The following is a 271791-nucleotide window of genomic DNA, read 5'->3' as shown; positions in this document are numbered from 1 at the left end:
AGAGAGAGAGACCTCTTTCCTCCACCAAGATTTTGATAAATTAGTCTCTTTAAATATTAAAGTAAAAATGAATCCTAATTTTTAGAAAGATATTTTTGCATGAATATCCTTCTAAAAATTCAAATTTGCATGAACAACTTTTAAAATTTATATTTATTTATGTGCCCTCATAAAATACTGATTTTGCACAAATACCTCTAATATAACGGTTTTTCTAACACCGTTAATAAAAAAACATATTTATTTTAATTACACATAAAATAGAATTTTGAAATTATTTTTTTATCTCTCATCGCGATCGTCTTATAAATATTTCTTTTTGCACATCTACCCATTAAGGGTATTTTAGTCATTTTAATATGAAACCACCATTTTTTTAACGGTGTTAGATGACGCGGGTACATATACAACAATAAGGATAAAAAATGATAAAATGACAAAACAAGTGTTTTACGAGGGTATACATGCAAATATCAATTTTGAGAAAGTAATCTTGCAAAATTCGATATTTAGGAAAGTATTCATACAAAAAACTCTTTTTAGAAGTCAAATTTCATCTTTTGAATTACTATAAGTTGATAAATCAAGCTCCTCACGAAAAATAAAAAATCTATTTCTTACAACTCTAATGTCATCCTTTCATTACTAGGAAGCTGATAAATCAAAATGCTCACTCAGTTAAATCAAATACTGAGGTTGACATTGTCAACAGCTTCAACAAGTTAGAACTATACCTCCATCTTAATTGTCATTACCTTCTCTTTTCTTTTCTCGAGAATATGACTAAACTCATTAACCGATTCATTAGCCATTTCCGTTAGCCAAGTAAATCTCCATGTTGCGTGGTCTGATCCCCTGGTTATTATTTAAATAGCCGGTTGCAATAGATCTAGTTGGCTGCAAGGGGGGTTATTGTATGGCCAAGATAAATGGAGACCAACTATAAAGGAAATAGAAAACAAGAAAGATGATCATGATGACACCATAGCTATCAGATGAAATAGCGTCAACCCAAAGGACTAATGCGTCTCTTTCAACCCAAGAAAATAATCAAATTGATTTTTTCTTTAAAAAAAAAGGTTATAATGCAAGTTTTGGATTTCATAAATTTGGTGCATCTCCAGAATTCTTCAGTAGTTATAATGCAAGTGGGTCGTCCTCCCTTTCTGCCCAAACTCAACTAAACTAGGACTGCCCTATGCAACTTAGAAGGGACAAAAAATTCTGGGTCAGGACCATCTATCTGCTGTCAATGATGACCACAGTGCATTCAAATAATACTTAGGTTGATGTACATGCCCAATGATGCTAACAATATTTCCCAATTGAGCCCCTCCAAGGGCATCCAAGGTGCTTTGCTCGTGTTTGTACGTTTCCGAAAAATTATATCCTACATCAGCGGTGTACCACGATAATTAAATTTTTCGTTTGCCCCATTCATCATTCTAGAGGCTTCATAGATTTCATGGATTCTTACTATCTTTTACGAGTATTAACGCTAATATGGTGCATGTGGTGTAGGATATAATTTCTAGCTTCATCAGACTGTCTTTCTATCAATTGTTATTCAGCACCTGGGCCTACCATAGACCTCCGATATAACTGCATTGTAGCTATCGTGGTCCTGCATGATATTATGATTAGAAAGGGACGTCCTAATTAGCTTTTTGAGCCTTGCAATGTCATCAAGGACGAGGTGTCGTTCCACTAGCTTGAAGTTCCCACGTGCAGGGAGAAAGTGGTCATCACCTGATGGAAAAATGGTTTAAAAAAGCTTAGCATTGCTGGGACCTGCTGCAAAGATGGGTTGGTCGGGTACAACTTGACTTCGGGTCTCCCAAATACGGAGATGACTAAATTTGGGTGCTTTCCATGCAACGGCAGATTGAACATTTTGCATTGGTCAGCTACAAGAATAAATACTTCCTTGTTTGATTAGTGTTTCAAAAAAAAAAATATTCTCATTAAAATAAAATTTTTAGGTTAAAAAAAAAAATTATGAGAGACATAGAAAAACTATTTTTAAAAAATTAGATTTTTTTAAAAAATATTATTAAGCTATCGAAATTTATGATTTTTTTTCTTTATTAAGAATATAATATATATTTCATACAACTTTCTCAGAAAGGTAAATAGTCAGCCAAATATAAGTCATTATGGAATGTGTCACTTTTCAATGATTAACTAAATAGGCTAAAACTATTTTTTTGGCATCATATTTTCAAAAACTATCTTTGCAGAAAAATATTCTAGTAATAAAATTTTTTTTCTACGAATCAAACAAGTCTTCAAAGATAGGGATTGTATTTTTTGTACAAAAGTAGGATTCAATCTTTTTTTAGTGCGAATCCACCCTCACATAATAGACACTTTGAAATATGTGTAGATAGAGAATGAAAAAATTTGGAGCGTTTTGAGAGTTATGTAGGGTGCGATTCAATTGCCGACATCGAAAAAAAAAGAAGAAAAAAAGATCAATCATTCTTTCACATGAAAGATACAATCAAACCTCTCTTTTAAGACATTGTTTGAGAAGATTCCTGGATTAGCAGGTATGGTCGTGTTGGTTATCCTGCATAAAGGACAAACCAGCTGTCATAAACAAAAACCGGCATGATTCCAACTATTAGCTCACCTCTTTAGCATGTTTCATATGATAAAATCACAGACTACTTTGTTACCTCTGCAGTTGCAGCTGCAACCAAACCAACTCTTTCTCTGCAATTTACATTAAAAAAAGAAAAAAATCTCTACAATAAACAAACATGTTCAGCAACTTATCGTTTTGTGGCCAAGAGAGAGCTACTGAAGTTAACCTTCACAAAAGGAAGCAAAAAATAAGATCGTGAACTAAAGTTAACTTATCCTTTGAAAAAAAAAATGGCATCACATGCACCACAAATACATAGAAGTGATGCATATCTGGTGACGATACTTAGCCGTTTGAGCTGTTTAACTTGATTCAACCAATTATAAATCAAATTAGATTGCCTGTTTAATAAAATAATCAGGTTAAGATATGGATTTTTGACATATTTCAGAAACATGTATGGTTTGGATTGATAGAATTTTGATCTATCTTGTGTCCGATCCGATCTGACCTGATTGCCACCCTTTTAGATGAGAAGGAAATTGAGAAGGATCCATCCGACCTGAAATCCAGCCCAGGACATAAATTATGTATGAGAGTGATATAACCAACAAGCCATGCATGGGAGGATTAGACATTGCCTGCCATTTATCATAATGAAATCTACTAACAAGCTAACAGCATAGAGATATATGAGAGGAGAAAAAAAGAACAAAAAAACACCTTATTTACCCCAAGCAATGCATCTACATTAGTCCAAGCTCATGTTCACCAACCAAAGACCACACTAGTTCTTTCCTTGGTGCCATTTAGATCCATCACATGAGCCAGCCCAGCTCCCTTTCCACCAATCCCCAATCAAACATCCATTCAACCAACAGGGCTTTAAATTTCCTTCTCTCTGCAGTATTCCACCTGGTTACCTCATTGCTATGGCCAAACACCTCAGCTACTCAAACGAGAGGACTTAACCATAGAGAAAAGTCAAACAAGGAAATGTGGCTCAAACCTATCCCAAGAATCCCAAAAACTGGCCTCTGTGGTCACTCCAAGAAACTGCCATTTCAGCTATATACCACCTATGCAACACCTCGTGGAAAACTAGTTTGATGCATTGCCATTATAATCACCAATGAGTATCTTACGATAGTGAAAAGATGCACAAATATTAGATGATTAACAAATATTACCCAGATTTCCAGAGGAAGCTGGCATGATTAAAAGGAACTTCTACCAAACAAAGCGACCTCTTGAATTAGCATCATGCTAAATTAAATTTGAGATAAATACCCTAAAGCGGATAATACCTCTGGTCGGGACGCAGTCACTTTTCCGCTCTAACAGTAATGAATACAAAATTATATATTTCTAGACTGTGGGACCAGCAATAGCTAAAGATAACTTTTGCTTCTTCCCTCTCTACTGCTATTACTTGGTTCCATTCCTTTCCCTGTTTGAATTGCTTAATTTGGCTAAAGCTTATGCTTTTGGTTGCTCTTACTATCCATTGTAACAGGGAATTCCCCTCTTCTTCTTCTTTTTTTAACATAAAAGAATCAAACTAAAAAGGATGTATACATATATAAATCTCTACTATATTAAAAATATGAGTTTCAAAATCCAGAAATATTCCCCCCAAATTCTGGCTGCTCATATAATATATAAAATTCTATCAATTGCTTCCAACTGAAAATATATCTGGAAGAAAAGATTTCTGAAAAAAAAATAGAGTCCTACTTTAAACCATTAATCTATTTATGAATTAAAATGGACCACTGATCTATTTAGGAATTAAAAATAGAGTGAGTGTGGATTATACACCGATTATAAAATCACAGAAATAAGTGATATAATGAAGTCAAAAAATCGGCGATCAAATTTTCCACAAAATTAATTTTCACGGTTAAACAAAATATCACTAACCGATTTAGGAAAGCTTTTTTTTTTTTGAAATGACTAATCCTAAAACTCAAAATAACATATCTTTTTGGGGAAATTATTTTATCAATTTAAAAAGATGCTAATCTATTTAGGGTAGATTTTTAAGATCATCATAATCTAAAACTTCAAAAAATAAAGAAATATTTGACATAAGGAAATTTAGAAACCATTGATATTTGAAAGGGTTTCAAATTAGACATAATAACATATCTTTTTGGGAAAATTGGGATCAAATAAAAAATTTAGGAAATGCAACAGTAATTTTAGGAAACAGTCGATCTATTTAAGAATTAAGTAGGAGCAAACATGGAATATGGAGTGATTATAAAATCGCATAAATCTAAGCTCATTTAGCTATCAAGGGAACAAAGTCCAAAAAACTAGTTTTTGTTTGGAAAATCTTTTCTAGCTTTTTCGTTTTACAAAATTTTCTCTTAAGAATTAAGATATGAGGAGGTTCGACCAAAATTGGCCAGATTTTACAACTAATCTATAATTCAGGAATATTTTCTTCATACAGGTTGTGAAAAATTCACAAAAAAAACAAATGCCACTGAAAAGAATAATTCATAAAGAAGGAGAAAAATGTTTAGTGTTTTCATACTTTAGCATTATTATGAATATCGGTTGGTTTGGCATTTGGCGTCACTTTTTAAAGGCTATAGGATTGTTGTTTACATATCAACTCAATAAGATAAAGATTTGAAGGACAAAGATATATACATGATTACATGCATGAAATTTAGGAGTGGCCATTATAATATATTTCAACCTAAGTTCCAAAATTAAGGATCTGTTTGGGTGTCAAAAGAGCTATCCTTTGACATCAAAACAATAAGATGGTTTTATCCTAATATTTTAAGGACATGATAGATCATGTTATTCTAATTGCTTCCCTCCATGAGATGCTTCCGTTTCCAAATAGGCCATGATAGGAGAGCAAGGAGTAGACAAGTAAAGTCTGAGGCCATCCAATCTGCAAATTTGGAGAATGGAGAGTGTTTTTTTAGATAATAATAAAAAGAAGATAATGCAAAATCAAACATAAAAGAAAGAAGTAAACAAATAGAATTTGAAAAGAAATAAAAGAGGGAGATATGAATTGGACATTTGAATGACTTAGGCTTCTGGCTGTGATTGGACATTGGAATGTAGCCCAAATAGAAGGTTGCTAACACAGTATACTAGCAAAAGGGAGGTCTTACTCAAATTCTTCTTCTGTTATTCTAATGTTATTCTAACACTAGGAACTCTAAAATGAGATGGAATTTTTCATATTTCCTAGTTGTAGAGAAGGTTGCTGAGAAGATATAAGGCAAAGTGGAGTCACTCGGGGGCAAGGTTGTATCCTAAGCTTTGCTTTTACATTACAATAATAGAGATTTTAAGAAAGAAAAGGGCGATTAGCCAGATCTTTAGTCTCGCTACCTTCATTGTCTTTCAAATAGAATAACAATTGCCAAACTGTTGTTGCTAGCCATGGTAATCCAAAATAAAAGATAGTAATAGCAAAGCACTGTTATTTAAAAGAATATTGATTATATGGTGCATTTTTATGTTTCTATAGTAATATCCTATGCATTTATCAGCACATTGATCTGGGAAAATGATTTCTATGACTTATACAATCAAAAGTTTGCTCGCCAAAACAGAGACATCTGATGTCAGTAATTAGTGTATAAAAACCTTCTATAATTAAATAATAGCTAAGCAAGATTTTACTTCAATTGGTGGTCATGCAAATGGATAACTCAAGTTGAGTCTAGACCACTATAACAATCATTTTATTGTTGGAAAAGAGATTATTCTAAATTAGACTGTTTTATGATACCAATGTTTAGGATATCTCTCCCTCTGATGCCATAACTTCTACCTTCGATTTGTAGTAAAAAAGAGTTTATGCAATTTATATAAGATATTACAAAGTATATTAGTTTTGGAGGACTTGCATGTTGTTTGTACAGGAATCTGTGGATGGATATGGTCCACGATTGAAATTGCAATAGAAATGGACTGGAAATAGGAATCAAAATGGCTATATTCTAACGTTGTGTTTGATTGGCGAGTAGAATTAGAATTGAAAGCAAATGTTTTGATGAAAACTTGAATTTTTAAAAAATCAACAAAAAATTATTTTTTTAAAATAATATTTTATATCTTTTTATAGAATAAAATTTGAATACTGAAGAACCGATATTAGATTTTATTTTCTCGGATTTCTCCTAAAATGAGAATGGGAATAGACCCCTTTAACCCCCCTTTAAACCCCAAAACCCTTGGCGGCCTTCTCCACCCGAGTCGGCGGCTATGGGCCAGCGAGGGCGGCCGGCGAAGCGGCGCCGCCTCTCTAGGCTCCCTCCCCTCCTCCTCGCCTTCTCCCCCTTCGCCCGCTCCATCCTCTTCGCCCGCTCCGCCGCCCCCAATTCCACCGCTCCCGATCCCTCCCCTTCTTCCAAAACCACAGGTACGTCGCTTCCTCCTCCTCGTTTCTTGGTTTCGATCCCCCAATCCTCACCTATTGCGCTTCTTTCCCCAAATAAGAGGTTGGATTTGCCGATCCTAAGCCACCCAAAGCAATCAAACGAATCGAGTCCTCCGAAGACGAGGAGGACCAAGAAGTAAGAATCTTGGATTTCTTTCTATTCTGTTTGATCCAGCAGTTTTTTCCATACCTTGTGATATTTCTTCTTGGTTTGGTTTTGGGGAAGGTCGAGATGGTGCAAGCTGATTTCGAGTTCTTTGACCCCAAGCCCGGAGATTTCCATGGTGTGAAGCTTCTTCTCCAGAACTACCTTGATAACAAACCGTGGGATCTCGGTGGCTTCGTGGACCTGATCTTGGAGCAGATCACAGTCGGGACCGTCGTGAAATCGGGCGCCCAGGATGAAGAGGAGGAAGGAGACGATGATGGAAGGGATGATGACGAGGGTCTGTATGCCGTCATCAGTGCCCTTAACCTGGGGAGATATGCTGTAAGAATTTAAGACCTTGCGTCTCACCTTGGTTTCTTTACATTTTTCTGAGCAAAATTGTGCCTTCTGATCTCTTGCAGGACCACAGATGCATCAAGGAGCTCAAGCAGTTTCTTCTCGACGTTTGTAGCGATGACAGTGCAAGGAAAAAGCTGAAATTGCTGTTGGAAAAGGAAGCAAGTGAGGTTGGTCTTCTGGTCTCGCAGCGGTTTGTAAACTGCCCCTACCAACTGGTGCCTCCACTTTACGATGCGCTCTTTGATGAGGTTTCATGGGCAACAGAGGATGAGGTTTGAGGCGATTTAGTTGTTCTTTGTATTGTTTACTGAGTTCGCTTGAATTGCTAATTTCATTCCTCTATGGGTATACATGTTTTGCCTCTTGAAGCCGACACAGGAACTCCGAGATTCGTTCCGCTTCAAATACTATATCTTGGTTACCAGAATCTTTGAGGTATACTGTTTTCCTATCCAAATTTAATTCTTCATTGCCATTTTAATCTTACTTATTGAACTTCAGCTTATAATGTCCTCTGACTTAGCTGGCTGGTAATAACCCAAAGAAACATGATGCCTGTTGTAAGAGGAGATCAAGAGCCTTTTTTTAAAAAAAAAAAATATGTTTTTTAAATTATTGCTGACAACTAAGATCCAGTGAATTCATGTCCATTCAACGGTCCAGAGTTATCGTTCTTCTTCTCTTGATCTTTCTGTGGTCCTAATTTCCCTTCCAATTGTTCGTTATTGCAGAAGAAAACTGTCAACCAATGCAAGGCGAAACAAAGCCAGAATTGCGATGAACCTGTCATTTATATAAAGTCAGAAGATCAGATTTTTTATGAGGTATTTTTTGTCAGACACAGGATATCCATTCTGTTTTGGTAATTAAGTTATCTACATGGTCTTTGTTCTCATTTCAGCTCAGCTCGTTATCTTTTCCTTTTCGTCTGCATGCTGAGCAGTTGGTTCCACCTGAGGTATGCTGCATATGGCTATCCGTGATCATGCTCTAAATTACTGTTCTCCTATTTTACGATTGTTTCATGGGTTACTATCCTGTTAGAAAGGGAAAATGTAGTAGAACATGCAGTTGGTTATGTCTACCAATCATGCTTCTGTGACCAGTTATAATTTAATAATGAAGGTTCTCCCTGTGACTCTGAAAGATTTTAGATATAGGCTATATTTTTAAAAAGATTTTAACATAGATCAGGATCTAATATGCCTTGTGAGGTTGTTTAATTTTATTTGTTATATTATGTTCTTAATCTAGATAAGCTTAAGCTTTACTATGACTCTGAATTTGGACTTTGGAGGATGTGGGACTCTTATGGTGCAAAGAACTATGGAAATCCCAATTTAAGAATACCTTCCCCTTGGCTCCTCAGAGTCTAGCAATCTTCAAACCTCAAGCCTTTTTTGTCGAAATAGCTTGGTTTTAACCTTTCAAGGGAGAAATCTAATTATATGATTATTTCGGAAATTGAAAAGTTGGGAAATGTAGCTAGTTTCTTAAAATTTAAAACTGCAAATAGTTATTTGTTGTGACAAGGGGCTAGTAGATATTATCACTGCTCATGTGTGCATAAAGCCCAAATAAACAAAAGTAGGTCTACTTTATGGATCTTTTTTTTTCTAATTTGATGAACTTAATTTTTGGGGTTATCATGCAATGGTCATTGTAGTGAATGATCAAATAAGGGGCTGCCTTTTCTGATTTATTTTTTGGTTCTCCTAGTTGTTCTGATAGATCTTCATTTAGTTGCCTCTTTTATTTGCTGAGTTTAACTTTCTCTCATCTTTTGTATTCTAGATCAAATTTCTGGTCTTGGAGCAGTTGTTAACATACCTAACCACTATGTGTGCACCTCAATCGATTAAGATATAGGAATTATCTTATCCTACATTTTACCTAATGTGGACGTTGTGCCACAGTTGTAAGTGCTGTGCTAAAGGAACCTGGAGATGGTGGTCTGCCAGGTTAGACTATCCTGATATGTGTAAACAATTCAGTGAAAGGCATATATGTTGGTAGATTTCTCCACATCTGCAACGATTAACAAAATACACTTAAAATTAGAAGACAAATTTGCTCATCTATTTTGACCATGTAAAACAAAAATAATTGGCCCTTCTACTCATATAATTGAGAGGGAAGATGCAATTTAATCAACATGGCAGAGTTGCTTTTCTGATGAGTATGGTGGAGAGATGGCTAACAATGAAAAGGGCATCAAGACAAAAGTGGTAGAGTTCTGTGGTAAATGACATCATTGAAGCTGGTGAGATATTTATCAGCTCCACTTTGAACAAGTCTTTCTAGTTATGGACCAGATCTTAGTAAGAATGGAGTGGTTGGAGAGGATGCAACCCAGTTCGCTGTATTTCATAAAGACTGACATATCCTTTAGTCTTAACCCTAAATTCCTAAGTTACTAAGGAAGCATGGATTCATTGTGCAAAACAAGATAATACAACTGAAATTATAAATTTTTGCTATAACTTGTAATAGGCCGATTTGACTTATGGTCAGCCAAACCTATTGGCTCCTTTTCTAAACTGAAAAAAATAAGATTTTATAATGTAGATAAATTTGTAAAAGAAGTTATTTTGAACAGTGTAGGGCCCACTTCTTTAGAATCAAACATAATAATTATTATACAAGCTTCCTGGTGGTCATTCCCTTTGGTCTCGACATAGAGTTGATCATTGAAAGAACATTTTAAGTTCTCTCTTTTTCCTCCTTTCCCTTTACTCTTTCTTCTTCATTTTTTTTTGCTTCTCTCTTATTGTTTAATTTTTCTTGGTTGACTTTAATTCTTTGCCAAGTTTAACTTTGGTTGAAAGAAAATGCCAGAACACTTCTTTGCTCACCTGAAATTTTTATCACAAGTATTTCCTTGATCATTAGTTTGAGGTTTACATAACCAGCCAAAACCCCCATAAACTCCCTTTAGCAGCCAACTTTGTCAGATTTCTGCAGGACTTTAAACACAAAATGCAGAGTAGTTTAAATAATCCTTTTGTTATTTTTATAAACATGAAAAATGCCAAACTTATGCCAATCCTCATGAACAACCCTGAAAATCAGGGTTAGCGCCTCCATTTTTGTCTATGGGTTGCATGGATGGCAGCCTTCCCACAGTTGCAGTTTTGGGGTTGCTAGCCATGATTTTTGTGAGTTGTTCGTGAGAGTTGATGTTACTTTAGCATTGTTATATATCCATAAAAATAAATCCCATGAAAAATTAATCAGATTATTTGATGTGCACAATCTTTATGTCCACCTTGGATCCCCAGGTAAGCAAATTGTTGACTTCTGAATATTTCAGAGCACAACTTCGAATAGGTCCATGTACTTGACCTGATGCATTTGATTGAATTTTAAATGAGGTAAGACGATGGATCTGTTACATTCTAAACGAATGTGTTTTAAACTGCTTGTATTTGAAATCAGCTATGTTGGGATTTGATGCTTGGTGGTCCTCTTTCAAATCATGAACAGTAGCATATGCAATATTTGTCAAATCTTCCATAGGCCTATCCTTAATGATTTGGTCAGTGGTTCTCTTATCATTACCATTTACTAGTAGGGCCGTTGCTCCTTGGATCTTCATCAATTGGGTTGTAGGCAAGGTCTGCCGAACCGGGTCCCGTACCAATCGGCGGGCAGGTCGGTGCGGTACCAGTCCGCCGAACCGGGATCCGTACCGATCAGCGGGCAGGTCGGTATGGTACCAAACTGGTACCGTATCGACACGGTATGCTTAGGCGTGCCGGTTTTGTACCGGCATGCATTTTTTTGAGTTTTTCGAGTTTAATTAATTGATAATCAATATTTTTTAACTTTTTTAATGATTTGAAGTCTAATTTGATTTTTTTATATTTCTATGAACCCGGTTTAACCTAAATGATGCATCTTGTTGTTTTAAAATGATACAAAACATAAAATAATTAGTAAAATGTTGCATGCTACGAGAAGCAACATAAAATATTCTCAAATCAAGTAGTGATGTAAAAAATATAAAATAATACAATCAATTACATATATTTAAAGTACAATATACATATTGATATCTAAAATCTCATCAAGTGGCGATGCCTCTCGTAGATATTCAAATCATTAGCATAGTCAGGAGGCATATGAGCCCACCTCTCTAATCAAGCGACGTTGCAGTGTTGTATATGTATCCCATAAGGAGCTCCGGGTTATAAGCATTTTCGGATCTCTTGCTGAAGTTCTGACTCTAAGAGGTGTACTTTAGTTGATAAAATGGTTCATCAAACGGCTATGAAGTGGCCCATCGGCTAAATATTTCTTCAACCTAGTTAGTACTCCTTCCTTGAACTCTATGTTGCATCAGTTGCACTTTCAATGGTGCCGACCCGAGAGCATTTATACATGATTCCAACTAATGTCATGCCCTGGCTCCTTTTTTTCTTTGATGTTTCCATTCTTGTAGGTTTATCAAGTACGTCAGTTTATTAATTATTTAAAAATAATAAAATTTTATTACAATAAGGATATTTTTTTATTTTAAAAAATACATATAATTTATTTAATACATAATACAATTTTTTATTTCTATATTTTTAATAATTTTTCAATTTAAAAATATATTTAAATATCATAAATTCAAAAAATATGTTTTCTACCTCAGAAAATACTTCTGAATTATGTAATATGCGCTACTAATTTTTCATAATTTTTGGTATTAATTACATATTTTTAATTATTTTTTAAATTTAAAATTAATTTTTAAATATAAATATTTTAAAAATTAATTTCAGCTTATATCTATGTAGAATCCAATAGTAAAATTATATATATTTTTTACGCATGTAGGCATGTATCAAAGGCTACTTATTTTTCAAATTTTTTCGAATTTAGGCCAGGCTATTGTGCGCATGATCGCATCAAAATTTAAATAAATGGACACCAAATTTTGCTAGAGAAAGCTTGCATGCCCCTAAATACGCTTCTAATTTCACAGTTTTTTTAATTTTATTTTTTTATTTTTTTATTTTTTAATCCAAAAATATATTTTTAATTTTTAAAAATTACATATAATCTGCAAATTAAAAATTTTTATGACATAGTGTAGATCATCCATAGATATATAACATATACTAAAATCAAGCCCAAATCAAAAATTTTGGCATGGTCTTTTCTTATTCTGCAAATTTTGAGCTATTTTTTAAGCTCCCAAAAAATAGAGAAAATGTGATAGGAAAGAGAGCACATCTTATTTAGGCTTGGATTTTTTTTCAATCGCGCTGAATCGGTGTGATTTTGCAAATTGGGAGGAAGAGGGGAGCTGTTTAGGTCTTAAGACACTAAACGAAACAGAGAAGTTCGGCCTTCCCAATATATTTTCTAACAAAAGAAGGAAAGGAAGAGGGGCCTGGTTCCGAACCCGGTTGACTCGGTGCGAACGGTTCGCACCGAGTTGGAATGGAACCAGCCAGATCCGATTGGTTCAGAACCCGTTCTGAAACTTGGTTGTAGGCCTTAAAATCCTCATTTGTCATGTCTCTTCTAGATGTTTGATGTGAAACCATGCTAACTCTCTGGATCCCTCAAACTTCGTTTTTGAATGGACTTGCATATTCCAACTGGAACTAACGAAAAGAAGAAGAAAATTATATAAACTTCTAAATAAATATTTAGCTTGCCTTCCCTACTAAAATCAGTTACGCCAAAAGCTTTTCCATTGTTTAATTTAGGTTTCATAACTTTTTTGAATTACTTCATATGCTAAAGGGTTTTTTTGTTATAAACTTTTAGTATTAGCAGTACTGTAATTCTAAGACAATAAGCCTAGAACAATGAGCATCTAAAGGAGGGAGCCGTTTAGGTCTTTAGACACTAAACGAAACAAAGATGTTCGGCCTTCCCAATACCTTTTTTTAACAAAAGAAGGAAAGGGGGAGGGGTCTAGTTTCGAACCCGGTTGACTCGGTGCGAACCGGATGGTTCGCATCGAGTTTGAATGAAACCGGCCAGTTCCGATTGGTTCGGAACCCGTTCCGAACCCTGGTTGTAGGCCTTAAAATCCTCATTTGTCCTGTCTCTTCTAGATGTTTGATGTGAAACCATGCTAACTCTCTGGAGCCCTCAAACTTCGTTTTTGAATGGACTTGCATATTCTTGCTGGAACTAACGAAAAAAAGAAGAAAAATATATAAACTTCTAAATAAATATTTAGCTTGCCTTCCCTACTAAAATCAGTTACGTCAAAAGCTTTTCCATTGTTTAATTTAGCTTTCATAACTTTTTTGAATTACTTCATATGCTAAAGGGTTTTTTTTGTTATAAACTTTTAGTATTAGCATTACTGTAATTCTAAGACAATAAGCCTAGAACAATGAGCATCTAAAGGAGGGAGCCATTTAGATCTTTAGACACTAAACGAAACAAAGATGTTCGGCCTTCCCAATACCTTTTTTTAACAAAAGAAGGAAAGGGGGAGGGGCCTGGTTTCGAACCCGGTTGACTCGGTGCAAACCGGATGGTTCGCACCGAGTTTGAATGAAACCGGCCAGTTCCGATTGGTTCGGAACCCGTTCCGAACCTTAGTTGTAGGCCTTAAAATCCTCATTTGTCCTGTCTCTTCTAGATGTTTGATGTGCAACCATGCTAACTCTCTGGAGCCCTCAAACTTCGTTTTTGAATGGACTTGCATATTCTTGCTGGAACTAACGAAAAAAAGAAGAAAAATATATAAACTTCTAAATAAATATTTAGCTTGCCTTCCCTACTAAAATCAGTTACGTCAAAAGCTTTTCCATTGTTTAATTTAGCTTTCATAACTTTTTTGAATTACTTCATATGCTAAAGGGTTCTTTGTTATAAACTTCTAGTATTAGCATTACTGTAATTCTAAGACAATGAGCCTAGAACAATGAGCATCTAAAGGATGGATAGAAGTTTTTGGCTGGGAATTTTAAGCAATTGAACACTTTTGGATTCCGCAAAATGAGATTAGTTTATCGATGCTAAAAACAAGTAGTCTTGCTTAACATAACTGTTGAGTTGATTCCAATAGCTTGCTACACCATTTTATCAACTGGCATATATTTGGATCAACGAACATGTATTGGCACTCAGTTCTGGAATTCACTGTAGACATGTTAGCCTAAATTAGATGAAAGTAATCTTAAATTTTATGGAACCACTGATTGGGGAGGCTTCCATAATGGAGTAGGGTGATGCTGTGCAGCATCTATGCCACCATAATTTGTTGAGAAGCAAAAAATCATTCTAACTGCAGTCATGGAGACTTTTTTTTCAACAAAAAAAAGAAAAGAAAGGGCAAGCAAAATGTTGTAGAGCAATGAACTCAGTCAAACACATATCTAAGGGAGGGACTGAAGGAGTTATGGGAGCTATAAACAAAGCCCAATTGAACACTATCAGATTTTGCACCAACAAGATTTGTTTATCAAAGGTTAAAAATATATAGTCTTGCTTAGTGTAGTAGTATACTAGATAGCTTTCTAACCTGTTTTATCTATTGGAATACAATTTGGTTCCACAAGCATGTTTTTGACACTTGGTTCTGCACTTCATGTTAACCATACTAACCTAAATTAGATGAAAGTAATCATATAATTAATGCAACGTTGATTCTAGAGGCTCCCATTATGGTGCAGGGTGATGCTCTATGACACCTATTTCAGCATAATTTGTTGAGAATGCAAAAGTTCATTCTAATTGAAGGCATGGTGACATTGCACAGATGTGATCCATAGGCAAATGGTGAGCATGTGGTTTTATATATTTTAAGGAGGATTGAGAAACATGTAAGTGCATGCAAAACTTGCAACAGAAGGAGCATGTAGAAGCTCAAATGGTGATCCACGCTTATGTGTATCTTGGAACTCTTGGACTTTTCAAAGGAGGGATCAAGGAGGTAATTGTGGAGAAGTTTTATGATCTATTTAATGGACCTTTCTGTTATGATTATCCTATGGCATGCTGGATTTCAGGCAGTTGTTTTCTTCCCCTAATAAGTTCTAAATCAACTCATAACTTGGAAAAGTGAATGCAGTTTTTTTTTTTATTTTCATTTGAAGAAAACTTGTGCCAAGTGAATGTTATTTGAAGATCATAATAGATTCATGTGAAGATGAAGTTGAAGGCAATAACCCTTCAGCAACAGCAAATACCTTAACATTTGATGCCACAAAATACATTCCTGAATTCAACTAGATCTCATATGTGGAAAGGCTTGCAGCATCGTGGAAAAGATGTGGTTCCAGCAAATGTTTGTTTTTCACGGGGATCCACTGGACCCGCCTTACTATGTTAAAGATTTATTTCTAAAGAACAGTAATGAAGAATGTTTCATTCATGAAAGATGGCACTGAAAGCCCTTCTAACGTTGGTGACTGTATGATTTCTTCACAGTTTGGTATTGAAGAAGAAAACAAGGAAATGTAAGTTGTTTATGCTCTAGCTGGAAGCAGTAGAGATGGAGATATAGAATACCAAAGATTGTTTACTATTAAGAGGAGTATATGGCCTTTAGACAGCAAGTAGGAGATCAATTGCATAGGCTTGTTTCTTGGAAACAAGGATCCAGAAAGCATGGAGTATGTCCTTAATTGTAGACAATCTTTAAGCAGACAAAATGCGTTGAAATACATCAGCACATAAGATCAAATTACATTCAATACATCATGGATTATCTTGTTGAAGCCAAGAAGGCTTCAAACCATGAGTAATTGGTACAAAACATTTAGGGCCTGCTTGGACATTTCTACAGGATTGGGCTGAAAATTCTATAGGATTTATGGATTGGGCCATCCATTTAAGCATGACCCTATATCAACCAATACCACCCAGCCCAAATCCTGTAGGAAGAAAAAAAAGAACTCCATAGGAAGAGAAAAATACTACCCAGCCCATAGGTCCTTTTTTTTCCTTCAGCCCAAAGGCTAGGATTTAAGCTAGGTTTGGACAGGCTCTTAGAAAATGCAAGATAAATGGGCCAATGGGCCCAATTTCTTCAGGATTTCCAGTCCAATCCTGTAGGAATATCCAAATAGCCCCTTAGCTAAGGCTTCAAATATGAGTCCGGATGAGGATGCAAATAGTCATAGTTTTTAGAGAACTGCCACAAAAGTATTAGGCTCTACGGGCTTGATGTCCCTAACTCATTGATATCATAGCCTGTAAGTTTTAGTGGACTGCTCGGTCATTTAAATGGTTCAGGCCCATGACTTGTTTTAGTGGTTATGCACCTAAAATACAGAGGAAGCATCTGCAAAATTCAAGTATTATTAGTCTCTAATGAAATGGAAGGTTCGTTTATGTTGAATTTATCCTAGGTTGTGGTTTAAGTGAATCTTGTTTAACTAATTGTTTATATTAATCTGAGTGTGAGCACTAAATCTGGATATGAGCAGGAGAATCATATTTTAAGAAAATTTCTTGTTTAATACTGTCATTGTACTGGAAAGGTGGATAAAGGAGAGGAAAGGTAAGGTTCAACCACCCCTCCAAAATTCTGTTGGAGTCATTTTAGTGATAAAGAGTATTTGGTTTGTGGGAAGGCAGACTGAATGAAAGAGAATGGGATTTTAAGTGCCCTGCCACTCCAAAAAAAATTTTGGGACATTCTTTGCAACAGAGAAAAAGTAATTGGTCATGGATTTCATCCCATTGTCCCTTTGAAGCAGCAAACCAGATCTACTGTTCATTGTATTTCTTTCATTCTTTGTATTTTCTGTTTTTCCATTTTCTTATGCTAGAAACCCTATTGTGTGTCCAGTTATCAGTAATTTCCAAATATTTTTTTCAAACTAACTTGTAACGATAATTACAGGTTATAATTATTCATTTTTCTTGATCAAAGCTTAATATATGCGTAGTAATTGGACATCAAATTCTTTGTTGTGCTAATTGGAACTCCCTAAACAAATGGAGACTCTCATGAGAGCTTATGATACCCCACTTGGATGGAACTGTCAGAAAAATTCTGACTGCAACTTATTAACGGGCTGATACAATTGATTTATTTTTTCTTGTTGTTTGTATTATTGTTAAAAGAGGAAGCATTAAATGATGTCTCTTTTGCCTTATGAATGAGCGGAAACTGAATAAAGTGGCCTGATTTTGTTCATTGAAGGAAAAGTACCATTCACCGGAAAAGGAAAATTATTTAAAAGAGAATAGGCCCGGAAGTTTCTTGAATAGTGGTGGTGAAAGAGGTGTTTATTTAAGTCATGACTCAGCAGAATTTCAAAAGAGTTTATTAATGTAGGATACAACACACTGATTATATCTTCATAACTAGTTTCATGAAGCTGGCTCTGAATAGATAGGATTCATGGTTGAATATATTCTTCTTTTCCATTGTTGTGTGTGTTTCTAGTGCAAGTTATCATTTTTTGTGACTTTTAAGGCAGGTTAACCATGGAATTTATGTTCTTCTGCAGTTGAAGAATTACAAGGAGATGGGACTAGTCATGGTTGTAAAAGCTGATGATGTTCCCAAGGTCCGCGAGAAGTTAAAATCATTAGTAGCTGAATCATAATGCTAAAGGTCGTCTGGTAAGTATATTGACAGCAATTATGACTCAACAATTATTACGTCCCCTAATTGCGGCTGTTTTCGTTGTAGATGACATTCCAAGATCTCATACAACTACTGTTGCATTCAGTGCAAATGTTAATTCATGAATCCCCTGCTTGACTTTGCAGGTTAGATTGTAGGACTAATCTTTGCTGGTCTGATATTACTGGAAGTGGTGAGATTGTATCATGCACCCAAAATGCAATGATGCAGAGCTTCTCATTTTATTTATTTATTTTTTCTGGTTCCCTTCTGATTTCAGGGGTTTCAGGTATCTGCATTGATTTGTTTATGGGTTTTTCAGTTCATTGACTATGATACAGATGCGAACAATCATTTTGGGTTTGAGTCTTGGCAGGAAAATGTCAAGTTCCGCAATGAGGTCATTAAAGTTGTCTGTCTGGCAGTAATCTCCTTTAATGAGTTATTCCTCAGTAATCTTTCATTATTTTGTGCCTGAGTAATATTGTGAACAAATTGAGGCAGCTATTTTAATTTGTTACTAGATGAGCCAGGACTTGTTCGGACAAACTGTCTCCATCATCAGCCATGGTTGTCCCTTGCACGAGAAAATTAAAGATTTACCAGGAGAAGCATATGATGCTATCTTGTGTTTTACCAGATTTAAGAAGTGGCTGTTATTATTTATGGCATTTAATGAATGCATGACCCAATACTTAATTGCTAGGTTTGCTGTCTTCTTAGCTGGGATATATGTTGTGTGGTCAAGGTAGGTGATGCAAAATTTACAACCAATAAAATTAATTTGCAGCAAACTTTTGCTTTGCCTGTCAAAAGTGTCGATCCAATTTGGCCGTTTTCTCCAGATTTGAGGTGTAGGTGAGTGAGTGACTAGACCAAGAATCCACTCGGAAGGTTATGCCTTTTGTATGCTTATTGTCTAGCATTTCCCACCAAACACTAAATCCACCTCGGCCATTTTTCCAGATTTGAACCATGGCTACTTTTCAAGTCTCTGGTTTTGGGAAGCTCTTTATTTTTTGCAACGCTTTAGGTTCTGTCCGAGGCACCATCGGTATTGAGTAGCAGTCGTGGGACAAAAATTAAAAGAAAGAGGGAAAAGTATCAAAAGGAACTAAAGTTCGTGAAATTGGAATGAAAATCGTATTGGCCATATCCAGGCGCATTGGAACCGGAATAAGAATTGAAATGGGATTTGGATACTAGATCAGTGTAAGGATTGAATTTTGAAAGATTGGAGCATTTATTTTATTTTGTGGAAATGAAATTTTTTTCAACCAAATTTCTAGAATGATATAAATTTAAGGATATAAATTCAATCACATTCAGTCATCACCATGGTCGATTATTTGCAACAACCTATAGCCTCATCAAAAAGAGATAAGCAAGAAGGTATTATTTGAGTTCTTGGATCCTGCATAAGTACCTAAGATCTCCATAATGCAAAATGGATATGGCACAAAACATGTGCCTACATGGGAATGATTGAATTGATTGTATTTGAGAGTATGCGAGAGTCCGTGTTGATATATATTTAGTCGCATATCAATTATGCACCAGAAAGATTTAGATATTTACACAAATTTTTTTATGAGTGAGATGTCGGCCGTCATACCTTCCCTAGCCTTTTTTTTTTTGGATGAGATTTTAGTTGTTACATCTTTTCAGGAGCTGAATTGTTTAGCTTGCAGTTATTTGTAAATGTGCACAATACAACTGAACATCTGTGACACTCTATCAATTCTTGGGAAAGAATCGAGTTGGGATCGATCCACTTGCAACTCTTTCTAGCGTTCTTCTGACCAACAGCTGGTATCCTGTAAGAATCCATACAATCTCGGCTGAGTTACCAACAAGAACGTCTCTCGTTATAAAACAAACACAATAATTTAGGAGAAAATGAGAGAAAGTGGTCCTTGTTGACCACCACCCATTCGCTTGGCTCATTGGCTGGATATAAGAGCTAAACATTACTGAAAATCCATAACTTACTAATGTCATGTGGCACAAACAATGACATGGGGTGGTAAGGGTAACTCTATCGAGGGCAAAGTGCTAGCCAGTGTACTACTTGCTACCAAAAAGCTCTCTCCATTTAAACTATATATTGTTGGTGGAGAAGGCTTTGTTATCAGAAGCACCACGGTACTCTAATAGCTGCAGATGGACTTAAGTGTCTTTGATACTATGATTTCGATATTAGAACTGCATGCTATATGGAAATGATTGATTTATACTATAAAACTCTCAAGAGCTTTCCACACCATCTTATAGAGGGATTCATCGACAGTTGTTAGGTAGCTCTCAACATTGCTTTCTATATAGACTAGCTAAAGTTGTTGGCAAATATTAGATTCCCTACTTTCTTTGAAAACGACACATATTTACAGGAAAGCCAGCATTGTTGATTAGGTGGCGGCTTATGTGGCTAACCATATTAGGATTACATCATGGAACTGAGCTTTTGCTCTGTTCTTAGATATTCTATATTAATTCTAACTTTCACATATGTAACTATACAAGAATGGTATAATATATCCGATTTACCAGAAATAAAAGCCTGTATGCATATGTTTTTGTGACATTTAAGTTTGGCTTGGATGCCGTATGTAAATGAAAGGAAGGAAGAAAAGAGAAAGAAAGCTTTAAGCAAATTATTTGTTTTCCTTATGGATGCTGCTGCATCTATCCAACAATCTCTCTAAAGCTGATGTGAACCCAGCTTTTCAATGCCAGATATAGTGGACAGGTGGTTTGTTAGAGGCGAAATGCTAGTTCAGGTAACCAGTGATTTGAACAAGTTTTGGAAAAGATGAAGTATTCTTTCTTTACTGCTACTTTTTCAATTCATTTCGAAGATGCAAGTGGTGGTTATAACATAGTCCGCACGCAATAATTAATGATGTTAAGCCTTAAGAGCCCCCTCCAAGAGTTCCAATTTAGATCCGGCAAACTAGTGCGACTAGTGGCTGCATCGTAGTTTGCAAGAACCACTTGGATTTCTTCTTTTGAAGTAAAGAACGGTCTGGATTAGAGATACAATTTCTCTAAATTGTATTTCCTTGAAAAAAAAAGAAATAAAATTCTCTGAAACAATAGGGAAATCCGTTGTCTTTTAGAAACAATTTTTTTTTTAAAAAAAGAAAAAATTCTGTACATCGAGAAAATAATGTCGAGGACTGATCTAACGAAAATAATGTCAATGACCCATCCAGATCGCTCATGGTATTGCTGAAGGATCAACTTCCATCGTTCATGCTAAATCAAAGAATCGAATCCACCTACACATGCATCTCTGGTAAAGTTTATGGAGCATCACAACCAAAGGCAATAAACCTGTACTCCCCTTATAAAGGTGCATTCCCTTTGCAACCATACCAAAAGCAACAAGCAGAATGCTCATATTACAAGTTAACAAAAGGGCCAATCATTCCAAATTCCAACAGCATATCTTGGTGCTGACGCAAAGAAACGATGACACGTTATCCCCCACACAACCTCCTTTGCATGAATGCATTTACTTTACAAGAGAAACATTGCCCGGCCCACTCCAACCTCATGCCCGTCCTAACGGCCTTTCTTTAATTCCTCTAGAAAGACATGAGTTAGACTATAGAATAGAAATGAACATTAGTGACTCCCACTTCTATTGTTTAGTTCGTAGAAATTTTATTCTCATTTTATGAAAAAATAAAAATGCCCTAATCTTCCAAAATTTAATCACAGCTCTCCTTCTAATATCCACCTGATTCACTTAAAAAATTTATTTTTTTAAAAATAATCTACTGCTTAATTGGTCTTTCAAGAATTTACCTAAAAACCTTTCGATTCTAATTTCTATTGCGAATCGAATGCACATTTAATTCCAAACAGCTCGGATTAAGCAGAACGTACCACTCTTGAAAAAGAAAAAAAATTCCTCTCAAAAGATATTTCCTAATTTTAAAATGTCACTTTAATTAAGGATAATTATTTTACATTTTAAATATTAGCGCATGCAATATGGGGCATGAGTCAAAATTTACGCCTGTGAGTGCTGTCATTGCTGATCTGTAGCATACAAGGCTGCGTATTCCTCGTGGTGCAACAATGCTAAAGCACCAAACTCTGTCCCGAACAGGAAAACGATCTTTATCCCCACCTATCCGGACAAACACGCGGTCAAACCGGGGAAAGTGGCAACAGATGATTGTTTAGATCGGCGGTGTTCTTCGTTTTTATCCCATCACCATTTCTCTTAAATCAGTTAATAAAAAGTAATCAAAAAGTTTAAACATATTTTTGCCTCTTCAACCAAACAAATATTTGCTATTGATATTGTATAAACTAATTATCCAAAAGAAATTATTCCACTTTATTCAGTTAGGATAACTATGGCTTATTCTTGCCTGTTCCCGAACTAGAACTCAAAAAATTCTGGAATGCATGAACAACAATCGACATTGCATTGCACTAATCCATGTTCCTATCAGAAACCAATCCACTCTAACACCGAATTACTATGTATCTCATGAACACGAATTGCTGCTTAATCTGATAAGCATGTCCTGCGTCAGCTCCTACATGCATCCAAACAGGCATTAAAAAAAACCCTTTACGCACTCCGACAGATTATTACACACACACAGATTTTTAAGGCAGATATTTAAAAGGCCAGTGAAGGAAGAAAAACTTAAAAAACAGTCAAAACGCAGGAACAATTGCAGCAGGAAATCACAACCTTTCCGATATACGGAATATGGTAGGAAGATTGTACATCGAAACACGTCAACCAACATCATCGTCATCATCCCCGCAGCATAAATACGATAGGTCCCGTACAAGTGAAGAACGCACGCTTTTATTTACTAGATACGCTCCTATTTCGGTACTATTACGGGAGGAATACGAACCGAAGATAAGAGCCCACCAAGTGCTCGATGTTCGTCTCCTCAGGTCAGGCGTGGGGAGGCTTGTCCACGTCCTCGAGGGGGCGGAACCAGGCCTTCTCGTCCAGAACCGAGGGACCATTCCCGGCCGGCGCGGCGGGATCCCCGCCAGGGGCCGGGTTCTGGTCGGCGGGCCCGAAAACGCCGGTCTTCGGGTGCGGGCTCCAGTACTTCTCCGACTGCGCCGCGATCACATCGTCCGGCAGGACACTTGGCGGCACCTGATCGTCGACGTTCTTGTCGTATGTCGAGACGTGCACGCTCCTCCTGCGACACGGGAATAAGAGCATAAAAATAAACATACACGTGTCAGCCAACCACGAGAAAAGGGGGACCCCTCCCTTCAACTGTAAGCGTGTCGATCAGCAATTCGAGGACCGTGCTGCTCCGTGTTCGCCGCGAGGACAGGGGCAACTTTGGTAAATTAGGGGAACTCCGGACAAGAGCCGGGCGGGACGTGCTTGAACAACCCCGGAGCCACGTAAGGGCCGAACCCACGTGTACGGAAGCCCTGTTCCCATAAGTATAAAGACCTAGATGCCCCTGATGGATCTGTTAATCTACCGGCAAGGAACTTAAAGCGGTAGAGTTTTTCCCATCATCAGGACCGTCCATTGCGTACGGTCCACAGCTAATATGCTCTTCCAGCGGTTACTATTGGTTAGGCATACTGCCCGGGGCCCCACGGTCCGGAGGACAACCAGAGAGGGTCAAAAAAGAGAGCTGCTCAGGAGATCCTACGATTCTGATTATCCGGATCGAGAATCCGGTTCGCAGTGGATGCTTTCTGGCTGTCACTACCAGTGCTTTGATTGTTTTCTCTTTCTCGATGACTACATTTTCATCGGAGAGAGAGGGAGAGAGGGAGAGAGAGAGAGAGAGAAGGAGAACAAGGAACGGATAAAAGGTTGGAGAAGGGTTGATATTGGGGAAAAAAAAACAAAGAAGGTACGGTGACCGGCGGAGACGGATGTTTCAGTATTCAGTAATTTTTGAAAAAGAAGATGGTAAAACCTGCTATATGTGAAGAATTTTTCAGTATTCATCACTTCCTTTCGGTCAGATATGCGAAAGAAAAAGAAGAGAAAGATCGAAGAAATCCATAAGGAAGATTTCTTTATTTTCCCCCGTAATCACGATTCCTTTCGAAGCCACTTCCTGTTTTGCGACAAATTTATGAAATATTTTATAGAAAAAAATCTGATGATAAAAAATAGATAGACGGTAGATCGGTAGAGATCATCGTCTTACAAAGAGTTACCGAAGAAAAATTAGCGATCAAAAATTTACTCGACCGAGAATAAAAACTAAAATAAATCAAGAAGAATACCTTCATATCAAGAAAGAGTAGAATCACAGAAACGAATTACTCTGGAATATAATCAGATCCACACCAACGAAAGCTCGTTAGAACCCAAACAACTAAAACCCTTAGTCAAAAGAAGGGCATTCGAGAGAGATCGTCGAGCGGAGATACCTAGAAGCCGAGACAGCGGAGTAGGAGAAGGGAGGTGAATCCCGAGAGCCCGCCGCCCAGATCTGGTTCACGAGTCGCCTCCCGAAGCTGCCCGCGAGCACTCTCCCCTTCGAATTGGCTGCCATACAAGAGAGAACGAGATCCCCTTGGATCGAGCTCGCTGTGAGAGAGTTGGGTCCAGAGAACGGAGAAACGAGTGGGTGAAGAGAATGAAGGGGCTCCGGCCCCCTCGAACTTATTTATAGGCCCCACAACAACAGCACGCCGACTCCCCCCCCCCTTCCGTCCAACGTTACCCACGCGGCCGTCGTTCGCTCGCCGTCTCGTAAACCATGGTCCTTCACAGCGTTAGGTGGTAGCGCACATGCGAATGCGAATATGCGGAGGTATATTCCTTCACGGCGTTAGTTTATTAACGCCCTCCTGGAGTCAGTTAGTGTTCCACTTTTATATTGAAATGACTACAATAGCCCTCCTGTCTTAGCCAATAAGCGATCATGCCCTCAAGCAAAACGACAGTTATAATATTTTTTTTATTTTATATATATATATATATATATATATATATATTATGAGATATAACAGAGATTATTTTGATATTATACTTAAATTTCTGTGAAGTACCAACCAAATTACTTAGTTATAATAATATATATTATATATTTTATCAACTATATCGAGGCTAATTTTATTATTATATAACCTGTTATTTAGATTCTCAACAAATACCAAGCCAATTATTTATAGATATTTGAGAATTTTTAATTATTAAAATATTGAATATCAAACATGGTGATCTTAAATAATCGAAGATCAAAATTTTTTAAAATAAAAATCATCGATGATCTAAGAATAATCTTATGATCCGATTTAAATTACCAAATACCGCCTTACAATAATGATGGTCTTAATTATTTTGCTGTTTATTAAAATTATTATCTTTCATGTGATATAAAAATTATCATACAATAATACTCTAGAGGAAGGATATTAATCTAGATGAAGTATGAATATTTGTTAAACAATAAAATACTGAATATATTGATAATAACAGCCAGAATAATAGCAACTTTGTAAATAGCAAATACTGTACCTTGGAAGTTGGAAGTCAGACATCTCCGCACCTTGTATGCTCATATTAATTGATTAATGGTAGCTAGATATATTATTTTAGTTTTGAGTTGCTTTAAAAATTGTTTCTAAATATTTTTCAAAGATGTGATCTATCTGATAGCTATTCCCTGTATATAATATTCGGCTTTTTTTTTGCCTTGAAAGTGCAGTGTATCCTTTTCTAATATAAATAGTTTATATTAAAAAATACAGATTGTCACAAGAATACTGGATGTACTTCCAAATATATTTGATGTGTATAATAACTGTAGTATTCTCACCAACTTAAAAATCTTCCCACGTCACTCCAAACGACTGCACCAGGGAACGGGAAGCCAATTATTTTGCACGTCACGTCACCGAAAGGGTGCTTCTAGATGCCGGTATTTTTGGGTAAATAATAACAGCGCTTGTTCATTTGGTAAGTACAAAGGCCGTCATTTAAGTCTTCACTCTTTTTTACCAAAAACAAAAGTCTTCACTCTCGACGCAATTAATGATCAAGCCAGAGCACGAGTTTGGACGGTTGCAATGGGAAACGGAACGGCACGATTCGGACAGCGAAGAAAGATAATTTAAGCCACCAAGGTGGTAGAAGGATGATAATTCCGTTTTAAGTTGTCCGAAATCAGAATGCACGGATAAATTTGAAGACTGGATGCCCACATTTGAGCGATTTATTAGGGGTTATGTTTTTCTTCTATTTATATATGAGTGATACCAGATGTGAATTACCTATCTTCGGATGAAGAGAATATGAATAAAACGAAGTCTATCCGCATCGAACATTTTTCTGGCTGGGCAGAAAGGTGGAGGCCTAGTCGAGGCTGCTATCTGGGGTGGGCTGGTCCTTTCCTTCTAAAAAAAAATAATTTAAGATAAAATTGGTCTCTAAATGTCATGTCAAAGTTAATGGGATATGAGTCATGATGACCCTCTTCCCGGCATGCCCCCGGCCTCACCGGCCCCATCACTGTCGTCACCTGACATCTCGTACAGGGGTGAAATTGATAGAAGAAACTGCGAGGAAGGTTCCAGTATCCCAACAAAATTCCCGTTCTTTAAAATAACGGCTTCTGTACCGTTATAACGGCGGTTACAACAGTTGCATGGTACAATATGTAATAACTGAAGATATAATGGCAGTAACAATGGATTATTTGGCATTATAACAGTCTATTACAAAATATTATTTAGAATTTTTTACGTGATACCTTCTTAAATATCAAATTTTATATAAATATTCTTTTAAAATTTATATATATACCTTCATAAAATATTTATTTTACTATTTTATCTTTTTTTATTTTTATTTTTCAATATGTACCCACGCCATCTATTGCCATTAAAAAATTAACGGTTTTAAATTAAAATAATTAGAATATTCTTAATAGCTAGGTGTGGAAAAAAAATTTATAAGATGATTGTGATGGGGACAAAAAATAATTTTAAAACTTTATTTTTAATTAAAATAAATATAGTTTTTATTAATGGTGTTAGAAGAACCATTATATTTGGAGTATTTATGCAAAAACAGTATTTTATGAGGGAACAAAAATAAATAGAAATAAAGAGAGTATTCACGTAATTTTAAATTTTTAGAAGGATATTCATGCAAAAAAATTTCATTATTTAATACTATTTTTAAAATAAATTGGTTTTTCCTTTTTCATCTAAATCTAAGGGGAAAAAAGGAAAAAAAAATTGTTGGATAGAAATCTTCAAGACTTTGAAACCAAAAATTTATGCTTTGGAAATAAATAAAAAATAATTAAAATGCTTTTTTCATATCAATCTCTATATAAAATTTTTGCTAGTTATATAGCAAAAAAAAATAAAAAACAAACAGCAATCGTCCCAAATTTAAGTTTTCTTCCAACGTACTCTAATCTTAAAAAATAATAAGTTTACCAAATGAACAATGAAAATTTGAAATAAAGTTATTAATCTTTCATTGCTACTCATTATCTCTCTTATATTATTGTTATAACAATTATATAGTAATATTATCTGAATCATTAAAATTTTTATTTAAATATCGTAAGATAAATAACGGACGTGCTGTGGTGGTCCACTATAACATAATAATTCTGTCATTGTCCTGAACCTTATCCCATTCACACCTGTAGCAGGAGACTACATTGGAATATTTTGTTTTAATATCACATAAGCTTTCGTGGAGACGGCATGGCTCGACCGGCATCTCCGATTCGCGGGACCCACGGCACCGTTATCTTGACCAGCCACGGCTTCCCACGTTGTATTGAAAGGTGGATACCTGTAGCTCTCAGGATCCATCTAGGGTCAAAATTCCAAGTCATTATTCAATGTCATTGCCCTTTGGGCAGGGGATAAATGGAAGGCCTTGGATGGAATTCTTGACTTGAATGTTGAGCTTGAATTGAATTAAGAATGTTGTGAATGTTATCCAATCTTAACACGTTGTTCCTCCAAGGGTGACGTCTTGATAAGGCTAGGGTTGACACTCAACCTATTTCAAGTTGTTTTCGCATTTTTACATTTATAAAGATATCACCGACTAATACAGCTAGGATGATCGATGGATGGTTATGGATATTGTTATCAAATAAGGTCGGCAAGCAATCTACCTGCTTGAATGACCATGCTACAAGTGCACGCATGTAGGTCGGGTGATAGAAACCAATGTCAATTGTATGCAGAATAAATGTTTTGATGTGTGGTTAAGGATACCTCTCTATCTGCGAAAAGTATAAATGAAATATTCTTATTCATAGCACTTACATATTATTTGACCTACAATTTTGTACATTGCTTTAGCTAAATTTCCATAGTTGCAACTTACAAGTTGAATTAAAAAAAGTGATGCTTGAAAAATGTTTGGAGTTCACATAATAGAGTTGACTAGAAATAGATTGGTAGCATACAGTTTTGTAACTAAGGATACTAACTGTTGCTGGAAACTGGACCTGGGGTGACCGGGGACCGAAGAGGAGGAGCTCCGGCAGGGGATGCGGCGGCAAACAGCTTTCTCCGAAGGACCTGCAAGAAGCCGGTGGCCGGGGGTTCCGGCGACCCTCGACCACCGACCCTCCGATGCTTAAGTCAGAGGGGTTTTTTTGGAGCAAGCAAAGAGATTACGTTAAAAAAAAGAATCTCTCTTGAGAAGGAAGAAGTCCTCCTTTTTATAAGAGAGGTATATGGGTTACCAGTGACTGGACGTGATTGTGCGAATTAATGAGTTACCGTAGTGATTGAACGTGATCGTGTGAATTAATGAATTAGCGTAGACGGCCCGAGATCTTGGGCTCACTGGCGGTCCGTTGAGATCGTGCATATTTCATCGTTGGCAGTCGTTGAGGCGGAGATCGCGGAATTGGACCCCGGATGAGGAGAAGCAGGACTTGATTTTCGGTGGAGTGGAGGGGTCTGCTTCTTCCTTTGACTGGGTCTTCTTTGAGCTTGAGGTTGATCGGGCTCAACTTAGCGGAGATCAAGGCTGCAAGCTCTGGGGCCGGGCGCACTGAGGTCGGGGGTCTTAAGGTCGGACGCTTTGGGGTCGGGCGCCTTGAGGTCGGGCGTCTTGAGAGTTATTGCCGTCGCGCTTGCCATCAAGTGCCGGCGATTTACCCACGTGCTTTGAGCAATCCATTTTTTCCCCAACACCAACCAATATGTCTAAACAAATTGAAACTGTGTGGATCATGGCCCTTTCAAATTGTATTAGGTGATCTTATTTTTTTTACACAAAAAAAAATCTACATCTTTCCAAGTTGTTTACCGTAAATTTTGTATACATAGCAATGTGGCAGATGATGGGTAAAGATTTAATTACAATCATGCTACGAAATTTAGCTTAACACAGATTGACCTTGCTAAATCATCCCTCTCTTGTTAGTTCTTTTCTTAGTATTCCTATCATTATATTGTCTCTTTTTCAAGCTCGTAGTCCATTGTTACTTTCATTGGTGCATAGTTTACCTGCTAATAACAAAAACAGAGGCAAATCGACTTTGAATGGTGAGCTCCTGTTCTGCTATTTTTCTTTTCAATTCAGGCAAATGTAGTGCTTTAGTGGATTTGTCGATGGAAGGTTCCAAGTTGGATTTTGTGCAGTAATCTTTCTTTGCACTCGTGAATCTTGCTGATAAGAGGGGGAAAAAAAAAAAGAAATGCTAAATAAGATTTTTCTTAAAATTTCATGAAAATATACTTCAGAATGAGTAATGTAGTAATCTGACATTTTTAATTTATTTCAGCAGTAGCTGCAGCTCATCCAGGCCATTGGTGCTGTGGCTTGGTCTTAAGGACCACTAGCTCCCTGGTAACATGTCAAACAAATGCATGTTTCTTTTGAAGATTCTCATGTCCTGTAAATACCATTGCACTTGCCTTGTGCAAATGACAAGCACCCGGGCCTGAACCCAAAATTGAAGGGGTTTCTCTTCTTCATGACAGATGGTTTAATCTGAAATCTGGTGCTTTTATTAAACGACGAAGTGGTCCTTACTGAAACATGTTTATCCAGACCATTCTGGGCGTTGAGTTGATAGAGTCGCTAAAGATCTTGACTTATTTGCCATCCGAATCGGAGAGATTGAATGCTCCACAATGATGGTCCGATGGCCGCTGCCGCTTGATCGTTGATGATTCTGACACTGAACACCCACCAGTTGGCATTGAATGATGGAGGAACGGCTTTGACCAGTGCTTCAATGCTGACTTCGATATGAAACAACAAAAACAAAACAGTCTGCTCTAGTGAGGGACTCTCCGATATTTAAGTCAAACATGACTCTCAGAAAACAAAAAGAGGTCCTAGAGAAATAGAGAGAGAGAGTATAAAAAAGTCGAAAGAAAATTTACTTGGACAGCCTCTGGGAACATAATATATAAGCAAGGGTCGGAGCCCACCGTCGGTAGTTTCAGGCTATATGCTGATTGATAAGGTAACAAATCGTGTATCTCGCGAATCATGCCCACACTTCTCAGGGGGATTTGCTCAGCTGTCAGGTTTGCTAGAAAACAATTAACGATCATAGCCTAGTTGTTGCCAGCTAGGGAGAGAATTTGAAATGTAGAGGACTCTCCACGCATCTTTTAGGTCTGTCATATGGCAAGCTTTAAATGGTCAGTCCGTAGCTAGATGACGAGCTTTCATCGATTGGTTTGCCTCGTCAGCGAAGATCGGCTTCGAGATGTATCAACAGAGAACCTTGGAAGATGTCATTCTGCTATCATTGGAAATCACCTACGGTAAATGTGCTTAGAAAAGAACTCATGTCTTCTGCAGCAAGAACACATGCAGAGTCCATGCATACTTGGTAACATTTTTCCTAACTCATGGGGTTCAGCATTCCCATTTTGCAAGGGAAATGGTTTTGCTGAGAGGGAATGAGGTGCATTGGCCTGTTTATTCCATTTGTTCATGATCACTTCTGATTTTTCACCTGCGATCCGTTAGAACTGTGAGGACCCGTGCTGGTGTGTGTTTAGTCCCACATCGGTTATTTGTTGGGTAGATCTTGGGTACTTATACAGGATCAAGGAACCCAAATAATACCTTCCGGCTAGCCATTTTGGATGAGGTCTTGCGTTGTTACAAATGGTATCAAAGCGGACCCAGCCTATAATTTATGTGGACTAGGAGACACTGCAGCACAGATCCATTGGAGCTGACCACGAGCCGATCGTGGCATTTGTAATTAGATTTGAATGGATTTGAACCCTTAGCCTGACGAGGACGTCAGGGTTTGAACGGGGAGAGTATGTGAGGACCCGTGCGGGCGTGTGTTTAGTCCCACATCGGTTATTTGCTGGGTAGATCTTGGATACTTATACAGGATCAAGGAACCCAAATAATACCTTCCGGCTAGCCATTTTGGGTGAGGTCCTGCGTTGTTACAAGAACAGCAAGCAGAATAGATGAATCCGGTGCAGCAAGATATTAGACCGGAGCTGATTTAATTGGAAGCAAAATTTTGTCATCTTCTCTGCATTTTAATTTTTCGATAGACTAGAATTTTTGTCCACTTCTGAGATTTCTAGAATTGCAGACTGATTTCTGATGTACTGAACTTGTGAAAAGTCTATTTGTTTCTCTGTTAGAGGTGCTGCAGAAATATCTACGATCGAGTAAATAGCCCTACGAACGAATGGATTGGATCGAAAATGGAAATATTTGTACAAGTTATACGTTTTGTCACCACTTGTGGAAAATTCTTAGCTATGAATATGTTAGATACCTGTAAATCGATTAGTCAAATAGTCTCCCTCTCCAAAAAAAATATTTTTTTTACCCACAAAAAAAATATTTTGTTGCAAATGAATAAGATATTAAAGAATTATCTATATGTAAGATCATAATTATTGATACGGGTCTTTTCCACATAAAAAGGAAATTTTTTGTTACAATAGAACCATAAGTGATGTGGATCATTCAGAAATCAAAGCCGATTTGCTTACGGTCTGCCTGATGGTACTACTTTATTTTGGGTTGAATGTGTATTGTAGGTCCAATGACTTTGTCCGCAGCCCACGTCTTGTTCATGGCACCTTGACGTGGCTGCAAAACATGCTAATGATCGTTCCATCATGATGGCAAAGAATCTACTTTGCCAATGGTACATGCTTAAAAAGACTTCAATTTATAACAATGACTCGTGAGGTTAAAATTAAACTAAATTTAAAACAAAGGTTCCTCTGCTAACGCTGCAATCCTTGAGGGTGTTTAATTCTCAACCGTGGTAATTAAATTACGTTCAATTTTGATTTCAATAAGATGAAAGCAGGTTCTCTACAAAGATTTTTCTTTTCTACCTCCAAGTATCTTCTTCTCGGCAGTAGCTGTATCGAATACACATACGATCGCGGAGGATGCTACAGCAGCTCCAATGTATCTGGCAGCTATATCTGGACTTCATGGTGAAAAATTCCCAAAGCATCAACTATGGAAATGAACATAAAACGCAGTCCGGAATTTATCCCGTGTACACATAATAGCAATTCAGTGAAAGAGGAATAGCTGAAGAAAACAATACAGAGGAATATAAGGAAAAGATGGGTTGACACTGACATTGCATCTAGAAGACTAGAAGTTTTGCTGCAAGAATGGCTACACGGTGCCAATGGTGAATTTATAAATGGCAAGTCTACTCAAGATTGATGCTCATATTATGAGAATTCTACAAGCTAAGATCTTTATATAGTCTGTTTTTAAGGTATAGCCAGAGGTCCCACCCATGAAAACTAATGCGCACTAGTTCACTCAATTTATCACAAACGCCAAGGGCGGCCTAATACATTTGGGAATCTAAGACGAACTCACTAAAAGAATTTTTTTTAAAAAAAAAAATTTAATAAGTGTAACATACTTTAAAAACGGTCGAGATTCGAGAATGCCGAAAATGCAAACTGTCCAAAAATGGTAAGATAAAACTAATTAATTTATAATTCTATATAGAACGATAAGGATAACAAAAAAATTTAATGTTCAAATTAGTAAACCATGGTAGGAGAAATTTGTTATAATACTTTGTGACTTCTCCCCATGACATGGAAACTGAGCGCAAAATGTCAAAATTTCAGCTAGAACCAATCCAAAATGTGTGTTGTTTGCGAATTTCCAGTTAAAACAAACTAATGGGGCTGTTCAAACAATCTGTTTTCAAAAATTATAAAGTTTAATTCTTTAAGCATGATGCCATCAGATACAATAAAATAGTTGATACTGGATCTGAAACCGTCAAACCAATGAGGTGAAATAAGTGATTTTCATTTTAAACAGAAGTGTTTCAATAGTAAAAAAATTCTACAATAGACTTTTGAGGAGGGGAGGGGGGGGGGGGGGGGGGGGGGGGAATTGAGATGCTATCTCCAAAAGAAAGATATATAGGAAAATATTGGGTGAATTCAAACAGTCTTATGTCTAGTGGATGAAAGTAATTTTTGCCTCATGAGAGACAATAAATCTCTAAACTCCCATAAAAGAAGACAGAAAAAAGGGTGTTCAACTTCTGCTTGTTGAGAAGGCCAGAGAAAGAAACTTGAGAATTGAGCTCTGCTTCTAATGCTAAGAGCATCAACACAAGGACAATGGCACAATGCAATATATACAAAATAAAACTGAAAGAATCATCCTATCCAACATTCACTCAGAACAGATAAGAAAAGCTGCTTGTAGATCAAATCAATAAGTATATTAGAAGCAAGGGGTGACAACCCAAGATCTTACCCAAAATGGCTAGCCGGAAGTTATTATTTGGATTTCTTGATCCTGTATAAGTACCCAAGATCTACTCAGCGAATAACCGATGTGGGACTAAACACACGCCCGCACGGGTCCTCACATACTCCCCCCGTTCAAGCCCTCACATCTTCGTCAGGCTAAGGGTTCAAATCTAATCACAAATCCCACGCATACGCTCGTGGCAGCTATCCCATGCGTAAGCCCGTGGAGGCTATCCTACGCATAAGCTCGTAGAGGCTATCCCACGCGTAAGCCTGTGGAGGCTATCCCACGCATCAGCTCGTGGCAGCCATCCTACACATAAGCTCATAGAGCCTATCTCATGACAAGGCTAGTCCAACCTAATTTACATGTCTAGTTTTACATGTTTAATCCAATTCTAATCACATCACATATTTTCATAACTTCTCAAAAATATATTAATTCTTCCTAATTTAATTATTTCAATATTTTCATAATAAACAAAATGCACACCTCATATGTGTCATATCAGCTCATAAAACAAATAACAACACAATTATAAAATAAACCCAACGATAAATCAAATATATGCATAGAGGTGCTCAGATATAGGAATTTTTACAGGAATTTGTAGCCTGACTCAAACACGGATTCGAATCACGACCTACGAGCTGGGGTGCTGAGTCTCCTGAATAAAATCTTCTGGCACCGCTGAGTCTTTCCCTACAACATCAATTATAATTCACAAACTAAATTATTTAATATTTAAATATTCTAAATCATAATCCACATCTACTATGGGGCCCATTACCAGGTCCCCAATCATCTCAATCCCTCCAGATTTAGGAGGCAGTCGGGGTGGCCCGACTCCCACCCTTGTATTACCGGCCTATGTCGTCGCCAGCCGTGGCCGCTGTTATGCCGGCGACGATGGCTGGTCTCGGTAAAGAGAGCAAGAGAAAGGAAAAATCCCTCTTTCTTCATGGTTGGGAGTACATCTCCCTCCTATTTACTTTGGTCCAAGGGCAGCAGCCATGGTGGTTGTGCCCTCTCCCTCCCCAACCCGTCATCACGGCCACCACTGGCCGAACCATCGCCGGCCGCCACTGTTGCAGTCGCCGGCGATGGTGGCCGGCCAAGAGAGGGAGGAAGAAGTGGTCTCTTCCTCTTCTTCTCCCAAGAACCGGCAAACCTCCCCTCCCCTCTTTCATCATCGACAGAAGGCCACCATGATGGTGGCTCGGCCTTCATCCGACGGCAGCCCCAGTGGCTCAGATCTCACCATCGTCGCCGGCCGACGTCCAACGGACAAGAGGGAGGGAAGGAGAAGATGGGATCACGAGGAAGAAAACCTCGGATCCACCACTCCCATCTTCAATTAATCATAGAAACCCCTCACAAATCCAACACACAGTCCCGTTCAACACAAATGCCATGGATCTCGGCCAACCCGGCGGCCGGCGGCGGCGGCAAGATTCGGAAAAGAGAAGCCGAAACAAGGTACCCCTGTTTCGGATCCTTCTCCGACGATCTCACCGGCCAAAACCCCACCAACACGACCCGAAAAACCTAGCAAATGAAATGCAAGGGGCGAGCCATGCTTACCTCGGTCCGATGGGGGTGTTCCGGCGATCTTTCCGGCGAGAAATCAGAGGGAAAACCTTGAGCGAGCTTGGATCAAAATCTTCGGATTCAATGCTTCTTCACCCGATTTGTGGAGGGTCTTCATCGAAGGGAAGAGGGCTTTAAGGCTCCCTCCACGGCCGGCCGGTTCTCGGAACCGTTCCCCTCCTCCTCATGATCTCCCTTCTCCGGCAGTAACTCCCTCTTCCCCTCTTCATGTTTCTTCTTCCACGATCGTGCCTAAGGCACAATCTAAGTGAAGATGGGCCCGGCTTCTTCGGGCCGGCCCATCAATCCTTTCTTTCCTTTTTTTCTGGGTTCTCACACAAGGAAGCACCAATTTCAAGCAAGGCTGGACAAATGTTTCAGTGAGTTCCTATGAGGGAGAGGGAACCGGGGAAGCAGTTTGATTTCATCCTAGAGAATACTAGATTTGAGTGATGATTTGAGTAAAAAGAAAAGTTCAACTAATGGCATCCAAGAGCACTTATTTTTCCTTAAAAAATCAACTTCCTAAGATTTTATCTCAAAATTCAACCTCCTTAAAAGTCCACAAACCCTAGTAAACATAAAAAAAGGAACTCAAAAGAAACGCCAAATACAATAACAATATGTGGTTTGTATCCAAGATGATATGAACAACAAAAGAGAACCCAAGTGGTGCTTTTAAATGGCAACCCAAAAAGGATTCCATCCTAAAGACTATATCTAGGAGTAGGTGTCACCATGAACTCTTTTAAGTTCTCCAACGAAAAATAATCCGAGCAAGCCTAACAAAACATTCATTTTTCATGAGCTACCTGCCAATATGGTTTCTTCATTCCTCTAATTGTGTCTCAACCCCAAACCTTATTCCATTAAGTTTGATGGGGCATGTGCAGTAGCAGTCTCCAAAACATCTTAAAGCATCCTTGTTCTCAACTTAACGAAAATAATGGTTAATGGTTCATGTCTGTGAAGCGAAGAGTTGGGATGGACCCTTTGCTCCCATCCCTCCAACATCATTAACTGGTAAACAACAACATTACATATTCTAATTTAAATCATTTTGATTGCAATTCGATTGGAAGGTTAGAGGTTACAACTGATGCTCAAGAAGCCATACCTCATCCAATCCCACACAACACTAAGAAAAGCACCAAAACCCTAACAATAGATCCACTTAAGAGAGCAAGACCCTTGATTCATTGATAATAAAAATGCTCAAGAAGCAATATTGCATGAAATCCTAAACAAAACCGAGGAAAGCACCAAAACCTAATCCTAGATCCACTTAAGAGTGCAAGGCCACAAATTGGTTGATAACAAAAATGCTCAAGAAGCCATATTGCATCAAGTCATAAACAGAAACTGAGAAAGCACCAAAACCCTAACTCTAGATCTGCTTAAGGAAGTGAGGCCACAGATCAATTAATAATAAAGAAGCTCAAGAAGCCATGTTGCATCAAATTCTAAACAAAAACTAAGTACCAAAACCCTAACCTAGATTCACTTAAGAGAGCAAGGCCAGAGATTGATTGTAAAAAAATAAAGGGAGAGAAGAACGAGCAAAGAACTTGATATAAACAATCAATAAAAAGGAAGAAATCATGATTTATTACATCCAAGTTTGCATCTTTGGTGATCTCCTCCAAAAATGTTCAAATTTGTGGAAGGAAATGAGAGCCGTGGATGCTTATAAAATCCAGGATGGATCTGGACAGGGCCGATTTGCGATTATTTCTAGGCCGAACTAAGGCAGTGAGCGCATAGCCATTGTAGAACTAAACAATGCAGGGTTCTCACATATACTTCTTCTATTTAAGCTTTGGCATACTCGCTAGGCTAAGGGTTCAAATCCAATCACAAGCACCACGATCAGTCTGTAGTTGGCCCCAATAGGCTCATGCTGTAGTATCCCCTAATTTGTATGGGCAATGGGTGGGGTCTGCTTTAATACTATTTGTAACAACTTAGGATCTCATTCATAAAGTCTAGCCGGAGGTGTTATTTGGTTTCTTTGGTCATGTATAAGTACCTAAAATTTATCCAGTGCATAGCCAATGTGGAACTAAACACACGCCCGTATCCTCGCACATCTCGTCCAAAGATTACAATGCAGTGTACAAGGATGAGTCAGAAGACTTGCACTAGTAGGTTTACCCAAAATCTATCTAGTGCGTAGCCGATGTGGGACTAAACACATGCTCATATGGGTCCTCGCACATCTCGTTCAAAGATTACATTGCATTGTATATAGGGGTGCAAATGAGTCGGGTCGGACCAGTTCATGAGTGACCTCGATCCAATTCGATTTCTTGTTCGATTTCTAATTTTAGATGTAGACCCAACCTAATAGAAGATTGGGTTGGATCGGGTCAGATTCACGGCTATAATTTTTGACCCAACGGATAATTCGGGTCGGGTTGGGTCCATGTATACCCCGTACCAAATCCAAAAATTTCAAGTCCGATTCGGGTCTGGTTTCGTCCGGGTCGAGATCTGCCCCAATCAAACAACAACATTAAATCAAAAAGGACCGCACAACAAAAAACCCAGTCTCATTCCAAATACTTAGCAAGCAAATACATATTACAATAAACCAACTATATGAGATCCGTAGTTCAACAAAATCCTGCCCTGCGGAGGCCCGAATTAACCAGAGCCACATAACACTTGAATACATCCACTTCCACTAGTATCGCCACTAACAACAACAACAGCAACAATAACAAGGCAGTAGAAACAGGAGTAGTCATAGGCATGGAATGGGATATTTTAAAAAAAAATGACCTTTTTTTTGTGGTTTTTGGAGCTCATCTCCGGCAGCGGGTGATGGCAGAGCAGCCGCGATGGTAGGGAGTTGTGGGTGCGGTAGCAGTTGTGGGTGTAGTAAGAGCGGCCGGAGCGAGGAGGACACGGCACTCGGTTGGCCGACAGCGCCCCGTAGGAGATGTAGTACCGGATCCGACGCCAGAACAGAGCCCTCCTGTTATCCTTCGCCGCCTCCCCTAGCTCTTCTTCGTCTCCCTCGTAGCCAAAAGGGTAGGAGGAAGAAAAGTAGAGGGAGGTGGTGGTTGGCCACTCCATGGCATCCGTCATCAGCTGCAAGCTAGTGTCATCCATCTGGGCTTCCACAACAGCCACCATGTGGACAGGAGAGAACACGAGGACGATGACGAGGAGGAGGAGAGAGGAGGAGAAAAGGTTTGGGAGAGCCATTGGAGGAGAGTGTAGGAGCTGGTCACTGGAGATGAAAGAAGGAGGAAGGGGGGGGGGAGAGAGAGAGAGAGAGAGAGGTGGTCGCATGCACATGTTTTAATGTATATAGGTTTGTGGAGTTTTGAGGAAAGGCCAGATTACAGCTGGGAGAACAGCAAAGTCTGAAGTCCCGTGCTAAAGCGAGAGAAGATCACGTCAAGTAGCTGTTGCTTTGCCCCTTTAGCAGGCATTTTTTCCATCATTAAACGTCAACATTATAGCTCCCCATCTATATATATATATATTTTTACTAAAACTAATGTATCATACATTACAAATATAAATACAGCAATAAAAAAACAAAAAAATAATAAGTATCAGAGCACACCAGATAACCCTCTCTCCTCCACCTAGTATCCTCGGACTCTATCTCTCGTTCTCTATCTTTCCCCACATCAAGGTTGAGAAGCCTATTATATTTTTTACTTAAGAATCCAGAAAAGTAGCCTACTCTTATCAGGGATCGGGTTGGATCGAGTCGAGATTCAGTAAATTCAGGCTCGCACCGAAAAATAAAATAGGTCTAGGTTGAGACTCTGGTCCAGACCTACAATTCTGCCCCTTTGCAACCTTAATTGTACAAGAATGAGTCAGAAGCCTTGCACTAGTAGGCTTGTGCCCATCGTTTGTGCCCACCCTCACCAAAAACAAATTGGTGCGTGGCCTAACGGTACCTCGCTCTTCTTTAGAGCAGGTTGTGTTGCTTCCAATGTGATATACTAAATATGCTATCCTCATATCGCATTTACTACAAGTATGATGTTCTCAAAACTATAAATATGTCAAAGTTTGATGGAAATGTGTGACTTTGTTCCAACCACCTTGAAGTTGGGAGTTGCTGTCAGGTTTAAACATGAACTATAACAAAAGAGGTCAGTTTGCTGCTAATGTGTGAAAGTGTAAAGAAGCTACTTCGCTGATCTCTTATCTGGGTGCCTTCCGCTTTCAAACTTCGACGCTGTGAAATAACTCCTTACCTTCTTGCCTTCCTAACTCTAGCACTAGCTGCACCATCTGAACTAGCAGCACCAACTGCTTTTGAAATGACTTTGCCGTTCATTATTAATTGAATCCAAAGGTCACTCTACAACCTTCACAAGGAGGACACGCAGAGACTGAACCTCATCACTTGCGACCTCGCAAGGGTAGACGGTCTTAGGCGGAAAGCCTTTGGCTTTAGCTGGGCACCTTGGCACTAGGATGTGAAGCTGTAAACAAGTAGTCTCTTGTCCCTTGTTAGACTGCTCTGGCTTGGTACTGTGTCGATTGGGTCTGAGGGTTGTTCCATCCACTTGGTCTTCTTTGTACCGTACCCAGAGAAAGGTTGATAGGCTCCAAGTAATGCTTCTTTATCATTGATCCCTATTTACTTGATATCAAAGTTCGAACCTCCTCCTTGGGTGATCGAAAGGCTGGATAAACTGAGGAGGAGTTTTGCTGGGGAGGAAAGGATTCCATCAGTGGTGGTGTTTGTCTTCTTTACTGGCAGATTTTGCATAAAAAAAAATTCAAGGAGGCTTGGGGGAGGATTTATCCTCCTTCAACGATCTTCTGCTAGTTAAATGGTGGTGCGGCTTCCAAAATTTAGATGTCAAACCTTTGGAAGAATCTTATCAACTAAATGTACTCCACAAGAAGGAATCTAAATTCTATCTCCAACCTCTGAGTGCTGAAGCTTCCCCTTCTCTCAGAAGTATTTTGCGGAACCATAACATTTTTCAATTGGGCCCCGCGTTTATTGTAGCTGATGGATGATTAATCAACTTTCATTCAGTTGGTTAAATGTGGAACCTCATAAAGTCAATTTTCTCTTGATTGATCTTGTCAAAAGAAAGAAATATAGTAGATTTATATAGTGACTTAGATGGATCAGAAGTGGAATATTGAATTCAGAAATTTGCAGCAATTTCACATCCAGGGTTCTTGTCACGCCCCAAATCCAGCCCCTGACACAGCCATGCTACTGTAAGCTATTCCCACAATAACACGAAACCACAATACCAATTCATATCAAAAGTGTCATGTTATTCATAGGATGTTTTCCAAAAGGGGACATTATAGAGCTCTAAAATTTGAACATTTAGAATCAATTTCTCTAACCCTAAAGTCTTCAGGCTCCCTGCTCCTAGCAACCTTATTTATTTGAAAGAAAAACAACAGATGTCATATGAGCTATGCAACTTAGTAACTAATCATGCACCATTTTACCGGATCAAGCATAATATTTCACATGCCAATGCGTTATTTAAGAAAATTAACAGTTATAGCAAAGTAAAGCATTTCATAGACAATATATCCAAAACAAGCCATAAAATAATGCATGCTCAATTATGCAAGTTTATAAAGATAGAGATGGTAATGTAAAATTCTGCCATTATTTTATACTTTAAAAATTGTGCTCTCAGATAGTAGTGCATTGGTCACTATAACCCATGATAGGGTTATAATATTCGCCAACTACTATTACCTGTTGGTAGGGAGGGCCATTGGCCAAGCTATTAAACCCGCTGGTGAGGGCCGTTGGCCGAGCTATTATATCCTGCTGGTGAGGGCCATTGGCCGAGCTATTATAACCCGCTAGCGAGGGCCGTATAGTACAATCTGAAAGTTCATAAATCTTTTCATACTTTTCTACATCATAATAGATTGAAAAATGAATTATGCCACAAACATCCTTTTCATGCAATTTTCTATATAATTTTAATTCATGCATACACCATCTAGTATTCATGAAAGATGCCATTTAGTCAAAATAATGAAGCACTTGCTAATTTATGCTTGTTCTTAATTTTTGAGAAAATGTATAATCAATCATATAATTTATAATTTCATATCTAAAATAATTTCAGTATTTCGAAAACAATAAAATTTGTGCCAGGGTCACTTACTTCGATTCGTTCGCAAATCTTTAGGCCCGGATGACAAATTCACCGCACCTATCAATATCATAGAGAATAGATTATTTGCCACTCGCTCTTTTTTTATTAATATTTTATTTTATTTTAATATATTTATTTATTATCTTTTTTATTATTTATTCATTCAAATATATATTTATTTATGTATTTATTTATTTTATTTTTATTTTATTTATTTATCTATTATTTTTTTCTCTTCTTCTTTTCTTTTTTTTCTCTCTCTTCTTTCCAAACCTTTCTTTTTCCTTCTCCTTTCCTCTTTTCTTCTCCTCCCGCGAACCCAATGAAGGGGAGTGCTCAGGAGGGGCCGGCGGTGCACGCGGCTGGCCAGCAGCACCCGCAGGGCGCCAGTGGCCGCTCCCCGCGACGACCGTGGCACTCACGGCCGAGCTGCCCACAGTCAGGCCGTTCACGACCGAGCTTGCATTGTCGCGGCGCCTGCAGCCGAGGCTAGTAGCGTCGGCGACACTCGCGGCCAAAGCCAAGCGATGCCTGTGGCCGAGGGTCGGCGACACCGACGACCATAGGTACACCTCTCTCTCTCTCTCTCTCTCTTCTGTTTCTTTTTCTTCTTCCCCTCTCTTCTTCTTTTTTTTGCTTTTGCTCTATTATTCTGAATAGATTGGGAGAAGAAAAGGTACGGAAGAGGTCAAGAGTCTTACCTAGCTCCGGGAAGAAGCTGCGACCACCCGGCACAGGTAAGGGTTGTGAAAACCCCAGCTGAGGAGAAAGGAGGAGAGAGAAAGAAAGAATGGAAGAGTTGGAACTGACCGGGATGGTGAGCGATCGGGTTTTTCTTTTTATAGGCGGTATTCGAATGGTCGTGGCTCGTTCACCGCCGAGTTGCTCGCAGTGATGGAGCGAGATCAGAGGCCATTCAAGAGGTCGCAGAGCTGCCGTGCTGTCTCCACCCCCGTAATGCACGAGTAGAAGATCGCAATCGCAATCCTCTATTCTTTTTCTCTTTTTTTTTTGGGGCCTCTTCTCACAGTTCTCTCTAATCAGGATAAACCATGCAGGCAATGAAATAAAAAATGTTTATTCTCTGTTAATACATGTGATTCCATTCACAACTTTGGAGCTATCCATTGATAGATTGCAAATCCTTTTTGGAGATTGTAAGCTCCAAAAAAAGTTTACTTTCGATGTGCTGCTCCTAAAAAAGAAAATTCTCGCATGGGAAGATACGAAGAAAAGAAAGTGAAATTTTTCAGTACATATGTCACACCCCAAATTCGGATCATGGCACGACCGTATTATTGCAAACCTTTGCCCACAATAGCACGCAGCCACATAAAATTTTTAAATCTAAATAAACTATATTATTCATGAATGTCATAAAGTGTTTGAATAATTAGGAGCGATACAAAGCTTCTAAAATTTGAATATTACATATCATTTTCAATTACCCCAACTCTAAATAACATCAAGCTCCCTGCTCCAAGCAATCTTATCTATCTGTAAAAAGAAAAATAAATAAAACAATATGAGCTACATGGCTCAATAAGTGACTATGTATAATCTTACCGGATCAAGCATAATATTTTACATACTAGTGCATCAATTTAAGAAATAAATAGTTGTAACAAAGTAAGCATTTCATACAACATATAATCAAACCAGTCATAAAAAACAATACATATCCAATCATGCAGTTTCATAAATATGGTTATGCATCATAAAACTTTTGTCATTATTTCATACTTTGAAATTCATACTCTTAGATAGTAGTGTAGGCATAGCTATGGTCGCTCTTATTCCCACGGCAAGGCCTTTACCACTGCAGGGTCATCTTCCAGTTATTTCTTCCCACTGGCGGGGGTCGTAAAGCCAAGTTACTTTTACCCACTGGCGGGGGTCGACTGTAGGATCATCTTCCAGTTATTTCTTTCCACTGACGGGGGTCATAAAGCCAAGTTACTTTTACCCACTAGTGGGGTCATACATAGCGATCTGAGAGTTCTTAAATCATATCATTTTTTTTATAAATCATATCTCATAGATACATTGAAAATTGAATAATGGCATCATGACATATGAAATTCATGATCATGCTGTAAACTTTGATCCTAACACATGCAACATTTGCTAACACATGCTTGATCCTAATTTTATGAAAACATTAATAGTCATATACAATTTCATAATCAAATAATCACATATATTTGATAAAACATAAGATTATGTCAGGGTCACTTACCTTAATTTGCTCACCAATTCCTAGGTTTGGTGCCAATTCTTCAATTACCTAAAAACATCATCAAATTACCTGGTAATTGCACGTTCAATTTCATTTATTTACATTCTTTCTAAATTAACCCGTTTACAACCCATCAATAGGACTCAATTTCATTCTTGGGTCCCTAACCAGATTCAATTTCTAATTTAGGTCTACTCAAATCCCTAATTTGGGTCTGACTCGATGTCTGATTTTGGTCTATTTAATTTTCTGGTTCAGGTATAACCCAAATTTCTGTTTTAGGTCTGAGCCAAATTTCTAGTTTAGGTCTGGATCAACTTCTGGTTCAGAGCTGATTCAACTTTTAATTCAGGTCCACTTCAGCTTCTGGCACAAGTCTGAGCCAGTTTCATCTTCTGGTTTAGACCCACTAGCCTTCTGGTTCAGATCTGGACTATTTGCATTCATGCCTGATTAGTCTTTTTTTTTATTTCGGACTCCGCCCAGGCTCGGCCCAACCTCAGGTCTATAAAGCCCAAGTCATTTGAAGCCTATTGACGAAATTAGGTCCATCTCAGGCCCACAACACTTTTTTTTCTTTTCTTTTCTTCTTTCTTCTTTTATTTTTCTTCTTTTCTTCTTCCTTCTCGAAGTTTCCCCCATTCTTTCTTCTATATTTTTCTTCTCCTCCTCTTCTCTTCTTCCCTCTTTCTTCTCCATGAGGGGAGATCAAGCTCGAGAGGACCGAGCAGTAACCGGCGGCGTCCAGCGACGCTCGGCAGCTGGGCCCGCGGCCGGTGCCCCCGCAGTCGACATCCTATGGCGGAGGTCAGTGCCAGCGGATCAACCACCGGTAAGTATTTATTTTATTTTTTAAAATTTTTTACATTTTTTTCCTCTTTTTTTTCTTCCTCCCCTTCTTTCTTCTCCCACAAAGGGGAGATCGGACTCGAGGAGGGCCCGAGCCGCAGCCGGCAACGCTCCCCGACTGATCAGCGGCACCGACTGCCCCTGCGGCCGCCGTGGCCTATGGCTGATGCAGCTTGCGGCCGCCCCGGTCGACGCCCGCCTTCCTTTTTTTTCGTTTAGACTTAATCTCTAAGGTAGATGTACAAAATAAATTATGAGGAAGGGCTTTACTTGCTATGAAGGTGGTCGCCCGCTTCCTACTTTGGCGATGCGGCCTTTTGTTCCAACGGTGTGGGTCTAACATTGGGTCATGCCAATCGGAGAGGATTGTGAGAGAGAAAGTGGAGAAAAGGAAAGAGGGTGATGAAATGCTCTTCCGATCGGGGCTTCTTGAAGCCTCTGATTGCTAGGGAAGGTGGCCGGTCGTAATCGCCCACCATCAGGCAACCTAAACGCCTGCCCTTTGGTGTGATGGTCTCCCCCCGTTTATCCCTAGAAACGGGGATGGTTATCACGTTCTTCCCTCCTAATAAAAAAATTTCGTCCTCGAAATTTACATGCCTGCATTTTTAAAGAGTTGTGGATGCCTCGCCCGCATTTCCTCCTCAAGTTCCCATGTAGCCTCTCTCTCCGAGTGGTTGCTCCACTAAACTTTCACATAGGGTATGATACACCGCTTCAAGACCTGCTCCTTATGATCAATGATGCAGAAAGGATACTCTTCGTAAGTCAGGTCCCTATCAATTTGCAAGGGCTTGTGCTGTGCTATATGGCTGGGATCAGGAATGTATCTCCGTAGAAGAGAAACATGGAAGACATTATGCACACTGAATAACTCTGGTGACAAAGCCAATCTGTAAGCAATCTCTCCTACTTTTGTTCAAAATTTCAAAGGGGCCAATGTAGCGAGGACTTAGCTTACTATGTCTTCCAAATCTCATAATGCCTTTCGAGGGTAAAACTTTTAAAAATACAAAGTCCCCCTCTTAAAATTTTACTTCTTTTCTTTTCTTATCTGTCCAGCTTTTTTGTCTATCTTGAGCTGCCTTGAGCCTTTCTCTGATCTGTAGGATCTTCTCTCTGGCACTCCGAACTAATTCAGAGCCCAACAGTTTCTTCTCTCCAACATTATCCCAATGTAGAGGAGACCGACATTTCCGTCCATACAAGGCTTCATAAGGTGCCATCTGGATGCTAGAATAATAACTATTATTATAAGCAAACTCTACTAGTGATATATGATCATCCTAGCAACCTCCTAGATCAACAGTGCAAGTCCGCAGCATATCTCCAGGGTCTGGATTGTGCTCTCTGACTGACCATCAGTCTGAGGGTGATAAGCAGTGTTGAGTCTCAAATCAGTTGCCATAGTAGTCTGGAAGCTTCTCCAAAATCTAGATACGAAGCGGGGGTCCTGATCAGATACAATACTTACCGGTACTCCATGTAAGCGCACAATATCATTAATATACCTCCGAGCCAGCCTATCAAGTGAAGTGCCAACCCTAAAGGGTAAAAAGTAAGCTAACTTCGTGAGGCGATCAACAATTACCCACACTGCATCATTCTTGCTTACTATCCTCGGAAGCCCAGTAACAAAATCCATAGTAATGTGCTCTCATTTCCACTCTGGAATCTCTAGTGGTTCTAGCAAACTGGCAGGCCTCTGATGCTCAGCTTTCATCCGCTGACATACCAAGCACCGAGCTACAAATCTTGCTATCTCTATCTTCATGTCGTTCCACCATAAGTGTTCCCATAAATCTCTATACATTTTAGTGCTACCGGGATGAATAGACTGATGAGCTTCCTCCAGAATCTCTCTTTTTAGATCAGTATCCCTGGGCACACATAATCTACTGCCAAAATGCAGAGTACCATCTGGGTGGATTCGAAGTTCGGGTCGCAATCCTCTCACCACATCTTTTCTAAGCTGACACAAATGTGCATCTGTATGTTGAGCAGCCTTTATTCTTTCTATCAAAGTAGGTTGCACCAACAAACTAACATACTCCGAGCATCCTTGGTAATCACCTCGATCTGCATCATATCAAAATCTTTCAAAATCTACTTCTGACTGGTAAGCAAAGATATGGAACCCACTACTGACTTCCTACTGAGAGCACTTGCCACAACATTAGCCTTTTTCGGATGATATTTGATGCTTAGATCAAATCTTTTAGTAGCTCAAGCCATCTTCTTTGTCTCATGTTTAACGCCTGCGCGGAGAACGTGAGGCACCCAGTGCCCACATGAGGGGGGAACACGGAGCTCCCCTACCAGATATTGTCCGATTCTGGGGCCCGCACGCATGCACACGCATCGCTCAGACTCCTCTCCAATTTTGTTTTCCATCCAAAATGCGTTTGCAGGATTTGGAAACACGGTTCCGAGGCCCGCACGCGTGCACACGCACCGCTCAGACTCCTCTCCGATTTTGTTTTCCATCCAAAATGCGTTTGCAGGATTTGGAAACACCTGCCTCATATGCTCAGGCTCTGAAACGAATCTAGTCAATGTAGAATCTTTCATTCATCCACCCTCGGACTAGAGCCATCCTCGGCTCTAATACAAAAATGTCACGCTCCCACCTACGTGGGGCATGTGAGGCACCCAGTGCCCACGTGGGGGCCACATGAGAAGGAAACACGAAGCTCTCCTGCCAGATATTGTCCTTTCGGAGCCCGCACGCATGCACGCACGCTGCTCAGACCCTTCTCGATTTTGTTTTCCACCCAAAATGCGTCTGCAGGATTTGAAAACACCCGCCTTATATGCCCAGGCTCTGAAACGGGCCTAACTGATGTTGAATCTTTCATTCACCCACTCTCGGCCAAGAGCCGTCCTCGGCTCTGATAAATGTGCTGCATGAAACTGCAGGAAGAGTCCACCGATCATTTGCTAGGATCCTGCTCTTTCTCTAAATCCATTTAAAGGAGTTTTCTTGCAAAGATAATGCGGTCCTCAAAATCTCTCACATTAGTTGAATGGAGGCGATTAGGCTCTCACACGGCCTGTTTCTGGAAAACAAGAAGGTAAGGACAAAATTCCTTTTTTGCTAGTCCCTTCCATTTGATATAGTTTTACCACTTAGCCGGAAATTTATAGCTTAAATTTGATTTCCGCAAGATTAGCCACAATGAAGTTAGCAAGAGAACATCTTACAGGATTCGGACCAGAGAGGACTTAGGTTGACATAGGCCTTATTTACCAATAAGATGGGTATAAGCTGCCATGAGAACGGAGAGAGAACATAACCAGATAGCTGGCCTCTTGAGGATATAAAAATTGCACAAATGAGAGTCAGTCAGGAGGGAGAATAAAGAAACTTCAGATAGAATGGTGATAAGGATGTTCGTAAGCATTAAGAGGTACACTGCAAAGGCTGGTTTGATACATCCATGCTGGATAAGCTGTCCAAAACCTTCCAATCATTTTCTGATGCAACAAAAAAAAAAAAAAAAAAAAATCCGATGGATTATTGCACAGTTTGATGGCACCAATCTAATCCATTGGGAAAGTAAAAAAGATTTGATACATTTTCTGAAATTGTAATATAGATGAAAAATATTAAAGACGCAACATTTGATGGAGCAGAAATATTTTAATATCTAAGTTTGAAATGAAAGCCAGGGGTCCATGGAAAATACCATAAAAATGACGAGCATCATCCACATTATAAGGAATTTACAGCTTTCACCGGCAGCCGGCAGTCATGAAATTAGCGAAGAATCTAGTCTTCTTCCTCCTCGAAATCCGAATCATCGTCCGCCGCAGGTTCATCTTCCACATCTGAATCACTCTCTATATACACGGTTCTCCTCCTGTTCTCCCTCTTCGGTCGAGCTGCTGCTGCTGGAACCTCATTCAACTCAGCTAGGTTTCCGGGCGAGGAACTGCCGGAATCCTCACTGCCAATCCTACTCACTACTGACCCACTTTTCTTGTTGAAGGGAGAGGCCCTCATCTTCCTCACCTTCTTCTCAGGCGAAATTCCAGCACTCTCCACTGGCTTCAACACTCGAGTAATCAGCTTCTGGCTCAGAACTGGCTTGCTCTGTGCTGCTCCCCTCTTTCTCGTCGTGGTTGTGCCGGCTTTCCCTCCCCTTGCCTTCACATTTGCAGGCTTCTTAGGGACCTCCTCCACCAGCTCAAAATCCTCGTCATCATCTTCCAGAATGGTCGGGATGTCATCTTCAGCGTCATCACCATCAGAAATCTCCGTAAAGGTTGTTGATGGAGCCTTCCTTGCAGTTGTCCTTTTGCTAGGTTCTTTCTTCCTCTGTTCATGCTGGCTTAATACTGCTTCAGTTTCCATGGCGGCTGCAAAGTAACTAAAAAATCAGCCAACCTGCCAGGATTTTGCAGCAAGGAAAGCCATAAATTGCAACAAAAAAATAATTGTAGTAGAAAACCAACGTACCAGATTGATCTGGGGAAGAATCAAGGTTATAAGCGGCCAGCCGGTCTTTTAATGCAAGCACTTCTTCATCTTCATCACTCTCAACCACCGCAGCCTGAAGGGGAGAGAGAGAGAGAGAGCATCAAATCATAATGAGATCTAATTTATTATAAATTTATAAAATATTGGAATAATTAACTGAAGCTCACCTTCTTCGCAGGAGCTTTCTTTGTGCGTCCTCTAGGTTTCGGTTTTGAAGCCTCAGGAGCATTGCCTACAAAAAAAACAGAACTGATTCTATGAATAAACCCCCTACAAGTACTATTATAATGGAAAAAATTCATATTCAGATCTTTACGAGAATAAAAAAAACATACCTGTATCAGTTGACGTAACGTCCGATACAGTAGAGGAGTTATTTGCATTGTTCTTCCGTGGCTTCTTAGGTCCTTGTTTAGACACTGCAGCACCAGTAATGTTCTTCATCCTAGTCTCTCTTTTTATTCCTTCCTCGGCATCTTTTCGTTCTTGCTCCTGCTTCAGAAGATGAGATGAGCTCATTGAGCACAAGTGAGAAAGAAAGCAAGGGGTTTTTTGAAGCAACAGCTTCACTTACATCAAGCTCCCTTTCGAAAGCATCAAGATCTCTCGTCCATAAATCCCTTGGTGAGGACTTTCTCAGTTCCTCAACCTCATCCTCTAGTTTCTTCCTTTCTGCACAGAGCTCCTGAACCTTTTCCCAAGTCAAGGTTCCTATGGCCATGGAAAGAAGATACTCATAATCGGTAGCCTTTGCTCCACCACCATTCACCACTTCCGGGCTCTCCTCATTTCCATCTTCTTCTACCGTGGCTCCAGCAATGGCAGCATCAATGCCCTTTGATTTCTTCGGGAAAGGAGCGAAACCTTTTTGCTGCAGCTCGAGGAACAAATCTGCCCTCTTTCGATTATTGACTATTATCTCACCTCTAACTACCCCAAGAATGAATCTGACTTTGTTATCCAGCTTCAGCAAATCCAACTCAAGATTGTCCAAGAGCGCTTTCTGCATAAGTATGGCAAAAAGATCATTAAACTTGCAGAGTGTTCACAAGCCAGAAAATATTCAAAACCAAGTCCAATGGTACCTTTCTTTTTCCATAAAATTCAAGCCTCAAATGAAAGAAGTCCTCGAGAACTGCAACAAAGACCAAGGCATCAGCAAAGGTAGAGAATGATAGAATCCATCTCAATGAGGGTGTATCAGAAAAACTCACTTTGTTCTGGGGTATCATATTTCTTGATGACACCTTTTGAATCAAACAGGTGCATATTAGTAGTGCCGATAGTTGTAGTGAGCTTAAACTTTTTCTCAATGCCTTCTTCTCTAGCCATTTTCAACTTCTCCTCAGTCAAAATGATCTCAAAGTGCACACTAACATCATCATTTTGCTCTCGGTAGTCCTGTGGATTAAAAAAGTGACAAGATTTATTATAGCATTCTATTTGTAAATAAAACTAACCTTGTGCTTTTCAAAAACTTACCTTGATAAGCGGTTCCTTAATCTTATCATTCCCAGTCATCATTGATTCAAGAAACTCCTTATAATCCTGAGTCCATCTTCGAATCGGCAACTCTGTGATTCTTAATGTTGTGTTGTCCTCTTCCTGGGAGAGACCAGTAACGGTGTAGGTAACACCAGCTTCCTTTGATGCTGATTTCTCAATTAGACCCTGGTTTTAGGGGGGGAAAGGGCTTGTGGTTTAGTATGGTGTTCCTATGCAGATTATCTCATGCAAAGGAAAACTCAACTGACCTTGAAACCCCTGTACCATGGGTCCATCGGCTGCATTGGCTCGCCATTTAACAACCGTCTAACGTTAGCAACAATGTCTCTTGGGTTGTAATTAGGGACGAAGGAGCTCCATCCAGTACCAATCCCTTCACTCCCATTGACTAAAACCATAGGTATGATGGGCATGTACCTGAGTATTTAGGGAAAGTAAACAACAGAGTTCTCAATAAGTCTGGACCAATAAAATAATAGTTAAGAAACCAGTATTGTGCATGTTATTACCAAGTTGGTTCAATCGATTGGCCATCTTCATTTAAGTAGTCAAGAAGAATATCATCATCCTTGGGAAACAAGAACCGGGTTAGGGGTGATAAGCGAGTGTAGATATACCTTGCACTGGCATGATCTTTTCCTCCCTGAGTTCAAATAGATGAAGTAATTAAAATTCCAGACATAAATCGAAGCCAGATGTAAGAAGTCTCATTTTTTTGTTTTGCTATCTCACTTGGTGCCTGGTGCCAAATTGTCCATTAGGTTGCAGAAGGTTAATGTTGTTGCTACCAACAAAATCTTGAGCCATTCCAATAATGGTGCTAGCAAGACTCTGCTCACCATGATGGTAGGCTGAATGTTCCGAAACATAACCAGAAAATTGAGCAACCTGTATGGCAGAGAAACATGAGTGAAAGAAAGCATATCATACCTGATTTCTCGCACTCAAACTCATACAATAGAAACTAAATAATTAGTAAAATCTAGCCCACTATACCTTGGCTTCCTTGACAAAATTCCTCTTAAATGAGCAAAACAAAATTTTTCTCTGGCCTGGTTTTAGGCCATCAACCATTGATGGTATAGAGCGCTGCAAATCTGCCATAGAGAACAAGATCAGCTCCTTGTTGACAAAATCACTGTATTTGATGAGCTTCTCCCTCTGATCAAGATATGTGCCCGGCTGTAGACATTGATAAAAATTTTCTTATCAGAATTCAAAACAGATAATTTAGCCAACCCTAACGAGTTTGGGATCAAGGCAGATATTTACCTCAAATTGGCGAAGCCAGTTTTTCCTAGCCTCAATCTTTTTCTTGCTGAATGCCAATTCAATAGCATCTCCATCTTGTTCATCCACCCACATAAAATCTTTCTTATGCTTATGAATATCTTGGAAATATTCCTTTCCTTCTTTTGATGTGCTTGTTCCCAACCCCTATGACAGGCAATTACATGAAAGATAAGCAATGCTATATGTGAGCTAACAGAATATCAGGTAGATTATATTCTAATTCATTACACTCTAAAACAGGACGACCTTATAATACTTAATAGACCAGCTACTTGCATTCCCTCCCAAACTTTCTTTCCATGCTTCATATTCAGGCATGGAGTAGAATGACAGGACATTCTTGTTTCTGTTATGAGTTGCCTGTAGAACAGAAAATGCATCACTTGCTTCACAATCCTAAATATGACAATTTTCTAACAAAAAACTTTGCAATCAAGGCCTACCTTCACTATAGGTGTGATGAATTCAACCATGAACGATGGGATTTTCAGGAGTGATGGCCAAAATGAATGTACGAAGTTAATCAGGAGGCCCTTGATGTGAGAACCATCATGATCCTGCACCAGCAGACAAAGAACCTGTAAGTATGCTGGGACCTTTTTTCCTCCAAGAATGAACATAAACATCATCGAAAACATACCTGATCGGTCATTATCATGAGATGTCCATATCTTAAACCTTTGGTGCTTTCGTACTCCTTCCCCTGCTGCAAACCGAGAATTTGCTTAATGTTCTGGATTTCTGCGTTCTCCATTATCTGCTTGTGGCTTGCTTCCCTCACATTCAGTAGCTTACCCCTCAGAGGGAACACACCATAGTGGTTCCTTCCTACTACAGAGATACCAGCCATCTGTATATTAAACAGCAAAGCAGAAATTATTTATTCATACTCAGAAGCTTAGATTTTAACAGACTTAACTAAGTTCTAGCTACTCACAGCAAGAGCTTTTGCTGAATCTCCCTCTGTCAAAATCAAGGTACACTTCTCAGAGTTCCTTCCACCAGCATCATTAGCATCTTCAAGTTTAGGAATACCCACAATTCTCTGCCTCTTGGTTCCATCTGTCTTCTTCAATTCCTTACTCTGCTTGAAATCAGCCCATGAGAGGAGGCTATTTACAACTCCCGATTTAGCCACTGCAGAAGAACAGAGTTAGATATACTTAATTCAGTTTCAACAATAGTTTTTTTTTTCTCGTCACTTCAAAAAGAGTAAGTAGGACAACACTGACTGACCCTTTTTAAGAAACTCCTGTGAGAGCTCACACTTTGAACCAAAGCTTCCTTGACGAGTAGTCAAGGTTTCTTTTGTCTGTGAATCAAAGGCAGGGTTGTTGATAAGCGCATTGACAAAAACCCATAAATGACTTCTCACGTTATGGGCTTTCAGGTTAGCATTCTTGTTCTTCTTATTTACAATGTTCATCAGATGGCTCGTGATTTGGTTAGTAACATATTCCACATGAGTTCCACCTTTTACAGTGGCAATCCCATTCACAAAGCTGACCTGATAAAATAAGGGAGGTGACATTATTAACATAGATTAGAATTTAAAGACAATGAAATTAACTGGCAGAGAGACATCCAGGTTAAGTTTCATACATACCTGCTGGAATTGCCCTTCGCTTAAACTAACACAGATCTCCCACCTATCATTCACTTTCTCCAAAATCCTATTCGGCACAAATCACCAAATAAGAACACTTATAATGTAAGAAAAGCTTATACATGAAATACAAACTTGATGCCATCATCAGACCTTGGAAGAGGCTCAGGTCTGGACTTAGAAGCAGATTGAAGGTATAAGTTGACATAGTCACTGAATGATTTCACAGGAATCCGCTGTCCATTTAGCTCGACCTTGATAGATTTGCCAAGGATTCCTGCTAGATCAACAACTCTCTTCTTCATGAGTGCAACCACATCATCTTCCAGATGGGTCATGTTAAATTTGGCCAAATCTGGCTTGAAAGTGACCTTAGTCCAGTTTTCTCCTTCCTTGCACTTAACAATGGAGGGCTCAGACTTCTTTCCCATATTTTCTGAGAAAACCTACACATGAAGAATCACAGAAACCATGACCGCAGATCTCCCAATCTCAAGGTTGAGGCTTTAAAACTCATAAGCTAGAAATTGTTTAGAAGTTACACCCGCAAACCAAAAACCTAGATTAGGATAATAGTTTTGGGAAAGCAAAATAGAGACATAAATAATACAATATCAATTAATATGGACAATTAATATGGATAAGGATGATGTATTCAAACCCCTGTTCCAGATAATCGGACCCGGGAGTTCAATCGAATCAAATTCACAACTTCCAAATTTTGAAATACAGACTTACTCAGATTGTAAAGAATACAAGATTCCATAGATACCCGAAGTTGTAGCTGACAACCCCTCTTTTTAGCTTATGGATCAAACCAGATTCCATGCACAAACCATAATTTGAAAATCAAAAGAATTATATATTACATCCGATTCAAATCACCAACTCAATAGTTGTTCTTGATTAATCCAAAACCCAGAATTCAACATAACAAAACCTGACAAGGTTGCAAAGGTAAATCTTACATCTAAATCACAGATATTGAAACTTAAATGATAATGATAACTTCAAGCTCCAATTCAACTGGAAGGCTTATAAGTGTTGTAGAAAGAAACCATTATCTTGAAATGAGGAATTAGCAATTGCAATACAAAGACCCATCAGCCCCAGTCCAAAATCACAGAAGCCCTAAATCTTTCCCATGCCTCTAGAAAACAAATTCCAAAATTTTGACAAAATGCCTTGCAAGATAATGATAATGATAACTTCAAGCTCCAAATTTCAACTGGAAGGCTTACAAGTGTTGCAGAAAGAAACCATTATCTTGAATTGACGAATTAACAATTGCAATAAAAAGACCATCGTCCCCAGTTCAAAATCACGGAAAGCCTAAATTTTTCCCATGCTTCTAGATAACAAATGCCAAAATTTTGACAAAATGCCTTACAGAATTGAACTCACACGCCAAGCTCCAATTTTTACCACCAAGATCTAACAACATTTTGAATACAAACGCCAGTGTGCGCTCTCCAAATCCCCAAAGTTCACAAAAGAAATCAGAAAACTGTAAACCCAGGACCCAGTAGATCCAAAGCACCAAAAAAAAAAAATTTCTAAATAACAACAGAACGACAGATTTGTGAACGAGAATAAAAGACCAAGATTGCAAACAAAAGCCCTAATTCAAACAACCCCGAGATCACCCAACCCCAAAATTCGAACCGAGATATCAAAATTTTATAAAAAGAAACCCTAATATATTTCCACAACAGCCTATAAGAAATTCGTAAGAAAGATAACTGATACAGACCCTAAGTCGTATGGCAAAGAATGCCGAAACACATTTGCCCTAAAACACCCAATTTTAAATCCCACGGCCTAACAAAAATAAAGTAAACAAACCCTACAATCAAAACCAAAGAAACCCTAGATCCCAAGACCCAAAATCTTTGCAGACATAAACCCTAATGAAGAAATTTCACCAAAACCTTCCAAAATTTTATATCCAAAAGGGGAACAACAAAAATGTAATCTTTACTTTCCCGTGATCTAGATGGGTGTACTCAGGTTAGACTTATATGAATGAGTAGCCGCTTTTACCACAAAAAAAAAAAAAAAATGTAATCTTTGATCAGGAAATCTAAACAAGAGTTCAAGAAAACAGATTCTCAAGAAATCAACCTGCTTGTATTTCTTCTGCCTCCTTCCATCTGCAGTCTGGATGACGAACTCGGTCGAGAAAATGTTGGAGAGCTTCGCCCCGTACCCGTTCCTCCCACCAGTCGTCTTCTTGACGTTGTCGTCGTAGTTGCTACTGGTCAGCAGGTGCCCAAAGATCATCTCCGGCACGTAGACTCCCTCCTCCTGGTGGATCTCGACGGGAATCCCATCCCCGTTGTTGTAGACGCTGATGCAGTTCCCGGCTACGTCAATCTCCACCTTGACGGAGTCCATCGACGGATCCCGCTGCTTGTTGTCAGCAGCATTGACTAGGATCTCGTCGAAGATCTTGTAGAGGCCCGGGACGTAGGTCACCGGGCGGTGGACCATCTCGCCGTTCTCGTAGACCCAAAGGGTCTGGGTGTGCTTCTCAACGGAGCCGATATAGGTGTCGGGCCTCAGGAGGATGTGCTCCAGCTGCGTCTTCTTTTGGTACACCTCCTCGATGGTCTTCTTGGGGACAGGGGCGGCGCCGCCGCCGCCCGGGGTGGAGTTGTAGGCGGTGCTGGACTGGAGGGGTTGCTTCTTCTCGACGGCCATGGTGAGGAGAGACACAGAGGTTGTGTCCGAGAGAGCCAAGCGAGAGAGATAAGGCGAGGGTTGTGGCCCTCTCGGAGGGGTTAAGTAGGGGTCAGGGAAAGGAGGGGAGCGGATGGTTGGGTTCGCAACGGTCGAATGATTTGAAATTTGAAATGGGTGGAGAGACGGTGGGGATGGTTTGGAGGATGATCGGGTGGCTGTGGCTGGTCACGGGGTTTGAAATTCGGACGCCGGGGACTGCAACGGTAATAAAATATTGCCCTTTTTCTGAGGGGCCGTCAGGTGCGGTGCATTGTCTTGGTGGGGTGAAACCGTGGATTCACCCTTTGTTTGGGGTGGATTTGATCCTGATGTTTTTCTGAACGGAAAAAATCATCCTGCTCTTAGCTTGAGGTTTTATTCCTATTCCAGCGTCTGTGAAGATCGGTTTCTGTTCTAAAAAGTCAATTATCAATTTGTTTATTATGATTAATTAATTTTTAAGCTCCTTTTTCTTGGAGAAATATGGTATTTGAAATAATGGATTAAGAGACCGACTTGATGTCTTAAGTTTGTAAGGAAGATATAAACAAGATCATCTTTTTCTTTGTATTATTTTAATTTTTTTAATCACATTTTTCTAGAAAAAAAATCCGGAACTTTGTTTGGTTGGAAAGCTAGAATAACCTAAAACTAACTTTTTTTTTTTCAAAATTCACAAGGATTAAATAGTGTTTTATGAGGATAAAAAATAAATATAAATTTTAAGAGAGTATCCACAAAAATTTTGAACTTTTAGAAGGATATTCATGCAAAAAATTTGTAAGTTTATTTGGCTTCCCCCTATCAAACATAATTTAATTTGGATTAAAAATAGTTATGTCTATGTGTACACATGGTTTTATGATTGTAGTTGCACATGTTTGTTGGCATGCTAGTTACTGCTAGTTACAGACTATATTGCAGGGGTGGTTGAATTGCCTCTGTGTACCTAAAAACAACAGCATAAGAGCTTTTTGAGAATAGAGAGGTTTCCTAACATATCAGTTTTGGGGCTAATAACTGAATTATTTGAACTACAACTAAGATAATAACCAAAATAGTTGGTATAAAATATATAGGCAGAAGTCTCGATGGATCTCAAACTTCCATCAGATCTGTTAAACAAGATGTTGAAGAATAATTCGAGCTCAGCTTTAAACTGAGCAAGTCTTTGCTTAGAACTTGGCATGATCACCAAGCAGGCGAAGCCCTCAGCCGGCATGGTATTTTTCTTGGATATGGATTGTACCTTTTGCACAAAATAAGGATTCCCCTTCTTTTGCACGGATCTGTCCTTTCATGGAAAAATACAACCCTGCTTCTAGCAGAACAAGTTATAATGATATCACGATTACTTAGTGATGAAAGCAGAGAGATGGAGGAGGGATGTGACAAATTTATCAGCATAAAGCATAGGTTCTATATGTGTAACGACTAGAAGCTCACCCAAAATGGCTAGCCGGAATGTATTATTTGGGTTCCTTGATCCTGTATAAGTACCCAAGATCTATCCCACAAATAACCGATGTGGGACTAAACATACGTCCGCACAGATCCTCACATACTTCTCCTGTTCAAGCCTTAACGTTCACATCAGGCTAAGAGTTCAAATATATTCAAATCTAATCACAAATACCACGATCGGCTCGTGGTCAGCCCCAATGGATCCGTGTTGCAGTGTTTTCTAATTCATATAGATTATGGGTCGGGTCCGCTCTAATACCATTTATAATAACCCAGGATCTCACCCAAAATGGCTAGTCGAAATATATTATTTGGATTTCTTGATCCTGTATAAATATCCAAGATTTACCCCACGAATAACTGTTGTGGGATTAAACACACGTCTGCACAGATCCTCACAATATGAGTATTGGTTTGCGGGCACAGTATTGTCCGCTTGTAGCATTGCAAAAAGAATCCCAGCGAACCTAACATGTGTCATTACATTATTTACAGTGTGATGTCCTCAACTGTTGATGTGGATGGTTTAAGACGTGCTGCTCTGTAGAGTTATTTTGGAAGAATGGAGCAAGTTATTCCTGGTTCGGGGCAATCTCAGTCAAGCTCTAAACAATTCGATTCTGGGGTAGATAACCAGCAATATCCAACAAGATACATTATATGGTATCCTCATGTTAACACTCGGATACTACCACAGTATGTCCTGAGTGTAAAAGTTGATTTCCGCAGTAGAGGGGCACATTTTGACCTTGATTCATTTAACTTTAGTATGGCATGAAAGATTGGATATGGTCATTGGGCATTCATACGGCTGCAGTTCTAAAGGTATTATTATAAGATTTTGTTTTCCGTTTTTCTTTTTCCCCTCAAATTCCAGGATTACAGAAGCAACCAAGAACTCAACCAATCTCACCATGGATGCCATTTCGAGCACTATTATCTGAGCTGAATGGTTTGGAGGTTACACTGTGAGTTTCTGGTATGCTATGTGCACATCTTCTAGCCTTTGTAAATAGTTTCCGTTTTCTATGTTTTGTTTATAGAAGTATCTGTACTTGTTATTGTTGTTTTGGCGTTTACTTGTGTGTTATGCAAGAAAGGAAAATTACTCGGCAGGAGCTCGTATTTCGTCTCAGACAAATAACAGGGGACAAGATATTAATTACAGCCTTACGATCTTTCCAAATCAAGGTAAAACAATTTTTGTGCTAAAAAAAGTTGTAATTGTGTTTGCCAATAATTATTTGCAATGCTTCTTGGTGACAGGTGAAGCTTGATCAGATATCGAGCCATTAGAGTCTTTCATATTTTCATGGCAATTGGTCAAAGATCTTCGAAGGGTCATATATCTCAAAGAACGTATATTAGATCATTAGATCATAGAACATATAAAGGCTTCCCTTGTGGTGAAGCCCGTTTATACCTGACCATTTGATTTGACTTAATTAAATGATGGTGATCTTGTTTGCTGTTTTCTCAAAAAAAAAGAGGGTAAAACAAAGCAAGTTCTTATGTTCTGATTGGTTATGCTTGAGCTTAATTAACTAATTACAATCATTATGGAATAAAACGACACCCTAAATAATAGAACAGTTCTCCACATATTTGATGGGAGCAGTTCTTGATCTCTCAAAGGTCATAGATTCCTTTTATTCCTCAAAGGGACCAAAGATAATTTATATAATATATTTTAAACTTTAGTAAGAATTTATATAACTTATCTGCATGTAAAATTGTTTCCCACCTTGTAACTCCTATAAGGAAACAATCTCGGAATGCTCATTGTCTGTAAACTTTCATCTTCTTTTCAAAGAAGGATTTTCTTGATCAGAGGTTTGATAGACAATATCTTCCCTGCCAAACTTAAAATGTTCGAGTCATGTTAGAACTTAGAATTACTATCATTGTAGACTTACTACTACTACTACCACATCTATTGTTATTATTTAGATATTTATATGATTTGAATCCCATATCCATTGTTCAATTGGCAACACTACTATTACTTGGTGTAGTCACATTTAATAGGCCTGCTTCCACTATATTATTTGACTATATATGTCCAGGTTATTTTGTCAAAATAAGTATTAGACAATACTATTTATTGAAATCGTCCTTGTTGGAGTGTTCATAATGGATGTTTGTGAAACCTTTCTGTAGTCTTTGAGACTTGTGTCGTCTAAAAAGAAATTTGAGTTATGTCAGTGGACAGCTTCTGTAATCAGAGAAAGCCTTGGGGTTATGTTATTAGGATGGAGTTCTCTCTGGTGCACTTTTTCTTTTGTTGGAGACAAATGAAGGACAATACCCTTTTCCATGTATTAACCTCATTTTTAGAGAGATTTGTGAGCCATGGCAGCAGCATATTATGAGTTACAGGAAGCGTGCCACTAAAGAAGTCATGCACACTTCCTTTTCTTATATGGATGAATGAACTAGAAGCATGGTATAAGTTGGCCTTTGAACGCAACTGAGCAGTAATAAGATGATTCCTCAATGCAAACAACCCCATGCCCTTTAGGATACAAATTCAGGATTTTTATTTGGAATAATTAATGTTTCTGCTCTCCAAAATTAAAAAAAAAAGAGATAATCGATGCTTCATTCAGTTTCTTAATAGTTCTTCACTTGGTGTTAATTCCATGTTAATCTGATACTATCATCATTAATGCTCTATCATTGTGCAGGAGATTTACATTTGTCACAGTATTATGTTTTTTCTTTATATCTAGTTTATCATCTTTTCACTTGATTTTACTACACAATTGTGGTTTATTTGGATGCAATATTGTGATATCAAGAGGTGTCTCTCATCATCTGAATTGCTTGATCATTTCCATGCAGTACACTTTGCTGTTCAACTAATCTTTTTTCCCTTTTGTTTCCTAGAAAATTGGAGTAAAAATTTGTCGCGCCCCGAGCCCGAGGCGCGGCAGACGCCGCACGCCCGCACGGCGGGCCGCACAGGTGTGCAAGGCAGCAGATCATATCAAAGCAGATACAGATGTTCAAAACTGGCATAATTATTTAAATTGTTCAAAAGCAGTCTTACAAAATTTCAAAATAGCATATGCTTACAAAAGTCAAATACTTTAATCAATCTAACTAAAGGACTAATAACTGAAGGAATCGTCGGAAAATCTAACGCACTCTCCAATCCCATGCGATCAAGCCTCTGGATCTGAAAAATAGAGAAAATAAAATAATGAGCTACACTAGCCCAGTAAGCAACAAAATACTCCAAAGTGGGGTCAGAGCATATCAGATCAAATACAGGATAATAAAATAAATCATAAATAACATTGTTTTACTATTTTCAAAATTTATTATCATTTTCCAAAAACTCTGATACCAGAATCTCAACATAATAGGCTACGGCCACGTAACCCAGTGGCATGGGTTGCACAAGGTGCCAAACACCACTATTATTAAGCACCGGTGGTACGGTGTCCAAATACCACTATTCTAATCACCGGTGGTACGGTGTCGAAACCGGTTCCTCACAGATTACAAGTCGACAGGTCCAACGTATAATCCCCATTGGCGGGGCCAGAACAGAACAGAACAGATCATAGCCATGCTGAGAATGCATATATATGTAAAAATATATTTCAGAAATTGTCCAATTATATTTCATGGATTTCAGAGCATATAACATGATTTTCAAATAAAATTTAACATGTCTGACCCATTTTACTGAATGCAAAACATATATCAAAACATAATCAGTTTATTAAATAATTTAGAAATCACACTTGAAGTATTAAGTTACTTACCTCTTCTCGCTTGATTCCTACTTCAGGTAGACGGATCAGGTTCACCTGTTAAAGTTTAATTAATTTTTTGTTAATTTCAGACTAAGCAAAATTCAAAAATAATACTATTGGACATGGTCCAACAGAGCCCAAAGTTGGCCCATAATGGGCATGGCCTGATAGGGCCCATATCGGACTCGGCCCAATGGGCCCGCATAGACTCGGCTAAATGGGGCCCCCATGGTTGGCTTCTAATTGGTTCATTTATGCAATAAAATTTATTGCAGGGACTAATATTTAATTACAGGGTAATGTTCTATAATAAGACTTGAGTGAGAGGACTAAATAACTATTGTTGGGGACCTTTATGTAATAAGTCTTTCCTATAGGGATCAAATACAAATTACTGAAGATCTTATTTCTGAAATAGCATACTGCCAAGGGCTTAACTGCAAATAATCTGTTTACTGGTCTAATGGGTTTGGGTTTCGGGTTCCGGGTTTCGGGTTCGGGTTCGGATTTCAGTTCAGGGTTCGGGTTCAGGTTCGGGTTCGGATTCGGATTCCAGTTCAGGTTCGGGTTCGGGTTCTCGGGTTTGATCTGGGTTTCGGGTTCGGATTTTTTTTTTTTTAAACCGGGCCCATGTTGGGCCCACAGTGAACCGGGCCCAGATCGGGCCCACTGTGAACAGGGCCCATGTTTGGCCCTGTTCGGCCCGTAGGGTCGTCTTCCTCCCCCAATCCCCCCCACGGCAGGGGAAGACCGAGAGGGAGAGCGGAAGAGGAAGGGGTGGCGGCAGCGGCGGCGGGGTGGCCGAAGGCCCCCCTCAGTCGACGGCCAGCCGGCCGCAGTGGCGGCCGGCGGTCGTTGCGGTGGCTGGGGTCGAGATCAACCGAGAATGCTCTAGGTTGATGGGGCCAAAACAGATGGAGGAAGAGGGCTTACCGGCGGTGGCAGAGGCGGCGGAGGGATCTCGGCCGAGGGAGGCTCGGTCCGGTGTCAGGCGGCGGCGGCGACGCTTGAACCCAAGGAGATGGGTCTCAGAACAGGGGGTGGCCGCGAGGGGGATCCGAGCGGTGCTCGGTCGGGAGGGTACACGGTAGGAGAAGAGGAGGAGGGAAGGAAGAAGAGGAGGAGGAGGAGCTCGGGATGCCCTAGGGGAAGGAGTAGATGGGGCTTTATAGCCCCATCGTAACGGTTCTCCGCCGCGAAAATCGCGGCGGTGGGGCGAAATCCACGGCCGCTCGTGCGGCCGTGGGGTGGCCGCGGAATGACCGCGGGGCTGCCGCGTAACTCCCGCGGCGCCCCGCCCTCGCTGCACCCGAAGAAGCGGAGGGGATCGCATCTGCGATCCCCTACTCTGGCCCCTTCCAAAAGAGGAAGACGGGGCTGAAGTCGGCTGGGGCTGCCGACTTCAGCCCGTATCTCACATTCTCTCCCCCTTAAAAAAATTTCGTCCTCGAAATTTAAGAGATCTAGGCCTTTCAGATGCTCAGCCCATTGAGTAATATAAATCCAAGATCTCATTCTCCTCGATCAAATCAGTGTGATAGATAGCTTTGGATCAACTATCAAAAATTTCAGGATTAACACTAGATAAGCGACTGAGTAAAATTTCATATTGAAATTATCATCTTGATGCATGTTCGCTCGAGGTTGGATCAGGATCGATTCACAACAGGATTGATTAAAATTAGTTGTGTTTGGGATAGAACTTGAAATGAAATAGATCTCATACACTTATCATGGTAGTGTGCTGATCCCTCAAAGGATAATGACCAACCTTAGAGTCAAATCATTAAATGGCTAGAAATGTAATTCACAAAATGAACATGTACTGATGATCATTAGATAGCAACGGTCTATCCCAAAAATGATTTGCATCAAATCACAAGAGCAGGTCTGAGAAGGTAAAGTATTGATACCATGATTCAATATGCCACAAAGCTTTTAACTTAAACTTATAAATCATAAGATGGGAGCAGATAATGCATGGTTTATTCAGATACTTAACAAATTAGACCATATTTGGTCAACAATCAACTAACCTGAGTCATGATACGCTCAAATTATTATTTTCTTAGCATACCCAAACATAGCAAAGTTTATCCAGGAGATAACATAATCATATCATGATTGACCTGAGAATCAATAGTATTCACCTTTCCTTATTAACAAAATCTTTCATTATTGAACAACAGTCTTTCATCATAACATGTTACCAAAACACAGTCAATATTTTTGACCAGTTTAAATTGATTCAGTCCATCATACTTTCGCTGCGCAACTCTGATCAATATTCTCCAAAATTCTTAATGATCCCAGATCATCAACATTTTTTTTTTAATAATATCCAAGCAAAATTTTATCCTTGCTTTCCAAGTTCACTAGGTCATTATTAACCCTTGAGATAGTTGTCGTATTTGTACCATCATATAATCAAGTAATCATATTCTAGATCCAAATTTGAACTAAGCCAATTCTAGTTTCCCTTGATAATTCCATTATACAAGTTGATATTTATTCCAAGCTTCGATTAAAAGATTCTAGATTAACTTACTCAGAAGCTTACTCAATCATCCTGAATCTTTTCTTTTAGGCTAAACTCATTTGGGCCTCTCATGAAATCCCACTTGCATTTCTCATATGGTGATACAAAATCCACAATCAACTTATGGTCTTGATTTATAAATTTTTAACTCACAAGAATCTAATAATATGGTTCAAAGATTTACAAGAAATTCCACCAAGATATAAGCTCTATGATTTTACATTGAGATCAACTCCTCAAATAAGTAAAATATTTTTATTTGCAGTACTGCAAACATTTCGGGATCTTGTAAATCTACTAGACTTAGAGAATCTACTAATAACACAATGATATCCATATCGATCAAAATCAAAAGTATTATACTTTCCAACAATCTTTTTTTTTATATTATTTTTAACAAGGAAAAGCATCAAGAACTTTTCCAAATCAAACAAGTCCTATTTTCGACCAACCCAAAAATATTTTAATCCACCAATATTCTCAAGATTTACTAATTGACTTTCCATCAAAATATCAATCTTAATTGTTTCAAGTCTCAAGTAGAGCCAAATAAGAACTCTTAAGTCTCATCCCCAAGTATATTTTTCTTCTATATACGAGCTCCATGCATGATCCACATACAGATTTCAATGAATATTTTCTAGTCCAAGCTTTAAACATCTTTTTATAGATGAATCTTAAATTGCTACCAAAATAATTAACTTCAACTAGAAGCAATATCCATAGTGCATGATATCAAGTTAAACTTCCAAATAATTACATTGCACGATAATATCTCATGATTAATATTCCTTCACTTAATTTAGTCAAAATCTAATTAATCATTGAATTACAAATTGCTCTACCAAGAAAACTCTCAGAATAACTTATTTACACTTTGGTTACAGCCATAATTAGGTTGCATTTTAGCATTTCAAAATTCTGGTAAAATAACATAAATTTATCAATAACAAAAGCAAATAAATACCTTCGTCTAATGGCCTAATGTCTGCCCATCTCTCAAACTTTCCGACGAATTCTAAATATCCTAAAACTTAAGCTCCATCCGACTATTTCAAACACAATCCCTAGGAATCTGAAACCTGAGCTCTGATACCACCAAATCTGTCACGCCCCGAGCTCGAGGCGCGGCAGACGCCGCACGCCCGCACGGCGGGCCGCACAGGCGTGCAAGGCAGCAGATCATATCAAAGCAGATACAGATGTTCAAAACTGGCATAATTATTTAAATTGTTCAAAAGCAGTCTTACAAAATTTCAAAATAGCATATGCTTACAAAAGTCAAATACTTTAATCAATCTAACTAAAGGACTAATAACTGAAGGAATCGTCGGAAAATCTAACGCACTCCCCAATCCCGTGCGATCAAGCCTCTGGATCTGAAAAATAGAGAAAATAAAATAATGAGCTACACTAGCCCAGTAAGCAACAAAATACCCCAAAGTGGGGTCAGAGCATATCAGATCAAATACAGGATAATAAAATAAATCATAAATAACATTGTTTTACTATTTTCAAAACTTATTATCATTTTTCCAAAAACTCTGATACCAGAATCTCAACATAATAGGCTACAGCCACGTAACCCAGTGGCATGGGTTGCACAAGGTGCCAAACATCACTATTATTAAGCACCGGTGGTACGGTGTCCAAATACCACTATTCTAATCACCGGTGGTACGGTGTCGAAATCGGTTCCTCACAGATTACAAGTCGACAGGTCCAACGTATAATCCCCATTGGCGGGGCCAGAACAGAACAGAACAGATCATAGCCATGCTGAGAATGCATATATATGTAAAAATATATTTCAGAAATTGTTCAATTATATTTCATGGATTTCAGAGCATATAACATGATTTTCAAATAAAATTTAACATGTCTGACCCATTTTACTGAATGCAAAACATATATCAAAACATAATCAGTTTATTAAATAATTTAGAAATCACACTTGAAGTATTAAGTTACTTACCTCTTCTCGCTTGATTCCTACTTCAGGTAGACGGATCAGGTTCACCTGTTAAAGTTTAATTAATTTTTTGTTAATTTCAGACTAAGCAAAATTCAAAAATAATACTATTGGACATGGTCCAACAGAGCCCAAAGTTGGCCCATAATGGGCATGGCCTGATAGGGCCCATATCGGACTCGGCCCAATGGGCCCGCATAGACTCGGCTAAATAGGGCCCCCATGGTTGGCTTCTAATTGGTTCATTTATGCAATAAAATTTATTGCAGGGACTAATATTTAATTACAGGGTAATGTTCTATAATAAGACTTGAGTGAGAGGACTAAATAACTATTGTTGGGGACCTTTATGTAATAAGTCTTTCCTATAGGGATCAAATACAAATTACTGAAGATCTTATTTCTGAAATAGCATACTGCCAAGGGCTTAACTGCAAATAATCTGTTTACTGGTCTAATGGGTTTGGGTTTCGGGTCCCGGGTTTCGGGTTTGGGTTCGGATTTCAGTTCAGGTTCAGGTTCGGGTTCAGGTTCGGGTTCGGATTTGGATTCCAGTTCAGGTTCGGGTTCGGGTTCTCAGGTTTGATCTGGGTTTCGGGTTCGGATTTTTTTTAAAAAAAAACCGGGCCCATGTTGGGCCCACAGTGAACCGGGCCCAGATCGGGCCCACTGTGAACAGGGCCCATGTTTGGCCCTGTTCGGCCCGTAGGGTCGTCTTCCTCCCCCAATCCCCCCCACGGCAGGGGAAGACCGAGAGGGAGAGCGGAAGAGGAAGGGGCGGCGGCAGCGGCGGCGGGGTGGCCGGAGGCCCCCCTCAGTCGACGGCCAGCCGGCCGCAGTGGCGGCCGGCGGTCGTTGCGGTGGCTGGGGTCGAGATCAACCGAGAATGCTCTCGGTTGATGGGACCAAAACAGATGGAGGAAGAGGGCTTACCGGCGGTGGCAGAGGCGGCGGAGGGATCTCGGCCGAGGGAGGCTCGGTCCGGTGTCAGGCGGCGGCGGCGACGCTTGAACCCAAGGAGATGGGTCTCAGAACAGGGGGTGGCCGCGAGGGGGATCCGGGCGGCGCTCGGTCGGGAGGGTACACCGGTAGGAGAAGAGGAGGAGGGAAGGAAGAAGAGGAGGAGGAGGAGCTCGGGATGCCCTAGGGGAAGGAGTAGATGGGGCTTTATAGCCCCATCGTAACGGTTCTCCGCCGCGAAAATCGCGGCGGTGGGGCGAAATCCACGGCCGCTCGTGCGGCCGTGGGGTGGCCGCGGAATGACCGCGGGGCTGCCGCGTAACGCCCGCGGCGCCCCGCCCTCGCGGCACCCGAAGAAGCCGGAGGGGATCGCATCTGCGATCCCCTGCTCTGGCCCCTTCCAAAAGAGGAAGACGGGGCTGAAGTCGGCTGGGGCTGCCGACTTCAGCCCGTATCTCACAAAATTGCTGCTTTCCTGAAGGGAAAGAAAAAGAAGTAATTCAGAACATCGGGCAGTGAGTTGTTTGACAGTTGGTTTCCTGCAGTGGAGTTTCGACATATTGATCATAGAAATTCTGCTAGGTGAAAGAATGTAGTAGTAGTTGCTGTTGTTGGATTCTTACATCATGTCTGTAGCCCATTATAAACTGAAGTAATCCAAGGATTCTGACAATTTTTTTCTTTTTTCTAAATAGTTTTGCCATAAGTCGTCACTACCATTTAGATTCAAATTTGTATACAATACAGGAGCATAAGGGGTATAGGTACATGCTGGTTTTACTTCTATTGATTTTCTTGACCATTTACTTTTTGTTAAAATGTACGCTTACTTTCTGTAGTTGTTTAAAGCTTGCTTGTTTTATTTCTGATTAAGTAAATTATTTAATTCGCGAGTAAGATATACAACAAGGTATAAGAAATCTTATAGCAGCATAATTAAAAGTTTCTTGTGGAACGACATAGTTCTTTCAATGGATGATCAATCCAAACTGATTCAGGAAAGCAAACTAGCAAGCATGTCTTGACTAATCTTCCTATTTTTGGTAAGTGCCTTGATCGGCCGGTTCATGAGTTTGGAGTGTTTGCAAGAAATTTGTAAATTGCTGTATTTGACAGGTAGAAATACTGAATGCAGAAGGTAGTAGTTTCGCCTTGGATCCAAGGAAGTAGAATTAATCATCAACCCTGATCAAGAAGTTGATGCTGTAAGAAAATATAAAATATATAAATAAATCTACCTCATCCTATCAGCTTAAGCTTTTGGGACAAATGGTGATTTCAACATGGTATCAGAGCAGAGCCACACTTTTTAATCCCATTATTAAAAATTTCACATGTTGGGCTCGCCCATTAAAGGAAAGTCCGGCCCACATATAAGGGGGAGTGTAAGAAAATATAAAATATATAAATAAATCTACCTCATCCTATCAGCTTAAGCTTTTGGGACAAATGGTGATTTCAACAGATGCTGGATCTATCTGATGGGTGCTAGTCCTGTCTCAATGGACTCACCACAAGGATCTTCATCAATATTCTTTTTTTGGTAGAAGTTTGTTATGTGAAACATGAATGCAAAGCTGAACACTTCTGTTTCTGAATTTGTGTTGAACTTCCATATTTAGATCTAGAGCCTTGGATACCATCCTCCTGCTTGCTTGACTCATGGTGTTGGACATGGCCTGTTGGGTCTGTTATTGTACTGGAAACTTTATTTCTGCTACAGATTCATCTTAGGGGCAATTTTACTTTCCTATCATGCTCGGAACACGTTATAAGCATCATTGCGACCACCGAGCCACTCCAAGTGTCAATTGAGATGGTATCAGCTCTTGCCTCTGAAGATTGACGATGAAAATTTGAATCTAAGTAGTGTCAACCCTTAGGATTTGAATCTAAGTAGTGTAATTCATCTTAATTTTTCTAAAAACCGATCATTGTTTGGAGTTTGGTTATTTCAGCAGAAGTCTTGGTCTACTTAGGATTTGTTCGAAAAATTCAGTAAGATTGCACTCAATTTTCCATAAGATCATTGATTATGCAGTTTATTTAAGTAAGATCCATATCAACTCAATCTATTTTCAGCCCAAATCTTATGGGCGGATAAAAAAAAGTCCTTCATATATCTTTTCTTCATTCTGCGATATAATAAGCTTGTGATGAGATTTAGGCTAAAATTAAGATGGGTTTTTAGAAGAAAATAGATTGAGCATGCTAACATGCCCAATTTCTATATAAAATCTAATTCAATCCTAGTGTATTTTTCAAGTGGATATTTTGGAGGCTGGATTTTGTGTACTGAGGAAGGGTTAAGGTTAGGATGGGGTAGCCAAGCCTCCCCGACCTTAAAATTAAAATTAAAAATAAAATCCTATATGGATTTGTGGGAAGCATCTGCCAATGGAGTCCAGGACTTTTGCCGATGGTTTGGGCCGAGTGGTGGCTCGGTTTGCCTACGAACCCGAGCTCCAACTCGCGTACGGTGGGATGAATAGGGGGCTGCAAAAAGCACCCCCTAGTCCTAAGTTTTGCTTAAACGAGTGTATCTATTTAACATTTTTTTTTAAACAAAGGATTTTATTAGGAGTATTTTTTAAATGAATTAATGAAAAAGGCGACCATACAATTCATTAGAAATTAAATGGCTTTACCAGGAGAAAATACTCTGGGCAGCTCTGAGTGGAGTAGGATAAGGGTTAGTAGTTGTTCGTGCATGGACCATGGGGCTCCTATAAGGTACATGGGACAAAATGTTAAACGAAGCTACATGCTATATAATGAGGATCATGGCATGATATATGGACGGTTGAGAGGTACTCATCGGAATCATCATAATCATTTGTCTAGTCAACATTGCCTAAGTCTTATGCATAAAAATAAGAAAAAATAAGAAAAAAAAAGAAAAAATATTTCTAGAATCTTGTATTATACATGTGCCATGATGGAGGCATACTAATATTATCTTTTCCTCGATTGTTTGGTGCAAGAGGGCGTTATCAACAAATGCGAATCTCACATGATACATCAAATAATATTTTAGTTCACGTGTAACAACCCAGAACTTCATCCAAAAGGAATAGCTAAAAAGGCAGTATTTAGGTTTCTCGGTCTTGTAAAAAAATCTAAGATCTACTTATTGCATAGTCGATGCGAGACTAAATGTATGCATGCACAAATTCTCATGTACTTTTTCATTTGAGGATGCCATGCTAAGTGTCTAAATTCATTCAAATTCAATGTCAAAAGTTAGTGTGAGACTAAACACATGCCTACATAAGTCCTTACATACTCTTTTGTTTGAGGATGTCAGACTAAGGATCTAAAATCATTCAAATCTAATTTCAAATACCACAAATAGTCTACATGTGCCATGAGCCAGATCCGCTCAGATACTATTTATAATAATTTAGGATCTTAATCAAAAAGACTAGCTAAAAAATATTATTTGAATTAATTGATTCTAGATAAATATTCAGAATCTAGCAATTATATAGTTGATATGGAACTAAATACATGGCTGCATGAACCCTCGCACCATTCCTTTATAACTGTAGTGCCATGCCCATAAATATAAACCCACCTTCAATATTTGAGGTGCGGTCAAACTAAGAAAATCCTCAACATGCTTAAATTGGAGGATGGTTCAGATCCAACAGGCCTAACCGACCCATAGCAATAGCCCTCTACCCACCCACAATGCTTGCACTCTCTAGAGGGTATGCTCTCCTCTCCCACAGCAGCACCATGGTAATCTCTTCCTAACCTTGAGGAGGTTTTCATCACAATACCCATGGCAACAAATTCCCATCCAATATTCGAGGGTTTCAAAGCTGTTTTGCTCCGAGAATCTGATGAATTTGTCTTAAATATATAAAACTTGATTTGGTATTTGAGTAGTTCTTTACCTCTTTCGACATGAATCTGTTTAAAGTATACAAATATGCACTTTCTAGCCTCCTTTTTCTCGCGGCTGGTTACCAATTATTTGCAAGGAAAATGTTAAATGCTTGGTATAAATTTTGACTAATGGCTGATATTGATGTGATCTAGATAATAAATATATATAGGGTTTTTTTTTTTTTATGAATTCTTCTGAAAATTCAAATTTGCATGAATACCCTCTTCAAATTTATATTTATTTCTGCACCTTCGTAAAATACTGTTTTTGCATAAATACCTTTAATATAACGATTTTTCTAACACCGTTAATAAAAACCATATTATTTTAATTAAAAATAATATGAAATTTTGAAATTACTTTTTTGACATCCATTGCGATTGGTTTATCAATATTTCTTTTTTACATCTACTCATTAAAAGTATTTTAGTTATTTTAATTTGAAACTGTTAATTTTTTAATAGTATTAGATGGCGCATGTATATATGCAAAAATAAGGATAAAAAAAGAGTAAAATAGCAAAATAAGTATCTGAGCAGGTATATGTGAAAATTTTAAAAGGATATTCATGCAAAATTTAATATTGAGGAGGTATCCATGCCAAAAAAAAGAGACCCCACATACATACATACATACATACATACATACATACATACATACATACATATATATATATATATATACATATATATATACATACATATATATATATACATATATATATACATACATATATATATATATATATATATATATATATATATATATGTATGTATGTGTGTATATATATATATATATATATATATATATATATATATATATATGTATATATATATATATATATATATATATATATATATATATATATATATATATATATATATATATATATATATATATATATATATATATATATATTTCCAGACAAACAGCCTTCGATTTGCCGCCTTATCACTTGCGGTGACCGTAACTCCTCCGTCCCTCATATAAATTATTCTTTCCCGCAGCCCCTCCGTTGTGCCGCCCTTCTCCCAGCTTCTAAACCCCTCTCTCTCATGTATCGACCGCCGCCGCGATATGTCCGCACCCACGGCGGCGCCGGAGTCGGTGGCGTTGGTGGTGGCTTTCCGCCTCCGAACTATACCTCCCAGAACCCTAACTTTCCTTTCTCCTTCCCCGGCAATCTCCCCTACCCGCCCGGTGTTCTCCAATTCCCCATCCAGAACCCTAACTTTTCCCAACACTGCAATCCCTATCTCCAAAACTCTACCGTCTCTCTGTCTGACCCCTCCCCGAGCCCCCAGGCGATTCTCGAGAGGGTGGAGGCCGCCGTGGTGAAAGCTCACAGGGACCTCGTCACGGCCGGAGAGAGTGTCTCGGCATGGAAGGTATCCCAGTCCGCTCTCATCTCTCTAAAGGCCGATTCTTGGAGCTCGCTAGGGTTTCAGCTCCAGGACGTCCCGTCTCTCCACCGCCTAATCGTTACAGAAGGAAAGGTGGGTCTTTTCTTTCTCTCAGCGCAAAAGCATTAGGGAAAACAGTCCTTTTTTTTAATGAAATAATTTGTATTTGATCTTGTTGATTTAAATCTACTGGTCATTGCATCTCCTACTAGCATGAATTTCTCCAGAAAACTCGTTAATGGTTCGAATCCGGACCTTCCAATAGCCTCATAAAGTGGTTAATGATATGAAAAGAAAGAACCATTAAGTCAGAAATTACGAGGAAACTTAGCAGTATCTTTGTATCTTATAGCAGTTACTTGTCCTTTTTTTATGCATTTTATGTTGTTTAGTATAAATTTCATATTTATCAGGTAAATGCATTTATACACTGCTTTGTTGGTGCACGGAGAATTACGTCATTGTATGATTTGGAGGTTGCAATTTGCAAGAGTGAGGGTGTTGAACGATTTGAAGAGCTTGGGCTGGGACCTCTGTCTCGCCACCCACTTGCTGAGCATTATTTCTCAATTCCTTCAGATGTAACGGAGGTGTTTAAAATTACAAGCGAGGAAATTATTAGTTTACTGCAAAAATTCTTAGATAAATGCAAGAAGACAATTACAGCAGAAGAATTTTTGAAATTTCTTGCTGAGCAGAATTCTGTCCCGGTCAAAGAGAAGCTTGGAGTGCGGGTTCAAAGCTTGGGGTATGTATATCTCCTGCAAAGCTAAAATTTTTCATGCTCTGCACCACAAGATTTGAAATGATTATTGTTTACATAATTTTGTCATATTCTCACTTTGCAGATGAGTAGTTACTTGTGAATTCTTTTTTCACTGCAGACTAGGTCAAATTTTAATTGCTGTCATTTTTTTTAACACAAAACAACCAACATAGAAAACTCACAAACTTCAACATCCATACAAAGAAAGTTTTCTTCAATTGTATAACAACTATAACATTTATTATGACCAGAACTGATGAATTAATCATCAAATTTTTAATATTCCTCTGGCTGCAACATTAATTATTTAAGCATTCAAGTTCAGAGAAGGAGAAGAAACTTAAACGAATTGTTTGAGATCTTTAACAACTCTTACCTGTTTGAATTTGAAACTTGATCTAATAAGTCTGTCTTTGACTTGAACAAAAGAACTATTGGCTTCAAATTAGTCCCCTCATGGTATTCTCATTACTTCTTACATAAGGTTTAGCATAATTACTTACCTAGAATGTTTGTTTTAGTTAAAATAGTGTGTAGCGAGTCTCTTTAGCTTATGAGGTCCTCCACTATTTCCAAACACTAGAACATGCAGAGCAATTGGTTCGACCCTTCCATGACACAAGTTAGGTGCAACAATTGGCAGGCCCTCTTTTAACTGGAAAGATATACTAATATGATTCTGGTTATGTCTCTACTAGGTAGCAACCAAGTTTCTTATGTTGGGACCTTCTTGTGGGAAGAGCTCCTTTGAGATATCTGAGTTGTCATACAACTAACACTGTTCTTTTTGTGAAAGTCGAAGATGAATTTACCTACTATCCAGTGACACCTCCTTAGGCAGTTTGCTACTTTTCTTTTGAGCTGTACATTTGGATCTTTTTGAGTGTCAATTGGTTTTTGCTTTTGTTTTCTCAGTTTTATAACACATGTTAGTCAGACAATATCCTCTGGGGTAAATACTATATCAGGTTATGCTACCAAAATGCCTTCGTAAAAACTCAATTTGGTTAAATCTGCATTGGGAAACTGCTATACCAGACTACTTCAGATTTTTACTTCCAGCAACATTGGCCATCATAATTCCAATACCAGCATTGTTGTCATGAAAATATGACCAAAAATGCAACTTGCTACTATGTACTTAAAGCAAAGTGGTGTAAATGGGCTTGTAGATGGGACTTGGATTGGGGATTTTATTTATCTGGCATTATATATGCATAATTTGTTTTTCTTTTCACTCTTCATAACTAGTGATAACCGACTGAGATAAGATTCTCTTTTGATGGATTGATTAGTCATTCAAGATCCTAATTATGTGAGAAGGCAAGGTAAGAGCAATAAAAGTGGCAATGGGTGACTTGATCTGTTTGAGTTGTGACCTAACTGAACTTTGAGAAGCTATTGTGGTGGACCAACATCTCAAACAAATGGAAATGCTTTGAAATAGGAAGATATGTTCTGTAATAGTTTTAAGATCTGGGAAATATTTGATTTGTTTTCATTGTACATGTATTCCTTTTGAATAAAGGTATCTTATAATGTACTTATATGTAAACTATTCACATAATGGGACTTGAGGTGGACGATGCTTTTGATAGTTTTAATGAAGTTGTCCAATCTCCCTTTCTTGGTTGGAGAAGGAGTGAGAAGAAACAAATTGTTAACAAGGTTAACCAAAAAAAAGTATCATGTTATGCTCGAGGGCTTTTCTTCTTTTACCTTTTTTGAGGATATGGAATCAAGCAAGATAACTTTAATTATTGATGGGATAATGAAAAGAGGAAGCAAAATCTCTCTGTTTAGTCTTGGGAAATACTTCAAGTCGGGTGGTTATCTTTCCTATTTAGGGTTGCCCATGACCGAAAGACCGATCACGACACGATTGTCAGATTAGAATTGTCTCAGTTGGAGGGTGCCAACACTTGGTCTTAGATCTTGTGAGACGGAACGAGAGTGCGCGGAATCCAAGCGCCGTTAAGCATGGGGGACCCCAATACGGGGATGGCCATTTACAAGGCCCCTAGTCCGTTGAAGTCTTCGAGATTCCGGCATCTTGGGCAAAGCAATACACTGGTCCCATGAGCACGTCAGATGCTGGAGTCAGTCGATGGTGTCAACCAGCCTTCCACGCGCCAGCCCGTATGTCGTATTCAAGCAGTGCTTGTCCCCGTTAATAGAAGAAATAAGTCACCTCCAGGGTTAATAAAGGATTCACTTGCCGAAAAAAGATTTTCCTAATACACGCATCTCCCACTCTTCATATTATACTGTTTAGTCGGTGGATCATAACCATCCGTTTTTATACCAAATGTGTTAAACGTGCCAAATAGTGGTATTATATAATTGTGATGCTTGACTGTCATTTAATTTGTTATAGTTAATAGAGAAATTTTTTACAACATCTAGACATAAGATCATTCCATGTAATTGTGATGTAAACCTCAAATTATGTAGCTTCAATTCAATCCCCTTTACTTTAAGAAGTTACATTAATGCCATTGAATTATACTGCGACAAAAGCCTTCCCAGCTAGACTCCGCCTATAGTTGAAAAAGAGCTCTTGAGATCCTTATCAGTTTTGAATTTTAGAAGGAAAAAAAATTAGAAAAAATGAATCCTATGAGCTTGAAATGAGAGAACTTCTCTCTTTTAGAATCTTCATGGCTCGAAAGCACTTTCTGGCCCTCCAAAAGCACTTTTAGATAAAATAGGGGTGTTTAGTAAAATTTTCGGAAAGCTGTTTTAGCTTTTCTAGAAAGCTAAAAAAGCTTTTTGGGAGAAGCTCCATTTTGGAGCTTTTCTAAAAAAGCACTTTTAGGAATTGTCGGAATGCTATTTTGAGTTATAATATTTTTCTTTTTGGACCAAAATACCCATAATAAAATAGAATAATTACACAAAATGTATTATATGATATAATTATAATATTTTATACCTTTATTAGTGTATTATACTATAAATATAATATAATATAATATTGTATTATAATACATTAATATGTTATGTTAAATAATTTAATATTATGTTATATTATCCCACAATCATCGAGAGGATGGAAAATTAATTTACGCTAATATTATGTTGTATGAGCTTAAAATGAGAGAATTTCTCTCTTTTAGAATCCCCATGTCCAAAGTCCTGACCCATGTTATGATAATTGCTTCCTTTTCTTTTACTGATGTGCATTGCACATGACCTTTGCGTGTATTTTACCACACAATTATTAGGTTCTACGACCTGGAAACAAGTAACTTCTTTAACAACTTGAAAATTTACAGACAGACATGCAGAGCAGTAGCATGGCAAGTTTTTATAATGATATGCTCGAAACATGCATGTCATGTTCATGAAATTAGTTGCATCTAAGTTATTGATTTTATGATACATAAGTGCTTAGGCATCATGTGCTAAAGAATTGTGCAACATTGTGTGATCCCACTTTTGCACTAGTTAGCTATGCTGATACCTTTATTATTGGCTTGGAGTAGAATCCCTTTTGCTACATAGTGTGATAATCATACCTAGGCCTAATTACGACACCTAGTGGCATAGACGTGAGTGCCAAGCTTCTTTAGTAATTGGATTACAGATTACTTATGGGGATCTTCAGGATATTGAGGGTCCTATATATACCTCCTATCCTGGTTTACACCTTGAAGATTGCTTGGAGAGTGGCAAACATTGGTCAAGTGATTTAAAAACCCTACATAACTCTAGTCAATTTTTAATATATAACATCCATGAGAACCAAAATATCTGAAGTATTCTTGGTTGATCAAGAACCTTCTTGGAGTTCTTGCTATTTTGCAAATCCTAGAGTAGCAGGAGACCTTCTAGATTTTATAGGCATTTGCTTTTCTTTGGAGAGCCTCTTGGTTCGTGCCCTTGTGTGCATGCCAACAAATCCAAACCATCATTCCATGTACTCCTGCCCTTGTGTGCATGCCAACAAATCCAAACCATCATTCCATGTACTCCTGCCCTTGTGTGCGTGCCAACAAATCCAAACCATCATTCTATGTACAGTACCCACATATCCACACTGTCATGCGCTGAAATTGTAATTGTTCATCTTTCTATTTCTCAAAACTCGTTTTTATATATTGTTATTTTTCTATATAACGACCTAGGACCTTATCCAAAAAGGCTAGCGAGGACCTAGGACCTTATATATTGTAATCGTTATTCAGGAACTTTATCTGGGGGAGGTGCAGTGGTAGAGGTGGGGTCCACTTGATGGCTTGGGATGTTGTATGCCAGCCGACTAGTCTTGGAGGTTTGGGGGTGCAGTCCCTGATAGCGAGGCGGGAGGCCTTAGTGGCTAGACATGCGGCGAGATTTGTGCTCGAGCCTGAGAGCATGTGGTCCTCATTGATGAGGGCCAAGTATGGCGCCTTGGTCCCCGGGGTGCGGGTTGGTCGGCACCACTCCCCGGTTTGGAGGGAGATGTGTGCTAGAGCCATGGTGGTGCTTCCGGAGATCAGATGGATCATAGGTGACGGACGCTCTATTGATGTGCTGGAGGATAGCTGGGCGACGGAGCTGCCTTTTTGTCGGTTGCCGACTATGGTGGATTCGGCGAGATTAGTGGGCTGCAGGGTCAGTGATTTGTTGTCTTTAGAGGGGGGACTGTGGAGGGTGGAGTTGATTCGGGAGGTTTTTGGGGAGCAGTTGGCGGAGTCGGTTCTAGCTCTTCCGGTTCCCTCTGGGGGAGGGGTTGACAGACTAGTATGGTTGCCGTCCGGACGGTCGCGGATTCGAGCTAGAGATCTTCTTGCCTTGATCAGGTCGGAGCCAGCTCGCCAGATTGAGGTTGGTTGGATATGGAGGCTGCGGATTCATCCTCGGGTGGCGTTATTCATTTGGAAGGTGGCCTGGGGTTGCCTTCCAACGAGGAGCTTGTTAGTTCGACGTGGCATGATGATGTCTCAGTGCTGTGAGGAGTGTACGGTTATCGAGGAGACGATCGAGCATGTCCTTTTGCAGTGTCCTAGAGCCCGAGCGACATGGAGGAGGTCACCGGTTCCATTACCCGACTCGGTGGTTTCTGTGCAGGATATGATTCAGTTGCTGAGAGCTTCCATGCGGAGTCCTAGATTTGCCGAGGCAGGGATTTTTGTGGCATACTTGTCCTACTATATCTGGTTGGACAGGAATGCCAGTCTGTTTGAGGGGAGGAGGTCGCTTCCGAGAATGGTGGTGGACAGAGCGTTGCTATACGCGAGGGAGGTTATTGCGGCTTCCGTTGGGTCTTCTTCTGGGATTGCCAGGGACATCTGGGGTACCCCTTACGCTGTTTCAGCGCCCCGGTTTGCCCATGTTTCTTGGGTACCCCCACCCCTTGGCTATCTCAAAGTAAATTTCGACGGTAGTCGGTCTCTGGATGGTGTGACTGGAGGTGTTGGGTTTGTGATCAGGGACCATCTTGGTAGGATGATAGCAATAGGAGGTAGGCAGGCGCCAGGACTTACAGTGGTCGGAGCAGAGCTACGGGCTGCGTGGGAGGGCATATCTTATGTATGGCAGGTTCTGGGGGTGGAGCGGGTCTACCTCGAGGGAGACTCATCAGTGGTTATTGACTGGCTCCGAGGGGCGGATCGGTTTGGGGATGGTCACCCTCTCATCCGGGAGACCCGTAGGATGATCCAGTTGATGGGTGATTGTCAGATTGGACACGTGTTTAGAGAGGCGAACAGGTCAGCTGATTGGGTCGCCTCCTTTGTTGCCCGGCACTCTGGAGACTTTCTCTGGACGGAGGCATCAGACGTCCTTCATCCTTTGTATCTTTTACTTTCTCGTGATATGGCTGGTTGTAATCACGTTAGATTTATATGAAATGAGTAGCCGTTTTACCAAAAAAAAAAAAAAAGGCTAGCTAGAAGAAATTAGTAGAATTTCTTGGCCTTATATGGGTATCCAAGCATAATGGATGTGGGACTAAATATATACCCGCATGGGCTATCACATACTCCTCTTATTTAAGCCTTTGTCTTCGCTGGGCTAAGGATCCGAAGTCAAATCAAATCTAATCATAAACACCATGATCAACCTGCACAACCCTAATGCCTCGCAGTACAATCTCTTAGTCATACATGGGCCATAGACCAGGTCCACTTTATATCATTGATAATTACCTATGATCTCATCCAAAAAGGCTAGTTGGAAAGTATTATATCCCTTGGTCCTATATAAGTATTCAGGATCTTCTCAGTGCATAGCCAATATTGGACTGAAAACATGCTTGCATAGGCTCTCATATTCTCCCTTTTTTTAAGCCTTGATTTCCTCCTCAAGCTAAGGGTTCCAATTCAATCAAATTCATTCACAAATACCATGATCAATAGTCAGCCCAGAAGAGCTTGTGGCTTGTGCTAAAGTGTCTTTTAGTCTAGCCTATGGGGAAGGTGCACTCTGATATCATTTGTAACGATTCAGGATCTCAGCAAAAAAGGCTAGTTAAAAGGTATTAATTGGATTATTTGGTCATGTATAAGTACAAAACATCTTCTTAGCGTACAATCTATGTGGGACTAAACATATGCCTATATGGGTCCTAGCATATTGTAACAATATAGGACTTTTTCCTAAAAGGCTAGCTAGAAAGTAATATTTGGGTTCCTCAATCATGTATAAGTATTCAAGATCTTCCCGGTGGATAACTAATGGACGAAGTACACACTCGCACGAAATCTTGTATACCTTTCTGTTTAAGCTTTGGCATCCTTGCAGGACCAAGGCTCCAAATCCAATCACAATCACCATGATTGCCCTGTGGTCAACCCCAATAACCCCTAGTTACACAAGTGCGATAGGTCAAGTCCTCTCATGACAACCTAGGTTCTCATCTAAAAAGGTTAGCTGGAAGGTATTATTTGGGCTCTTAGTTTTGTATAAAAACTTATAATCTTCCCAATGCAAAATCGATGTGGGACATGTGATCATCGTGATTAGCCTGTGGTCAACTCTAATGTCCCTTAGTCACATATGGGTAATGGGCTAGGTCTGCTTTGATACTATTTTCGTAACAACCCAAGTTCTCATCCAAAAATACTAGTGGGAAGGTATTATTTGGGTTCCTGGCTCAGCATGCAATCAATATGGGACTCATGCAGCCGCACAGGCTCTCACATATAATAACATGAATTGGGAAATTCCTTAGTTAGTGGCTCAATGCTTAGTGTGTTAATAGGTTAAAGCTGGGCACTAGTGGCCAATTTATGTTCTGTATAATTTTATATAGTAGCTCACCAACAAAAGTACATCTTGTATAATTTTTTTACTATCCAAAACTTTATTTTTGTTCCAATATTCATTATGTTGTTCTAATGGAAATTATAAATTCATTACCTAGGAATTGAAGTCCTACTTAAGTTGGTTTTTTGTTGTTGGTTGTGTTGATCTCTGGTTGGGGTTAGTGTATACAACATCAGAGGTTGCTCTCATTTTCTTTTTTGAGGGTGGTATGCTTGTCATCCAGGGTCTTATTGCAGTTCTCTATGTAAATAGATTATTGGGCAATTTTGATTATAGGCCAATTCATTCTTTCACTAACTAGATTGTTTGTCCATAGGTTGCATATATCCTACATCCGTGAAGCCAGGAAAGCAGAAAAGGCCATCATCCATGACAAATCATTGGAGTTAATCAAACATAATGCGGATAAAATCAGAGAAAGAGATTTATCACAGCCTCCTGGCATGCTCTTTGGGAAACAGGTGCTTGATAAGAGGTTTGATCTTATATCTAAGCGTATCAAATCATTCTCCTCTACATGGGATGATTTTGCTGGTAAGCATATTCACTTTGATTCCTCTGATGAAGACAAGAACGACAGTGACGATGATGGTCAAGATGATTTGAGTAAATGCCAACATCAAAATTCTACGCACAATAAGGACAGCGGCAAGCGTGTGAGTAGCTGTCCATATCCATCCACTACCGAAGAGATGGTACGGCTTGGGCTGAAATTTGAAGCAGGTGACAGAGTCTCTCCTGGTAATGGAAAATTAATGGAGAATGGAAGTAAAAAGTCTTCTGGCAAGAAACGGAAATTTGAGGGAAAAACTGGTGATGGTAGTTCTTCATGCAAACTATCCAAAAAAGAACAATTCATTAACTTGGAAGATCAGAAAAATTCACACGATCTTACTTTCACTGGTGACAACATGGAGAAGTTCATTACAACATGGAAAGAGGCTTGCCGGGAACATTCTATTGAAAAGGTAAGCCTACTTTATTTTGAAATTCATGATTTCAGATGTTATGTGATCTGAAGGAGTGTAGATTGGCGGAAATTATTATAGGATGACCAACCAATTACATTTCTTTTGTTCTCTAATCTTGTTTGGATAAGCAAGTGCTATCTTTTAAACATGTGGCATGTGTCTCAGTACATATTTGGCATTGTTGTTGGTCATGCCAGCAGTTTGAACTTCTCATGTTTTGCCATGCCCTTTGAGTTCTGCTTCCTCCTCCTCCTCTTCTTCTTCTTCTGGAATTGTTCTGTTGAGCATTTAGTCTGGTCCTAAATCTATCTTTGTTGTTTAAAATATTATGCAGGTCCTTGACATGATGGTGAACTTCTATGCAGCAACAATTAAACAGAAGAAAAGGATAAGGAAGATTTTCTTATCATACCCTGGCATTGGGTTATTAAATGTTGCTGTGAGTTTCTCTTCCTTGACATGTTAACAATTGTCCTTGTGTACATTTTCAGCATTTGTCTTTTCTAAATCATGGAGGAAAATTTACTCTTTAGGGAACTTCACATTTTTGTTTTACAATTAGTGGATTTTTGCTGCCTTTGTTTCAAAGATGAACTATGATTTTTTCCAGCCTTTCTTGTTTCTGCTAGTTTGAGTCCTTTTGTCTTGCTATAGGGACCTGGTATTCTGACTTGCGTTTTCTGGTGGGCATTGCATGATTTAAGCATGTCAACATGGAAATGCAACTTAGCGATCTTTATTTGTAATGATGATACCGAGTTGATCAATTCTGAAACATGCATTTATCTTTCACATTTTGGTCAATTGATTGCGTATCTGTTAACATGGAAATGAAACCTAGCGATCTTTATTTGTAATGATGATACTGAGTTGATCTATTCTGAAACATGCATTATCTTTCACATTTTGGTCAATTGATTGCATATCTGTAGGCATCCTACGTTGCTCACACTCCATCAAAATCCCTCAATCTCCTTTTGTTAACCAACTTTCTCTCCCATGATATTTGGTGCTTTCATTTTGTTGAAAAGAAAATCACTATGCAACCAATGTGAGATCATAATTCTTTAGTTGAACTCCGATTCGCTGGAGCTATGTTAATTTTAATCCTAAGCAGGTAATATGATTTATATGTTTTCTTGTGGTGGACTTGTAATTTGATGGGCTTGATACAGTATCTCGCATAATGGAGCTGAAGGGGTTGGGGTAAGAAGGCAGGAGAGGGGAAGGTTACTGAGGTTACTTGTTAGATTCAGGAGCAGAAGAAACCGATGGTCACAAAATGAATTTTAATGTCAAGTAAAGAATTTTGTCGCTCTAGTGCTTAAGCTTGATTTGGAACTTAACCCATATTTTGTTGCAGCGAGACTTCTCCACTTATGTGTCATGGTAAACTGGATTGCTGAAATCCTTCTGTTCCCACCTTGCCTTCAAATATTTAACTGGGACTCCATGTCACGGGTTCAGGGAGAAGAAAATTAGCCTGCTGACTGGTTAGCTGCCCTGGTGAACTCCTACTAGATGTATGTATTCGTGATTTCCTTTCTGAGTTGCTTCAGTTACCAAGGTAATGTTATGAATAGTATTTTTCATAGGTTTTGAGTAAGACTGGTCTTGTGGGACGGGGCCGTTTCGGTTTTTATGTGGAGCAATACGCATCACCATTCCACCCTGCCCTGACTCTTGGGTCAGGGGATGTCTTGGGACATTAGGTGATGATGGGACATTCTTTCCAATACTTGGAATGGTGCCGCATCCCTATGTCCTGAGGGACGTCCTCCTAGTACTTGAATCCTTGGTTTTGAGCCACCCAAACCGAACACCCCCCCGCCTCCCACCCCACCCACCCACCCACCCGAAAGAGAAAAAAAGGAGTTAGACAGGAAACTTAATTTTAGTCATGCAAGACTAGTAATTACCAACAAGATTAATGAAGATCGCTTCATGACTATTTCAATATTTTTTACGAAATGAAATGTTGGGTTTGCTTGTTGTGAAGTCGAGGAAAATCTGTATTTGATTTGGTTCAAAATGGCCCTTTTTTACTTCAAGTCAGGGAAATCTAGCCACTCTCCTTTTCTCTGCACAACAGACAATGTGACAAACGGTGTTTACATGAAATTGAACTCATTTCCTACGATGCTTTCAGTTTCAAGTCTTTTAAGGTGAAACCTGATGTTGTTGTGATACCCCTTTGAGATTTCGCCAACTGAAATAAGTTTGAAAGCAGATAGTTGATTTTGGCTCGTGTTTGTGTTTTGATTAGTTAATTAATCAAACATATTTTTCTGGTGGAGAAGGCAATTTATAAAGTTCTTGGAAGCCTTGGCAACTGGTGAAGCTCCTCTTCTCAAAGAATTGCAATTTACATAACATGTTCAAGATGGAGAATGCATCTGGTCTTGTAAGCAAAAAATTTGCTTTAATAAAAATTGCAAAAAAAATTAAAAAAGAATCTGTTCTTGCAATGTTTTTCTTGATGATTGGTACCACCCTCTTCCTCTTCCCCCCAAAAAAAATCTTACAATATATAGCTGAATTTAATTTGGTGGGGGGGGGGGGGGGGGGGGGGGGGGCGTAAGTCTAACTGTGTTTGGGTCTGAAGACGAACTTGGGATTGTGAAATTAGCTTGCAAAGTTTCGTGATTTGGGGGCCTGGTGTAAACCAGGCTTTTGTTTGCGTCACAAGCCTTCTTTTATCTTATTCTCGCCATGAAGTGATATGATAATCTTGGGCAAGTAAACAAATTATTTTCTAATTGTCAAGCAAATGTCTTGGTGTCATTTATTGAAAGTAAATCTCCATTTGCAGTCTCATGTACTGGGCAAACAATATTGCGCATTGCTTCATTTATCGTCATCTATTCTCATAGCCACAGAAAATTATATGTCAACCTGCAAATTTTTTGTTGGCTCTCTATTATGCATAATGATTCCTGGGCTTGTTGTGCCGTGGTAATTCCTGTGTTTTATATATTTGAGAAATCTAGTAATGCTCTTTTACATGATGTGGGATTTTTTCTCCTCCTTTTTTTCCTTTTTTTTTTAATTTCAGTTTTCATCTATTCATCATTTGTTCACACTCATACTTGCTTAGCCAGAACTTGGAAAACATACACAACTATATAGATTTGTAATTGTTGATTGGTTTGTGATAAATGCAGGTGACATCTATTAAGTGTGGAATGCTCGATAGCTTTTATGATGCCTTCCAAGCTATTGCTGAATGTGGATTCACTGGCCCAGATTCTGCCCCCTCTATTGAGATAATAGAAACTGGGCCTTCAATTAAAGAAAATACCATATCTAGTACTAAAGGGGGTGCTGGTGAACTTGGTTACAGTAAGTAATTTTTTTTATCTTCCTCTCAGTGTCTCCCATGTAGTAAATCTTTATCGGCTTTCCTCAAAGAGCAAGAATAAGATATTATTACAAGTTCCATTTTGCAGAAAATTGGTCTGTTGGCCTCCTTTGCCCTTATTCTTCACTTTTTTGTTCAGATGACAGAATTACTCTATGTATTATTCTTTCTGATACATGTTGACTTAGGAAAGTTTGGATGAAGTATGTAAGAACATTAACTGAGATTTTCTCTAGCATTTCATTTTTAGGTTTGTGTGTCCTTTGGTGATGCTCTGACCGCCATGCATATTTCGATCGATATTGTGAATTGTATTTACTGCATTTCTTATTCTGTATACAAGATAATCAAATTTCTGAACTATGAGATAGCGTAAATCAAGGATTTAAGTGCAAGTTCCAGTGGGTGCATGCACTGTTCTGGCACATGTACCTCATCAGACCAAAATTTTAGAATTAAAATTTAAAATATGCTAATGAAATGCAAAATAAGTGTCATGCTAAACTGTGACAGGTGATGGTACTGACCTGGCATGGGCCACACTTGAAACCTTGCTGTGAATATTCCCTTCTAAATTGACCTTGTATGCATTCATGTCACAATTGTAATTTTTCTTGAACCCTCATGTTTCCAACACATCTTGCAGGTGTCACTGTAGATGATATCATTAAGAAGGTTGGTGATTATTTCAAGTTTGATGAACTCATGCCAAGAGTAGAAGATTTGCCTTCAGAGAGAAAGCTTTCATCGTTGAAGAAGTTTCATGATTGTGATATCTGGTTGACAAATCAATTTTCTGTTAAGGAGTTCAGTTCCCTCGGTTATGGTGATTTCTTTGAGTTTTTAGAGAAATATGCTTCTGCCCTTCCCAATGAATTACATAGTTTCTTAAGTGGGGGATTCTGTGATCCACCTTGCTTGGAGGTCTCTATGCTTCAGCAACAGCTAGGAGTTCTGCTATGTCAAACTGAGAGTAACTGGATTGACAATGGTGTTATAACCAAGCATGATGTTTCCATGCTTCTTAAGAAACAATTTCCGACGATCAGCTTCCAAATTGTTGGAAGCGAACCCGAGAAATGCTTTGTAGATCTTATTAAAAGGCAGAAGGAAAGTGATAATTCAAATTGTATTCTTTTCTCAACCACATTGTTGGGGAAACGATGGACTGGAAACTTGTTGGATTGCAGTAAGAAATCTTCATTAGAATATGCAGGGTTAATAAATGAGGCAGGTCAAAATTCTTTTCCTTTTGGAACTGTTTCTTCCAAAGATGCCATTGAATGCTTACTTAAGGCTCCAATGTTATCAGATCTACGGTCTTGGTCACAATGGGATCTTGTATATGGACCCTCGCTTGGCCACCTTGTAGAGTGGCTGTTAAATGAAGTCCACAATAATGAATTATTGTGTATAGTCACAGTGGATGGAAAAATAATCAGGGTTGATCCTTCAGCTACTGTTGATGAATATTTAGAGGCTTTGATTCAATGTTCTTCATTACAAGCAGCAGTTAAATTGTTATCCTTGTTGTCTTTATATGGAGGTACATGCAAGGCTCCTGTATCCCTTCTAAAGTGCTATACGCAGCGTGCAATTGATGTCATAATAAGAAATTCTAGTGATGTGACAGAAGAAAACACAACTGCTGGGAGTTTGATGCCTAAGAGTCCACTGCATGGTCTAGCCCCATTTGATAAGGTCTCTAATGGTGATCTTCTTTCAGGTAATCCTCAAGGAACTTCTGAAGCCATTTATCGAGGGACTACACTGTGCAAAAGCTTATCTAGAACTAATAAAACAATCACTTTTGTAGCAAGCTTTATTGTTGAATGTCTTGGCCATTTGCCTTCAGAAATCTGGAGTTTTGCAGCCGATGTATTGGTTTCAGGACTTCAATGCTTTACCAAAAATGCTCCTTTGGTCATCTTGGATGGATGTAATAAAACTGATCAACGTCTCATGCTTCATGACATTGGATTGTCACTTGGAATAACAGAATGGATTGAAGATTACCATGCATTCCATTCTGCAGCAGCTAGTGGCTCTTGGATTGTCCGTGAAACTTCTTGTACCCTATCTTCTGCTTCAGGCATGGAGTGGAAACAAGCACCAGATATATCAGAGAAACCTGCCACTGACACTCATGAGATGTTAGTCAGTGCTGTGACTGATGCTGCTCTGTCCAATGAGAGTAATGAAACCTATGGGCAAGTTAGAGGAAAGAAAAATGCTCATGTAGCAGGTGGACACCATAAAGAATTTGTTCATACCTGCGAAAGGGAAGTTCTTGCTGAGGTAACTAGTGAGAATTTGGGTGTCTCAGAAAATAAAGAAGTTCAAGATGCAAACCTTATTATTGAATCCATTCGATGTGAAGAATTTGGTCTGAACCCAAATCTCAGTTACACTGAAAGTTGCTTGCTAAAGAAACAGCATGCTCGCCTTGGAAGAGCACTTCATTGTCTTTCACAAGAACTATATTCACAGGATTCACATCTTCTTCTTGAGCTTGTAAGAATCTGTGACATTTTTCTTACTGAATGCTATGGAAAAAATGGCTTTGCATGATACTAGTTATTGAAATTAATGTTACGAAACACATCCTCTTGAACTTGTAGTAGTGACCACATTTTCTTATAATGATAAAGAAAAATGTACTTGCATTATTATGGCCCATGGAGTCAAGGATATGAATAGCTTGAGGGGGTATGGATGTCTGATTGGTGATATTCTTATGCTTAGTTATTCTGATTTTCAGTATATGATGAAAGTATAGCCTGAAATCATCTTTATCATTCTGGCAATTTACTTTTAGAGCAAAGTCTGCCGAACCGGTACCGGAACCTATACTGGTCAGCGGGCGAGTCGGTACGATACCAGTTCAGTATCGTACTGATACATAGTATGCTTGGGCGTGCCGGTATCGAACGAGTTAAGTTTGTCAAGTTTGATTAATTGGCAACCATTTTTTTTTAACTTTTTCAATAATTTTAAGTATAATTTGATATTTTTTGATGTTTCTTGATCCCGGTACAACCTAAATGATGCATCTTGTTGTTTTAAAGTGATACAAAACATAAAATGATTAGTGAGATGTTGCATGCTATAAGTATCCACATGAAATATTCTAAAATCAACTAGTAAGGTGGAAAATATAAAATAATACAATCAGTTATATATATTTAAAGTATAATATATATACCGATATCTAAAATCTCGTCAAGTAGCGTTGCCTCTCGTAGATATCCGGGTCATTAGCATAGTCAGGAGGCACATCATCGTATAGATATCCATATATCTACAATATATCATAAAATCAAAGCCAAAACCAATTTTCAAGGTATTTTTTGGTGTCCAAAAAAAAAGAGAAAATGAAATAAGGAAGAGGAAGCATATCTTATTTAGGGTTGGATCCTCCTTCAATTGTGCCGAATCAACATATTTTTCGCCGTGGAGAAGGGGAGAGGAGTATTCGGGTAGGTTGGGAAGGCTTGAGAAACTTCTTGGGCTTTCCCAATCATCCTTTAAAACAAATGGAAGAGAGAGGAAGGGGGCCGGTTCGGAACCGGTCCGACTCTGTGCGAACCAGACGGTTCACACTAGTTCCGCATGGAACCGGCCAGTTTGGACTGAGTCCGGGCGGTTCGCGACCGGTTCCGGCCGGTTCCTATCGGTTCCGGCCGGTTCGGAACCGGTTCCGGCCGGTTCGGAGCTCGTTCCGAAAAAAAGAGGTGAACCGACCTAGTCCCCCACTGGGTCAGCTCGTTATAGGCGGAACCAGGTGGTTCGGCCCGGTTCGGCAGACAGTGCTTTGGAGATTGCTTAGTTTGATCCTTTTAGTGGGTTTTAATGCCTTGCACTTTTATTCCTTTGTAATCTAGTTTTTACCTTGATTGTGGGCAAACATCGTTATGAAAATATGCCATTTTTCCTGTTAAGAATATTTTGCTGTACTGTGAAAGAAAAAAAATGATGCATGACTTTATGCTTCATGATTCCCTTGTAGTTGGACTTCATAATTGATATTTGAGATGCCTTTTATTCGATTATTAGGTCTGTGTTTTCTCTAGATTAACATGGGCATTCCTTGGATGTTGTTATCTATTTATTATTTATGTCCTTCCCATAGAAAGAAGAAGTTAGCTTGTGAGATGGTATTTACATTTTGTTCTTTCTGGTTAATATGTTCATTATTATCTCTTGATAGATTTTGAATTGTTCTGCTGTTATTCACCTAGGCTATCATATCTATCTATGAAGACAATAACTTTCTGACATTGTTCTGTTGTACACCAGGTGCAAAATGCAGATGACAACATTTACCCGGAGCATGTGGATCCAACAATAGTTTTCATTGTGCAAGATACTGGTATTGTTATTTTAAACAATGAACAGGGGTTCTCTGCTCAGAACATCAGAGCGCTTTGTGATATTGGAAAATCAACAAAGAAAGGATCAGGTGCAGGATATATTGGGCATAAGGGCATTGGATTCAAATCAGTATTTCGGGTAGGCCTGAAGAAGCTGCTTTATCCAGCACCATCATACTCTGTCATGTCATCTTCTTTGTTATTGTTTATTTGTTTTTTCCCCCTTTCACGTTGCCTATTGCTTGTATTGTATTCACATGCTATGCATTCTGACATTGATTACAGATATAGCTGAAAGGACAGAAAGTTGGAAAATGACGTACTTGAGGTGGGGAAGTAGAGGAAGGGAGAAGAGAGAGAAGCAATGTTTGGGAAAGTTGGAGATGGTGAGATGAGTTATAGGGTTTTACATGGAGGGCATTAAGATAATCCTAGAGTTTAAACAAACTGCACCAGTGTTTGGCAAACTTGGCTGCACCTTTGTGGGGCCAATGCTGGGGACGTTTATTGATGGGCCCTGTTTGGTCGGTCTTGGCCTGGCATGATGGAGCCTAGCCTGAGTCCTAGTACTCCTTTCTTTGGGCCTGCTTAGGATCCATTTACAAGGTAGGGGGTAGTAGCTGGAGGAGTGTTGTGAGAGTCTAAGAAGGCAGGGAGGGGAATAGTAGAAGGGAGATGTTGGCATGATGCCAACAAAAAATAACCTTTTTCCAATGAATCCGAAAGGTATGTCCTAGATTTTGGGAAATGGTAGAGATGTTTGAAAAGTGAAATTTACATTGGTTACATTTCAGATTTGTTTATTTTAGTGTAATTGCAATGACTAATGGATGTGGGTTCTTTTGGGTAATTTTTTTGCTTTTCTCATGTTGATGAATTGAACTACACTTTGATCATTTTGTATGCATTTTCTTGTTGGAACGGAGAGGTTGGCTGAAGTGAGTGAGGAGATTGTTTTAAAGTGGGTTGGTAGCTGTTCTGTGGAAAGTGACTTATTCTAAAAATTTTGAGAGGTCACTTTGTTGATGTTATGGGTGGTTACGTAGGAAGGATACATCCATTGCATATGTCCAGTGGCTATCTAAACTATTGAAAGTTGCTCACTTTTTTAAGTTTCACGACCACTGGCACAGGAACAAACATTTTGTGCTGCTTGAGATGACATGTTTCCAAGAAAAACCTTGTCTCAGCTACAAAAAATTGTTGTCTTGCGGCATAAAACTTCTGCTTAAGAGGCTAAATTCCTTGTTATTATTCCCCATATAGTTGACAGTTGCTATGTATCTATTGCTTGTATGTGCTAACGCGATCTTCATCAAATAAGGCATCATTTTGCTTGTGAGTGTTGTTTTGCTGCACAACTGTAATCTATGGTTTTTAAGGAAAGGATCCATCACAATTTTATGTCAAGGCTAGGTCAGGCTCACCATATTATCTTGATGTTGCTAATTTTTCACTTGAGAAATTTTTCTTAGATAATTATTCTTCCATACAGCATGGATTTTCTCCTCTCTTTTATTTTTGATTTTAGTGCTCCTATTGGAACATCTATGATATGTTCATCATTAATTAGGTAGCTAACTATCGTCCATGACATGATCTTTTTCATGTTTTCATCATGATGCTATGTAATTTAATCATCTCTGTCAACTTTTAGCATATCCTTTGTGAGAGCTTAAGATAAAATTAATGATTGGAAAAGGCTTCTTCTCCATTGATAAGGGCAGGAGATGTGATGGATTAGGTTATAATGATCTACTTTTAGTAGATGCACTATCATTGTGGCATCAACTTCTCAATTCTTGGGACAACTGAATCAAAACTTGCCATAATATGTCTTAAAATTTGCACTCAAAATCTTGACAGGCTTCTTATTTTCATTCCACCCGATGCAGAGATGTATAGTGTCAAAAATGCAAGTGATGGGTGCCTACTGACTTGAGAAAAATATTGAAGGTAGGAAAGATAAAGTATTCAGTACATAAATAACCATTGTTTATCAATGATTGAATCAAGTTTATTTATGAAAGAAGACTTGCTTCGTCATAACAAGCACCAGCCTTTGACCCAATCTATACTATATTTCAAAGAGACAGTCTTCAATGTTGGAATATTCTCCTATAGATTTCATATGTGTACTTTTTGGATAAAAATACTATTTACTCATTTGCTAATACCTGCCAAATCTTAATATTTGTTGGTTTCATAGGCTTCATTTAGAAAGAATCTAATCAAATCTCTCTCATATTCATGTATCTCAGTCAACATGGATTAGTATCTTATTGCCCTTGTATCAATTATTCCTATCCTTATATGGAAAAAAATCAAATATTTATGTCCTTTCTTTTTTTATGGTCCACTGTTTATTAAGCTTTTCTGTTCTGTTATCCCATTAAGGAAAACAACTGAACAAGAGTTATTGAAGATGAACCATAGTTGGAACAACTTTCAATCTTTTTGAGTTATAGCTATTGATAGAATTATGAAAACTTAGAGATAAAAAACTGTTAAGATGCATTTTTACGCCACTTTTTGGGTGTACAATAGCACTTAATTGTCTAATGACAATCTAAAGGAATGAGAGATAATAAATCCGTAATTTTTTACCTAGAGTTACACTCATTGAAATTCTGAAAAATTTGAAGATGGATCAAAAAGTTCTGGGCATAAGGATGATTAAAGTTCAAATTTGGGAATTCCACTATTCTAGGGGTTCTATCTACTTGAAAAATTCTCTTCTTCCTTTTCCTTCACAAATCTTACAAAATGTCCTAAATTCTCCTAAACCACTGGACTAGATATTTAAAAGATTTGACTATCTCTTGATCTTTTTCTCAACCACCAAGCCAAATGCTTCTAATCATCACAAGCATGCAAATGCGAAATGAATGATTAAATGACCAAAAAACACATAATTGCTCATATATACAATGTGGTCTTGTAAGTCAGTTTCATGTTCTGAACCAAATTGAGAAGTTTCAGTTTTTTGTTTCGGAGTTACTGCCAGTATTTGACACCATGAGAATAACCGATGCGAATGCTAATATGCTTAAGCGTCAGTTGTTTGTTAACTGTATGAGATTTTCTTTTCAATTCTTTCACCTTGATGACTTCTTCCCCATTATTTGTCTATATTTTAGTATCACTCTGTATTTGTGAAAATGCACTCTGTGCACGCTCTAAAAGATCATATCAACCAATAAAGCATGTTGAGTGATTGATTATCTTTCTATATGATGTATGGAGAATGATTTAGACTTACCATTTAGATATGCTGTGCGACAAATGGAGTGGAGTTGTGTTCTTGAAGTAAGGTCCGCCGTACCGGTACTGGTCGGCGTACCGGTGGCGGCCCGGACCGGTACGTACCGGTCCTATATCGGTTCCGTACCGGTTCTCCAACGATAAGCTACCAGTACCGGATTCCACGCTGATCTGGTACCGGCCCGTACCGGCCGGTACGGATCGGTACGGCAGACCATGTCTTGAAGTGTTGTGTGAGGTATGTTGATGAGTTTCATAGACAAGTTATACCTAAATCATGATTTTAAGTATTGCATGTGATAAAGTGATTGGCAATCAGGAGTCAACATGTATGAGGTAAGGATTATAGAGTTGAGATGGGCAAGAAGGTTGATTGGATTTGTGGGGAATCATGGAAAAATAAGGTGAAAAGAGTATATAAAAGGAAGCTTAGGTGTTCCAAATAGAAGATAAAAGTCCTAGACAGGTGACTGAAATAGCATCATCTTGTGCAGCAAAGGTTAGAGGAGCTTTCGCTAAGGAGACTTTTGTAGAAATGTACTGAAGCATCTGAGGTGAGGAGGGAGATCCAAAAGCTCTGCAATAATTGATTTGTGAAGCTTGTTGATGGAGGATATAGTCCTTGATTGGAATTTATCACCTAGAAGGCTCACTTGATGACAATGATATATACGGACTAGGGTTTGTCAAAAGATTATTCGAATGATGATTCCTAGTAAAATATTTTTAAGTGATAATTTAATTTTATGATAAAATATTACTATGTGTTTGGTTGAGTTATTGGAGATAAATGAGTTGACAGCTTATTGCTACATAATTGTTGAATGCTAGTTAATTGCTCAATGATATCTTGTGTCATTGGATCATTTACTTCTATCTTTTGGTACCCTTTCCTTGCCCTTCATTTGTTAGCGTGCTCAGGAGCCTTCATCTTTCTTATTCGTAACATGCTAAAAATAATATCCATTTTTTTTTATTTTGAAGATATATTTTGTATTCTGCTCTTCTGAATGTATGACTGAAATTGCACATCAGGTTACTGATGCCCCCGAGATCCATTCAAATGGTTTTCATGTGAAGTTTGATATCACTGAAGGTCAAATTGGTTTTGTTCTGCCAAATGTGATTTCTCCTTGTGATATTGATATGTTTAGAAGGCTTGTATCTGATGAGGAATATCAAACTGATAGTAATTCATGGAACACCTGTATTCTGCTTCCCTTCAGGGCTAAAATTCGAGAAGGGACAGGTATAAACTCCCTCGTATCCTTGTTTTCAGATCTTCATCCATCTTTGTTACTATTCCTGCACCGGCTTCGGTGTATAAAGTTTAAGAATATGCTTAATGATGAGCTTCTTGTTATGAGGAGAGAGACTCTAGGTGATGGCATTGTAAGGGTTTCTCATGGTAAAGAGACAATGAGTTGGTTAGTAATAAGTAAAAAGCTGGAAGCTCAGTTTATTCGTCATGATGTACAAACTACAGAAATTGCCATGGCCTTCACACTGCAGGAGTCTGAAAATGGAGAATACAAGCCTCATCTAAGTCAACAGCCAGTTTTTGCTTTTCTTCCTCTAAGGAACTACGGTTTGAAATTTATTCTTCAAGGAGATTTTGTTTTACCCTCTTCAAGAGAAGAAGTAGATGGAGATAGTGCCTGGAACCAGTGGTTGTTGTCAGAGTTTCCTGCTTTATTTTTTAGTGCAAAACAATACTTTTGTTCCCTTCCTTGCTTTCAGAAAAATCCAGGGAAAGCTGTGACAGCTTATATGAGTTTTATACCACTTGTTGGGGAGGTTCATGGGTTCTTCTTTCATCTTTCTCACATGATCATATCTAAATTGCGTATGTCAAACTGCTTGCTTTTGGATGGTCCTGAGCTGAAATGGGTTCTTCCATGCAGAGTATTAAGACATTGGAACGAGCAGGCTCGCATGCTATTATCTGATAACTTACTTCATAAGCATCTTGGCGTTGGTTATATGAACAGGGATATTATACTGTCTGATGCATTATCAAAGGCTCTTGGTGTCCAGGATTATGGACCCAAAGTTTTAACTGAGATCATATCATCTATATGTCGCACCAGTGATGAAATTAAGTTGTTGGGCCTAGAGTGGCTATCTTCTTGGCTTATGACACTTTATTCAACATTGTCAGACCAGTCTTCTGGGTTTTCTTCTCTAAATGCTGGATTGGAATGTGATGTAATCAATCATCTGAGAAATATTCCATTCATTCCACTTTCAGATGGATCATACAGCTCAGTGTCTGATGGTCCAATATGGTTACCATGTGATATTATAAGTGTTGGATTTGAAGGCAAACATAGCCCGAAGGATTTTCCCAACCTATATGTCAAACTTCGAACGGTCAATCCTCTTCTTTTCTCTGCAGCATCTAGAAGTACGTACAACACAGAAGAGACAAGAGTAGACAACCTTATACAGATGCTACATAAAATGGGCGTGCAACAATTATCTGCACATGAAGTTATAAAAAGTCATGTTTTAGTTGCTTTATCTGATGATAAACAGGTTAGGAAAGATAGAAACATGATGATTGAATATTTGTCATTTGTTATGCTTCATCTTCAATATTCTTGTGCCAGTTGTCAGTCTGAGAAGACAAGCATAATCTTAGAATTAAGGAAAAAACCTGTATGTTTGACAAACCATGGTTTCAAGTGCCCAGATGATGAACCAATTCACTTTGGTAAGGAATATGGAAACCCTGTTGATATACACAAACTAATTGACACAATAGACATTAAATGGATCGAACTTGATGCTGCTTATTTGAAGCATCCTAGTATGCAATCACTATTGTTTGTAACGAAGAAGTGGAGGGAGTTTTTCCAGGAATTAGGTGTTACTGATTTTGTGCAAGTTACTCGTGTCGGAAAACATGTGCCAGAATATCCATGTACTACTTCCGGGGGTATGATTTGCGATGAAGAACTCATTGTTGCAGCACCATTTATCAATGACTGGGAGTCATCTGAGTTGGTTAGTATGTTATCTAATTTTTACTCCAAGAAATGTAGGGAAAAGTGTATCTATCTTCTGGAAGTACTTGATAAATTGTGGGATGATTGTTATAGTGTAAAAGCTAGAAATTACATCAGTTCTAAATCTACCGAAGACAAGAGGCCTATTAAGTTTTCATTAATAAAAAGTATTCAGAAGATCAAATGGGTAGCATCGAGTATGGATCAGGAACTTCACTATTCGAAAGATCTATTTTACAATTGTGAAGAAGTGCGTTCTATTTTGGGAAGCATGGCACCATATGCTGTTCCACAGGTCAGTCCTTCCCCTCAAATTCGGAAGAGTTGTATTGTATGAGACTTGTGGCCGCTTTTTTTAATCAATATTTGCAACAAATTGTTTATTAATTATGTATAATTTATTGCTTTCAAATTCCAGGTGAGTATTTCATTTTTTCTATATATTTTTATGATTCAAAAATTGATGTTTGTAATCATTTTATCTAAGGTTAGCAATACTGGTTTCGGTTCCCATACCAGTATCATATTGGTACAGTGTCAGTACAAGTCAATTCGGCATACCGACATTGGGTATGCGCCCACCACCCTTAGTATTGGTTCTGTACCAGCATGGTACAATATGTTCAATACAAGGGGTATGCGAACATTGATTTCACTATTTCCTGGTTACTGTGACCAGCTGTTGTCCTCATTCATATACATTTATTTTTTCTGGTGGGACTTGGTCTCCTATTTATCACCTCTCTCCTTGGTGCATGCATTGGAGAAAGCTTAGGATCTAGATGGTGTCATTTAACTTGTCTTTTTCCCATTAATATCTTGTATTATCATTACACAGGTGACTAGCAAATTGCTTTTGGAAGAGATTGGATTCAAGACTCAAGTATCATTTAGTGATGCCATAACACTTCTTCACTCATGGAGAATGTCCAAGGCACCTTTTATGGCAAGGTATCTTCTTTCAGAAAAAGAGTTCATTCTTCCTGCATCCAGATGTACTGTATTGCTCTTATGACCTGTACATTCTTCCTTTAGGTGTTCGCAATTTGTGATAAATGATAGAAAAACTTGTCTCATAAATAAAAGTAAAGGTTAGTAAAGATTCACCAACTCCACGGAATCAAACTGACGACTTACGATAGGAGGTTGCAGGAGATGGTAATTGGAATAAAGAAAAAGACGTGAAATAGTGATACAAGCAATTAAGAACCTATTTTTCTTGTAGAAAGAAGGTTTATTCATGAGTCTATAATCATCCTAAGGTATTTATGAAGAGAGATAGTGAATAGACAGAATGAATATACCAACTGTATTTATTGATTCAGGAATCAGATACATGTGATGTAGCATCTTAGAGGTAACTTTTTGAGGTTCCCAGAAAGGTGTACTTTTTGAAAGATATGCTGAGGGAGTAATTAGGTGAAGAAAGCAATTGCCTGAAGAATGGTGAGCTTTTAGTTGGGCTGGAGGTAGCAATAACCCTTTATACTTCTTATAAATGAATCATCTGCTGACTTCTTTAGAGGCTTCAAAATGGCATTTGTGGATGAAGCAAAGGATTTTTTTTTTTTTTTTAATTTGATGCAATGATATCATCACCTCTGATAGGATGGGAAAAGTATCACTCGAAAACAATATGGATGGTAGTGTTGTGTAAGTCATTTTGTCAGGAAATAAGGATAATTCAAATACATAATGATTAGCCATGTAGTAATAGTGCAAAAGTTCATGGTAATACTTGGAAGGGTTGAGTAAGAATGTGACTATTAAATGATTTAAAGTTGTACCAATCTAAAACGTTGTACATAATATTTCACAACTGTTGGGATAAGCAGGCATAAACATGAGATTGTATTCTGGTTGGTATAATAACCCTGTTCACTTACGGAGCGTAGATGGTGTGAGCAGTGAGTTGGTAAGTGTGCCACCAAACTATATAAGATAGTGATATGTGGAAATACATGACATACATAAACTTATTTACATGTTAAAACCACGCATCAATCTTATGGTGGATAATGCATGGAGTTTATAAAGGAGGAATAAGGACTGTCAAGTAGTTTGTGACTCAACAGAGAAGTTATAAAGGATAATTTGTGATCCTTCTATATTTTTCTGTTTCTAAATACAGAAAACAAGGAACAGATGTTCAACCATTCAGGTCCTTATTGTTTAACATCTAGAATCTTGTGATGAATGGCACTTTATCCTTAAAATTTTGATATTTTTTTTTAATAACCTTCATTTCATGTTTGGAAGCTGGTCTCAGTTCTATTATGAACCCTTCTAAAACAAAATAATTGTTATTAGCTACTTAAATTGAAAGAGTTGTCTATTGCCTCATTCTTCATTATAATCATGTAAACTAAGGATGCTTTTTTTTTTATGCCAGCACCATTGAAATGTCAAAATTTTTCGCCTTCATCTCTGATGGTATTGCTACTTCAAAATTGAAAATGAATGACGAGCTTCTATCAAGTTCTTTCATATTCATTCCATATGTCAGTACTTCTATGTACAATGACGTTGTTTCTGGTACATTTTTTTCACCCAAAGATGTGTATTGGCATGATCCGGTTGGATGTTTTGATAAGACAAAGGAAGTGTTCCTTCAACGCATTTCAATGAAGACAACCAATTGCCTTCCATGTAAAGCATTGTCAACGATCTATCCAAGTCTTCATGATTTTTTTGTGAATGTTTGTGGTGTGTGTGAAATTCCTCCATTTCATAGCTACCTTCAGATACTACTGCAGTTATCAGCTGTTGCATTGCCTTCACAGGCAGCTTATTCTGTAAGTGCTCTTAGATCCGAAATGCAAGTTGCTGTTTATAATGGCTATCAAGAAGGTGTTACTATCATTTTCTTTAAAAAATTTATTGAATGATACAGGCTGTTCAGTTGTGTTTTCTTTCATTATATTTTAGGTTTTTCGAGTTTTCCTGAGGTGGGCTGATGAACTCAAATCTGGAGTAGTGAAGGATGATGAAATTTATGACTTGAAAGAGAATCTCTGTAAATTAGAAAACACAGTGCTTCCAACCTTGCAGGATAAATGGGTTTCCCTGCACCCTTCTTTTGGTCTCATATGTTGGTCTGATGATGAAAAATTGAAGCAGCACTTTAAGCCCTCAGATGGTGTTGACTTCTTACAGTTTGGTGAACTTAGTAATGAAGAAAAGGATATGCTTTCTGGAAGGGTTGCGATATTGATGAAATCTATAGGTATTCCTTCTCTTTCAGAGGTATGAATGCCTATCCTTTTGATCTAGGTACTTTTACGTTTTCATGATTTATGCCTATCCTTTTGATCTAGGTGGTTTTACATTTTCATGATTTCTTATATACTGCTGCTTGCTTAGTAGGTTGTGTCGCGTGAAGCAATATTCTATGGCACAGAGGACAACAGAGAAAAAGTTTCTTTAATAAATTGGGTTCTTCCTTATGCACAGCGCTATATCTATAAGTTGCATCTGGACATATATCGCAACCTGAAGCAGGTTGAATTTGAAAAGCTTAGTCTGTTGCAAGTTGCAGTAGTGGACAAGTTATTTTACAAGTACACTCTAAAAGGACGTGACAGTACTTCTAAGAAACGGTTTGAGTGTACCTGTCTTTTGCAGGTTTGGAATCTTAATCTGAATCTGACTTCCTTTTCTCATTTTATATGCTTATATTAAGTTATTACTCATGATTGTGTGGTTGGAGTATGGTTAGGATGCTGCTATATTTGCCCAATAATCTCCCCGGAATGGGTGTGATCTGGTTTCTTTGAGCCAAACATGGCAGGTTGGTGGTTTATTGGTGTTGTAATGCCAACTTTACCCCTGACAGTTCCAAAAAAAAACCATGAGTTGAACGAGTTTCGGGGAGTTTGGGGGGAGAAGAAGCATTTTCCATATGAAAATATTTGATAGTTATAACTTGTCTTCATTATTTATTAATGTCGAGAATCTCCATATTTGAAAATATTTAAAAAAAATACTAAAGTACTTTCTTAGGGAAGAATGAGAGTCTAATGTTCTTTTTGGTTGTTTCTGTTGTATTTTTTAAATATATTTTGGTTTGCACTAGGTGATATTGCATTAATTTTCCTATTCAAGATACCATAATCCATCAATGTTATTACCTATCATCTCATGTTATTTCATTTCATTTCATTGCTAACTAGCTATGCCCTTGTTATCTTACTTGCGATGGACTTCCAATGTTCAAGTAGGAGCTTGCCATACACGATTCTTTTCTTTTTTATCATGGCACCTTTTCTAAAATTTTAATTTGATCTGCTCCCAAACCATTGTCCAATGTTTTTCAACATTGCTTGCTGGAGGTGTTCTGTAAGACAGATGCTAACCTGGCATAGGAGGATCCTGAATGGAAAAAAGCTAGACAAATGTGTTGAGTTTGCTTTATATGGATGGGGTGAACCAAACTACTATGAACATGGAGTGAGAAAGTTCTGAAGCTGTGTAGGATATCTGTAATTTTTTGTCTGGACATTCTAGGATTCCATAAATGCTGGTGTTATGGTTGTGTTTAGTGAATTTGATTACCTTATATACAGAAGCTTTAACCCTGCCTAATTGCCTGTAGTTTCAAATATTAATATAGCAGTTCTTTTTTGAACTTTTCTTTTCTTTTAGTCTCTTGAACAGCAGTTACAAGTTGACTGGAAAGATGTTGCCTGCAAGCTTACGAGATCACTAAATAGATGTTAACATACTATAGGATGTCCTGAAAGGAAGAAAACTATTAGATGGGTCCATCATAGCTCATGGGTATTTGCATTCTGGATATCAAAGCACATAACTTGTTTGTGCTTTTATAATGTCCTCAAAAGTATATGACGGTTTCCTAGTGGTTTCTTTTTGAAGCTATCAGAAATATTATTTCACTTCCTTGAATGACTGTTTATGATATGGATTTGGTAAAGGGGAGTTCTGGTGGGTTTTTTGCCCTAGTTGTGAATGGAGATGTATTGATCAGTTTTCACCTTAAAAGTTCTAGCTTAGATGAAGACTAAAGTACAGTAAAGGATCAATCCAAACCTTTTGCCTTAAAAGTCCCTATATTACAATTAACAAATCAATTGACGAATCCAATTTTTTTATTTTTTAGGAGTAGCTTCTTTAACTTCCTTGCTTCATTTCAGTATTATTGTAACTTTTGTCCTCGGTCATCTTAATTAATCATCGTTACAACACATTGCTTTTAGGGGACTTCTAGCTGACCCTTGAAATTGTTATAACAATAGATTTTAGGCTGTGACATGCCACTTTGGAGGGATGTCTAGTTGTACAGTTGACTTAATCCTCTAACCTTAATTGAGTCATATTGTGACCCATTGACTTGACTACTAATGAGATAAGGTGGATTATTGCAAAATTATGACCCCTTTTTGGTCAATTTCATTTGTTGGAAAACAATTTTCTTAAATTGTAGGGGATGATACAGCCAGCTGACTGGCTGGTAAATACTGGCTCCAGTGGTGGCGTTGCATTCTCTGCTGGCAATGTTGTTGCCCAAGGTGACAAACCAAGAGGGGGGGGTGAATTGGTTTATCAAAATTTTCAATTTCTTAATTAAGTTAGTTGATGAGTGAGTGGTTAAGCTAATATTAATTGAATGCGTGTAGTGGAGTTAAGTAAAAACGCAATACAGATACACAAGTAGTATAGTGATTCGGTGCTCTCTTAAGCACCTACGTCCACTCCCCAAGCGTCCCTTTGGGAATTCACTATAATTCCGCGGATTACAGTTGGATTGTTTTTCGAGCTCACAATCCAAAAATCTCTACACTTTGGTTTTCCGGGATCACCAAAAACATATGTTGGTTTTACGGGCTCACCAACAAACCTTCACCGTTGGTTTTACGGGCTCGCCAACAAACCTTACAAAGAATAATAGAAAAGAAGTTTAAAGCTCCTAAATGAGCAAATATAACAAATATGCACAAAAAGAAGAGAGTAGAAAATAATTATCGCTTTGTAGCTTGCTCTTCTCTTCTTTGCCAAGGTTCCTTCTCTTCACAATGGGTTGGTGGAGCTGTTGAATATACCCTTAGATTGCTCAACCACCTCCTCTTCGAAACTTGAATGAAGAACCTTGATGAAGAGTGCTAGGGCTTGCTTTTGGCTTGAATGAACTATTGATGTCTTTTCAAAAGATACTTCCTCTGATGAATAGTGTCACTTTAAATACTTTTCCACGTCTATTGGTCACTTCCCATTGGTTAGATTTGAAAAACTAGCCGTTACTAGCCGTTGGGAGGTCAAAAAGTACTTCTGCAGAACTAGTCGTTATGCCCTTGCCCGTGCTGGGGTCGACCCAAACTTTACTGGGGTCGACTCAACTTACTGTTCATTGGACTTGGGGTCGACTCAACTTCCTCTGGGGTCGACCCAACCTTCACTGGGGTCGACCCCTGCTACAGTGGGGTCGGCCTTCTCAGGAATCACAGAAACTTACATTTTCAGCTGTTTTCACTGGGGTCGACTCAACCTTTCTTGCGGTCGACCCAAGCTACAGTGGGGTCGACTCAAGTTCCATTGAGGTCGACCCTCTTAGGGATTCCAGAGACAGTTTTGAACAACATAACCTTTGGGTCGACTCATGTTTAGTTGGGGTCGGCTCCATTGGGGTCGACTCAAGTGTTCCTGGGGTTGGCTCCAGCTGGGGTCGGCTTAAGGAATCTTGGGGTCGGCCCTCTCAGTGAATTCCAGAGAGTTGTTTTCTTGAAGCTTCAAGCTAGGGTCAGCTCAAGATTATTTGGGGTCGGCTCAAGGGTAAATGGGGTCGACTCCACTTACTGTTTATCTATGCCATTTTTGCAGGGGTGTGCCAGATGGTTCCATGGTGTGCCAGGGTCGACTCCACTTAGCTTGGGGTCGACTCAATCCACACTTTCCTGCATCTTAAGGTTAGACTAATTCATATAAATAATGAGACATATTTCAAGTAAATTTTGAGTGTATGCCACGATAGAGCTACATACCCTTAACAGTGAAAATCACTGTTTTGCTATTAAGAGTATATTTTACTTGAAACTTGGTTGAATTAGAATTAAGAGTTCTCTATCCCTTTTCTACTACAAATTTTATCTCATTCTCTTAATATATTTTGAATGTATCGAGGGTGTCGTATTCATGAGTGATGTATCACATTAAACCATATTATCAATTTGATATTTCCTCAATGGTTGTGTTAATCATCGAAATAACATTATCATCCTCAATCTCCCCCTTTTTGATGATTACAAAACATTGAGGATGAGTAGATTGACACTTATATTAAGATAAGGGGTTTTTGTTTTATAAGGAGCTTAAGTTGCTGAATTTCAGCTTTTCAAATTCGAAGGTGAAGGCTCCCCCTCTTTCATCCAAATATTGCCAATTTGACCTTTTGATTTTTCTCCCCTTTCTTTTGTATTTTATTAAAGATGAAACTTCAAAAATTTGAGATAAAGCAAGAGTTTCGAGTTATGTATCGAGGCATGAGAAGTATGTGCCAAATTCAGAAATTTTGATAGAAAATTCAGATTTTCTTGTTTTGAAAATTTTTATTGTTACATGTTGCTCCCCCTTAAGTAAATATCATCTCTCTTCCTATAATTTGCAAACTTATTTGTCCTATATCGCAACTTCTTTCTTTTCTTACTTCTCCCCCTTTTTGTTATCATCAAAAGAGTGTATAGCAATAGAGACAATAAACGATAAAATTCAAATTTCATTGATCAAAATGAGGCATTGTAGTTTACTAATGCCAAAATTACAGTGTTCTTCAATTAAGGTACAAAGTACATCAACAAAGCGAAATGCATATGAGAACTAGATAAATCCTAGGCACTAATCATAATGGTCTCCTGTAGTGCTAACATCGGGCCTAGGAAAAATCTAATGGCTGTGATCTAGTCCTCATCCTCCTAGCATAGGTGGCGAGGGGAGGTCTGGCCTGATGGAACTGAGTCTGTCGTGGACCTCGATGAGCTGGGTGACTCTGTGCCGAAACCTCTGACTCAGCTGCTCGGGGCACAGATGGACCACGAGCCCCTCTCTCTCTCTAATGTTGTCACCTGGTTTCTAAGGCCTCTAATCTCAGCAGTCATACTGTCCATCCTGCGCATCATATCATCAGAGAGGGTCCTCACCTGAGCTGACACAAGCTCAGTCATCCTACTCCAAAACTCCTTTGTACATCCCGTAGGTGTGCATGACAAAGGTCCAGCCTCTGAAGGTGCTGTAGGATAATCCGCAGGTACCTCAGCCTCAGGGATAGAGTCTCCAATCTCTGGTGCATCACCCTCCGATGCATGTATCTCTGCTCCTCCACGCACCCACTGCCGGTCCACCTTCTCATAACCCATGCGAACTAGGGACCGTGCAGTGTAGGTGTCAGTAAATAGCAGATTCCTGGATATCTCTCCCTCCACAGATATGTCATGCTGCCTGAATATCAGGATGAGTATCATACCATAGGGCAAAGAAACTCTCGATTTGCATATAGCCTCTTGCATCTGCCTGATCATCATAGCTGGAAGATTCAGGGGAATCCCTGAATGACATGCTCCATAATGACCATGTCTCGCTCAGGTATGTGATCGAATCTTTCACTTTTCGAAAACAATATCCGACCTATGAAGTTATGCAATAACCTCATCTCAGCTGATAAAGAGCTAGCTACAAGGTTTTCTGAATAATCAAAATCATCACTTTCAAGAATCAGCTGTAGAGCTCTCAACTTGTTTTCTGGTCTTTCTGGTGTAGCACTTTCGCAGGGGAGATGAAGCAACTCACTCAAACTTGCTTCTGAAACCCTAACCCTTACTCCTCGGACCTCAGACACAAGCCCTCCCGGTCCAACTTTTAAGAAGACAGAACTCACGAACCAAGCCCGAGTAGGTCACCAAATCTAGGGAGCAAAGATACTCCCATCCTTGCCTTCGGATCCAATCCTCCAAACGGAACCCCTCTTGATCCAAAAATTCAGAGTGGATCCTTCTCCCCGTGGTTACCGGTCTCTCCGCATATTTTGCAAGTTGAACTGAAGGGGAAGGAGGTGGAGGAGGCTCTACACGTGTCTCATCTTGTGGGGGCACTGTAGAAGAATCTCTAGCATGTCTATCTACAATGGTTGGCCTTGAGACTCTCCCGGATCACTTAGCAACGGCTCGCTTGTGTCCCATTTTCACCAAATGCTTCCTTAGGTCTTGATCCAACGGCTTGGGGAAGCAATCTTCTACTGTTTGGAGGTGATTGAAAGAGATTGGAAAGTGTAAAATAGGGTTTTAGGAAGAGGACAAAGGAAAATAGTGCCCTAAAATGGCTCTCGGGTCCCTTTTTAAAAACAGGATCCCGCCGTTGGGTCGACCCCAGATTTTTCTTGGGTCGACTCAAGGTGGGGTCGACCCCATTCTGGCTCGGGTCGGCCCCAGTTCAGGCTTTAATTTTTTTTTTTGAATTCTTCCTTTCTTCCAATCCTTACCAAATCTTTATGGGACATTGATATATGAGTAAGGAGTCTATAAATAACTAATTTGACTAATGTTTCATGGGTTTTTCAAAATGGGAGGAGAGTATCATGAGACAACTTGTTCCTTTTATTTGTTTTCAATCAAAGGGATCACATATGCCTAATTTCCTCCTAAGCATGCAAAATCTATCTTCACTTAAAGGTTTTGTGAATATGTCAGCTAGTTGTTTCTCGGTTCACACATGCTCAATACATACATTCCCATTTTGCACATGATCTCTAATGAAATGATACCTTATTTCAATATGCTTAGCCTTGGAGTGCTGAACCGGATTTTTGGTAAGGTTAATGGCACTAGTGTTATCACATTTTATAGGAATATTGTGTAGTTTGATTCCATAGTCCTCTAGTTGTTGCTTGAGCCACAGTACCTGAGCACAACAGCTTCCGGCAGCTATGTATTCGGCCTCAGCCGTTGACAGTGCTACTGAATTCTGCTTTTTGCTAAACCATGATACTAAGTTATTTTTCAAGAATTGACATATTCCACTAGTGCTCTTCCTATCTAATTTGCATCCAGCAAAGCCTGCATCAGAATATGCAAGCAAATCTAGACAAGAGTCTCTAGAGTACCATAATTCTATGTTTGTGGTTCCTCTTAGATATCTAAGAATTCTTTTGACAGCACTCAAATGTGATTCCTTAGGGTTTGATTGATATCTAGCACATATTCCTACACTAAATACTATGTCAGGCCTACTAGCAGTAAGATAAAGCAAAGATCCAATTAAACCTCTGTAGAGTTTTATATCTACACTTTTTTCTTTTTCATCTTTGTCTAGCTTGCTAGTGGGGTTCATGGGAGTGCCTATTTCTTTGTAATTTTCATTTCCAAACTTCTTTAGTATTTCCTTTGTATACTTAGTTTGATGAATGAAAATTCTTTAGTTTGTTTGATTTGTAATCCAAGAAAGAAATTTAGTTCTCCCATCATACTCATCTCAAATTCTCCTTGCATTAAATTAGCAAATTCTTTACAGAGATTATCATTTGTGGCATCGAATATGATGTCATCTGCATATATTTGTACCACTAGCAAATTTTTATCTTTTCTCTTAAGGAAGAGTGTCTTGTCTACGTTTCCTCTACTGAAATCATTATTTAACAAAAATTTGCTTAATCGATCATACCATGCCTTAGGTGCTTGTTTCAATCCGTATAATGCCTTATGTAATTTAAATACATGATCAAAGAACTCATAATTCTCAAAATCAGGAGGTTGCTCTACATATACTTCTTCTTCAATATAACCATTTAAGAAGGCACTTTTTACATCCATTTGATATAATTTGAAATCCATAAAGCATATAAAAGCTAGAAGTAATCTTATAGCTTCTAATCTAGCCACGGGAGCAAATGTTTCTTCAAAATCTATCCCTTCTTCTTGATTGTATCCCTTAGCTACAAGTCTAGCTTTATTCCTTATAACTACCCCATTTTTATCTAACTTATTTCTAAAAACCCATTTTGTTCCAATTACTGAGTTATGCTTTGGTCTTTCAATCAATGTCCATACATTGCTTCTTTTAAATTGATTTAGTCCTTCTTGTATAGCATTAATCCAATTTATGTCATGCTCAGCTTCTTCATAAGTTTTAGGCTCTATTTGTGAAACAAAAGCAAGATAGTCATTCAAGTTTCTAAGAGAAGATCGAGTTCTTACCCCTTGAGATGGATCTCCAATAATTAAGTCTTTGGGGTGTCCATGTGCATACTTCCATTCCTTTGGCAGGTCTTAAGATTGTGGTGGCACACAATCATCCTCCTTTTCTTTTTCATCTACCTTTTCTTGATTTGGCACGTCATTGAGATTCAGCTTTTCAAACTCAATAATTCCTGCATCATTATCAAAAAAACTCTCTCCTAGCAGACTCACTATCAGACTTATCAAAAATAACATTTACAGATGTGGAGTATCCTAAGAAGATATCCTCATCTGACTTGGCATCAAACTTGCTTAGATCCTCCTTGCCTTTGTTTAAGATAAAACATCTACACCCAAATACTCTAAAATATTTAGCAGTTGGTTTCTTATTTTTCCAAAGTTCATAAGGAGTTTTCTTTGTTATAGGACGTATTAAGACACGATTTAAAACATGGCAAGCAGTATTTATAACTTCAACCCAAAAGTGCTTTGGAAGATTTGACTCATACAACATTGTGCGTGCCATTTCTGCCAAGGTTCTATTTTTTCTTTCAACAACCCCATTTTGTTAAGGCGTTCTAAGTGCTGAAAATTGATGTGAAATACCATTTTCACTACAAAATTCTTCAAAGTGTTGATTTTCAAATTCAGTTCTATGATCACTTCGAATTGCAACTAAGGTGAGCTTCTTTTCAGTTATGATATTTTTATAATATTTCAGGAATACTGAAAATGCTTTATTTTTATGTGCAAGAAATGAAACCTATGTATATTTTGAGAAATCATCTACTATAACTAGTCCATATTTCTTTCCTTCTAGGCTTGTAGTTCTAGTAGGTCCAAATAGATCCATGTGAATGAGTTCAGAAGGCCTAGTGGTTGATACTACATTTTTGGATTTGAAGGATGATTTTGTTTGCTTTCCTAATGTACATGGTCCACACATTTTGTCCTTTTCAAAGATCAATTTTGGCACATCTTTTATCAAGTCCTTTTTGACTAGTTTTGATATTAGATTCATACTAGCGTGTCCTAGTCTACGATGCCAAAGCCAACTTGTTTCATTTCTCTTTTCTTCATTAGTAATTAAACATAATCCATTTTTCTTGGTTAAGTCATGAAGATCTACCATATAAATGTTTCCATGCCTATGTCCCATAAGTACAATACTATTGTCTTTAGGATTAGTGATTATGCATACTGAGACTTCAAATGTGACCTTAAGATCTTTATTACAAAATTGACTTATGCTAAGTAAGTTATGTTTCAAACCATTAACTAATAAAACATTTTCTATAGAAGTGGATTGAGTGATACGAATTTTACCCTTTCCAATGATAAATCCTTTTTCATTGTCTCCATAGGTTACCACTCCACCCTCCTTAGATTCCAAAGTGACGAATTGCTTTATGTCACCTGTCATGTGTCTTGAACAGCCGCTATCTAGATACTATCGTCTATCCCTTCTATTGGCTGTAAGACACCTGCAATCAAAGTCAAGGATATACTTTAGGTACCCAAACTATGTTGGGTCCTTTAGGGTTAGTCTTTAATGTTCCTTTTAAAACCCAAATTTTCTTGTATTTTAGCTTGCCTTTATCATTTAATTTGTTATAACTGAATTTCCTAAAATTGCATTCATATGCTTTGTGTCCTATTTTATTGCAGCAATAACAGATTGTATTTTCATTTTTGGCTTTAACAAATATGTTCTTTAAGTATTTTTACTTTCTATTCGTTTTGTATCATAATCCTGCTTTATCATATACAGCTTTTTGACTATCAAGAATCATATTTAGTTTGGTTGAGCTAAGTGTGAATTTGTCCCCTAAGAATTTATATTTTTTTGCATCTTCTTTTAGCTTGAGAATTTCAGTAATTAGATCTTTAGTTTCATTGGTAAACTTCCTACTTAGTGTTTTATAGTCATTAGATATTTTCAGCTTTTCTTTCACAAGGGATTGGTTTTCATCTTTTAGATTTTTATTTTTACTGATTAGCTTCTTATGCTCATCCATAAGATCTAAAAATGCATCATGTAATTCTTCTACTGTAAAATCACATTTAAGTTCAGAATCTACCTCATCATCATTAGCCATGTAGCAAATTTGGGCCATTTCTTGTTGATCTTTCTCTTCCGAGCTTGATTCCTCACTTTCACTCCATTCAGCCATGAGAATCTTCTTCTCAAGTTTTCTTGCCATCCATTTTAATTCCGGGCAATCTATCTTGAAGTGCCCGGGCTTGTTACACTCATAGCAAGTTGACACCTCTTTTTCTTTTTCTTTATCTTTTCCCTTTTCCTTGCTTGAGCTGCCTTTGAGGAAGGGCTTCTTTTTGTGGAGTCTCTTCTTGCGTCTCATGAATTTTCTGAATTTCCTTGCAAGTATGGCCATTCCTTCTTCATCATATTTCTCCTCATCATCAGATTCCTCTGATTCAAGATCTTGTTTTGGAGTCGTACACTTCAAGGCAATGGTTTTCTTCTTCTTGACCTCTTCTTCTGAATTTTGCATCATGGTCAACTCATGGGTCATGAGTGATCCTAGAAGCTCCTCCAATTGTAGTGTGTTGAGGTCCTTTGCTTCTTGAATTGCGGTTACCTTGGCCTCCCAAACTCTTGGTACAGACTTGAGAATTTTTCGCACCAATTCAGAGTTAGTATAAGATTTTCCTAAACTCTTTAATCCATTTATGATTTCCGTGAATCTAGTGAACATTTCAGTTATAGATTCTGTGGACTTCATTTTAAACAGTTCATATCTATGTACTAGCATATTTATCTTGGATTCTTTAACTTGATTGGTTCCTTCATGTGTGACCTCTAGTTTATCCCAAATTTTTTTGGCGGATGTACATGTTGATATTCTATTGAATTCATTTACATCCAGTGAGCAGTAAAGTACATTAATTGCTTTGGCATTCAATTGTGTTAGTTTTCTATCATTATCATTCCAATCCATTTCAGGTTTGGGAATGATTGTGCCCTCTAAATTAATTATGGGTGTGTGTGGTCCTCTAGTTATGATACTCCACAAGTCATAATCTAGAGCTTGTATGAATATTCTCATCCTAGCTTTCCAATATGTGTAGTTAGTGTCATTAAACAAAGGAGGTCTATTTGTGGATTGCCCCTCGCTCATAGAACATCCTACTTGGGTTGTCATGATCTTTGACTCTTGATCGTGAGATCAACAAATACTATGAGAGCACCTCGCTCTGATACCACTTGTTGCCCAAGGTGACAAGCCAAGAGGGAGGGGGGTGAATTGGTTTATCAAAATGTTCAATCCCTTAATTAAGTTAGTTGATGAGTGAGTGGTTAAGCTAATATTAATTGAATGCGTGTAGTGGAGTTAAGTAAAAATGTAATACAAACACACAAGAAGTATAGTGGTTCGGTGTTCTCCTAAGCACCTACGTCCACTCCCCAAGCGTCCCCTTGGGAATTCACTATAATCCCGCGGATTACAGTTGGATTGTTTTTCGGGCTCACAATCCAAAAATCTCTATACTTTGGTTTTCCGGGATCACCAAAAATCTATGTTGGTTTTACGGGCTCACCAACAAACCTTCACCGTTGGTTTTACGGGCTCACCAACAAACCTTACAAAGAATAATAGAAAAGAAGTTTAAAGCTCCTAAATGAGCAAATATAACAAATATGCGCAAAAAGAAGAGAGTAAAAAATAATTATCGCTTTGTAGCTTGCTCTTCTCTTCTTTGCCAAGGTTCCTTCTCTTCACAATGGGTTGGTGGAGCTGTTGAATACACCCTTAGATTGCTCAACCACCTCCTTTTCGAAACTTGAATGAAGAACCTTGATGAAGAGTGCTAGGGCTTGCTTTTGGCTTGAATGAACTATTGATGTCTTTTCAAAAGATACTTTCTCTGATGAATAGTGTCACTTTAAATACTTTTCCACATCTATTGGTCACTCCCCATTGGTTAGATTTGAAAAACTAGCCGTTGGGAGGTCAAAAAGTACTTCTACAGAACTAGTCGTTATGCCCTTGCCCGTGCTGGGGTCGACCCAAACTTTACTGGGGTCGACTCAACTTACTGTTCATTGGACTTGGGGTCGACTCAACTTCCTCTGGGGTCGACCCAACCTTCACTGGGGTCGACCCCTGCTACAGTGGGGTCGGCCTTCTCAAGAACCATAGAAACTTACATTTTCAGCTGTTTTCACTGGGGTCGACTCAACCTTTCTTGGGGTCGACCCAAGCTACAGTGGGGTCGACTCAAGTTCTATTAAGGTCGACCCTCTCAGGGATTCCAGAGACATAGTTTTGAACAACATAATCTTGGGGTCGACTCATGTTTAGATGGGGTCGGCTCCATTGGGGTCGACTCAAGTGTTCCTGGGGTCGGCTCCAGCTGGGGTCGGCTCAAGGAATCTTGGGGTCGGCTCTCTCAGTGAATTCTAGAGAGTTGTTTTCTTGAAGCTTCAAGCTGGGGTCAGCTCGATTATTTGGGGTCGGCTCCTCACCTGGGGTTGGCTCAAGGGTAAATGGGGTCGACTCCACTTACTGTTTATCTGTGCCATTTTTGCAGGGATGTGCAAGATGGTTCCATGGTGTGCCAGGGTCGACTCCACTTAGCTTGGGTCGACTCAATCCACACTTTCCTGCATCTTAAGGTTAGACTAATTCATATAAACAATGAGACATATTTCAAGTAAATTTTGAGTGTATGCCACGATAGAGCTACATACCCTTAACAGTGAAAATCACTGTTTTGCTATTAAGAGTATATTTTACTTGAAACTTGGTTGAATTAGAATTAAGAGTTCTCTATCCCTTTTCTACTACAAATTTTATCTCATTCTCTTAATATATTTTGAATGTATCGAGGGTGTCGTATTCATTAGTGATGTATCACATTAAACCGTATTATCAATTTGATATTCCCTCAATGGTTGTGTTAATCATCGAAATAACATTATCATCCTCAAATATCCTCTCCCCAGTCAGTTCGCCGGACTCTTGGCTGCCAATGCACCCAACTGTTCTTTTCCCAGGATGTAATTTTGCATTTTACTTCTCTTGTTTTCCTTTCTGTTGGGGCTCTGTCCCCACAGTTAAACCCCCCAATAAAATGTCAGGGATGATAAACAGTAATGAAGAAGTAAAGACCATTTCCTATGCAAATGTGATCTCCTGAGCTTAGAAATATAGAGCACATTCTCCTTTACCAAGTTGTAAATTTCTAGTGCTTATTAAGGAAGGGAGGATTAGTTGAACTACTATTGATATTAGAAAGATTCTTCTTTAACATCAAATAGAGAAGGTATGCTCCAAAGTTTAGAAGCGCATGTTATTTTTTTTCTACTCCATATGGAATTTTTAAATTCAAATGAAATGAAAAACTCAGAAATTTTATTGAAACTAATGACCCTTATAGAAGAATTGTGATCTTTATAGCAGGCCTTAATTGTCATTATGTCAAATAGCTTATTTGCACACTTAGTGAGATGACGAGGCTTACAATTGTTTCCAGGACACACTATGACTTGATGGGCATATTTTTTTTTGTGTTCTCATATACAACAGAAGGGATTTGTGACTAACTACTGTCACTGCTTATTCTACTGTTTTTAAATTTTCTCTGCTTTATTCTACACTATCTGATAATGTCGTGTGCCAGTAAAGAATATTTGGTATGTCATTGAAGATGGATGGCTTTAGTAAAATTAAGTTGATGTATTCATTAGCATCTTTTACTCTGAAAAAAAAGGAGGAATCTATGAAAACTGTTAGTGCTTTTATCTAACATCTAACTACTATCCTATTGTTGATTACCATTTATGAACTGGTCCTCACGATCTTCATAATGTGAGTGTTGATAATCATCTTTTAACATCGGTAATTGAATTCCAGCCACTGAATTTGGTATTTGTGAATCACAAAGCTTTGACCTACCATGCAGGGAAATGTTTTATATGCAACTCAGACCTCGGATTCACACACTATATTCTTGGAGCTTTCACGTTTTTTCTTTAGTGGATCTACTGAGCTACACCTGGCAAATTTTCTCCATATGGTCACAACTATGGCAGACTCTGGCTCCACCATTGAGCAAATTGAATTTTTTATTGTAAACAGTCAAAGGATTCCCAAACTACCTGATGAAGAGCTTGTTTGGTCACTTTCTTCTTTGATGGAACTGCATCAGGATGAAATTTCCCAGCCAATCTGTGCGCCCCTAATGAATGTTGAACAGAGCTTCCCAACATCTAAAAGGAAACCAGGAATTATTTCTAATTGGCCACCTACAGACTGGAAAAATGCCCCAGATTTTAGTTATCATAGAAGACAACTCCAGACAAGGCCAGGTGTAACACCATATGATAGCTCACAGATAGAATCCAGGAAACCTCCTGAAAATGTCATGCACAAAGAAGATGTTGCAGTTCCCGTTGAGATTGATGGGGATTGGATCATAGAAGAGGGCTTGGCATCAACAAGTACAATGGTGCTGCAGGATTCAGTGCAGATGACAGATCAACCTCATTCAGTTGAATCGTTTGACTCTTTTGACAAGCAAATCAGTTTTAGTTCAGAACCCAAAAGTAAAGTATCTGATTCAGCAATCGTCCCTGTTGCAGATACAGATTTGAGCAATTTGTCCACTTCACCGGATAAGGACAGACTCTTTTTGCAGCCTCCTGATGAGAACCAGTCACGCAAAACTGGCAGACTTGGGGAGCTGATAGCTTATAAATATTTCATTGAGAAACTAGGTTCTGGGAGTGTTAAATGGGTCAATGAAGAAAATGAGACTGGCTTACCCTATGATCTGATTACTGGGGAGAATGAAGAAAACAGGGAATATGTTGAGGTTAAAGCTACAAAGTCTGCAAGTAAAGACTGGTTCCCAATATCAATGAGGGAGTGGCAATTTGCAGTAGACCAGGGTGATTCATTCAGCATTGCTCATGTGGTTCTTTTAGGTCCGAAAAAGGCAAGTATTACACTATTGAGGAATCCATTTAAACTTTGCCAACAGAATGCCTTGCGCCTGGCTGTTCTGATGTCAAAGAAACTAAGAGACTCATCAGTTGCTACCTAGAATGGGATAGTTATTTTACTCCGTCCTAAGTGCTCCATCATGCCTGAAGGCTGATCACACTTGATCAAATTATTGGTTTTTTCATGTATGTTGGCTAACCCAACATCTGCATTTTTTATTGAAGATTTAGCAGTTGGACTTGTGGGCTTCTGCATGGCTTATATAATTCCTTTGGCAGCCTTTAGTATGGAGAGTAATTTTGACAGTTCATGGGTAATCTGTTAGGGAAGCACAGATAGCTGACCGCAGAATTCCTTGATAATGCTATTTTTTTATTGTTGTACAGGCATACGCCGTCTAAATGGCGATTGAATGGCCTGAACTGAAGGAAGTTAACCATTTTTTTTAATTATTCATTAATCCATTCATTGTGCAATGGCAAATTATCTATTTTTTCGCTGTAGATTATGTTCATCTTTCGCTTTGCCTACAGGTTGTGCTCAAATGCCAGTATGTATAATTTGAATTCTCATATCTTTATTGTAAGAATCATTCCTCTTTTTTTTAATGCATAGACTACTCTTTTTGACAGCTGTTGGGTTTGAAGCTACGCCTTTTTGTAAAATAGGCTAAATCTGGTCAGATCGCTTGAGTATATATGTGTGTAGGTATATATACTATGGGAGTTGTTCATTGATTTAGAAATTGGTATATTTTGAGATGTTGGTCGATGCCATATCAATTTATCACAAAGTATTTTCAGTCGCTTGGAGTCATAAATAGGCCTTTTTTGCTTTCCAAGTTAGTTTAGATGGACCTTTCAATTATCACGTACTATAACATGGCTCTTAAGACATTTAAATTAAGGCCTTGATACGTTGGAACGTCAAAGTCAAAAGAATCACCGCGTTGGAAGTCCGACGATCGAAAGTTTTGGTCATGGTCCCCAGAGAAAAAAAAAACAAAGGGACGAAAGCTATCGATTGCTACGGCTTGGAACGGAAAGAAAACGGGACAAGAGTGGGTGACCAGCATCCTGGTATAGGCTAGACTCCGAGTCGTCTCTCAGTTTTAATTTCTTCCAAAGAGCAGCAGGAGCCGGCTGCTATGGCTCTGCCTGTGCTAATCTTGCTCCAACTCCTATGGCTGGCACCGCCCTCCTCATCCGAATTCCTTGGTCCATCCGTGCTACTGGCCGACGCGATCGGTTGCGACGGAATCCCCTACCCTTTCGGCGTCAAGGGCCTCTCTCCTTTCCTACCAGGTTTCGAGCTCACCTGCGACCCCAAGGAGAATGGCTCCATCATGCTTCGTCTGGGCACCACCAAGCTCAGAGTTCTCGGCTTCTCGTTGGACGGAGGCTACCTCCGCGCGGAGCTCGAGGGGGCCATCTGGCGCTGCGGCCGTGGTGCCACCGGGGACGACGTCCAAAAAGTGCTCGACCTGGAAGGAACTCCGTTCACCTTCTCCGATACGAGGAATAAGTTCACGGTGATCGGGTGCGATGCCATGGCCGTGCTCAATGTCTCCGCCAAACACAAGACCGGTTGCGTGTCATTCTGCCTCACGCCGGAGAGCGTGATCGACGGGTCGTGCTCGGGGGTGGGGTGCTGCCAGGCCTCCATTCCCAGTGGCCTCAAGAAGTTCCAGCTGCAGTTCTTGAGCATCAGGAACCTGACGCAGAGTGTTGCCGGGCCCCGACTCTCAAGGAACTCAACAGGTTCGCGGATCCACGTCAACTCGTCGGTGCCAGCAGGAGAAAACACCATCGAGAAGTGCAGCAAGGCCTTCGTGCTGGAGCAGGACCGGTTCAACTACTCGGAGGGGGAGACCGAGAAAAACCTTGACTCGAGCGAAGCGGACACGGCGCGGCCCGTGGTCCTCGACTGGGTGATTGGCAACGAGACTTGCGACGTGGTCCGCACAAGGAACGTCACGGACGCCGCATGCCCGGAGAACAGCGAGTGCTACAACGTGCCCAATCGTACTGGTTATCGCTGCAAGTGCAAAGAGGGCTATGCCGGCCGGAATCCTTATTCTCCAGGCGGATGTCAAGGCAAGTGGCCTAGATGGGCTTCTCTCTTTCTCTCTCTGTTAATAAAAAAAATCCTTGCAGCTATGACCTAATCTGCTTTACTGATCAGGAGTTCAGTTTTCAATGGATGGCCTTCTCTTTTTCTTTCTTTTTTTTTTAAATAGAAAAACTTTGCAACGATGGCCTGAATGTTTTACATGGATTCAATGACTTTTCAGACGTTGACGAATGCCGTGATGACCCGGCCGACAGCCCATGCATCTGGAAGTGCACCAACAAGGTTGGTGGGTTCCACTGCCACTGCCCGCCAGGAACTAGGGGTGACGGCAAAAAGACGGGCTCTGGCTGCGAAAGGACCACTCCTCAGTCTCCTCTCGTGATTGGTCTAGGTAATTTCATTAGCCCTTACGTGTAATTAATATGAAATCATGCATTTATAGTGGCAGTCGTTATTGTTCTCGTCAACGTCGTCGTCGTCAGTCAATACCCAAAAAATTATTGAACTGCATGCTCCAACCAAATGAACGATTGAAACCATCGGAGCAAAAAATAGGCTTATCTACACGGACGAGCCCCAAACAATTGTTAATCTTGATGCCGAATTCAATCACTTAGATTTCTTTCACAAGTCCTTGTGCTCGCTAACTTGGGGAACATGTCGCTCCAACTAATGCGAATGAAACTTCAGGGTGTTTGGATGCTTAAAATTAGATATTGTGCATTAGTTGGAGCCATGCTCTCATGCTGCTGCAGGTGTAAGAAGGGTGAAGCAGAAGGGATTACAGTGCGCACCCTTTTAAATAAATTCTCATGTTTTAAAATTTCTTTTTGAAAAAAAATCTTTTTTCCTTTTTAAATTTTAGCATTTAAATTTTAGAATTTCTTGCAGGTGCGGGGCTAGGTCTATTAATTATACTAGTCATTGGAAGCTTGTGGGCATACCGGGGATTGAAGGAGAGGAAGATTGCTAAACTCAAACAAGAGTACTTTCTGAGAAATGGTGGCTTTTTGTTGCAACAACACATCTCTACCCGTGAAGTCAGTCCTATGATCTTTTGTATAGCAGAACTAGAAAGGGCGACCGATGGCTTTGACGAGAATCGGGTTGTGGGGCGAGGTGGATACGGCACCGTTTATAAAGGAATTTTGTCGGATGAGAGTGTTGTGGCCATTAAAAAGTCGAAGCTGGTGGATGAAAGCCAAATCGAGCAATTCATTAACGAGGTGGTTGTTCTTTCCAAGATCAAACATGAGAATGTAGTCAAGCTCCTGGGTTGTTGCTTAGAGTCTCAAGTGCCCATGCTAGTTTATGAATTCATACCCAACGGAACTCTCTTCCATCACATTCACAACGGTCGCTCCTCTTCTCCAATGTCATGGGAGATTCGTCTAAGGATCGCTACAGAAACTGCAGGAGCACTTGCCTATTTACATTTCAAAGCCCCCATACCAATCATTCATAGAGATATCAAGTCTTCCAACATACTCTTGGATGAGAACTATACTGCAAAAGTCTCGGATTTTGGAGCTTCGAGGTTGGTTCCATTTGATCGAAGTCATGTAACCACTCTTGTTCAAGGGACACTAGGCTACTTGGACCCCGAGTACTTCCACACCAGCGTGCTGACAGAAAAGAGCGATGTCTATAGTTTCGGAGTAGTTCTTGCGGAGCTCTTGACGACAGAGAAACCTGTATCTTTTTGCAGGTCGGAAATGGAGAGGAATTTAGCATCACATTTTGTTATGCTGCTGGAAGAGAATCGCCTCCTCGAAGAGGTGGACCGTAGGTTGGTGGAGGCGGCTGGTGTGCGGCACCTCTCCGCGGTCGCACAGCTCGCCATGAGATGCTTGAGTCTGAAAGGTAAAGAAAGATCGACGATGAAAGAAGTATCTGTGGAGCTTGGTGCGCTGAGAAGGCTCATGATGAAGCAGCAATTAGAACAACGGTCCCCGGTGGAGAAGCCTTTAAATGTGAACAACTTTGAAACCGCAAGACAAGACAGTATGGAGTGCCACTTGCTATCACGCATGGATCCCCCCGTATGATTAATTTTGTGTCATCTGAAGCAGAGACTAGCTAGCTAGGGTATGGCATAATGCATGCTAGTCATATCTTGTGTGTGTAATGGTTATAAAGTATGTAAGATTTACCAAATAATGGGGTTGAATTTTTTTAGTTTTCGAGTAAATTTCTTTTCTTCTTCGCCGGAAAGTATAGGTCGACGAAAAGCCTCCCGGATCCCCTATTTTGAGGTACACACACCTCCCTTTTTCCTCGTCCTTGCCCCCCCTCCCCCACCCCGGCGTGATGCCTGGGGTAGCCGGCTGCTTGCCGGTTGCCGCCGCCATCGTTGGACGATTCCTAGCACCAAAATGGCAGCCATGTTTTGAGAAAGGCTAGCCTTGTCATCGTGAAACCAGCCACAGATACGCTGTGTCTTGGATCCTCCCTTCCCCGACCACCGCTCGCTTGGCTCGCCAGCCTCGCTGTCCACCAGACAGCGGCCTGATCTCTCTCTCTCTCTCTCCCCCAACCCTGCCTTGTAATTCTTGGGTTGGTCAACCACCAACCAGACCCCTCGCGTGGATGCCTCCTGCTCATTTGCCGTTGATGGATGCCCTTCTTGCCCTGTTCCTTCTCATATCCGCCTCTTGCCCGGCGGTCTCAATCCATCTCGGGCACCTACGCCATTGGGGTGGACCTCGGCATACCTTAGGTCATAGAAAAGAGTGAGTCCGACCACTTTCTCGCCATGCTTCCATCTGATACTCTCTCCTTCCGGGACCTCACACTGCCCACTTGATTGCTCATGTCCGACTCCTATTGTTCGGGCCACCAATGGCCTAGCCCATGATATGATCTTCACTAGGATCAGACTGCTTCCATCGATTCTACTCCAATCTGACCAGTTTAAGGTGCCTGCTAGTCTTGTCCTCGTTGGCTTTATCATTAATTTTAGCGATATTAATTTGTTAGGTCATCAAGCATCTGGGTAGGAGATGATCTAGCGTGGATCTACTAGGATCTTTGATTTCAGTAAATTCTAAGGACTACTCATTTGATTTTTGATATATTGATCTAATTTAATGAGAATTTAGATACTTAGAATTTATGGTAAATTTCAAATTGGGCATTATTAGACATTCTAAATTATGATATTTATTAATATCGGGGTTTATTGGAATTTTGTAGGTTTTACCCGCTCTTATAGACATTTTAGGCTTGGTAGGAGGATTACATAATAATTTCTCTTTCATATTCTTCTATTAGCTGAAATTATGTGTGTGTGTGTGTATATATATATATATATATATATATATATATATATATATATATATATATGCATGTGTGTATGTGTGTTTGTGAGAGAGAGAGAGAGAGAGAGAGAGAGAGGGAGTACATTTCGTGTTAAATATTTTAAATGCGTTTGAGTTTGCATGCATTATGATATAATCATGTTTTGATGGCATCATTGTTAGATTAAAATCTAGCATGAGATAAAGATTAATTAAAAAGCAGTATCGAACTAGTAACGTTGGTTGTTGACAGCCACTTATCTTGGTTTTAGACCGAAACCTAGATACCAAGCAAATGGTGGAGCTGGGAGGCTTGCACAGTGTACCACTAGCCTGTGGTTGGAACTTGAAGAAAATAAGATCGAGTATAGATGCCTTGAATCTTCAAAGACTTTTTAGGATAATAAAATGCTACCTAAATTTACCGTAAAACTATTGTAAAAGCCAAAGCAATATAAAGATGATAAGATAAAAGAGATTTCATTGTACTGGAAAAAATGTCCTCTTCATAGTTACAACCTGATATTTATAAGTGCTCTTAACTAGTAGGATGGGTGCTAAATGCTAATACTTAGCTTTCGATACTTGTCCTTACTATTGTGCGCCATATGGGGCATTTTGATAAAAATATAGGAACACCACTACTCATTTTGGATACTTATTTTTACTATGGTGTGCTACATAGGCCACTTTTGTCCCACTTGGTGGGTAGTGTTACTCTCTCACATTATGGACAGTGGAAAGATGAGTATTTTGGATCCTAGTCCTTTTTATTGTATGCTACATGGACTACTATTTTCATCAATGGTAGGTAATGTGACCCCTTTTTCCATATTATAGGTAGTAATAATAGTTGGCTAGCCAGGATTCTAAAATTATGCCCCATCAAGGTCATATCCTCAGCTAATAACTTTTGTCCTCTAGGTATATATCCTAATTACTTGGTCTGAAAAATTGGCGTACGGGTTTGCACCATTGGCATACCAACATGCATTCTTGGTGTATTGATCTGCACTCTTGGTGTATCAGCCTGCACCCAGGTTGATAGGCACATCGGCCTGCACCCTTAACACACCAGCCTGTATCCTTGGTGTATTAACATACACTTTTAATATTTTAACCTATTTTTCTAATACTTAGTCTAAAGTTGGCATCTTTCTTGTAGTAATCATCCTAATAATTGTGTACTTCATCCTGCTATCCAAGTACTTTAGCATGTTAATCGAGTATAACTTAGCCTACAAGCCATATATTTTGGCCTACTAGCCGAGTAATTCAGCCTACTGATTATATTCTTAATATGTACCTTGGTATTTGATCGAAGGTTAACATCCTCCTAGAACTTCTTATTCGGCCTACAAAAGATATCCTTTTTGAAAATCTATCATTGCACTAGATGGTCTTTTGGAGCCTATTATTGATCAATTTTGGTATCATGACTATTGGTATGGATATGGTATAAACACTAGCCACAGCTAGGAATGTGGTACGTAAGCCAACCATGGATAGGGACGTGGGAAGTGAATAGCCAGCCACATGCAAGAACATGACGTGTGAATGGTCAGCAGCCACGGGAGGGAACGTGGTACGTGTAGCCAGGCAAGAATATGACTGGATTCATAGGTCATGAATAGTATCAGGTCTTTATCTAACTCTAGTAGAGGTTCCAAGGAGGCCAAATCAAGGGGAGAAACTTCAACTGCTAGTATGCCTAAGTCAAGCACAATTTACAAGGTCACGAGAGTCGTCAATTTCCAGGACTAGACTAATCCCTACCTTTTCCATCCCATATTTCCCTACTCGTTGAGAGCTGACCGTAACCGGACGAGGTCGCCATGGCCATCGAAGAGGAGGAGGAACGGGAAAAAAAATGGAGCCAAGAAAACTATAATCGCAAATTCCCGGCCACCCTCGTTTATTGGCATATACGAGCTGGCTTCGCTCAGCCCAAACTCCCGTTCTCCGTCGAGCCCGAACGTTGGTTCGAACCGCTCGGCCAGACCAACCAAACCAACCTTTCCCCTCAAGGCTTTATAAACCCCGAGAACCCTTGTTTTTCCTCTCATCCGGACCCTGATCTATCTGACCCCCCATTCGATCTCCATCAGGTTTTCCTAACCCTAACCCTAACCCTAACCCTAGCAGGAGAGGAGGAGAGAAGACGACGCGGTCATCGATGGAGCTGGGGGCGTCGGGGATGTTCGTGCCGGCGCAGACGTTGGGGACGGTGCTGTGCTGCATCTGCGGCGTGCCGATGGCTCCCAACCCGGCCAACATGTGCGTGCGCTGCCTCTGCTCCCGCGTCGACATCACCGAGGGCCTCACCCGCCACGCCACCGTCGTCCACTGCCCCGAGTGCCGAAGCTACCTCAAGCACGCGGGCACCTGGGTCCGCGCCGATCTCGAGGCCAAGGAGCTCCTCGCCTTCTGCCTCCAACGCCTCGAGTCCCTTACCCGTCTCGTCCGCTTCGTCCACGCCGAGTTCGTCTGGACCGAGCCCCACTCCAAGCGCCTCCGCCTCAAGCTCCGCGTCCAGCGCGAGGCCCTCCACGGCGCCATCCTCGAGCAGTCCCACCTCGTCGAGTTCACCGTCCACGACCATCTCTGCCCTGACTGCTCCCGCGCCCAGGCCAACCCCGATCAGTGGTCCGCCGCCGTCCAGCTCCGCCAGCATGTCGCCCACCGCCGCACCTTCTTCTTCCTCGAGTTGCTCATCCTCCGCCACGGCGCCGCCGCCCACGCCGTCCGCATCGCCAAGGCCGACCGTGGTCTGGACTTCTTCTTCGGCAGCCGCTCCCACGCCGTCAAGTTCGTCGAGTTCATCTGCGGCGTCGTCCCCGTCCGCTCCAGCTCCGGCTCCGATAAGCAGCTCGTCTCCCACGACCCCAAGAGCAACATCTACAACTACAAGCACACCTTCTCCGTCGAGATCTGCCCCATCTGCCGCGAGGACCTCATCTGTCTCCCTCCCAAGGCCGCCCAGGCCCTCGGCAACCTCGGCCCCCTCGTCATTTGCACCAAGATATCCAACTCCGTTACCCTCCTCGACCCCTTCACCCTCCGCTCCGCCTTTCTCGATGCCAGCCAGTACTGGAGGGCCCCCTTCAGGGCCCTGCTCTCCAGCCGCCAGCTCGTGGAGTACATCGTGCTCGACGTCGAGGTGGAGTCCTCGGAGGTCACCGTCGGCGGGTCGAGGTACTCCCTGGCTTATGCCCAGGTGGCCCGGGTGTCTGATTTCGGAAAGAACGACACCATCTTCACAGTCCGAACCCATCTCGGCCACCTCTTGAATCCCGGCGATTATGCACTAGGTTATGACCTCTATGGGGCCAATAGCAACGATCTCGAGATCGACAGGTATAAAGGCCTCATCCTGCCAGATGCGGTTCTGATAAAGAAGAGCTACGAGGAGAAGCGCCGCAGCAGAAGTGGAAAGCCTCGACCTTGGAAACTGAAGAGCAGAGCTGACGAAGAGAAGAGGAATACCGAGTATGAGGAGTTCTTAAGGGACTTGAGGGAGAACCCTGAGCTGAGATTTAATATCTCTTTGTACCGCAACAAAGGTTATCAGCCATCGGAGATGGCTTCAATGGCTTGCGGGGATGATGTTCCTTCCGGGCCCTTGGAGGAGCTGCTTGCTGATCTTGTTCTGATTGATCAAGAGGAGGAAAATGATAATGCTGGTAGCATGATGGAGTGATTTGTCTGACCACATCCATACCGGTCAATCCTTACTTCATCGATCAAGGTTTTAGTTGGGTCTTCTTTTATATTATATATGCTTTTTCGCTCCAGAATTTTTGAAAGTTGCTGAGCAGTAGCTTCTAGTTGTTGGGTCCTATGCTCAAAATTAGTTTCGTTTTGTTTTTAACACACTTTTTTTCAAGAGCTTGATTATGTTTGGTCATAGCTAGATTTCCTTTTGTTTGGGTTAATATTTGTGTTGGACCTGTGAGACCCATTCTGTTTTGTTGCACATAGGGCTGGAAGTGGGCCGGGCTGGGCCGGGCCAAACCCCTACCCAAGCCCGGCCCGAAATTTTTTTCCGGGCTTCGGGCCGGGCCCAGGCCCGAAAAATCTTAAAGGAACCAGGCAACTTGCACAGGGACGTTGTAATTTAAGAAATGCACAAATACATTTATGAAGGGAAAAAAATTATTTATTGATAAGATTTGCGGTAAATTTTAGCGTGTGTTGACTCACGGGCAAGAATATGACTGGATTCATAGGTCATGAATCGTAACAGGTCTTTATGCAACTCTAGAGGTTCCTGGGGGGCCAAATCAATGGGAGAAAATTCAACTGCTAGTATGGCTCTAAGTCGAGCACAATTCACAAGGTGACGACTGACGAGAGGAGTCAAGTTCGAGGACTAGACTAATCCCTACCTTCTCCATCCTACACTTCCCTAGGGGGCGTTTAGTAACCTCAACAGGATCACCACGATGATCTAAGATCTCCGGTGATCCGAATGCTGGGATGATTTGATTCCAATTATCTAATATCAATTTGTTTGGTAGGCCATGGTCCGGTGATTAAAAATCTCGGGATATCCATGAGTAACTTGTTTGGTATTGTATGGAAATCCAAGATCATCGACCACATAATATTACAAATATTCCTGATATATCTTAGATAGATGTTTTGTGTTTTTAATTCTCATGAATCAAAAATGTAAGTCAATATGCTAATTTCTATAATAGCTCCATAATTTTGTCACATATTCTACTTTTAGTAGCCCTTATTATATATTTATTAATCATATAAAATATATTATAATAAAATATTAATATATTTATCAATATATTAATTATTAATATATTCTATAAAAATATATTTATTACTCCTATAAATTATTAATCTTATAAAAATATATTATTTTTCATTATAGAATTAATATTTTTATTTATACTTATAATAGATTTTTTTGATACTAATAATTATTTTGATTAGAAAAATAAGGTAAATAGGAGTAATATATTAAATATTTTCATTATATAAATATAAAATATAATAAAATATTTATTTCTACTATAATTTAAAATTATCCTTCCATAATAATAGGATAATAATATGATTAGTAGTATATTATAATATAATATATATCATTAATATAATATATAATATCAACATAATATTTTATTTTTATATATATATAACATTGACATAATATATTGATGGTATATTGATATATCATTTTTTTCTGCTAAATTGAGAGATATTTTTGTCTTTAACTTTCAACCCAAGATCACTGTCCTGGGGTGATCTTGGATTTTTGACCTCAAAAATGGATATCCCATCACCGAGTTGGGCAGTGATTTGAGGAGTGGAGGTGATTTAGGATCACCGCCATGTAGGATCACTGTGGTGCAATCAAACGCCAAACGCTCTCTACTTGTTGAGAGCTAACCGTAATCGAACTCGAACGTGCACGCCGGCCAAGCGACAAAAGATGATAACTTCTGACCAAGAAAATACTTGGTGGTGAGACAGGTCAATGTTAATTAGAATTCTAAATTTCGTATTTAGTGGTGGTTTGATGCTCACAGTAGTTATCCCTGAAATAATGCATGAACTATAGGTAGTTAGAATTGATTGTCCAAATAAAAGATAAACTTTATTCATTTGACAGAAATCTTTGATCTTTGAGTCATAGGATGAACCCTAGCTGCCTCGCCGATAGGGGAGGACCATGAAGTCTCTCTGAAACCAGCAAGGCCAATTCCGCTGGCGAGTGCTCTAAGGTGTGGAAAACTGCATCAGAAGAAGAAGATGAGCTAACCAATCTGCAGCAGAGTTTGCTTCTCTATGCACATAGACTCCCTTGAAGATTTTTGAAGATGAAAAAAATGCTTGATGTTTTGCCAAAAAAAAAAAAGAAGCTGTCGAGGAGATAGATTGGTCGTTAATCCAAAAGGTAATGGTGCTGGAATTGTCTTCCAGAAAGCTCCTCCCATGCAGCTCTCAACTCAATTGTAATAACAGGGTTAGTCCAAAAGTGCCTAGCACCGACAAAGATGACATGGCTTTGATGATCTCTAATAATGTACCTTGATAGGAGGCAAAATGGATCATCCTACCTCAGCATGGGACCACCCAATTTCAGCCAAGTAAATCTCAGCACCGAGCAGGCCAGATCTCGGTCTTCCTGAGCGCCAGTCCGACTTTGGACCTCACCGAAGGCCAAGCCGACCTCGTCCAAATCTCTCCGCTACCATGAGCCTGCATGATTGACCAAGAGCCAAAGAGGCCCCATCGACCGCCTGTATCCACAACAACGCTCCGGCCCGAGCTCGGGGTGCCCTACCAAGCTGACCTCAGAGCTGAGGAAGCTGGGCCTACCACAGAGTCCGCTGAGCCGACCTCGTTAAACATACTAATCGACCGCAGGTAACGGCGCCTTGATCTGAGTGGCAGCGCCCTGCAGAGTCAACTAAGAACAGAAAAGGTTGGGTCGACCTCAGGGTCCGCCGAGCCGGCCTCACCAAACATGTCGCAGCCCCCAAGCTGGCCCGACCTCAGTGCTCATCAAGCTGACTTCACCAAGTAAAGGCTGCGGCCTCCAAGCGAGTCCGATCTCGCCTACGGCCGCATCCGTGTGCACACCTATACGCACTCCTACGCCCGCATACGTGGCCGTACATTACAACTTCACCGTGCCATGCTTTGCTTGCTGGCCACTCTATGACATGATGACCAGGAGCCATACCTTGCTGCCAAGGGCCATACCCTGTTAACGCCCACAACACCATACCATACGAATCCACTGCTGGATCATTAGCTACTTGCTTGTTCGTAGCACCTCATTCTTGAAAATTTATTAATATCAGGGTTTATTGGAAATTTGCAGGTTTTACCTGCTCTGATAGACATTTTTGGCTTGGTAGGAGGATTACATAATAATTTCTCTTTCATATTCTTCTATTAGCTGAAATTATGCATATATATATATATATATATATATATATATATATATATATATATATATATATATATATATATAAGTACATTTTGTATTAATTATTTTAAATGCGTGTGAGTTTGCATGCATTGTGATATAATCATGTTTTGAGGGCATCATTGTTTAAATGGATTAAAATCTAGCATGAGATAAAGATTAATTAAAAAGAAGTATTGAATTAGTCACGTTGTTTGTTGACAATCATTTTGTTTGGTTTTAGACTAAAACTTAGATACCAAGCAAATGGCGGAGTAGGGAGACTTGCATGGTGTGCCACTGGCCTATAGTTGGAACTTGAAGAAGATGAGATCGAGTACGAATGTCTTGAATCTTCAAAGACTTTTGAGAGTAATAGAATGTTACCTAAATCTACTGTAAAAACCAAAGTAATATAAAGAAGATAAGATAAAAGAGATTTCATTGTACTGAAAAATATTCTCTTTCATAGTTACAACCTAATATTTATAAGTGCTCTTAACTAATAGAATGAGTGTTAATACTTAGCTTTCGACACTTGTTCTTACTATTATGTGCCACATGGGCCATTTTTGCCAAAGTAAGTAGTGCTTCTTTTCTTCTTACATTATGGGCAATAAAAATATAGAAACACCACTACTCATTTTGGATAGTTAATCTTTGCTATGGTGTGCTACATGGGCCACTTTTGTCCCACTTGGTGGGTATTGTTACTCTCCACATCATGGATAGTGGAGAGATGGGTATTTTGAACACTTGTCATTTTTATTGTATGCTACATGGACCGCTATTTTCATCAATGGTAAGTAATGTGACCACTTATTCCATATTATGGGTAGTGATAATAGTTGGGTAGCCACCATTTTTAACTTATGCCCCATCAAGGTTTTATTCTAAGCTAATAACTCTCGCCCTCTAGGTATATATCTTGATTACTTAGTCTGAAAAATTGGCATACCGGTTTGCACCCTTAGCATACCAACTTGCACCCTTGGTGTATCGATTTGCACTTTTGGCGTATCAGCTTGCACCAAGGTTGATAGGCACATCGGCCTGCACCCTTAACATATCAATCTGTATTCTTGGTGTATTAACATACACTTTTGGTATTTTGGCCTATTTTTCTAATACTTGGTCTAAAGTTGGCATCTTTCTAGTAGTAATTTTCCTAATAACTATGTACTTCATCCTGCTATAACTTAGCCTACAAGCTATATATTTTGGCTACTAGCCGAGTAATTCGGCCTACTGATTATATCCTTAATATGTACCTTGGTATTTGATCGAAGGTTAATATCCTTTTAGAACTTCTTATTCGGTTTATACTAGATGGTCTTTTTGAAAATCTATCATTGCTCGGTTTATAATTGATGGTCTTTTGGAGCCCATTATTGACCAGTTTTCGTATCATAACTATTGGTATGGATATGGTGCATGTAAACATTAGCCACAGCTAGAAACGTGGTACGTAAGCCAACTATGGATGGGGATGTGGCATGTGAATAGCCAGTCACATGCAAGAACACGACGTGTGTATGGTCAGCCACGGGAAGGAACGGGGTACGTGTAAGTCACGGGCAAGCATATGACTGGATTCATAGGTCATGAATAGTATCAGGTCTTTATCTAACTCTAGAGGTTCCTGGGGGGCCAAATCAAGGGGAAAAAATTCAACTGCTAGTATGCCTCTAAGTCAAGCACAACTGTAATACCCCAAAAAAAAAAAAAAAAAAAAAGAGGGGTGGATGGGCCGGCCCGAAAAGACCGGGCCCATCCACCATTTACGATCGTGCCTAGGGCACGATCGTGGGAGGAGTAACACCACAAAAAAAAAAAGGGGAGGGGGAGAGCGGCGGCGGCGGCGGCGGCAGCGTCCGGGGAGAGGCGATCGCCGGGGGAGACCGAGCGCCGGAGCCGAGAACCGGCCGACCGTGGAGGAAGCTTTAAAGCTCTTCCTTCCTTCAAGAAGATCCCCACAAATCGGGTGAAGAAGCTTGGGGATCCGAGGGTCTTCCTCCTCCGATTTTCCGCCGGAAAGGTCGCCGGAACACCCCCACCGGACCGAGGTAAGCATGGTTCCTTCCTTTGTGTTTTATTTCCTGGATTTGGGGCGGCGTGGGTGAAGTTTTTGGCCGGTGAGATCGCCGGAGAAGAGTTCGAAACAGGGAACCCCTGTTTCGGCTTCTCTTTTTCGGATCTTGTAGCCGCCGCCGGCCGCCGGGTTGGCCGGATCCATGGAAGCTGGGTTGAATTGGGACTGTGGGAGGTTTTGGTGAGGAATTTCTAGGGTTAACTGAAGATGGGAAGTGTGGATCCGAGGCTTTCTCCCTCGTGATCCCATCCCCTTTCCCTCTTCCTCTCGTCGGTTGGCCGCAGACTGGTGACGACGGTGAGAGCCACTGTGGCTGCCGTCGGGTGGGGGAGCCGAGCCACCATTAGAGTGGTCTGCCGTTGATGATGGAGGAGGGGGGGAAGGGAGGAAAGAGGTCATGCCGGTTCTTGGGAGAAGAAGAGGAAGGGACCACCTCTTTCTCTCTCTCTTGGCCGGCCACCATCGCCGGCGACTGCAACAGTGGCGGCCGGCGATGGTTCGACCAGTGGTGTTGTCGGGTTGGGGAAGGAGAGGGCACATCTATCAGGGCTATTGGCCTTGGATCAAAAAGATTTGAGGGAGGGAGATGTATTCCCAACCATGAAGAGAGAGGAATCATTCCTTTATGTTGGTCTCTTCATCGGGACCGGCCATCGTCGCCGGCATGGCTGCGGCCACGACTGGCGACGACATAGGCCGATGGTACAAGGTGGGAGTCGGGCCACCCCGACTGCCCTAGATCTGGAGGGATTGAGATGTTTGGGGACCTGGTGATGGACCCCATAGTAGATGTGAATTATGGTTTAGAATATTTAAATATTAAATAATTTAGTTTGTGATTTATAATTGATGTTGTAGGGGAAGAGTCAGCGGTGCCAGGAGGTTTTGATCAGGGGACTCAGCACCCCAGCTCGTAGGTTGTGATCCAGATCTGTATTTGAGTCAGTCTACAATTTCTGTAAGATTCCTTGTACGCCAATCCTACATGATATAAATATTTTGCACTATATATATGTTTGATATGCTATGATCCAGACAAAGCAAAAATAGTTTATATTAAATTATATTTTGGTCGTGTTGGCTTGTGATTGGAATTATGATGAATGCATGTATGTGTATAACCTATATCTGCATAATTGGATTTATGGATGTGGTGGCATGGACTAACCATGTTATATTGATTGCCCGGTCACGGGCTGGAAACGTGACCATGGTTAGTCTAGGTCGGATAAAGTGGAAAAGGGAATGGATGTGTGTTTGTGAATTGATTAAATGAACAGGGACTTTGGGCTTATCTCGTTATTATTGATTGCCCCATCACAGGCTGGAAATGTGATATTATCGATTGCCCCGTCACAGGCTGGAAATGTGATACTATCGATTGCCCCATCACAGGCTGGAAATGTGACACTATCGATTGCCCCATCACAGGCCGGAAATGTGATACTATCGATTGCCCCGTCACGGGCCGGAAACGTGACCGGGATGTAGCCCAAAGTCGGAAAGATAATTGATCCGGATCAAGTTAACATGGAATGGGAAGAAAAAGCATTGAAAATAGTCATGGTGATTTGTAAGCTATATATATACTATATCATTCTTATGTGGCCAGACTTTTATTGATGCTTGATGTTCATAATTATATTGATTATTTGAGTCTTATGGAAACTGTTTATGATTTCACGAAATGTGCATCGATTTGTCGTGGTTTTCGAATTCATATTATTATTGTGTTGGTATGGATGTGTAGGGATTCTTACTGGGCTATAAAGCTCACCCCCCTCTTCTTCTTTTTCTTTACCAGAGTTGCAGGATGCATAGATTTGGATGGGATGGGCGCAGAGTGCGAGTACCAGAGTTATTAGTTAGTTAGTTGGTTTATCCTTCTTTGATGTTGATGAACATTAGAAGATCTTATAATTGAACTAATTTGTTTATTTGGACATGTCGGATTTGTCTATTTAAATTATCAATTTCTTATGGATTTAATGGAATTTTTTTTTTAATCATAGGCCTTGCATGATCTTTAGGGCACTGCTCTAGAGCTCATGCGGCCGGTCGCGTACCGGACCCGGATGCTGGGTTCGGGGCGTGACAACAACTCACAAGGTGACGAGAGGAGTCAATTTCCAGGACTAGACTAATCCCTACCTTTTCCATCCCATACTTCCCTACTCGTTGAGAGCTGACCGTAACATGTCTCGAACGTGCACGCCGGCCAAGCGACAAAAGATGATACCTTCTGATCGAGAAAATACTTTGTGGTGAGACGGGTCAATGTTAGAATTCTAAATTTCATATTTAGAGGTGGTTTGATGCTCACAGTAGTTATCCCTGAAATAATTCATAAACTATAGGCAGTTAGAATTGATTGTCCAAATAAAAGATAGACTTTATTCATTTGACAGAAATCTTTGATATTTGAGTCATATAATTCTTGGAATACTGCAAATCACATTTTTTTTGGTAAATGTGATCGAAGGATCACATAAAACAAAAATTAACAAGGACAGAGAACAAGGACAAAAAGAAGGATGAACAAGCTAGCTGCCTCGCCGAAAGGGGAGGGCCATGAAGTCTCTCTGAAACCAGCAAGGCCAGTTCCGCTGGCGAGTGCTCTGAGGTGTGGAAAACTGCATCAGAAGAAGATGATGCTAACCAATCTACAGCAAAGCTTGCTTCTCTATTCACATAGACTGCCTTGAAGATTTTCGTAGATGAAAAAAAATGCTTGATGTCTTGCAAAAAAAAAAAAAAAAGCTGCCGAGGAGATAGATCAGTCATTAATCCAAAAGCTAATGGTGCTGGAATTGTCCTCCAAAAAGCTCCTCCCATGAGGCTCTCAACTCAGTTGTAATAATAAGAGAGTTAGTCCAAAAGTGCTTAGCACCGACAAAGATGACATGGCTCTGACGATCTCTAATAATTTGTTGCTGAAGGAGCCGTCAAATTTGGCCCTCAACAGGCCAAGGGGAGGGGGCACCCCTCGCTAGAAATTACTAATCTGAGTGCTCTATTTATGTTTAACATTAAGCATCGGATTTGTGTTGACATATATATATATATATATATATATATATATATATATATATATATATGTGGGAAAAAAAAACTAGTAGCTTTTTAAGATGAGACGACGGTACAATGTCTTGGCTGTCTTGGGTCAGAATTTGCAGCCTGGAATCTTTTGCGATCTAAAAACCCTGTCGCAGGCCGTGATAGGTGCGACACAACAGGCAACGAGCCCACTGAAACTATAGATCCCGGCCATTTGTTATAGCGAATCTATAGAGCCTGTTTGTTATCATGTAACTATAAATTTGCTGCCACAGTAAGATCAACTTGCATTCCAGAGGTAGCACTCCTTGTACGTAGACGGAAATGGACATCTTCTCTGTCTTGACTTAAGATATTTTATTAGTCCCTACTTTGGTTTGGATGGAGAAGCGGTCAAGATTGGCTTACAATACTGTGGAAATTTCATCATAAGCGACAAATGTAAGTGATGACCTTCTATGGTCTTATTGGATCTCGATTACTTTGCAGCAGCCACTCACTTTCCTGGGTTACACGAATCTTGGCTTGGGTTATATAGAGAGGAATACATTACAAAAAAGCAAACGCAGAGAGAAATAAAACCTAGTTAAACTCACCTGGTGATGACGGGAATCAAGCTCAATTATTTGTGGGTGAGCCTGTTGAAGTTGAGAGATCGGAAGAAACCTCTGCCCTTCATAGACCGGTCATTGCTCTGTACCGTTCCCTTCTCGAGGAGAAACAAAGGAGAAAACTTGAGAGGAGGCATGGTTCTTCTGCCTCTATTCATGCTGAAGCTTCTATGGCTGGGACCACCTTCATCCTCCAATATGCTGGATCTCTCGGTGCTGGAAGGAGACGCGCCCCAGTGCTACAACTTGAGCTTTATCCAATACCCATTCGCCGTGACAGGCAACGGCAGCGTCGGACTTGCTCCCGTCCACGGTTTCGAGATCGAATGCGACAGCAAATATGGAAACCGGCCCATGCTGAAGTTCGGGAGTGACCGCTACCCGCTGCTGAACATATCGCTGCGCGAGGGCTACGTCCGGATCGCCGGCCGGGCATTTGTATCGCGGTGCAACGGAAACTCCACCAGCGACTTCAGCCCGGAGCGCAACCGCGTCCTCAATCTGACGGGTACCCCCTACACGTTATCTTTCACGAGGAACAAATTCACGGCCACCGGGTGCGACGCCATGGCCCTGATCCACGGGTCAGGCAGCTCCGGAGGCGACGACAAGCGAGTGAGCAGCGGGTGCGTGTCCTTCTGCGTGGACCGAGCGACCGTTATCGAAGGTGTGTGCTCCGGCGTGGGGTGCTGCCAGGCGCCGGTGCCCCCGGGGCTCAAGAATTTCAGGTTGGAGTTCGACAGCGTAAGAAAACTCACCGGGTCGAGGAACGAGTCGAAGACGCTGCCGTGCAGCAAGGCGTTCGTCGTGGACAAAGCCTGGTACAAATTCTCCCCGGGCGATCTAAATGGGTACCACGATGACGAGTTCAGGCCCGTGTTTCTGGACTGGGCGATTGGGAACCAGACGTGCAAGGAGGTCACGAGGAGGAACGCCATGGACTACGCGTGCAAGGGCAAGAGCCACTGTATAGAATCGATAGATTCGCCGGATAGAGTCCGCGGGTACCGCTGCATGTGCGATGACGGCTACGACGGGAACCCGTACATTCCGGGTGGATGCGAAGGTATGATAACTTGGAGAAGCCATGAGGTAGACTTTACTGCGTCAGCCGTAGACTAGCCCAATAAAAACTCGGAACTATCGAAGAAATTATTAGGAAGTGTCGGCCCCCTTCGCCGCCTTCCGCTCCGACCGCTGGATCGTCGTCTCCGCCTCCTCCCCTCCCCCGGACGCCCTCCGCGCCCTCACCCACGTCAAGGGCTGCTCGATCAGCTCCGAACCATGTCCTCTTCTCCCCAGCCCCTCACCACTGTAAGCAAAACATGGTCCTTTAAAGCCATAAACCGAGAGTCACCCCCACAACCACCCCTTGAATTAGATCAATCCAACTATGCATCAGAGGGTCCAATTCTTCAGAAGTCGGCAGCACCGACCACATACCCTCGCCCATCCCACCTACAACCCATGAGAAAAATATGCATCCAATAGCTTTAAAGGACTGAAGAGAATTGAAGGATCTAACATCACCATTTCCGTCTTCATTTCTATTCAAATCATGAGATCTGGTAGTTCTACTTCCAATTCTATTTCCATATCAATTCAATTTTTCAGCAATAGAAGGAACAATCATTAAAGAATCCTAGTCGACCAAGAATCTGAACTTATCCAACTGCTATAATCCCTACAAGATCCTCACCCTCTTCCTCTATGTCCTCTATGTCGCTATTATCGCCGCCCTCTTCTTCCTTCATAGTGTAGGCAACATCGCGGCCCTCCTCTGCTTCGAAGGGACCCGCGCCGCCGCCCCCTCTCACATTGCCTATGCCAAGATTTTTTTGGAATTCCATCTCTTTCTTTTTTTTCTACCAGTATTCCCTAACCTAGTACCAAACCTCACCGATACTATTCTATTATAGTGTCATTACACTCGGTAGGAGATTAGTTCAGCATGTGAGGTATCTATATTGCATACCAATTCAATATCGGTATAGAATGATCCATACAATTCGGTAGCAACCGGTACAATGAACGTTGCCCCATTAATTTTTATTGAGACTGGGCTTTTGGTTAAAAGATGAAGGAGAAAGAGGGGATGCGAAGATGAAGCCCGAGATGCAAAAATAATAGGGCAAAATTATTATTTTCATTCTCCTAACCACAGTTAGAAGAGTAGGTTAGGGGATTAAATTAGGAAGGTGACTTGTTAGTTCGCTAGTCAATGACTGATATGGTAGTCTAAGTCTACCTTTCTTTTTAACCCAGACTGTTAGTGCGTGTATTAATTGCACTTTAGAAAAAGTTCGGCATGTTTAGACAAAGTGTTCCCATTGCCTTTAGTGCAACGTTATACATAAGCAAATTTGGAGATTTTTTTTTTGATAACGTTGACAATAATGATACCTTCTAAAACATTTTGAGATCTCTGCATGCGCACCCATTGACATATAGGCACATACCCTCCAAACATACCATTTACATGCTTGTCTGTTCCAATTGCTTTTTTAAGCAATTAAACAATAAATAACGAATATTTAGATGTAAAATATTTAAAAACAATTTTTTTTAAGATTTGCTAGAAAGCTTTTCCAAATTATAATTCGAGCGCAAATAGGGGTATGTTGGTAAATTTATAAGCTCGGCTGCGTTTAATAAATCAAACCCTTGTTGATCCAACATTGTTGGATTGATGTTGAGCTTGTAAATATGGTGACCAAAAACAATTTATAGAGTAATACATGCAAATCATGAGTTTGCAATGGATTACTCCCTCAACACATTTTATTTCAAATTAATATATGTAAGATGTTTTAATTGACATGACAACATCACACACTACAAAAAAAACTATATTTCCCAACTTTTATCTGCCGACGCTAAGTAGAAGCGTCGGTGAAGTCTGGCTTCCGCCGACGCTTATAAGCGTCGTCGCAACCCGCAGCTTGTGCCGACGCTTTTAAGCGTCGGCGGAAGCAAAAATCCTTTTTTTTTTTTCCCCCTCCCAACGACGCTTTAGAAAGCGTCGTCGGAGGCCATTATCCCCCCCTCCCCTCCTCCCGATCCCTAACCCATCCAGCCGCCCCCCTCCCCTTCTCTCTCCGCCGCTCGCCCCCTCCCCCCTCCTCTCTACAAATCCCCTCCCCTCTCCCGATCCCTCAAACCCCCTCCCTTACAAATCTCTAACCCCTTCCCGATTCTTGATTAGGTTCCTTCCAAGAAGCGAGAGAGAGAGAGAGAGAGAGAGGCCACCCAGGCCCCCGATCCCTCTTCTCCGGCGTCGATGGAGTTCGATGGAGCTTCCTCCCTCTTCTCCGGCGTCGGCTTCATGCCTTCTCAGGCCACCCAAGCCCCCGATCCTTCTTCTCCGGCGTCGATGGAGTTCGATGGAGCTTCCTCCCTCTTCTCCGGCGTCGGCTTCATGCCTTCTCAGGCCACCCAAGCCCCCGATCCCTCTTCTCCGGCGTCGGCTTCATGCCTTCTCAGGCCACCCAAGCCCCCGATCCTTCTTCTCTGACGTCGATGGAGTTCGATGGAGCTTCTTCCCTCTTCTCCGGCGTCGGCTTCATGCCTTCTCAGGCCACCCAAGCCCCCGATCCCTCTTCTCCGGCGTCGATGGAGTTCGATGGAGCTTCCTCCCTCTTCTCCGGCGTCAGCTTCATGCCTTCTCAGGCCACCCAAGCCCCCGATCCCTCCTCCTTCTCCCCCGCCAAGGTACCCATCGCCTCTCTCTCTCTCTCTCTGTGTAGGAAGTCGAAGTCGAAGTGGGAGAAGAAGAAGCAGCAGCAGCAGCAGCAGGGCTCCGCTGCTGCCTCCGACCAGCCCCCGGCCAACCCGCCGCCCAAAGAGGGCGAATGACCGTGCGATTCCCCGTCAGAAAAGGATGTTGCCCCGGTGACCTGGGCCGATCTTGCCCTGACGCCGGCGGCCACCCAGACACGTCCTCCATCCTCCGCCGAGGAGCAAGCGAAGGCCGCGGCGGATCGGGCGCAGCAGAGGAGGCGACGGCGGCCACGGCGATGGCTTCGGCGGCGGTTTTCTTGGGTATTTTTATATTTTTTTTGTGTAAAAAAAATTTATGACGACGCTTTAAAGCGTCGCTAATTGAACTGGTTGAGAAATTTTAGCGACGCTTAAAAGCGTCGCTAAAAATAACTTTAGCGACGCTTTCCAAATGCGTCAGAAATTTTTTTTCCACTCCGACATAGCCGACGCTTTGGTGACGCTTTGAAAAGCGTCGGGAAGAAAATTACCGACGCTTATAAGCGTCGGTAAAAGCCTCAAAAAGCGTCGCCAAAGCTCCTTTTTCTTGTAGTGACAGTAATGGCCACCGTGGCCATGATTGGGCATCAAAACTATTTCAAAATTATAGAGTAGATTTATATATTCAATGCATTTGTCATACCAAAACTGCAAAATGGTCACTATAAAAATAATAATAATAATATTTTAGTATACTAAGAGTTCAAAATCTTTGGCTTTTTCTTGATAAAAAAAAATCATTAGCTTTATGGACCTTTATTATAGCCATCACAGTTGAGTGTAATAAATATTTGGCTTTTGGTTTCATTGTAGTAATTTATAACAGCCATATTGAAACCATAATTTGCCCAAGCCCAAAAGACCATCCACCAACAATATTTGTCTTCAGAAAAACATTCTCTTTTTTTTTTTAAGAAAAGGGAGAGGGATACCTCCTACCTAGTCACCTGGTTGTAGTCTTGTAGATGGGATTTAAATCAAATTATTAGATTGCAGTCCAATAATTTTGCCAACTGCATTAGTTAGCATCCGTAATTTTTTTTTTCAATTCCATTTTAGGTGCTACAAACTAACCTAAAAGCTATAAGAAACGAAAAATATATACTCACTGCCATCTGCTGAGCTTATTTCCACTTTTTATAATCAAGGGTTACAGTTATAAGTTTCTGGGTAATCTAATCCTTATTATCAAATATGTCTTAATTAGTTGTCTTCATTATATCCTTTCGATTGCATGTTAGACATCAACGAGTGCGAACGTCCAGACCATCCTTGTGAGCGGAAATGCATCAACACTGCAGGGAGCTATAAATGCAAATGCCCAACAGGAATGGTAGGCGATGGCTTGAAAAAGGGTAGTGGCTGCAAGAGGATTGCACCACTGGAAATTGCTTTAGGTAATCTCTTTCAAACTGTCATATTTCCACCAACAAAGTTGGATTTCAACTGCTACCCTCCTTATTTTTCACTTTATTTTATTTTATTGTTGGCATTCATAATTTGTGTCGAATGCGATCAGCTAGAGCTAGTTTAAAGTTTCTGCAATATGATTATGTTCTACTCTCTTGGCAAGTAACGACTCTTAATTGTTTCAAACACTCTTTGATAGACTCCCATGTCTTGTTTGATGACCGAAGTTTTGCGGTGTCCATGTAGGTGTGGGGCTCGTTTCCTTGGTTATCCTTCTCACGGTAAGCTTGTGGGTGTGTACTGGGGACTGAAGCAAAGAAGGATCAGAAAGCGCAAACAGAAGTACTTCTTGCAAAATGGAGGCTTATTATTGCATCAACGTATCGCCTCGCGCCAAGAGACTGCAAGGATATTTAGCTCCGAGGAGCTTGAAAGGGCTACTGGCAATTTCGACGAGAATCAAGTGGTCGGCCGAGGAGGATACGGTATTGTCTACAAAGGCGTGCTGGCAGATGGAAGAGTTGTGGCCATCAAGAAGTCGAAGCTCATGGATGAGACCCAAATCGAGCAATTCATAAATGAGGTGGTCATTCTTTCTCAAATCAACCACAAGAATGTCGTCAAGCTATTGGGTTGTTGTCTGGAGACCCAAGTTCCATTGTTAGTTTATGAATTCATATCTAATGGAACCCTTTCCCACCATATTCATGACAAGAGCACCACCTCTCCGATGTCATGGGAGGACCGTCTAAGAATTGCTGTGGAAACTGCAGGAGCACTTGCCTATCTACACTCTGCTGTCTCCATACCGATTATTCATAGAGATATCAAGTCGGCAAATATACTCCTGGATGAAAATTACACGGCGAAAGTGTCCGACTTTGGAGCTTCAAGGTTGGTTCCATATGATCAAACTCACATAACCACTCTCGTGCAAGGGACACTAGGCTACTTGGATCCTGAATACTTTCAAACGAGCCAATTAACAGAAAAGAGTGATGTGTATAGCTTCGGCGTGGTTCTTGTGGAGCTATTGACCAAAGAAAAAGTGATATCTTTCTGTAGGACAGAAGAAGGGAGAAATATAGCTTCACATTTTGTTATGGTAGAAGAGAATCGCCTGTTGGAAGTAGTGGATGGTCAAGTCGCAGAGGAGGCTGGAGAAAGGCACCTCTTTGTGGTTGCCTAACTCGCCAAGAGATGTTTGAGACTGAAAGGTGAAGAAAGACCAACAATGAAAGAAGTGGCTGTGGAGCTTGATGCATTGATGAGGCTCATGAAGCTGCACTTAGTTCCAAAGAGCCATGATGAGTTCTCACCAGACAATTACTGGAATCCAAACAACAGTGGTACAACCGGACAGGGTAACATGGAGGATCATCTGTTATTATCAATGGATCTTGTAGTATGATCATCATTATGTCCATGTTATTGTTTTTAAAATTGTTAACATTCACCTATAAGAATAGCCTAGTCTGACTGCAGATGTTCTTATGTTCTACTTGATCTTTTCTTTGGGTCGTTTGTAGAAAAAATTGCATATAAAAATTCTCATGCATAAATAGTTGATTATGAATAATGAGAGTAAGATACAAAAGTTTCACTTATTTTTTGAAAGAAAGATAATTTTATAGTTAAGCAGATCAATAATATTTGTGTTGTTGTTTTTCATTTGAAGAATGCAGATTCAGTTGGTCTTTGAAGGAACACCTGGGTTAAGTCATGAATTAAACAAGAACTAGATCAAAGCGTATATGATTAAAGAAAGGGATACAACTTAACCAAGCTATCTCAACCCTAATCATCCAAATTGAGTCATTCATATTTTCTCTTAATATAAGAAATAATGGTCAAAGCAATAGTTATTTTAAAATAACTAATAATACATTGATCTTGAATCTTTTGAGTCTTTACTAAAATTTATATATTGGTCATACTCGAGTGAATCTCTACTCAAATCCGGTTAGATTTATATCAGATAATAGAGGTCTCACATCAATAATCCAAGTTGTTAAATATGATCAGCTACCTCTAAACTACTTGCATACTAAAATTCATATAATTTGATGATCACTAATCCATAATCTACAAATATATATATATATATATAAAATTTAATATTATTCAAACTATCTAAATTTTTGACCATTTAATTTATAGGTAAAGATCCTTAAATCATATAAGTTTGGGTATAGAAACCGTTTAAAAATGGTAGATTCCACAACTCAAATTATCAATGAAGCACCGTCCAACCTAGATCTAATCGAATTTAAATAAAGATCTACTCAAATATAACTCAAGCTCTCTCTCTCTCTATATATATGTCTCTCTGTGTGTGTGTGTGTGTGTGTGTGTGTGTGTGTGTGTGTGTGTGTGTGTGTGTGTGTGTGTGTGTATTATAATAAAAAATTTTAAAATATATGTATATATTTTTCTGCTATCTAATATCAGGCACTAAAGTTGCGCATGCTAAAACGGAAGAATTGCCAAAGACCAGCGAGCAACGTGACCGGCAGCCTTACCATGCGTTTGGACCCTCCCAGCCAACTCTGAGAGCTAAACCGCATCCGACTCGAAACAAAAATTGCGTCTACTAGGTATCGCCGGTTACGATACAGCCAATACCCCACCTCTCCTGGGGTTTTATTAGGGTTTCGTCGCGTCGATTAGCAACCTTTCCTCTCCTTCGCAAACCTTCGGCAGCCCCACAAATCCCCTAACTCCGGCCATGAATGGAACCGCCGGCGAAGCATAAGGAGGAGGATCGGAGCCCTCGTCCCCCCTTCGCCGCCACCGTTTCCAGGGTCGCCGTGGCCCAGATCTGCCTCACCATCGGGTACGCTGCCGCGGAGCCCGCCGCCCTCCGCGCCCTCGCCGACGTCGCCGCTCGCTTCGTCCAGGCCCTGACCCGGTCGGGCGCCTCTATCGCCGCCTCCAACGGCCGGACCGACGCAAACCTCCTCGACCTCGTCCGGGCGATGGAGGACCTCAGCCTCCCGCTGGGCTTCGCCGGCGCCTCCGATCCGACGAGACCGCTTCTGAGATCGAGCATTTTGAGAGAGCTTATGGCGTTCGTCCGATCGGTGGAGGAGATCCCTTTCCCGAGGCCGATCCGGCGCGAATCCGTGAGGACTAGGGTTTCGCCGAGCTTCGCGCAGATGGGGCGGGAACCGCCGTTCCGGCACGTGCCGCGGTGGCTGCCGTGCTTCCCGGAGTCATGGGAGAGGTCGCCGAGAGAGGGGGAGGGCGGCGGGGACGGGAGAGAAGCGGAGGGTAACAGGGAGAGGACGAAGGGGGTGAGCTTATTATGGGAAGGGGAGAGGCTTTTGCCGGCGGAGAGGGAGAGAGTTTGGTTCCGATTAGAGTACTGTGGTAGGGAGAGGAAGAAGAAGAAGAGGGTCGGCGAGAAGGCGGAAGAGAGGGGTGGGAAGAGAAGATAGCCTGGGATTTTTTTCAGTGTTTATTCTTATTAATTTATCTCGCTGGGAGCTGAAAAAAGTGGCGAGGAAGAGGAGGATCGAACACATGATATAAGGGGAAAGACAATATTACCGACTGTTGTAGCTGCCACTATAGCTGTATGCGTTGAAGTTGTTGTATCTAAACACACTTTTTTATATAACTACTTCTGCCAACATCTATTAAAACTCTCGTCTTGCCAACCGCACCATAAGAGATGGTGGTCCAGAGGCCCGAAATTGTTGGTGTCTCCTTGGTTTGAGTTCATTTGCGTTCTAGGTTTTAGAGTTAGTTTAGTTCCACTGTTTTTGTCTGTTGGAGATATTCAAAGATAACTAAGCATGCGGTGAGTTTATTTTGATCTGGCTTGTGTAGCTTCATTTGGATTGGGGATATAGGGGTTTATCCCTCTTTATCCCTGAAATAAATGGCGAAGGCAGCATGTTGTTAGGTGAATAGATTTAGCTCATTTACCCAATCAATCTCTCATGATTTCACTTATATCGGGTATAATTTATATTGAGGCACTGTTTGGTTTAGGGATATATGGGGTTTATCACTTTGTCTTTGGAATAACAGCCGAACATGTTGAGCTATCAACCGGGATAAGGCATCCCACTTATCCAATCAACGCAACCCCTTACCCATTAAACCAGTGCACTTTATATCTCAATGACCATTATAGATGAGAGTATAACTTGTTTCAAACTCTTTCCTTGCCCCCTCAATCATTAAAAAAAAATGATGAATTTAGGTCTCTAATATAGTATAATATTAATATTAATATAATATTATAATTATAATCTGATATCCTATGGTATTTAAATTTTATCATAATCTTATGGTAAAGCATAACAATATGTAATGTCATAATATTATATTATAATATTATAGTAGAATGTATGTGTTAAATTATAATATAATACTTTAATGCATAATATATTATAGAATATCTTATTACATTATAAGCTAACAGGAATTTAAGGGGTAAACTTGTCCGATTTTATTATTTTTGTAGTAACATCCAAATAGCATTTCTTATCCCTTCTCAGTCCTACACACATGGAGAGAATAACTGCCATCGATACTATGTTTTCTAAACAAAAACTAAGAAGTATGCTTGTTTATGCTAGTATAAATTAATACTGTCTGCCTAATTCAAAAAGCAAATACCCATCCCAATACTTACCTTGGGGTGAAGAAATGCGGATGCAGCTTAGCTCCATTCGGCAACGCAAACGAAATGTTGCTAATGCACCTTTTTTTTTCCGTCAAAAAGTTGCCGTTACACTTGATTTCTATTTGCTTTGCATTTTGAAGTTCGTGGCCTTACGTGTTATGCAAATATCTTAAAAAGATAGTTTTGTTGACATTGGAGTACATTAGAACTAGAGCATGCCCAATATTTAAAAAATGAGAGAGAAACCGCGCCCAAGAAATGCAAGCCCTGTAGTTAGGACGGAACCTTTTATATAGTTGTTGCTCTAATACAAAATGAATAATAAATGTTAGGGATTCATGTTATCATTATTGCTTTTTTTAAAATTTTTCAAAAATTATTTTCATTAATATAAAATAAAGAAAGGAACAAATTCTTGCTATTAATATTTTTTAAAAAATAAAAATTTATATTTTTACTACCATCGTGGTACCATCACACCATATCCACCAATGTCACCGCTGCATCCAAATATTGTCACCGCCCTTGCCACCGACACCACCTGCATCTCCTACCACCATCTCTCCATCGTGGATACTATCACCATACCACCATTACACCTTCCCACCGACCACCACCGTTGCCATCATTGCCATATCTATAGTTTTTAAATTAGTTAGCTACATTAAATATATATATATTTTTAATTTTTTAAAAAAATATAAAGCAGAATTTGTATTTTTATTTCGGAGATTAAAAAAAAAAAGCGATGCCAAGTTAGGAGCAAAGAAAATCAAAGGATGTTGCATACTACCCCTTCTAATGGAATTTAGAGGAAATCACCATTCTCATGATAGCATGCACATTAATGCATACATGCACGTAAGCACACGTGCATGCACACGGAAAGGGTTGTCAAAGGTGTGGGTTAGCAAGGTGTTCCATGAGCACGTTTTTATCAGACAGCAACGAGCGTAAAGCTGCATTGATAGAGAGGAGAAATTTTAAATGAATCTCTCTTGTGCTCCAGAAAAGATAGAACTTCCACAAAATAAATAGTGTTTTAGCATTTGGTTGGAAGAACAAGTGGAGAATAAATGAGTGCATCAAATTTCAAAATAGCTTAGTTTTATTTTCGTACAAGGACAAAATTATCCTCTTCTTTCTGTATGTTTGAAGAGTAGATAGAAGCAAAATAACTGGAGGGGACAAGCTTCCTCTGATGCGCGAGGTAACTCTGTTCTGCCAATATAACAAAATAGAATTATCTCTTCCCTTCTCTCTTACCTTTTGCACTTGGGTAAATAAGGTTATTCTTCAACTGTTTTGACTTTTGAGTATTAGCAAGATATCTCTCCACTTATCCCCTCCACCAAAAGCAGCCTCAATTATCATCATCATTCACACAGTTCTAAAAGACTGACAAATATCCTTCTTTATCATCCCATTAAAAATCATACCATCTTTTTCTCGCAGATCTACAAGAAGCAATAACTGAGAGTTAAATATTTTGCTTCACCTCATATTCAAGACAATCCTTCTTTATCATCCCATTAAAAATCATACCATCTTTTCTCACAGATCTACAAGAAGCAATGATCGAGAGTTACAAATTTTGCTTCACCTCATATTCATGACAGATCCTCAAAGGGCTGTCTTTAGACACTGGCCTCTCTACAGACCACAACTCTAGATTAGCTGTTCCGGTTCCCCAGTGCACCATGCATTTGTTTACCTGACTTAGGTCAAAGCGATTGACCAGACTCAGTCCTGCACATTTGTCAACCAGCATCCATTCCCCTGAACGCAAGTGGAAAGAAGAAAAAAGTCAACTTATATTTGTAGAACACCATCACTGTTAGCATAGAGGTCAAAAGATGAAGAAGTGTTACCATTTGGGAGGAGATTCCCCTCAAATGATTGCTCTCCAGATTCATGGCCTATTTCATGCTTTGAACCATCCATGGAATTGAATACAACCAAAACTTCAGTCGGGTGCAGGAGAGTGAACATTGGGTGCACGCGCAAACAAACCAACCTTCAGAACAAAAGGACTTCAACAAGTTATTAGCGGACAAGAATATACAGTTTTGTGGACCTAGCTTGTCAGACAGCAATTAGGTAACCCAGATTATAGAACTAAAGTTCCAGAACTAAATAACCTGTACAATTGAATGAGAAAGCATCAAAAAACACTTCATGTAAAATGATACAGCTTGCACTAAGTTTCTGAACATTCTCACTATTCCAGAAATGAGTCACCAGGTTCGAGAGATTTTTGGAACAACAGTACTAATCCTGATAAGCAAACATGGTTACTGCTAACCTTGAAAATCCACCAGAACCAGCTCCCACATTTTGGGCTATAATTCTAGAATCAATTCGGACAACCTTTGGATCATCTTCTGGAATAGATATCTGGCGCCGGATAATTAACCCACCACCAATATCCCCTTCTAAGCAAAGTGATTCCTCTTCTCCTGATTGTTCAAGATTTCTCCTACAAATACAATTTTTTGTTATATTTATTCATTATAAAGGGAAACATCTATCATAACCAAAGATGCAGCAGTTATTTGAAATATTTTTCTGTCAAAGCTTTTGTAATAGGCTCATGCCGATAATTGTCGCAACTACAACTAATTGATCTCGAAAATCCACCCGAACCAAATGCCACAAAGTGTGCTATTACTTAACAGAAATAAAATATGAGTTCATCAATAGCCTTACTCAACAACTGTATATTCCTCCGAGCATCCAGCAGACCGGTATTCAGTGCCACTGTATTCTTCGTATCCATCAACTTCAACTCTGCTGTGAAGCCATTGGGTGCCTAAAAGAAATCATCCAAACAGAGCAGCTAATTTCAAAGTAAGTCCGAATGACACCACAACCAAATTCCAATTTAAGTAAAACCTGTCTACCAGTTTACACATTTACAAATCTAACAAGCGTATCTTGAAGACATGGGATAAGCACCAGTGCATCCGAGACCATTATAAAAAAGAAATTAAAATGCAATAAACTAAGCTAATCTTCTACATGTGATATTAGGCTTCATTTTAGAAATAATTTGGAATGGTACATTGACTTTGATGTCTATAAATTTTTACTTTCTATTTAATCCATAAATTAGCCCAAGTATAACAGCATCAGCATAATAGAAAATTTAAAATATAACATACCATGTTCTATGTCAGTTGCAGATATACCGTATTATTCCATATCATAGCGCCCCAAGTATTGACAAGCTCAAGTGCAAGAGAGTGAAACCAACAAGGATACACTAAAGACGTACAGATATAAATAAAGGAATATAGTCATTTGATCTATGCTGGGTTTGCTGTAAAATAATGAATGAAGTATTTCTTAACGTTTAATCATGTCCAGTACTTACAAAAACATCATGCATCTGAATCGTGCTTGGACTTGCATTGCTAGTTCCCTTAAAATTGCTAAACAAAACTTGAACCTTAAATTTAAATTAAACTATAAAAGAAAGAACATTCTATAGAAAGTAAAATCCAATTAAGTTTGCATAGATATGTATCAATATCTCCCTCTGTGTCATAGTATGGCAATGTGGCAACTGGTTGAGCTGATTCAGAATGAAAAACCCCTGACCCTTTTACCAAAAAAGGAAAAAAAGTAAACTCAACCCATACCTGACCCACAACCTTAGCCGTTATCAAAACCTTGCGTACTTCAATAGTTTTCGGGTGTCTGATGTTATACCACACAGCATAAAACAACCCTTCTAACTTTCGAAAATTAACATTAAGAATGGTAAAGTATAGTGCCATTAAAGACAATATATTTGTTAAAACTTTAATCATATAATTATGAAAGTTTTGCAAGTAGACCAAATCTCTATTAATATCAAACTTTATGTACAAAAGCATATTATCTTAACTAATAGTGAATATTTTGTTGAATTTAATGGTCTAATGTTACTTCACTTGGAGCAATTTTCTATCAATTTACTGGGTGGATGCATACAAAACACATTTATACAAACAAGTCATACGTACCACTACTGCTTATGTTTCCTTTTACACCGTACTCAAAAGCAATTCAAGTATCTCATTCAGAGAGACTGAAAGCTAATCAAACAGAACCGTATTCCTGAGGAAAAAAACAAAGAGGAAAAAAATTCGCCACATTCAAAAGTCCTTGGAGAACAGGTGTGACATCAAGCAAATACCATAACATATTTTTACTATTATTAGCTTGAAGAAAAAGATAGTAACCGCACAACTTACCAGAAGGAAGATGTGCCATAGAGATAATTCGACCCCCAATCCAAGGAACCACTTTAAGAACCCAGTCACCACTCTTTAGCTCAATGGGGGTATTCGAGAGCTCAATTCCCTTTTGTCCTGAAAACCTACGTACATCTGGGATACACCTAGCCCTTTCTGCATCAATCAGTTAACCATATGAGCATGGCGACTAAACAATCACAAGCTAATCTTCAACTTCAACAGCAGAAGTGCATCCAAATCAACTCGATGGGAAACTTATGTAAAACACAAATAGTTGCAAATCACTGGAGCAAAATGTATATACCCAAAAGATCACCGCATAGGATCCCCAATCTCCACAACCCTATCCTGTATAATTTTGCATGGTAAAATCCAAGCACCTGATGTCTAACAGCCAATGTTACTAGGCATGATGGAAGAGGATTTTCAAGCTACAAGAGCATGGATTTCACAAAACACTAAAACAATAATCATACAATTGATGACCTGCAACAGCATCAGTCCCATGAGTGCCTATGAGAATAACAATAACAAATGCCATCAAGCCACTAATATTTTTATTCTGATGGTAGCTACTTCATCAACATGCTTTTTTAAATCTTCAAGACATGAACAGAAAAATATGGCAGCATCATGGAGAAGTCATTACCCAACAGTGTTTGGTACTGATTTTCACTGGCTGCTACCAAGTTAGACACTTCCAATTCTGGGGGCATCGTAATATGTAGTTCCTCTCCATCAACACCCCGTGCATCAATCTGAATTTTACAATTAAAGAAAAGCTCAAAATTTCACATCACTATCATATCTAAAATCACTTAACATCTGAATAGAAAACATACCATGGCACCTCCTCCCAGCAGTATTTGTGCATGGAGAGCACGTTTAGGCCTCTTCCATGATCCTTCAGTTTTGGATACTTTAACTTTCAGCATTGAAGAACGCAGTTCGGCAACATAATATGTTAAGAGATAATTCCCTTGAGTGTACTCATATCCATCACCATCATCTTCGAAGAGAACACCTTCAGCTTTCCCTGGAGAAAGAGAACCGCAGTTATGGTGCAGAAAAAGAAAATCTAATTTATGATCCATTTAGGTATAATTTCTTAACTCTAGATACCTAATACTTTTTCAGGACAGTTTGGCAAACGCAGTTGGTAGAAAACTCTCTCTCTCTCTCTCTCTCTCTCTCTCTCTCTCTCTCTCTCTCTCTCATGAGTCTTGTGAAATTCATTGATTGGTGGATTTTAGCACAATGACAATCAATGTAAACGGGAAAAAAGACTGAACCTAAAAGGGAGGGGGAAAAGATATTTTGCAAGATTTTCTTATTTAAGACTGGGAGGGGTAAGCCCCACTTTTTCTACCCTAACACTCCCGTGGAGCTGACTCCAGCAGGAATTGAACCCCCACCCCCTTGCCCAAGGGGCAATGGTATATTTTAAAAGATTTCACATGAAGAAAAAAGAAAATATAAAGAACTTAAACTGAAAAATAAGCCAATTTTGGTCAACTAGCATGCACAATCAAAGTTTGAAGCACCAACATATAATGATACGAGGTGCTGAAATGCTATAGAATGTCATAACAACATCATTAGATGAGCACAATTGTGCATTGTCCCACCAAACATGTTGGTCATTATTGTGCTTCATACCTTAGACACCATGAACTGTTGCATGATGACACAAGCAGCTGGCCCCACATTGATCCAGATGTGACTGTTCGCAAATTCATGTTTGTTACTCCAAGTAACCACAAACTACCAATCAGATAAAGCATAGCCCTAAGTCCAGCTTGACCCAGATCTGATAAGTTCAAATGGCGATTCAAGTCAAATTGGTTCTCTTTTCAGATAAGCTCCATGTTAAACCTAAGTTTTAGGGGCTAGCCACAAACCTTCTAATATACATCAGGTCTAATGAGGGTGCATTATCAGATCTGGTCCGGTCTAATTTTTCAAAATCCATAATTAACCAGATCAAATATGAGGTTTATGCAGGACTCATGCCCTGCCTTCAGCTTTATACTTCAAGGATGGGTCAGATCCAGGTATAGGAGAACCATTTGGACCCCTAGCAAGCAACAATAGATTCGTGCAAATCTAAAAAAAAACAATAATATAACCCTGGAAAAGTATAATTTGGAATAAGAAATCCATAGTTTATCCATTATATCATAAGATGAGCACTGAGAACTTTCCAACATCATTCCTCTTCTTAGTCTTCTAGCAACACTGTCCATCAAATGAATATTTATTTCAACAATTATCCATATAAAGACCTGCATAATGAGGAGTCACCGGAAAACAAATCCAGCTTATTTATATTAAAATGTCACTCAAAGGAAGCATTGTAAAAGGATGTTGCAGATGATGGATAGTGGAGGACTCTTTCAAGGATCCTCCATAACCAAGAATATGGATAGGTCACAAATGTCAATCTGGAGCACCAATTTGTCTAAGTCGAGATGATTTTTGGCTCCATGCTTGTCCTATGACATGAAACATTATAACAATACCAGTCACCTAGCTCATTGTTTATGCTGGTCTTTATAGTCAAGTGACCAGATCCCAGCATTTGAATTTTCTTACATTCAATTATCAATGTACCAAACATTATGAACATGGCAATGCAGTTGCAACCAACCAGAACATGACATGATCCAAACCCCTCCCCAATTAGGTTCGGGTACAGTATATTAACTCAGGTTTGAATTAACTGGCTAGGATGGGTAAAGTTATGCTGGACCTAGTTTCAAAATGGAATAGCTAGATTTATGATTCAAGGGACATCGTGTCAAAAGCAGATGATAGCAATATACCATCTTTGTCTAAAGCAATAATGAGTGATATCTCATCAGTTGGTTTTGCCTCGCCGACATGTTGAAGAGGAGGACCCACAGGGATAATTGAACCACCTTGCAAATAGAAAGTTGGCAAATCCTGAATTTTTATACAAATAAAGGTTAGTAAAACATTTTCTTCCCCACTACGAAGCAAATCTTTCGGATTACATGAACTTACTGGATGTGAATCACCAAAATCGAAACGCAACCAGATTCCCTTTGGCAGCACATGTGACAGTTCATGCGAACATTGCTCAGGTACAGTGCTGTTGACCATGCATCAAGATTACGAAAAATATTAGAAAAGAAGTTTTCTAATATTAGAAAAAAATACAGCACTCTATTACTGTATACACAAAAAAATGATTAAGAATATAGTATTATAAAACACACATTTTGTTCTTCCAAAATATTTAAGGATCCAAAGGAAGAAAATACATATTTGGATCCAAAGAAAGTAATACCTGGCACAAATTAAAAGTGGTCCCAACAGAAAGGAATTTTCGACTGCCCTCAAACGAGAATCTTGTGGATCTGCATAAGCCAACTGAGCATCAAGACCTCCACTAACCATGGCCTACAGAAATTGGTTTCCAAGAAGAGGAGGATACCAGCAAAAAAAGTGGGAGCTGCAACGGTTGTTCCCTTTGTATGAGCCATATAGAAAAGAGTATATATGTGTGGTATAAGCCGATAGCGCCTCATCAATGCAAGGCGGCATACTTCTTCGCACTATAAAATGAAATAGTAATACAATTAAAGAAGCTAAGATATATTTAAAAAGAATGTCAATGTCCAAACTCTGTGACCTAACCAAAAAAGATCTAGAATAAAAATCATTTCAGAAAAAAGAAGAGGATCAAAAAAAGGAGTGCAGAAATTTAATGAACAGATGACAAGACCTATGTTCCCCTTGAATAAACAAATAACTTTACCGTCAAGGATGCTAGCATGTCAAACAACCTTAAGGTGATTAGTAAATCTAGGTTCACAGGAAGCTGCAGAAGCGCTTCTGGCAACTGCATAATATCCTAATGCTCTTTGTATCTTTTGGAGCAGTAATTCTTAGGGTTCGCAAATTTTTACCAGACCTGCCTGGCTGACTTGGTTCAATCCAGGGAAAAAATATATAACTATACAATCTTTAACTAAGAACTGGGTCTGGCAAAAATATATAAATTTAAAACCAAGTCAGATTCGGGTCCCCACATCCAGATTTATCGGTTTCTTACTATAGGAATCTACATGGAGTCCAAACTGGGATAGGTATGGGTTGACAAAATTAAAACAAAACCAATTTAGAATCACTTTCTTTTATGTTATATGCAGTGTTAACCAGGTCAGCTGCAGGTTGACCAAATAAAAACCGAACCAATTTGAATTTTTCCTTAGCATATGACAGTTTCACATTTCAAATTAAAAAAGTTTTGCCAAACCAGCTCGGTTCTGGTAAATCGAATTAATATCAGGTTTGGTTTTAGATAGTGCAGCTCAAAATCCAAGTCCAGAGTCTTGGTGAAACATAAAACTGTATGTTTGAGCTAATGTTTGGCCCAGAAACAAACCAGTTTTTTGCCATTAAATCTACATCTTAATTAAAGCGGTAAAAGAAATTCCACGGACAATGTATTTCTACTTTTTCTTGGATTAGCCTTAATTCTAACTGATCAATCCTCTCTCTCTCTCTCTCTCTCTCTCTCTCTCTCTCATATTGCTCCCGCAACCACCACTCTCAGTGTGCCTGACCCCACCATCAGCCATCCCCCCTCCTCCCTCCACTCCAATCCCTCTCTATCCACCCTCCCATCTACCTTGCGCTCAAAACTAGAGTTAGGGTCTTATCAGGTTGAGCTGGGCACAATCAGGCTTAGAAAACTAGAGAGGTCAAGCCAGGATGGGCTCAAGCCAGCAGGTTTTATCTTAATGGCCATATCTGGAGTATCTAGGATTAAGGGTTTTTGATAAGCGGATGCTGATTATGCCAAACGATCCACCCTTTCATGATGGTTGGGCAGACATCAGTGGTGCCCATAGAGTAGACAATTTCACAAATTGGAAATGGATATATTTGCCTTGTACTCTGAGATACAAATAAATTTCTTCTACAAGATCCAGTATTTCACAAAAGAATGCAGCCATAGAGAATAATATGATAGGTATGTGATCAAAAAGTGCAAGCTTTCTGTAAGGTATGGATGAGCTATATTTTCATAAAGCAACAAAACAATAGATGGGGTGATCTCCCACTGTTTACTAAAAGTATGAAGATTAATGTACTTATTTCTTGTCAGCATCCCCACATTTGTATTTAAAAGGTAGAAGTAGCATCTAAGAATCAAATGGAACTAAATAATAATGACACTAGTACTAGACTACTACTAGTAGTATAATTAGCTAATAAATCAGCATTATAGGTCAACTGCACTTTTTACATGAATCAAAAAGCTCCTAGTGTTGCAGTATCAAATTAAAAACAAAAAAAAAAAGTCTCTGCAATCTAACTTCCAAATCTTCTCAGTTTCACCAGAAGCGTCTCAGTTCTATATATCCTAGAGCCAACATTTTGGATAAGGTTTTCATTATGCACTCCGGTTTATCGATAATTTCAAAATAATATGAGTGATCAATGTTTACTTCCTAGAATCTCACTATTTAGCCAAATGATCATAAACCAATAACCGATGGTTTAAGGTATTTGAAGGATGAGTACATACCTCTTCTCCAAAAGACCATGGTTCGTGGTCAATGGTCCCAGACTCAGAATGCCCACGACAAAAGGGAAACAAAGCACCTACTGCCATCCATCTTCCAAAAAGTTTTGGAGTTGCATTTCCGGCGAATCCACCAATATCTGGTCCTGACAACGGCTGCCCACTGAGCCCCTGTCCCAAAAACAAAATCTTGAGCACATTTGGAAGCACAAGTGGAGGTAACACACCTCAAAATTCATACTACTAGAAAACACTCATGATTGACAGGAAATATCTACTTCAAAAACTAAGTAGGAGAACAGATTACTTTGTTGAGCCATATAGCACTTATGACAAGGAGACCTCTTTGGTAGCATATTATAACATTTCTAGCTCCAGGACAGAATCAGATGATGTATTCAAGTTTTTTTATGTGTATATATACTGAGGTCTTTTTAAGGCAATACTTCAACAAACACACACACACTCTTAAGTTAGCTGGCAAGACTATATCTACATTGTTTTTGACATCCTGTAAGCGTCGGCACATCATAAATAAAGAAGGATAAGAAAACAAACAGAAAAGAAGAGAAACCTAATATAAAAGTTCAATAAACAGCAAGAATCAACCCATGATATGGACAATGGCATATGTTCAATGTCAATCATGTCATCTCTGTGAGCCTAGCACATGGTAGATCATAGCTTGTCTCAAGCCAAAGACAAAAGGGAGTAAGCTACAGCGTATTAACTAGCCTTATTGCATAACATGGATCGTATGTTTGAAAGAGGGAGTGACAGAACATATAATTAGTTGAAATCACTGAAGACTGTGTTACAAGAAATTTGACCATCAAATGTTATGATGATGCCAAAAATGAAATGCACACTGCAAGCGGGGTTTATAATGGGAAGGTAAGGAGTATGCAATCGCTTACCATGTAACATCGTCTCGAATCCACGACATCTGATGCACGTGATATGTAATACAGAATTATAGATGGCTGCAATACCCATACAACTAAAGATTTTTTATTATCATTTGTGAAATTTGACAAGTTCAAACCTGATCCTGAAAGGTGCACTTACTATTTCTCTCCCTCAAACATAAGGTTCGAACTTAGGCAGATGATAGCATGGCAGAGACCCTCATAGACAGACCGGCAGTCTAAAACATGGGTTTACTATCAAATTGCATTTCGAAGTTAAACAGTAAAAGCAGTTTTACCATGCACCATGATGTAAGCACAACATATATAAAGTAGAGAACGCCTACAACATCTCGTACATGATACTCAAACAACAACAGAATTGCATATAGCAGAATGTAAATCTCCCAAATACTATTAAACTTTGGAAGAAGATGGCCAATTGGCAGAAATTTATTATTAATTTCGTACATTTACTTACAAGATCCTAAACAAATGGATGGATGTCTCTAACCTAAATACTTTAACCACCTCCAGTGACTGAAGATAGTCCTGAGTAACTTTTAATCCTCTAATAGTAGCCGAAGCTATTCAATTCTATTTCAATTTTCAAGTATACTACCATATATTAGTATAAACAGTAGCTTTTTGTGCAGCATCAACTTACCAATTGAAGCACCATAGGTATACTCATATGTAGGTGCTCCCAGTTTGATAGGTTATCTCCAGTCCAGGTTGCAGCATAACGTTGACTTCCTATGAAACCAGCTCTGGTGAGAACAAATGGTCGTTTAGTCCCACTAGCCATTTTCATTCCCTCATAAGTTGATCTTGCCATCAGCATGCCATAAACCTGCATGGAGATGAAAATTAGAACTTGATATTCCAACTATAACTATGAATTAGAACATAGCACATATAACAAGAATTTAATAGCTCATAAACACCTTGTTTAACTTTAAATCAAGAAAACAAAATGATTAACTGCAATTTATGTTAGCATAACCAATAAAGGCAGAAAAAATGTTAGCTTGAGGAATTACATTATGATAATGAGTGTGATTTTGGTGACCACCAAGTTCAATGTCTCCTCTGTGAATGTTGCTCTCTGGCATTGTTTTTGTTACAGTCTACATATCAAGAATGTTAGTTTTAATCACCAATAACAGAAAGTGCAAAATATAAAGTTAACTTTTCTAAGATTTGCCTTGAAAACAGCAGGCTCATTCATATCATTCCATATTCCATCGACTCCATTAGCCATGAAGTTTCTCACTAAATTAGCCCACCAGAAACGTGCTTTTTCTTGCGTGAAATCAGGAAAAACACAAGGGCCGGGCCACACCTTCCCTTGAAAATGGCAAAGAAAAGGGATAATGAACATCAAATCTCAAATTTATATCAAAACTCAATGAAAACCTTACCAACAAAAGGCTTCCCATCTGCTCTTTGTATCCAGATATCACTTTGAGAACCACTATCATAGACAAAGTAACCCTTTTCATGTTTAATCCCAGGATCAAGCATCCAGATTGCCCTGAAGCCAATGGCATGAAGGTCGTTTACCATGGATTTTGGATCAGGGAAATGTTCCTGCAATAATAACAAATATTACAATCTGTGCATTTGGGAAATTACCCTGAATCTACAGAATACATGAGAAAGTTAATAAGGTTCTACAATAAAACATATCTAAGCATAAATAAGAGCTATATGCGAGCAGATATGCGCATATGGAAAAGTGTATGAGACTTTTTATTCTTTACGCCCTTTGTGCAGGCAATGTAATAGATCCTCAAGTTCTTTATGCACCCGCAATACAAAAACAGACATAAATTGCCTCAAATTAGAAGAATAAATGACTAGTAAACAAATCCTAGAATCAATGAACATTCATATGGTGTAAAAGCAAACCTGAAAATTTGTGAACATGCATTAGCAAGCTTGGAGTTACAGTGGTCTAGTGATATTTTTAGTCCCCTGTAGGGCTCGCTTGCTCCTGAAGCAAGAGAAATTACCTAACCAACCAAAAGGAATTATGATATGGCCACTTGATACTGCTCTCAAGATTTTTTTCCAAAAAAAATATGTATTTACTTGACCCAGAAAATGCATATTAAAAAGCCACTCCCAAATAGTCAGAACAAGCTTTGACAGGTATTCTTATGATTTTTAATCAAATATTTGATACTGAAAGATTGTTAGGTTAGAAAAAGAAAAGAAATAAAGAAAAAAAAGAAAGAAAGAAAAGAACCGATAAATCTCAATAGAAGGTTGCAACGATTACTAAACTTCTCACATAGCCAAATACAAAGTTTGGCACCTGTCATGTATATCATCATGCATCAGTGATCAATCATGCAGCTATGATTACTAATCAGAAGAAGATGGATAAAGGCTGATTAGTACTTATTCCATGAGAACAATTTTGAAAATCTCAGTACAGCTAGAAAATTATTCTACAGCATTTATAGCATGCATTTTGAAAAATGTTCCATTGCTCTCTAATTAGTCAATGAAATGCATGCTTGAGGTTTTATTTTTGCCTCATGCTAAAATTTTGGTACACCAGGACAAGGAGATTATCTCTGCAAGGGATCAGTTTGATTGCTGCATTGGTTGGAGAAATGCAAGAAAAGAGTTAGTACATGAAGTCTCAACATGAAATCCCTATTTTGCACAAGTGCGATCCACAGTAAACCAAAACACCTTCCTTCACATACATACAAGAAACATGAAACGCCAAAAATACATCAAATACAGCATGATACATGATATCAGACTGCTTGAAATATCAATTATTGCAAGTGTTAATCTTCCATGAGGTTCAATATTGTCATGATGTAACAAACAATTTGAAGTACTGATTTCGATGCCCATACAGGAATCCAACTGGTACAACACGTACCGAGTGTCAATATAGCACATTCCTTGGCACCAAACTCAGTTTAGGGGGCCCTACCAGGTACTGATTTCCCTGCTGGTACAGTATGATACGTAGCTTACTGACCAGTACAATCCGATAACTAAAACCATCATTTGAAAACAAACAACTCCAACATCAGCATGCTATACATGTATCCACATGCACATAAACATGAAAAATCTATCGCATGGATGTACACGAAACACGTTTCTAAATAATGAATGACATTATTGTTTGCATTTAGATGTCTAGTCGTATTTAATCTCCATTTGCTAGCCACTTGAACTATGATACAAGCAGCTTATTCTTTTCATATCTGCCACATCATAAGCCTGATCTTAAAATGATCAAAAAAAATTAAGCCTCTAAATAAAACCTCCTATGGTGACTATAGAGATGCACAATAATGACTGAATATTATATCCAGGCTTAGTATGAAGGAACATACTTTGTCAAATGTAAAACATCGAAAGCCATCCATATAGTCAATGTCCATCCATATGACATCACAAGGTATGCATTTCTCTCGAAATGTTCTAGCAATCTGTAACAGGAAAAAGCCAAAGTATGAACATCAGAAGCGAAAGCCAGCACATATTTATTATAATAAACTTAATTTTATGGCCATACCAGGGTCCAAGGGCTACTGATTTCATAAAGGAAAACAATTAAACTAGTTCGCAAACCCAAAAAAGAAAAAAAAAGATTTAAAATGTAAACAAAAGGAGCAATATGCAAGTTAAGTGATTAATATCAAAGTACCTCGAGAACTTTTGCAGCAGAGTCATAGCTCCAACGACATTGATGATAGCCAAGTGACCATTTTGGAGGCATAAAAACAGTTCCTAAAATTTTAACGGAGAAGAATGGATATGGAAACCAAATTGTAATGGTAAAAGCAATATAGATCACAAGAGAAATTTCAACTATCATGAGCAAATTGCCAAGTCTGATATGATTTGATAAAGTTCGGTTTTTATACTAACTGCTGCCTCGGATACTTATATATGTTATAGTTGAATGTCATAATGTAGAAACTACTAGAGGATGGTACGTGCAATGCATGTACATCAAGCCACTGAAGCAAGGTGCTTAATGAACAGAGCACTTGGGAGTTCGCATTATATAATAGAATAGAGGACAATGCAAATGACATCATAAAGGGAAACAAGAAAAGATATAATTTTGCATAAAATTGCCAGTATAATTTAGGTACTTTCAGAAACAATTGATAACAAAAATAGAATATTTTGTTGTCTGTTTACCAAAGTCTCCCAATGTAAATATATTGGAGTTATGTATGTTCAGTAAATGCCATAAGAGAGAGGCCATAATTATATTCAACTTTTAATGTTAAGCCATTGTTCTTGCAATGAACCACTGCACTGTTGTGGAGTTCAATACAAAATCATGTAGTTTTCATTGAATCCAGATATTGGCCTCCAATTAACACGTTACTGAATTTGGTGACAAGCATTGCTAGATCCTTCCAATAATTATAATTATCTAATGTTGGCCAGATATAGTTATCGATGTCCCCCCTACACAGTCTTCACCACATGACAGGGGATCATTAATTTTCAATTTCAAGTTGATCACCTAAAAAGGTTCAGTTAGGACCACCCTGGTTTGTGTGAGGAACCTACTTGTGTTGTATTTCTCATTGGACAATTAGAATAATAATATTGCACAATTCTATTCACCAGCAAGTTCACTAATCAACTTTCTTAAGCATTTAGCTCTATGATCTAGAAGCTATCAAAGACGCTATTTAAAACACATGCTGAAAAGCAATCAAATCACTAATTTAATTCAACAAATTAAACTCCATTTGGCCTTAAAAATATGTATATACATGAAAAATAAGCACGAAAAATGTCCTGCTGGATTCAAGTTTTTCCTGTCATTTAATCGGATATGTAATAATCCAAGTACACAACAAATACAAATAGAGACAACACGTAAATTCAAATCTATGAAATAGATTAAAGTGTTTTAAATGATAGCTAGAAAATTGAGAAATGTTTTTAAGAAAATAACCAATTGCATGAGACAGTGACATCAGGACATCAGTAGGTGTCTCAAATGGACCAAATGTGATAACAGGGTAAACATCCGCTGCCATAAACTTTATCGTGGAATCTTCCCGTAAGTCAACCTGTCAAAAAAGAATTCGATCACCAGATTGATAGAATTCGGCATCACTTTAGAGGTGAAACCAAAACATGAATGAGTCTGGAAGATCCATCTACAGAAGGAAGGAATATTGCCCAACCTCACAACGCCGAGTTGTGTCAGCAAGAACACCCAATGCCTTTCCATCTGGTAGAAGAGCTAGAACCCAAGGATGTGACTGATACAGGGACGTGGTTCCTGGACCAAAACCCCATGCATCCGTGTTCCATGTAAAAATCTGAAATGAGCATGGGGGTTAAGTACTTGGACAACATAGATGCTATATGTAACTGGATAGATGACATACCCGCTTGCCTGTCCGCTCAAGCTGCCCACTTACTTCTCCAGTTCCATAAAAAGATGATCCAGGAGGAAGCTGTGCTACAAAAGGTGCATATTATATAATAATATCAAAAACATTTATATCATAAAAGTTAACATAAAGATAACAACTCCAAAGAAATAACTAAAATAGTTAAGTTTCACATAAGGTAAGCAAATTATTATTAATTTCAAATAAATTTTATAGCAGAGATATATTCTACTTTCTATGGATTAGCAGAATGACCAAAGCATAAGTTTAGACACAAAAGAAAAAACAATAGAAGTGGATATATGCACATTCACCTCTCCCCTTCATTTCAAAGAAGTATGATTTCAAATTATTATAAAGCATCTAGACCCTTCCTCCATATCTTAATTATATTACGTAGAAACTCCGATTTTTGGTTTTCTTAAGTGTCATTACTTTTGGACCCTTGGGATGCTGCAAGATGGATCATGCCACAGCTAGACACTCCACTCTGAAGTATCTCGTTGACAACGAAAAAAAGTGCTGGCACTTGGCATTTTTTTGGAGTGCCATGGAGGAGACTCCAGTTTCAAGCGCTAGACACTTTAAGCAAAGTGCCATCATGTTTTTGATATAAAGTTATTACAATTTTATGGATATTCTAAGTGAAGTATCATTATTATTTTACTATAAAGTTATCATAGTTAGCTATTAATGTAAGTATTTAAACACATCATAAGTAATCTTAAATCAGGCTAAGCAACAAAACAACGGTATATGCATAAATATATGGATATCAAGTTACTTATACATACATATATGTATGTCATGTCCTCGTGTCTAGATGTTTTTTGAGGATAAATGTCACGTCCCTATGCCTAGAATTTTGGAGGCTGCCGTGCCGGATGGCCAGATGTGCCAAATGTATAGGCAATACTGAAGCTTAACTTCAACTTATGAGCCATGATCGTCAACGAAGATCAACATTATCAATCAATTTAAGTACAGCAATTTGTCCAGTAAACTGCACATCATGATAATCTCATCATATATAAGTTCAAACAAGTGCTAAACTCTACATAATTTCAGCTACAAAGATCAAAATCACGGAAAGAAACAACAGCAAACCTGAATCTTGACCATCTGCTGTCCATAAACACGTTCAAACATAGGGATATACTCCGGCACCTTATGTACCATGATCGGCGTCTCCCTTGCCTTGGGGTCAGCAAAAGAAATGCTCGGAAACGCCACATCTCTGTCATTCCCCGAGCAATCGAACCGGAAAACCCCCTCTTCAAGTATGGGCTCGAATACCATCCGCCCGGATGTGGCATCCGCGGTGGCCCTCCCTCCGTCCATCCCGAAACCGCCGCCTCCACGACCCAAACTCCACCTCCTGCACGCAAAAAAACTGCTCGAATTAAGAATTCGCTCTCCTCTCAAATTCTTTCTGTAATTGCTACTTTGGGCAAGAAAAAGAACCCATCGGATCGGAATGGCAGCAGGGATCGGGGGAGAGAGGACACCTGAAGAGACGAAGGCTGCGAGGGGATCGGAAGAGGCGAGAGTCGACGGAGAGAGAAGGCTTCAGGAGATTTAAAGGAGGGAGACGGGGAGGAGCACTTCGTGGATAGAGGGAGGATCGGATTCTGAGAGCTGGTGGAGTAATTAATTCCATAACCACTCTTTCTCCTGCTAGCAACAATGATCATGTATGTAGCACGTGCGCGCGCGCGCGAGCGGCGGAAGCCGGCACAGTGACGACAGACTTGAGAGTCAAGAGAGAGGATTGTATTAAATTTATTTATTTTCGTGTTGGATTCCGTCTTTCGCTCCGCTTGCCGTCTTTCTTTGCCCTTGCGCAGTCACTGCCGACTCGTGGAGATCGCCTGTGACGGTCTGCTTGAAATATTCGTAGGAGTAAAACAATGGGTGGTGGCGTACCCTTCACTGGATTAAGATACAGTTATGGAATATAGCAGGGAATCTTTGGAGCCCGCTAATGTTATTAAAAGAAAAAAAAAATATTTATATATTTTTTTATTTTTGCAACTTTTTCCGGGGCTCGGGCATCAGGAATGAGACATACGAAAGAAATGTAGCTTTCCAGGCAAAAACTGAGACAGCACACGACCACCTTGAGAGATTTCTCCTTGTAAGCTATCTATATCTAAGTTCACTAAAGGGAAGCTGCCATATTGATCATTAGAACAAAGTTAGGACCTTGCAGCCACTTCTAGAGACGTGAATACATGAAGCAATAAATGGACGATTTAGCGCTTCAAAAAAGATGTGTGTACATACAAAAATGACATCACAAGTAGTTACACTAAAGGAAAAAAAAAAACCTTCAACAAACTACGATCTTAAATTATATCATGTTTCTCAAGTTCTTCAACCCTCTTTGATCTTAATGTTCCTCCATGTCTTCGACAGACTCTTAAACACTTCAGAGATCCGTACCTATACAAAAACAATATCAAAACAGAATCCAACAAAGCAACAACACTGATTAGGTTATATCATGTTTTTCTAGTTCTTAAACCCTCTTTGATCTGAATGTTCCTCCATTTGTCTTTCAGGTCACCAGGCTGACGTGTTCTGTGAAATACATGGCGACCAAATTCCAAAATTTTTGTCCATGGAAGAGTACCATCACCATTTGCAGCAAATTTCGGCACTACATCCTGCATTAGTAAAATCGCTCTTTAGTGCGGCAAATGCTATCGAGCTACTTTGGTCAAGCATTGCTGTTTCAAATGCTTAAGAGTTAGGAAACATGTGTGCAGATGCCATAATAAAACTATAAAAAAACCAAACAACTATGTCACGACTAAACATTCATTTCCTAGAACCCAAAAAAAAGGGGATAGCTTCAGAGTACCAACAAAGCAATTTCAAGCCTGAAATGCTCATCCTTCACAAGTAGCAATTCTTCAACAGGACTAAAGTCACAACCCAGACATGACCATGTTCGGCATCACTAGAAGTAAGGCAAGATCAAAGAATGTATACCTTCAGAGCTTCTTCCTCCTCGACAGTCCAAGCAAGTTTCCTTCGCCTGCCAGAAGGAATTATTGGGTTTGAACTGCAAAACAGAATAAATGCAAATTCAATATTCACTAACCAATATATACAGAAAAGACTCTTTTCTGTTTTCCAGCTTCCAAAAAATGAACTTAATAACAGAACCAGGTTCTGAAAACTAAGAGTATATCCATAACAAGAATTCATGATTCTAAAGGACCCAAAAAGCAGATCTGAGGACAGAAAAAAGGAAAAGGTTTTCATATATTTATATGGAAGGAGGGACAAACAGATGAAGCATATTTATATAAATAAAGAAGCCTGGATGAAGTGCAGAAGTGTCACTAAGTGGTTGCGTGATTGCTGGGAGAAACAAAGAGAGACTTGATCGAAGTTGCAAGAACTCATTTAGCAGGGCTTGAGAGAGTATTATCATGGGTGTCTTCATAAAAACTTTGCAGACTTCAAATTTTATAGTTCCATACATTTGCAGATGTTTACAAATAGAAAAATAATTTTACAGAAGCATCCATGCCCAATCAGATCATACTGCCTAAAAGGCCAAAAAGAACAGCACATTCTAATGTCTACAGCGACATAAATAAAGCAAACTCTCATGGGGATTTCTCCACCCTTGAGTGACTCCACGTGCTTAGCCACTCCATTCTTATCCAACCATTGGAGTATTGTCTATAAGACTAGCCCATCCAAGATAATAAAGACGGACAGAGATAAGAAACCAAACTCATTGCCTCTCCCACATCCCCTAGATTAGATATTAGAAACCCTAGATTAGATATTAGAACCCCTGGAGCAAGTACAGACCTCTTGGTTTTATCTCTCTCTTGCTCTCCCTATAAGAATGAAAAGAAAAGTACACCAAAAAGTACACCAACCAGGAGTGTTGGAGAACTTATCAATTACATAATAGGGGGAAAAAATCTTGAGCTACACAGCACAACAGCCATCCATCTTACAACTGGACACATCAGCCATCCATCCAATACTCTTTGCTCTTAGGTCAAACGTGCAGCAATCATGCTAAATGCTAGAACCAAATAAATACAAACACGACAGCCTCATTACAATGTAGGCCCCATTAATATAATAAAAGCTAGGATCTTTGCTTCATTAACCCTCTATTAGTGTAGCTCAAACACTGTTCTTTTTTTTTTCCTATGCTCCATTGTTGTAATGATGGATTTCTTTTGAAAAACATACATTATGCTCACACTACATGCAGTAATTTATGCAAAACAGGTGTAGGTTATCTACATACAGCATTCAATAAAAAATTATCTGCACTAGCAGTGATCGATGAGATAAAATGCAATTAGCTGTAATAACAAGAATCTGCAATTAGAGATAAACAGAAAAAGTTTCACCTCAAGTATCATAAATTCAGAGTACTTACTAACGCTTGGGTCGAGATCTGTACTTTCCATTTTTGCCCGGTGAAGCCTTGCTCCTGCTCTGGTCTCCAACTGTCCCCTGGTGATGACAGGCCTCACCTACAGCAGCATCTTGTCTTCTACTCTTGCAGTGCTTATCACTGGTTTGTGGAGATGGTGCTGTATGGCCAGTATCATGGTCAAGAAAAGCTTCTACCTGTCCCTGATTTTTCAATTGCTGTGTGCGTAAATGATCATCAGCTGAATCAATGTTACTGTTTTGCTTAGCATTGGAAACATCATGAGCATGTACAGCATGAGATGTACCCCTATCCTCACAGGGTAAATTACCATTATCTATTCCTGCTTGAGGTTTTATTGGTTGCTGGTGCTCTGCCACCGAAACATGTTCACTGTTATTGCCTAATTCATTCTCCATATTGATGAAGGTATCAGCGTCCTCAGCATCAGGGAAGTTAACTCTCATGACCATCTTATCTTGATTATTTTCCACTGGATTATGAGAAACATCACCTCTCTCGACACTGGATGGATTCTCCATTTGTTTACTGTGCAGCTTGCCTTTGTCACAAACCTTGGCAACTTCTATTTGCTGCTGTTGTTCTTTTGCTGTTGAAAAACTCACATTCAGCTTGTCAGCATGATGGGCATCAGATTGATGACTCGCATTTCCAGCAACTTCTGCTTGACTTGTTTCTCTACGAACTTTTGGAGATGATTGTTCCTTTCGATGCCCAGGAATAGGATCCTCACCGAGAAAAACTGAGAGGCCTTTCTTGGCCCATGAAAGATTTTTCCTGGCTTTCCAATATGCCAAAGTAGCTCTTCTATATGAACAGAAGGGGCAGTAGAAAAGACCTGTCTTCTCAAATTTAACAAATGGTCCCAAACAACTTTCATGGACACCTATTGAACATCCACTGGCACTACAACTTAACAACTGACCACCATTATCGCACTTTATACATAAGCCCTGTTTTGTCCAATCCCCAGTAGCAGAATCCTGATTTGCATGGCCTTGAGAACTCAATAAGCGGTGCTTCTCATTATTAAAGACATCATCACAAAGATTAAAGTCAGAAGGAACATCGCAAGCACCATCACTATCACTTGATGCCTCTAATATCACACTTGGCACACCAGCAAATAACTCTGTCTTGCCCGATGCTGGATTCACATTCTTTGTACTTCTATCTGAAGTTGCATTTTGGAGACTCGAGTTATCTTTCAACAATTCAATGGTATCACCACCAGTACTATCAATGTCTTGATGTAAATGACTACTACCGGCATTTGGCATGTTCTGCTTGGGCAAATACTGTCCAAGTCCAGAAGAATCCTTTTGCAAGATTACATTATTACAATCAGAAGCTGGTGCACCTGAAGTTTGTTTTAGTGGCTGGATTTCACCACCTTGCCCCAGTCCAGAAGAATCCTGTTGCAAGTTGAATTTACCACTATCAGGAGCTGGAGCAGCTAAAGTTTGTTTTAGTGGCTCCATTTCACCACCACTAAAATTAATCCTCTCACCATCTGAAACATTCAGCTTATTCACATGCTGCATATATCCAGCATGATTTTCTTGCAAGATCACTGTGACACCATCATGCGCAATAACAGGCGAGCTCTGTTTTGGTGACTGGATTTCAGCATCATTTCTGCTTAACCTAAGCTTCTTTGCTCTTTGATTATCATCACCAATGCTGCATCGCAGACAATCTGCTCGACTATGTATGCACAAGCCACTAAGTTCCTTCAAAGATGAAAGAACTTGACTATGACCCCCCAGAGTGGATGACAGCTGCGGACAACATAAATTCATATAAGGTAAGCATTATATAAATCATGTTATTTAGTTGTCAAGTACAAAATTGGGGATTTGACATACTAACTGAAGAGAAGACTTTGGTAGGGAAGCCTTCTTTTGGAGAATAAACCGGAGAAGGTCAGGATCACGCAGCTTGTCTTTATCCTTTTCAAGTTTGCATAAAGCTGCCACCTGACAAAACAAAATACATGATTTACAAGTCAGCTAGTGTATGCTATACAAATTTGATAATGACACTACGGTAGGCATTGAAAAGGCAGATGAGAATTCAAAAAAAAGATGCCAATTTGGTGCTAGCCAAGATGTCTGAACCAAGGTATGTCATTTCGGTACCGGGCCTCGTACCAGTGCCACTCTATCACTATATTGGTATGCCCGGTATGGAAGACAGTTCGACATGCTGAGTGCCGGTACGCTCCCATCATATAGTACCGAACCAGTATGGTACGGTATTGCCTTGTACCGCCCGGTTCAGTACAATATGGCATACCATGGTTTGATCACATTAAGTTGAAACATAGAGCCAAATGAGTGGATTATAACATTGACAAGCCAAATAAAGAATTTCCAAGAACATTGGAACATTTTATTTCTGAACAAAAGAATTGTTTTCAAGTAGTCTCAACTGATTATATCATATGTATTAATCAATACTCGATTGATTGGTCCGAGGCTATAGACAAACAAGATTTGTCTAAATCACTTTTTTTCTTTTTAGGAAGCATGGAAACATCAAATCACATGCCATTTCTGTATTGGATACAAATACTTGTTGGATATTTCTCATATATAAATCCAATACTTGTGTTAAGTGTCATACTTTTCAAAATTTAAAAAAAAAAACAATTGGATACTTCTCGGGCACACTTAAGATACTTACCTGATACCTCAAAAAATGAGAGGAAAGACTTTTGTCTCTTTTTTTCATGTTAGCCTTTTGATAGTGGATGGTCAATTTGGAGTTTATGATGTTAATATTAAAATATGAAGTAGAGCTTTGGGTGTACGGATTTGAAATGACGACCAAATGATGAGCTTATAAAAGTTGATGTTATCATATAGGGCTCGTTTGGTTCGCAGGAAAAAGAGGGGGAAAAGTGTGGTCAACGGGAAAGTAATGAAATGCCTCTTGTTTGGTTGGAGTTTTCAAAGGAGAGAGATGAAAAAGTTGTATTCCCATGGGAATATGATTCCCACATTTCATGGGAAAGTCTTTCCCATGAGAAACATGGGAAAGTTACTTTCCCATGAGGTGGGAATCACTCCTTTTTTATTTTTTCCCAAAAAGACCCTTCAGCATTAAAGAAGCATTAAAAAGGCATTAAAGACCTAATTTTTATTAAGGGCATAATAGGAATTATACATAATTTTCCTAGGAAAGTGGATGGTCAACCAAACATAAGCACTTTGGAAATTTGTCACTTTCCCATGGTTAACCAAACATGCCAAAAGTACTTTCCTAGATATCCTCTTCCTAGGAATCTGATTCCCAGGAATCATATTCCTAGGAGGGAAAATACTTCCCGCGAACCAAACGAGCCCATAAGTATTCAACTGCATTATTTTAATAGCCTACTGCACTTTTTAGATTATTTTTTACGTGTACATATATGTGCATATGTATATGTGTGCATGTTTATGTATGTATCTATGTATAGAACGTATATATATACACAAATATACATACATATGTGTGTCTGTATGGATCACGATCAAATTACATCTTATGTAACTCTTAGAGAGTTTAAAGTTTGAACCTTTTTTGAATTGGACGATGGATCCCACCTTGATGATCCAAGCTATTAGATGTAACCCACTACCTCTAAGCTGCTTGCACACCAAAAAATATTTGATTTGAAGACTCCTAGCCTATGCATCAAGTAATCAAAAAAACACGCATCGTTTCATGTTACTTAAACTGTCTAATTTTTGATCATTTGATGCATAGGCTAGGGACTCAAAATCACATATTTTTTATGTGTATAGTAGATCATGTCCACAGACTCGGATCATCAATGTGGAACCCCTATCATCCAATCCAAAAAAGTGTAACTCTATAAGAGCTACACCAAGTGTAACTTTAACTTAATCCTATACACATACATGTATGTGTGGATGCATGTATCTTCATTTGAAGTATCCTAGTCATATCATGTCCTACTTCTTCAAGGTTTGTCATATCGGCTTATCCATATCCGGTTGTATTTGTATCTCATGTCTGTGTCTGTGCCTCCCAGCTTTTTGTTTTAAGTCATTTCTCTCTGTCCAAGACAATTCCTTTTCTGTACAGTTATTGTCAAGGATACATGGATACATGGGCTACTAATTTATTACCATGTTTGGAGATTATGATATCCTATAGGGCGCATAACAATGAAAACACATATTCACAATATTCTGCAGAAAATAGTTTGTTAATGCAAACTTATTCTTCATTATCTTCACAGCAAATATTACTCATATGTTCATAAAGTGTCATTTCATTTGCAACGGCAGACCAGTTTCCTGGTATGCATCCTGGATACAGTGGGCCCTGACGGGGGGTCAAGGATACATCAACTTTGACTAGTTGATGGATAAGTTCAACCCTCCTCTTAATGGCCCATGGTGAGACATGTCACAAGTGCACGATGGCATAGAAATTGACAGTAGAACAAAAGTTTGAACCAAGAACTTAGGTTAGTTGTTCTAATCTGGAAGTCAAGAATTATAGTCTTTAAGTAGTGAAGATCTTCTGCAAGCCTAATTCCATGAACAATCTACATAAACAAAGGTTGCACAAGTTTCCAGAATGTATCGTCTTGCCAGCCAGTCCCAGTGCTTCCAAAAATTTGTAATTTGGAACAGAACTCAACCTAAATTTACAAGACTATCTTGCAACCTAAATTGCATTTATGCCCTCTTAGTATATAGGAGCTGAAGATACAATGTGGACTCAAGATTGAATGGTTGATCAAGTGTTAATATCAATGTTCTAAGAAAGATTTCATATCAAATATCACTTGTGTTGTATATCTCATCTAATCGATCTAGAAGAAATTGTTCCTGAAAGAGCATGCTTTAATATTCTTCATCTGGAAGAGAAAGGAAACTAACCATAGGATTAAGACATCACCTATACGTGGCTTGACTTTTGCATCTAATATGTCTTCAATTCCTTTTATACATGCACCAATAATGAAAGGTATTATGTTCTTAGAAGAAAAGAGTAAATTTAGATGCTCATGTCATCATTTGAATGGACACTGATGTAAAAATCAATAGCATGTACTAACAAGTTTTTTTTTAAAATCATAGCTTATCCAAAAGATGATTAATGGCTTGTCCTACAGACTCTGTGAACAATTGGTTGGTCCATTTTCATGATAAGAACATGCGTGCGCAAAGTAAAATACTTTACCGCATAACCAAGACCCATTATCTCAGAAAAGGGATAATATATTGAGACTTATGTATTGGGATTCTGAAATGCTTATCTGATTATATGCATACAAATATAACAAGTGATCCATGCATGCATGTTTGTATGTGTTTAAAAATTTTCCTAGCAGATACAACAAGGACATGAAAGGAACTTGCAAGTAAGGGTATTAATGCACAAAGAACTTGATTGAAACTCATTTCACCATGCTATGAGCCTACAGAAATCTCTATTCGTTGCATGTTATCCTATGAAGCATGGACACAGATATAGGATATAGTTATAATACAATATGGATACGCTGATAGGACAAATCTTGAAATATTGGGATACGATGCAGCTAGGATACATCAAGGAATACATACACACATATCCATGTATATATGTGTGTGTGTGTATGACTAGATCTAAATTAAATAATATAGAGTCAAGATAATGAAAAGATCATCATGAGAAAACTAAAAAAATAAGGAAAGAAGGCTTCTCTAGTTCATGTGGGCAAAGTATTCAATAAATAGGGTTGAAAAAAGAATATGTGTGGGCCAGAGAATCAATTTTTCACTCATTGATTCATTTCTTCTTTTTAAAACCTAAACACCTAGTCAATGGAAACAAAATGCATAAGAAGGTAATTACATGGCACCATGCCCCAAGAGTTTGCATAATAATAGTAAAACTGTAAAAGTATATAATTATTGTGAGGTAATAACAATATTATAAATGTGAACCATCTCATTGTCGTTTTTGATAGTTCCGCATCTTATAAAATAACCCTATGCCAATAAACATAATTAAGTTCAACATCATAAAAATGTCTTATAAACACATGAGCATGTCAATGTGGTCCACCTATATGAAATGTGTACAGCACATTCCCTTGGACTATACAGGCTCCATGTGATTTGCTAATTCAGACACATATGCAAGCGTTTCTTGATCTTGAAGCCTCAACCCTCATGCTATAACTAGGGGTTGAAATTCATTCCCCTCAAGGGAGCCATTATATCCCACTAGGCATCCATTGCAAGCATTTGTTTTAAGCAGAAACTGCCAGGTAATCTGCTTCCCCTCGTGCCAACATGCATAAATTCTGCATGTGCTTGTACATCTAGCACATATCTCTAGGCAGAAACCTAAAAGAGATTTGATGTTTTGACCCACAGTTGGGTACTGGCCCCAATTCAATACCCGCATCTCTCTTTTTCTTTAAAGAAAGAATGCATATATCACTCGCCCCCGTCACCAAACCAAACTGCAAGATTTTATCATCATATTATCATCATCAGACAACAGCCCCTACACTTCCTCCCCCACCCAAAGGCATGTTCTCCTTCTTTAACCGAATTTCACTGACTTATCTTTTATTTAGCATCAAATCAGCCAAGATAACAACTTGAATAAGAAACAAAGCAAAAGCATCCTCCAAGAAGATCAAATTGATCGAAATGAATATCAAGGAGACAAAATCAAGAACCAAAATTATCAAAACAGCACTCAAATAACAGAAGACAAAGAAGAGGAAACAAAATCTTATACTTTTTTCAGAATTTCCACGGTCGGTCCATCCGCATCAATAGACGCTGAGGTTGAAGGAACATCCCAAGCGGATGAAGATGGCACGAGTTTCTCGAGGTATCTCAATGCGACTCTCTCCTGCACGGTTTCGGGAGCATTCTCAGCGAAATCCGGAACCCTGTAAATGATAGCTGGAAAGGATTTGGAAATTAATCTCAGAAATCAGAAGAACGAATCCCTAAATTTGTAAAAGAAGAGAAAGAAAAACCCTAGTTTTGTATGGCTCCTTACTTTCGAGAATGGAAGTATCCAACTCCTCGACTTGGGCTAGGGTTTCCACGATCCAATACCATGGGAGGAACTCCGTCGCCATGGCGGAAGCGGGATTTCTTTCCTCTCTTGTTTTAATTCAGTTGTCGGTGGATCCGCCTCTTTTATTCGGAGATCGTCGGGCGTACGCCGCAAGCCTCTCAGGCGTTTTCCGAATCGGGCGTTTAAAACCTTCTCTCCTGCAAACAGAAGACACGGTAGGAATAGGATGGGATCCCATGTGCGCATTCAGTTATTCTGCGAGTTCGATTTTTTACCCTTTTTTATGCATAAGCCTTTTGTATTTTAACACATTAATTTGGGAGTTTTTAATTGGATGGATAGCTAGCCGTACCATGACTTATGATTTTGTGCTATTTTTTACTATTTTTTTTGAAAAAAAAAAGAAGAAGAGGAAAGAAAGGACAAGCCCACCTCCGTATAGCAGCTTTACTGTACCTCCATCCCGTCAGAAAAATGTTCGATGTGGGAATTATACTTAAAAAGCCTTGCAAGGTATTGATTTTATTATCAAGAATGGTAGAAGACCCACAATTTCAATACATGAATGTCTAATTTAGAAACTTATATGTTTACATATTCACGTTAACATGCCTTCCATGCTATCCTTGGATAGAGCAAATTAACTCCATAGGTAACGCTGCATCTTAACATCACTTTTTTGTAAGTGTGGTAGATGGCATGGAGCTGATTTAAACATGGCCATTGCGAATGGTTGTGACTGAAGATTTTAACTCAATCATGAGATGGCTTTAGTTATAGCAAGATGAGTCTTTTTACCGAAGAACATTTGGGCTATACAAATTGTAGGCATTGAAAAAATTAAAGTTGGTCATGGAGCCCGAAGCTTGAGTAAGAATTGAGCTTGTCCTAAAAGGTAGGCCAGAAGGTTGGGTCAAGCCTGTCCTAGACCACAAAAAATGTGGTGATCTTTGGGCAAAGCCTGAATTGAGCCACTCCGGTCTGGCCATGAGCAGGTCTGCTCCAAACTAATGAGTATGAGGACTCAACAACAGATCCCACAGCCAAATTGGTTCTCTCTCTCTCTCTCTCAAGTAACCGATAAGGCTGCAAATAGGTCGGGTTGATTCGTGACCTGACTCGCTTAGACTCGACCGACCCATTTCAGAGGAACTTGGGGCCAGATCGGATTCTAAAATTGGATTAGTTCTATTTTTCGGATCGGGTCTGGGTTTACTGAATTCAAACCCGATCCAACTAATTTGAAATTTGGATAATTTTGGGTTTTCAATCCTACAACCTGACCCAACTCGAATCTGTATAATTATTTGGGCCCGCGAGTAGCAACCTGCGGGGTGCAAACAAGTTCTGAAGTTATGGATGGGTTGACCCGAACCGGACCAGAATTTTTGAGTTGGGTTCGGGTTATACATAGACTCCGACACGACCCGAATGACCCCTTAGGTCGAATATTGTAGCGATGGACCCCCTCCGATCTGATCTTCTATTGGGTTGGATTTGGATCCAAAATTAGAATCCGAACAAAAAATCGGATTGAGTCGGGGTCACTCATGATCCGACCTGATCTGATCTATTTGCACCCCTAGTAATTAGAGAACGTGCAGATGCAAGATTATAATAGTGGAGGCCTGCTTGTATAGAGTAAACATCATTTTGAGAAAATTATTGGCATGTTATATTTATTTTTATGAGGAAACAAATTAGCTGTACCGAAAATATTTTCACCTTATACCTACCGTACCCTGGTATGGTAGGTCGGCCGTGTCTAAGATAAGAATGAATTAGAACAATGCTTTTTATATAATTTTCGCTGAATAAATGCACTCTGCCTTCCGCTCAAAAATACACTCTGCCCAATATAAAATTTCATAATGCTGCCCTTATTCAGTTTTGTTTCTCGTGTCCTTGCATAATTGGAGATGAGTAATGGTAATTTTACTCTTCTACTAATCATGTGACAGAGAAGAGCTGAGGCTAAGCAGAAGGCCTTTTGTGTGAATATACCGCCATTAGCTAAAAATTAGAACAAAATAAAAATCACAATGTATTGTTTTCCTTTGACAGATGTAAACAGGGTGGATGAACTTCTGTGAGAGATCGACAATAATCATAGTAAGAAGTCAACACAAATTTTCTGGAAACTTAATTAACATTAATTATTCTAGAAACAGAGCTTAGTGAGCTCAGTGCCGGAAATATATGAGAGAAAGAGAGGATAGAGGGAAAAAATAAACAGAGAACTAAAAGAAGAAAGAAAGAAAGAAAGAAAAAAGAACAGGACTGTTGCAATCGTTTTCCTCTTTCTCAGTAATAAAATGTAACAGTCGTTTTTCTCACTTCTCCAATTGACAGCACTACACCATTCCATGAACCAAGCGAACAATGAACCTGCTTCACTGATGCAGTACCCAACACAATCCTTATAGGTCTTAACAGCTGAAGTTTAGCTTAAAGTGCAAGCATGGAGAAGGTATGCAGGCTATCTTCGTGGGTTTGTGTGTTTAACCACCCTTCCTCGGCAACCCTCTCTTGGAACAGCCTCGGCGCTCTCTGCCATCTGTGACCATTTCGCGCCGGAGCCGCAGGGAAAGAAGAAGAGCCTCAAGGCCAAGACCATGTCAGTATAGGATCCCCTCATCCTCACTACAAGTGGAAGCTTAAGCAAGAAGAACCACAAGAGAGCAACATGGAGATGGTAGTTGTGAGGACCCGTGCGGGCGTGTGTTTAGTCCCACATCGGTTACTCGCTGGGTAGATCTTGGGTACTTATACAGGATCAAGAAACCCAAATAATACCTTCCGGCTAGCCATTTTGGGTGAGGTCCTGGGTTGTTACAAATGGTATCAGAGCGAATCCGACCTATAACTTATGTGGACTAGGGGACACTGCAGCACAGATCCATTGAGGTTGACCACGGACCGATCGTGGTGTTTGTGATTAAATTTGAATGGATATGAACCCTTAGCCTGACGAGGACGTCAGAGCTTGAACGGGGGAGTATGTGAGGACCCGTGCGGGCGTGTGTTTAGTCCCACATCGGTTATTCGCTGGGTAGATCTTGGGTACTTATACAGGATCAAGAAACCCAAATAATACCTTCCGGCTAGCCATTTTAGATGAGGTTCTGGGTTGTTACCGTAGTGGCCGCCGCCACCTCCACTCGCTGCCAAGAGCTTTAGCTTGAGAAGCACCACCAAGTCCACTGACATTCCCTGACCCAGTGAAGTCAAAAAAAAAAAGATAAGAGAGTCGGATTTAGTTCGCGTACCAAGTCCTTTCATTTAAGGAACTTAATGGAGGAGCAAGTCAATTGCGTTGCTATAATTGAAAGTGTTAAGATAGAGGAGAAGAGAAGATGAAGATCTTTTCTTACTGAGTAAAAACCAACCATAGCCCACCTTTTATAAGAAAGTGGCTATCGTATACAGCTCACAGATACAACGGCTATATTACAACGGCTATATTATCAGATCATGTCACTAGCTAAGCTAATATACAGCTAAGCTAAAGCTAAGCTAACATCCTCCCTCAAACTCAAGATGGGAGTGAAGATGCCATCTTGAGTTTGTGAACCAAATCACGATGACGCTCCGGTGGATGTGCCTTCGTAAAGATATCAGCAAGCTGGTCCGCAGAAGCAACATATATCAACTGAAGAGTACCTTGCTTGATATGATGCCGAATGAAGTGACAATCTATCTTAATATGCTTCGTTCGCTCATGAAACACATCGTTACGAGCAATCTGCATGGCACTTACATTATCACAATGAAGAGGAGAACTGCTAGTCAAAGGAACACCCATATCATGCAGCAGCCATCGAAGCCATAAGAACTCAGAGGTAGTATCTGCCAGTGCACGATACTCAGCCTCTGTACTGGAGCGAGAGACAACAGTTTGCTTCTTACCTTTCCAAGAAATAAGAGATGACCCAATCAGCATCAGAATAGGCCTGTATATCTAAAGTGGAGTAGGCTGAGAAATGAAGGCCGTGAAACAATGTACCCTTAACGTATCGAAGAATACGTAGGACTGCTGCATAATGTGTAGAGCGTGGAGCATGCATAAACTGATTAACCAAGGTGACTGCATAAGAAATATCGGGGCGTGTCACAGTCAGGTAGATGAGACTGCCAACCAACTGCCGATATAGAGTTGCATCTGTCAATAATTCACCATCTGTGGGAAGAAGCTTAGCATTCATTTCCAAAGGACTATCTACGGTCTTACTATCTGTCAACCCAGCACGAGATATCAACTCGGAAGCATACTTAGCTTGTGAAAGATAGTAGCCATCTGAGCTGGATGTCACCTCGAGACCAAGAAAGTAGCTGAGGGATCCTAAATCCTTCATCTCAAACTGTTGCCCAAGAAACTGCTGAAGTGTATGTATCCCTGACATGTCATCTCCAGTAATAACCATATCATCCACATATAGCAAGAGAAGAACAATACCAGCCTCAGATCGGCGAAGAAATAGTACAGAGTCATATGCACTAGGAGTGAAACCTTGTTGAGTGAGGACTGAACTGAACTTGGAAAACCAAGCTCGAGGAGATTGCTTGAGCCCATAGAGCGCCTTTCGAAGACGGCAAACCTTTCCCTGTGGATGAGCGAGACCTGGAGGAGGCTGTATGTACACTTCCTCGGCTAAATCACCATTGAGGAAAGCATTCTTAACATCCATCTGATGCATCTTCCATTGCTTGACAGCTGAAACTGCAAGTAAGGAACGAAAAGTGGTAAGACGTGCGACTGGAGAAAAAGTCTCCTCATAGTCAATACCATACTCCTGTGTGAATCCTCGAGCCACCAGACGAGCCTTGTAGCGTTCCACTGAACCATCAGCTCGAGTCTTGATCTTATACACCCACTTACATCCTACTGCAGTCTTTTCAGGAGGCAAGTCAGTCAGGTCCCATGTATGCGTATCATGAAGAGCTTGGAGTTCATCAGACATGGCCTTCTGCCAAAGAGGATTAGAACTGGCCTCGCGATAATTGCGAGGCTCATAGAGGGTAGCAAGAGCATAAAAACAGTGATAATCATTAAGATGAGATGGGATGGATTTTACCCTACTAGAGCGGCGAAGAGTAGTATTGAGAAAAGGCTCGGATGATCCGGTTGTGATGATCGGATCAGTGGACGGTCCAGACCCAGTGGAGTCGGTCGTTGAGAGATTGCCTGATGAGCTCTCATCACCTGCAACTAGAAAGGGGTCTGGGAAGAGATCAACAGTGGGGTTATTGAAGACAGGAGAATATTGAGGAGGACCTATGGAGAGCGGAGAGATGCTAGTAAATATTTTGTGTTCCCAAAATTGAATATGTCGGGATATACGAAGTCGCTTGGCAATAGGATCATAACAACGATAACCTTTATGTTCAATACCATAACCAAGAAAACAGCAAAGACGTGAGTGTGGTTCAAGTTTAGTACGTTCATGTGAAAGAAGCAAAACAAAACAAACACAACCAAAAACTTTTAGGAAAGAGTAAACAGGAACCTTCTCATAAAGAACCTCATATGGTGATTTATTTGAGATTGTGGAAGAAGGTACCCGATTGATGGTATAGACTGCTGTAAGAGCAGCCTCTCCCCAGAAAGACTCAGGTAAGGCAGCAGAAAGAAGAAGGGATCTGACAGTGTCCAAGATGTGTCGATGCTTTCGTTCGGCACGACCATTCTGCTGAGAGGTGTAAGGGCAAGAACGATGGAATATTGTTCCATCTTGTTTAAGTAGTTTCATGAATGAGGTAGAGGTATATTCCATGGCGTTGTCACCACGAAAAACTTTTATGGGTCGACCAAACTAGGTTTTAACCATCTGCTGAAAATTACGAAAAGTGTCAAGCAACTCGGAGCGATCACGTAAAAGATAAAGCCATGTATACCGTGAGTAGTCATCAATAAACAACACAAAATATCGTGATCCTCCCTTAGTCGTAACAGGAGCAGGTCGCAAATGAGTTCAGCAGGCTTCAGTGAAGTTGAGGTGCCCATAAATGGACAATCGAGCCAAGGAATGAGGTTTGCATGCAACTGCAGCTAACCCAAATTTTGGCTAACATTGCTTGTGTTAGAATCTATTAATTGATTGATTATGTCAAACTTAATCGGTCTTACCAAATTTTATCTTGATTGATTGCGCCAAATTTAGACGGCCTTACCAAACTTCGTCAGCTTCCTAATTCTATACAAAGAATGCTCTTGTACATCATAATAGACGGATAGAAATACAATTCCCTTTTTTCATTAGCTTGGATTCATGTTACCTGTTAAGAGAAGTCATTGCACAAGCGTATTACTGCTGAGTAGAAGGAAATCATAGGAGAGGACAAGCTTGTAACAAGTTTGTAGCAAGAATCCAAGTCGGACTTTTATTACCATTTTTAAGATTGATGGTACTTTATCCTTAGATTAGTTGGAGTGTATCAAATGCAAAGACACAATTATGAGGTAATATTAGAGTACAGAGTATTTACTTATATATGTACAGGGTCTGTCATCAACCGGATGGGGTCATTTTGGAATTTAGTGTGTAAAGCTTTTAAGAAAGAGAGGGCCAATGGTAATGGCGCCAAATTTCATGTCTTACTCTTAGACAAGTTCGATCATAAACCAATAGCTCCGGCAACATCTTTCATCTCAACTACAAAAGCAGAAGCAAACTGGATGGAAGTAATGCCTCTGAACCAAACCGACCTAAAAATAAATGCTTCGATAGCAGTGGCCAGCATACAGTAAGGTGCAAACATTAATTTCCTCTCCCCCTTCTTCGGGTGGTGTAACAAGTAAAGAGAAAGAGCTACCCACATCTTAGAAGGATGGTAAAAGCTCCGATTACTATGAAAATGACAAACTCGGCCACATTATCTTTTGCATTACCACCAGTTGTCGACAATTTGCATCATTGGGGTTAAAGTTTGTACATGTAAAATGTATCATGCAAATTTCAGCATATTGCCCAGTGTTATGCTCGATATCCTTAAGTCGAAGTGTTGCTACTTTCGATTAATAATAAATCCATCTTTTGATGATCTGAAGTGCCTTTCCCACCTTACTGTCTTGTAGAGCCAAGAAACACTCATCAACTTACTGTCATCGTCCATCCCTTCTCTTTCATGCACATATGCATGCACTCGTGCATACAGAGATACGCACGCAAGCACATCAAAAAAGAAAAAAAGAAAAACCTATGCATGTGCCAATCAGGCCGTATTTGAGCATATTAGCAACAATCATGTTGGTATGTATGCCAACATGATTGCCGGATAATCTGATCAGAGTTGGACCAAGAACTCACGAGATTTGTAAGCATATTCTAGCACTTAGTAATTTATTGGATCCAAGCCCAATTGGCTTTGGTTACTGATCTTGACTAATATTTGGCCTGTTTTAGTACTTGTTGGTTGAGTTGAGCCACTATGTGACCTATCATGTGCTAGAAAATGTCACCTAGGTTTTAAATTAGACCGAGTCTTTGTGCTAATCCCGATCAGAATTTGTATATCAAAGCCTACAAACATGATCTACAATAGGCATCGTCTGTTTTTCTCCGACAACCCTAACCTATCATCGAGTTATGGAACAGAGTTATGATTAGAAATTTTATATTCTATTTATATTTAATATATTTAATATATTTCATTTAATATTATTATAAAATATAGAAAATATAAAGATATAAAAAAGAAAAACATATAAAAAAATATAATTAATATAGAAATAGAATTTATAAAAAAAATCAAAATTAAAAAAATTTCAGTAGTCATATGGGGTAAAATATCTAGGGATAGCCTCGACTAACCAAGACAAAAACCCAAATTAAAAAATTTGTGGTCAGGTTGGATTTGGATTTACAGGTGGGCTTCATTTGTTGCGTAAAGATTGGACTAGGCATAGATTGGTGCTTAACCAAACCTATCTCACCAAGATGAAGTATTACAAAAGGGACTAGAAGGTCATCGATCACTTCATTCTTAGTGATCACAATATTTTCTAAAATATCAAAATCAATCAGAAATTATATTGCAGGGTTGAGGATCTTTCACTTGGTTCTGACAATGAGTGCCTTTTTATTTAACTGTTATCGCATATATTGTATTATTATTATTTTTTAAAAAATATATAAATATATCAAGACATTTTTGATGAATGAATTTGATAATTAAGAAACCATCCCTTATTTTTTATTTTAAACTAACCTCTGAAAATCAAGAAACCCCTTTGTAGCTAGCAGGCCACTCTCTCTGTCAGGCAATTCAAAGCTCAAAATATTACCTGATTTACATTCCTATAGACATGTTAAATTAAACGACCAGGTACAAGCATCTTAATCATATAACATTCTCCTTGCAAAAGAAAGAGGTTCTATGAGCCAACCAATCAAGATTTGGCATAGGAATCTAGCATAAAACACTTTGCTTATGGCTCTTGAAGTAACCATGAGATTGTTCAAGTTCACTGATTTTTCTTTGTACTGAAAAATACCACACTATTTGTTTTACATGGCTTGCTCAATCTGCGAATGCAGATAATTCTCATTTATGTGTGCTATATATTTGAGAAGAAATCTTTCAAATTTCTTTTCATTGCTCTCCCTTGTTTTGCTTTAGGATATTATTGTATTTTTAGAAAACAAATCACAAAAAGATACTTTTGATGCACAAAAAGATACTTTCCCATGCAGTCTTATAGTGCTATCAATACATAAGACTTTTTGTATCATATTAGTCTCCAACTATTTATATGACCTGGTTTTTTCAGTCAATCTAGAAAATCTTTCAATAATTGTAATGTGGGAAATGTTCACGTAGTCTTCATGTTATCGACAACTTATTGAAAAGTATTACTATACACCTTCAAACTTAGGAAGCCACAACTCCAAGTATATAAATTGATACAAACTATAATGTGATTTTATAGTCCCACCAAAATATGATGTTTCTTTTATTATGTTAGTAGCCAACTCTTCATGTGACTTAGTTTTTTTTGAAAAAGAAGATAACTTGGTATGGTGGTGTTATATGATAGAAAGGAGTGCAATAGGATCATTTGACTGGGACAAAAAAGTTAGGAGACTTCAAAGATTCACAATTAAAAACTTGGTAGCTTTAACGGAGGGGTAGAGTGATGTAATGAAACAAAGAAGAGTCGGTATGATTGCAGAGAACTCATGCAGAAAACTCCAAGAATTATGGATAACTATGGACAATCAATCTAAGAGTCCATGAGGTATAGGTTATGGATTTGTTCACCACTAATCTCTTGCAATAGATGCGAACATATTTCTCTATTTTCTTAGGCCTCTAAAGCATCCAATGAAAACCAAAGTATCTCATATATATAAAGACAAACTTTGTCTAAATTTCTCGAAATACAAATATTAGAGACAAATAGAGTCCTACATGTGTTGAGCTCCTAATGGTGCTTTACTAACCTTTATCGTGTCTCTTTGAGTTTAGGAGCTTAGTTCGGATCGAAAAAAGTTTTGGATGAATGAAACAATTTATTAAAGAAGGTAAACTACAAAACTTTTTTTTGTAGGATTCTTTTTTTTCTCTATGGTGGGATTAAGGAGGAAGAGCAGCTAATTTAAAATTCACGATGCAGCATGCTTAATTTTTTCTATAATTTTTTAGAGATCTTCTTAAATTTTAGACATGATAACTCTCTCATCCACTCAATAGGACATCCAATAGGAATTCTAAATTAGAAATTTTTGGCTTGTATCATTTAATAAAGAAATTAGCAGTCGTGCAAGGATAAAATTTTTTTACAAATTGTTTATTCTAAAATAATATATTAATTTATACTTTTAATCTATGAATCTCTCTTTTGATATAAACCTATGGATCTCTTTGATTAGAAGCTCAGTCCTAATTAAAAAGAGTTTGATATTAGTGAAACTTTTAAAAGATAAATCAGAAAATTTTTATTTTATTAGAATTCCATATATAGATATATTTGCGGTTGGACTCGGGAAGAAGAGCACAATCATTTTTAAATTCTCGATGTGATGATTTTTTAAAAGATTTTTTTGAATTTTGAAAAGGGTAGTACTTTCTCTCTCTTATAAGGAAAGAGCGAGAGAGACGGATGGCCAAAGCTTAAAAACGGGTACCTTATTAAAGATTAACGAGTCATCTGCTTGATAAATCACAGCCCGTCTATTATATGCTCCCCAGCGCGTAAATCACGTGGAACTCCCCAAAATTTTGAGTCCCGACCCGAACGCAACATCTTTTCGTTGATCGCTCGTGCCGTCCTGTGCGGCATACCGTCATATACTTTCGATTCAATAGGTTATGTATTTCGTCGCCTAGGGTCCCGGGACCGAGGAAAGGCGGTTCTTTTCTCCTCTCGCGCCGCCTTCTTAGATCCTTCGCTCTGGTTCTCCACAGCCATCAGCACTTCCACCGATCGAGTCCGGGCGATTCGACCCCCTTCTTGAAGAACTAATGGCGCTTTGGCATCGAATCAGATCCACCAGGCTCGGATCCCTCTCCCACCAATGCCGGAGATGGTACTCCCCGTTCCGCGGAGCCGCCGGGGACGCCGGAGCTCCGGCGGCGGGCCTCCCGGAAGGGCGTTGGAGGTCGAAGGCCCTGGAGTGCCCTCTTGGGGCGCCGCCGTTCCGGCCCACCTTGGGCTTCGAGCACACCACCGTGAGATCCTTTGCAGCTCCCGTCCAGGTGGTCTCGGCTGTATTCTTTCTTGATATCCGCTGTTATGTTCTTAACCTATTCAGTAATTCTTATTTTTCAGTTTTCTTGATGGGATTTCAGGCGAAATCGAAACCAAAACCAGCCGCGGATGCCTCTGATGGGCCTCGAATTAATGGAGCGATCACGGCTGCGTATGTTCGACTTGTTACGGATGAAGGTATGCAGGCTTTTCAAACTTCTATTTATGATTTTCTATTCTTCTTGATATGGGAAGGGAACGGTTTTATCTGTTATCGATATCATAGACGTCGAGATGCTGAGTGAATTACCGGAATTGAGTTTATGAATCAAATTAGGGAGGTTCGGAAATTGCTCCCATCCGATACAAGGAGTTGTGTTATTTGGTGCGTTAGCAATGTTGCCTGAATAATGCAAGATGATTTTGTGAGTTTTCAACCTTCACTTGTCAACAAATATTGTTGAGATGATGTTAAATTTTAATATAATGGCAACAACCTTAGGATCAAGTCACGTTCTGGTTCTACTAATGTTTTGCTACCTGTATCGTGGCTTTCTATGTTGATCATATTAATTTCTTGCTGAGAAAAATGTATTATCAAGATGGATGATAGGGTCTGAAGCTGTGCTAGAATCGGGGCCGAATCGATTGCCCGGCAACACGGGTCGGTATGCCCTTGTACCGTTCCATGCCGGGCCTATACCGACACAGTAGAGGAGGGAGAGGAGAGGAAAAGAGAGAGAAGGGAGAAAGAGAGATGGAGAGAGATGGAGGGTGGCGGAGGCCTGCATGCCGCATGGAAGAGGCGGAGGAGGGGCTCTGCCTTCAGGTCCTCTGTTTCATTCGAACCAGAGGTCCTAGAGGGAGCCCTTTTTAATTTCATGATTTTTAAATGAAGTCGACAAGGCCCTCTCCGAAATCTCTATTTTGAATGAAACAGGAGACTTGGAGGCGAAGCCCCTCCTCGGCCTCCTCCACGCGGCTTGTCGGCCTCCGCCGGCCCTCTGTCGGCCGGTAGAGAAGCCAACCTCCACCATCCTCTCTCTTCCTTCCTCTCCCTTTTTCTTCCTTCTCACTCGCTCTATCTCTTTTTCTCTCTTTCCTTCTCCTTCTCCCCCTCCCCCTCCGTCAACGGTCTTTTGTTTCGGTTGTTGGAACCGTTCCGGTCCACCGCCGGTATGGCTTGGTACTTTCCGAATAGCCCGGTTCAGGATGGTTCTGCCGACCATGGTCTGAAGGTTTATCTATTGCTTGCTTGATATTCTGCGCATGACTGGAAACTTTCGAATATTTAGTCAGGCATAGAGGATCATCAAGATAACCATAAGTTTTAGTCTCTATATTAGCTTGGACAACTTTAAGGTGCTCCTATTTTCCAGTATAATTTCTAAAAAAAAAACCCACTATGCAGTCAATGGCAGATTAGGTATTAAGTAGTAAAGCAGCATGAGTCTACTATGACTACTATAGACTATCCTTGTCTCTGCAAGATAAATTTGCAGAGTTTAGAACCAACTATTCGACTTGGCAGGTTGCATATATTGCTCTTTCTCTGGAGGTTATTTTATATCACCTAAACCTATTCTCTCTTTTAGTTTTTATGCTTGTTCCAACTTTAGGGTAAACTTTATTATCATGATGATCTAAGAAGCACTTGTTTAATGTATTTTGCAGGGCATGGTATTGTCTCAATAAGGGAAGCACTTGATCGTGCAATGAAGCTCAAGCTTGACTTAGTTGAGGTAGACTGGTTTGCCCTTGATCTCAAACTCATTATATTTTTATGACCTTTAAAGTTTTTAAACCATGGTAGATATGTAAATAGATTTTTTTTTTTTTTTAAGAATATTAAGTCTCGATGCTATGTTGTTTATTTGGAATGAAGAAAATTTGTGAAGGAATGATGGACCAAAAAACCAATAACTGAAATGCTAGCATTATGCTTGACAGGTGAGTGTATATGATTTATATTGGTGTGACTTTATGAATTGGAATTTAATTCATCGAGGCCTGGGACATTTGCAACCAGCTGTCAACCTTATGTGAGCCGCTACACGCTGGTGCTAAGTTTTTGTTAGAGGTAACTTGTGGGCGAGAGAGGGCTGCCATGAACCTGAAAAGCCAGTTTGTATGCTAGAGGGGTAATCTTGTTGTTACACCATTTTAAGCTCACTGAGGGGTAATCTTTTAAACTATCCATAAATTGGTAGAAGCCTGGACAAAATATGAGAAAGCAAGATGTCATATAGGATTGTGCTCAGGTTTGAGAGGCACATTCAGAGTCAAAAGAACCAAATTAATAATGCAATCACCATAATAACAGCAAATCCAAAAAGGGAGTTCCTGTTATCTTCATCTTTTTTTATGAATTTGTTGAGAGTTGAGACATTTCCTTAATTTGAATTTCAAGTGCTCTTATGTAGGCTTGCACAGCATGTATTTAAGAAGACACCATTAACCAAGTTACACCAAGTTCCAAGGAAAGCTTCTCTTCACTGGGGGAAGCTGCAATCCGAAGAAAGTTATAGTTTAAAAATGTATATAGGGAAGTTGGGCTAAGGGATTGAGGCATATATGTTTTTCAAGTCTGGAGAAAGGGCATCTTCCTAAGAGTGCAGGAAATTCTTGATCTCTTGGTTTGCTACAGTATGGGCTTAAGGATCCTTCATAAGAATTTAAGTAACCAATGCCCTTTAGTCAGAATTACTGTGGTGATGATGCCTATGCGAGAAGCATGGGAAGTTGTTGCCAAAATGTTTCTGATTCTCTGTTTTATAGGGATGAAACAAGGCGAATTTGTTTTCCTGGTCTTTGTGAGTATTGTGTTTATGGAAATGAAATGTTGATCTCTCTCCTTTATTAAGAAGTGTTTCATTGTTGGCTCACTTAAGTACACCCCATCAAAGTTCAATATGTATCTTTGGTACTTATCATGAGATTTACGAGCCCTATATAATATTAGGAAGTGTAAAAAAAGGAGAAATCTTTGTTGTAAGACTCTTTGATCTGTGCTAAAGGTATTTACATCTTCTATTGTTTATGTTTAAGGTGCTGAATTTTAGTCTATTATGTATGCATGAAAAACTGGATTCACTGACTTGTTAGTTGGTCCCAACTCCCAAGTGCTAGGGTATGTTGGACAAGGTACATGTGATTGATGTATGGGGAGTGGCATAGGTTACTTGTGCAAGTGGGAAATGTTGACGACATTGTTGAAGATGATATCAGTTGCTGCTAGGTCATTTTGTGAAGTTTCTTCAATCCTTTAGGTTGCAAATGAACTGACCAGATGTCTTAACTATTTGACTCAACACACATACGTGCCTTTGTGGCATGCATACATGTGTTTATTTGCTAAGGAAGTCCAAAACAGGCTCACCATGGCATTCAACCAACATCTTATGAAAATTGCCATGTTGATCAGCAGCATATAGGACATTATTGTTAATCATCATCATCATCATGAACAACAACACTATCCAAGCCTTTCCGATTAAGTATGGGCCTTGAGTGGAGATGTATCCCTGGAAAGATTGAGCAGATTTTACAATTGGCTACCAACCTGGCATTAATCCTCTAGAATTTGGTGCAGAATTCCTGTCCAAGAAAAATTTAGGCAAGAGAGTGTCCTGACTAAAAATCTATGATAGGGAAATCTACCTTATTGAATGCAGTTTAAATGCAGTAAAGGAGCAATTCGCCAGTATTTCTGTCAACTTGGAAAGAATCTAGAGGACAGGAAAAACTCTTAATATGGGGATATATGCTGCTCATCCCAATGCCACAAATAAGTTAAAAGAGCTTTATGAAACATCATCCTGTTTTGGCTTTGCTATTAAATTTCAAAAATATGGCAATAACGGTAAGTGCATATGTCATGTAAATTCTAGTCCTGTGATGTTCTTTGACTTCACCAATACAACTCAACAACTTTTGTTTCATGAGCCTTTAATTTTTAATAGGAACTTCAAAGGACTTACCCCAAGCAACCACCTAATTGGTTTGTCTGCGGTATCCTCATATTTTTTTGTTCATAATAGTGCTCTATGTTAACAAAATCAAGAAAATATTTTTATGCTCCCACTTATGCACTCATCAGTCACTAATATGACCACTATCAGAATATTTCAAAATATTATCCTACTTTTGTGAGGTTATAAAAATAACATTATCATAATGCGCATAAAAAATAGTTCACTTCCTATAATGTTGTGTTGGTCAATATGTGCTTATGGAATGCTTAATATTGTTTGACATATGAGTTACATAATGACAATTTTGAAATTAACGTTTTATTGTCAGGGAGCAGCATGTTTTCCTGGTTCACCTGGATGATGTCTCCAAACTCAAGAAAATAAAAATTTTAACCGGGCTACTTATTATAATTTAGCATGTACATTTGACATCGGGCATTGGGATACCAGGGTTATGAAGATTAAGGGCAATGTGTTTGTTTGTTTCATGTTTTTGGTGCAATAATCTCTTTTCTGTGCTACATTTCTTCAATCTCCGTTAAGATATTGTTTGGCTCTTCTATTCTCTGATTATTTTTCCAGTTCTTTTCCTTTATTGGCGATATTCTTAGCCAGAACATGTGATAATCACTAACAGTACCTTTAGTTTTACCAAGGACTTACAACATATGCTTTTATTGTTGTTAATGGTTTGAAACCTGAAGTTGTTCCACTGGATGTTGTAGGTTCAAAGAACTGCAAATCCACCTGTTTGCAAGATCATGGATTTCCATAGGGAGAAGTACAAACAAGAAGTAAAGGAAAAAGAACGTGCAAAAACCAAGGTAAGGCACATAATCTATCTGTCCCAGTGATATATGCAAGGTAACTAAGTAATTCCTGTTTTGCGGGGGATTTACAATTGGCTGAGAAAGTTGAGAAAGTTTCATAGAGTGATAACAATAGGTTTATTCTTTGCTAAGTGCTAATTTATTATATAATTTATTGTGCAGAAAACATAAAACAAGTGATTGTTCTATCAAGAAAGCTAATTATTTGAAACTTAATCCTAAGTAAACAAGTAATTATACTTCTATGTCCTTTGAAGGCAAAGAATATTCATTCAGAGATATTTTGAACTTTTGCCGTTCAAATAGTCATGACCACAATCATTCAGCCTTGTCCAAACTAGCTGGTTTTGGCTTTATACATCCTCATTAACCAACCATTTCTATTTAGGACCACATGTGACATTATTTTGAGCTTGCCCATTTCTTTTGCTGATAACCTCCATCCATGTTACTTTAGGTCTTCTCCTCCTTTTCCTATATCTTTCAACAAAAATAAAAAGGATTCTTCCTTACTGGAGCTCCCTCATGTTTTTTTTTGTTCGTCCTCAAACTATTTCAGTCAATTCTTCCTTAGTTTATCCACAACTTATGCAACTCCTACAGCTCCTTTAACATACTAATCTGTCACTTTATCCTTCAATTTTGATAAAGGCTATCGCTCTGTCTTTGTCTTGCTGATTTATAAACCCTCATCTTCTAAATCTTTCTTCACAAATTTCAGTATTTAATCTTTTTCTTTTTTAAAAATCAATACTATATCATACGCAAAAAAAAAAAAAAAAAAAAAAACACATTCACATGGCACCTCCTGAATATTAGCAGTAAATTCATTTATGATTAGTGTCAAAAATATGCGCTTGTTGTTGATTCTTGGTGCATGCCTGATGACTAAAAAAATATACGCTTTCATGTAAACAATTCTTATTTCTTGCCAATGCTCCAACATGAACATGTTGTCTATGATTTCAATGTATCATTTATTTATATGCTTAAAGCCTGCTAAGTTATTTTTCTTGGTACTTTACAATAAGCTATCTCTAAGTTAAAGATCCTAATCATCTTTACTGCCAAAAAAAGGATCCTAATTATACTTTTTCCCCATTCTTTGCATTTTCCTATCAATTGCCTAAAGAAGAAGATAACATTTGACCTTTCTAGATGAAAACCAAACAGATCCTCTGATTATCATCATTTTTCTTGACCTTTGTTCAATTACCCTTTTCCTTAACATCATAAAGTGATTCATAAGTTTAATTCTTTGATACTTACAGAAATTATATACATCACTTCTATTTTTATAGTTAGGCATCACAATACTTCTATGATCATCTGGCACTTTCTTGGTTCTTAAAACCTTACTTGTAACTTTTTTACATGCTGATTGAATTGTGTGCTAGTCTCACCTATGAAGTTCCTGTATGTATCATTACATTTTACTTTATAATATTATGTATACCAAACTTGTCATTGACATTTTGGCTCAATTTTGTTCACAGTTGGTCATGTGATACCATATTCTTATTAGCTTACCCTAGGTAGTAGGCCAAACCGAATATTTTTTATATTATTGGCAGTAGAGTTCTTTATAACATTGCATACCTCAGATAACATAGAGTCTCACTAATGGCAAGACCTGATTCTACAACATGGAGTCAAAAGTTTGCAAGATTTATTATCTTGTCTTATGTAGCTCTCGTTAATATTTAATAATTCTACTATGTATTTGATTTTCTGATGCAGTCTGCACTCACGTTACGCGGCGGGGAGAACAAAGAGGTTCGCTTTAAAGCAAAAACTGTAAGTAGTTATCTTTTGAAACCCACTTTTATATCACATAAAGTAAATCTTAGTTAATAGTTGCATCAAAATTTAGTGTGACCTAAAGCTGTGATTAAAGTGTTCTTGATGTTTTCTGTATCAATTGATATGATTTTTGTATCCTGTAGTAACAATTATATTTGCTACTTTTGGTATTAGTTGAATGATCCTGTAACTATTGTTGATGTTTGTGCCAATGCTTGCATCATCCCTAGAGATGGCTGACATTAGCATTTCTAACAGTATGGGTTAGACAAATGAGTTCAGACATACAAAATGGAAGAGTCTGGCCCAGGTTCCGTTTTGCAAATGACTTTCTCTGGAGTCTCTTTAATGTATGCAGTGACAAACAAAGGCATTGTCGTTGGCTTGGCATCCATGCAAGAATATAAAGAAAATTGCATCATTTGATTATGTAGGCGAGTAGTTGTTCTAGATGTAATGAAGTTTCCTAGATCACAATGACCAAATAATCTTATGTTCATTCTAGATGCCTGTGACTGGTTCAGGAGAACGTAGTAGATGGATAGTTGTAATTCCATCAACTGAATGAAATGTCAATTAGTTGATGCACATAATTAGCTTCAGATGGAGTGTAGTATATGACTGTGATTTCATCAGCCAACCAAGAGAAGTATCTGATGGATGAGTGTGATTGTATCAACCAATAAAATGCTACCTTGTATATGCAATATATGCTACTTATCAAGAGGATGGAATTTTCTGATGGATGATTGGCTACAATCTTATCAGTCAATAGTGGAGGCAGTACGTGATGGATGGTTATGATCTTATCAGATGATGAAATTTGGGAATTATGTTTCATGACTATATTTTAAAGTGGGTCGTTAAATATAAAGCTTATATTTACTTAATATATAATTATTATTACTGTCTATTTGGATTGGAGTCTTAAGAACAGTTTACTTACTAAAGAATTGATTTACGTTTAGGGGCTTCATGAAATGGTTGATATCTGATCAATCAGAAAGCCATTCATGTGATACATAGTAGAAATGTCACCCAAATAGGATTCCATTTTGGTTAGGGTAAAGCTTGAAAGACTGCCAAAGTTCTCTTGAAAAGTGCATTGATGACCAATGATGGCCAAGAACTTTTGCAAATACGGTTAGCGCATGACAGATCAACATGCATCTATACTTTCCTAACAGTCATATTTGTCCAAAGATTTGTGTCCTGATTACCTACAGCATCATGTTAAATTTTGATGAGATATATGTAAATGTTAGAACAATCCAAATATAATATAAGACTATATCCATTTCTATGATCTGAACCTTTAGAGATGTCATATTTTCTCTGCTGTGCCCGGTAAAATTTATTTTGGTAATTGTATAGCTTGTCTTAAGCTGCTTCTAGTCAAAGTAGATTTGATCATGTCAAAGAAATTATTCTTTTAAATACATTAAGCTTTCTCTCTATGAATCTCTGATCTATATGGTTACCAAGTCACTTGTTTTTCCCAGGAATTGAAAGACCTAAAAACTAAAGCAGATCAAATTACAAGATTGATGGAGCGTGGTTACAGGGTGAAGGTATTGTTAATTATCTTCTCATTGTATTATGTAAATTTTCATATGTCTCATGGTTCGGCATTCTTGGGAACCTTTTTCTAATTTCATGTATTGAAATTAATCAAAGCTTCCCTTCACTCTCTATATCTTGCTTCTGTTATTTGATTGATTTTTTTTATTATCAGTTAAGCTCTTTCAGAGCAGTTCTGTTCATGGACAAGATTTAATAAGGTGATTGCCAGTGCGGTAATTGATTTTCGGCATTAAGTGCCATCGAACCCCCAAGATACCTAGGATGGTAATTGAGATTTAGTTGGGCCTGGATTATCCCTCATATCAATGCTCCTGTGCATAATTTTGTTGGTGGGTGCACTGTTGGCTTATGTTGCCCAAGGGATTTAGGTACCATACTATACTGGTCTGTAGTGGCTGTACTGCATTGAACTGTACAACTGATGGATCAGCGCTTGGTACACTCCTCGGTACCATACTGTACTAACATATGAAAGCAGGTGTCACCTTTGCAGTGCTGACACCAACTACCATACCATGCATTGGTATGACATATGGTGCGTACTATACTATACTGGCACCTGACTGATCCGTGTACTAGTCCTGAGAGTTTAAACAATTAAACCTTGGTAGATATATACCTTTTTACTGATTTAGCTTGTGATAGGATGAAGACAGCCAATATCAATATTAATGCTAAGACTTGTAATCTAATTACAATAAGAAAGTTTCTATGTTGATCAGTAGTTTGTAGAAAATTATTGCAAGTATTTGAAATTAGAAGCAATAATCATGTTGTAATTTGAAGATTTTTCTGATTATTACTGAAACTGATACCTTTGGTGATTTTTTTACCAAATGTTGGTAATGCTAATATTGAGCATAATACATAATAATGGTAACACCCATACTAACCCAGTTATAATTATAAAACCATTTCTGTTATCAGTTGTAATACTCTGATTGATTCTGAGAGTGTAATATTACCAACTATTCATCTAAAGGATATTAAGTAGTTAGAACTTTCTTGTATACAAATTCTACTAAAAGAAACTGTGGCCAATTTTCACCGATAAACATGTATCATCTGAATGGGAGCGGAGAAATACTAAGACTAATTTATTTATGTGCTGATGTATTATTGAGGCCTAATGTTGGTATTAGCACCAGCATGAATATTATTATAAATATCAAATTGAAACACTAAGATGGAACCTCTTTCTTCCACGTATGCTTGTTGCCATCAGGTGCCTTGGCAATTTCTGAAAAACCTGTACTGAATCATTAGTTTCGGTACACTTAATATTACGTCTCTTTTTTTCATATAAGGTCCAGTATCCCACAAGTTGTCAATCTTGCAACCTATTGTACTCTCAGGACTCTAAACTAGCATGGCTGATTCTGGTGCTTATCTTTAGGAATTATGTTTCTTGTGAAGGGAGAAAACCAAGTTATTTAAGCTCAGATGTTGTCACATTTGTTTAATGCATTCTTGTAATCTTTAGCAAATGATGTGCAATTATGTCAAATTCACACTTCCAAGTCCGGTATTTACTGATTCTCTTTCAGGGATTGAGCTCTATAGAGAAATATTGTAATACAAAATGTACACCGGGTCAATTTTATAATGTAGGTCTCACTTTGGATTTTTTTCGGAGCAGAAAGGGTGCAATGCAAGGTAAACCTATTGCACGAAACTACCCCCTGCACACCCACACATACACCCGCCACACAAGAACAGATATATACATAAATAAGAAATCCCAAAGCAATTGCATATAAATGGATTGGTGCTGCAGCTCTCGAGATTCAAGGATTTAGACTAGATGATTGCCATACGGGATCAAGTAATGCTATAGAAATTTCCAGATCAAGGAATGATAGAAATTTTGACTATCTTGTGGCTGCAAATTGAAGATTGAACCTTATTCTTCTGTAATGGTATTACATTCGTTTTCCATTTAATTATGGAAGGACCAAATTTTGACCACCTAACCAAGAGTAGTTCTGCTGTTTACTTGTTCCAACACAATTTGAAGAGTTAGGGCAGTTTAGACTTTAAAGTTTAGACAGTATGCTTTTTAACTATTTGTAAGCTTTGGATTAATTTAAGAGGCTACTTTTGGGCTATGTCAGATATGTTATTTCTTTTTTAATAGTTATGTATTTTTTAGGTCAGCACACAACCTTCTATGGATATTTAATCCAGTTGAGTTTGGAATTTGACAGTCTTTAGGTATATGTGATTGAGTTCTCTTTTGAGTAGGATCTATCAAAAAGTTTCCTGCTTTCTATCTGGTTTTGACTAGGAATGCTTTAATTGATTTTGCTTTATGCTTGGACTATTTACCTTTTTTTTGGGAACATAGATTTCCAAAACAAGCAAAAAAAAGAAAGATTATAGATCTCCCATGTATTTTGGCTGTGAAAACTCTGCCATAAGCCTTTTTGCATGCACCATATTCTCAAACAGTATGATCTTTGATTCATTCATTTGACCTTGCAGGAATTTTCCCATTGATTATCATGAAGACTCTTTTAACTTGAGTCCCTTCAATTCATCCTTTCAATTATCCTCAACATTGTTGGTGCACCCACTGATTCCTTTTGAAGTGCAAAGATTATCACTTCTAAATTATGTCTAGCAAGGTTCGTCATCTTGGTACTAGACCCCATACCGGTACCATCCTGTTACTGTGCCGGTACACCGGGTATGGAGGCTAGTTCGGCATAAGGAGTCCATACCACATACCCGTTCGGTACTGGTACGATCGGGTGTGCACCGGTACCGACCGATACGGTGAACTATTGTCCTGTAAACCATGTACTTGATAGTTTTAGGCTGTCTTTGGTTGTAGAATAAGTTAAACTTGGAGGAAATGGGTTAACTTACTCCTAACCGTCTTCACTCTGGAATAAACTAGTCTACCATGTGGGGTGGAAGAATACCTTATTCCATGTTAAGTTGAAAAGCAACTCTACCTACTTTTCAAAATACCCATGTTATTCTCGGAATGAATGGATTGCTTTTCTAGTTTTTGTGGGTTAACATGGACTAAGTGGAGTAAAGGGCACTTCCTTTCATTGGCCTTGGTGTTGGACCACTAAAGGATAGAATTCACATGTCTAGCGTCCACACATCAAAATTGTCATTTTAAGGTGCCTGTGGGAGGTTGGTGGCATGTTGGGTATGTCATGTTTGAAGTTCTCGTGGTCCTGGAGAATGCATTTATAGCTGAGTTTTGATGCTTTCGCAATCCTTAGATGACAATATTATTCCTTACAATTATTATAACATTTTGATTTTATCAGTCTATGATATATTATGTTAAAGTATGTTTCACCTTTTCTCGAAAGATCTGTTGTGCACCAGTACTCAGTCGTTAAACATATGTCTGCAAATTTTCTTCATTTTATTGTTTTCCACTCAAAGTATGACATTTAAACCGCCATTTTAAGCTTTAGGATCTGACAAGCAAATACAGTTAATTCAATTTTATTCTACCTGTTATTGCGGGTTCTGGTAGTTTTAGAGGTCCCCTAGGCTGTACTCACAGTGGTAGCTGTTGACAACACTATATAATTATCTTCTTGTTTAGTTATTTACTTGTACAAATACATAACTTATTTGATACAAATACATTCTTTATATGAAACAGTGTATGGCCATGCCCATGGGTAAAGAAGATGAAGACCTTGGAGACCCGCTATCACGTCTTTTAGCTCTGGTGACTACCATACTCCACTGATTCCTATATATTCTTCTTCTCTGTCTTCCTCCTCCTCCTCTTAAGCATAAGGTGGTAAACCACCAGTATATTAAGAGCTATTCTTGTATATTCATTCTTATCTTTGAACTGATACTTGGATGCTTACCAGTTTTAGTTTAGATTAGTTCAGAATTATAATAATGGATGTTTGATGTACTATATTACCTGTTAGACTTTAGTATCGATGAGCATTTTTTTTGGGAATACAGATAGAAGATGTTTCTGTTGTGGAAAGTGGTCCACATGTGGATTCAAGGCACGCATATGTGATAGTCAGGCACATCAAGTTCACAACAAAGAAATCTGGAAAGAAAGCAAGCAAGGTTCTGGATGCTGTGAGTAAAGGGATCCAAAGTCCTGTTCGTAACACACCTTCAACAGTGAGTAGCATAATCCAAGATGAGATGCCACAGACTGAAGAGGAATGGGAACCTACTGAGTGCAGTTCAGCAACTGAGGGTGACTATGACCAAGTAGAAGCAAACGCTCAGCATCTCACTGCTGAACCTACCCCATCATTAAATGAAGCATCCGATCGAGACTTCAATAAGGAAAGAGGTTGGCCGCGATTCAATGCAACCAATGATTTTAAGAAAGCATTTGGTTTTGATTCTAGAATGAAGAGTATTGATTCTGGTTTGGGTGGAAGTACTGGTCCAGTCTTGCATTCCCTTCCAGAAGATAATAGTAGTAAGCCATCAAATCAGAAATTTTCTGCTGCTTCGGTTGTTGGAGGCTTTCCAGCTTCTAAGCCTGGACTTGACTCGCTGAAAGCAAAAATGGCAATGAAAGAAGAGCCTTCTATTGTGGAGATCAATCGTTACATCAAACGAAGTGATCCGAAGGGGAGGTTCCATCAGACAAAACCGAGACAGGGAAGTGCAGTACCTGATATGGATCAAGGGAGGATGCCACCAGAGCCTACTAGAAGTGAAAGTCAACGGCATGATCAGGCTGATCAAAAGCAAAGACAGTTCCATCCAAGTAATTCTGCTTCACCATCACCGAGCTATGGAAGTTTCCGCATTCGAAGTGCTGCCAATCAAGGCAGATCATCTGGCAATAAGTCTGTTGATCCTAGTTCGTCACCACAAAGCTATGGGATTTTCAATGCTCAAAAAACTGCTGCTTCTGGAGATCAAAGGAACTTGGGAGATTCAAACATTGGCAAGTCCGATAATCCTGGTCTACGAAAACCAAGTTATGGAATTTTTACTAGTCTCGAAACTTTGCCCCAAGGTAGTCAAGCAAACTCAGGAGACGAGTCTGTGAGCAAGCCTGAAAATGCCACGTCACAGAGACCTAGACCTAGTTATGGAATTTTCTGTGCGAGAAAACCTGCTGGCTCCAGCGAGCAGGGGAACATGAGTGATGCGAATCCTGGTAAGGCCAATAATCCTAGCTCATCACCTCCAAGATACGGAATTTTTAGTGCTACAGACACTCCTTCCACAAGTAATTGAAGGAGCTATGAAGGTGCAACTTAGTATTTGGAGGGGAAAACCAATTAATCTCCATTGAGAATCCCCTGAATATTTCAAAAATTGGTAGTTGAGAGCCGGAGAAGAGATTATTTGTATGGCGGGCGGGCGGAGGCGGGGCGGGGTGGGATGGTGGAATATTTGGTAAAGAGAACCCCACTGTTACCCACCATAAGAGCTTTTTGATAGTGAATTCAGCAACTCCGAGTTAACGCGTAGAATGCACTACCACTTTATATTCATGTATTTATTCAGCTTCTTACAATTTATTCTTTCAGCATTGCTTCAAATGAAAACCCTATACAACTTTCATTTTGGTCGATATCATCAGATCTGCCATTATTTGTGCTTTTGAGAGAGGTGCTATTTTTATAACAATAAATCCTCACGTTCTTATATATGTTGCAAGTCAATGTGGCCTGCCTCTTAAGTCACTTTCTTTATCCAAGTTCGATTGACGATGGCCATAACAGTTGCAGGACCTCTCATAAGAGTCACGAAGTGTAGCAGCTAGCCATCAACATTGTTAACACATAAAAGATAGATACCTGATCAGAAAGTTTCAAGTTTTAACTGCAATAGCAAGAGTTGTGATAGCCACAGGCATGCCCTTGAACCAAATAAAACTTTATGAAACATTTGTCTAAACAAGTCCAAAGATCCACATTGATTAATCAAGGTAGGATAAGAATTGGGCAGCCAAAGAAGGATATCCTAGTAGCTCCAGTTGCAGAAAAGATGGTGGCTGTTTTGCCACCTTGATGATGATTCTGCGAGACAAACGGTGGTTTCAACACAGATGCTATAGGAGAGGTAGCTGAGCACCTGAGAAACCTTACCTGGACAATGTCACCTTATGACGCCGAGAAAAATTAGCCCGAAGATATCTCAGGTTGCCTGCTTGAGGATGACCTGATGCATCATGCTGGTTCAATGGAGAAGGTGAGGCAATAAATTCGTTGGTGGATGCACATCCTTCCCAATAAGAACAGGTTGAGACAGCCAAGATCTGTTTTGCTTCAGTCGCTGGACTCTGACCTTTCGCCCATAAGGCAAGGTCACACTTGAAACAATAGTAGCACAAAGCAGGCTGAAAACAAAGATCATCAACCAAAATTGGATGATCAAGGGCATCTTTTTGCTGCTGTCTTGGCTGTAAAAGAAGTTGGCCTGTTCAGGCTGCCGGTTGAGCTTCATTTTTTTGTTGTAGTAATGAATGGAAGAATTATATATGGTAAATCTTTGCTGTGAAGGGGCTTCAAAGGTTAACGCCTTGGTAGAGAATCCCCCACTGCATTACAAGCATCTGAAGCAAGACATTATGCTGCTTTCAAATTTGGTCTCTCTTTTGGCTTATGTTCCAGCATCAAAGAATCTTCCACTATCCCAAAGTTGCTTAATTTTTAGCTCAATTCTTGAGATAGCTCACCAATAATCCCCACAAGAACACACACCATCCTTGAAGTGATGGAACCGATTTGTATCTCTCACAAGTATCTCCCTTCTTTCGAAGCTTGATATGAATTTTATAGCAGCGTGACAGTCACCACAAACGCGGAGGTTCTTGATCACCCGAAGGGGCATTCCAGGGCTTGTATTTATAAGGCCTAATGCTATTGCCAACTTCTCACTATGCCCACACAAGATCTGCTCCTTGTCCTGCTCCTCAACATCTTGCAGGACAAAGTCTGTGCTTGGCAGGTATCCCAATCTCTTCATCTCCACGCTAAGCTTCTCCAGTCTATCAGCAATTTGGTTCATCTGAGGGTGTGACTTGTCCCCAGCTAACATCATATGCACCTTATTCTTAATCTCGATCCAACTGCAACCTGGATTTTTCCTCACTCCCATGCTCTTCATCATATCTCTGACCTTATCCACCCCATCCCACATGCCCTTGGCAGCATAAATGTTCGAAAGCAGCACATAATTCCCAGCATTTCCAGGCTCCAGTTCGAATAGTTTCTCTGCTGCAATCTCTCCTAGCCTCACATTGCCATGAACCCTGCAAGAACTGAGCAAGGCTCCCCAAATGCAAGCATCAGGCTCAGATGGCATCCCTCTTATTAAATCATAAGCCTCCTCCAGCTTCGCTGCACGACCAAGGAGGCTGACCATGCAAGCATGGTGCTCCATTCTAGCAGCAATCCCATGCTCTCGATGCATCTTGTAGAAGTAGCGCTCTCCTTCCTCTGTTAGACCAGCTTGGCTACAAGCTGAGAGCACACAAGTGAAGGTTATAAAATCTGGCTTCTGCAGACTCGTTTGCATCAAATTAAACAATTCCATCACAACTTTTGCCTTCCCGTGCATCGCATATCCTCCCATCATTGCATTCCAAGACACCACATTTCTCGACGGCATCGCGTCAAAGATTGTCCTTGCATCCCTTATTCTACCACACTTTGCATACATATCTACCAGAGCACTAGCCACATACACATCCTCAGAGAAACCCTTCCTCAGAGAGAAGCAGTGGGCTGATTTCCCACGCATCAAAGCCGCGATGTTGGCACAAGCTGGCAATAGGCATGGGATGGTTACCAAGTTGGGCTCCACCCCAACCAATTGCATCTCTCTGAACAGCTCTAGTGCTTCCATGTCCTTCCCATTCTGCGCGCAACAAGCTACAATCGAGGTCCAAGACACCACATTTAGGTTGATTCCTTGGTCTCTGAACTCCCTGAATGCCTGCAATGCATTGTCCACAAGGCCATTCCTGGAAAGCCCGGATACAAGGGCATTGCAGGAACCAACTTCCATCCGGCCCACCACATCAAAGACCCTGACCATCTCCTCTGTGCGCCGGCACTTCCCGTACATATCAATAAGCGCGCTCACCACACAACTATCCGATTCCAACCCAGCTTTGATCACATATCCATGGATCTGCCATCCAAAGGCAACATCCTCGATGTCACCAACCACAGGAAGAGTGCTCGAGACGCTCGGCCCATCGGGAATGAAGCCCTCCGCATGCATCCTCTGAAACAAAGTCGCTGACTTGTGAGAGTGCCCGCTATGGCTAAATCCAGCGATCAAACCATTCCAGGTTACCGAATTAGGCTCCACCCCCGAACAGCGCATCAGTCCAAAGAGCTTCATTGCCTCAACGACGTCCCCGCGGCTTGCGTAGCCGGCGATCAATGCACTCCAGCTCACGACGCTCCGCTGGGCCATTCTGTCAAAGACCCGGTGGGCGTCCACCGTTGAGCCGCATTTTAAGTACATGTGGACGAGGGAGGACTGGACAAAAGGGTCGGAGGAGTGCCCGGTGACCAAGGAGAGAGAGTGGAGCTGCCGGCCGCAGGGGAGGGAGGGCACGCCGGCGCAGGCCTTGAAGGCGGTGGGGAAGACGAAGGGGTCGGGGGTGAGGCCGAGGGAGAGCATGCGAGGGAGGAGGGAGAGGGCGGCGGAGAAGAGGCGGGAGCGGGTGACGGCGGAGATGAGGGTGGAGAAGAGGAAGGGGTCGGGGTGGGGGATGGAGTGGAGGAGTAGGGAGGCATCGGGGAAGCGGAGGTGGTCGGCGTAGAGGGAGAGGAGCTTGGTGGCGAGGCGGGCGTCGGCGGGGAGGTGGCCGGACTTGAGGAGGCCGGCGTGGGCTTGCTGCGCTTGCGGAAGGGAGGGAGATGGGTGGTGGAGTAGTTGGAGGAAGGAGCCGAAAGGGATGCTGAGGAATTGCCTCGACACCATCTATCTCAACTTAGAGTTGGCGCTAAAAGGTGTGAAACTTAACTTTCAAATAGTTTGAATTCTCGATTTTTCCATGCAAATAGAAAGTTCGGTGTAAGTTAAATCTTCTAACCATACCAAATTGGCCGGATTAAAAAATTCTAAATCATAAAGAAAGAGAGGAGAGTAAAAAAACAGTATATGAAGGAAAAGAGATAATTTTTTTTTTTTTGATACAACGGTAGCTCAAGCCAACCGCATGAGCGTTACCTTCAGCATCAAGAGAAATAAGATGGCATGAAGGGTAAGGGAGAAACATCGACAATTTCTTTTCTATAATTTAAAAAAAACAATGTGACAAATTAGTCCAGTCAGCATAAAATAATGATTTAAATTATTTACACCTTTAAAATTAAAAGAGAGAGTACCATTAATTGATAATAATAACTAACGACAATCAAGAAACTTCGGAGAGCACCCTTCCTCATTATCTTAATGAATCTGGTTGAGTTTGCCTCTTTGTCAAAAAAAAGAGAAAAAAAAAGGAAATAAGCATATGATGATCCTCTTAAATCAATTTGAAAAAAACTAGTCTTATATATCATACATGGGTTCCACAAGATCTCTTAATTCACCAAACTATTTTAAACTCAACCCTGAAGCTAGCTCTGACCTTCGTGCTGTATTTGGAATCCAATCTATGTGTTTCCTCCAACCCCGCTTCCTTAAATAGTTATCCTTTTTTTTCTCGAGTGGATCTCTTCCTATTTTTATTTTTTGTTGATTAGTTGCCTTCCAATCTTACTAATAGAATTTGTCAAGGGTTCCACCATTTTGTTTCTCTCTCTCTCTCTCTCTCTCTCTCTCTCTCTCTCTCTCTCTCTCTCTCTCTCTCTCTCTCTCTCTCTGTGTGTGTGTGATTGAGTGAGCCTCTATTTTCATCTTAGCTTAATGTCTCTATGTTTTTGTGGAAGCAACCCTTGTTGCTTTCATTGTACTCTTATTGAACCATCATGCTACATAGGTTTGCTTATGTTGTCAAAAAATAAATATTTAGATTTTCAACTCAAAAGAGAAATCTCGCTAGACCCTAATGCTATTCGCCTTTCCACTAATTAATTTTGATCCCATGTTCTTATATTGAAGCTTTCGCAAAATTATAAAAGAAACCAACTTTAGCATGATAGTCTGATTCATATCGGAGGATTTGACTCATTTGTCAAACATATTTTGTTGGAATTGGCATTCTTTTAGAGTTGGTAAAATATAATCCGACCTATTAATCTAACTCGTATTTAACCTATAATAAGCAGTTTTGGATTTGAACTGAATATATTCAAGTCAAATAGGTCGACCTATTTAAACTATTTAATAATCAAGTAGGATCTAAGTCCCAACTTCTTGTCCCATTTAGCCCATTTAATAATCAGGTTGGGTCGGGTTAAGCAGGTTAGGTAGGTTGCTTATTTATAAAATAGGTTAATAGGTTAGCATGTTATATAGGTTAACAAATTAATAGGTTATATATTTATTAAATAGGTTAAGTAGGTCTAGTTGGAACCTATTTATTGAATATTCATGTTTCAGATTATGAATTGTTTAACAAATATGTTAGGTTCAAATTTGGAATTTTCTAACTCGACTTGATTGCCAGCATAAACTATCTTGAACATGCCACTTTTTGCCAAGGGCTTAGGATCAAAGCTGGAGAGAAAAGTTTGGGATGCTTGAGTGAAATTAAATTCACTTGTCCAAGTTTAACTTACTCACAAGTTCCACATTGTCCATTTTTATAGTAAAATTTACAAGACGATTTTTGGTAATGTTTTTTTTTCCAAGTACATTTACATACTATATTTTCATTTCGTTTTTTTTGGTACATTTATCATCTACCATTTCTCGCATTATTTCTTTGAACATAATATATTACATTTACTCTAGCAAATTATATTGTTTAAATTATAAAAAGGAAAAGAATTGAAATCTCAGATAGAATTTCTTAAGCAAAGAGGAAACTAATGCCTAATTCTCTTAGTTAACTGCCATTTTAAAGAGTTGCTTGGATATTGAGTTATTATTTCCCATGTCAGGCATGTGTAAAGCTTCACAATTGATGGATGGAAGGATTGTTTTTATATTCTTTATATTTACCTGTTGTTGTAGGTTGTGGTGCCCAGCTTCATTGGGCTTTCTGAACATTAGATGAGTGAAGGTAGATGTGGAGGGATGAAAAACATTTGAATAGAGAAAGACAAGGTTAGACAAAAATTACTTCACTGCTGCTGCTATACTCTTGCAGTTTAACTATGTAGGTGATGTAAGTTAAATTATACATCGAAGACTTTCATATTGATATTATCTTTAATCTGATTAGTTCTCAAAAAAGATGATCCCATGCTTGTGTTTGGCATGTAAATGCATATGACTAAAAGCATTATGGGACCTTTTGTTTGCCGATTCTATTGGGTGTATTCGTACCCGTGATATATGAAATGTCCGTTTCAGCAAAAAATAAAATAAAATAAAAATGCATATGACTAGAAGCATGAATTGCCAAAGTCTCCATCCAACTGAAAGATTTTTTTTTAAAAATTTTTACATCAATTTGATAAGTTAACCAGACTAGGGGCAATGTATTTAGCAAAAGAGAGCATTTTTATATTTCGCAAAACTGCCAACATTAAACGAATACATGAAGTCACATAAAATCGGCAATTTTCTGAGTATACATGAAATCAGATAAGTGGGCTGTGCCGACTTTATATATATAGAGTAAATTCGGCAATTTTGCCGATTCAGGTCCGGAAGCCTATGGTCCTGGCACGTGCAATGCGCGTGAGGTAAAAAGTCGGCATATATCGCCGTCGTTACTTGATCTCCGGAGTTTTCTAATGCTATCGCTGCTAGGGTTTTGTAACGTTTCCCCTTTGAAGTTCTAGGGTGGAATCGGAAGTTTGCTGCGGCGATCTTCCTCCCAATCGAGGGTTCTGGAATCCCCACGGGGCGGCGATGGACTTCGACGAGTACGAATACCTAGAGAAGACGGTGGAGAACCCCGAGGTCCGCAAAGAGAAGGAGGCGGCCAACGGCCACCGGGACATCCCGAATGAGAAGGGCCGGGAGAAGATCTCCAGGCACCGCGCCTCCGTTGACGGCGAGCGCGACTCCGACGACCGCCGCTCAAAGCGGTCGAGGTCGGACGACGGGAGCGGCCGTGACCACGACCGGCATCGCGACCGCGAGAGGGGCTCGTCCCGCCACCGCTCCTCGCCCGACCGCGAGAGGGGCTCGTCTCGCCACCGCTCCTCGCCCGACCGCGACGAGAGAGAGCGCCAGAGGAGCGGGAGGGAGCACAGGGACAAGGATAGGGATAGGGATAGGGATGAGAGGAAGGGGAAAGAGCGGGACAGAGACCGAGACCGGGAGAGGGAGAGGGCAAGGGAACGCGAGCGCGAGAAAGAGAGCGAGAGGGAGCGGTTACGGAGGAGCAGGAGCCGCTCGGAGAGGCTTCGTGAGGAGGAGCGCGAGAGGCACCGGGAGAGGAGCAGGGACAGGGAGTACGGAGAACGGGAAAGAGAAAGAGATCGAGATGCCAGGTACTGTTCTTGCCCTTCCTTTCTTTTATCATCTTCTTCCTGTCATATGCGTTAACCGTAGTGTAATTATCACTTAATTGCTTGCCATAAATGCGTTTAAAATGTTCTCTTTCTTGAAGTCGAGTTATCTTAAGCTTGGAAAGTTTTTCCAATGAGGAGGAAATGATGTCTAGATGGCCTGTAAACTATAACATGTGTGCTCGTTGTTGTTGCTATGAAAGCTCATTTCTTTTGGGCGTTAGGGTTTCGAGAATTCTATGAATACGTGCGTGGTAGAGGAAATTTAAGTATATAACTAATTCAGTATAAGTGAGGTAGAACTACTTGAGGCTGCTTGACCACGTGCACTATGCTAAAGACCGGCACTCTGAGGGGTTTTTCTGATATTAGAGTGATAATTGTAGGAAAGGGAGGCCAGAGATGACTCAGATGGTGGTGGTGCAAAGCTTGTTCGCTCACTTGAAGATGCTATCCTGCTCTATGTCAAAGGATCCTTTTTTTTTTCTTTGATTAATTTTATTAGGTATTCTCTGGAATCAGTTTGTTTGTTGCTCGCAATTTCTTCTTTCGTGCTATCAACACATCCATGTTCCCTCCAGGTTTTATGTTACTATTCTGATTAAATAATATGCTTGATTTCTTTGGAGTTAGTAGTTCTCAAAATTCATATAGCTTACTGCTGCTATATTTTGAATGTTGAAAATTCTTAATATTGAACATTAATGTGGGAACTCGCAGATGTGCTAGAGCTATCTTCAGAGGGTCACTGCAACTGAGCCTGGCTCAGGAACTCAGGTTATGGATCTTAAAGATCCATTCTTACTAGAGTTTCCAAATTTACATTACCATTGAGAGACTGGGACTGGTAGAATTGGAGGTTCCAATTTATAATTTTAGTTATCCTGCATCTCAGAACATGATAGCTGAATTGTATTTGTTCTGTTGCAGAAATGCTGGTGAGGGGAGTCTTGAGCTTTTTCACAGAAGCATTTCATCTTCTGATGCTTATGACCAAATGGGTGTTCAGTTGAATGCAAAGACAGCCTTTTTCTTTTGGTTTTTCTTTTGCAGGATACATCATTTCCACTTTCGTTGCTAGTTTTTCGTTGCAAGAAAAAAAAGCCTCATTGTGTATTCATAGCATGTCCATAATTTTGTCATTTTGAGGTCAGGTCATGATTTCAAGGTTCCGTTGTATATGAGTCTAAGTTTCTCACAGTTAAGTTTTAGAAGTCATTATCTAGTATGGCCTTATCATTACAATTTAGGTTCTTAATCGTACCTAACTATTTTTTTCATTTACACGACGCCCAATGTTTTTTTTTTTTTTTTTTTATAATTTGGTTGGAGTTACCTTTTGTTTTTATCTTCCCCCCAACAGACATTCATACTATGTTTATTGAAAATAACAGAAAGGCCCGATTTGCTGCTGTCTTTCACTTGCATTTGTATTTATATGCCCTAATAATATAAACACAAGGGCTTCTTGTCTGTTAGTATTTGGCCCATTTTCTTTGAAATTTTGGCTTCCTATGTTCGTCACTGACGTAGCTAGGTGGTTGCCATTTAAGGACTATGTTCATATATAGGCATATATATATGTCTATGTGCATTTATATATACAAACATATTATTTTGTAGGAATATGTGCTGCATGGATCACAAAAGTGGCATGATTATTTGACATATTATTTTGCCTGCGCCTTACTAGCAAGCGGCACTAGCATGATCCGGCTGTATGCTAGTTCTTTCCACCAGACCATGCTAAGGACAGACATGGTACAAGACAGTTGTACTGTTAGAATGTCAGGTCAGCCAGCACTGGTACACGATTTCTTAATTCTTGATGGGTCATGATTCTATAAGGCTCTGTTTGAATGCTAGCTGTCTGCTGGTTAGGGGATGGTTAGCAGTTTAACCAGCGAAACAAGAGTCCGGAATGCCATGATAACTTTATGAGGGGCTAACCTGGTTAACATTTTTTCCTACTTTTTGCACAACTTATCTCACTAATCCTGGTGATGTCAATCAAACAATGGATAACTTTAAGCAGTGGTTAGCTGATTTGGGGTGGTTACCAATGGTTAAATATTTATCCCCTGGTTAGCTATTCGACATCCAAATGCAGCCTACATAGCTAGTGTCATTTGGGGGCAGATATTGATCAATTATCTTGATTGAGCATCTGGACATTGACATCAGTTCTGAAAGACAGCAGCTTTATAGTATATCATACCCATGCTTAACATGTAGATTGCTAGCAAAGTTTCTTTTACTGATAGTTTTTTCTTAGATTACTAATTTATATTAATGCAATAAGGAGTAATGGAGGTGTTCTATTTGTTGATCTGTGACATGTGGGTATCAATACTAGTTACTCCTCTTTTTTACTTGTTGCTCATTCTGTCTAGAAGCCTTTAAAATTTTTGCTTGATTTTCCATGTTCTTAGGAAAGTTTGGTGTTCCTCTCACAAGCAATTATATGAAAATGTCCCACATGTTTCTATCTTGTTACATCTGTTACAGCATTTCTGAGGCCAAAAAAACTCTAATTTCTGTATGCTTTCATTGTATCACGATACCATGACACTCTTTGCGGGATGATAACAGTTCTCATGATGGAGAAAGAAATATCTGAAATGCATGATATTTTGTTTGCATATTATTAAGGATATCATCTTACAAATAAACAGTTCTAATTCAAGGAGGAAATGTTCTTTCTGCTGTAACTACATCAACTGTTCTCTCTTGTCCATGTTCTAACAGTCTTGTCAAACAAATGGATTTGATTGTTATAAGCATATTTTTTCCCCATGCAGACGATACAAAGAAAAGAAAGAAGAAGCTGCAGAGCCGGAGGCTGATCCAGAACGAGATCAAAGAACTGTATTTGCCTATCAGGTTTCTTTCTTAAGGTTTACCATTTTATAGAGTAATTCTTCTGCAGTGAGGCAGTTTTTGACTAATATATATATGTGTGTATACAGATTTGTTTGAAGGCAGATGAAAGAGATGTGTATGAATTCTTTTCAAGGGCTGGAAAGGTTAGTATGACAAGATATTGTATGATTAGATAGCACAATCAGGTGATGGCACTTAAGTTTCAATTTTTTTGTCATCCAATGCATTTTATATGTGTTGGCTCAATTCATTTGACTTGGCAAGGGGGAAGCCAATGAAAAAATAAGCGGCGATTTTGGGAAGTAATATTCTAGTTGATGGAAAAGGAAAAAATGCAGTGGAGTAAGCTGTTTTCAAAGTAGTCCTTATCCTATTCCTTTATAGTTAGCTAGTTCTAGAGAAGTACAAAACATGAGTGGCTATTTGACATAAGAAACACATAAGAAATGCATATGGCGCTTTCAGATAGTTTCCTTTATCAAAATAAAAGATCTAATCCTAAACATATAGAAGAAAAAGGAGGGAAATTAAGTTAGTAGTGTGTAATCCCAGTCTCAGTTTTCATCCAACTTAATGTTCAACTTTATCTTAAAGACAAAGTTAAGGACTCTATACTTTGAATCCACCATAGAGGATTGCATTTATTTGCCAATGCATCTTTTGACATTGTAGTAGTAACATCTTATAAAATAGGCTTGAATCAGCAGAACAAGCCTGTACCTGGTGACTGGGTCTACCACAAACTGTGTGTTAAGCCTTTGTTTGTAGTTGCGATAAAGGAAGTTTATCCCTGCTTTATCTTGTATATTTTGCCAAACACAAGATTCTAGGGTCAGGATAAGTATACACAACAATCAGGTCAGCTTCTTGTTATCCCTTATCAACTAGGTTTAACCTATACATGAAGTACCTTGGTATAAGTTTAAACCCATCTTAAACTTGGTTTAGACCCCCTCCATTATTCCTGTCATTTTGAGGAGAAATGAGTTATTTAGCCTCATATATATAATTTAATAATATAACAATACGATAACATTATATTAATAATATTACGTTGATAATGTAAATTATATACTGTCATCATATCATCTCATGTATAATATATTATATATTATATTAATGTTATATTATATTATACTATATATTAATATATGATATATTTTAATGTATAAGATTTCTCTGTTTTGTGGGTCATTCTTCATCATGGACTAAAATGATGTATTTAATTCACAAATAGTATTGAGTCATGTAGCTCATTTTTTATTAAATGAACAAACAATAGCAATGGCATTGTCAATATCTATAAAGTAGCATAAAATACTACTTTGGAAATATCAGGGACATCAGTATTACTCTGATTACCAGTTTGTATAAGGTCCATGATATGCCAGTTGGTTCTGAAATGTGAGACAGGTATCTTTACAACAGTGAACTCTGACATGTTGGTTATGATCAAAATTCTGTTTGATATTAGATTCAGAATCTTTACATTTGATTTGATGAAGTTATATTTGATAACTGCTGTCATCTGAAAAAGAATTATTGGATATGCTAGTGAGGACTTATTGGAGAACAAGTGAACACTTGATAGCTACTTTTTTTATAAATAAATACGTTGGTGGGAAGAGTTTTGTTCTTTCCCTGTTACTGGAAGTTACTTCTACTTGTGATTCAATCTGTTTGAGCCCACGGGATGGACTTGGTTAGATTCCTTTGTAGGTTTATAAGTACTGTCAGTCAACCGGCCTCTATTAATCCCGTAATGCCATATAGCTCATAATAAGCTGATAGGGTGGCATTAGTAACCTAAAACTATTGAGTTATGCCGTGGCCCAAGATGTTATTTTGATGTCCATTTGCACATGTTCTCTTTTGACTTGGCATAGTTTAGATCAAGGTCTGCCGTACCGGTACCGGTCGGCGTACCGGTGGCGGCCTGGACCGGTACAATACTGGTCCGATTCGGTCCGTACCGGTCGGTACGGTCCCGGTTGAATGGCTGGGTTTTGGTTTCGACGTTTTTTTTTTGAAGTTTTTTTTATTGGATCTTATTTTGTGAAATTAAGTGAAGTTTGATATTTTTTTTATTGCTTTTTTCAAGGTTTTTGATGTTTCTATGTGTAGGTTTAGGGTTGAGGATACATGATGCATCTTATTACTTCCTTCTGTTCCAAATGATACAAATGATAAAATGATACACAAAATATTTTCAAATTAAGATACAATCATTTACATACATTTAAAGCACTTTCGGATATCTAAAATCAGGATGAGTGCTGATGGCTCTCGTAGACATTCGGATCATAAGTATAGTCAGGAGGAGGCAGATCGAGCCAACCAGAAGGAACACGCGCCAGGTTATAAGAACTGTCGGATGTCTCGCTTATGCTCTAGGTTTGAGAGGTGTCCTCTAACTGTATAGGGGGCCATTTGAATATGGCGGAAGCAAAATCCGACGCACTATATACATATTCGTATATCTGAGGCTGTGGATAATAGGATCCATATCCGTATGTGAGCTCATCTGCAGCTGCATCCTGTCTTTCTGAACGACCTCGAGGAGCCCGTCTTCTATATCCAATGATATCCTCACGGACTCTATCAGATGGTCGACTGTGGTCCGTATCCTGTGTAGCATGCATAAATTGGGACTCACCGGTGATTCGAAGACTACCTTTCGGTTGTGTCATAAGTACCATACTGTCCTTTGCTTTGGATCGACCCTAGCATCGGTGGCTATGAAGCTGGCTGGTCGTGGAGGTTATCCTGGCTCCTCAAGCTCGAGCTCCTGGCTGGTCGTGGAGGTTATCCTGGCTCCTCAAGCTCGAGCTCCTGGCCCACAAGCCAGCTGAGCAGTGGATCATCGTCATTATCGGTGAAGGTTTCGTAGATCGGATTTGCATACTTGAGCTCCACTTCCTCCTGAATGCCCTTTAGCCTCAACCGCAGATTGTAGTGCTTATAAACAAGGTCGTTGAGGCGCTTTTATGTCAAACGGTTTCTTTGTTTGCTGTGGATGAGGGCGAAGGTGGACCAATTGCGCTCACAGCCCCTAAAGAAAACTGTTTGGAAGAGAAATTCGGATAGCTATCCGCTTTAGATTTCTCGCGGATCCGCCAAAATGCATCCACCATTCAGCTACGAAAATATTTATAAAAATTACATATATGATAGTGCCATATTAGTAACCAAGTAACATCAGGTGAATGTCTTCCTGATGTGTGACGTACTTGGATTCATAGTCTACTTGCTGACGACAGTCGCTTGTTGTCGAAAACTATAGCTGCCCTCTCTAAATATTTTGCTCTATGAAAAAGAAGCGTGTTCTACCATATTAATAAATGAAGATGCCGGTATACTTACACATGCTGCTAATTACTAAATCATAGTTACCTCTTCAAGACAGAGTCGCGGCTTCTGGATCTTGCTCTATCTTGTAAATAACATTATACAGCCTCCAGAAGTGCGTCATTCATACCAATTCCATCTGCGTTGTACTGGAACCGGGGGTTTACGTAGTATGCTGCATATATACGAGACTATCTTAGCATAATTATACAAGTATATCCATCACGATAATTGTCAATATTCTTGCTTGCCTGCTAGATGCAGTTCTCTACCCATTTGCGCTCTCCATTGTCGTTCAATGATGTTGATGTATGACTGGCCATGGGCTGGATCTACCTCCATAATCCGAGCCTTTGCCTTGCCCATCATGTGACATAGAAATCCCATCTAGGGGTAGATCTCGCCGTGGATAGCCCGCAGCACTTCATATAATGGTTTGATAGCATTGACTATTGCAGTGGTCCGCTGCTAAATTAACTGTCTCGTGACCAAGTTTTCTATCTTGCTCCATTCGGTGCCGGCATAAAAATATCTACTATCATGCCACTCCGAACTGACAAACATCTGAAGTAGGTCTTTTCTTCTCGAGAGTATTATCAAGTGCAATGAAGTTGGTAGCAAACCGTGTAGGAAAAGAAAGTGGGGTCTAAGAAGCTAAACTGGCTTGAAAACGACGCACTCTTGTATCCTCTTTGGTGTCAGAATTTCTTCCTCTGCATACTTTCTCATCAGTGAAAGGACTCAGGTATGCTTATAAATATACCTGGTGATGCGTTGGGCTGTCTCCATCGTTTGCTGCACCCTACGGATTTTTGCAATGTCCATCAGCATGAGATCGATACAATGTGCAGCATATGGGGTTCAGATAATATGTGGCCGCCGCTCCATTAAAATCTTTCTGGCAGCCTTATATTGCGGCCTTTATCAGTGATGACCTGCACGACATTCTTCTATCCTACCAGATCAGTCACATCCTCCATAAGTTTTAGGATGTACGAGGCGTCGTGCATCTGAGCCGAAGCATCAAGCGACTTATAGAATTTCTTCGTATCACAATATGTCAGAAAGTTGATGATGCTCCGTCTGGTCGGACCGGTTCGACCATCGCACATGATCGTTAGTCCATATATGGGCCACATGCTCTTGTAGGAGTCAATCCATTTTTTCAGCTCCTCATTGTTGTCAAGAAGCTCATCATAAATGTCCTTCGGGCTTGGAGGAACTACACCGAGATCGGCAGCTTGTATGGCGGAAATGACAGACCTGTAGTCAGGGGCGGCCCAATACATTTGGGGGCCTAAGGCGAATCCAATGAATGAGGCCTTTTTTTAAATAATAAATTTTTTAATAAATATAAAATATTTAAAAAAATGATATGAAAATGGATAGTTATCAAGTACACTATTTCAACAAAGATACATGAATCTAACAAAGATAGGCAAGAAACCTTTTTAATTTAATATTATTTTTGAATGGAAGTGCAGAAAAATAATTATCCTAAAAGAAGGGCCATGAAACTGATTAATTAACTGAGATAATGCTTGGCAATATTGTTTATCATGTCAAGCAAGAGCAGAATAGGAAAAGGTCATCCCATGGCACTTCATGGTCAAGGTAAAGAAAAGAATTTGTCCAGAAAGGAGCTTCTCTATAAGAGAAAGTAGGGGCATTATGGGAAATTGACTCCATCTAATTAATAAAAGTCCCATCCCACCATCTCCCCTTCAAGTGAGTACCCAAGCAGCAACCGCAACATCACAGCACAGCAGCCATTCAACCCCCTCCCTCCTCTTTCTACCACCCAAGAGGGGAGAAGAAACCGAGAGGAGAAAATTAAAAGAATCTCCACCCTCCAAGAAGTCCATTTCCAATCCCCCTTTCTTCCTGATGGCCCAGCTGGATCAGGAGTAATGTGAGGGAAGGAAAACCAAGACCAAAACCAAACAAGAGAAGGGATGAAAGATAAGAGTGGCTTCAGGCGTGTGTCAAGCCAACCAAATCCCTCCTCTCTCTCTCTCTCTCCATCCAAAACAAAACTACCGTCCCCAACTTCCTAAATTTCCCCTCTGCAGGCCAGGATACTCTCCACCTCCCTTCCATCAAGGGGGAAGACTCGTAGCCAGCTCCTATTCCCGTTTTATATGGGGCCTTTGCTTCCTTTTGGTCACGGTCAGACCCAAGAAACTTCCCTCCCTCCCTCTCTCCCTCTCTCTCTCTCTCTCTTCACCTCCCGGGGGCCTTCCATTGGCCCGGGGCCTTAGGCAACCGCCTCGGTCGCCTAAGGCTCGGGCCGGCCCTGCCTGTAGTACTTATTGTTTGCCACATTCGTTGGAATGTGGCTGAAGTGGAACCAGGATGCAATAGTTCGCCACATAGTTTTCTTCTTATCCTTCATCGACATTGAGTCTATCCTCTGCTGCTTTGAATTTCTACTGGGGAGAATCTACGTCATGGATTGTTGCTTCTGGTGGAATCACTTTAGATAACTTCTTTCGGCTATCAAAACTACCCAGCATAGCTGCAATCCGGCCACATTCTTTGCTGACGCCCTTCCTGACTGAGGTTGTCCTCAAGAACTCTAGATCTTGCCCGATGCTTTCAGAACTGCCGTTCGACTCGTAGGAAGAGGCCTCAAATCGAGCCCTATGTGTGGCCACCTCCTCCTGCTGCCACTGATCATCCAGGCTTGCCTGCATGACAACTTGGATCTCTGCCTCCTTCTCATCTAGATCCTCAACCTCCTGTGGCTCTCTAGAGTGATAGGAAGGTGGCTCTACTGCTCGGCGTTCTACCTCCGCCTTCTTCTTGGAAATCCTCTCCTTCGCTTCTTTGACCTCAGTGAGATTCTGCCTCATCAGCACACGGATCTCGCCTGGGCAATTCGGGCACGTAGCAACCTCACCGAAATTTTCGGCTAATTGTTGCTTCAACCTGGTTACCCCGCCTCTTTTGAAGACCTTGTCGCAATAGTTGCACTGAAACGGGTGCCGCTGCTCGACTCTTCGCCTATAAGACTAGCCAATATCACGCTTTGTGGGATTGGTTTTTCTTGATGGTTCCATTCCTACCATAAATCTACAACATATCAAAAAGTTAAGCTAAATTAGAAAATTTTGGCATGATCTTTTTTTTTAGCAATTTCTAAACTATAGGAGAAAATTAAAGAAATAAGATAGGAGAAAGAAATTACACTTTAAATAGTCTCCGCTGGATTTTTTGGAAAGGACCTTCTCCTTAATTTGTGGGCTCTCTCAAATCTTCCATTCTTTGGTTACCCCTCAGAGACTTAAAGGCTCGTTGGATGTGTTGGACTCAGAGACTCTTGTTCGGTTTTTATAGCCGAACGAGAAGAGCATGAGCCGCATGAAGTTTAATATTTTTTTTCATTCTGTCGCGAAACGGCGGCAGAAGCAAGAAGTACATGGTGGCCCTTTCGGCCACACGCTTTAACATATAAGACATGGACTGTGGCCGAAAGGGCCATAGCCCGTGACCTGTGGCCGCAAATAAGCCACAGCGCACGCGCTGTAGCCTTTCGGCCACAGTAAAAGAAGTGGCACAACAGCCACTTCTTTTAAAAACCATAGTGCCGCGTTGTGGATTTATAAAAAAATTTTAACGTACAGGTGTGAATCGGTACACGACCGGTACCGACCGGTACGCATGCGTACCGGTCGGTTCTCACACGAGAAGCCACCGGAACCGGTTTCCATGCTGATCCGGCACCGATACGTTAATTTTTTTTTTGCGTACCGGTCGGTTCTCACACGAGAAGCCATCGGAACCGATTTCCATGCTGATCCGGCACCGATACGTTAATTTTTTTTTATATCCACAGCGCCCGCGCTGTGGTTTTTTTAAAAAATGGCCAACAACTGCCACTTCTTTTACTGTGGCCGAAAGGCTACAGCGTGTGCGCTGTGGCTTCTTTTCGGCCACAGGTCACAGGCTGTCGGCCACAGTCCGTGTCTTATATGTCAATGCGTGTGGCCGAAAGGGCCACCACGCGCTCGCTTCTATCGCCGAACGACGATAGAATTTGAATATATATTAAATTTCAAGCGGCTCACGCTCCTCTCGTTCGGCTATAAAAATCGAACGAGATTCTCTGAATCCAACACAAATCTAGCGAGCCTTTGAGTCTCTGAGGGGTAGGATAACTAGAGAAGGGCAGATTTGAGAGATAGCCTACACATTGAGAAGGTCTTCCTAAAAAATCCAGCGGAGACTATTTAAGGTGTGATTTTTTTCTTCTATCTTATTTGTTTAATTTTGTTAATAAGTAGCTTAAAAAAATTGTTTAGAAATTGCCCAAAAAAAGATCATGCTAAAATTTTTTATTTTGGCTTAATTTTTTGATATGTTGTAGATTGATGGTAGGAATGGAGCCATCAAGAAAAATCAATCCCACAAAGCGTGATATTGGCTTGTCTTATGGGCAAAGAGTCGGGCAGCGGCACCAGTTTCAGTGCAACTATTGCGTCAAGGTCTTCAAGGGAGGTGGAGTAACCAAGTTGAATCCACACTTAGCCAAAAATTTTGGTAAGGTTGCTACGTGCCCGAATTGCCCAAGCGAGATCCGTGTGCTTTTGAGGTAGAATCTCGCTGTGGTCAAAAAAGCAAAGAAGGGGGTTTCCAAGAAGAAGGCGGAGGTGGAACTCCGAGCGGCAGAGCCCCCTTACTATCACTCTAGGGAGCCACATGAGATTGAGGATCTAGATGAGGAGGAGGCAGAGATTCAGGCTGCCATGCAGGCAAGCCTGGATGATTAGTGGTAGCAGGAGGAGGTGGCCAGACATATGGCTCGATTTGGGCCCTCTTCCTACGAGTCGGGCGGTGGTTCTGGAAGCACTAGGCAAGATCCAGAGTTCTTAAGGATAACCTCAGTCAGGAAGGGCGTCGGCAGAGAACGTGGCCCGATTGCAGCTATGCTGGGTAGTTTTGGTAGCCGAAAAAAGTTATCTAAAGAGATTCCACCAGGAGCGACAATCTATGATGTAGATTCGCATGTTCTTCCCAACAGAGATTCAAAGCAGCATTGGATAGACTCAATGTGGATGAAGAAAAAGAAGAAAATTGTGGCGAGCTATTGCATCCTGGCTCCACTTCAGCCACATTCCAGCGAATGTGGCAGGCAATACGTACTACAGGTCTGCCATTTTCGCCATACAAGCTGCCGATCTTGATATAGTTCTTTCAGACCTGAAGAACATGTATGGTGAGCTTCTTGACAATAATGAGGAGCTTAAGAAATGGATTGACTCCTACAAGAGCAAGTGGCCCATATATGGACTAACTATCATGTGCGATAGTTGGACCGGTCCGACCAGGTGGAGCATCAACTTTCTGACATATTGTGATGCGAAGACCTTCCACAAGTCGGTTAATGCTTCGGCTCGGGTGCACGACGCCTCGTACATCCTGAAACTTATGGAGGATGTGATTGATCTGGTAGGAGAGAAGAATGTCGTGCAGGTCGTCACTTATAAGGGGCCGCAATATAAAGCCGCCGACAAGATCTTGATGGAGCAGCCACAGTTTTTGAACGTTATGTGCTGCACATTGTATCGATCTCATGTTGATGTTTATTGAAAAAATCTGTAGGGTGCAGCAGACGATGGAGACAACCCAACGCATCATCAGGTATATTTATAACCATACCTGAGTCTTTTCACTGATGAAAAAGTATGTAGGAGGAGAGATTCTGAGTCCAGGAGTCACATAGTTTGCTACCAATTTTCTTGCACTTGATAGCATTCTCGAGAAGAAATAAGTCCTACGTCAGATGTTTGTCAGTCCGGAGTGGTATGATAGTAAATATTTTTATGCTGGCATCAAAGGGAGCAAGATAGAATACTTGGTGACGAGACAGTCATTCTGGTAGCGGGCCACTGTAATAATCAATGCTATCAAACTATTATATGAAGTGCTACGGACCATGGATAGCAAAATCTACCCCTAGATGGGATTTCTATATCACCTGATGGCCAAGGTAAAGGCTCAGATTATAAAGGCAAATTCAGCCCATGGCCAGTCGTACATCAATATCATTGAGCGACGGTGGAGAGCAAATGGGTAGAGAATCACATCTACTAGGTAAGCAAAAATATTGACAATTATTGTGATGGATGTACTTGTATAATTATGCTAAGATAATCTCGTATATGTGCAGCATACTGCGTAAACCCCCGGTTCCAGTACAACGTAGATGGAATTGGTATGGATGACGCACTTCTGGAGGCTTTGCGTAATGTTATTTACAAGATAGAGCATGATCCAGAAGCCACGGCCCTATGTCTTGAAGAGGTAACTATGATTTAGTAATTAGCAGCATGTGTAAGTATATCGGCATCTTCAATTATTAACATGGTAGAACACGCTTTTTTTTCCCAGAGCAAAATATTTAGAGAAGGCAACAACAGTTTTGGACAAGCGGCGGTCGTCAGCAAGCAGACTATGAATTCAGGTACGTCACACATCAGGAAGACATTCACCTGGTGTTACTTGGTTACTAATATAACACTATTATATGTGTGATTTTCATAAATATTTTTGCAGCTGAATGGTGGGTGTATTTTGGAGGGTCTGCGAGAAATTTAAAGCGGATAGCTATCCGGATCCTCTCCCAAACTGTCTTCTCTAGTAGCTGTGAGCGCAACTGGTGGTCTTTCACCCTCATTCACAACAAACAGAGGAACCGTTTGATATAAAAGTGCCTCAACAACTTTGTTTATATGCACTACAATCTGCAGTTGAGGCTAAAGAGCATTCAGAAGGAAGTGGAGCTCAAGGATGTAGATCCGATTTATGGGACCTTCACCGATGATGACGATGATCCACTGCTCAGCTGGCTTGTGGTCCAGTAGTAGGAGCCCGAGCTTGACGAGCCAGGATCGCTTCCACGACCAGCTAGCTTCATAGCCACCGAGGCTAAGGTCGATCCAGAGCAATGGGTTGAGCGCAATATTCCACGCACTCCCAAAGCTAATCAGCCGCATGCATAAGGGAGCCAGTCACCACATGATTGGTACGAGACACCCTCTCAGAGAGCAGATCGAGAAACGCTCAACAGGGGAGGGCGACATAGCCAGGCAGAGAGGGGCAGGAAAAAAAACAAAGGTCCCAATGGAGAGTGTCGAGGAGGAGACTTGGACCAACAACAATGAAGGTTCTGGTGGTGATGGATCTTCTAGCCATGGAGGAAGCAGAGGACAGTATAGTACTTATGACACAGCCGGAGGGTAGTCTTCGATTCACTAGTGAGTTCCAATTTATGCATGCTACACAGGATACGGACCACGATCGACCATCTGATAGAATCTGTGAGGATATCATTGGATATAGAAAACAAGCTCCTTGAGTTGTTCAGGAAGACAAGATGCAGCTGCAGATTAGCTTGCATACGGATACAGATCCTATTATACACAGCCTCAGGCTTACAAATATGGATATGGTGCGTTCAGGAAGACAGTTCTTATAACCTGGCGCGCGTTTCTTCTGGTTGGCTTGATCTGCCTCCTCCTGACTATATTTATGATTCGGATGTTTATGAGAGCCATCGACACTCGTCTCGATTTTAGATATCCGAGAGTGCTTTAAATATATGTAAATGATTGTATCTTAATTTGAAGATATTTTATGTATATTATTTTATCATTTGTATCATTTGAAACGGGAGGAAGTAATAAGATGCATCATCTATCCTCAACCCTAAACCTAGACATAGAAACATCAAAAACTGTGAAAAAAGCAATAAAAAAACATCAAACTTCACTTAATTTCACAAAATAAGATCCAATAAAGACAAAACTTAAAAAAAAAAGCACCGGAACTCAAAACCCGACCATTCAACCGATACCATTGCGGACCAGTACCGTACCGTTCCGGGCCGCCACCGGTACACTGACCGGTATCAGTACGGCGGACCTTGGTTTAGATGATGTAATTGTTGAATTTGGCTGGCTCTTCTGCCAAACATCTTAATTATCTTGCCACATCACAAGAACAGAAATAGAAAATAATTGCTGATACAATTCAATTTGTTCTTTGTAGTGTGACTATGTATGGATCATTCTTGTGACTAGTATCCTTAGGTCTGTGGAAGTAGCAAGCAGCTAACTCATTTGCATGCTGTGCTTTTACCCAGTTGACTTTATGATAAATTTTTATGCTAATGTATCTAAATTTTGATGTTGCAGAAGAGTTTTAAGCAAACAGATATGTATAGATGATTTTAAATTTGAGTTTTGTCATTAATGTTTTGCCTTCACTTTTACAGTACATTTTAAATTCCTTGTTATGATCTTTTTGTATTCCACAAGTTTTTTTGTCAATGGATCTTTTATAGTTTGATGGTTACTGTTTGTGGTCTTGTTGACAGCTTGTTAGATAGGTTGCTCCTCACTATGATTAGTGACCTGTAAGATATGTTGTTGATCCATGTTTGGTGAGGTGAACTCTCAAAAAGTTGGACTATGTTTTCCGTCTAAAAGTTGACTTATCTGTTAATCTCTGCTATGTTTAGGTGCGAGATGTCCGCCTCATTATGGATCGCAACTCAAGACGCTCTAAAGGGGTTGGGTATGTTTCTCCTTTACCTAATTTTCTTTGCCAATGTTTCTGTCTAGGCAAATGCTCTTGAGCATGTATCATTAGGAAAGTCTGCTGCTTTCTGTAATTTTGTAGAATAGAGCCTGTATCATTCATTAAAACTTCATCAGTTCCTCCAAACCCTTTTTTTTGTTGCAAAAAACTTCCTCGGTGTCATTATATAGATCCTATTTCTGTCTTCTTCTGTCTTATACAGACATCAAAAGGAAAAAAAAGGGAAAAAGCAATGGACCTGATCATAATCTCTTGTAAAACAAGTGTTTGTGAGTCCGTGTCATCGCCTTGGGCACTATCTTTATTATCAACTCTGCATCCTGGTTTTGTGTTTTATAAAATATTGTGTGCAAAAAACTAAATCGAGTATGCATGTTGGTTCAAGATTCTTTGCGACTGGAATTATTGCAAAGCTAAATGCTGCTATACTGACAGAATATAAAAAATTGCTCCTGAGAAAGTCATGTTGCACCCATTGTTCTTGCCGTTCATCAAAGTTACCTGATCGCTAAAGATCAACAATAAGTGCATTCCAAGGGAATAGTAAAAATGAAGCTGATTAAGTGAAGGTAAACCCTAATTCACCCAAATTTGTATTCTATAATAGCAAAGAATGAAGTTGCTTGTGCTCCTATTTGCGAGGCAATTTTGGGCCTGACAAATGTCAAAGAATTCTGCCTTTTCGGGGCAGTGGAAAAATGGAAATGAAAGCCCTTTTAAGCTAAATGTCTATTAAAAGTGAGAAGCCAAAAGATGTTTTCAGTGCACCAATATCTTTAAGATTAATAACTTGTGGTAGAAAAATGTGCAAAGTGATCAACAAGAATGTGTAAATAAGTATTGGATTCCAGATCTCAAAGATTTAAGGAAGGAAATCCATATTGGCTAAGCATGAATGCATGTCCATAACTGAAGCCTCACAAAGCGTCAATGTCTTATTCTCTTCCTGCTTGGTAATTTAGGGATCAAATGCAATGTGATGTTGTTCGCATGGTGGCTATTCACGTCTTCTTATGATTGTGGTTATTTGATTGATGCATGGAGCATTCTGCAAGCCATCACTTTCCATTTTTGGTCTAGATGCAAAGTGCTTGTTTTCTGCCAAGTGAGCCATTGGATGGTAACTGCAGATTGGAATATTTGGAATCATGCAAAAAGTTCCAAATGCACGTGAAGGGATCGACTTGTCCATAGATAATGGTAAGAAGAATTATACCTATAATACTGAATCCACGGTCAGGTTGCATGTGGTGAAAGCATTTGATGTAGCCTGACTCTGGGAGAGACAAAATAGGCATTTGATTAGCCAGTATGGCCTTAAATAATAGGGCTCGGGCACCTTGTTTGCTTTCTACAGCAAAGCAGCATTTTGAGCCATTAAGAAGTCTGGACACTCGAGAATGAGAAGTGTGGAGCTACTTTAGCCAGTAATTTTATTTTATATCTCAGTTCTTATTTAGAGTGCTTTCTGCTGTGAAAATTTAGGGTTGTTATTGTTATTATTATTTATTGTGTTTCCTTTTTCTTGGAGCATCCTAAATGGAGTCAATTAGTTATGTACAGCAAACCCTCAATGCAAAGCATCATCTGGAACAAAGTAGTTTTGGTTGATTTAATGAAGAAAGGGCATGTATTCTTCGTGGTTTTCTCTTTCTTTTCGAACTTCTTTTCCCCTCCATTTAATCTTTATTCTTTCTACTTTCTTTTTTACTTATTTGTCCTTGTTTTATCCAGTTATCCCATAGAAGTCAGCTGGTACTTGTCTGTTCAGCTGTTTCCAACCTGGATGCACTACAGTCCATTTAGGCCTCCATAAATTCCTTGAAATCATGTAAAAGCTCATCAAGACTCCCATAAATCTTTTCTAACTCAAAAACCTTAATTCCTATTATTTAGCTTCTCCTTTCATTCTGTTTTGGAGGTTATGCAAATCTGGTTATGTTATACGCGAAGCTTCTGCTTTCAGTGATCTAATCTTCCCAAACAAGTGGATCATAATCACTAAAACTTTCTCAAAGGCTGAGCTTTTTGCACCTTACTAATGGTTCATCTTTCTCGTTCCTAAATCTGCCTCTCTCCCCAAGTTTCATTAGCATAAAAAGGCAGTATTTTATTAATTTTTAATCAAAATCCTGTAGCAGCCCAGAAAGATTTTGAAATTCACTCCTTTAAGCTTTAGTTCGTATCAACCTTGCAAGTCAGTTCTGGATAGATTACGCTGGAAGATGTGCTTGTGACAAGGATGGAAGTAACTTGTGACAATATGCAGTTCACAAACAAAGTTCAAAATGAGGGAGAGAAAACCTGAGATATGCAACAATATGTGCAATTTAATCCTTTTTTTATGCTATTTTGGAGAGAGTGACAGAATAGTTAGAGCAAGCTAAGCATGCAAGTGAGAATGTAGATAGTTCGATATCCTATGTTTAGATGATAATCAGTAGAAGTATGAGTGGCTAGGAGAAACAAGGTTGATTTACCGGCCATTTAAGGCAAGGGAAATTCCAAATTATTGAAGAACTATCAAAGTAACAATATTTAATGGGTGGTGGAATCAAATCTAAAGACAAGTGACAATAATATCTAATTACTAATATGACTTTATGCTTTTAATGCTTTTTGGCTATTTTGTTAGCTATATCAGTGAAAAATTGGCAGCATATTTATTTTATTTATCTAGAGATAGCATCAAAAAAGGTCATGTATTGGAAGTAAAAGGAAGCAACACATGTGAAAGAGATAGAGAGAGCACTGCATAGATCACAACGGACCAATGAGTTATCATGATATTGGGAAGTTCCATTTTTGGTGAGCCTGTATGAAAGTCGGTATTCAGAAGTTATTGTTTCACTGTCATTTACACTAATGATTGAGATGTTAAATCAGAGGCCTCATGGTCAGTGTTCTCTGTAACTGATACAGTTTTGTTGATGAGATGAAGATTCAGTTAGATGCTTGTTCATGATTGCAGAAAATAGGTTCTGGTGGGTAAGGTTGTAAGTCCATTTGAAGTGGATGGATATAGAGAATGCAACAGTGCAGATGATGATAAGGCTCTCACTAAAGTTGATGGCTCTGAAAGTTAACTAGGATGTTCTTTCTACTTATATTGTGAAAAGGAGACTAGTTATTTTTGTAGAAAGATCAGCAGTAGGGTGCTAATAGGTTGTTTAGACTGTTATTCGATCACTTGTTTGCCATGAATACATAATGGAAAATTGTAGTATGGCTTTAATAGGGCTGACGATGTTTATGAGTTGGAATATTGGGTAATCAGGAAGGAAAAAACGTCATTAATCAAGGAGAGATTTGAAGGCTATGGGGTATGTGGAGGCTGATGATGTTTACAATCAGGTATGAGATGATAGAAGAAGTTTAGATGGATTCATCATTTTTGAAGGTGCTGATGAATTGGTTGATTGGAGGAAACTTAACTGTTGCTCTTCCAGTTCACCTAGACTGCAATCAAGCTAGTCAGGGAAGTCATGACTTGATAGAATGATTAAAATTGATATATGATGTTTAACCTAAGATGGTCAATATGCATGTTTTTTGTACGCATGGTTGTTTTTCCACAAGTTATCAGCATTTGTTTCTTTAAAAGTTAGAAGTAAGAGCTTCTTTTTGAAAAAAGAAAAAAACTGTATATAAAAGTAGTATGTCTGACTTGAATCTGCAGGTACATTGAGTTCTATGATGCTATGTCAGTTCCCATGGCAATAGCTCTCTCTGGCCAGCCTCTTCTTGGCCAACCAGTAATGGTCAAACCCTCAGAGGCAGAAAAGAATCTTGTCCAGTCAACTACTTCTGCAGGCGGGGCAGCTGTGCTTGCTGGACCTTATTCAGCTGCAGCTAGAAAGTTGTATGTTGGCAATCTTCACTTCAACATGACAGAGGATCAACTTCGACAGGTTAGTAACAAAAGGGGCTCCTGAATTTTGATCGGTGAACTAATATTTAGTGGGATAATGGTGTGAAGTGGTAAAAAAATGTTTTATTATCCCTGTCTCTTAACTATGTTCTGTTTATGATTGCATGTGCATTGTTTATTACTTCATACTTGTTCTCCTTGATTTTTAATACGACTATTCAGGTGTTTGAACCATTTGGTCAAGTGGAGCTGGTCCAGTTGCCCCTTGATGAGACTGGGCATTGCAAGGGTTTTGGTTTTGTTCAGGTGAGTGATGTCTTAAAATTGTTGCCTTTGGATGGCATCTCAAACCGAGGCTTATGGGTCATAATGCTTTTTCGTAGTTTGCACGTCTTGAAGATGCCAAAGCTGCTCAAAGTTTAAATGGACAACTGGAAATTGCTGGCAGGACAATTAAGGTAGTTTCTTTTTTTTATATGATCATGTAGATAAATGGAGAATAGTGGATAATTGCATTTTGAATGTTCTATTATATGTATTTCACTTATTTCTAGGTTTCAACTGTAACTGACCAAGCTGGAATGCGAGATGCTGGTGCAAATGCTGGTGATCTTGATGATGATGAAGGTGGAGGCTTGGTTTGTATCTTCTCCCTTTTTACTTGTTTTCACAATTGAAATCGTTATCTGTGGGTTTCATTGTTGTTATGAATTAACACCTTGCATTTGAAGCACTCTTCAATCGTCCACAATCATCTTTCTTCTTTAAGTTTGTTAAACTTGTTCACCATTTTATTCTTATCAAGGAAGTTCTGATCTTATTTTTTGTGTAGATGAAATAGTAACAATTAGCATTTTTGTTTTTTCTTTCCTTACTACTAAAAATTAAAAACAGGGTTGAACTATGAACACTGCATGACATTTTCAATCTCATGTTCGCTGCAGTCCTTGTCAATGCCCAAGCATTCAAATTCTCTGAGATATCTATTATCCATTGATTCTTCACGATAAACTCTCTACCATTCTTTGCAAGCAAATCAAGCACTTGTTGCCTTGCTGAAAGATCTGGGTCATCTATGATCCCTGAAATCCTCATGTCAGGTTTAGACTTCTTAAAACTATCGAAAACTTTAGAATCAATCACAACGAGCCCTCGCAAAAAATGTTTTTCTTCTCTTTTATAACCTGTTTAACTTGGTAGTTGCTGCAGTTGAGCTTCACTGAATTAATGCCCAAATTTTCAAAAATGTTTAGATGCATTTCTGACATAAAGAGAAATTAAAGATATCAAATGTCTTAAGATGATGCCTCTCTGCAAATCAAGTGATACAGTTGTCTTGGAATGTTCTTCTTGAGATATAAACTGCACTCCACCATAATGTTCCTTTCGGCATTGGGGTTAAATGGTCGAAATAATAGTTATTCTTAATGTACTAACTGGAACTGGGAAGATAAGATTAATCAACAAGACTGGCACCAACTTCGTTCTTAATGTCATGACGAGATCAACATATTTTTCATGATCTTGATCTTGTAACTGACAAATGAATCATGATTTCAACAGTACGTAATTTCAAGGTATAGGATCAGGGGGAAAACTCTTCTTTGGATTTTGATTTCAAGTACACAAGGGTATTTGCCTTCAGATGATCATCGCTTTTTTCAAATAAGATCTCTCTTCCTCCATCTTCCTCTCACCCTCCTGTCCCCCCAACTCCCAACCAAAAAAAAAAAACCTGAAATACTGCTCAGCCGTTTAGTACTGAAGAACTGGAAAATTAGAAGGTGCATGCATTATTCAGTCTATAATGCCAATGCAGGGTGATTTAAAATTGGCATATTGAAACTTCACTACATATCAGAAATACGTAGATACTGTTTAGCTTAATTATGCCTGAAAATTTTTTATAACCATTAGTCGGGGGTTCGAATCCCTCCTCGCCCACAACCTTCCAAAAAGGGTGGTTATTTTATTCTGGGTAATGAAGAACTTGTCATTCTTAATTCTTGGATTCAGGAAAAAGTGGACATCAACGGCGGAACTGGAAGTGAACCTAGAATCGTTCAAAGAAGCGCCCTCCCAAGGAAAATCCCGAATTGGATCCAAAATTGACGGGACTAATTTGGAAAACCGGTAGAGATATGCAAGAGCAAACCGTTTTTATTGGAAATATTCCTCGCTATTCATGGTGCTACCGTAGAAAATACTTTATTTGAAGATGGTGACGGTGCAAATACATTTCGTGCTTTTAACCCAACTCAAGCCGAAGAGACTTATTCAATGGTCACTGCTAACCGCTTTTGGTCGTCCATGATTAAAGAGTTAGTGATACATTTTTGCGCTGGTATATCGAATCCGGTCAATTTATGAAGTGAGAATCATGACATGATTCTGTCTAAAAAGGAAATTAGCAAGTTTTTTTTCAATTTTTTCTTCAATTCATTTCAAAATACTTCAATTGGTACGCGCAAGAAATAGGCCAATTCGGCAGCTTTTTGTTCAATTCCTTTCACATTCACAGGCGTCGTCATTTCCAAGATCACCTTCACGGGTCCCCTCGTAATCCTTAACGGCTTTGTGTCCTAGCAGCCGTCCCTGGTTCATTTTTTAATTATATTGGTAATTCCTTAACTTCATTTTCTTTTGAATTCGTCGTCCAGTAGCTACAACAGTCTTTTTGATCGGTACCGTTGTAGCTCTTTGGTTAGGTATTGGAGCAACATTACCTATTGATAAATCCCTAAGACCTGAGACTCTTGAAGAATCTTTTCCATTTTTCGGTTATGTATGGAAAGATAGAAATAAAATGACTACAATTTTGGGTAGGACGAATGCAGCCCTCATCACATCGGGGGTGGGGACGGAGCAGAAGTCTAGATAGAACAGCCGCCCTACGGCCTTTCCCAATCCGCTTCCCTATCACTAGATCCTGAACAAAACCCCCTAAAAAAAACACAATGCATTTATTTTGACAAGTTTACCAACAGATAGTTGGTGTACGAAAAACATTTTTGAAAGACTATTAAGCGCTGGAAGAACACTTCAGGCAGGTCTGGTTATTAGGGGCATCCCGAAAACGTCCGGGTCGAAATATGGCTTTCAAATTACGTTCCGAATTAGTAGATTTGAAAAGATATTAGATCACCGTGGGAAACTTTCAAATGAGTAATGCTTACCAGTCTATTATTCACACAAAGTCAGATGCCACCGGTCTCTATTTATTGTATCTTGAGAGCTTTATAGGCCTTCCCTAGAACTCACCATAAGATTAAGCCTGGAATGACCAGCGAACTCGGTACTAGTCAGCCTCTTTCCTGTCTCGTACTTCCACCCAATTGATATTTAACCTGCTTGTGAAAGGATATTACCTAATTTTGTGTATAACATAACTTTCTTACTATTGAAGACTGCGCTCTTTATATATTTTCTTTGTTTTAGAGCTGGCATAACTTGCACTAATTTTGTTTGCAGTCTCTAAATGCTCATTCTAGAGCTATCCTTATGCAGAAGTTGGACCGTACTGGCACTGCAACCAGGTTTGGAGCTATTGAGCCTGTACATATTTTTAAAAATGTACTTTTATAAAAAGATCTATAATAGTGAGCTCACGGTTGGTTATGTTGCCACCAAAAGATCTATTCCCGGGATAAAAAGTTGATCTCGGATCAGGTCTGAGCCCTTTTTCTTAAAAGTTTAATTCGGAAGCATTTTTTCCTGGGCTTGGGCTTTTAGGATTTTAAACAAAATTTAATTATGCCCCACATTCTTGGTATTACCTGGCCTGACCAAGATATTGAGCTGGATTCTGGTCTAGTGTGTTTTAACCAGTTTTAGGTCCTGGGCCTGAGCCTGGTCGTTTCAGCCCTGGGCGGGGTTTCTGGAGGCCCAGGTTGTGCCCCAGTCCAGCCAGTTGTTTTCCTTACTCATGGAGATACAACGAAGACAAAAGGCTCATATGATATCTTGCTTATGTCTTTCCCTGCTTCTCTAACCATTTGGCTTACTGGATGTCTCTTTAAACATTTTGTGGTTATCTGCAGTGTCGCTGGTGCTCTTGCTGCTCCTGCTGTCAACTCTGCAGCTCCAACTCTACCAACTGCATCAGTTCTTGGTGTTCCTCAAATGGTTACTCCCCTTCTACAGCCCACTGTACCTGCACTTGCTGGATTACCAGCTTCAGGTCTTGCTGTTGCTTCCACAACCACACAACCTGTTGAAACTGTTGGGATACCTAGTGAATGTTTGCTGCTAAAGAATATGTTTGATCCAAATGTAGAGGTTGGTTGGGATCTCTCTCTATCTCACATACACACGCACATGCGTGTGCACAAGCATGGCACATTGATAATTATACTGAAGAAAACTTTTGTGGCAGACGGAACCGGATTTTGATTTAGATATTAAAGAAGATGTTCAAGATGAATGCTCCAAGTTTGGCACTGTGAAGCACATTTTTGTGGACAAGTGAGTGACCACTGCTTATTGCTTTTATCGATTTTATTTTATGTAACAATTGGTAAGCTCTACGTTGATAGTATATTTCGTTGCTTATAATTATTGTTGTGACTTTTGCTTGCGAACATAATGCCAGCAGTCTATCTTTTTTTATTTTCCTAGTGTTGATGCCTAGATTTCAGCTTCAACAATTTTGTTGCTTATATTATTGTTGTGAGTTTTTCATGTGAACATGATCTCTGCTGTCCATCTTTTTATATTTTCCCAGTGTTGATGCCTAACTTTCAGTTCATAAATTGAAACCCATGGTGTGTTAAAAACACATTGCATGTCTAATGGCTCTACATGTCATACAATAACACTAGGACACTTCTTGAAGTATGCCCACCAAAAGTAGCTCAAAATTAGTGTTAAGAAGTATTTTCTTGATGGGATACTCATATTATACATACATCGAGGTATCCTTCCTGTAGTGGGAATTTTGAATTCATAGTGGTAGTTGTGATATTGAAGCTTTAGATGATCTCCTAGTTATATGGATTAAAATCAATTTGATCATTTTGTTTGTACTTGGCCTTTTTCCCCCTACTTTTTTCTCTTCCCCTAATTTGATACGAGGGATTTGCATGAACTTGAACTTACCTTTAGTTGCATGGCATATATATACTTGCAGATATATGATAATACATATAATGACTGTACAGAGACATGCATATACATGAATTTCATGTATCATGGGTCGTCATGTGCCTTCCCTATCCATGCCAACCCTTTAAAATTCGTATAATATACTGGGACTCTACTATGATCCATAACTAAGCTGTTCAGGATCCATATACATGGATTTCATGTGTCGCCATATTGTAGTTTTGAGAATCTACCGAGCTTGACTACTGTATCGTGGGTCATTATGTGCCTTCCCCATCCATGTGAGCCCTCTAAAATCCGTATAATATGCTGGGACTCTACTATGATCCATAACTAAGCTGTTCAGGATCCTAATTCCTCTACAACAAGCCGGAACTCTGATATGATCCCTTCTCCTTAAGGATCCTAGTTCCAGGTGATAACCTAAAACTCAACTATGATCCTTACTTTATTGAGAATCCTACGCAGAACAAAGCTGCATTTTGACTGGGTTTTTCACTCAAGAATTGATATTCAAATATATTATCTCAAATGCAATCAAAATAACATTCAAAGTTTTTAGTACTGAGCATAGTGTGTTTGCACCAAATTTGTATCTGAGGTGCCATGGCAAATCATACGTTCCCAACCAATCAAAACTGTGGTTGGTGAAATGTTTGAGGAATGCAGTACACCTTGAATGATTATACGTTATAAAACTTGTCTGAGAAGGATATTTGCAACTTTGAGCTTTGATAACACTAAGCTCTTTCCTTGATGCATATACTACTCTTCTTGTATTTAGCTTCCATAAGTTGAACAATGTACAACCTTGATCCTGCAGCACCAATTACTGAGATAACTTGTCCAAAGAGGATATTCACAACTTCTGAGTCTTGAACTTCAATGTCGTTCTCCACGGTGCTAAACTGTTTCCTTGACGTAGATGCTATATTTGTAAATTCAAGATGACCCTGAATGTGTTTTAGTTTCCATTTGTTGAAGTAACCTTGATGATACAGAACGAATCTCATTTGTCTTATTTTCTGGAAACAGGAATAGTGCTGGCAATGTATATCTGCGTTTTGACAATATTACTTCAGCCCTGAATGCGCAGCGTGCACTTCACGGAAGGTGGTTTGCTGGAAAGATGATTACAGCGACATTCATGGTGATGCACTTATGCATTCCTCTGTTCTGTGAATTTGGCTGCGGTTTTTTGGTTTACTGACTCTGCTTTTTCATTTTTCAGCTCCCCCAGCAATATGAAGCAAAATTTCCAAGCAAAAGTTAATTTGTTCATAGTAACTAAGATTCATATGTGCGAGGAAACAAGTATTAATCAAGAAACATGTACCTGTAAAGTTTTAGGACAACTTGCTAAGATGGGGTATTCTGTTGTGTTCTGTCGTGTATGAATCCGTTTGTGCCTCGAGGTATGCCTGGTGCTGATAATGGGAGTTCTAGTCAAAGATTCAGTCGTTTCACCTCAATGAGCTTATTTGTTTTTTAAGCCCTTGGTGTTAAGGTGCTCGAGAACTAGGAGAAATTTGTAGGACAGCCCTGCTGGATGTCCTGGGTATTGTTTCGTGTAGTTTGGTCGACTTCCTTTTGTTTTGTATACATATATGCTGGAGAAAAATGCGAGCTCTTTTTTATCATGATGAAAGAAGAAATACTTGTCTTGGAACGCCAATATCTATCGTTTGCCTGTTAAATCAATTCATATTCAAAAGATGCATGGCTAGATGCAGCCTTCAACAGTGAGACGAGATGGATGGGCTTTCCGTACCTTTTTATTGGCAAGTGTTATTTGCAGTACCGCCTAAAAATTATTCTAGTTCTTTCTTTGTACAACTTCAAATTTACAAACTAATGTTTTGTCGAGGTTATTCTCAGAAAAAATGTTGTGGTGAGCATCCTGTGGATGTAGCAGTTCATTGGCATTTTGTCTCCTATCCTTCATGTTTAAATGTCAAAATGCTGAAAGTAAACCATCACACATTTTCATCAACTACGAGAAGGGATGAGAAAGAAAAGCCTGCTTTTTTTTTTTTTTTTTTTTGCTGAAAAAAAGGGTAGGGGGGAGGAAGGGACAAGCCCATCCCCGCGTAGCAGCCCCCACTGGGCTCTCGTCCCGTCAGGAGAATATTCGATGCGGGTAGAAATAGCCGTGTGTTGGGCATCCCAACCGGTTTTACTTATACCCTTCCTACCCGTGGGTCCGGCTCAGCTATTTTTCTGAGCTCTGGCTCGAGTCCTACGTGTGAGTAGGTCACATCCGGCACCATTCCGGCTACTAGCGGTTCTACACCACAAGTCCAAACAGTGGCCAAAGTAGTGAGCTCCGGTCCACAATTTAATCGTCGCCGCGGCGATTCGAACTTGGGACCTTGTGGTTAGAATTGCTGTCCAAAACCACTAGGCTACCACCTTGGTGGCAGAAAAGCCTGCTTTTACCAAATGGCTTTTTTTAGAAGTGAAGCAATTAAAAACTTCGTGAATTGTTAGCATGGATAACTTAGTGGTAATGTGCTTGAATCCTAAATCTTTCTCAGGAGCTAATCTTAGGAAGGGGGGTGCCAACCATTAGCGCGAGGTCCTGCTGGCGTAGATGATGACTTTTTCATTAGCTGATTCAGTTACAAATTTCTTAGTTGGATGGCAGTGAAAATTTGTCGATGGTCTTAAGATTTGAATATTGGGAGATGTTTCACACATCGTGTCCTTGCTTTGCTTCCGGTTCTTCTCTTGAAGGTTTCCACTAACTTAAAAAAAGATGAGCTTTGATGGTCCTGTTAGTGACAATTTGGTAGGCTTTGGTTTTCTTGTACAAGACCACAGAGATTTTTTTGTCTGCGAGTGCTTGACCTTCTCATATCCTCTTTCTCTGGTGGCTGAGAGTGCCTTGGAATGTCTTTGATTTTTATGCTTTCCATCCCTGCAATGTTCCCTAAAGCGCGAGTCCCTCGGCCTATCTCTTGCTTGATGGGCATGTATTAGATGAATAGTCTGATGAAGAAGTTTAATGCCTTGGCACTTACGGAAGGGAACGTGCTTGCCTGATAAGCGATTAGCAAACCATGTCGCTGCAGTTCTCAACCTATAGTATTGATGATCAATGTCCTGCAAACTTGTTTAAGCCACAGCTTGAGCAGACCCTTGTGGTGGTTGATATGAATATAACTTTTAGCCGGTCCTTTCATCGACCTGAATAAAACTATTAGTTTCTATTGATTGGGACTTTAAAACCCTTCTCCAAGTTTCAAATTCTCATTGATTCCTAGTCTCTAACAGCTACATACACTTATTCTCCAATATGCACAGTTACAAATAACTGTATATGCATAGATATGTGTGCACAGAGATAATATAACTATATAAAAGGATAGTATATCTATATATAGGGAGGATATAATTGTCTATAAGAACTAGCATAAATGTGCACAATATAAGTGTAAATGTCTGCAAATCCTGCATAAAAGTGTGCAGGATTAAAAATTAAATGATAATGATCAAAAGATATGTTAAAATCCGGTCAAAGAAAGAATTGAGTATTAAGTTTCCTCCTCCTTTTTGGCATACCTTGTTATTTCCTTTTTTTTGTGGTAAAAAAAGATCACTCTATTAATAGAATCTCATATATGCAATGACCATTCTAGAGCTTCGAGTATATTTACGTAGAAATGCTGCGATTCTTGCTCGTAATAATTTGATATTATTAAAGCCTAAAATTAGGCAAGTTTCCATAATTTCTTGCAGAATACTTCTTTTATCTTTATTAACAACACAAGCTAAACCTTCAAATGGAACACCTTGTCATAGACATATGGACTAGATTTGGGCTTGTTGAGGTGTGTACCTTAAAATTAGAGGTGGCAATGGGATTGGGTTAGGTTGGATACGGATTAAGTCAGATGCAGATTAGATTAAAAATTCAATAACTTGAATCTGGTCTATTTATTAAATTGGTCAAAAATTCAAATCTGAATCCGGCCTATTTATCAAATAGATAACCCAACACGATTTATATAATCTACTTATTAAACAGATCCAATAAAATCAAATGAGTTAAACAAGTTTAATAGGTTTTTAACTAATTAAATAATCTTAAATAGGTCAAACATGCTAAACAAATTGGGTTAAATAGGATAGAAATGGGTTAAACAGATTTTAAATAAGTCAAATAAGTTTTAAATGGATTAAATGGGTTGTATTATAACCTGATTCAATTATTAAGCGATTTAAAATGGATTAAAGAGGTAAAAAATCTAAAACCGGACCTGACTTATTTAACAAATAGATTTAATATATTGGTCCATTTATCATTTAAATTTATTTTTGTTAAAATTAAATTTGCTCAAAACGAATCGCTTATAGATAGGATTGACGGATGAGATTGCTGCTGCCACGTAAAATAATTTTTGAGATCTAACCTACTGCCATGGTTCTGGCACTACCGCTTTTCCTTCCCTCGGTTTGAATTTTTGAAACGCACTTTATGCGTTCTAGCGCGAATCTTCTGACGCCGAGTCACCTTTTTTTACATCACAAAACTCGCATACGTTGTCCGTTCATGGATCTCAATCAACCGGCTGCAATAATTCGTGACATGATGGTAATTTGGATTGCTGATGGGGCTATAAGAGTCCTTTCGGTTAACCCTAGCGGTGAGACCGGTTCGCCGCGCAACGCGGGTTTATATTGGAGGGCGGTTGCAGGGAGGGGTTTCAGGGCGGAAAAGAAGAAACGAGCCGTAGAAGAGGGCGGGGAGAGCAAAAACTAACAGTAAGAACGACAATCCTCAAAGATTTCTTTTTTCCTCTTTCGATCTTTTTTCGCTCCGGATTTTTAGTTTGATCCCACTTGCATTGAGAGAAACCCTCGCCGGTGTCTGGAGTCGAACGGATCTCCTTTTCCTGTTTCTTTCCTCTTCTTGTTGTCTCGTCTTCGGGCACCAATCCTAATATTTCTTACTTTTAGGGTTTCTTTCTGCAGATTTTTTGCCTTTTTTTTTTCCTTTAAGTTCTTGGAAGATTGTTTTTCTTGGATTGGATAATCACTGCTGCTTTCTTTTTCTTTTTTCGTTTTGTAATTTCTGAGGGCAATGGATTTGTTTTTTCTTGTGAAAGTTTTTAAATTTTTAATGGCGTAAAAATTTGCTGTTTTTTTTTTGTTCTCTTTGTGGGCGAGAAGATGGATCGTTACCAGAGGGTGGAGAAACCGAGGGAGGAAACCCCTATAAACCAAAATGAGATCCGCATTACGACTCAGGGTAGGATGCGAAACTACATCACCTACGCCACGAGCCTGATTCAGGTATATTTGTGTTCTGATACAAAAGAAGGGTATTGGTATATGTATCTCATCACTCTTTCAATTGTTCTACTAGAGGTTATTTTTTATGATCCAAATGTTGGATGATGACTTTGACTGGAAGTTCAAAATATGATCTTGGCTAACTGCATTGCATGTCTGTAGTGTACGTGACTCTTGGTGCTTGACATTGCTTTGGGAACTGTAAGCATGTAATTCATAAATTTATAAATTTTTAATATTACCACCATTCTTTTGGATGTTGTCTTAGCACAGAAAGACAATCTCAAAATTCACAAATTTATTAACAGGAAGGTATCGAAGTTCTGTTTTGCTTCTCTGTTGTGATCTTTTTTTCCTCCTTTTCTTGGAATGATCTTTTCAAGCATTGTTTGATCACATCGAACTTTTCTTTAAGAAAAGAAATTTTTCTCGATACTTTTCTATTACAATGAAGATATTCAACATTACTCCCTGAACCATTCATGCACTGGTAGTTTATGGATTGTTACTAATTTGTGAAGGAAAAAGGTTTATTCGTATGCAAAAATCATGGCAAAGTGAAGTTTACTGGAGTATTTGATTGCCTGAGTCACTATTGCCTTTATTTTGTTGATTATGCCGTATTTTTTTATTATGTCTTCAACTAATTCGTTAGGTTCTAATTGGATATTTCATCTCTCTATTTCAATATTTTTCTCTTTTTATCACCAAGCTTGTAGAACCATTATTCCATTTTTGTAAAACTTGACTATTGTTTGAAAGATTCAGGAAACTCAATCTGCCTCACATATAACAACTTGATGCATGAAAGATCGTTCAAAGTGAAAGAAAAAGATCACACGTGTCAATGAGTATTGCGTTTCAATCATTAAATAATTGCATTTTATCCCCATGGAAATCTCATATATACTTGCATCAAAGAATCCTAACGTATGTTTTAGAATTTGTTATACTCTGTACAATCAACACTTTTGTAGGTTGTACAAAACTAAATTAATGACCAAATAAGACTTAAGCTGTATAAGGTTTTCCATACCAATAAAGAAAGTGGGCACTTAAGTTGTATATTTAACAACCTATCGGGTTATTGTATGAGAAGTGATAAATCGTGTGATATTGGTATTAAAAATGCAAATAGATGTATGCTTATATGGAAGATGAAAGCACAATTATGTGCAGATTTTATAGTGAACATAGTATGATTAGTTTGATTTAATGCTTGTATTATTGTAATTTTTAGTATATGGTCTGGAACTTTCCCACTTGTGTGCCCACTGCCTAAAAAAATGAGTTCTAGTTTAAAGTCATGGTACACCTATATGATATTTGCGCTGCACAATTGGATCTTGTTTTATGATGCATGAGGCAGTTTTTGGAACCACTGTCATAGATGGATCTGTACCAATGGCTGTGTCTCAGATCAATGGTTCAATCGTAATCTAACATGAGGATTAAAGTCTGCTCCACCTGTCTCTCTCTCTCACACACACACACACAGGGAGATAGATCCAGCGTCATCACTTCAAATTTGAGCCTTGTGGAGTAAGAGGAAGTTCCTCCATCCCAAATCTATTATACATCAACCTAGCTGTGACATATTAAAGTGGAAGAAGAAAGGAAGAAGAGCCCTCACTTGGCTATTTCCATATATGTAGCCCCTCCTCCAGTGCCTCTATTTTTCTTGACATTGCCCTACCTCATGCTTCCAACGATATAGCTTGATTCTCATGCTTCACTCTAAACAGAGAGATAGAGAGGAAGGACTCCAAAAGGAATGTTTTTCCTTTTATTTTTTTCATAAACAATTGACCTGCCCAAGCCAAACCTGGTTTGACTGGATGGTTTGAATGGTTGAACCATCTGGTTCATTGGGTCTAATGGATTTTGGATATTTTTTGGCTTTAATATGAGCTGACCCATAAATGCTTGTGTGTGATGAGTAGACTTGGGCGGGTCTTCTGTTTTTTAAAACACTGACATGAGGCAGGGCATTATTGGAAATTAAATGGGCAATAAAATCCAGAAGTCAAAAATTACAGGTGTGGCAACTAACAGGAATGCTGGAATGGTTGTTACCACCTACCAAAGTTTTTTAAGAAAATAAAATAACATTATTTTACATTAATAAGGTTCATCACTGTTGTCTGAGTTTTCTTGTGGTTTGTTTTCAAAATATATCCTTGCAGAACAATTTCTTTTTGATTCAGGTGTTTGCTTTGTTAGCTGATGCTTGTGTTTTAATTTTGAAGGAGAAAGGTTCAAATGAAATTGTCTTTAAGGCCATGGGAAGGGCTATCAACAAAACTGTCATGGTTGTGGAGCTAATAAAGGTACTTCCGTATAATATACAGTTTTTTTTTTAATATTCTCTTTACTCTTTCGAAAATTTATGCTAAATCTTCATGCATCCATATCTGTTATCAAATTGATATGTCCTTAATAGGTTCTTCATAGCTAAAAGAAGTGTTGGACTTACTAGTCATTGCCCTAAATCTTATTGTTGTTTCATGCTTATGCAGAGAAGAGTTGTTGGTCTTCATCAGAATACCTCTATTGGATCTACAGACATAACTGATACATGGGAGCCTTTAGAAGAAGGCCTACTCCCGTAAGAGCATACTTGCTGTTGTAAATTGAAGACTATATATTGCAATTAGACATGTTTAAAAACATATGTAGTGGTGATCAGATGTGTAGCTCATATGCCAACAATCTTATATCGAGTCTAATTGGAGTTTTCCTTTTGCAGGCTTGAAACCACTAGGCATGTATCTATGATCACAATAACTCTGTCTAAGAAGGAGCTTGACAAGTCCTCAGTTGGGTGAGTAGGAATTCTGAACCTATTACCTCTTTTTTTCTCTCTATATCCTAGTGGTTGCATAAGTAGGTGCACTTTTAAAATTTTGAAGAAATGTCCTATTCATTCCTAAGATTTCATTAAATGGTTCTCTACTGAAAAGCCAAGTGTAGGCATTGTGTTTAATGAGATGATGTATATTGAAAATTTCATAACTTGGAACCAAATTGCTAAAAGAGGGTATCGGGCTGCATGTCATAACAAAGTGCTACGACCATTCAGCAAAAGCAAATAATGCTTGTATTCTGAAGATTGTTAGTTTGAATCAAGCAATTCACGATTTCATTAAAAAATATCAAGCACATAAGATTCATGGCTAAAATTAGTCCTGGAAGCTTCTATGATGGTATTTTGCATGCGTTGGAATCTCTTCAAGTTGGGACAGTTTGTGGATGACTATAGAATTGTAAGGGCATGAGCTATTGATGCACATAGGTCCATAGTATATGTGAATTGCATGAAATGATTTGGTATATGCTCGAAAGCACATTAATTCATATTGAAAATAATTAAATTGGGATATGGAGTGCTCAAACAGAGATTTTCCCTTTTTCCTTCTTTGGATTTAGCACTTGGAAAATTGCTAGCACTGTTCTCATTGTTTAATTCTTAATATTTGTCTGCCATCCTGCATTAATTTTCCTTTTAATTTGTACTCCATATAAGTTGCCTTATTCCTAGTCTAATGTAAGGCTATATGTACCTTTTATTGCTATGGCTGATTTGTTTTTTTAATTTTTTGGTTGATGACAATAAAGAGAGGATGGAGCTTACTTTCTAGAGTTGAATAGTTTCCAAAGAATAATGATTATATTTCTGCTATAATTTCAGTGTCTTTGGATGCAACAATTAGACTATGTTAATGGTTATTGGATCTCACTCTTTCTTCTTGATAGTTTATGTAGTTTATCATAAGGCCAAATGTCATGAATCTAGGTGTAATTTTATTAGGATGCAATTAATAGGTAAGTTTCATTTTTAATTGCTAATCAATAATTTCAAAAAGAAAGACCAGGGAAAATGGCAACCATCGTATGAAGATAAATGACATCAATATGAAGAACTAATTCTTTTTTGTCAAGAAAGATGAATATTGGATGCTTTGTTTTTTCTTGCTCATGCAACGTGTGATAAAGAGAGGCAAGGAACAAATTAAACACATGATTTTATCAACTTGGAATGCGAAAAACCATGTTGTATTAAAAGTGACCGCTGGTATATATTTGGAGGGAAGAAACAAATCAAGCACACGATGTTTATCAACTTGGAATTGGAAAAAGCATGTGGTATTAAAAGTGTATACTGGTATAGATTGTTGTGGTGAACTTTCTAATTCTTCAATGTGGCTTCATTCATCTCATTCTTCTCTATGTGATGTTCTTATTACTTGCTAGTGAATGCCACATGCCTTAAGGACTAACAAAAATATTTAAGATGGTAATAAGGCCTCTGAAGTTGTATGATTTGCATTCTAGGCAATCTAAAAGGGGAGACTAGCAGGGTGCTCGTCCGTACTATACTATACATGCTATGCATACTGTGCAATTTTGTTATCCCAAGAAGCCTATATACTATTCATTCCAACACCTGTTGCTTTATCACAATGTCTAGCAATATGTAGCCCCTCACACCCTCCCCCATTCGCTCTCTTATCTGAAGGTCATGGAAATGACAAAAAGTTGTCCTTTAGTAGCAATATATGAACTTCCCACAATGTTGTCAGTACTCCTACATCACCTGCAATTGTTGCCGATGTCACACGATGGTTTTTATCATTGCAAATGTGTACTATCTTGTACAGCTAATTTATATAAATTCTTGAAATTGTAAATCTGATGCTAAACAGCAAGCATAATTGATGTCTGAGATGATTTGCCATTCTAAATTCCTGTAGATGTATTAATCTTGTTTACAGTTTATATACATCATCTATTCTTGGATCTCTAATCCGAAGTACATGAATTATCCAAATTGAGGGTGTTCAAACAATCCACTCACCATGTTGGATGGCAAGATGAACCCGTTCATAAACTTCTAAACATATATAACTGATTCATAAAATTTGGTCTACAATTTAAAAGTAGTATTGATGCAAACTTAAAGTTTTACTCCTCTTGTGTTCACTTTCATTCAGCTGCCAGCAAAGCTTGTTAATCTTGTTGAAGTTAGGTGATCCCATAGTTTAGATTTCCTTTATGAATTATGCCATAGTTTACTTAATAGTCCATTCCTTTCCACAGATATCAACCTCCTTTACCCAAGGATCTGGTGAAACCACTGGCTGAATTTGACTATGACGGAGGTATGTGTCTCCAACTTGTTTGTTTGGATGTTTATATGCTCATATTTCTTGACAATTTATTTGCATTCTAGAAGGCTCACCTGGTGGTCGAGGCAGAGGTCGTGGGGGTCGTGGCAGGGGAAGGGCTAGAGGTGTGTCATTATGCTTCAACCTGCCTTGTCAGACCTAAATTTTCACACATTTTTTGTTAATATGTAAGGCACTAATGGTTTGGGATCTATCCGTAGGAAATGGCACCATGGCAGCAGATTATGGTGATGGAGGATGGGACAACTGGGGGCATGGATATGGCAGAGGTGGCTGGACCCGTGGTAGGGGTCGTGGCTTCCGAGGCCGTGGCAGAGGAGGCTATGGTGGTTGGAATGACTACCAGCAAGACCACAGCTATGATAATGAAGCTCCAGTTGTCAATCAAGGCAGAGGTATTTCGTTGGTTTTCCTCAATTTGTAACCATGCCCCTTGTCCATTACTCGAAAGGCCAGTCCTTGTCCTGTGTATCTTGGTTGGGTCTCAGATCATAGTGTGGTAACTCCTATTATACCATCATGTCCCTAATTGGCATGAGTTTTTTAGTGCTTGGATTCTAAAAAACTACTCTAAAAAACTACTCACACTTGAAACTAATATAAGAGCAACAAATTGTTACCCTTTTTTTTAATGTAATGTTAGTATCTTTAACTTGTGGAGCCGTCTGGTTACAGGTCGTGGTCGTGGGAGGGGTCAAAACCAAGGAAGGGGTCGTGATTCTAGATCAAATGGACGGATCAATGCAATTAATGGAAGGGCGTAAATGGAACGATCTCTATCAAGTCAATATTTCTACTAAATCATTGTGTTGGATGCCTGCTCTTACGTACTAGTTTATTATTTGTCCTAGATATAGATCAGCCATAGTTTACATAAGCTGTCTTCATGTTATGCGAGCATTTGAATTCTTATTGTTATTTAGTTCTACTTATTTTTTGTTAGATTAAACTAATTGTAGCATTTGACTAACAGAGCAGTACATTCTTTTATTTTTTATTAACCTTGTTTGGCCAACGAAGACGTGTCCTTTGTTGTTATGGCTGGTGCTTGAAGTATGATTTGGTGCTTATAAGTAGGATATGAGCCTTGTTTTTGTCAGGGATGAGTCAGTTGGATGAGGCCTTAGTATATATGGTAACAATCTTGATGCAAGTAATCTTTGAACATAAAAATTGTAAGTCAAAACCATGAGGCATGCTTTTGTAGGTTGTCTTCTATGTTTTTCCATATGGAGGAAAATTGATTTACAAGTTTCAGAAGTGTAAGATGGAATTTGCAACAGTCGGTCAATTAGATGTGATGATGGCTCCATCTAATTGTTGTTTTTGACATCCGGCCTGAGCAGATTCTTGTATTAGTTTCTGTTGTTTTCTTGTTATTTAAGCTACAATCCATGCTTAGGGATCGGTTCTAGAAAAAGTGTCATAGCAACCAATAAAAAACAAAATAATACCTTTTTAAACTCGGTTTACTAACTCTTACATTGCCTTCCTCAAACCAAGTTCTGCAAATTTGATCATACCAATCATCTCCTTAAGCTTCAGAAAAACATCTACTTTTAATGGCTTTATAAAAATATCAGCTATTTCATCTTCAAATAAACAAAATTCAACCATAATTTTCTTTTCCTTCACAAACTTGAATTTAATGAAACTTGATATCAATATGTTTGCTACAATTATGAATCATTGGATTTTTTGTCAATGTAATTACGGACTTGTCATCACAACAAAATATTTCTAGGTGTGCCTTGATGATATTGCAACTCTTCAAGTATTCTATGCAACCAAACTGCTTGAGCAACACTATTTGTTGCTATAATATACTCCGTTTCAGCAATGGTTGCTTTTTTTGATGACCAAGAAAATATTTTTGAAACATATACTTTTTTGCTTTTCAATATCACTATTTTCATATCCAACAAGTTCCACACTGTTAGCATGAATAAAAAATGCCATCACTTTGTGTATCTTTTATATATCTTAAAATACATTTTGCTACTTGCAAGTGGAATTGATGTGGAGTCTTTATGAATCTGTTTATAATTTCAATACCATATGTCATATCAGGCCTAGTGGAAGTCAAATACGTCAAACTTCCTACCAATCTTTTAAAATTCATAAGATCCACCAACACCTATGCCATCTTTTACCGGCTTAAATTTTTCTTCTACTGGATTTCATCTTGAGTCTCTTCGAAATATCACGAGCATACTTCTTTTGCAAAGTGAATAATGCCACCATCTGTTTGAGCCATCTCAATGCTAAGAAAATAGAACATCAAACCTTTATCTATCATCTCAAATCAAGCAATCATAGCCTCCCCAATTTCTGTAATCAACTTCAAATTATTGCCGGTATAAATCAAGTTACCCATGTATAAACATATAATAACAATATTACCTTGCAAATGAGATTTAACATAAAAGAATATGCTCATAAGGATACTACTAAATTTATGCTCAATAAAAAAGAAATTGTGCCGATGCGCATGTACGATGCTATTAGTGCTTGCTTCTATTTATATAAAGCCTTTTTCAACTTATAAATTTTATTTTCTTCCCCTTTCTTCATAAAATTTGAGAGTTATTCAACATAAACTTCATCTTCTATCATGCCATTCAAGAAAGTAAATTTCACAGCCATTTGAAATATTTTCCAACAATTATAGCAGTAAGAGAAAAGCCATACGTATTATATGCGACAAGAGCAAACACCTTAAAATAATCAATATCTAATTGTTGCTTGTACCTTTTAGCTACCAATCAATCCTTGAAGTAGTATATGATGCATGACAACTGCAGGAAGAAGAGGGAAGGGGGAAGAAGAGAAGGGGGAAGAAGAGGAGGAGGAGACGAGGAGGAGAAAGAAGAAGACAAGGAGGCTAATTTTTATTCATCATTCATCAAAACCCTAAACATGAGGATGAACCCATATATATAGGGTCACAAAATAACAAATAAATCCCTACAAATAAAACAATTCCAAAAAGGTCCTAAAATGACAATATGCAAATAAACCCAAATGACAATATGCAAATAAACCCAATATTCAGGCTGGTTGAATCGGCTGGGATCCGCTGAGCTGGCTGGATCCTGTGGTGACCGGTTGACCTGGCACTGGTGTCCGCACCAGTATATCTCTACATTCGGCTTGAATTTTCTTTTGTATACCTATTTAATATCAATTGGCTTCTTGCCACTAGGAAGGGTAGTAAGCTCTTTTGTATTATTTTTTTCAATTGCAAGAATTTCTTCATCTTTTGCTTGAATCCAATGATCATTACAAACTGCTTCCTCAAAGGTTAAGGGATCACAATTTATCGATAAAAAAAAATTAGCCAATTCATCATTAGATGGATCATTATCATTATCAACAACAAAATTTTGCGAACGAGAAGATAGACAACGCTGGTGATGTGGAGGGTTAGATGATTGTACAGGAATAAGAATAGATAATATCCAATGGAGCCGATGCATACCTTGTTCTTCAATATGCCTTCCAAAATTTGTATTAACTACGACCAGCAATTGAGATGACTTTTTCTTATTAATAGACCAATGTCAAGCAGCTTACTCATCAAAAACGATATCATGATTAATGTTCACTTTTTTAGTCTTTAGATTGTATGTCTTTAACCCTTTGCCCTATAACTATAACCAATAAAAATATATTTTTCTGCTTTATCATCAAGTTTCTTCCTCAATGCATTAGGCACACGTGCATAGGTGACACAACCAAATACTTTTAAGTATTTAATATCAGGCTTCCTTTGAGTCCAAACTTCTTGTGGTGTTTTTTTTGGTATGCATGTGTCATAACCAATTATCATCACTACTAAAATTTAAGTGTCCAAAATGCATGTGTCTTAACCAATTATCATCACCAATTATAGAACCATGGAAAGATAAATCTCCACAGTTAATATCTAATGGGAACAAACGATTTTGAGTTATATTTACATTTGCTATTAGTTCTTTTGATGATCACTGATGGTACAACCACTCTTGTTGATATGCATGTTTAGCACTTTTCTGCAAGCTGCTCCACACCTAAAAGATTTTGGTAAAGACTCGGCACAAAAAATATATCTGAAATATAGTTAAGGGGCTCTTTCTTCAATTTAATTGTAGTCTTACCTCTCTCCAGAACTAGTATCTTTGTTTTATTTCCAAGCTTCAGTTTGATGCAAAACGACTTATCTAATTCAGCAAACATTTTCTTTTTCCACGCATATAATTATAGTAGCCCGTATCCAAAAACTGCTTATTTTTCTCATCTTCCTTCATTACATAACTTGCTGGTAATAAAGTCTCCAGATTATCACCGCTGTTTTCAGTAATTTTAGCATGCAACTCTCTATTCTCCGTATCTTCTATGGTGACATTTATTCCAATAGTGATCGTACCTTTTTATAGTTATGGCATTGAATATGAGACTGATACTGTTGCTGATAGTGGCCGTACTTCTTGCACTTTGTAACATTAGATACGAGATTTATCATATTTTTTATTAGAATCATCACTTCTTTCTTATCCTTGATCCAATCTGTAGTTTCTTCCTCCTTTGCTTTTAAAACTCTGGCCTCTTTAAATTGATTTGGCTTTGCCGAAGAACTCTTCTTTTTGCCGGTAGCATTTTGTAGGCTGAAGATGGAAAACTGCCTCGGGAGCTCTGCAACATTCTATTTTCTAATTTTATTGGGTGCATTCGTACACGTATTGTATGAATTACCTGCTTTAGCAAAAAAAAAAAAAACTCTTCTTTCCGCTCTTTAAGTTTAATTGGATTTGCAATGCTCTTCTATAGCCTTTTCTGATCTATCACTCATATGGTGCTCATGAGCCTCCAATAACCCATGTAATTTGTCAATCGTCGTGCCATTGAGATCTTTTAACTCCTCCACTGCCACCACATACTCAAAATGTACTGTTAGGCTTCGAAGAAACCTGAACATCGTTTACATTTTCGCTATTAGTTTTTATTTGATTAATAGCTTGCGGTTGCAAAAAATAATCCATAATAGTCTCACCCTTTTTCATCCGAAGAAGCACAAACTTTTTCCAAAAATTTTGCAATCACATCCTTTTAGGTCGATCATGACCCTTGTAAGAATTTATAAAGATAGCCGGGGCTTTCTTTGGGCACTCTCTCTCATTCATTAAATACATGTAAAGCAAGGGTCTCATTGCCCCACTATAGCATCAATGGCCTTGTGCAGCCATTTGAGTTATACAGACTAAACAACAGATGCAGGATATACATCCGTGTGTATGTACTTGTTTATTCTATTAGTTTTGTTGCTCAAGAAGCCAAGCTACTCGGCAAAATTATGCATCAAATTGATAATATTTGGTATGATAAATAAGTGGATATTTCAAAATAAATGCTTCATATTTTAAAAGAAAACCCTTAAAAACATTCATGATTTTTAATTTTTGAATATTTTATTTTCTAATTTCTATGGGTGTATTTATGCTGGAATGGTTTGATTTATCCAATTTATCAAAAAAAAAATTATAAATAATGGAAATAATCAACCCGTCTTGATTAGTCTCTGAAATCGGTTGACTTGATTCGCCTATCCTTACCTTGGGCTTGGCTTTTGAACCCTTAACGAGGCCAGATGGTTAATCTTACCCGTCCCGGAAACACTTGACCCATAAATTGTAAAGGTATAAAATTGGCTATTAGTTTGAAAATTTTTATTATAATATAATAATAAAAATATAAAATATTATAATTATTAGTATTAATTTTTTATAATATAATAAATTTTTTAGCTAGATAATAAAACTAATTAAATAATTATTAAAGAGCCGAAATATTATATTTTATTATGAATATTTTGGTAAAAAATAGCTTTTTGATTGAATTTAAAAATATTTTTTTGAAAAATTTCAAAATAGAGTTTTTTCAAAATCTATTTTTATTTTTTTAAAAAAAGCTAAAATAGTTTTTTAAAATTTTTATCAAATATTTTTATTTTATTTAAATATACTTTTGAAAAAGTAAGAAAGTATTTTTTTTTTGGCTCCCCCAAAAACTTCCCCAAATGGGCGAGCTCAAGAAGACCGAGGAAAGCGACAAAGAAAAATGGCATTCTTGCGATCGAGGGACCAAACCCTAGTTCAGTCCTCCTCTTCGTGTCCTCGCATCGACGTAAGCTACACCCAATCCCATACTTTCGAATTAATTTCGCTGCCCTTGTTTCTTTTCTCCATCAGCGGATCCATGATTCCTTCGTTTGCGCGTTTTATTCTCGATTTTTATCTGGAAAAATGGAAGAAAAAGAAAAGAAAAAGATGACTAATGATGTGGAGATGAAGGAGGTTCAAGCTCCATTCGTCACCACTTCTTCCACCCTTTCGGCGTAAGATTACGATAAATTTTAAAGAAGAGAACCCTTTTTCCCTTCTAATTCTCTAAAATTCTATCTATTTTTGCGATTTTTTGGTCTTAAAAGAGAAATTTTTGGGTTCTGGTTTGGTTTCAGATATGAAGGTGATTGCTTCCTTGATCGAGACCGGCGCATATGCCAAAAAGGTGCGGCTAACCATAATGCTCCGCCGGAAGATCAGGGAGCCCGTGGTCTATGCCTTCCTTAGCTATGCCCTTGCCCCGGGTTCTGAGGCCCACACGAGGCTCTCCTCCTATATTCACAAGGTATAAAGCGATTCGTCACAGAGGCACTCTTAGTTCCGCTTATGGCATCGCCTTGCTTAATGCTTTTTAAATAAATTTATGAAATTTGAAATTCTGATTGTTGTTCAAGAATCAAGGTGTCGCTGTGTTTGGGCAACGGATTTAATAGGATGACAAATATTTGTTTGCAGTGAAAATTTGCATATCATGCATTGCTGCTCCCGAGACATGTTAATGGATGGTCTTTTTAGACTACAACATTGATATGATTTTTTATTTGCTTATTTGTGCTTGATACGATTTGTAGCCGAATCCAAGTCACGCACACAAAAGAGAGACTTTAGCCACTTTTGTTTCGGAACAGGGAGTGGCATGTGTTGCAAGAAGCTGAGTTTATAAAAAAAAATGGTAAATTCACGTTGATATGACTTACTAGAGTTGAACCGTGGACATTCTTTATATTTTTCCTTTGAGGTCTTTGCGTCAGACATCTCTCCATAATAGTGGTGATGAAAAATGATGTCAAATAAATTGAGGTAGATCCCTAAAGCTAATGGGGTAGGAGTAATTTGCTAAACATAGTATATTTAAAACAACACAACTGCTAGGACATTGACCATTCAAAGAATTTATAGATTTTTAGATTTTTGGTTACTACAAGGGAGGAAGATTGTACCTTTCATTTACAATCATTTTACCTGAACTCTCAAGCACTGCAGCTAAACTGAACACTTCTGTAAAAATCTGATTTATAGTAGCTAGAATTTTTTAATCACTGGAAACAACAGCTTTTTCCATTGGAATTTGTTAAAAACTTTTTGTTGAAAACTCATTAAAGCAATGCCCATTTAAATAGTGATAAGCTTTTATCATCCTTTTCTTGGCTCTCAAATGCTTTTATATGCTGACTGTAATAGGTTTGGTAGGGGAGGGGAGGGTTAGCTTAAAAGTGGATACTATTTATTGAGGTAAGGTGAATAATGCATATTTTTGTGAATACATGTCAGTTTAAATCATAAATTCTAGAGAGTGAGCTCTAGTGCAATGGTAAGGTTGCTCAATTGTGACTTAAAAGTCACGGGTTCGAAACACAAAAACAGCCTTTTATATGTGGAGGTGATGCAGCATATATCTAACCTTCCCAGACCCCGCAATGGCAATAGCGTTGTGCATTGCCCACCCTCCCTATGAATCATAAGTGTTGGCTAATGCTAATGAGGTCTTAGCATTGTTCATCATATTTTTGTTTGATGCCTTCTCTCATATTTTCTTGCATAATTTTGTCTCAATCTGCAAATGTGGACTAACATGATAGATAAAGTATTCCTACAAAAAAGATATAGGTCAGAAATGGTTAATTTCCATGTGCATTAGCAAGCAAGTCTTGATTAAGATGTTGGGATATGCACATACTGTCAATCTGGATAGAATTAGCTTTCAATCTTGGAGAAAAAATACCTGTTTTCTCATTTTCTTTTTCTTACCTCTACTCCGCCACATAAATTATATTTGATTATAAAGGTGATGGTGATGTGACGGTAGTGCCATATACGGGCCTATCTGATTTTTTAAAGGTGTCCAGCAGTGGTTATGTGGCTCTTATGATGTAACCATGAACAGCTGCACCAATGGATAGCTATACATTTTTTCTTAAATGAGCATGATGCTTTCGTTCAACCTCCTTTACCTAAGGATGAGTTGAACCCACTGGCTGAATTTGACTATGATGGAGGTATGTGTCTTCAACTTGTCTGTTTGGATGTTTTATATGCTCATCTTTCTTGACAATTTATTTGCATTCTAGAGGATGGCTCCATGGAATTGTTGTTTTTGACATCTGGCCTGAGCAAATTCTTGTATTAGTTTCCGTTGTTTTCTTGTTATTTAAGCTACAACCCACGCTTTAGGGATCAGTTCTAGAAAAAGTGTCGTTCTTTTGGTCTATATATTCTTGTGTTTGTACCATCAAATCTCTGTCCTTGGTCCTTCCTTCAAGGTTCGACAGAACCAAATAACTTTTGGAGAAAAGATGAATTGGTTAAGCCAATATTTTCTCGTGGAATCCAGTTGGATTGACTGATTTCTCGGTGGTAATCACTATTGGCTATTGAGTTGACGATTGCTTGCTCCGACCTGGATCGATCATATTCTTCATTGGGTTGACCATGCTGTGGACATTCTTGTCCACGGTCGAACTTGGAAACTCGGCCTAATTCCTTTGGTTAGATAACGACTCCCACTCTTACATTCATATAGCATGAATCTTCAATGGCCTCCCATGAGCTGTGACTGATATTACGTAAGATAACACGTTGTTTGAGGCCCACCATTTGTGCACACGTAGACACAATCCCCCTTCATTTTGTTACCTATGGAGGTTGCTGTGGAGGATGTGGTAATCGTTGGTGCTGGATTAGCAGGCCTTGCAACGACACTGGGACTCCATAGATAAACGCATTCCTAAACATACGACTAAGAAATACAATATCCTTCTGCTTCCTGAGGAGTAAATGGCGATAGATAAGAGATTGTTTGAGGAAAGGAGTGAAGAGCTTGGTCTTGGAGTCCTCAGAGTGTTGAGGACCACAGGCTTCACATTCGCCACATGGACCGATGCGTTAGGGGTAGGTGACTCTCTCCGGCAGCATCATCACATTATTAGCCACTCTCTCAAATCATGTCTGGGTAAATCATGTCTGTTGTGTAGTATAAAATTTATTCCAAATGCAGGCCTGGGTGCAATTTATGCAAGATTCTGAGATTTGTCATTTGTTCACAATCTAGATAGACGACATATGGTACAAGCTGAAAGTGATCAAGGCACCAATAATGTGAGTGTGGGTGGTTTTGATCTTGGATGTTAGCAATTTCACCTTATTTGTTTTTCTTCAAAGCAAAAAAGAAGAAGAAAAAGAACATCAGGGACCAGCATCACCTTATTTGTGTCATATACATATTGAGATTTCTTTCTTGAATGGTGCACTAGGTGAGTCACGTATTCAGAAATGCTCATTTTCAAAGTAAACCTTTGTTGCAGTGGGGAGTGTGAAGTTCACTTGGCACGATCAGGTACTCCTCAAAGATCATCGAATCAAGGAGGATGGCTACTATATGCTTTTGCATTTAGCAGATGGGCAGACGCTCAAAACGCAGGTAATTACATAGATCTAAAAGAAAAAAAAAAACAGATAACTGGCATATTTGCAATTAAAATAACCATGTAACTTGCGCATTACCTTTGGCAGTTCTACTGAGGTTATGAAGTATACTAATTAGCTTGTTTTTCTGTATGTTATTGTAATAGGTGTTGATAGGGTGTGATGGAGTAAATTCAGTGGTAGCAAAATGGTTGGGACTGAAGAAACCATCCTTATCTGGGCGTTCTGCTTCTAGAGGTTTTGCTGAGTTTCCAAATGGCCATGGTTTCAAGCCACTGATTTCAGAGTACTTCGGAGGAGGTTCAGATGAGGCTTGGAACAATGCAGCGAGAGAGGCTTTTGCTGGTTTTTCACATGGACTTCCTCCGCTAAAGGTAGGCTTTATTATTTGCTGGATTGTAGTTGTCTAAATGAGATGAGAATTTATGGATAGCATGATGAAGCTTGCAAATGTGCCTAAAGAAGCAATACAAATCATAGAAAAGAGTGAATCGAGTGATATGATATCTTTTCCATTGAGATATAGGTGTGCATTTCAGTTGCTTTGGGGGAATATTAGGAAGGGAAATGCTTGTGTCGCTAGAGACGCACTTCATCCTATGATTCCTGATCTAGGCCAAGGAAGTTGTGCAACACTTGAAGATGGCGTTGTTTTGTTTAGGTGCTTGGTTTAAGATGAAACCGATGAAGAAGAAAAGGTAGAAAATAATACAATCAAGGTGGCTTTACAGAAGTATGCCAAGGATAGGAGATGAGGTCTGAACTTGTTGCTGTTGCTTATATATTGGGCTTTGTACAACAAAGTAATAATGTCGTTATAAGCGTCCTAGGGGATAAGTTTTATATAAAATTTAATGTCAAAAGTAGGTTGCGGTTACAAATCTATACTCACGATTAAAAGAGCCTGCAGTTTGATTTTTGACATTGTCAACTTTGCACTTCTATGAAAAATAAATATAATCTCCCTCCCCTCTCTTGATCCTACCTTTTCTAAATTTTATCCACTAAAACTGTTCACAGATAAAAAAATATTTCTAATAATTCTTCTTCCTAACTTGTGACAACAGATGCCCGTATACTAGTGTTGTTTTAAAGTTATTCCATTGATGTGCCAAGACAAGTCTTAAGTAGTTCGGAAGGCGAGGTGCCAAGGCCTTGGAGAATGGCAGTTCAGAGCTTCACGAACTGAATGACCGGCCTGTAAAAGGATACCTGGATCGCCGACTCTTCTGGCTCTTTTACTTGCATGTTTTTTTCTAAGAGATGAACCATCCTCTTTCAGTATTAGCTTATATGCATGATTCAGCCTGCAAAGTTGCACTCAAACAATTACATGAGACAACCATTGCCAAAAAAGTTATTTCAAGGAGTCCAGTTATCCAAGCTTGCTTTTTAATCATCAATAATTAAGTTAATGATCAATGAGTATCTTAGAATAACGAACATATTAGTATATTTTGAATAAAATAATTTATTAGTTAGAAAGAAATATTGAAAGTCGTGAACAGTAATTTGTTGGATGACACCATTTTTTTTTTTTTTTTTGATATAGCGACTCGTAATGATCATCATCTAAAAGAGTATTTAACTAACAAACTTTATCTGACCATTATATTATTATAATAGCTTCTATGTAGTAGAAATAATAGTGATTATTTGCATGATACTTTGTTAAATAAAATTATTTTTTGTTTTCAAATTTGAAATTTTTACCAATTTTTCTCTTAAATTATACTTTGTATTTCTAAAAACTGATAATTTTTCATTTAGTGAATGGTGACATGGGCACTATCATTGTCTTTTGCTTTTATTTATATGCTGTTATGAAAATGTTATAACAATAATTTTACTGTTCTTTTTTTGAGAGAACCGATAGGCACAAAGTATCGAAAGGAACGTATTCAATTAAAGGGAAAATTTTATAATAATTATATCTTGATGGCGGCCTTTATGGTGGTGTCTCTTGGAGGATGGTCCTTCAGGTACAAGTTAAGATAGCAGCCTTCTTGGACCTCTGGTCGAGCAAAGCAGGCTTTTACTCGAATAGGGTTGGCTGACAAGCCATATGTTTTTTTTTTTCTTTTTTTGGACGGTACGGGCATGCCCATGGGCCTTTAACTAAAATAATCAAATTTAACTACGTAAGACGTAGGATGCTACGTCATGCGATTCCGCAACAGTTGAAGTCCAATGCCTTTATTTAAGAGCACATGGCAACTGGTTGGTGATCAAATTAAAATAATCATATCCAACTAAGTAAGACGTAAGATGCTACGTCATGCGCTTCCGCCACAGATGGCAACCGGTTGGTGATCAAATTAACTTAAATTTGATGAATCACTGTGACGATGAAACTTCCATTTTTTTCTCGGTAAGGCCCCACGCCGGTACTTTCCTTGCCTCCTTGTGCACATATATTTTCGTTGAGAGAAAGAGGGGGAAAAAAATCGAAACATCCCTCAAAAAATTATAATATATAAAATTTTATGACATCTAACTATTTATAATAATATACAAAACAATTATCTTTTCATGTGACACAATGGTATAGGTGTTTTATAATCTCTTCCCATCTTGCCCTCATGACATCTGCTCTTACACTCAGAAGCAATCGGTCATGGATTTAATTTTGGATGGCAACACCCTTCTTTTAATCTAGATTAGTTATTTCTCGATTGTTTGAATGGTTCAGTCTTCTTGGAGGTCTAAGCTTCTATCTAAATAGAGTGGGATGGATACATGGTAAGAAGGAATTCGTTCCTCCTGGTTTCAAAAAAAAATAAGAAGAGATGGTGAGAGTTATCCAAAATCAAATATTAATTTAGAAGTTGAAGCAAAGCCTTGTTCTATTAAAATAAATATACTAAAAATATTTTCTAAAGAATCTTTTTTACTGAGTTCTTGTTTATCATATTTTGTTTTTTCCAAGATGCAAGATGATCAGCCTTAAGAAATATTGTCTGATTCTGATAGCTCTTTTTACACTGAAAGAGGAGAAGCATCCAATTCTATACCTCCCTCCTTATTGAATAGAGTTGCCCTATTATTCAAATTTTCTGAATTTTTTTTTTAACAAATCTACCAAAAAAAAAATGCCATAAATCGAATTCTGTAATCAAGTACCTTCGGGTTACTTTACTTGATCCGAGAAGTGACCTAGTCGCATCAAACTTTTTGAGCCAGGTTCTTGGCTGCTGCAGTGGAAAATATTATTGGATTCAACGTTGGGCTCCACGTTACAGGGAGCATGACTAAGAGTACTTCAGCGATGACCTCAGGAGAGTCCCAACTCTCTCTCTCTCTCTCTCTCTCTCTCTCTCTCTCTCTCTCTCTCTCTCCTCTCCCAGCTATAAGTATTCTTTTCCTCGCCTCGCCTGCCCCCACCTTTAATCTCTGCCTCTAATTCATAGCTTGCATCAAATGGAGGCCATCGAGGATGTCGTGATCATCGGCGCCGGAATAGCGGGGCTCGCAACAGCTTTGGGACTCCATACGTATGTACTAATTAACAATAACACGCTGGTTTTTATGTGGTGACATTATTATCTTCTATGAATTGCTCTTGGGAAGAAGGAGAAAATTTCATTGTGGATTGAGAGATGGATGCAGGAAGGGAGTGAGGAGCTTGGTGTTGGAGTCGTCCGAGTCGCTGAGGGCGGCGGGTTTCGGGCTCTCCATATGGACCAATGGTTGGAGAGCACTGGATGCGCTTGGGGTGGGGGACTCTCTCCGGCAGAGTCATGTCCGCTTACAAGGGTAAGCAGCAGCAGTACCCTTTCTCTCTCTTATTATTGATTTCGTATCTCAGCTATTGGGTGGTGGTCAACTGTTACATGACTTTTTTTTTTGTGTTATTCGGTTCTTAACTGAATCCTTTTAATTGAGAAGACATGCAATTTAACTGAAGCTCAAATACAATTTACACACACACACACACACACACACACACACACACACAGAGAGAGAGAGAGAGAGAGAGTTGAAACAAAAAGTAAAGAAATCAAAGTCCCAATACATCTCCTATTACCTGGGATACATCCAGCATATTTTCTTGATTCTGTTCGTGCATCCATCCACGCATTTTTGTTTGGAAATTAGGAGCACTTTAGATGTGTAAGGCAACCATTTCCAATTGGACAAGATGGATGATTTAAGAGCACAGATCTTTTACGGTGTTCATGCAGCACTGCAAAGTGGTGTGCAACCATGGATGGCTGCTATCAAAAAAATGGATGACTATCAAATAAGACAGTCCACAAGTATGTGCCATGTCATATATGGCATGCATTGTTTCTGTCCATCTCGGATGGAGGCCATCCAGGGATTCATAGTATTCTATGGTGCATGGGCCACATACTAATTAGAAGATTCTGGTTGAATAACTCAAACCCCAATCACCGAATTAGTCTCTATTGACTTTACCAATTGTACTAGTTGAATATGCATCCTATTTAAAAAAGTAAAGAATTGTAGATAGCTTATATACGTAGGCTCAAGGTGATTGCAAAGTTTTGTAGTTTATAACTAAAACTAGCACGTGTGATTTATCCAAGTTCCTACACGTATAGATGTTGCTAGTTTATTATGGAAAAATATTTATGCAACTTGATCAATTAACAAATGCCTATCATTTTCATGCCTAATATATTCATATATGAAAAACAATATATATATATATATATATATATATATAGACACACACACACATAAATATAAATTAATGAATGTTCTTGTGTGTGCAGAGTGACAGCTACTTCCGCAGCTTCTGGAGCTAGAACATCAAATTCGGCATTTATGGCACGAGGGAAGATGTGAGCTTTTAGATTGTGTCAATGCATGAACCAAATTTTTTACACACATTGTATTATTCTTTAGCCACCAGATGATTGAAGTTAATCTCTTCAATCGGCACACAACCTATATTCCTCGTGTTTTGAATACATACTTGTCAGTTATATGATATAATTGTAATGAGATCATCCAATAATTACTTGTAGATCAAATAAGACTATATCAGTCTCTTGCTAGAAACCACTAGCGAGGTGTCTCATTAATATCTTCTTGTGAGAAAGTAATGTGTTCCATTAATTTAATTATAGTCTTTTCTGGTGGAATCTTTTGGTTGCCTATATAAACTATGTTTTCTAATCTAAAAAAATTGAAAAATGATGCAGTGGGGAGCGTGAAGTTCGCTGTCTAAGGAGGAATATATTGTTGGAAACCTTAGAAAATGAGTTACCACTTGGCACGGTTAGATACTCTTCCAAAGTTGCTGCAATTGAGGAGGATGGCTACTTTAAGCTCCTGCATTTGGCAGATGGCTCCACACTCAAAACTAAGGTGTGTATATTTCTGAAAGGGAAAGAACATGGATGAAATGGTTTTGTAATGTAAAATATGTTTCAATGTGGTATATAAACTTTCTAAAGTCGTTAATAGAATTATTTGAAACTATTTCTATTATTTTTTCCATGTTATAGGTCTTGATAGGTTGTGATGGAGTGAACTCAGTGGTAGCAAGATGGTTGGGCCTAAAGAAACCCGCATTTACGGGGCGTTCAGCTTCGAGAGGTTTTGCTGAGTTTCCAAATGGCCATGGTTTCAAACCTGAGGCCATGCAATACTTTGGAGAAGGCTTTCGTACAGGTTTATTGCCTTGTAATGAGAGAATGGTTTATTGGTTTTTCACTTGGACTCCCTCTGAGCAAGGTAGGCTCTACAACTTTTGTTATGTTTGCATGCATTCTATTGTGTATATTTGTAGTCAAAGTAGATGATGCTGAACTGTGGAATGCTCCGCCTCCACCCAAACATGGACCCTAAATATTGAACATAACAGTGAAAGCTTATTAAATATAGTGCCCCGTTATGATTAGCTAAGGTAATTGGAAAATAGTTCAGCATCTTCCTTAATTGTAAAGCCATAAAATTTGGACCATTGATGTGGTAGTTAATTGCTTGAAAGATGTGTTATGTTTTATTCCAAAAAAAATGGTTTTGAGGCTAGTTATTTTATGCTTTTTCTTCACAAAGCCTATCATGACTTGAAAGGCTAGAAAAAATATACATAAATCAACACTCATTTTTGCTTATTAAAGTTCTGCTTCCATACTGATTTTAAAATAGTAAATGTTCTTTCTATTAAATCTCACCTCTTAAAATTATTAAGGGTAAAATAGATATTTTCAAATATTTATGGTTCAGCTAGTTATAAATTAAAAAAAATAATTGCAAGTTAGTTCCTGATATCTTTTGAATTTATGTATTCATTTGTGCCTATCCTGTATTTGCATTTAATCTATGAAATCTTGTAATTAATTACTTATAAGTCTTCAGATTAAGTCAACTAGATGATAGCAAAATATTATACAATGCTAATTACATATCTTTTGGCTATTTTTATTATGGACCCCTTAACCTATGTCTCTCCACTTTTGATCCTCCAGCAGCTAAGCCTCAAACAAGAAAATGGAAAAATAAGTAAGAAGAGATAGAGGCCTAAGCCTCCCTTGCCCTTAAAATAATGATATATTGGCCATTTTACACCCTGGTCAATATTAACCAGGGTTCGGTCAGCGAAAACTAGAGGAAGAGTCGTTTTTAACAAATGTAAAACTTTGCAAGAATTTTTATATAAATATGGAAAGATAGAGATTAATATATATGAATACAAAAAAAAAAAGACCAATTAATGAGAAACCAAAAGTATTCCTTCATTCTTTGTTAACTGTATGGTTCGCTCAGCATTATAAAAAAGAAAAAAGAAAAAATGGGTTCCCATGTGTGGGTTTTGGGAGGGAGAATGGGGAGGGATAAAATGAAAAAGAGAATCACAGAGAGAGGGGGGGGGCATGTGAGATAGAACACACATGAGAGTCCTGAAGAGAGGGATTTCTTAGAAAGATATATAGGGTATGAGAGAGTTTGAGAAGAGAGAACAAGAGATCAATTTTACTCATTGTATACCTACAAGCCTCTTTTTTTATCAATATGAAAATGTTAACTCCTTTGTTTGTTTTTATTTAACAGAAAAGGAAGTGGAAGAAAGTGCAGTGAAAATGAAACAATGTATGTTAAGCAAGTTGAAGCATTCCAAGGTGCCTGAGGAATTTATACGTGTCATAGAAATAAGCGAACTCAGCGATCCGGTCTCAGCTCCATTGAGATACAGGTGGCCATTTTCTTTGTTTTGGGGGAATATAAGCAAGGGAAATACTTGTGTGGCCGGTGACGCATTCCATCCCATGACCCCTGATATAGGTCAAGGAGGCTGCTCGGCACTTGAAGATAGCATTGTTCTGGCCAGATGCTTGAGTGAAGCCCTTCTAGGGGAGCACAATGGAGGAGCTGAAGGAGAGTACGACAACATTAAGAAGGGCTTGGAGAAGTATGCTAGGGAGAGGAGATGGAGGAGCTTTCAGTTGATTGCCACAGCTTATATCTTGGGTCGTATACAACAAAGTAATGGTGCAATCATGGGTTTCCTAAGGGACAGATGGTTGTCCGGTACAATGTCTAGGTTGCTCGTAGCAAGTGCTGATTTTGATTGCGGGAAGCTCTAAAACTATTACGATTGAGTTCTTTTATGTCAAAATGTAATTGGAAGTGTAGTAGAGTGATTAATTGGTATTTAAATGTTATAAGGGCGTCAGTAGGCTAATCCACGACCCTGAATTTATATTGTTTCGAATTCGATCACATATGCATGCTTAATCGACATTAGTTAATTGATATCTTGAGTTATTTACAAGGGCAATCCTGGCAGGCTGTCTGATATCCGCTTGTGCATGAGCATTTGTGTTTGGCATTGTGCCACGAGAATGAGTGAAGTTAGGGCGACGAAAAACTTTTTCTAACTTGATAAAAAATTGCACTTTTGACTCGTAGTAGTCTTTTGCTTACGTCCTTTAAATAATCAAGAAGAACAATAAAAATAGTGAACTTGATGGATATGGAAATGTCTTTAAAAGTTTACATCTACTCTGCTAGGCAAATGAATTTATTCAGTAGCACATGTGATGACAATTTTGATCCAACAAGAAAGAGGATTTGATGAATAATTATGCTCTTATCGATGAATCAGAAGAAAGTAAAGCTACTTGATAGGTGATCAAATCGATGAACAACATGCCATGTATGGTGACTAATTCAAGAAGAATAAGAATTTGATAGATGGTTGTGATCTGATCTCATTATTTTATAAAATTTGTCCTTACTCATCATGCATCCGATTATTTTAAGTGGATAAGGTATTTGATTGATGCTTGTGATTCAAGATCAAGAAAATTTTGATGGCATACACTGATCCTTTATTACCCAAACTATCAATACTAAGATTTTTCTATTTCCATGAATTCTTTTTGTTAATGTTTGAACTAATGTAGTGCTCTCTTTTGTCACTCTCATACATAAAGCAAAGGGCTCATTATCCCACTATAGCCACTAATAATAGATGCAGGATATACATCTGTGCATATGTATTTGTTCGTTCTGTTAGTTTTGTTGCTCAGAAAGCCAAGCTGGTCGACAAAATTATACACCAAATTGATAATTTTTGGTATGATAAATTAGTGGAAATTCCAAGGTAAATGCTTTGTAGTTTAAAAAGTGACCGTCAAAAAACAATCATAATTCTCAATTTTTGTTTTTTGTTTTTTTTTTTTTGATTCCCACGAATAATATTTATTCTCGAATGGTTTAATTTAACCTGTTTACTAAAAAAATATTACAAATATTGGAAATAATCGGCCCGTCTTGGTTAGTCTCAGGAAGAATAAAGGCATTCTTGCGTTCGAGGGATCAATCCCTGGTTCAGTCCTCTTCGTGTCCTCGCATCGACGTGAGCTACTCCCAATCCCATACTTCCGAATTAATTTCGCTTCCCTTGTTTCCTTTCTCCATCATCTGATCCACGATTTCTTCGTTCGCGCGTTTTATTCTTCTTTTTTCTTTCACTATTTGCTGATGATTTTTATCAGGAAAAAGGAAGAAAAAGAAAAAGAAAAAGATGACTAATGATATGGAGATGAAGGAGGTTCTAGCTCCATCCAATTCCGTGTCCTCCGGCACCGCTTCTTCCTGCCTTCAGCGTAAGATTACGATAAATTAACGATGAAAGGAATTTTAAAGAAAAGAACCTTCTCCCTTTCTTCTAATTCTATTTTTTGCGTTCTAAAAAGAGAAATTTTTGGGTTCTGGTTTGGTTTCTGATCTGAAAGGAGATTGGTTCCGGGATCGTGCGGGCGGTGCGGCTCACCATGATGCTCCGCCGGAAGCTCAGGGCCCCCGCTATCTCTGCCTTCCTTAGCCATGCCCTTGCCCTGGCCTCTGAGGCCCACTCGAGTCTCGCTCCTCCCATCTTCCCAAGGTTTTAAAGCGATTCGTCAAAGAGGTACTCCTAGTTCCCCTTGGAGCCTAATCTTTCCCTGCTTAACGTTTTTTTAAATAAATTTATGAAATTTGAAATTCCGATTCTTTCCGCTCTCTAATTGTTGTTCAAGAATCAAGGCGTCGCTGTTTTTCGGCAACGGGTTGAAGTAGGATGACGAATGTTTGTTTGCTGTGAAAATTTGCATATCACTGCATTGCTACCGATGAGACATGCCTATAGATGGTCATTTTAGGCTATAACATTGCTATAATTATTTGTTTGCTTATTTGAGCTGGATATGGTTTGGGTTGGAGTTTTATTTTAAAAAAATAAATTTTTTTATCTTCTAAATTTTAATTATTTTAAATAGTTTAAAAATACTTTTTATAAGATGTCTCTTATAGGGTTGTGACTTTTCGAAGGAAAATATTGGTTTCCGAAAATATACGGTGTTTCCAAAATATTACATATCGGAACTATGGTGCCACTTCGGTCTTCCGGATAGAGTCTATAAATAGACTTCTCATGATTAATCCTTATCCAATCTCTTTCTCTCTTTTTTTTACTGATACTTTGTCTTCCGAGAGTTTCTTCCGTAGATAGAGTTGTTTCATTTTTCAACTTTTTGCTATTTTTTTCTGTTTTATCTTTTATTTTTTTTAGGGTATCTGAAGGAGTCGGTCAGGTCAAGCCTTTCCAGCGATCGTGCTCGTTAGAGGAAGATCGGGCTAGACCGAATTGTTGTACCTTGAAAACGAAATCGCCATAAATCCGTACATAGAAGGCAAATCATGTTTTTAAGGCAATGCATATCACATACTTCGTGTAGATAAGCTCTTTTCAATCTTTTAAATTTACTTTAGTTAATTATTTTTTTATAAAATATTGATATAACAATTTTTAGACAACAATTTCTCCAACAGTTTGTAGCCCAATAAAAGACGCACAAAAAAGAGTGACTTCTGTTTCGGAACAGGAAGTGGCATGCGTTGCAAGAAGCTGAGTTTATCAAAAAAAAAAAAAAAAAATGGTAAATTCACGTTGATATGACTTACTAGAGTTGAATAGCTGGCATTCTTTTTTTTTTTCCTTTTTTTTTCCTTTGAGGTCTTTGCATCATGCATCTCTCCATAATAGTGGTGATGAAAAATGATGTCAAATAAAACGAGGTAGAGATCAGTAAAGCTAATGGGCTAGAGTAATTTGCTAAACATAGTTTCTTTACAACAGCACAAATTTAAAACAAAACAACTGCTAGGACATTGGCCGTTCATAGAATTTATAGATTTATAGATTTTTGGTTAATACAAGAGAGAAAGATTTCACTTTTCACTTACAATCGTTTTATCTGAATTCTCAGTACTTCAGCTAAATTGAAGACTTTTGAAGAATCTGATTTGTACTGGCTAGAATTTTTTCATCACCGGAAACTACAGCTTTTGCCATCTGAATTTGTTAAAAACTTTTTGTTGAAAGTTCATTAAAGCAATGCCCAATTAAATAGTAATAAGCGTTTATCATCTTTTCTTGGCTCTCAATTGCTTTTATATGCTGAGTATAATAGGTTTGGTAGGGGAGGGAAGGGTTAGCTTAAAAGTGGGTACTATTTTTTGAGGTAAAGTGAATAATATATATTTTGTGAATACCTCGATCGTCGGCTCTTCTGGCTCTTTTACTTGCATGTTTAATTTCTAAGAGATGAACCATTCTCTTTCAGTATTAGCTTATATACATGTTTCAGCCTGCAAAGTTGCACTCAAACAATTGCACGAGACAACCATTGCCAGAAAAAGAAATATCAAGGAGTTCAGCTATCCAAGCTTTCTTTTTAATTATCAATAATTAAGTTAATGATCATAGTGTATCAAGAATAAAGAAAATATCAGTATATTTTGCATACAATAATTTATTAGCTAGAAATAAATATTGAAAGTTATGAACAGTAATTTGTCAGATAACACTACTTTTTTTTTTGATATGGCGACTCGTGATGATCATCGGTTAAAAGAGTATTTAACTAACAAACTTTATTTGACCATTATATTATTATAATAGCTGTTATATAGTAGGAATAATAGTGATTATTTGCATGATACTTTGTTAAATAAATTTTTTTTTTTTCAAATTTCAAATTTTTACAAATTTTTCTCTTAAATTATACTTTGTATCGGTAAAAACTGATAATTTTTCATTAAGTGAATGGAAACATGGGTAATATTATTGTCTTTTATTTTTCTTTATATGCTGTTATGAAAATGTTATAACAATTATTTTAATGTTCATTTTTTGAGAGAACAGATAGGCACAAAGTATCAAATGGAATTTATTCAATTAAAGGAATAATTTAATATTATTATTATTATGATGACAGCCTTTCATGAAAGTATCTATCAGCTACAAATTAAGGCCCCATTTGAAGGAGCTTGTGGAGGGCCAAAAAGTACTTTTTGGCTCTCCAAAAATACTTTTAGATGAAATAGAAGTGTTTGGTAAAAATTTCGAAAAGTTGTTTTAGCTATTGCAGAAATCTAAAAACAGCTTTTTGGAAGAAGCTCTATTTTGGAACTTTCCAGAAAAGACTTTTAGGTTCGATCGAAAAGTTTTTTTGACCAAAATATCTATGATAAAATATAACAATTACACAAAATGTTTCTTTATAATCCTAGAAATTTGCTAGAAAATTTGTTACAGAGATAAATGATCATTAGGAGGGTAAAAAATTAATTTACTATTATAATATTTTATACCTTTATTATTGCATTATACTATAAGTATAATATTATATTACATTATATCATAATACATTAATAAATTATGTTAAATAGTTTAATATTATATTATATTATGAAAAATTAATTTACGCTAATAATTATAATATTTTCTATCTTTATTATTGTATTATCCTATAAATATAATATAATATTACATTATATCATAATACATTGATATGTTATGTTAAATAATTTAATATTATATTACTAAATTATAATAATATTATATTAGTAATATTATACTATATCATATATTTATATATTAATATATATTATATTTTATTATGCTCTGTTGTATAATATTATGTAATATTCATTATGGTCATTTTGTCATACTAAAAGTACTTTGTTAGTTTGTTTGCTAAACACATGTTAAAATGGTAAATGTAGTTATCAAACAGCAAACAACTTTTTATAAAAGTTCTATTTTCAAAAGTTCTGCTGTCAACAAATCTTCAAACGGAGCCTAGCAGCATTATTGGACCTTTGGTCAAGCAAAGCAAACTTTCCCTTGGAATAGGGATGGCTGACCAACCAGCCATATATTTTTTTTGTGGTAGGGGCATTGACGGGCCAGTAACTAATATAATCAAATTTAACAATGTAAGACGTAAGATGCTACGTCATGCGATTCCGCTGCCATTGAAGTCCAATGCACAAGACAACTGGGTGGTGATCAGATTAACTAAAATTCGATGAATCACTGTTACAATGAAACTTTGATTTCTTTCAAAGCAAAGCCCATACCGAGACTTGGCTCCATGCGCGCATGTATATGTATATATCTCAAAGGGCTCATTTAGTTCATAATGTTTTTTTACTAAAATAATTTTTTTTTAAAAGATGATTCTTAAAAATATGATATCTGAAAAAATAATTTTGATATATTTAGTTGATCATGAAAAAGTTACATATTTTAGAGTTACTTATGTCCGATTGGGCATTTATTTTTTAAAAAAGTTGCATGAAATACCTATTATATATTTAATAAAGAGAAAACCTTCACTCATGGATTTTGATGACTTAAGAGTACTTGTGAAAAAAAAATGATCTAATTTTCAACCCAAGAAAATGTAGTTTTTTCGTGCCCTTCATGACTTTTTCTTTTCCATAAAATATAAAATTCTTATTTTTATGAGAATGCTATTTTTTTATTTCTTCTCTTTGAAGACTCCAATCAAAAATTTATTTATTTTTTCGTTGACCATACTTTTTCTTCTTCTTTTTTCATGAACCAAACGAGTGCTAAATAGTTAAAAATAAAAAAAATAAAAAAATCCCTCAAACAATTATAATATATAAAAGTTTACTGCATTTAACTATTTATAATAATATATAGAATAATTATCTTTTCAAGTGACACAAAGGTATTGGTGCTCTATAACCTCTTCTAATTATGCCCTTATGATATCTCCTCTTACACTTGGAGCAAGAGGTCAGGATTTTATTTTGGATACAGGGCCGATCTAACCCTTAAGCGACCGTCTCAGTCGCCAAAGGCCTCGGCCCAAAGAAGGCCCGCCGCAGAAAAAGCTTAAAAGATAAAATAGGAAGAAAAAAAACTTCCTTAGTGAGTTTGCCTTGGGCTGATAAAATGAAAAGGAAAAAAAAAAAGCTACTCTTAGTGAGACCGCCTTAGGTCCCTAAATGTATTGAGATGCCCCAGTTTGGATGGCAACACCCATCTTTTAATCTCGATTAGTGGATTCTCGGTTCGTTAAAAGGTTCGGTCTTCTTGGAGGTCTACCCTCCAATGAAAATAAAGTGGAACGGAGAAGAAGGATCAGTATGGATTAGTCCCCCCTGGTCCAAGAAAAAAAAAAAAGGCAATCCTCTAGTCGCATCAATCCTTTCAGCCCGTGCCGTCGGCTGCTGCAGACAAAAAATTTGTATTCAACGTTGGGCTCCACGTTGCAGGTAGCATGGTTAAGAGTACTTCAGCGATGACCTCACGAGGGTCCCAACTCTCTCTCTCTCCTTCCAGCAATAAGTATTCTTTTCCTCGTCTCGCCTGCCTCCACCTTTAATCTCTGCCCCTAATTCTCCACGACCACATCCACAGCTCGCATTGCATCAAATGGAGGCCATCGAGGATGTCGTGATCATCGGCGCCGGAATAGCGGGGCTCGCAGCAGCTTTGGGACTCCATAGGTATGTACTAATTAACAGTAACACGCTGGTTTTTGTGTGGTGGCATTAATATCTTCTATAAATTGCCCTTGGGAGGAAGGAGAAAATTTCATTGTGGACTGAGAGATGGATGCAGGAAGGGAGTGAGGAGCTTGGTGTTGGAGTCGTCCGAGTCGCTGAGGGCGGCGGGTTTCGGGCTTCTCACATGGACCAATGCTTGGAGAGCACTGGATACGCTTGGGGTGGGGGACTCTCTCCGGCAGAGTCATGTCCGCTTACAAGGGTAAGCAGCAGCAATACCCTTTCTCTCTCTTATTATCGATTTCCTATCTCAACTATCGAGTGGTGGTCATCTGTTACAGGACTTCTTTTTTGTATGTGTTGTTCGGTTCTTAAGTACTGAATCCTTTTAATTGAGAAGACATGCATCGATCACACGATTTATGATGCCTTTAGAAGAAGCTCAGGTACAATTTACACACACACACACACACACACAGAGAGAATTTTTTTTTAAAAAAATAAAGAAATCAAAGATCCAATACATCTCCTATTACCTAGGATACATCCAACAAATTTTCTTGATTCTGTTCGTGCATCCATCCCCGTATTTTTATTTGGGAATTAGGAGCACTAGGATGAGATCTATGGTATAAGAGCACAGATCTTTTATAGTGCATGTGTAGCACCGCAGAGTGCCATGCATGACCACTATCAAAAGATGGATAACCATCAAATAAGACATTGTTTGATGGCCGTCCATATCTTAATGGAGGCCATCCAGAGATGCATGGTACTCTACGGTGCATGGGCCACATATTAATTAAAAGATCTTGGCTGAATAATTCAAACCCAAATTGCCGAATTAGCCTCTACTGGCTTTACTAATTGCACTAGTTGAATATGCACCCTATTTGAAAAAGCAAAGAATTGTGGATAGCTTATATACGTAGTCTCAAAGCGATTGTAAAATTTCGTAGTTTATAACTAAAACTGGCACATGTGTGATTTACCCAAGTTCCTACACACATAGATCTTGCTAGTTTATTATGAAAAAATATTTATGCAACTTGATCAAATAATAAATGCATATCATTTTCATGCCTACTATATACATATATGAAAAGCAATATATATATATATATATATATATATATATATATATATATATATATGTGCATAGATATATGTATGTATAGATACATACATATATGTATGTATATGTATATGTATGTATGTATAAATATAAATTAATGAATGCTTTTGTGTGTGCAGACTGACAGCTACTTCCGCAACTTCTGGAGCGAGAACATCAAATTTGTCATTTGTGGCACGAGGGAAGATGTGAGCTTTTAGATTGTGTCATGCACGAACCAACATTTTTTTATCACATTGTATTACTCTTTGGCAAGTAGATGATCCAAGTTAATCTCTTCAATCGGCACCCAAAACCTATATTCCTCGTGTTTTGAAAACATACTTGCCAGTTATATGATATAATTGTAATGCGATCATACAATAATTATGTGTAGACCAAATAAAAATATTTCGGTCTCTTGCTAGAAACCACAAGCGAGGTGTCCCATTAATATCTTCTTGTGAGAAAGTAATGTATTCCATTAATTTAATTATTGTCTTTTGAAAAATGATGCAGTGGGGAGCATGAAGTTCGCTGCCTAAGGAGGAATATATTGTTGGAAGCCTTAGAAAAGGAGTTACCACTTGGCACGGTTAGATACTCTTCCAAAGTTGCTGCAATTGAGGAGGATGGCTACTTTAAGCTCCTGCATTTGGCCGATGGCTCCAAACTCAAAACAAAGGTGCACATATTTCTAAGAGGAAAAGAACATGGATGAAATGATTTTGTAATGTAAAATATGTATCAATGTGGCATATAAACTATCTAGAGTTGTTAATAGAATCATTTGAAAACTATTTCTGTTGTTTTTTCCCCATGTTATAGGTCTTGATAGGTTGTGATGGAGTGAATTCAGTGGTAGCAAAATGGTTGGGCCTACAGAAACCAACATTCACAGGGCGTTCAGCTTCGAGAGGTTTTGTTGAGTTTCCAAATGGCCATGGTTTCAAACCCGAGTTCATGCAATGCTTTGGAGAAGGCTTTCGTACAGGTTTATTGCCTTGTAACGAAAGGATTGTTTATTGGTTTTTCACTTGGACTTCCTCTGAGCAAGGTAAGCTCTACAATATTTGTTATGTTTGCATGCATTCTATTGTGTATATTTGTACTCAAGTAAATGAGACTGAACAGACACAATGCTCCACCTCCACTCAAATATGGACCCTAAAAAATTTACTCAACATTTACATAACAGTGCAAGCTTATTAAATATAGTGCCGCGCCATGATTAGTGAAGCTAATTGGAAAATAGTTCGGCATCATTCTTAATTGTAGAGCCATAGAATTTGGACCATCGGTGTTATAGCTAATTGCTCGAAACATGTGTTATGTTTTATTCCAAAAGAATATGGTTTTGAAGCTATTTATTTTATATTTTTTCTTCACATTGCCTATGAATTGAAAGGCTAGAAATATATGCATAAAATCAATGCTCCCTTTTGCTTATTAAAGTTTTGCTTCCTTACATTTTTTAAAATAGTAAATATTTTTTTATATTAAATCTCAGCTCCTAAATTTATTAAGGATAAAATAGATATTTCAAAGATTTATGATTCAGCTGGTTACAAATTAAAAAAAAAGGTTTTTTTGCAGGGTAGTCCTGATATTTTTTGTATTTATATATTCATTCCTAGCTGTTCCATATTTATATTTAATCCCTGAATCTCGTGTTAACTTAACTAGATGACAACAACATATTCTACTTATATTCTTCCAACAATGCTAATTACATAACTTTTGGATATTTTATTTCTAGCCCTCGTACTTGCAGACCTCTTAACCCATGCCACTCAATCGCAAGAAAAAGGGGAAGTAAGTGGGAAGTGACAAAGCCCCCGGCCTCATCTGCCCTTAAAATAATGATATATTTGTCATTCTACAGCACTGGCAGGGTTCAGTCAAAAGAAACCAGAGGAGGAATTGTTTTGTACAAATGTAAGACTTTGCAAGAGTTTTATGTGAATATGGAAATGGAGATAGATATATAAACACAAAAAATTTAATGACCAAATTACGTGAAACTCAGGGACTTCTTATGAGAGAGCGTGTGAATATGGAAATGGAGATAGATATATAAACACAAAAAATTTAATGACCAAATTACGTGAAACTCAGGGACTTCTTATGAGAGAGCGTGAGAAAGAGAACAAGAAATAAAGGGATTTGTTATGTGAGAGCGTGAGAAAGAGAACAAGAAATAAATTTTACTCATGGTATACCTACAAGCCTCTTTTTTTTTTTTTTATCAATGTGAAATGTTAACTCTTTTGTTTGGTTTTATTTGACAGAAAAGGAAGTGGAAGAAAGTGCAACGAAAATGAAACAATATATGTTAAGTAAGTTGAAGCATTCCAAGGTGCCTGAGGAATTTATACATGTCATAGAAACAAGCGAACTCAGCAATCCGGTCTCAGCTCAATTGAGATACAGGTGGCCATTTTCTTTGTTGTGGGGGAATATAAGCAAGGGAAATGTTTGTGTGGCCGGAGACGCATTCCATCCCATGACACCTGATATAGGTCAAGGAGGCTGCTCGGCACTTGAAGATAGCATTGTTTTGGCCAGATGCTTGAGCGAAGCCTTTTTGGGGGAGCTCAATGGAGGAGCTGAAGGAGAGTACGACAAAATTAAGAAGGGCTTGGAGAAGTATGCGAGGGAGAGAAGATGGAGGAGCTTTCAGTTGATTGCCACAGCTTATGTCGTGGGTCGTATACAAGAAAGTGATGGTGCAATCATGGGTTTCCTAAGGGACAAATGTTTGTCCCGTACAATGGCTGGGTTGCTCTTAGAAAGAGCTGATTTTGATTTTGGGAAGCTCTAAAGCTATTAGTATTGAGTTCTTTTATGTCATAATGTAACTGGAACTGTGCCAGAATTATTAATTGGTATTTAATTTATGCAGCAGAATTCCGATGAAAAGCTCTGTTATAGGGGCGTTAGTAGGCCAATCCACGAGCCTAAATTTATATTGTCTCAAATTCGATCCCGTAGACATGCTTAATCCACATTAGTTAATTGATATCTTGAGTTTAACTTGTGTGTCTCGTATTCGCTCGTGTGTAAGCATTAGTATTTGGCATGTGCCATGAGAATGAGCAAAGTTAGGGTGACTTTATCCTTTGATGAAAAACTTTTTCTAACTTGATAAAAATTTCCACTTTTGACTCATAGTATTCTTTTGCATATGTCCTTTAAACAATCAAGAACTACAGTACGAATAGTGAACTTGATAAATATGGAAATATCTTTAAAAGTTTACACCTACTCGTGCTAGACAAATGAATTTATTCAATGGCATGTGTAATGACGATTTTGATCCAACAAGAAAGAGCATTTGATGAATAATTATGTTCTTATCGGTGAATCCAAAGAAAGTAAAACTATTTGATAGGTGATTGAATCAACAAACAACATGCCATGTATCATTACTAATTCAGAAAGCATAAGAATTTGATGGATGGTTGTGATCTCATTATTTTATGAAATTTATCCTAGCTTATGATGCATGTGATTATTTTGAGTCGATAAGGTATTTCATTGATGCCTATGATTCAAGATCAAAAAAATTTTGACGGCATACAGTGATCCATTATTAATTAAATATCAATCCTAAGATTTTCTATTTCTGTGAGTTTTTTTGTTAATATTTGTATTAGTGTAGTACTCTCACTTTTGTCACTCTCTCATACATTTAAAGCAAGTGGCTCATTACCCCACCATAGCATCAATGGCCTTGTGTAGCCATTTGATTTATACATACTAACAATAGATGCATAATATACATCAGTGTATATGTATTTGTTCATTCTATTAGTTTTGTTGCTCAAGCAGCCAAGCTGACCGACAAAATTATGCATCAAATTGATAATATTTGGTATGATAAATTATTAGAAATTTCCAAATAAATTCTCAGTATCCTGAAAAAAGACCCTAAAAAAACATTCATGATTCTCAATGTTTGAATATTTTGTTTTTTTTTATTTCTATTGTTATATATATATATTCTTGAATGGTTTAATTCATCCTGCTTACCAAAAAAAATATTACAAATATTGGACTTGGAAGCCGGCTGACTTGCTTCGGCCTATCCTTACTATGGGCTTAGCTTTTGAGCCCTTAACCAGCTTAGGAGTTATCTAACAGAGATACGTTTTGGAGCGGAAATAAGACGTGACAACAAAAAGGGTCAATTCTATATCCAACGAACACAATATCTCGGGTCAACTCAACTCAGCTTGATTCGGGTTAAAGGTCAGCGGGGATCGCCTAACCTTACCCGATCCTTTGACCGTGGTACTGCGCTAAGATATTTTCTTCGAGCTCAAAAGGCCAACGGGAAGCGAGAAAGAATCAAGGCATTCTCCCCAGCTCCTCGGAGCTAGGTAAATTTCTTATCATCCGTGTTCATGAATTATATTCGGTCGGTCTAGTGTAATAATCAAAACGAAAATAAAGAAGTAAAGAAGGAAAATAGAAGAAGAAGAGGGGAAGAGGAAGAATAGGAAAATGGAAAGAGAAGAAGAAGGGAGGTCGGAGAGGGAGGATCGGAACGACCGAGACCTCCTCCCTCTCGGCTGCAGCACCGCCGGCTCCTCTTTGCCTCATGGGAGGAGAGAGAGAGAGAGGGAGGAGAAGAGGGAAGAAGAGAAGAGAAAGAAGAAGAAAGAAAAGAAACAAAAAAAAAAACGAGAAAAAGCCTACCGGTGGATGATCCGCAGCCGCCACCACCGTCGCCGGGAGCGTCTGCCGCAGAGCCGGTCGCGGTCTCCGGCCACGGGCGCCGCCGGCCGCGGCCCGACCCCTCCCGTTAGGGGGAACTCGTCCTCCTCCCATTCGCGGGAGAAGAAAGGAAGAAAGGGGAAAAGAAGAAGAAGAAGGGGGTCTGCGTTTTGGGGGTGATGAATAAGGGAAGGAGGTTTTCATGGGAATGGAAGAGGAAGAGGAAGATGGGTTCCAATCGGGAAGGGAAGAAAGAAGCGATGAAAGGGGAGGAGAGTGCTTTCGTGAGCCAAGTGATTGATAACAAGAAGACGATTTCCGATCGGGAAGGGAAGAGAGGGTCCACCGAGGTTGAACTTGGGTTCTTGTAATCGGTTATAAAGGGAAAAGATTCTTATGGGCTTGTGATTGTTGTGGGCTTTCTGGGCTATAATAGAAAGGGTCCACCGAGGTTGAACTTGGGTTACTGAATTAAGAGCCCAATGTCTTAACTATTGGACCATGGGGCTGTCAACATGAGGCAGATATTGTAATGGGCTCAAGATTTGGGCTAATAAGGGGCCAAAGGGGTCTTCATGGGTGCTGATTAATTGGGCCATAGGATGGTTTCAATTTGTTCTGATTTTACGAGTCTAAGACGGGTTGGCCCTGGTACGAGACAAGTATTTTTAAATCCAAAACTAACTTAGGCCTGAGGAGTCCAAACTTAAAAGGAAGGATTCAATTGAATATAAACTATATGGGCCGAATCATGGTCTTCCTTTAAATTAACTAAAACTAATAGGTTTAATTATAAGTTAACTAATTATGTTACTGGGCTGAATACAAATGGGCCCAATAACAGAATCAGGCCATGGGCCTGATCTAGAATTTAATTAAACTTTGGGTCTGAATGCAAATGGGCCCAGACCTGAAGCAGAAGGCAAGTGGGTCTAAACCAGAAGTTGGAATTGGCTCAGACCTGAACCAGAAGCTGGATCAGACCTGAATCAGAGGTTGAATAAGGTTTGAACCCGAAGCTGAATCAGACATGAACCCATAATTGAATCAAATTTGAGCTAGAAAATTGATTAGACCCGAATCAGAAATTGGGTCAGACTCGAACCAACAGATGACCTAGACCTGAACTAGAAAACTGATTAGACCCGAACCAGAAATTGGGTCAGACATGAACCAGAAAACTGATTAGACCCGAATCAGAAAATTGATTAGACCCGAACTAGAAATTGGGTCAGACCCAGGCTAGCAGGTGAACCAGACCTAAACCAGAACTTGAATCAAATCCGAACCAGAAAGTAGATTAAACCTAACCCAGAAATTGAATTGGGCCATGGGCCTAAACTAGAAATTGAATTAGGCTATGAACCCGAAAATGAAATTGAATCCTATGGATGGGCTATAAATAATTTTAATTAAGAAAAGGTTATAAATAAATAAAAATTGAATGTGCAAGTAACATGTAATTTAATGATATTGGTAGGTATTAGAGAATTAGTATCTAAGCATAATATTTGGCGAGCGAATAATTGTAAGTGACCCTGACACAATATTATTGTTTTCAATTACATGAAATTATTTGGATATGAAATTGTATAGTACTTCTATGTTTCTGAAAATTAGGATCAAGCATATGTTAGCAAATGATTGCATGATTTTGGATAAATAGCATCTATCATGATTATTATTATATTATGTACACATGATTATGATGATGTAGAAAGATGCATGGAAAAATGAAGTTTGTAGCATGATCAAAAAATTTTGGCATATTGTGATGCCATTATTCAATTTTCAATCTACTTATGAAGTAAGTTTTATAAAAAGCATGATATGGTTTATGAACTCTCAGATTGCTATATACGGCCCTCGCCAGCGGGTTATAGTAGGTCGGCATACGGTCCTCGCTAGCGGATTATAGTAGCTCAGCATACGATCCTCGCCAGCGAATATAGTAGCTCGGCATACGGCCCTCGCCAATGGGTTAAAATAGCTTGGTGTAGACCCTGCCAATGAGGAATAATAGTTAGCAAAGATTATGATCCTCGCCAACGGGTTATAATAGTTTGGTTTAGACCCTGCCAACAGAGAATAATAGTTGGTAAAGATTACGGCTCTGTCACGGGTAATAATAGTGACCATAGCTACACTACTATTTGAGAGCATGGTTTTCAAAGTAGAGAATAATGGCAATGTTTTATGATGCACAACCATATTTATGAACTTGCATGATTGGCATGCAATGCTTTATGACTGATTTGGATACATGCTATATAAAATGCTTACTTTGTTATAACCGTTAATTTTTTAAATTAATGCACTCACATGAAGTACATTATGCTTGATCTGGTAAAATTGTGCATGGTTACTTACTGAGTTTTTATAGCTCACACCAATTTATTTATGTTCTTACAGATAAATAGGATTGCTAGGAGCTTGACATGCTTCAAGATTATGTAAAAAATGGAATATTGAATGCTGATATTTTTTTAGAAGCTCTATATCGATCCTTATTGATGAAACATTTGATGACATTCATGAATAAAATTGTTTATAATTGATTTGAAGTTTTGAAGTGGTTGTGTGTTATTGTATACTTAAGTTTGCAATAGCACGGTCGTGTCATGATCTGAGTTCGGGGCATGACAAAACCCTAATTCAGTCCTCCTCTTCGTGTCCTTGCATCGATGTGTGCTACTCTCAATCCCATACTTTCAAATTAATTTCGCTTGTCTTGTTTCCTTTCTCCATCATCGGATCCATGATTTCTTCGTTCGTGAGTTTTATTCTTCTTTTTTCTTTCACTATTTGCTGATTGTTTTTATCACGAAAATGAAGATAAAGACAAGAAAAAAGATGATTAAGGATGTGGAGATGAAGGAGGTTCAAGCTCCATTCAATTCCTTGTCCTCTGTCATCGCTTCTTCCACCCTTCAGTGTAAGATTACGATAAATTAACAATGAAGAGATTTTTTTAAAAAAGAACCTGCCTTTTCATCTAATTCTCTACAGTTCCTTCTATTTTTTACGATTTCATCATCATCCGGCACGACCAATCGTGTTAAAGGTCAGGTCTTCGCCGAATTGATGGCCCGAAGCGTTATAGTCGAGTAAGGGTTTATAGCGTTCAAGTTACCTCTACTCAGTTGTCTACAGTGAGCAGATATACCCAAGATGCTAGAAAATATAGTAGCACTGAGAGGTTTGTAGTCTCAAGACAACGATGGAGGAAGCGATACAGGAGATAAGGCAGAGCCATAAGACAAAGATAGAGCAGATAAGGCAAAGCCATAAGACCAATGTTGCGGAGTTGAAGCATAGCCATGAGATAATGATACAATCTTTGTAGGTTCAGCTTGACCAGATTTCATCTTTATTGTAGAAGTTTGCACCTCAGGTAAATAACTAAATCTATTTGAATATTTTACATAATTATAACGTAATAACTTTCATATTCTTAACTTCTAAAGTTTCTATATTTTTTCTTATAGGTTGCTAATACTTTAACTACTCGTAGAGATGATGATGATGTTATCGACCTCTGATACTTTGTAGACTGTTTATTTAGTAATTCGATATGTATGTTTTTAATATTTTCGAAGCACATTGTAAATGTAATCATGTATGACAACATGAATATTTCCAATGAAAAGTTCTTGTTTGTGATGTGACTTTTCTTATCTATATGATTTTTGTTATGTATTTGTTATTTTGGTAAATAATGTATACAAAATTAAGAAATTGCTTTTACTACTATTGCTGACGCTTAAAAACATTGGCAATAACAAATTTGGCATGACATGGAATGGCCAAAGTGCCCAGATTGGCCAACACTAACAAACGTCGGCGGAAGCCCAACTACTATTCCCTCTGTACAGTTTCAATCGACAGTTATTAGTGTCGGCAAATTCCAAAATGGGTAGGTTTTCGCGGATACTTATAAGCATTGGCGTACACCAAAATGAGTCGACGCTTACACTGACGCTTATGAGCATCGGTAAAGGCTCCAAAACGCGCCAGAAAAGATTCTTTTTTCTTGTAATGTGATAGTGGAATTATTGGGAGAGGCATCATTTTTCCTCCAAAAATCTGATGCTAAACAGCAAGCACAATTGATGTCTGTGGTGATTTGTTATTCTAGAATTCTATAGATGTATTGATCATGTTTACAATTTATATACATAAATCTATTCCTGGATCTCTAATCCAAGTTACATAAATTATCCAAATTGAGGTGCTCAAACAATACACTCACCATGTTGGATGGCAAGATGGACCCGTTCGTAAACTTCTAAACATATATAAGTGATTTGTAAAATTTGGTTTACAATTTAAAATTAGTATTGATGCAAACTTAGAGTTTTACTACTCTCACTTGTGTTCACTTTCATTTAGTTGCCAGCAAAGATTGTTAATCTTGTTGGAGTCTGGTGGCCCCAGAGTTTAGATTTGCTTTTCAAATTATGCCATATTTTACTTAATAGTCCATTCCTTTCCACATATATCAACCTCCTTTACCCATAGATCAGGTGAAACCACAAGCTGAAGTTGACTATGACGGAGGTATGTGTCTTCAATTTGTCTGTTTGGATGTTTTATATGCTCATCTTTCTTGACAATTTATTTGCATTCTAGAGGATGGCTCCATGGAATTGTTGTTTTTGACATCTGGCCTGAGCAAATTCTTGTATTAGTTTCCGTTGTTTTCTTGTTATTTAAGCTACAACCCACGCTTTAAGGATCAGTTCTAGAAAAAGTGTCGTTCTTTTGGTCTATATATTCTTGTGTTCGTACCATCAAATCTTTGTCCTTGGTCCTTCCTTCGAGCTTCGGCAGAACCAAATAACTTTTGGAGGAAAGCTGGATTGGTTGAGCCAATGTTTTCTCGGGGAAATCCAGATTGGATCGACTGATTTCTCGGTGGTAATCACAATTGGCTATTGAGTCGACGATTGCTTGCTCCGACCTGGATCGATCACATTCTTCATTGGGTTGACCATGCTGCGGACATTCTTGTCCACGGTCGAACTTGGAAACCCTTCCTTTTGTTGGATAACGACTCCCACTCTTCCATGCATATAGCAGGAATCTTTAAAGTCTGCCCATGAAGCTGTGACTGATATTACGTAAGATAACACGTCGTTTGAGGCCCCTCATTTCATAAGCAATGACCTCAGTGCATCCTACCGTCTCTTGCTTCTTCCATCATCCCCCCGGCCTCTCAACTCCACCTCAGTTCTCTCTCTCCTCTACCATTCTCGCACACGCCGACGCAGTCCCCCTTCATAGATAAACGCATTCCTAAACCAGTGAGGAGTAAATGGCAATAGCCAAATCCAGTGAGGAGTAAATGGCAATAGATAAGAGATGGTTGTAGGAAAGGAGTCATGAAGAGCTTGGTCTTGGAGTCCTCAGAGACGTTGAGGACCACAGGCTTCGCATTCGCCACATCGACCGTAGCTTATATCTTGGGCTTGATACAACAAAGCAATAATGTTGTTATAAGCTTCCTACAAGATAAATTCTTGACTACGATCATGGGCAAAGTGGTATTGAAGATGGCTGACTATGATTGTGGAAAGCTTTAAAGCTATTCAAGCAGAAATCTTTTATAAAGTAGCTTGCGGCTACAAATCTGTTAGTGATTTTTGTACTACCGTAGCCTGCAGTTTGATTTTGGACATTGTGAACTTTGCACTTGTATGAAAAATAAATATAATCCCATCCCCCCTTCTCTTGATCCTCCTTTTTCTAAATTTTATCCACTAAAACTGTTCAAATAGATTAAAAAAATATTTATAACAATTCTTCTTCTTCCCTAAACTTGTGCCAATGCATGCTCATATGCTAGTTCCGTTTAAAGTTATTCCATTGATCTGCCAAGACAAGTCTGAGTAGCTCGGTAGGTGAGGTGCCAAGGCCTTGCAGAATGGTAGTCCTCGTTCTGCCGGCAAACCAATCAGAGCTTCTGGCCTGTAAAAGGATACCTGGATCATCGGCTCTTCTGGCTCTTTTACTTGCATGTTTTATTTCTAAGAGATGAACCATCCTCTTTCAGTATTAGCTTCTATGCATGTTTCAGCCTGGAAAGTTGCACTGAAACAATTACATGAGACAACCATTGCCAGAAAAATTAAAGAAATAACAAGGAGTGCAGTTATCCAAGCTTTCTTTTTTAATTATCAATAATTAAGTTAATGATCATAGTGTATCTAGAATAATGAAAATATTAGTATATCTTGAATAAAATAATTTATTAATTAGAGATAAATATTGAAAATCGTGAACACTACTTTGTCAGATAACACTATTTTTTTTTTGTAGATATAGCGACTCGTAATGACCATCGGCTAAAAGGAGTAATAAACTTTAACTAACAAACTTTATCTGACCATTATATTATTATAACAACTGTTATGTAGTAGGAATAATTGTAATTATTTGCATGATACTTTGTTAAATATTTTTTTTCAAATTTCTATTTTTTTACAAATTTTTCTCTTAAATTAGACTTTACGTATTGCTAAAAACTGATAATTTTTTGTAGGACCCCTCGTGCTGCTACAACGCCCAGGATCACTCGTCTCTTAGGAGCCCTCACTTTCGGGCCATTTTAAAGTAAATTTTGATGGTAGCGCATTCGGTGATGGAGGCAGACATGTATTGGTTTCGTGATCAGAAGCCATGACTCTGGATTGATAGCTGCTAGAGGGCGAAGCACCGTGGGTCTGTCAGCTGCTGGAGCGGAGCTCATGACAGCCTGAGAGGGCATCTCCTATGCAAGGGGGTGTTGCGGGCAGAGTGTATCCTCCTCGAGAGGGACTCATGAGCGATGGTGATTGATTGAATTTAGGAGGAGGGATGGCAACCCCATGCTCCGCGATCTCCATCAGATGGTGAAAGACTGTAGCACATTTCGAGCCGCGCACGTATACCGGAAGACGAACAGAACTGCTGACTGGGTCGCCGTGTATGCTGCCAGCATTCAGGAGAAATCCTCTAGACAAACTAGAGGGTCGTTTCCTTAGTATTGAGTCATCATTTTTTTTTTTTGATTCTACTGGTTGCATCTACGCCAGAGTAGTAGTGTGAGCGGTCATTGTATCAAAAATAAAATAAAATAAAATAAATTGGAGACATGCGCCATTATTGTCTTTTACTTTTTTTTTTCCATATATGCTGTTATGAGAATGCTATAACAATTATTTTAATGTTCAGTTTTTAAGAGAAGCGGCAGGCGCAAAGTATCAAAAGGAATTTATTAAATTAAAGGACAAATTTAATAATATTATTATGATGATGACAACC

The 271791-nt window shown here is 38.9% G+C and overlaps 16 protein-coding genes, 1 long non-coding RNA gene and 2 pseudogenes across 39 annotated transcripts; 13 read left to right on the top strand and 6 right to left on the bottom strand.

The window, feature by feature from the left end:
- The first annotated feature begins 6793 nt into the window (after nt 1-6793).
- On the top strand, nt 6794-18701 carry LOC103706516 (protein BCCIP homolog). Of its 12 annotated transcripts, XR_005507988.1 has the most exons (11): nt 6794-6995; nt 7073-7149; nt 7240-7503; nt 7584-7793; nt 7891-7956; nt 8253-8345; nt 8423-8479; nt 10803-10895; nt 15159-15418; nt 17949-18063; nt 18214-18665. XR_005507988.1 is itself a non-coding variant. In XM_008790647.3 (9 exons), exons 1-8 carry the CDS (start codon nt 6839-6841, stop codon nt 18045-18047), a joined length of 1023 nt encoding a protein of 340 aa, XP_008788869.1. In that variant the 5' UTR covers nt 6795-6838; the 3' UTR covers nt 18048-18063; nt 18214-18665. The 12 variants fall into 12 exon arrangements, 4 of the variants coding, with proteins under 4 accessions (XP_008788888.1, XP_008788869.1, XP_008788877.1 ...); XR_003385703.2 differs by lacking the exon at nt 15159-15418; XR_003385702.2 differs by lacking the exons at nt 10803-10895; nt 15159-15418 and having other exon boundaries at nt 6795-6995; nt 18214-18260; nt 18348-18701.
- A 3948-nt stretch (nt 18702-22649) lies between these two features.
- On the bottom strand, nt 22650-24709 carry LOC120105634 (late embryogenesis abundant protein At5g17165-like). Its single transcript, XM_039118261.1, has 2 exons — nt 24473-24709; nt 22650-23262 (listed from the first exon to the last, which is right to left on the bottom strand). Exons 1-2 carry the CDS (start codon nt 24595-24597, stop codon nt 23004-23006), a joined length of 384 nt encoding a protein of 127 aa, XP_038974189.1. The 5' UTR covers nt 24598-24709; the 3' UTR covers nt 22650-23003.
- A 13398-nt stretch (nt 24710-38107) lies between these two features.
- On the bottom strand, nt 38108-38673 carry LOC103706559 (annotated as a pseudogene).
- A 9485-nt stretch (nt 38674-48158) lies between these two features.
- On the bottom strand, nt 48159-56239 carry LOC103708090 (DNA topoisomerase 2-like). Its single transcript, XM_039118256.1, has 21 exons — nt 55616-56239; nt 53645-53937; nt 53492-53558; nt 53122-53392; nt 52823-53022; nt 52526-52735; nt 52329-52442; nt 52132-52245; nt 51865-52029; nt 51589-51774; nt 51325-51480; nt 51102-51235; nt 50841-51009; nt 50569-50757; nt 50301-50487; nt 50172-50221; nt 49661-50089; nt 49422-49578; nt 49254-49318; nt 49066-49159; nt 48159-48965 (listed from the first exon to the last, which is right to left on the bottom strand). Exons 1-21 carry the CDS (start codon nt 56192-56194, stop codon nt 48376-48378), a joined length of 4419 nt encoding a protein of 1472 aa, XP_038974184.1. The 5' UTR covers nt 56195-56239; the 3' UTR covers nt 48159-48375.
- Nucleotides 56240-71821: 15582 nt separating this feature from the next.
- On the top strand, nt 71822-113866 carry LOC103695617 (protein NO VEIN-like). Of its 2 annotated transcripts, XM_008776986.3 has the most exons (13): nt 71825-72308; nt 72629-72963; nt 80552-81203; nt 81541-81645; nt 84371-84548; nt 85214-87081; nt 88867-89079; nt 93240-95510; nt 96054-96166; nt 97608-98010; nt 98144-98461; nt 98582-98839; nt 112321-113866. In XM_008776986.3, the coding sequence occupies exons 1-13, from the start codon at nt 71868-71870 to the stop codon at nt 113461-113463; spliced, it is 8298 nt and encodes a 2765-aa protein (XP_008775208.3). In that variant the 5' UTR covers nt 71825-71867; the 3' UTR covers nt 113464-113866. The 2 variants fall into 2 exon arrangements, with proteins under 2 accessions (XP_038974165.1, XP_008775208.3); XM_039118237.1 differs by lacking the exon at nt 112321-113866 and having other exon boundaries at nt 71822-72308; nt 98579-98839.
- Nucleotides 113867-114072: 206 nt separating this feature from the next.
- On the top strand, nt 114073-138095 carry LOC103695625 (annotated as a pseudogene).
- On the top strand, nt 120814-122688 carry LOC103695621 (60S ribosomal export protein NMD3-like). Its single transcript, XM_039118245.1, has one exon. The coding sequence runs from the start codon at nt 120912-120914 to the stop codon at nt 122433-122435; it is 1524 nt and encodes a 507-aa protein (XP_038974173.1). The 5' UTR covers nt 120814-120911; the 3' UTR covers nt 122436-122688.
- On the top strand, nt 127477-129758 carry LOC120105627. Of its 2 annotated transcripts, none has more exons than XR_005507971.1 (3): nt 127477-127738; nt 128623-128722; nt 129569-129758. It is a non-coding gene; the product is annotated as an uncharacterized LOC120105627 (long non-coding RNA). The 2 variants fall into 2 exon arrangements; XR_005507972.1 differs by having other exon boundaries at nt 127478-127738; nt 128623-128734; nt 129569-129606.
- Nucleotides 138096-138475: 380 nt separating the features above from the next.
- On the top strand, nt 138476-140419 carry LOC103695623 (transcription initiation factor TFIID subunit 8-like). The gene has a single exon (XM_008776988.4). The coding sequence runs from the start codon at nt 139334-139336 to the stop codon at nt 140039-140041; it is 708 nt and encodes a 235-aa protein (XP_008775210.1). The 5' UTR covers nt 138476-139333; the 3' UTR covers nt 140042-140419.
- A 2212-nt stretch (nt 140420-142631) lies between these two features.
- LOC103695624 (alpha-glucosidase 2) lies at nt 142632-159159 on the bottom strand. Of its 3 annotated transcripts, none has more exons than XM_026800591.2 (23): nt 158875-159118; nt 158474-158744; nt 157361-157429; nt 157154-157291; nt 156919-157036; nt 155641-155723; nt 155327-155422; nt 153377-153545; nt 153160-153302; nt 152996-153082; nt 152620-152805; nt 151048-151215; nt 148945-149065; nt 148798-148867; nt 148512-148599; nt 148310-148430; nt 146327-146520; nt 146134-146242; nt 145482-145637; nt 143950-144052; nt 143546-143719; nt 143112-143257; nt 142632-143019 (listed from the first exon to the last, which is right to left on the bottom strand). In XM_026800591.2, exons 1-23 carry the CDS (start codon nt 159024-159026, stop codon nt 142826-142828), a joined length of 3156 nt encoding a protein of 1051 aa, XP_026656392.2. In that variant the 5' UTR covers nt 159027-159118; the 3' UTR covers nt 142632-142825. The 3 variants fall into 3 exon arrangements, with proteins under 3 accessions (XP_026656392.2, XP_017702478.2, XP_038974157.1); XM_017846989.3 differs by having other exon boundaries at nt 158474-158759; nt 158875-159114; XM_039118229.1 differs by lacking the exons at nt 142632-143019; nt 143112-143257; nt 143546-143719; nt 143950-144052 and adding an exon at nt 144297-145344 and having other exon boundaries at nt 158474-158759; nt 158875-159159.
- A 442-nt stretch (nt 159160-159601) lies between these two features.
- Nucleotides 159602-169075, bottom strand: LOC103695626. The gene is made up of 6 exons (XM_039118234.1): nt 168843-169075; nt 168573-168742; nt 163676-163786; nt 161790-163588; nt 160364-160436; nt 159602-160035 (listed from the first exon to the last, which is right to left on the bottom strand). The coding sequence occupies exons 1-6, from the start codon at nt 168922-168924 to the stop codon at nt 159871-159873; spliced, it is 2400 nt and encodes a 799-aa protein (XP_038974162.1). The 5' UTR covers nt 168925-169075; the 3' UTR covers nt 159602-159870.
- A 9997-nt stretch (nt 169076-179072) lies between these two features.
- Nucleotides 179073-193297, top strand: LOC103721155 (translation initiation factor IF3-1, mitochondrial). The gene is made up of 8 exons (XM_008811229.4): nt 179073-179561; nt 179655-179751; nt 181228-181295; nt 184253-184351; nt 186098-186154; nt 187663-187731; nt 191382-191450; nt 191702-193297. Exons 1-8 carry the CDS (start codon nt 179328-179330, stop codon nt 192953-192955), a joined length of 1947 nt encoding a protein of 648 aa, XP_008809451.4. The 5' UTR covers nt 179073-179327; the 3' UTR covers nt 192956-193297.
- Nucleotides 193298-193522: 225 nt separating this feature from the next.
- Nucleotides 193523-196862, bottom strand: LOC103721154 (pentatricopeptide repeat-containing protein At1g20230). The gene is made up of 2 exons (XM_026810039.2): nt 193813-196862; nt 193523-193743 (listed from the first exon to the last, which is right to left on the bottom strand). The coding sequence occupies exon 1, from the start codon at nt 196664-196666 to the stop codon at nt 194399-194401; it is 2268 nt and encodes a 755-aa protein (XP_026665840.2). The 5' UTR covers nt 196667-196862; the 3' UTR covers nt 193523-193743; nt 193813-194398.
- Nucleotides 196863-199528: 2666 nt separating this feature from the next.
- LOC103721148 (RNA-binding protein 39-like) lies at nt 199529-225743 on the top strand. Of its 7 annotated transcripts, XM_039118189.1 has the most exons (16): nt 200104-200241; nt 200646-200764; nt 200980-201106; nt 201190-201267; nt 203061-203142; nt 203229-203285; nt 215015-215070; nt 218774-219005; nt 219188-219271; nt 219349-219423; nt 219520-219603; nt 222437-222501; nt 223006-223243; nt 223341-223429; nt 225104-225218; nt 225300-225743. In XM_039118189.1, the coding sequence occupies exons 4-16, from the start codon at nt 201257-201259 to the stop codon at nt 225339-225341; spliced, it is 1230 nt and encodes a 409-aa protein (XP_038974117.1). In that variant the 5' UTR covers nt 200104-200241; nt 200646-200764; nt 200980-201106; nt 201190-201256; the 3' UTR covers nt 225342-225743. The 7 variants fall into 7 exon arrangements, with proteins under 7 accessions (XP_038974104.1, XP_038974108.1, XP_026665841.2 ...); XM_039118176.1 differs by lacking the exon at nt 200646-200764 and having other exon boundaries at nt 199529-200241; nt 200980-201036; XM_039118193.1 differs by lacking the exon at nt 200646-200764 and having other exon boundaries at nt 199886-200241.
- On the top strand, nt 210448-214864 carry LOC120105604. The gene is made up of 4 exons (XM_039118204.1): nt 210448-212586; nt 212663-212796; nt 212884-212956; nt 213049-214864. Exons 1-4 carry the CDS (start codon nt 212517-212519, stop codon nt 213198-213200), a joined length of 429 nt encoding a protein of 142 aa, XP_038974132.1. The 5' UTR covers nt 210448-212516; the 3' UTR covers nt 213201-214864.
- Nucleotides 225744-228761: 3018 nt separating the features above from the next.
- LOC103721147 (ribonuclease P protein subunit p25-like protein) lies at nt 228762-235593 on the top strand. 2 transcript variants are annotated; one of them, XM_008811219.4, is made up of 9 exons: nt 228762-228835; nt 229244-229366; nt 231616-231696; nt 231886-231974; nt 232116-232190; nt 234467-234528; nt 234603-234659; nt 234756-234950; nt 235231-235593. In XM_008811219.4, exons 2-9 carry the CDS (start codon nt 229244-229246, stop codon nt 235317-235319), a joined length of 771 nt encoding a protein of 256 aa, XP_008809441.1. In that variant the 5' UTR covers nt 228762-228835; the 3' UTR covers nt 235320-235593. The 2 variants fall into 2 exon arrangements, with proteins under 2 accessions (XP_008809441.1, XP_008809440.1); XM_008811218.4 differs by having other exon boundaries at nt 234600-234659.
- Nucleotides 235594-240611: 5018 nt separating this feature from the next.
- LOC103719582 (monooxygenase 2-like) lies at nt 240612-252114 on the top strand. The gene is made up of 10 exons (XM_039118162.1): nt 240612-240928; nt 241052-241221; nt 244238-244353; nt 244505-244732; nt 247542-247852; nt 247968-248114; nt 249101-249169; nt 249533-249698; nt 249839-250067; nt 251388-252114. The coding sequence occupies exons 5-10, from the start codon at nt 247779-247781 to the stop codon at nt 251918-251920; spliced, it is 1218 nt and encodes a 405-aa protein (XP_038974090.1). The 5' UTR covers nt 240612-240928; nt 241052-241221; nt 244238-244353; nt 244505-244732; nt 247542-247778; the 3' UTR covers nt 251921-252114.
- LOC108511726 (monooxygenase 2-like) lies at nt 243711-245032 on the top strand. Its single transcript, XM_039115893.1, has 5 exons — nt 243711-243885; nt 243985-244059; nt 244238-244353; nt 244505-244732; nt 244898-245032. The coding sequence occupies exons 1-5, from the start codon at nt 243711-243713 to the stop codon at nt 245030-245032; spliced, it is 729 nt and encodes a 242-aa protein (XP_038971821.1).
- Nucleotides 252115-258463: 6349 nt separating the features above from the next.
- LOC103719605 (monooxygenase 2-like) lies at nt 258464-262715 on the top strand. Its single transcript, XM_039118155.1, has 6 exons — nt 258464-258650; nt 258766-258912; nt 259905-259973; nt 260284-260449; nt 260593-260821; nt 262056-262715. The coding sequence occupies exons 1-6, from the start codon at nt 258577-258579 to the stop codon at nt 262586-262588; spliced, it is 1218 nt and encodes a 405-aa protein (XP_038974083.1). The 5' UTR covers nt 258464-258576; the 3' UTR covers nt 262589-262715.
- Nucleotides 262716-271791: the final 9076 nt, after the last annotated feature.

The sequence above is a fragment of the Phoenix dactylifera genome, chromosome 2, assembly GCF_009389715.1.
Source record: "Phoenix dactylifera cultivar Barhee BC4 chromosome 2, palm_55x_up_171113_PBpolish2nd_filt_p, whole genome shotgun sequence".
Classification (NCBI taxonomy): Eukaryota; Viridiplantae; Streptophyta; class Magnoliopsida; order Arecales; family Arecaceae; genus Phoenix; species Phoenix dactylifera.
This window is presented reverse-complemented; position numbering and strand designations above follow the sequence as displayed.

What these genes read in the sequence shown, in the direction of transcription:
- LOC120105634 (XM_039118261.1), bottom strand. Translation starts at nt 24,597, where the DNA reads ATGGCAGCCAATTCGAAGGGGAGAGTGCTCGCGGGCAGCTTCGGGAGG. An exon ending in TCCGCTGTCTCGGCTTCTAG is followed by an intron (nt 23,263 to 24,472) that starts GTATCTCCGCTC and finishes CCCGTGTCGCAG; the next exon opens with GAGGAGCGTGCACGTCTCGA.
- LOC103695617 (XM_008776986.3), top strand. Translation starts at nt 71,868, where the DNA reads ATGTATCGACCGCCGCCGCGATATGTCCGCACCCACGGCGGCGCCGGA. An exon ending in GTGCGGGTTCAAAGCTTGGG is followed by an intron (nt 72,964 to 80,551) that starts GTATGTATATCT and finishes GTTTGTCCATAG; the next exon opens with GTTGCATATATCCTACATCC. An exon ending in GATTCAAATCAGTATTTCGG is followed by an intron (nt 89,080 to 93,239) that starts GTAGGCCTGAAG and finishes ATTGCACATCAG; the next exon opens with GTTACTGATGCCCCCGAGAT.
- LOC103708090 (XM_039118256.1), bottom strand. Translation starts at nt 56,194, where the DNA reads ATGGCCGTCGAGAAGAAGCAACCCCTCCAGTCCAGCACCGCCTACAAC. An exon ending in TCATGATAATGACCGATCAG is followed by an intron (nt 52,443 to 52,525) that starts GTATGTTTTCGA and finishes CTGCTGGTGCAG; the next exon opens with GATCATGATGGTTCTCACAT. An exon ending in AATTTGGCACCAGGCACCAA is followed by an intron (nt 51,236 to 51,324) that starts GTGAGATAGCAA and finishes ATTTGAACTCAG; the next exon opens with GGAGGAAAAGATCATGCCAG.
- LOC103721148 (XM_039118176.1), top strand. Translation starts at nt 199,655, where the DNA reads ATGGACTTCGACGAGTACGAATACCTAGAGAAGACGGTGGAGAACCCC. An exon ending in TTGCTGGCAGGACAATTAAG is followed by an intron (nt 219,424 to 219,519) that starts GTAGTTTCTTTT and finishes ACTTATTTCTAG; the next exon opens with GTTTCAACTGTAACTGACCA. An exon ending in CGTACTGGCACTGCAACCAG is followed by an intron (nt 222,502 to 223,005) that starts GTTTGGAGCTAT and finishes GGTTATCTGCAG; the next exon opens with TGTCGCTGGTGCTCTTGCTG.
- LOC103695621 (XM_039118245.1), top strand. Translation starts at nt 120,912, where the DNA reads ATGGAGCTGGGGGCGTCGGGGATGTTCGTGCCGGCGCAGACGTTGGGG.
- LOC103695624 (XM_017846989.3), bottom strand. Translation starts at nt 159,026, where the DNA reads ATGGAATTAATTACTCCACCAGCTCTCAGAATCCGATCCTCCCTCTAT. An exon ending in ATGAGCCTGCTGTTTTCAAG is followed by an intron (nt 153,083 to 153,159) that starts GCAAATCTTAGA and finishes CTTGATATGTAG; the next exon opens with ACTGTAACAAAAACAATGCC. An exon ending in CCACTTTTAATTTGTGCCAG is followed by an intron (nt 148,600 to 148,797) that starts GTATTACTTTCT and finishes CATGGTCAACAG; the next exon opens with CACTGTACCTGAGCAATGTT.
- LOC103721154 (XM_026810039.2), bottom strand. Translation starts at nt 196,666, where the DNA reads ATGGTGTCGAGGCAATTCCTCAGCATCCCTTTCGGCTCCTTCCTCCAA.
- LOC103721147 (XM_008811218.4), top strand. Translation starts at nt 229,244, where the DNA reads ATGGATCGTTACCAGAGGGTGGAGAAACCGAGGGAGGAAACCCCTATA. An exon ending in ACGCCACGAGCCTGATTCAG is followed by an intron (nt 229,367 to 231,615) that starts GTATATTTGTGT and finishes TTAATTTTGAAG; the next exon opens with GAGAAAGGTTCAAATGAAAT. An exon ending in TTAGAAGAAGGCCTACTCCC is followed by an intron (nt 231,975 to 232,115) that starts GTAAGAGCATAC and finishes TTCCTTTTGCAG; the next exon opens with GCTTGAAACCACTAGGCATG.
- LOC108511726 (XM_039115893.1), top strand. Translation starts at nt 243,711, where the DNA reads ATGGCGATAGATAAGAGATTGTTTGAGGAAAGGAGTGAAGAGCTTGGT. An exon ending in CTCTCTCAAATCATGTCTGG is followed by an intron (nt 243,886 to 243,984) that starts GTAAATCATGTC and finishes TTCACAATCTAG; the next exon opens with ATAGACGACATATGGTACAA. An exon ending in ATGGACTTCCTCCGCTAAAG is followed by an intron (nt 244,733 to 244,897) that starts GTAGGCTTTATT and finishes TGTGCATTTCAG; the next exon opens with TTGCTTTGGGGGAATATTAG.
- LOC103695623 (XM_008776988.4), top strand. Translation starts at nt 139,334, where the DNA reads ATGGAACCGCCGGCGAAGCATAAGGAGGAGGATCGGAGCCCTCGTCCC.
- LOC103706516 (XM_008790647.3), top strand. Translation starts at nt 6,839, where the DNA reads ATGGGCCAGCGAGGGCGGCCGGCGAAGCGGCGCCGCCTCTCTAGGCTC. An exon ending in TTAACCTGGGGAGATATGCT is followed by an intron (nt 7,504 to 7,583) that starts GTAAGAATTTAA and finishes GATCTCTTGCAG; the next exon opens with GACCACAGATGCATCAAGGA. An exon ending in AGCAGTTGGTTCCACCTGAG is followed by an intron (nt 8,480 to 17,948) that starts GTATGCTGCATA and finishes GTTCTTCTGCAG; the next exon opens with TTGAAGAATTACAAGGAGAT.
- LOC103719582 (XM_039118162.1), top strand. Translation starts at nt 247,779, where the DNA reads ATGGAGGCCATCGAGGATGTCGTGATCATCGGCGCCGGAATAGCGGGG. An exon ending in ACAGCTTTGGGACTCCATAC is followed by an intron (nt 247,853 to 247,967) that starts GTATGTACTAAT and finishes AGATGGATGCAG; the next exon opens with GAAGGGAGTGAGGAGCTTGG. An exon ending in AGTCATGTCCGCTTACAAGG is followed by an intron (nt 248,115 to 249,100) that starts GTAAGCAGCAGC and finishes TTGTGTGTGCAG; the next exon opens with AGTGACAGCTACTTCCGCAG.
- LOC103719605 (XM_039118155.1), top strand. Translation starts at nt 258,577, where the DNA reads ATGGAGGCCATCGAGGATGTCGTGATCATCGGCGCCGGAATAGCGGGG. An exon ending in AGTCATGTCCGCTTACAAGG is followed by an intron (nt 258,913 to 259,904) that starts GTAAGCAGCAGC and finishes TTGTGTGTGCAG; the next exon opens with ACTGACAGCTACTTCCGCAA. An exon ending in TTGGACTTCCTCTGAGCAAG is followed by an intron (nt 260,822 to 262,055) that starts GTAAGCTCTACA and finishes TTTATTTGACAG; the next exon opens with AAAAGGAAGTGGAAGAAAGT.
- LOC120105604 (XM_039118204.1), top strand. Translation starts at nt 212,517, where the DNA reads ATGGCCAGTCGTACATCAATATCATTGAGCGACGGTGGAGAGCAAATG. An exon ending in TAGAGAATCACATCTACTAG is followed by an intron (nt 212,587 to 212,662) that starts GTAAGCAAAAAT and finishes GTATATGTGCAG; the next exon opens with CATACTGCGTAAACCCCCGG. An exon ending in CAAGCAGACTATGAATTCAG is followed by an intron (nt 212,957 to 213,048) that starts GTACGTCACACA and finishes ATATTTTTGCAG; the next exon opens with CTGAATGGTGGGTGTATTTT.
- LOC103695626 (XM_039118234.1), bottom strand. Translation starts at nt 168,924, where the DNA reads ATGGCGACGGAGTTCCTCCCATGGTATTGGATCGTGGAAACCCTAGCC. An exon ending in GGATACTTCCATTCTCGAAA is followed by an intron (nt 168,743 to 168,842) that starts GTAAGGAGCCAT and finishes AATCCTTTCCAG; the next exon opens with CTATCATTTACAGGGTTCCG. An exon ending in AGATCTCGACCCAAGCGTTA is followed by an intron (nt 160,437 to 161,789) that starts GTAAGTACTCTG and finishes TCTGTTTTGCAG; the next exon opens with TTCAAACCCAATAATTCCTT.
- LOC103721155 (XM_008811229.4), top strand. Translation starts at nt 179,328, where the DNA reads ATGGCGCTTTGGCATCGAATCAGATCCACCAGGCTCGGATCCCTCTCC. An exon ending in CCTTTGCAGCTCCCGTCCAG is followed by an intron (nt 179,562 to 179,654) that starts GTGGTCTCGGCT and finishes ATGGGATTTCAG; the next exon opens with GCGAAATCGAAACCAAAACC. An exon ending in AGCGTGGTTACAGGGTGAAG is followed by an intron (nt 187,732 to 191,381) that starts GTATTGTTAATT and finishes TATATGAAACAG; the next exon opens with TGTATGGCCATGCCCATGGG.